The sequence below is a fragment of the Polypterus senegalus genome, chromosome 13 (assembly GCF_016835505.1).
Source record: "Polypterus senegalus isolate Bchr_013 chromosome 13, ASM1683550v1, whole genome shotgun sequence".
In the NCBI taxonomy this organism is placed as follows: Eukaryota; Metazoa; Chordata; class Cladistia; order Polypteriformes; family Polypteridae; genus Polypterus; species Polypterus senegalus.
In genome coordinates, this window is record NC_053166.1 from 158,556,532 (window position 1) to 158,819,408 (window position 262,877).

Here is a 262,877-nt window from a genome sequence, read left to right on the forward strand (position 1 = left end):
GTTACAGATATGAAAGGCACTATATAATGACTAGGCAAACAGATAGTGAAGAAAGGTGCCATATGAAAAATAGCCATGTAAGGCGCTACCTATTGGATAAATAGACATTTAAGGTGCAATATAATACATAGACAGATATGAAGGAACTTGAGAGGAACTACAGTATATGATGATAGAAGTGAAAGGCACTCCAAATAAAATAAATAGATATGAAAGGCACTATATGATGGATAGATAGATAGATAGATAGATGTGACAGGCACTATATAATAGATAGATAGATAGATGTAAAAGGCACTATACGATAGGAAAGGCACTATATAATAGATAGATAGATAGATGAAAGGCACTATATAATATAGATAGATATGAAAGGCACTATATGATAGATAGATAGATAGATGTGAAAGGCACTATATGATAGATAGATAGATAGATAGATAGATGTGAAAGGCACTATATAATAGATAGATATGAAAGGCACTATATGATAGATAGATATGAAAGGCACTATATGATAGATAGATAGATAGATGTGAAAGGCACTATATGATAGATACATAGATATGAAAGGCACTATATAATATAGATAGATAGATCGATAGATAGATAGGCACTATATGATAGATAGGTAGATAGGCACTATATGATAGATAGATACAGTGGTGTGAAAAACTATTTGCCCCCTTCCTGATTTCTTATTCTTTTGCATGTTTGTCACACAAAATGTTTCTGATCATCAAACACATTTAACCATTAGTCAAATATAACACAAGTAAACACAAAATGCAGTTTTTAAATGATGGTTTTATTATTTAGGAGAAAAAATCCAAACCTACATGGCCCTGTGTGAAAAAGTAATTGCCCCCTTGTTAAAAAATCACCTAACTGTGGTGTATCACACCTGAGTTCAATTTCCTGATTACTGCCACACCTGTTTCAATCAAGAAATCACTTAAATAGGAGCTGCCTGACACAGAGAAGTAGACCAAAAGCACCTCAAAAGCTAGACATCATGCCAAGATCCAAAGAAATTCAGGAACAAATGAGAACAGAAGTAATTGAGATCTATCAGTCTGGTAAAGGTTATAAAGCCATTTCTAAAGCTTTGGGACTCCAGCGAACCACAGTGAGAGCCATTATCCACAAATGGCAAAAACATGGAACAGTGGTGAACCTTCCCAGGAGTGGCCGGCCGACCAAAATTACCCCAAGAGCGCAGAGACGACTCATCCGAGAGGTCACAAAAGACCCCAGGACAATGTCTAAAGAACTGCAGGCCTTACTTGCCTCAATTAAGGTCAGTGTTCACGACTCCACCATAAGAAAGAGACTGGGCAAAAACGGCCTGCATGGCAGATTTCCAAGACGCAAACCACTGTTAAGCAAAAGAACATTAGGGCTCATCTCAATTTTGCTAAGAAACATCTCAATGATTGCCAAGACTTTTGGGAAAATACCTTGTGGACTGATGAGACAAAAGTTGAACTTTTGGAAGGCAAATGTCCCGCTACATCTGGCGAAAAGGAACACAGCATTTCAGAAAAAGAACATCATACCAACAGTAAAATATGGTGGTGGTAGTGTGATGGTCTGGGGTTGTTTTGCTGCTTCAGGACCTGGAAGGCTTGCTGTGATAGATGGAACCATGAATTCTACTGTCTACCAAAAATCCTGAAGGAGAATGGCACTATATGATAGACCCAAAACACATAGCAAATCCATGAATGGCACAATATGAAGATATAGATAGATAGAAAGGCACTATATGATAGATATGATAGATAGATGTAGAAAGGCACTATATGAATATAGATAGATAGATCGATAGTAATAGACTCAGGCACTATATGATAGTTATTGGTGCTAAGGCACCAGTTATTATGATAGGGATAGATAGATAGATGTGAAAGGCACTATATAATATTTTGTGTTTACTTGTGTTATAGATAGATATGAAAGGCACTATATGATACATGCAAAAGATAGATCAGGAAAGGCACTATATAAGATAGATAGATAGATAGATAGATGTGAAAGGCACTATATAATATAGATAGATAGACAGACAGATAGATATGAAAGGCACTATATGATAGATAGACAGATAGACAGATAGATATGAAAGGCACTATATGATAGATAGATAGATAGATGTGAAAGGCGTTATATAATAGATAGATAGGAACTACAGTCAAAGAGCAGAATGTATCTCACACGCGCAACAGCGCCCTCTGTCAGCACGAAGGGTAATAAATGAGACGGAGGCCGAGAGAACAGCTGCAGAGGAGAATGAAGACTTCATGGAGTGGAGAGGCGAGCACGAGACAGCGAGGGGGCAGCCACGTCACGGGTGCAGATGCATTTGTTCCTTCTACTACAAACTGGGCAGGAATCAACAGGGGCAAACTGCCAGACCAGCAGGTGCATAGAAAGTTTAAAAAGACAAAGAGAAACACATTGGAAAAAAAGGGTGAATCTGCAGAGATAACCGAACAATGAATGTTTCTGAGGAGAAATCCATATAAAATGCAGAAATTGAAATGAGTGTTTGGCTTATCTGCCTGGCCTTCCTTGTACCACCACATGCACTGGCACTCTCTGCTTTACTCCCAAAGGTTTTCATTTTCAAGAAGAGCAGCCCAGTGGCACAGTGCTTGGTGAAAATTCCAAACAGATGTGGGGATGTGAGTTCAGATATCCTGGGCAGACCGCTGCCTGTCTAGAATGAGCCCATTTAGCGAGTGTATGCCCTGTCCTGCACTGGAACAGATTGGAATGAATAAATAAATGTGTTTGTGTGTGTATGTGTGCTGTGTTAGAACTCCATCTTCAACAACCCTGCATTGAAAGAAACAAGGCCAGGAAAAATAAATGAATGCATGAATGTGGGTGTTTATCAACACAGCCTGCAACTCCCACAGCTTAGCTTTGGAATAAAAAGATTTAGAAAAAGAAGACACAAATGAGGATGCAGTGTTGGAAAAATACATTTCAACTCCTACAGTCTTACACTGTAATAGAAAAGGGGGTGCAGAAGAGGAATTAACAGGATCAGCGAGTGAATGAACACATGAATGTGGGAGTGCATGTCAGGACAGACTCCAGCTTCCACAATCCTGTACTGGAATTAACAGGCTGAGGTAAAAATTACTAAATTAGCGAATGAAGAAATTGTTTGATTGATTAACGTGGATGTCTGCCAAGATAGCCTGCAGCTCCAACAACTCAATACTGGAAAAAACAGGCAGAGAAAAAATGGCTAAAAGTGTCAATGAATGAATTAGTGAATGCATGAATGAACGTGGGAGTGCATGTCAGGACAGACTCCAGCTTCCATTATCCTGTATTGGAATTAACAAGCTGAGGTAAAGTGACTGACTGACTGACTGACTGACTGACTGACTGAATGAATGAATGAATGAATGAATTAATCCTGTATTGAAATTGACAGGTTGAGGTAAAAATAATCAAACGAAAGAATTAACAAATTGATTGATTAATGTGGTTGTCTTCCGAGATTCCACAACTCAATGGTGGAATCAACAGGTGCAGAAAAAATAACTAAAAGTGTCAGTGAATGAATGAATGAATGTGGGAGTGTGTATCAGGATAGACTCCATAATCATGTAGTAGACTAACAGATTGAGGTTAAATAACTGACTGGCTGAATGAAAGGATTGATTGACTGATTGATTGATTGATTGACTGATTGATTGATTGATTGATGTGCATGTATGCCAGGATAGCCCATAGCTTCCAGAACTCTTCATTAAATTTATTAGGTTGAGTCAAATAAATGAATGAATTGATTCATGGATCGATGTGGACGTATGACAAGATGGTCTACAGCTCCCACAAGATAATACCGGAATGAACAGGTACAGAAAAAAGAATTAGAAAGGCCAGGATGGATAAATGAATGAATGTTTGGCGACAAAGCCTGTAACTCCCATGACTTGGCTTTTATATAAAATATTTAAAAAATAAAGAATTAAATGAATGAGATTACAGCAGGGGCAGCACGGTGGCACAGTGGTAGCGCTGCTGCCTCGCAGTTAGGAGACCCGGGTTTGCTTCCCGGGTCCTCCCTGCGTGGAGTTTGCATGTTCTCCCGTGGTTGCGTGGGTTTCCTCCGGGCGCTCCGGTTTCCTCCCACAATCCAAAGACATGCAGGTTAGGTGGACTGGCGATTCTAAATTGGCCCTGGTGTGTGCTTGGTGTGTGGGTGTGTTTGTGTGTGTCCTGCGGTGGGTTGGCACCCTGCCCAGGATTGGTTCCTGCCTTGTGCCCTGTGTTGGCTGGGATTGGCTCCAGCAGACCCCCGTGACCATGTATTCAGATTCAGTGGGTTAGAAAATGGATGGATGTTCTCCCCTGGGCGGCACGGTGGCACAGTGGTAGCGCTGCTGCCTCGCAGTAAGGAGACCCGGGTTCTCCCCATGTCTGTGTGGGTTTCCTCAGGGTGCTCCGGTTTCCTCCCACAATCCAAAGACATGCAGGTTAGGTGGACTGGCGATTCTAAATTGGCCCTAGTGTGTGCTTGGTGTGTGGGTGTGTTTGTGTGTGTCCTGCGGTGGGTTGGCACCCTGCCCAGGATTGGTTCCTGCCTTGTGCCCTGTGTTGCCTGGGATTGGCTCCAGCAGACCCCCGTGACCCTGTGTTTGGATTCAGCGGGTTAGAAAGCAGCAGGTGAAAAATACATTTGAGCTGCTACACTAAAGGATACAGAAGAGGAACTGGGAGGGTCATTGAAAGAAAGAAAAAAAGAATGTGGGAGAGTATGTCCACAGTCCCGCATTGGAATTAACAGGAAATGACTGACTGACTGAATGTGCCAAGGAAGCACAACTCAATAACGGAATACAAAATGTGGTCCCAGGTAGTTCCCCATTTCCACATTCCTGAAATGGAATAAACAGGTACAGGTAAACTGAACGAACGAACGAACGAATATTCCCTTTAGCCCTCGCTTGTGTCACTCGTGCGTTTTTCAGCGCATCTGCGGCCCACCTCAATTCTCTTTAATTAGACTTTCATTTTTCTTTGATTGCGTTTTTCTTGCTGAGCCTCAGCGTTTCCCCTCCTCGTGTGCCGTCATTGCACCCCTGCAGCTGCCCGCCGATTTCGGTTTATTTTCCCAACAGGGGGGTCTTGACAACTGGAAGCGCGGAAGGCGCACGCGGGACTTTTTAGAAGCTGGCCTAACGCCGGCGAGCGGCACCACTGGCATGCCGAAGGTCCGAGGATGACGCGCTCTGCTAGGCGGGCGATCTTCGGCAAGTGGCCTCATGAGCTCACATTCACCGACTGGCTAATCCTCTCCGACAAATGAATCCCGATGTGTTCGGCGAGCGAGCGCCATTCCCAGTGGGGTCTGAATGAGGGCTGCGGTTTCCCACCTTTGAACACTGGCGTGGCGGCAGGCTTGTCCAGGTGTTATGACCCACTGGTCCCATGGGCCATAAATGTGTGAGCTACTGGCTGATGTGAGACTGTCATGGTGGGCATCTCCTGTATGTCAAATGTGAAAACTGAGCACCCCAAAGGCTGCGCGAGAGCAGCTCCTTCACAACACTCGCGACGCACTTAAACGTAACGTCCTGAAGCGGGGCTGAGGTACGGGGCTCGTAATTAAAGTGACCAGGAGGAGGGTGCAGTTGCATGAAGAAATGTCCTCACTGGTCAGTTAACCTGCTTGTAGAAGGTCATCCACACTGCACGTTAAAGTCAAGTCCACATCTGCACCAGTGAAGAAGCGACAACATAAGCAACTGCTGTTTGGGGTTAGTGGGTATGCTCAGCTGGTGGTGGTCTCGCACCAGACCCCTTTCGACAAGCTGATCTGCAAAGTTCCTCTTGGCCTCAGAGGTGCACACAAGCGGACCCCTTCTCTTGACTCCATGTCTGCACACCCCGAGTCCTGCACTCTTCTTCACTGGTCACCTATCGCTTATGGATGCTTCAGGACTCATCTGGGGGGCTTAAGAAGTGACACTGGAGGACAGCAAGTGCAGCATCTCTGCAGTGCATATAGCGCTGGGGTGCTGGAAGTGGCTATTTTCCTACAATCTGATGGTTGGATGTGGCAAAGGATAGCAGACGCAATCCATTATCATTGATCTCCCAGTGGGCGAATCTGCCCATTCAAGTATCTGGGGGTCACTGATCCAAGAGAAGAAAGTGGGCATCCACTACCGAAGTCAACAAACGGCATTCGCCTCACTCAAGTGGTGTCTGTGGAGGAAGCCCAAGATCTCCCTCAAGACTGAAATCCGCCTCTTCTAACCCTAACCCTAACCCTAACTCTAATCTTGCAGATTCACCCCCATGGATCCTAAAAGTGGACGCCAGTGATGAGTGGTGAGGTTCATGGCTCAAAATGACCAAGTTGGGATTTGAACCCGAGTCACTGTAGGTGTGAGGCCAGAGCACTACGTACTGCACCAACTCACTTTAGAATTAGGCTTTTGACTTGCTTAATGGCAGTGAACCAGTAAAGACAATCATACGGAATACAAACACAGTAATTCTAGGAAAAAGTAATGGTGCACACTTTATAGTGACGTGCGGTGAGGTTCATGTCTGCATGGTGACTCCTTCAGAGTGAGATTTACAAGTATATGAACCCTAAAGAGACCCGGGTTCCAGGTCCTCCCTGCGTGGAGTTTGCATGTTCTCCCCGTGTCTGCGTGGGTTTCCTTCGGGTATTCTGGTTTCTTCCCACAGTCCATAGACATGCAGGTTAGGTGCATTGGTGTTCCTAAATTGCCCCTAGTGTGTGCTTGGTGTGTGTGTGTGTGTGCGCTGGCGCCCTGCCCAGGGTTTGTTTCCTGCCTTGCACCCTGTGTTGGCTGGGATTGGCTCCAGCAGACCCCCTGACCCTGTGTTAGGATATAGTGGGTTGGATAATGGATGGATGAGCCCTAAAGAGAGAGAGAGTGAGAGCAGAGAGAGTGAGAGCAGAGAGAGAGAGAGAGAGGAGAGAGAGAGAGGAGAGAGCAGAGAGAGAGAGTGGAGAGAGAGTGAGAGAGAGAGAGAGAAAGAGAGTGAGAGAGAGAGCGGAGAAGAGAGAGAGAGAGAGAGAGAGAGAGAGAGAGAGAGAGAGAGAGAGAGAGAGAGAGAGAGAGAGAGAGAGAGAGAGAGAGAGAGAGAGAGAGAGAGAGAGAGAGAGAGAGAGAGAGAGACAGAGAGAGAGAGAGAGAGAGAGAGAGAGAGAGAGAGAGAGAGAGAGAGAGAGAGAGGAGAGAGAGAGATAGAGCGGAGAAAGAGGGAGAGAGAGAGAGAGAGAGAGAGAGAGAGGAGAGAGCAGAGAGAGAGAGGGAGAGAGAGTGAGAGAGAGTGAGAGGGAGAGAGAAACAAAAGAATATTTTATTTAAGGGCAAAATTTTGTTTTTAAATATTGGATTCTTTTTTTCTTAGTTTAATCCCATTTTCTTTTTACAATTGAAAACCGTTTATAATCTTACCATTATTTGTAAATGAAGTCCATGCGCCTATTCTTCTCCACAAAAATCTCCGTCACTTTCTTCTAAAACTCCCTACTTATTTTCCTTTAGTTTTAAAAATTTGAATCTCTACAGGGTGGTCCAGATCTAATTATGCAGATCCAGATCATCTGGATGACTTTGATTTATGCGGGGACGATTCTAGTTCTGCGCGAAGACAATTCTTCATGTCGTCAGTTCGCACACTTTTCTATGTAATAAACTTAATGAAGTTTTTACGTAATGAAAATTGCATAATTAGATGTGGACCACCCTACTTTTTGACAGTCAGTCGGAACAAAAATGAAAAATAAACGGACCGCTGCAATGCACTTGACTTTCTGATATTGCGAACTTCTTGGCGCCCCTGCGTTGAAGAACAGCAGCAACGAGCACCTGTTGGACTCACATGCGCCCCCTTCAGGGCAGCACGGTACTGTCTGCCACGCCTGGTGCCTTTTCACTGCAGTTTTGTGTCCGATCAGCACAACTAAATCTGTCACAGACATTCATTAAAGATCTTAGCCAGACTGTGGAAAGTCAGGGTGTGTAATAAACGTGTCTGCAAACCTTATATTGGCGACATACTGAGAGACAGCGACGGGCACGCGCCAATGTATTAACCGCTTGTGTGCAGGAGAGCGCAGTCCGAGGTGAGGTGAGGCTCGTAGCTAGCGCACCTCACGTTTCTCCCGTGTATTTGACCAGAAAATACGCAAATTCAGCGATTTTGACTATAAAAATAATCAAATTTATTGGAATCATACAGAAAACACATTTATAGAAGAGACCAGTGGACAAATTTATTTTATGTTATCATTTTTAGTTTTTTTACTCTTCATGATGACAGCTGAGGACCTGCCTGCTCAGATCCTGCAGGCTTCTCCTTCCGTGACCGCCTTCGAAGTGAAATCATATGAACCACCAAGCAACAGTTGCAGAGACAATACGACTGAAAAGGCTGAGACGACTCGCCCACATCTGCAGAATGAACACCTGCCGGATAAAATACAAGCGACTCTGGCAGAACCGCTCTGAGGATTGGAAGGTTCAAAGAACGGCACCTACACAGAAAGTGGTCCAAACAAACTGAGGAGGATCTGAGAAACCAGCAAAACCAGCGACTCAGCCTTAGACGATGCCAAAGCCATAACCATGGACTGAATGGACCAGAGGAAACCCCGTCCTATCACCGGATAAGGATCAGAGAGAGAGGGGTGGAGAGAGAGAGAGGGATGAGAGAGAGGGGGAGAGGGTGGGGGAGAGCATATAGCGCCATGACAGCTACCAGCAAGTTAACCCTTAACTCCTGATTCATTGACACGTAAGTTTACTGTCACTACGAATGTATTAACCCCTAAACTTTACGCTTTATGTTTTGACACCTAATTTTACTCTTAATGCTGATTTATTGATGCCTGTAAGTTTACACTTAATGCTGATTTATTCAAATTTAAGTTTATATACTCTAATCATTTAACATATGATTTTCTGCTTACTCCCGATTTATTGACGCCTAACTTTGCACTTACTCCTGATTAATTCACATCTAACTTTACATCCACTCTTCAATTATTGACACCAGAGTTTCCTTCTCCTACTAATATCTTGGTCCCCAAGTTTACACCTGCAGCTGGCACAGTGGGCAGTGATATGGCCCCCTCAGATGTTTGTTTCAAGCAGAGGCCTACTAGGCCAATGGCGACCTGAGCCAAAGCGAATTCCTTTAACGTTTAAGGAGTTGAGTTTCCATGTGGAGTGTTCTCACCACGTCCAGTACATACAGATCCAGTGCCCTGATATTCCTCCCGGTCATAGAGGCCATCTTGGCAGCACCCCACAGTCGCTCAGCTGCCTGTTCTTGGCCTGGCCTGTAAGCAGAGTGACCATGGATTTGATTTTGCCAGCTGTGATGGACCAGCCTAGGTGCCCAGGTCCATTTCTCCTTGAAGTGTGTTCTAATGTTTTGCTAGCAGCTTCGTCTTCAGTTTTATCGGGTGCCTCTTGTTTAGGACAGCTTGGCCCTGTAGGGGGCGCTCCCAACTTCCTATTATCTGCCCCCCTATACATACAATCATCATCTACCACGTCTCTTGATGTGGCAATGGCTAAATTCATTTGAATTTTTCTATGCGTTTCTTTACGATCTCTTGAAGGTTTGTATAAAACAAAGGCTGATTGTTACTTCCTGATGCCTTTCCTAAGCAGTACATTGGGTCTCCAGCTAGCTGGTTACCAGATGTTACCAGTCTGTGTGGTACACGTTCAGCGTGGGTTGGGGGGGCACACAGAGGAAAATCTCATCTGAAGTCTTCAGCCATCTTCTGTCCATCAGAGTGACAAAGTAGAACTTGCATAACTCCAGCTTATACACCTGCTGTCAAGGTGCCAACACAGACTGGCATCTCTGTGGTTTTATCCATTCAGGTCTCACTTCTCAGTGCCCACCTGAGTAACTAGTGGACCACTTGAGGCTGTGTCAGGGAGGGGTTGTGGAGCGACCTCTAATGGTGGAACTTCAGATACTGCAGGGTCTGTTTTTTTATTGAGAGTGTGAGCAGATGGCAAACAAGACACTGAGAAGCAGATTGGTGGCAGAGTTGTGTGCCGTTTCATAATGACTTGGGCACATGCCCTCATGGTGAAAAGGTGCCAAGTTACTGGGCCATCAGGAATGACACATGGCTGGGTGGGTAGAAGAGCAGGAGGGCCGGCGTGTCGCTCCCAAAAACACGACTTTAAGGAGAATTAATGGCTGGCATTCCACTTAAGTGTGTGCAGCCTACACTAATGCCAGGGGAGCACTGCAGCCTGGCGTCTTGCTCATCCTGCCTGTAATTCTCACTAAGGAGACCATTAACTGGAGGGAAGACATCAGGCCTGAGTTATCACGAGCAGAGCGAGCGCAAAGTGCTCCTCAGGGACGGCATCTCCATTACCGCTAGTTGAGCGCCAGGCTTCCTTTTGTATGCTAAATAATGGCGAGCCTGCATTGACGGGGCATTAATTGGGCAGCGGGCACTTCAAACTCTGCCTCGCCATTCGCTCGATGAATTCCAGATAAAAGATGTCAGTTTGTCAGTGAAATGGGGACAGTTGAGGGGCTTCGTCCCCCCCCCCACCTTTTTGGGACATCTATCTATCTATCTATCTATCTATCTATCTATCTATCTATCTATCTATCTATCTATCTATCATATAGTGCCTTTCATATCTATCTATCTATCTATCTATCTATCTATCTATCTATTATATAGTGCCTTTCATATCTATCTATCTATCTATCTATCTATCTATCTATCTATCTATCTATCTATCTATCTATCTATCTATCTATCCATTATATAGTGCCTCTGATCTATCTATCTATCTATCTATCTATCTATCTATCTATCTATCTATCTTATATAGTGCTCTCATCTATCTATCTATCTATCTATCTATCTATCTAGTGCCTTTCTATCTATCTATCTATCTATCTATCTATCTATCTATTATCTATCTATCTATCTATCTATCTATCTCTATCTATCTATCTATCTATCTCTATTCATCTATCTATCTATCTATCTATCTATCCGAGTTCCTTTGTAAACTTAATTATTTTACAGCGTCCTCCAATCCTATCTGTCTGTCTCCTCGTGTTTATCATGGGCCAAGTCAGGAATGAGGAGTCCACACGCAGGATGAAGTTCAGAATTCAGTTTTATTGCCACGTAAGAAATTGACCTCAGTACAGTGAATATTTACTGTTATTTTACAAATCAACATTCTAAGAAAAAAGGAATCGAAATAAAAATCAAACAACAGAAGAGAACGGCCGAACAGAAGTTTCCGTTTGTTTCTCCTTGTTTTTCGTACTCACAGTAAAGCAGATGACGCGGTTGAGCAAACAGCAGTTCACTTTTATCAAACAGTCACGACGGAAGTCACAGGCGTGAAGGAAGCTCAGCAGAACTCGAGAGCTTTGCCTTCTCTGGACCTTCTGCCTTTTGTTTTGGAGCCCAGTGACTGGACGCAGTGTGTTGTCGTCATCCATGAACCAAACTGTCCACCCCGCCCAAACAGGCCCAGACTGGCATCATCAACATCAACCGAGCTCAGGGGGCACACTGTAGCACGGTGCCAGCCTAGCCTTGACCTCGGGTCACCCCCGCCCATCCCTCTCAGTTTTCTTGTCACCCTTGGCTGTTATTCCACCAAGCTGAAAGTCTAATGGCAGTGTAGAGCGCTCGTCACGGCAGGGTGGGTTTCACTGATTCCATTTTCTTGGAGACTAAGTGCCCAACGCTGATTGCACTTCTTGTCCAATCATCTAAAAAACGGAGGGACTGTCTGGACAAGAAATAATTTTTTGCATTGGATTTGATTGCAATAAAGAAGATCTCAGGACCTCAGGCTTGGGGCCACATGTGACAGTTGACCACACCCGTGCCTGGCCAGAACTCACTCACTAGTGACAAAGCTGTGGCTGGGTGACCAACTTGAATGTGTGCCGATGGCCACCACACTGACAGGCAACTAGGCCTGATGAGAGTGATGGGTTGTTCCTTTACAGTTGCATTGGGGTTGTCTACAGGTTTCACCAAAGAGATGTCATCTTAATGAATCTCAAAGCCCAGCAGATGGGTAAACCAAAGCCGAGAGCAGGAGGACAGGAGGACATGGAGCTCATCTCCAACATGGGAACTCATTTATCCCAAATGTCTATGCTAGCATCCTTCCCTCTTCACATTCCCGAGTTTTTTTATCTTTTGAAGAGCATCTTGAGATGTCGTTCTCCATGGTGGACACGATATAAAATGACAATTGATTAACTGATTGATTGGATTCAGCACAGCTAACCATTTAAAGAGTATAAGAGGGTCAGAGACGCAGCACCTCCTTGAGCCCAGAGCTGGAACTGCCATGGCATGGAACGCAGTGGCAAGCAGTGTGTTTTTTTGGCCCCCCATTCCTTGTCATATCTCACACTGAGGTGATGAGACTGCAAGGGTCCCGTCCCTCATTTACACTCTCAATGGGGTGATATTAAGATGTCCATCGTCACTCTATGTGGACAGGAATGTAGCAGACATCCACCCCATTCTGAAGCTCATGCTATCCTCCCAGTTTACCCTTCGTCATCCTCACCACAATATTCTTCATCACCCTTCTTGGTTTTCCTTTTCCTTCACCCCACTCTCAAAATCTGGGCAATACCTGATCCTCAACCCTGCGCCCCATTCTTTTCCCAGAGTCCTCCCAAAGCCGCCACATTCCATTTCCATTCTTCACTCCAAGCCCACCGTTCTTCATCCATAAGTTCAACTTTCCTTCTCCCCAACTTATTCTCCATCTTCTGCTCCCCGATTTCCCTGACCCCTTCAAATCAATCCCCACCACCAAAATCTTCTTCCCCTTCCCATTCTACACCCTCGACCTTACATTCCTACACTCTTCTAACCCCATTCATCTTTTCCTTGACCCATTCTTTTTCATTTCTGCCCCACAATTCCTTACTTCTCACCTCCCTCACTTACTCCATCCTGACTGACAATTCATCATGACACATTTCTGTCCAATCATTCCTCATCCCTAACCCACACAATTCCACCTTCCTGTCCTATCATTCATCATCCTTGACTCCACTATTCCTTTGTCCTGCTCTGTCGTTCCTAAATGCCTCTTAGTATTCCTTTTCACTGACTCCATCATTCCTCATCACAGTTTTCACCATCACTTATCCCTAAAAACACTGGTTTTCATTCCCACCCCTCTCATTCTTTATGGATGCCTGACCATTCTTTTTCCCCTACCTCATCATTTCCCATCTCTGACATTATCTATTTGTATTTCCCTTCATTATTCCCTATTCCTATTCTTCTCATCCTTTATTTGCATCTGATCATTCCTTATTCCTGCCTCCATCGTTCCTCATTCTTGACTGACATCTAATAATTTCCATCCTCTTCATTCTTTATTGAAGTCTGGCATCTGATCCTCATTCCCACCCATCATTCCTCTTTCCTGATTGACATCTGACCATTCCTTATTCTCACCCTTTCATTCCTCATTGTTGATTGACATTTGATTTTTCCATAATTCTGTCCCATCATTCCTATCTGACATCTGCTCATTCCTCATTACAACCCCAACATTCCTGAATGACATCTGATCATTTTTATACCCATCCTCCTCGTTTCTGATTAACATCTGGTCATTCCTATATCCTGCTCCATTATTCCTCATTATTTATGGACATCTGATCATTCTTCATTCCCACCCTGTTATTTCTCATTCCTGATTGACATCTGACCATTCCTTGTTCCCACACTTTCATTCCTTATTCCTAAATGATTTTTCCTTATTCCTGCCCTATCATTCCTCATTGACATCTACTCATTTTTCATTCACACTCCATCATTCGTCATTCCTGAATGACATCTGACCATTCTTTATACCCATCCTCCTCATTTCTGATTAACATCTGATCATTCCTAATTCCCGCTCCATTATTCTTCATTATCGATGGATATCTGATCATTCATCATTCCTGCCCCATCATTCCTTAATCCTAATTGACATCTGCTCATTCTGCATTCCAGAATCCCACCCCATTATTCCTCATTCCTGATTGACATCTGATTACTCTTTATCCCCATCTTCCTCATTTCTGATTAACATCCGATCATTCCTAATTCCTGCTCCATTATTCCTCATTTTCAATGGACTTCTGATCATTCCTCATTCCTGTCCTCCTCTGATCATCCTTTTTTCCCACCCCCTCCTTCCTCATTCCTGCTCCCTTCCCAGATTTCCCATTTTCACACCCTCATTCTGCCCTGACACACCTGACTTGAATCAGAGGAGTGTTGGTTTGCTTCCAGATGGCCGCGTTGATTCCAATGGATGCACAACTTTTTTGTTTTTTTGTATTTCCTCCTCATAGAACAGAATGCCGGTGTTGCTCCATTCATTTTATTTTTTTTGCACTTTTCTCGACAGTGTTGTCAGACTTCTAAAAGAAAACGAACAAAGCAGGTATCCAAATGTCAAAACAGTAAGAGCCAGCCGGCGAGTGTCTCAGAGGTGCGAGTTTGAAATGCAAGGGTGGAGCTCAGAAGAGGCAAAGAGCCGAGAGGATGGGAGCCCTGAATACAACAAGCAGTGCCCGACTGGCCACTGGCGGTAGTGACGAGTCGGGTTGTGTCCAGAGGTGGAGCCGGTGACCTCCTGGAACAGGACAGTGCCCACTCGCCCATCAATACACCACAAACAAGGTGCACAGATAACAGCACACACTGGAATTGCCATTCATTCCCACAGACTGGTGTGGTCACTTGGGACATCCGAAGAGTGGTTACCTGACTGGTCATTTATAGCGCCTCTCTAAACTGTAATGGTGCTGCCGACGTGTCCCTATGTATAGATCTTTAGCACTTTTGGAACGATGGAGTGTAAGTCACTTAAGAGTGGTTACTCCCCGTGCACCACTGGTCAGAAACCGCTTAAAGCGTCAGCCCGAACCTTTCACTTCCTGACGCACAGAGGCTGGACGCGTACGGACCCCAGGACCTCCAGGTTCACAGTCAGCCTCTCCTTCCAGTGCCTGGACAGACCTGGATGCCCTCTGGTGAAGATGGTTGGCTCAGGTGGTCTACTTTGGGATTCATGAGTCGCACGTTATGGGTCTACACTTTACTTAAAAGCGTTGCCAGTCATCTTTAAATTTATATGCTGGCTGTAAAAAAAAATTACCTAAACTTGCATTGAACCGTAAAGATGAAACTTTCCCAGCAACGGCAAAAAAAAAAAAAAAATCGAATTCGCACAAACCCAAAGACCCTGCAGACCACACGGTGACGATAACAATGTCCAGCTGAGCCGTCAGTCCGACCTCCGCTAATGAGGTCTTTTAAAAGGTGGACCCTCAAATTTAAGAAACTCAGTGCCAGCCTTGGTGCCCTGTGTGAGTCTAATTTGATTGGTCGTCATTTGGGGTCTTTTGTGGAGATATGACACCTAATTGGCTGGTGGTCCTCTTATAAAGTGTCTTCTACATTTCAAGCGGAAGAAGGGCAGCCAGTTGATGCAGCCATCATCTTGGAGATCCGTTATGGGGGGTTGCCACCCAATTAGATTTGCCATTCGTTATTTGATGGGGCAGAAAACTCAAGTGAGGGCGCCACCTGGTGACAAATCCTAGTGACACATTGTGCTTTAAAAACTGGGGTCACGAGGTGCTGTACGCTCATTTTGCGGAATGCAAACCCTGCCAAGACGTTTAATTTATTTTTCATTATGGATACCCAGTGTTATGGTTAGCCACCATATTTCATTTTTCCGGGATTTTTCCTTCAGATAATTTTTTTTTCCCATGTAGATTAGTTTCGAAGTCCAGGGAATCCATTTCTAACGAGTTTGCTTTATTCATGTAACTTTTTGGAATTTCTCTTTCCCTTGGACACTACCGCCATTATTTTTCTTGAGAGTTTTCGCTGATGGATGCGATCTGGAGTTGCGCCACCCGCTGGTCACAAAAGCGTCCATCCCATAATACCACCACCCCACAATAATTCTCACTCAATGATGTCCCAAGTGATTTATTAATGAATCCGCTGCGATTAAAAAGGAGCTTCCTTGGATTTCGTTTCTCCGTCGATATGTCAAACGGATGAAGAAGAAGAAGAAGAACAAATAGTATGGGAATTTTTACAATTAAACACATCCACCATACCGTCAGAAAGCCAAGCGTGACATTGAAAAACAAAAAAAAAAAAAAATAAAATAAAATAAAACAAAACAAACATTTTCAAATAATCACTACGAGATTGGAGTTCTGGAGCGGACTTGAGAAATACGAGAAAGGCACAACGTCACGCGTTGGAATGAGACTCGATAAATAAACACAGGAGACAAGAGGGAATTCACCCAGGAGACCTTCCTTCTTCTACGGATTGGGAATTACGGGAACCTCGTGGAATTTTCAGAGGAAAGCTGCCTGTGGGTTTTCCTTTCCGGACGGCGCAACTCAATCTGCGTGCGTGCGTCCGTACAACTTTCACTTTGTACAGAGTCGGTGCCCACCAGCCACCTGCAGAAAAAGATGGCCGACGTTGTGCGGACGCGGTGTCTCAAGTGACACTTGGGTACGTCAGCCCGTCTCCCACTTTGCTGTGGTCCTTCAGGCTCCACTCTGACAAACTGACACCAGTATTGCTATAGTTGGGTTCCTCCATTGATCCCCCAGTCCTCACTTTATTGGTAGTTCGTGTTGGTTTTGTCACATCTCTGTCCCCTCGCCGCACACTTGTCACGTGCGCCCCGAGGCGCTTGCATGCTGCAGATCTGTGTAGTTCAGTTGTTTAGTTTTGCTTTGTATTTTTCCAGGCGTCCCGACTCGCCGTCACAGCACAGTAGAAGGGCTGGAGTTACAAGTGGCCATCCCGACAGCCAGGACCACCCCCACCACCCCCCTCCCCCGTCCCAGGACTGGGCGCGGGTCCCACTCTTTCTGTACAGCTGAAGGGGGCTGGGGGGAATCTAGACGGTCACTTCTGTTTTGCTGTTGGTCACAAAGTACGGCTGAGGGGGCAGGTAGTGCTGGCCTCGGGCACCCTGAAGCTCGTTCACCTGCTCCACCGTGCAGGGCTTCTTGGGGACGTAGGCTGGCCGGCGGCCGGTGGGCTCGCTCTGGTCCCATCCCTTCAGCGTGTTGGAGTTGAAGGCCAGTGGGTGCGTGTGCATCTTGTTGGCTTTGGATTTGTGGCCGTTCTGCTTGCCGCCCGTCAGGTCCGGGCTGTAGTGGACGCTCTCCTCCGGCTCCATGTGCACCGGGTGGAGCGGCAGGCTGCCTTTGGCCGCCAGCTCGGCTAGGTGTCGCCGCTTGGAGTAGAAATCGTCGCCGACCTTTTCTGACGCTGGGTACAAAAAAAGAAAAGAAAAGAAATAGAAAAATACAGATTAGAAACAGCAGCCCATAATATGCGAATACGTTAATAACGTTGAAAGTCTCCACGTGGTTTCTATCTTATTTGAGATAATCCTAATAATAGAAATAAAAAATAACCATGAGGGGGCGCTGCAGAGCAGTGGTGAGGGCCGCTCCTTCGCTCTTCATCACGGTGCCACCTAGTGGTAATATGCTGCATTCCTCACTCTACTCCGTGCCAGGGTTTGCTTTGGCGTCGGGCTGCTGACTCGTGTTGTGCCTTCAACTGCGGGTTACCATCCTGCCCTTTGTGCTTTGATTCTTAAAATATGGAAGAACAGCAAAAAGGAGGGAGACGCAAAAACGGAGCCAGAAAGCGGAGCAGACTGCCCATCCAGATAAAGCCCAGTGCCAGGCAGCCTGACCACCGAGGAAAATGGGAGGCTGTCAAGGCTTCAAAATGGAGAATCGGGTATAAAGTTCAAAAATCACAAGAGAGTCTCAACATGTCTCACCAGAGAGAGAGCCCTGGAAACTCCTGGAAACTCCGGCTGCGAGAGTCCCAAAAGAACTTTGAAAAAGAGGGCCACCATTTACAGAAAAAGAGCAAAGGGTGTCGCCAAAAGGCAAATCGAAGCAGCAGTGTCCCAGAAACACAACCCAGTAACCGGAGAAGAAGAAAGCAAGTAATCAAAATTGGAGGAAATACAAAAAGACCACCAAACTTGACCAGGGCCCCTTCAAATGAACCACATGGACTCAACGCCCAGCCAGCCTCCCTCTATGGGCTGAGAGTGCCCAGCAGTGACGGACAGGTGGGTCCTGCCTCTCGGGTATTAATCCCCAAAACACATAAAAACATAAAGAAATGTAAAAAAAAGACAGCATACAAAAATGCTTAGACATAACAAAACCAAAAACACATCTAATAATGTTATTTATTGATTTATTGATTGATTTATTGATTGATTTAGTAAGATTCTGTAAAAATCCAAATATTGCCCAAGGTTCAAACAAAATGCTATCTGTCTTCCACCTATATAGCACTTTCACACATCTATCTATCTATCTATCTATCTATCTATCTATCTATCTATCTATCTATCTATTATATAGTGCCTTATCTATCTATCTATCTATCTATCTATCTATCTATCTATTATCTATCTATCTATCTATCTATCTATCTATCTATTATATAGTGCTATTATCTATCTATCTATATAGTGCTATCTATCTATCTATCTATCTATCTATCTATCTATCTATCTATATATATCCTATCTATCTATCTATCTATCTATCTATCTATCTATCTATCTATCTATCTATCTAATTAGACAGAATAATATTAACACGATTTAACATAAATGAGCAGCATGGAGAGATAAATGGAAACGGCACAGTAAACAGAACCCGCAGAGGACGGATTGTCAGCTGCCTGACTGATTTCGAGCCCCCTGTGCTCACATCAGTCCTGACCCTCATCGCGTCCCGCCACAAGCTTATAGAACGCCATGCCGATGACGTCATGTGACTTGACTTCCAGGGCCGCGGACCCTTTTAGTGACAGCCGACGTGTCGTGCCAATGAATGCACATTGCTAGAAGAACAAGATGGTGTGATAAAGCAACAAATTCAAAAACAAAAGGAAAGTGAAACCCAATTCTGTGTGATGAAAAAAAAAATTAACAAGTCAGAAAAAAAATAAACTAAAAAAACTGCAAAGAACTGCATTTATTAATAGTTCATTTGGTTTTTTTTTTGGTTAATTTTGCAAGCATTTCTATAATTCTGTTGTCACTTTGTCATTAAGGGGCACTGAGTGTTGCTTGATGTGGTAGTAAAGCAAACTGAAATGATTTCATCAGAAGGCTGCAAAAGAATAAAACGAGATGACGTTTCGGGTCTGCAGACTTCTAAACACTCAGCTTTATTAGTTTTACGTTTCACACTTTTGAAGTCACACAGAAAGTGAATTTAAGGGGCAATTATGCAAAACTCCCTGTGAGGCGATGCTACTAAGTCATCAATCACTCTGCCAACCCTCAGCCACCGACGGCAGACGCCACCCAGCTATTTTGAGGCCATGATGGGCCCAGGGACTGTCTTACCTGCATCATAGACCCCCCCTGGGCAAGGTAGTGCACTGGGACCCCTATTTTGATAGTAAAACAGAAACATACATATAATTAGAAAAATCATGGGGCCCTTATGCTTATGGGCCCCCCTGGCCAGAGCCCATTATGCCCATAGCACTTGAATGGCACCATATATTAATACTGAGGGCTTGCAAAGATGAAGTGAGCTTTGAAAGTGAAGAGAAATGCAGTAATTGGGGGGGCTGGAGGGCTGGTGGGTATTCAGTTACTTTTCCAGAAGCCCACAACCTTAAAAAAATGGAACACCCTGTGACAGAAAACAAAAAAATAAAACAAAAGATGCTGCAAGCGGGCGCACTGAGATGGATTATAAATGTCATCTTTTTTTAGTTTTCCTGCCATGTGCAAGATGATAGCCCCTCATTAGCATTTTATTGATTCTAGCCCTGTAAATAGCCGAGAGAAACGGGAAATTAATTCACAAATTCACTTTCCCCGATCCTCTCAGGAGGAATGTCACAAATCAATTTAGGAAAACGATACGGGACAGCACGGCCGGGAGACATCCTGACGAAAACGGACACGAGCCTGAAATCCTAATCACAGGCCACCGCAGGAAATGTCACCAGGCAGAGGGGCTTGTTATGGTGGCCTTTACTTTACCATTTGACACTTGCACTCAACCAGCACTGAAATCCTTTATGTGTCCTCCAGCTTTGTGACAGCCGGTGGTAACATCACAAAAAGAGAGGACCACCGAGGCAACAGGCTGAAGAAGAAGGCAGGGTCAGTTATGGGACACCCTCAAGACCCTCTGGAGGTGGCAGTGGAGAAGAGGATGAAGACAAAACTGAAAAATGTGGCACCCCAGCAAGTGAGGACTTTGTTAGAAATGTGACACAAAACACAGCTGGGGGTCCTTCATAAGAACAGCAACGGCTTTTATAGCGCCTCACCGGGACTCAAAAGCTCTTCCTTTGTGTCATTGTTGTGTCTATCTATCATATAGTGGCTTTCACATCTATCTATCTATCTATCTATCTATCTATCTATCTATCTATCTATCTATCTATCTATCTTCACATCTATCTATCTATCTATATAGTGGCTTTCACATCTATCTATCTATATAGTGGCTTTCACATCCATCTATCTATCTATCTATCTATCTATCCATTTTCTAACCTGCTGAATTCAAATACAGGGTCACGGGGGTCTGCTGGAGCCAATCCCAGCCAACACAGGGCACAAGGCAGGAACCAATCCTGGGCAGGGTGCCAACCCACCACAGGACACACGCAAACACACCAAGCACACACTAAGGCCAATTTAGAATCGCCAATCCACCTAACCTGCATGTCTTTGGATTGTGAGAGGAAACCGGAGCGCCCGGAAGAAACCCACGCAGACACGGGGAGAACATGCAAACTCCACGCAGGGAGGACCCGGGAAGCGAACCTGAGTCTCCTAACTGCGAGGCAGCAGCGCTACCACTGCGCCACTGTGCCGCCATCTATCTATCTATCTAGATATCTATTATATAGTGCCTTTCACATCTATCATCTGTCTATCTGTCTATCTATCTATCTATCTATCTATCTATCCATTATATAGTGCCTCTCATCTATCTATCTATCTATCTATCTATCTATCTATCTATCTATCATATAGTGCCTTTCATATCTATCTATCTATCTATCCATTATATAGTGCCTCTCATCTATCTATCTATCTATCTATCATATAGTGCCTCTCATCTATCTATCTATCTATCCGAGTTCCTTTGTAAACTTAATTATTTTACAGCGTCCTCCAATCCTATCTGTCTGTCTCCTCGTGTTTATCATGGGCCAAGTCAGGAATGAGGAGTCCACACGCAGGATGAAGTTCAGAATTCAGTTTTATTGCCACGTAAGAAATTGACCTCAGTACAGTGAATATTTACTGTTATTTTACAAATCAACATTCTAAGAAAAAAGGAATCGAAATAAAAATCAAACAACAGAAGAGAACGGCCGAACAGAAGTTTCCGTTTGTTTCTCCTTGTTTCTATCTGTCTATCCCTCAGCAAGTCACTTCACCTGCCGTTACTCCCATCATGGAAAGGCACTAAGGTGTGCTGAGGTGTAAAGCACTTTGGGATGAGTTTCACTATGAAAGACGTTATTTTAAGTCTCAAAGTTGTTTTGAAGTGTCCACTGATGACTGCCGACTGACTGTGTGGCTGTGTAGTGACGTCAGTAGTGTTTAAGCACCATAACTGTACGTTGTTTTTTTTTTTTGCACTGTTTTTGCCAACTGTGCAGATGCCAACATGGCATTTGGGTGACTCCATTTCATCTCCGTGTTTCCTTTTTTGCTTTGTGCTGTACGGTTTTGTACTAATTCTGTAACGCACAAAAGGAGCTATATTAGCCGGGCACTGACTGAATGCTCGTCAGCTGCTGCCCCACTGATGCCAGCCTGCCCGCTTAACAATGGCAGAGTCGGCCTTTTCTGCGGGTTCCGTTTCCTGCGTTCCTGTCGTTTTTCAGGCTGCTGCTGTGCAGATGGCTGCCTTGGACCGCTCCTCCGGCGTTTTCACTTTTCCTGAATGTCTAAGGAGGAGACCTCAGACTAGCGAAACGATAATCCGTTTGGCCACACGTAAATGTTACCGGGTGTTGGCATCGCCCACATTCAAAGAAGCAGAAGAAGAACGAGGGTACGGAAATCGAATGAAAAGGCGCCGTCATCTGTGCACTTGGCGGCCGTGGCGTGCGGGAGGCAGAGGGTTGCGCATCTGCCCGGACCGAAGGCCGAGCCGCCGACGGTAACGCTACATGACAAGCGCAGGTGCGCCGGGCGCGCTCCCTGACGGAGCCGTCAATTGGGGACATTTTGCCGCGGTGTGTTCTCATTTCCAAGCAAGTCATTTCTAATCAGCCATTCTAATGAGCCCCTTCCTGATCGACGAGCCAATTTGGCGGCTGAAAACTCAGCTGTTGAGCTGCGGGTTAAATAAGGGCGAGCGCTCGCGCGCGCGTGCGAACGTCAGCGAGAAACTTAACGGTTTGAACCCTGGAGGGTTTTAAGGACGCGGACTGGGCGTTGTAGGCATCGATGCCAGTCAGAACAACACCTGCTATCACAGTGGGCATCAATGCCCACCGACAGAAGTACGAGGTGGACGTCCTCAAGACTGTAGAAAAAGACACCACAATTAAAGACGGAATGAAGACATCAATGAGGCCATGGATGGGCATCCAAAACCAGAGGGTCCTTCAGCCAGAACCACACAAGACAAAAACCACTGGTAACCTTGTGGAAGGTGTGGCTGAAGACCATTCCGTCATGACACCCAGAGACTCATAAATGGTCAGCACATTGACCAGGTGCACTAGAATGAGGCTGGCATCCCACCCTGGGTGTGATTCAGAACGCCATCTGGAACCTTCGCTGGATGTAACGTTAAGAAAGGCTGGTGGTCTCAGCCTAGCCTTGAAATTGAGATGGCCGCTAGGCGTTCTGGAACACAGCTTATTATATATAACTCACAAACATGAATTTGTGTCCATAATGGTATTCTGGCTGCAGGGGTTGGCAGCGTCAATTTAAAATAGAGTGAGGTGCTTCTCCTGCCTTATGCCTGATGACTACTGAGATGGCTCCAGCTGTGCCATGAATAAGTGGGTTTGGAAAATAGTTGGATGAATTTAGAACTTGGCTTTCTTTTGAAGGCACTGATTGGGTTCCTATATCTAATGGATACTGGGACTGGGCAGGATTGGCATAAAAGGAGAAGGAATAAGGGGGAAGTGGTTTCTGAATGGTGGGGGTAGTGCCCCCAGTGCCATTATGATTAAGAAACGTGGGCGTGTTATTAAATAGAATGGAATGGGAATGTGGATTTTCTTCTAAAGGACTGGGTAGGTGTGGATTTGAAAACAAATGAAATTGGGGCGTGGCATCTAACTGTTAGGGGTTGGGCACTATCCCCACTGGCATTATGACTAAGATAAATTGGGTGTGGTTTTAAATGGAATTAAATGGAGGTGTGGCTTTTCCTCCAAAAAGACCTAAATGTGGTGCCTGTACCTTAATGACATTATGAACACTGGAACTGGGCAGGGTTGTCATTGAAAGAGAATGAAAGAGTGGGCTTGGTTTCTGAGTGGTGGGGGTAGTGTGCCCAGTGGCATTTTGAATAAATAAAAGGGGCGTGTCCTTAAATAGAATGGAATGGGAATGTGGATTTTCTTCTAAAGGACTGGACAGGTGTAGATTTGAAATAGGGGCGTGGCTTCTAGGTGTTATGGATGGGGCAGTGGCATTGTAATTAAGATACATTGGGTGTTGCCTTAAATGGAATTAAATGGAGGTGTGGCTTTTCCTCTAAAGACCTAAATGGGGTGCCTGTACCTTAATGACATTATGAACACTGGAACTGGGCAGGGTTGTCATTGAAAGAGAATGAAAGATGGGGAGTGGTTTGTAGTTGTGCGATGGAGTGTGCCCAATGGCATCATGACTAAAATGAAATGGAGACACGGCTTTTCTTTTAAAAGCATTGAAGGGGTTCCTGCACCCAAATGTCATTTTGAACACTGGGCTTAGCACTGAAAGAGGGGGCTTGGCTTCCATGTGGTGGGTGTGGTTTAATCAATGGCATTATGACTAAAGAAAAGGGGTGTGCCCTTAAATAGAATTAAATGGAGGCGTGGCTTGTCTTCTAAAGGCTCTGTTGAAACTGATGTGCACGATCAGAATGAAACTGGGGTGTGGCTTCTAGATGTGGGCGGAGCAGTGTCCCGGGATATTTTGAAGAAGGTACAGTAAATGGGATGTGGCGTTAAATACAATGAAACTGGCACGTGGCTATTCTTTTAAAGCCATTGGTGAGGTTTCTGTACCCTAATAACGTTATGAATACTGGGACTGTGGGTTTGAAACAGATTAAAAGAGGGGGTTTGGCCCCAATGACAGTTTGACTAAGTAAAAGGGGCGTGACATGTTTTCTAAAGGCCCTAAATAAAATTTCGATGACTGTGAAATGGGGGCTTGGCTTTAACATTAAAATATGAGTGTTCCTGTCCATCTAAAGGTGCTGTTCTGAGGTGGTGGTGTTACTGCAGCCTAACGACATCATGACTACTGTGATTGGGGGAAGCTGGATTTAAATAGGAATGACGTTGGGGACGTGGCTTTCCTTCTACAGGTGATGGGTGAAGTTATTATCTCCTAATGATATCATGGCTACTGTGAATGGGCGAGTATGACTTTCAGACAATATTAAGGTGGGGTTGACATCTTCTTCTAGGTGGTGAGTGGAATATTCCCTGTAGCATTATGACTGACTCTGCCCAGGAGATAATGATAAGCCCCTGTATGTCAATTCAATTGCTGGGGAATTTGGCTTTCCTTCCAAAGGCACTGTTCTGAAGTGGTGTGCCTGGCGTCCCATCATGTCTACTGTAAATCGATGGATGTTGCTCTGAAGTGCAATTGAAGAGGTTTGTGTAGCTTTTCCTGCCAAGTGCCCCCTGTAGCATTATGACGGTTCAAAGAGGGGGCGTGGCTTTTCATTCCAGGTCTAAAGTCTGGCCCAGTAAGCTCTAAAGGGGAGTGGTTTTGCAGCCAAGGGTCTACAGTTTGCCTCAGTAAGCTCAAGGGGGTGTGGCTTGTCATCCCAGGTCTAAAGTCTGGCATAGTAAAATTCAAAGGGGTGTGGCCTCTCATTCCAGGTCTAAAGTCTGATGTAGTAAACTCAAAAAGGGTGTGGCTTTTCAACCTAGATTTACAGGCTGCCCCACTGAGCTCAAAGAGGGTATGGCTTTGCAGTTCAGTTTTAAAGTCTGGCCCAGTAAGCTCAAAGGGGGTGTGGCTTTTCAGTCCAGATTTACAGTCTGGGCAAGTAAGGTCGAAAGGGGCGTGGTTTTGCAGCCCAGGTATTCAGTCTGGCCCCAACAGACTCAAAGGGGGTGTGGCTTTTCAGTCCTGATTTACAGTGTGCCCCAATGAGCTCAAAGAGGGTGTGGCTTTGCAGTTCAGTTCTAAAGTCTGGCCCAGTAAGCTCAAAGGGGTCCTGGCTCAGAAGCCCAGGTGTACAGCCTGGCCTAACAGACTAAAAGGGGGTGTGGCATTGCAGTCCATGTCTACAGTCTGGCCCAGTAAGTTTAAAAGGGGCGTGGCATAGCAACCCAGGTATACAGTCTGGCCCCAACAGACTCAAAGGCGGTGTGGCTTGTGGCTTTGCAGTCCAGGCCTACTCCCAGGTAGCAGTGGCTCAGTCAAGTCAGTGATCCCCCCACTCCGGTTGTGGTCAGTGTGGTCTTTCGACGCTGTGGCCATGCCGCTCTGGACTTCCCCACCTCGCTCTAGTAACATAATATGCCAGTCGCTCTGAAGGGTGGCTTTTCCAGCAGTCGCTGGCTGAGAAGCTTCTCGTTCCCATCAAGGCCATGTACGGTAATTGCTAAAGGTATTGATTTGTGTCACATTAATAGTGAATCTCCCCGGACATTAGTGTTTCCCGAGTGCCTGACTATTTTTATCGACCGTCCTTGGGATCGAGCGTGTGGCTGTCTGCTCGTCATCATTACTTCTTAATTACCCCACAGGGGCCCTATGGCCGCTGTCTCTCCCGATGGGGCTCACTGCTCAGTTATTGAACTTTCTTATTTATAGCGCCTGCTTGCCACCGCATCTGATTTTCAAACTGAGAAGGAGCTTCTAAAAACTGGGAACCAAATGACAACCGCATGTAGGCTGGGAAGGCTTCTGTGACAGACGGCCATTTGCCCTTCATGTGCTGCATCGCGTGATTTTCCATTTCCGAGTTCTCTTTCTGTCTCATTCTTCTTTTCCTTCTCTAAGCAGACATCTCCAGATGGCTTGTTTGATCTTTGTCTTTAGGAAAGTAAACTCCAGCAAATCACAACCATTAAATGTGTGCCCTAGATGTTAGATGAGTAATTACTGGGAGGTCCAGACCATAATCATTAAGACAGCATGAATGTTCTGCCAGCATGCCAGCAAAATTTAATCAAAAATCCCATTGGTTTGACCTTTCAGATTGAATGTTGCACCTCCATTACTGACCACCAGAGGGCATCAGAGAGTGCACTGGGGTATGTCGGAGCGGGCGCTTCATGTGACGTCACACTTGTAGGAAATTCTGCCCACTGCCAGACCCCTGAGATCTTCAGCAAGGATATCAGCAGGCCATCACATAGATGGGTGGGGGGCAAAGACAGCCAATGCTGGGCTTGTTTAATATGGACGTGGCAACAACATGCAAGGGCAACGGGCATTGCCGGCTTAAAACCAGCATTCGCGTTATGGATTGTGGGAGATGGGGGCCCTGTTGCTTAGCAACCAGAGCCACCACTGGAAGGAAAAACGGGCCAGACACCAGAAAAAGGGGGCAACCAAATGTAAAGTACAGCAAAGCACGCTTGACGTGCTTCAGACAAGATTGAAATGGACACCTGCCGACGGTGGGCTCTTGGCATGCGTCCATTTCTTAAATGGGCTCAGAAAAGGAACAGATGTGCTACCAGATAAGCGGGCACATCAACTGCCAACCTAGTCCTGTCAATGAGAGGTAAATATAGAAGAAGAAGTGCCACAGAACTGCCCACCAGTGTGGCTACAGATGGACAACCCAAACTGATGCCACCACGGTGGCTGCCCCTTCTCTTACATGGGTCACATCCTGTCATACCTGATACGGCAGTAGGCAATGCCACACCTTTTACCACTTGAACATTTTTCCGATTGATAGGGGTTGAGCAGGATGGCTTGGTGGCATATCAGTTGGCACATCTACCTCATAGACCTGAACTCATGTCCCTGCTCAGATTTAACTTTACAAGACAAGGCGATGCATTGGCATCGGTGTGGCAGTCTCTTATATAGCTCCTTTCACATATAATGCATTTCATATCTACAGTATATATCTATCTACAGCAGATTGAGAAAGCATTCTGACCCCTTCATTTTCTGCCCACTTCATTGTGTGGTAGATTTCATTTTAAATTCATAAATGTTCCACTTCTGCCCATCAAAATACAATAAATAACCCATAATGACAAAGTGAGATGACACCTTCAGAAAGCTTTGTAAATTTATTACAAGATCAAACACTGAATTCTCTCATCCCTTCCAGTATTGGATCCCTTCATTCAGTACTTTGTAGAAGCGCCATTTGCCAGTCTTCTTGGGTAAGTCTCTACAAGCTTGGCACCCCTGGATTAGATTAGCTTGGATGGGAAATGTCTGTGAGTGGCCATCTTCAGATCTCTCCACGCAACTTCTGATGGGTTCAAGTTTAGGCTTTTGCTGGGCCACACATCAAAAAGTCCGAAAACTTCAAGGAAAAGAGATTTCAGATTTTGATTTTAAATAAATTTGTAAGCCTTTCTGCAGACATCTGTTCACTTTGTCATTGTGGGTTATTGAGTGAAGATTGACAGGCAAAAATGACAAATGGATCAACTTAGATCTACAAAATAATAAAGTGGGCAGTAAGGGAAGGGTCTCAACACTCGCTGAATCCACTGAACCTATCAAGCTCTCTCTTGTATAGCGCCTTTCATGTGTCTGTTTTTAAATATCTGCATCCATCTATATAGTGCCTTTCACATATCTATCTATCTATCTATCTATCTATCTATCTATCTATCTATCTATCTATCTATCTATTATATAGTGCCTTTCATATCTATCTATCTATCTATCTATTATATAGTGCCTTTCATATCTATCTATCTATCTATCTATCTATCTATCTATCTATCTATCTATTATATAGTGCCTTTCATCTATCTATCTATCTATCTATCTATCTATCTATCTATTATATAGTGCCTTTCATATCTATCTATCTATCTATCTATCTATTATATAGTGCCTTTCACATCTATCTATCTATCTATCTATCTATCTATCTATCTATCATATAGTGCCTTTGACGCCCATCTATCTATCTATCTATCTATCTATCTATCTATCTATCTATCTATAAATTATATAGTGCCTTTCACATCTATCTATCTATTAATTAATTATATAGTGCCTTTCACATCTGTCTATCTATCTATCATATAGCGCCTTTCACCCCTTCCTCTGTGCCTCTTTTCTGTTCTTCTAATTGTTCTGCCCGCCTGTCCCAGTGAGATCAGTGCTGTCACTTACAGGGAGCCCGTTTTTCACTGACGGGCAGCTCATTACAGTTGAATTTCATTTGCATTGTCAGCCAGAAGAAGAGAAGAAGAAAAGCTGAATTGGTCAAAGTTATAATATTCTGTGAAGCTAAACCAGCAACCCCTGCTCACTGTGACAGGTGCCAACCAGCGGATCACATCGGGCGCAGGACAAGACAAAGAAAGTCCAGAATGAGTCGCCATGTCTACCACTTAAGCTGGCTGCGGGTGTCATTGTCACAAGTCCTCAGTGCTGTGACAGGTCCTGCCTTGGCCGCCACCCCCCGTCACAAGTCATTTCATGCCCTTTAAATGCCCAGCGGATGGCACATTGGAGCCCCCTCCTCAGACACTGACTGCAGCTCAGCTTATTAAAGTCCTCACCTTGAGGTCGGCCCCCGCGGTGTCCGCACATCGTAGCTGAAGGTGCGTCGACGGTCAGGACGTTAGCAGAGGTGGGTGAGTGTGGCTGCTTTATCCACGTCATTGTTAGCAACAGACACAGGATTATTATTACGAATAATTTGACCAGGAGACTGAAGGAGCGAAATGGAGAGAGTCAGGGACCAGCAGAGGACAAACACAATCAACACACGACTCGGAGCAACGTCAGCAGCCACACTAAGCAGAGAACACACAGGTACACACGGCAAAGATCTGCTTAGAAAAAATCCCCAAACTGGGATAACCAGAGGATGTGCCGCCATCTTTAAAAGTGATGGAAGTGATGATGTCACCCACTGCAATGCTGGGGTCACATGACCAAAAAAATGGCAGCTCATTTTTTGGCCACCAAAATGAACTTTTGACCTTACCAACATGGCAGCAGCACGCGTCACAAAAACAAAAATAAGCAAACACACCAAACACACAACCATAAACTCAACATGGCACCTGGAATTGATCAAAAAAATGAAAAATCATAAGAGACGTAGAGAGAGCCTAAAGTCACAACTTCACTGTTATTAACCTGATTGGCTGTGGGGCCGTGGGAGTCGTCTGTTAGCACAACCAGATTGGCTGCAGCTGCTTACTGACTCGGCGGCCCCGGGTTCAAGGCCAGCCCTTCTGTGTGAGGAGGACATGAAATGGAGAGGCTGAGTTTTTTTGTTTAATAAATTTCCTGGTCACACGTTTTGTCATTCCAGGGTATTGAATGTTCCTTCCTGAGGGCCAAAATGAATTTGAAACGATTTTAATCAGGGTCCGACGAGTCTGTGACTGGCCCAAGGAGGCTCACCTTCAGTTCTGCCACCTAGAGACTCCGTGGCCCCGGGTTCAAGGCCCACCTGTCTAGGTAGCAGAGTGCACCACCCTTCACGCCCTTCTCCCCTGACTTCTTGAGGGTTGATATTTCCGGCAACCCCCAAACTTGGACTTGGAGGGGGGATTCCAGCAAACAAGTTGCATTTCATAAAAAGAATGGCGTATAAATAAACATTGCCAGTCCTCAGCCGGCATCCCCCTTAGCTCTCAGCCAGACAGAAAAAACACTAAGATCCACAGAAATATTTTATTCATTTCACAAGAAAATAAATAATAATAAAAAAAAAGCTCTTGCAGAATTGAGTGATTAACATTTCAAAGGCCGTGCCTGCTGATATTCCCAGAGATTCTTCCCAGGGGAGGCCGTGCGGAGAGCAGAGTTGATGGCGTTCGGCCCCCCGTTTGTTGGAGTGCTTTGAGCTGAGGTCAGCGGACCCCCACCTGTCACCCGACACGTCTGCGTGTCGATTGACGAGTGAGGAGTTCAAGACCAGCACTGCCCCCCCACAATGCCCCCTCCCTCTCTCCCACCGCCAAGTGGGTTGTAATTGCAGTTTTAACATTTCACCACCTGGTGGCACTGCTGGCAGCCTAAGAGGACAATCTGGCCCAGTGCATGGAGTGCGTGTGTTTGTGAGTGTGTGTGTGTGCGTGTGTGCCTGCGAGTGTGAGCATGCGTGTGTGTGTTTCCTTGTGCTCTGCATTAGCTTCACGTCTGAGGTCAGCAAAAATACAAATCCACTGGTCCAGAAATCCACAGCCGTGTGTGAAATTCTTCCAGCTGCCAAACACTTTAGCAGATCGAGCAGCCTGTCACTACTCGGCGAATTACAATGCCAGACAGTCCCCACCGTCCCAAGGAGTGTCACAAACTATTTCAACATGACTGAAGTGCCCGAGTGCACCATGGACTTTAGTCGAGGACAATCATTTCCCATATAATGCGTTGTGTGGCACCCTGAGTCCTGAGTCCAGAGTCCTGGGTTCAAATCACGGTTCAGTAGTCCCCGGGTCTGTGCCGTTTTGTAGCGGGTACCCCTCGTGGCTCTAGTGTGTTTATTTGTGCCCTGCAGTGACTTGGCATCCCATTCTGGATGATACAAGGAGGAGATGAGAGGAGACCATGCAGCCAGTTGAGCTCGTAATGATGACACGGGGCAGGTTGGATATCTGTTATCAAAGCAGCATTGCCAGGGTATACCAACAACTTTCAAGGAGATTTACCCCTTAATGATCTTAGGGAATGACGGAAAATGACAATCTCTGAAAAAAAACAAGGAATTCAGCCAATCACAAAATCCATTCTAGTTCAGCGAGCACCAGACATGCCGGAATACCAGAAATAGGACAAGAAAAAGATGAGAGTCCAACCGCAACAAGCATATGAACATCTGTTATATAGCGCCTTTCACATTTGTGTATCTGTGTCTCTATCTATCTATCATATATCATATAGTGCCTTTCATCTATCTATCTCATCTATCTATCATTAATCTATCTATCTATCTATCTATCTATCTTTATATAGTGCCTATCTATCTATCTATCTATTTATCTATCTATCTATCATATAGTGCCTTTCACATCTATCTATCTATCTATCTATCTTTTATATAGTGCCCTTCACATCTATCTATATTATATAGTGCCTTTCACATGTATCTATCTATCTATCTATCTATCTATCTATCTATCTATCTATCTATCTATCTATCTTAGCCCCCAGTGGCTAATGCCACACTATTGGCTGACAGCCCCCAAGTCTAGTAAGAGGACACACAAATGCCCAGATGAAGGCGCTATATAATACGACAGTTTTGCTACCACACAGCAAAGTAACTCAGGTTTCGGGTCAACGTGAATATCCCAATTTTTCCACAAGGCTGGCATGTTGAGCGGGGGGCTCATTAGACAGCATTGACGAGTCACAGGAGTGGATTCAGGTCATTTTGTTTTTAAACTCGCATTTCTTTTACCACATGAAGACACAGAGATGTCACCCGAGTATTTAAGTGATTGGACACACACACAGACGTAAAGTTACACAAAAGTGCCAAGGAGAGGCGCTGGCTTACCGACAGCCTTAAGCGTGGCGTATTTGTTGAGTTCTTTGCCTATGGCGGGCTGCTCATAGGTGTGAGGCAGCTGGAGGGTAGTGTAGGAGTGAGGATGGGCCATTGCAGGCAGGATGGGCGAGGTGGGTCCCACGTTGTTCATCTGCGGGCCATCTGCAAGGGAGAAGGAATAGAAAAGCACATTAGACAGGAAAGCCCAGGTGGCTCGCCATTCTGTGCTGCCCTGGCTGGTAGGCAGGCACACGACAGGAGACCGTTGTGCCCATGGAGTTCGTTTGTCTTGTTAATAAGCTAAGCTGCTATAATCATAAATGACTTCATTTTTATTATTTTTTTTATGAAGAAAACAAAACAAACAAACCAACAAGCAACTAAGAAGTACATTTCCTCTGTAGAGCGAGAATTGGCTGGCAGAGGCTCACCTACAGCATGGAGGTGGGCGAGGTGGAGCAGTGGGCACAGGGACAGTAAGTGAGGCTGTGGGGGGGGTAACGTTGGTGGGCACTTTGTGTCATTTTATAGCTCTCTGCCCCACCCCAACCCCAAAGGTTTAAAGGTCACATTCATCAGATATAGTATAGCGCCTTTAATAATCTCCGGACCCCTTCAGTTTTTCTTCATGGTGTTCCATTCCCCGACAACAATCCCCCTAAACCATCAAGTGACACTCGACATCCCAGAACAACAAAGCGAAAACAGAATTTTAGGAATTGGAGCAATCCTAACGTCACATTGGCCCATTAGCTCAGCGGCCATTCCGGCCTGGGCTTTCCAGGGGTTTACTTCTTCTCTGCAGACCCTCTCAAGTTCTATCAGGAAAGACGGATGGATGGAGACCATCAGAGGTTGGCAGTGGTCCGCTCTCTCCAGAGATGTTCAAGTTAAGGCTCTGGCTGGGTCACTTAAGCCCATTCCTGGAGTTGTCCCCCCCACCCCCACCCGGATACCCCTGGGTTGTCTTAGCTTTGTGAACCCGCATCCACTCGGAGGTCTAGAGCTGTCTCTGTCTCCCTCAGCCCTGATTGGTTCCCCAGTCCTTGATGTTGCCGCCATCATCAGAAGGGAACCAAGCAGGGCCAGGTGTCCTCCAGACGTGATGCTGAGAATTTCAGTCTTGGACTCGTCACACCAGAGGGTCTTGTGTCTCATAGTCTGATATTCCTTTAGCTGAACTTCCTGACAACTCCAAGTGAGCTTTCAGGTGTCATCTGGCCACTCTGTCACAAAGCCCACATCAGTGGACTGTTCTAGTGGTGGTTGGCCTTCTGGAAGTTTCTCCCTTCTTCATACACTTTATGTGGACCTCAACCAGAGCAACTATTGACTTCTTGGTCACCTCTCATACTGAGACTCTTCTCTCACGATTGCTCAGTTTGGTGCCAGGCAGCCAGCTCAGTTGGTCCAAACTTCCTTTTTAGAATTACAAAGCCACCTGTGCTCTTGGGAACCTTCAGTGCTGTAGTCCTCCTCAGATCTGCACCTCCACACAATCCCCTCTCTGAGCTTTGACATCCATTTCTTGGACCTCCTGGCTTGGTTGCTGTCAACTATGGGGTCTTCTTTAGACAGGCGCGTGCCTTTCACTAATCAGTCCAATCAGCTGAATTGACCGCAGATGGATGGATGGATGGGTGGATGGATGAGTGGATGGATGGATGGATGGATGGATGGATGAGTGGATGGATGGATAAATGGGTTGATGAGTGGTTAGATGAATTGATGAATGAATGGATGGATGGATGGGTGAATAGATAGACTGATGGATGGGTGGATGCTTGGATTGATGGATGAATGGAGGAATGGATGGACCATTAGATGGACAGGTGGATGGATGAATTGATGGATGGATGGTGTGATGAGTGGTTAGATGGACAGATGGATGGATGAATGGTTGGATGGATGGGTGGATAGACTGATGGATGGATGGATGGGTGGATAGGTGGATAGATGTATTGATAGATGGATGGATGGTTGGATGAGTGGATTGGTGGATGGACGGACTGATGGATGGACAGGTGGATAGATGGATGGATGGATGGTTGGAGTAATAGATGGACTGGTGGATGGACTGATGGATGGATGGATGGATGGATGGATAGCTGGACTGATGGATGGATGGATGGATAGATGTGTGGGTGGACTAATGGATGGACAGTTAGATGGATGGATGGATGTATGGATGGACAGGTGGATGGATGGGTGGATGGTATTCTGCTCTTCTGTTCCTGTGTGTGGCCTGGGGTGAATCAGAGTTCAGAGTGGATGCTCCTTGTGAAGGCCTTGTGTCCCGTCCAAAGGGGCTCCCAGTCCTGCCAGTGTCGGCTGTGGCCCTCAGTGACCTTCAAAAGGTTCAGGCAGGTCTGAGATTGGCTGTCCGTGTTCCCCTCATTACCCCAAAGATGTGTCAGTGTCATCGACTGGCATCTCCAAGTTGGCCCAACAATTCATGCATGGAGGTGTTTGTGTGCCTCCTGTGCCCCATGACAGACTGGCATGCCATGCAGGGCTGCTTCCTGCCTAGCACCTCCACATCCTTTGACCCCACACTCTAGACGCTGAATGAACATTTTCTTTTACTTGTTTATAATTTTGTTTTTATTATTTTAGAGTATTTTGGTACTGCTGCACTTGGGACCTGAAATGAATATTTTGATGGATCAGAATCAGACAAACGGCTGCTCCTTAGTCATCTTTTAATGAACTATGGGAAGTAATGATGTGTGCCGTAATGACAATAAAAATGGAGGACGGCCGCTGCCTCCTGCGCCCCTCATTAGCTTACATAACCACCCAGACCTCGAGAGCCGAGATGTGGCTTCATTGCCATTTAGGCTTTTGTCTAATGGCCTTCACGTGGGTCTCACGTTTGAGGAGGATGAGGTCTCCTGCTGTCCACTTCCCAAACAGAACTGAACCAGTTTTACAGCCTTTTTTCAAAGGAGGCGAGGGGTACAAAGACACCCGTCCACCAACAGGACACGCCGAGCTGGTCAGCAGATCTGTCGGATGAACCCAGAAACAGGCCACTGGAACCTGTGGAGAGCAAGCAAACAGCACAGAGCCGGCTGGAGCTGCCCATTGAGCCAACACGATGCCAGCTATGCCAGAATGTTACTTCTCGAGCAAGCGTAACGAGATGCAATGAATCTTCCAAAACTTTTCTTAAGACTTAAACTTTTTTTTTTCCCCTGACAACCCAATGTTGACTTTTCAGTGTCTTTGAGACCCAGAATTGCTGCCAATCATCATCCCCATGGGCAGAATGGCTGCCGACCCTCATTCCTTTTCGCCTTTACATTTATAGAGCACTTCTCTCACTACTCAACTACTGAAAACACTGCCACACACAAACCCAGTTTATGAACATTAAAACTCATTTCCTTGAATTTTGGGCCTGTGTAGGCCAAGGTCTGGGCAGTGGGTGGTGGTCGAGGGCTTACTGCCTGGGGTGAGTCCACATTATGGCAGAATAGAGAAGACATTTTATGAATTTTAAAACTCAGTTTTTCATTTTAAACCTGTGTAGGCCAAAGTTTGCCCTGGGGTGGTGGTTAGGGGTTGGCTGCCTGGAGTGAGGCCATAGTGTGACGGACTAAGAAAAGCATTTTATATACTTTACAAGCAAGTTCTTTGTTTTAGGGCCTGTGTAGGCCAAAGTCTGGGCAGTGGGTGGTGGTTGAGGGTTGGCTGCTCAGGGTGAGACCACATTATGGCAGAGCACAGAAGACATTTTATGAACTTTAAACTCAGTTCCTTAGTTTTCGACATGTGTAGGCCAAAGCCTTCCTATGGTGTGGAGGTTGAGGGCTGGCTGCCTGGAGTGAGGCCATATCGGGGAAGACTAAGGAAGAAATTTAATAATAATAATAATAATAATAATAATAATAATAATATTTCTTTACATTTATAGAGCACTTTTTTTTTGCTAGTCAGCTACTCAAAGCTCAAAGGACCCCGGACACAAACCCAGTTTATGAACATTAAAAGTCATTTCCTTGAATTTTGGGCCTGTGTAGGCCAAAGTCTGGGTGGAGGGTGGTGGTTGAGGGGTGGCTGCCCGAGCTGAGACCACATTATGGTAGACTAGAGAAGACATTTTATGAACATTAAAATCCAATTTCTTGTTTTTGGACCTGTGTAGGCCAAAGCCTTCTGATGGTTGTAGTGGTTGAGGGCTGGCTGCCTGGGGTGAGGCCACATCCGAGCAGACTATAAAACACATTTTGTGAACCTTAAAGTAATTTCCTTGATTTTGAACCTGGGTAGGCCGGAATCTGGGCAGTGGGTGGTGGTTGAGGGTTGGCTGCCTAGGGTGAGGACATATCAAGGATTTTATAATAATAATAATAATAATAATCATTATTTACATTTATAGAAAGCTTTTCTCACTAGTCAACTACTCAAAACACTTCCACACAGAGAGGACCCGGGACACAAACCCATTTAATGAACATTAAAAGTCATTTAATTGAATTTTGGGCCTGTGTAGGCCGAGGTCTGGGAGGAGGGTGATGATTGAGGGCTGGCTGCCAGGGATGAGACCACATTATGGTAGACTGCATAAGAGATTTTAGGAACGTTACAACTCAGTTTCTTGTTTTAGACCTGTGTATGCAAACGTTTGCCCTGTGGTGGTGGTTAGGGGCTGGCTGCCTGGAGTGAGGCCATAGCATGGCAGACTAAGGAAAACATTTTATGAACTTAACAAGCGGGGTTCCTTGTTGTGGGGCTCTGTAGGCTGAAGTCTGGGTGGAGGGTGGTGGTTGAAGGCTGGCTGCCCGGGGCGAGACCACATTATGGCAGACTAGAGAGGACATTTTATGAACTATAAAATTCAATTTCTTGCTTTTGGACCGGTTTAGGCCAAAGCCTTCTGATGGTTGTGGTGGTTGAGGGCTGGCTGCCTGGGGTGAAGCCACATCTGAGTGGACTATAAAACACATTTTTAAACTTTAACTTTAACTTAACTTAAACTTTAAAAGTAATTTCCTTGTTTTTGAGCCTGGGTAAGCTGAGGTCTGGGCAGTGGGTGGTGATTGAGGACTGGCTGCCCGGGGTGAGACCACATTATGGCAGACTACAGAAGACATTTTATGAACTTTAAAATTCAGTTCCTTGTTTTGGGGCCTGTGTAGGCCACCGCCATCCAGTGCTGAGGGTGGTTGGCCGTTGGTTCTCTGGGATTACAACTTTATCAGGTCAAACTAAAGAAGAAATTTTGTGAAGTTGAAAAGCCAGTTCCGGAGTTTGGACCTTTCCAGACATACCAAAATCCTAACAGCCAGTGCTAATGAGACCCCGAGTGGAGTGCTGAGGTGTGTGCAGGCCTCAAACTCGGGCTGCAATCCATAATAAGCTTGGCTCACCCTACTCACTCCATGATGGTACATCATCTCACACGTTAGCTTTGGTTTCTTGAGGACCTCCGGCCCGTTCTTACGCTGAGCTGCAGCTAGTAGCCCAGGGTGGTCTATCTCCCTGGCACCGCGTGTAGTCCTGCTTCAGGATGGACCATTAGTGTCCAGTACTAAGTGTCCGTTCACTCTTGGATTTTGGATGTAAGGGTCTTCCCCAGAGTGGCAGGAGAGTCCAGCACAGCCCACTCACTGAAATGTGGACAGGACGATTTATGCGATTTGAACCGAGGACTTGGCCAACTGACAGTACTAACGGCTGTGACACTGGGCCGCCCTTTGACAGAAAATATTAAGTAGTGTTAATCCAGGTGAAGCTTTGTGGTGGACCCCAGGGCTGGCCATTACCGCCAGTCTTTTCAATAAGCCTCTCTATTGTACCATACAGAATCTGCATAATTAGCCTCATCAGCCAATCGAAAGGGCACTTCACGTGGATAAGAAGCCTGGAGTGAAAGACAAAAGAAGTTTTCCGATAAGCGCCATTGTCTTGGTGGACGCTGATTCTCTTTAATGGCTACCCCACTGCCGTGCCCCTGGGCCACTGCCTTTGTTTCTCGCTCCAGTTCTGAAGTGCCCGACGATGACAGGCCCATTCATCTGCTTAGCCATTTGAAGTTGATTGGTACATAAAAGACCAAAAAATGGAAACGGATTTTATATAAATTAAATTAAAATGCAGAGGAGCATATGCTAATCTGGAATGTAATCCAAGCAGAAAAGCTTCACGTCTGAAGAGAAAAAGAAGAAGAAAGAAAGAAAACGCTCTGGCAGCAAAAAGTCGGTCAAAGAGTGAGCAGACAGACCCAGACGTTAGAGACCCTAACACTCAAGGGGTTACACGTGATGGAAACAGAATCAAACTTAGCACTGAACACTGTGCCAAAGGGCAGTCACGGGCATCCAGGTGGGCACAGAGTATGAAAATCGAAAATGAGCTCAGCCTCTTATATCCAGTCAAAGGGGGCACAGGGCGGCACAGGTGACAGACTCAAACACCCAAGGGGTACACATGCAAAAAAGTGAATCAAATGTAGCACTGAACACTGTGCCAAAGGGCAGTCATGGGCATCCAGGTGGGCACAGAGCATGAAAATCGAAAATGAGCTGAGTCTCTTATATCCAGTCAAAGGGGGCACAGGGTGGTACAGATGATGGACTCAAACACCCAGTTGTACACATGTGGAATACCTGATCAACCTTAGGATCTAACAGGTGTCAGCGGGTGGTCAGTGGTATACAGGTGGGCAGGGTAACCCAGCCACTGAGGGCATACACACTGAAAATGTGTATGCCACTCATGCCATCTTAATGGGTGGGCAGAGCTACCCAAACCACAGTGAGACAAACATCCAAAGGGTACATGTGTGGAAAGCAGACTTGACCTTACCGTTTCAAACTGAGGGGGTTCAGAGGTGTCCAAATGGGCACAGGGTACAAACATCAAAAATGAGCTCGGTTTCTTACATCCAAGTCATATGGGGAGCAGGGTGGTACAAGTGAGGGACCCAAACACCCAAGGGGAACATGTGGAAAACAGGATTAAATTTATCACTGAACACTGTGCCAGAGAGCACTCAGGGGTATACAGGTGGGCACAGGGACACGGCTGCCTGAACACAGAATATGAGCTCAGCCTTGTTATACCAAGTCAAAAGGTGAGCAAGGCGACACGGGTAAGGCACCCTAACACCCAGGCGTATACGTCTGGAAAACGGGATCAACCTTTACATCTAACACTGTGCCAGGTGGTCTGGGAATCACAGATGGGCACAGCAACATGGCCACCTAGGGTATGAACAACAAAAATGTGCTTAGCCTCTTTTAGCCGGTTAAAGGGTGGGCAGGGTGACACAGGTGATGGGCCTAAACACCCAGGGGTACAAGTGAGGAAGACGGGACCAACCATTGCACCTAACATTGTGCCAGAGGGTGGCCTGGGCATACAGGCCTGCTCAGTCAAAATCGCAGTCCACCCCTTTACTGTCCACTCTTTACTGCCCTGTGCTGTACACAGCCTGACCGGGGGGGCCATAAATGACACGTCACTGGCCCATAACGATTAGACAGAGAGCTGCAGCATTCAATTAAAGCCCCTAGATTGATGACCCTTATGACTGGTAGCCATTTCCTTCTATAATTTAATCCAAGGGGACTTCATTTAGTTGAGTAAAATCATTAAGTAGAGGGCACCGTGGAGACAGTGGGCTACGTGGCCAGCAACATAGGCAGCTTTAAAAATCAACCGAGGACTGATGTTTGGTGACTGGCGGGTTGATCTGTCACCACAGGGTGCCTAGTGTGACCACCCGCCTCCGCAGCACAACTGTTGTGAGGACATAGCAGAGAGAACAGTAGCACTAGGGGGCGCTGTCTTTAAGTATTGTGACTCTCTGAAATGTCAGAGTGAAGCATGCGGGTCAGGTCAAGCGTCAGTAACAGCAGGGGGCGCTGCACTTAATTACTGTGATTGTCTAAACATTGAGGGTCCAGCAGAGTGTCAGGAACACTAGGGGGCGCTGCACTTAATTATTGTGATTGTATAAACATTGAGGGTCCAGTAAAGCGTCAGGAACACTAGGGGGCGCTGCACTTAATTATTGTGATTGTATAAACATTGAGGGTCCAGCAGAGTGTCAGGAACACTAGGGGGGCTGCACTTAATTACTGTGATTGTATAAACATGAGGGTCCAGTAAAGCGTCAGGAACACTAGAGGGCGCTGCACTTTAATTATTGTGAGTATTTAAACAAGTTGGTCTAATTGGGCATCAGTAATACTTGGCGGCACTGTCCTCTTTAACTGCCATGATTGTCTAATCGTGAGGGTCTAGTAAGGCATCAGTAACACTAGGGGGGGCTGCCTTCCCTAACTTTTGTGACTGTCTTAATGCAAAGGTCGAGCAGAGCATATGAAACACCAGAGGGCGCTGTCCTAAATTACTGTAACTGAACTGTCAGAATGTAACATGAGGGTCCAGGGGTGGGCAGCTGCCCTGCTTAGTTACTGTGATTGTCCAAACTTGAGGGTCTAGTATGCCACTGATAACACTAGGGGGTGCTGTCCTCCTTAACTGTTGTAACTGTATTTAAAAGAGGGTCTAGTAGAGGGTCAGTACCACTAGGGGGCGCTGACCAAAATCATGGAGACTGTGTGAACTGTCAGAGTGAAGAACAAAGGGTCTAGTAAAAGCATTGATAACAATAGGGGGGCACTGCCCTCCTTAAATATTGGGACTGTCAAACCATGAGGGTCTAGTTAAGCATCAATAACTCTAGGGGGTGCCCCCCCTTTAATGATCATGATTAGCTAAACACAGGGGGTCTAGCCCAGCATCAGTAACACCAGCTGTCCTTAAATATTATGACTGTCTAAATATGAGGGTCTAATTGACCATCAATGACACTAGTGGGCTCTGTCTTCTTTAACTGTCGTAATTATCTAAATACGGAGGCCTCATCAAGAATCAGTAAAACTAGGGGGCCACTAACCTCAACAACTGCTGGGACACAAATGTCTAATAACACTAGGAGGCGCTCTCCTTGATTACTGTGATTGTCTAAACACGAGGGTCCAACATAGCGTCAGTAGCACTTGGGGGCACTGTCCTGAATTATTGTGACCATCTGAACAATCAGAGTGAAGAATGAGGGGACTAGTAAAAGCATTGATAACACTAGGGTGGCACTGCCCTCCTTAAATATTGGGACAGTCTAAACATAAAAGGGTCTAATTGAGCCTCAGTAACACTAGGGGGAGCTGCCACCCCCCTTTAACTGCAACAATTATCTAAACACAGGGGTCTAGTCCAGCATCAGTTACAATAGCTGTCCTTTAATAATAAGAATTACTGTGATTCTCTAAACAGTCAGACTAAAGTCTAAAGGGCTAATAAAGTGTCCATAACACTAGGGGGCACTCTCCTTCAATGCTGTGAATGTCTAAACATGAGGGGCTAGTAGAGGGTCAGTACCACTAGGGGGCACTCTCCTAAATCATTAAGACTGTGTGTACTGTCAGAGTAAAGCATGAGGGGCTAGTAAAGCACTGATAACACAAGGGGGCGCTGTCTTCTATTGCCGTGATCGTCTAAACATAAAGGTCTTGAACATGAGTAACACTAGAGGGCGCTGTCCAACAAACTATGAGGGTCTAGTAAGGTTTCGGTGACAGTAGGAGGCGCTGAAGTGAGTCACAGTCCAAAGGAGGAGAAAGGAGTTTCATACCTGAGGTCTTCTTCTGAGTGCCCACCAGCTGGGTCAGTTCACCACCCCAGGTATTGGCAGCGGACTTATTGTCATCTCCACTATTCTGTGGTTCGGACATGAGCCCCATGTGAGTGAATGAGTGTCTCCTGAGACGGACATCTGACAAAGAAAAGCCCAACATGAGCACAAGGAAAACATGTAACCTCCACAGAGAGCAATTGACCTGCCATTTGAACCCGAGTTAGAGTCGCCAATCAACCTGAATGTGGGCTATGACAGGTAAAATGGAAAGAAAGCCAACAGCGACACAGGGATAACATGGTAGTGTCACACAGAATGATTCCTGCTGGGATCTGACCACATGTCAGTTTAGTGCCACCTTACGCCTTTCTGAGTGCCCACCAGCTCTTACAGTTTGCCACCCCAGGTAATGGCAGCTGCCCTATTGTCATCTCCTTGATTCTGCAGTTTGGACATGAGTCCCACATGAGTGAATGTGTGCCCCCCGAGACACCTTTTATCAGGCCCACTCAAGTGTTGTGCGAATGCCACGTGTGCCCACTGCAGAGCTTACCATGCAATGCCATCCATCAATCATACCCGGTCAGGCTATTCAGGTGCTGGAGGCACCTAAAGAGTCCAATTCTGGACATGCGGACAGACACAATGGGAGCCCACCGCCTAATGCCAGGCCTGGTGCCATCTTGCCGGCTGATTTGATGAAGCTGCCACGGCTCTCGCTACTATTAGAAAGCAATTATGGCCGTGCCTGGTGGTTGTAAAGCCTCTCAGAGAAGAGTGGCTAATGGCTCAGCAGATGGAAGGCCATACATCATATTAACTAATGACTTGAAGCGCGGCTCCCCACGTGTCGCGGTTAATGGAGATGGCATTTATAAAGAAGAGACATGCGAGCGTCTCGCTAACGCGGGGCTTTGGAGGCAGAATCGCAGTCAGTCTGCTCCGCTATCTCTTCTTCGGATGTTTTCTTAGCGGTCGCTGCGCTCTCATCAACTCCTCATGAATTCTTCTTAGCTTGAAACTCTTTGGGACGCGACAATGGCATTTGGTGAAGGCGCTCGGTTGGCAGCAGAGAGAGAAAATCAAAAGAGAAGTTTTGAGGAGCCATTGTGATGCAAACATCAGCGGACGCTCCGTCACGACATCGCACATCAACATGGTGACCACCACACGGATTGTCTGCACCAACCCAACCACCTATCCGGCAACCCTGCTTAATCCTTTATAGAGACAAGGGGAGCCCACCCTGGATGGGATACAGAGGGTCCCTTCACGGGCTCCAGAGTCTGGGGTGTGTCACACCATCACAGGGAGAACAAAAGTCCGCAAATGCCACAACGACGCCATATCTGGCATTTGAACCCATGCCAATTCAGAGTCGCCAATCAAGTGAACGACGGGACCCCCGGGGACACGGGAGAACACGGACATTTTACACAGAATGACTGGCGGGAATTTCAACCCGTGTCGTCCATCAAGTAAAACACCCTGAGCATGGACTGTGAGGGGGAAAACTGGGAAAAATTACCACAGGGACACAAGGAGAACATGCAGACCCCACACAGGCGAACCGCGTTGAGCCTGTGACAGTTTAGTGTCACCTAACAAGTGAACAGCATGAGCTGGGACTGCGAGAAAAAAAATGGAAATGCCCCTTCCTGTCTAAACACGAGGGTCTAATTGAACATCAAAAACACTAGTGGGCGCTGACCCCTCCCCTTTAACTGCCATGATTATCTAAACATGGGGGTCTAGTCAAGCATCAGTAACACTAGCTGTCCTTAACTTTTGTAATTGTCTGAAAAGTCAGAATAAAGTCTGAAGGGCTAATAAAGTGTCAGTAACACTAGGGGGCGCTGTCCTTAATCATCGAGACTGTGTGAACAGTCAGAGTGAAGCATGAAGGGCTAGTAAAGCATTGGTAACACAAGGGGGCGCTGTCCTCTATAATTGCTGTCATTGTATGAACATAAGGGTCTTCAAAATGACTAACACTAGAGGGCGCAGTCCAATTTAATAGTTGGGATTGTCTGAACTGTCAGAATAAAGTATGAAGGGCTAATAATGTGTCAGTAACACTAGGGGGCGCTGTCCTTAATGGCTGCGCTTGTCTAAAAATGAAGGCCTAGTAGAGGGTCAGTAAAACTAGGGGGCACTGTACTTAATTGCTGTGATTGTCTGAACATAAGGGTCTAGAGGGTGTTGACTTAATTTAATAGATGGGATTGCTTGAACTGTCAGAATAAAGTCTAAATTGCTAATAAAGTGTCAGTAACACTAGGGGGCGCTGTCCAACTTAATAGCTGGGATTGTCTGAACAGTCAGAATAAAGTCTTAAGGACTAATAAAGTGGGTGACACGGTGGCGCAGTGGTAGCGCTGCTGCCTCACAGTTAGGAGACCCAGGTTCCCTTCCTGGGTCCTCCCTGCGTGGAGTTTGCATGTTCTCCCCGTGTCTGCGTGGGTTTCCTCCCACATTCCAAAAACATGCCGGTTAGGTGGATTGGTGATTCTAAATTGGCCCTAGTGTGTGCTTGGTGTGTGGGTGTGTGGGTGTGTTTGTGTGTGTCCTGCGGTGGGTTGGCACCCTGCCCAGGATTGGTTCCTGCCTTGTGCCCTGTGTTGGCTGGGATTGGCTCCGGCAGACCCCCGTGACCCTATTTGGATTCAGCGGGTTAGACAATGGTTGGACTAATAAAGTGTCAATAACAGTAGGGGTCGCTGTCCTCTATAATTGGTGTTATTATATATATATAAACATAAGGGTCTTGAACATGACTAACACTAGGGGTCGCTGTCCTTAATTGCTGTGATTGTCTGAACATGAGGGCCTAGTAGAGGGTCAGTAACACTGGGGGCGCTGTCCTAAATCATTGAGACTGTGAACTGTCAGAGTGATTCATGAGGGGCTAGTAAAGCATTGGTAACATAAGGGGGCTCTGTCCTCTATAATTGTTGTTATTATATAAACATAAGGGTCTTGAACATGACTAACACTAGGGGGTGCTGTCCTTAATTGCTGTGATTGTCTGAATATAAGGGTCTAGAGGCCGTTGACTAATTTAATATCTGGGAATGCTTGAACTGTCAGAATAAAGTAACACTGGGGGGCGCTGTCCTAAATCATTGAGACTCTGTGAACTGTCAGAGTGATTCACGAGGGGCTAGTAAAGCATTGGTAACACTAGGGGGCTCTGTCCTCTATAATTGCTGTGACACAAGGGTCTACAGCATGGGTAACACTAGAGGGCGCAGTCCAACTTAATAGTTGGGATTGTCAGAACTTTTAGAACAAACTATGAGGGTCTTGTAAAGTTTTGGTGACAGTAGGATGCGCTGAAGTGAGTCACAGGCCGAACATGGAAAAGTGAGTTTTGTGCCCGAGTTCTTCTTCTGAGTGCCCACCAGCTGTTTCAGTTCACCACCCCAGTTAATGGCAGCTGGAAATCAGGATTAAAGACCGCAGGCACACAAGAAGAACATACAAATCCCGCATAGACTGACAGGATGGGGATTTGAACCTGTGTCAGTTCTGAGTCATGGAGCAGGTGAACAGCCTGACCAGGAAGAAATAAAAACCGACGCAAAAGCCCACACAGACACGTGGAGAATGTGCAAGCTGTCATTTGAACCCGTGTCAATTCATTTGAACCCATAATAATTGGCAGTCATCAACCAACTAAACAGAACGAGCCTCAACTGTGAGAGGAAATGGAAGAAAAACCCTAAGAAGACAGTGAGAACATGCAAACCGCACACAGAGACAAGTGTGGCCAGCCTGGGATTTGAACCCGTGTCTTAGAAGCTGGGACGCTGCACCATCTAGGATTAATGACCCTTCATCGAGAAGTTGACCCCAGGAGGCACAGACCACCTTGTGATGAAATGGCCACCATTCACTTCTCCACTGGTTGTAAGGCAGCAACCAACCCAGCAGGGGGCGCCATGGCACACTGAGTCCCACCAGACAGAGTTGGCAACTGCAGCTCATATCTTTGGAATGTGGGGAAAAAAATGGAATTCCCGCCAGCTGGAGTGTGTATCGTCAGAATGACAGCTCCTTTTGCGGACCCCGGACCCCCACTCAGTTGAAGAGCGGCCCTCGTCAATATAGCTAATGACCCCAAACACTCTGCCTGACATAACACCAGACGCCATTAATTACCATGAATGCTCCACTTCTAATGGGCTATTAGGCCTAATGACCCTCCTGCATTGGACTCATTTAAACGCAGCGCTAATTGGGTCGGAAATGCGATTTAGATGCAAGAAAATTAAAAAAAAAAGAAAATGGTGCAAAGTGCAGCTCATCAGTCAGCCAGCGAGCGAGCATCCATTCTAACATTTTAAGACTGGGATGCTACAGGGTGCACATGCGCCCCAGGGAGAGACCCAGGGGATCGACGGTCACTCCATCTTGTAACGGAGAAGGATAAGCTGGACTGAGCATCACGACAGCTCGCCCAGGCCTGGACCGTCAGAGACTTCCCTGTGGACCATCTCTGTGTCTCTCAATCCAGGAAACCCACAGGTGTGCCCTCAAAGAACGGTCCCTCCAGGAGACTCCAAAATGTACTCTGGAATCATCAGGTCAGAGGCCAACCTGCAGCCACGGGCAAGTCGTTCACTCCTATGGCTGACATATGCTTGTGAAATACGAATGGCTGGCATTTAACTTTAGTCTGGGCCTGCCATCAACACATGCCACTATCTCAAGACCAAAATGAAACGGGCCACAAGAGGGTCCTGAGCTAAAAGGTAGGTGTAAGCATCAGAGCGGGGTGGAGCCTCAACTGAGTGTAACAGGCAGGTGAAAGTAGAAGCTAAGGGCGGAGCCTAAGCCTGCGGTATAATGCAAATGAACAGAAGAGACGGGGTGGAGCTTCAGAATGGTGTAACAGGCAGGTGAAAGCAGAAGCTAAGGGTGGAGCTTAAGCTTGAGGTAAGATGTAAATGAAAAGAGGAGATGTGGCGGAGCCTCAGGGCTCAAAGGCAGGTGAGAGCCTGGGGTGAAATACAAATAAAAAAAGGTTCTGGGGTGGCACATACACCCAGTGTAAAAGGCAGGTAAAAGGAGGAGCTAAGGGCAGAGCTTAGCATGGAGTAAAATACAAATGAAAAGAGGAACTTGGGTGGAGGCTCAGCCTAAGATAAAAGGCAAGCAAAGGTAGGTGCTGCTGGGGTTGAGTCATAGCCTGGGCTAAAAAGTAGGTTAAAGGAGCAGCTGGGGGTACAGACTCTGCCTGGACTAAAAAGCTGGTGAGGGGAGGAGCAAGGGGTGGAGAGACAGCCTTTGGCTAAAAGGTAAGTGAAAGGAGGAGCTGGGGTGGAGCCTTAGTTTTGGGTAAAATACAAATGAAAGGAGGTGTTATGGGTGGAGCCTTAACCTGGGGCAAAAGGCAAGTGAAAAGAGGGCAAGGGGCGGAGCCTGAGCCTGGATTAACAGGCAAGTGAAAAGAGGGCTAGGGGCGGAGCCTCTGCCTATTCCTGACAGATTTGTGAATATTTGGGCTGAAAGCTGACCTGATAAGCAGGGAGGTCAAGCATACTGGTAAGTTCTTCACAGACTAGAGCAGCCCCACTGCCCATTGAGCCCTCAGGGAGGTCAAGCATACTGGCACGTTCTTCACAGACTAGAGCAGCCCCACTGCCCATTGAGCCCTCTGGTAATATTCACTGTTGAGGTTAGTTTAGAGTTCTGCAGTGCGGCTTTAGAGAGTTGGACAGATTGACCCTGTCTAAAGCATTTGACACGAGGAAGGACTGTGTCTTCACTGGCAGTCCTTATTTAAACTGTCACCTCACTTCGACCCTCAATGTGTCAAGATGGTACAACAATCAGTCTTGTTCTTTTAATTACTTTGTAATGTGGCAGTGATCACATTGAAAGGCACTATATAACACAAGAGCTGATTTTTCTTTTCCCATCTGTCCATCTGTCTGCATTCTGAACCCTCTCTTGTCCTTTGAAGGGTTACAGGGGGTTGGATCCTTTGCAATAGGCATCAAGTGCAAGAATGGAGCCAATCTGGGATGAAATGCCATACATTGACTGTCACAGTCACATACACAGCCACACTCATGCCAGAACAATTCGGTTTTTCTTTTTGTTATTCATTGAATTCTTTTCGGAGTCGCAGTCTATACTGGCAGCCTCTCACCAGAAGGAGTGTAGCCTGTTGTGTAAATCAGGGGTCAGGACCTCCATCATGGAGACATAATAAGTCATTTCAGCTATCCCACAGGACTTAAGAGACCACATGGAACAGCAAAGGAGACCCTCATATGCATGTGATTGCCTGTGACAGTTACAGGTCAGGCATAGTGAATCAGTTGTACAGTATGAGGCAGCAAGGGGGCCCCCCAACGACAGGAGGGACACTTTAGCTGTGGGCATGTTGACCACTCAGGACCTTCATCAAGATGGCATTATCATCACCTGGTATACTGAGAACACCTGAACCGCAATCGTGTGGAACAATAAGAGACCCTCCAAGTGGTTGTGCTAAGAGGTGAGGTGAGACCCTCATGTTGTATGCAATGGACTTCGTACTCATGACAATAAGGACCTCACACACTTGTCAGCCTCCAGAGTCATTTAATCCATCGACGCATCATGTGGCACTCCCGTAAGTAATGTGGGGCCGGTCAACAGCTGGCAGAAGACCCTCCTAATAATTCACGGTTTGGGGTCAGGACATTTCTAATGAAGGCACAGTCAATCAGCTCAGTTACTATACAGAAGTCAAGAGACCCTCAACTCGCTATTTGTGGAACAATGAAGAGAAAGACCCCCTAGACGGCCATGTTTACCTCTCTCAGTTAAGGACTGAAAAATTCATCATGGTGGCGTAATAAATCAGTTCAGCTACCACACAGGAGTTAAGAGACCACGTGGAGCAGCAGGTGGCAGCAGGAGGTAGACGTTAGCTGTGACCGTGTGGACCCTCGTTGAGATGGCATATTAATCAGTGTACACGTTATCAGGGCGGTATGTTGAATCAGTTCAGCCACCACACAGAAGTCAAGAGACCCCCTACTGGTGTTATGTGGTGCAGTCAGCGGTGTCTCCACAGGAGGAGAATGACCCCTAGATGGCCACGCGCACACTGCTCACAGTTCAGGACTGTGGCCTTCATCATGGTGACAACACTGAATGACTTTACACCTCACACAACATCCCAGGTATCATAAGGGACTGCGAGCAGGACGGAGACCCCCCACAAGGCCCTGTTCGTCTATCACAGTTATGGTCATGGTGGCATCATTTAATAACCCCTCACATTCCAAGAAACCCTGTGCTAGTACAGTATGGGTCAGTGAGGGGGGCTACCTCGGCAGCAGGAGGGAGACCTTAATTATGGCTGCCTTCACCACTTGCATATTGAGGTCAGGACCTTTATGAAGAAGACATCTTGAATGAGTCTACACATGACATAGCATCCCAGGAGACCCTCCACAAGAATTACACGGGACAGTGAGCAGGACGAGGCTGTGCTCGTCTGTCACAGTTAGGGGTCGGGTTCCTCCACCATGGTGGGCTAATGAATCAGCCCACACTTTGCAGGACACCCTGCAGTGGCACAACATGGAGCAGTGTGGGGGGGAGGGGGACACCTGATTTGTGGCTGTGCTTGCCACTTGGACTGAGGGGTCGGGAGGCAAATTGAATCATTTAACGCATTAAACAGCATCATGAGAGACCCTCAACTGCTATCATGTGAAACCTTCCATCTCTTTATGGTAAGGGTCCAGAGTCGTGATCAGGGTGAGAAGTTAAATCAGTCCAAACATTCCACAAGTACACATTACACGTCATCCAAGAAGACCCCCACTAGAATTACATGGAAGAGTCAGCAGGATGGAGACCCCCCCAAACAAGTTGTGCTTCCTGTAACAGTTATGGAATGGACCACCCATCATGGTGGCCTATTGACTCGTCCCACAGATTCCAAGACACCTTGTAGTTGTACAACATGGAGGAGCCAGAGAGAGACCTCCACAAGGCTGTGCTCGTCCATCAGAGTTAGGGGTCGGGTTCCTCCACCATGGTGGGCTATTGACTCGTCCCACAGTTTCTGAGGCACCTTGTAGTTGTACAACATGGAGGAGCCGGAGGGAGACCTGATATGTGGTTGTGTTCACCACTTGGACTGAGAGAGTCAGGATCTTCATGAAGAAAGAATATTGAATCAGTTTACACATCACATAGGATCTGAGGATCGTGTGGAATAATAGGAGACCCTTAATATCTTTGTAGTAAGGGTCCAGTGCCATGACCAGGGTGAGATGTCAAATCAATCCAAACATTATGCAGCACGGCCATCCCATTCCGTGTTTTAAACAAAGTGTTGAATGCGCCTGCACATTACTCGTCATCCAAGGAGACCCTCCATTGGAAATACACAGGACGGTCAGCAGGATTGAGAACTCCACACGGCAGACCTAAGGATGCATGGATGAACTTCTGGCCCTCTCGTGATTATTTCCTGACACTTGTTACAATTAGGGTCAGGCCCTTCATCATGGCAGCATATTCCAATAACACCAACCATTCCAAGAGACCCTGCGTTAGTACAATACGAATCAGCGAGGGTCCCCCCCGGCAGCAGAAGGGAGATCTCAATTTGAGGCCGCATTCACCTCTTGCACATAAGGGGTCAGGACCTTGACCTATGAAGAAGGCATATTGAACAAGTCTACACATTACAATGCATCCCAGGGGACCCTCCACGAGAATTACATGGGACAGCGAGCAGGAGGGAGACCTCCACAAGACTGTGCTCGGCTGTTACACTTAGGGGTCGGGTTCCTCCACCATGGTGGGCTATTGACTCAGCCCACAGTTTCCAGGACACCCTGTAGTTGTACAACATGGAGCAGCAGGAGGAAGACTTGATTTGTGGCTGCACTCACCACTTGGAATGAGGGGTCAGGACCTTCATGAAGGTGGCATATTGAATCGTTTCACACATTACATGGCATCTTAGGAGACCCTTAACTGCTGTCATGTGAAATAATAAGAGACCCTCCACCATCTCTTTATGGTAAGGGTCTAGAGCCGTGACCACGGTGAGATTTTAAATCGGTCCAAACATTGCAACATAAAGTGTTGAAGGCATCTACACATTATGCGTTATCCAAGAAGACCCCCCCAATCCCACAAGAATTACATGAAACAGTCAGCAGGATGGACACCTCCAAAAAAGCTGTGCTTCCTGTAACAGTTAAGGGTTGGGCCCTCCATCATGGTGGCCTATTGACTCATCCCACAGTTTCCAAGACACTTTATAGTTGTACCTCCACAAGGCTGTGCTCGTCTGTCGCAATTAGGGGTCGGGTTACTCCACCATGGTGGGCTATTGACTCAGCCCACACTTTCCAGTACACCCTGTAGGTGTACAACATGGAGAGCAGCAGGAGGAGGACCCGATTTGTGGCTGCGCTCACCACTTGGACTTTGGGGTCAGGACCTTCATGAAGGTGGCATATTGAATCAGTCTGCACATTACATGGCATCTTAGGATAACCCTGAACTGCCACCATGTGGACCCTCCATGTCTTTGGGTCCAGATTAGGGTGAGATGTTAAATCAGTCCAAACACTGCACAACATGCCCACCACATTCCGTGTTTTAAACAAAGTGTTGAGTGCGTTGGCATGTTACACGTCCTCCAAGGAGACCCCCTCCCCGGAACTACCCGAGACCTCCGAAAGGCTGGGCTTGCCTGTAACTGTTATGGTGGCCTATTGTGAATCAGTGCACTCGACACACAGGAGTTAAGAGACCCTCAACAACGGAGACCTTCACACACCTGTGTTCACCCGTCACAGCTTGGGCTCCCGCGGGGTGGTCCGAGATTCCACGCCTGGCTTTGGGCTTTGTGTCTCGCTCAGCGGGGTCTTTGCGCACCTCACTTTGACTTTTTGATTTCTTCCTTTTTATTTTTGAGTCTGCAGTTAGGCGAGAGCACACGAAGCTTCTCGCCCAGCGTGTATGGCGTTTGTCTCCTGCGCCCGCTCACTTGGTTACACAATCTGCAGTGCCACGTGCCCTCTTTTCTTTCCTCGCTTCTTTAAGGTCTGCTTATTAATTGATTGCAGACATATTCTTGCGCGTGGGCACAGGAGTCTGTGTGTGTGCGTGTGTGTTGCGTATTTCTGTGCTGCTAAAGCATAAATAAACCTCACAAAATCGCGAAAGACATGTCAGCCCTCTTTGAAGTGCAGTTGCCAGTGGTAGTGCACTGTTGTGTCTGCACCAATGCCAACGAGGCTGCGCCAGTGTGGGTGTGATACCAACCACCTGCAAACCAGCAAGGCAGAAAAAGGCTGCCTCATAGTCTGCGGAGCCGCAGGAACATCAAGTTTTTCCTTTCTAATCCGCCGTCTTTCTCCTCTCCTCAACTGCTGAGCGTGGAAACACGTCGGGCCTGATTGAACTAGAGCTGCAGAAAATCCGGAATCTCTGCTTCCTAACAAGATCTGTCTGCCATGAATAAATCATACTGGGTGAAAAGAGAGGCGGCTGAGGCAAACATGCTCACAGAAAAAGGAAAGATAAATCAATAAAATCCAAAAAAGACTCGGCTCCTCATGGAGGAACATGAAGGAAGAGCTGACATTAACAACGAAACTTGTGTCAGAGCTCCACACTGAGTCGACGGGGACAGGAAAAGAGGCTGGATGGGGAGAAGATAAGAGGGAATTAGAGGGACAAGTCCGTGTGGACACCGAGGGTGAGTTCAACCCAGAGAGGCAGAGATGGACATGCCACCCTTGGGCTTGTGGGGGCGGGGGGGCAGTAAGTACACCACACTGCCTTGGGGTCTCAGCTCCTAACACAACACTGAAAAGCTGAACAGTGACTTTAATACACCTAGCGTAGTAGGCAAGACGTAACATATTATAGAGAATGAATTACCACAGAATGAGTTAGAGGAACTGGTCTATGTGTCCGCTGAGGAAATAGTGTGGACACCAAGAAACACAGGTGACTATTGCGCCTGTTGAGGACAGTAAGTACATCACACTGCTATTAAAGCACAAAACACTGTGGAGCTGAACAGTAACTTTAATACACTTAGCGTAGTAGGCAGGACTTAATATAGAGAATGAATTCCCCATAGAGGATTAGGAGAATTAGTCTACAGTATGGTCCACTGAGGAAATGGTGTGGAAGGAGACCGTTGGGGACAGCAACTACACCACACTGCCTAGGGGTCTCAGCTCGTAACACAATAATGTAAAGCTGAACAGTGACTTTAATACACCTAGTGTAGTAGGCAAGACTTAATATAGAGAATGAGTCTCACATAAAGGGTTAGGGGAATTAATTTACAGTATGTGGACACCAAGGTGACTCCAGTCAAAATAAGGACAAGTAACTATTGAGCCTGTTGGGGACAGCAACTACACCACACTGCTTAGAGGTCTCAGTTCCTAACACAAAGCTGACAAGCTGAACAGTGACTTTAATGCACCTAGCGTTGTAGGCAAGACGTGACATATGTGGACGGGGCCCAGACACAGACAGGCAGACATGTTGCTTTCCACCACCACACGTTTATTTACAACAACTATTATTTACAATGTCCTAGTGCACACAAACCCCCCAAAGTCCTGGCCACACAATGCCTTCTTCTTCGGGCCACCTCCACTCTCTCCTCTCCTGCCTTGTCCTGCCTCCACCCGACTCCAGCCTCGAATGAAGGGAGGCGGCCCCTTTTATTTCATCCCGGATGGGCTCCACGTGTGTCCCGGCACTCCTCCTTGGACACACCCCTGTGTGGCGGAAGTGCCGGCTGCCGAAGCGGTGTCCCTTCTTCTCTTGCCCCCAGAACTTCCTGGTGTGACGGAAGTGCTGAGGTCCAGGGTTCCCAAGGTATTGGGGTGCCCCCTGGTGGTGACCACGGGCCCCTACAGGGTTGGGCTTCCAAGCCCTCTACCCGTGGCCCCCAAAGCAACCAGGGTGGCGGCCCCCACGTGATCCAGGGCGGGCGTAGACCCCTTTCCGGTCCTTCAGGGTGTCCCGGCCGGGTCGTCGCCCCTGGCATCCCTGACACATATTATAGAGAATAAATGACCACAAAATGAGTTAGAGGAAGTGGTCTATGTGGCCAATGAGGAAATAGCGTGGACACCAAGGCGGTTGTATCTGTAAGTAACACAAGCAATTACTGAGTGTGTTGGGGGCAGTAAACACATCACACCGTCAGGGGGGCTCAGCTCTTAACACAATACTGTGGAGCTGAACAGTAACATTAATACACTTAGCGTAGTAGGCAGGACTTAATATATTATGGAGAATGAAGTTCCACATAGAGGGTTAGAGGAAGTAGTCTACAGTATGTGTCCAATGAGGAAATGGTCTGGACAACAAGGTGATTCCAGCCAAAAGATGGACAAGTAACTATTGAGCCTGTTGGGGACAGTAACTGCACGACACTGCCTTGGGGTCTCAGCTCGTAACACAATAATGTAAAGCTGAAAAATAACTTTAATACACTTAGAATAGTAGGCAAGACTAACATATTATAGAGAATGAATGACCACAAAAGGAGTTAGAGGAACTGGTCTATGTGTCCGTTGAGGAAATAGTGTGGACACCAAGAAACACGGGTGACTATTGCGCCTGTTGAGGACAGTAAGTACATCACACTTCTATTAAAGCACAACACTGTGGAGCTGAACAGTGACTTTAATACACTTAGCGTAGTAGGCAAGATTTAAAATATTATAGAGAATGAAGTTCCACATAGAGTGTTAGAGGAGTTAGTCTAAAGTATGTGTCCAATGAGGAAATGGTCAGGACAACAAGGTGATTCCAGCTAAAAGATGGACAAGCAACTATTGAGCCTGTTGGGGAGAGTAACTGCACGACACTGCATAGGAGTCTCAGCTCCTAACGAATAATGTAGAGCTGAATGGTGACTTTAATACACTTAGCGTAGTAGGCAAGACTTAACATATTATAGAGAACGAATTACCACGAATGAGGTGGAGGAACTGGTCTATCTTTCCACTCTGGTGGACTCCAAGGTGGTTGTAGTTGGAAGTAACACAAGCAATAATTGAGCCTGTTGGGGACAGCAAGCACATCACACTGCCTAGAGGGCTTCGACTCCCAACACAACAGAGTGCAGCTTTGCAGTAACTTTAATACACTTAGCGTAGTAGGCAGGACTTAATATATTACAGGGAATGAACTTCCACAAAGAGACTTAGAGGAACACGTCTTCAGTATGCACGCATTATGGAAATAATGAGGACACCAAGGTTGAGTGTAGCCCAGAGAAGCAGAGATAGATTATTATAACATCGACCTTCTCTTGGTAGGTTAGCACGATTGTGAGGGAATAATTTTAGGAAGTAGTGTAAAGGGTTAATGAATATCAGAAATCTGTTCACGCGCATCAGGAATCCAAGGAAAGGCCAAATGAACAACGCGAGACAAGGATGTACAGTGCCAGGAGAAGGTTGATGTCACCCACAAAATGTCCCAGGAGATGACTAAGAGCTCAGCAGATGTCCAGCAAACAACAAGACTGGACTGTGGCCACGTTCACAGAAATTTCAAGGAAAATAGCTAACCCTAAAAGATATAAGATGAGCAAAGACATGAGAAAACAGAGTCTGATTTACAAAGTTAAGACAACGAGCCAATCAGAGGAAATGTATGCATTGATTGGCGCTGTTATGCAAATTCAGCCGTTTAAAAAGCGAACCTCTGCTCTTATTATTTTGGCCATTCTGTAGCAGACTGGTGGGATGAATGCCCCCTCTTCTGTAAATGAAAGACACAATGAACCGGTGTCCTCCTGCCTGCTTGTTTCTGACTTTCTCAAAGAGTTTTTATTAAACTTGCTCTAATAGATAATAAGATTCTTTTTTTTTTAATTAGTATATAATTACTTTCTACTAGAGTTTTGACAAGATTGTCCCCCTCTAGTGGGCATTTTTGGAAGTTCGTTTGGAGCGAAACGTACTTTGGGACTCCTAGTTCATGTCACCACAGTGTCATTTGCCCTCATATGGTGACGAAGGGTGTGTGACTTTCGAGACTGCGCGTCCTGACGTCTTTTATATACCGGTGTTGTGGCTTCTGCAGCACCCATAATTGCAGGTAAAAACAAAGCAAAGTTTTATCGAACTCGTCCTAGTAGAGGATAAGTTTCTTTCTTTAATTAATATGTTAGCTTCTACTTCACAAACCCCGGCTAGACACAAAAAGGGCTTCGTAGAGTCTTTGGAAAATAATAAAAGATTTATTCTTCACAAGCAATTCTTCAATAGCAATGAGTCTCCATGGAGCAAAACAAAGATATCGTCCGAAAACAATCCCACCGAACGTCCCAGTACGACATCCCAATGATCGCCGAAATGCAATGTCAAAAATCCAACGAGTACAAAACACACCGAGTTCACAAGAAAAGAGCTGGAACTTGAAAGTGCTTTTTGAAATGAACCACCAGGACCTGTGGGAGACCCTCCAGATCAGTAGGGCAGGGAATGGCGGTTATCCCCACCCCTTGGGGGAGGTGGGGGGACCACCCACAAAAACACATGGAACCAAACACAAGCTTAGAGAAAGAAGCATAAAACACAACAAACACTGCAAATTATCATTGAAGGAAATGGAAGGAGATACAAGGATGTCAAAAGTGTACCACGAGGACTCCACACAAGCATTTGAACTTCAGCGAGGGGAGGACCCCCGGGGCTGAGATGTGACAGGTGGTAAAAGACAAATGTAAGAGAAATATGTTTTAGATGATCTCACCTATGAAAAAAGAAAAAACAAATATCCATCCGTACTTGTTCCCAACCATTCAAAGAAGATTCTAGAACACATTTTGTAGCATACGGCTGGTGCCCTTGCCCGGCCGGGACGCCTCTATGCTGGAAGGACCTGGGGAGGGAGTGTATCCAGAGCATTAAGGAGCTCTAGGTGGCAGGGGTTGAAGCGGGTCCTCAGATTACTGCAGGACTCCATGTGACTTGGAATTGGGTGCAGCCCTATTGGGTTTCCGTGGGCACCACCAGCGGGTGCTGCAGCTAATGCTGAGCTAAGCTGGGCACCACCAGGAAGTTCTGCCAGAAGAAGGTCATCGAGCACCTGGAGCACCGCCGGGTGCCTTATAAAAGGACACAGTGGTCACTAGTCGGGGGGCCAAAGTTGGGTGGGAGAAGACGAAGCTTGCCAGGAGGAGTGGAGGTGAAGAAAAAGAGAGAAGGAAGAGAGTTTAGGGCTGGGCTGTTACGAGTTAAAAGAAAAAAAATAAAAAAGAGTGTGTGTTGTGCTTGTGTCTGTCTGTGTCGGGTTTGGGCAGCGGGAGCGCCCTCTGCAGGCCACAGTTTCTGACGGGCTCTAAATCGCCAACACCTTTGAGCCGTGCAGGCTGTGAGTCTCCTGCTTAATTTCAGGGGCCAGGCTTACTTTGTAGGAGGGCAAGAACTTCATTTCCCAGCAGCCCCAAGAGTGTGCGTGTGAGGGGGGGATGACTGAAGCAGGTGCAGGGGCTACTGGGGATGAGAAAGGCCAACGGGAAAATTGTAAAGGGGGGTCTGGCAGTGCAACAGGAGAGCTGTTCAACATGCCTACTGAAAAGTCAATTGTGCCCGTTAGTCTGGATGGACTGCCTCGTGCCAGCCTGTCGGGTGGGTAGTGACGGATTTTGTGACCTCAAAAGGAGCGCTCCTGCTAATCTCACCACTCGCCGCTCAGGACTGTTTTGTTCCTTTATTACAGAAGTTGATCCCGGGATTTGTCATCTTCACACCAAACCATTTCATTCGTTTTTGCCACATTTGACTGTGTATGGACCTTGTCGTGAGTATTCATCATCGTGTTAAAATTGTACCACCATAGGGGGAAATGAGGAGGAGTGTCAGGTTGTTGTTGTTTGCATTGGATTTTCCTTTTCATATTCCAGTTCTTCATTTGTTGGTTCCGTGCCTCTGCCTGTGAGGGAGTGCGGGTTGGGCCAAAGCTGGGTGCGTTCCTGGAATCCCTACCCAAAAAAATAAATAAATCACTGTCCTATCAATGGTGTGAATCTTAGGGGTGGGCGGGGCCTATAGGACTGACCAATCCCACGTCAAACGCTGTTACCGGTATGTGTGGACTCTATAAACCTGCGCACGAATTTTATAAAAATAACGTTAACGATTTTCTCATTATGGTATTCAGCTACATTTTTGCAAGATAACACGTGGACTTTATTAAAATAGAACGATAGAAGCCATTCAAAAAATGCAATTCATAATGCATGACAATACCACGATGCGGTATCATGCGGAAATTAGCAGGGCCTCTTCGAGAAAAGTATACGCTGATGTCGTAGTCATAACTCACGTTGATGTCACGTCAGCCGGTTATCGTGTTTTTGTGCATTAATAGATAGATAGATAGATAGATAGATAGATAGATAGATAGATAGATAGATAGATAGATGAGAGGCACTATATAATGGATAGATAGATAGATAGATAGATAGATAGATAGATAGATAGATAGATAGATAGATAGATAGATAGATAGATAGATAGGAGGCACTATATAATAGATAGATACTGTAGATATTTGATATTCAGACGTGTTTATGGACTACAAATAAAATGTGAGTTTCAGCGTTTCGACAGGAAGTGTGAAATTAACTTAGAGGTATCCTCATGAAATCTCCTACCAATTTCAGGTTCTGAGACGAATATCCACTTTTCTTGCTTTCCGATTGGAAAAGTCATGGATGACATCATCGTAATCTAATCGGGATCTGCAATGTCTTTTTCTATAGGTTGGACCGCCAGACCACAAGGCCTGTCTTGAGACCTTGTCAATCTATGCTGGAGAATATAACTTATCAAATCCACTTGAAAGTGGGGCCCCCTATAGACGCAGGGCCCGGGGTGGTCGCCCCACTTGCCACCCCCAAATGCTGCTCTTGAGCGCCAGACCGCTACAACTTAGTTTTCGGGCCTCCTCTACTGCTTTGGGCTGAGGCCCCCTTTTGTGTTTCGTGGAGCTCTGACCTCACAGTATCCACGACTCCCTGTCCTGTGGCCCACCCTGACCCTCAAGTGGCTCCTGTTTCTTAAATCTGCCAGTCCTACCCAAGATAAGCATGAAGGGCATCTCTAAACTTGGGTGTGCCGTCCAGAAACGAGATTTTGAGAAGACCACTTGTATGAAGATGGCTGGCGAAGCGGAGCAGAGCGGAGTCTGCACGCCGAGGCCTCGCAGGGAATTTGGCGGCTATTTATAAACACCAATGGGCCAAAAAAGATGGCTGTGTGGGCGAGCAAGAAATCTATCATTTACCACAGCGTGTGCACGGCGCCGGAGCTATTTTAACAGATGTAATTAGAGCGATGTTATATTGGCATTACTACGAAAGTTGAGCAAATCATCTTGGCGAAATTGCGGGTTGCCCCATTTTTATTTTTTTTTTCCTTTCTTGTCAAGGCCCACCAGTACGTGACAGAGATTTCCATATCTGTCTCTGTGAGATCTGAATGACAAATGCAGGTAATTACCTAGAGAGTCGGCATAATTACCCACAATTACCGCCGCGACGCAGGCTCACAAGCCCCTCTCCGCCATCTCCGGCGCTTCTCAGCCTTCACCTGATTACAGGATCCGCAGCTCAGACAGCCATTACATTTGTTTATCATAGAGAGGCAGACGGCCTTGTAAAACACACTGAGGGGATACTCGTTTTCGGACCTGAGACGAGTGAAGGACGGGCGGACCCCCGAGTGTCTCTAATGCCGTGAGAATACATGAGCCGGATGGACGGGTAGGTCTGGCCGCACTTTCTGGTACGCAATGCTGAGAGGTCAGCACGATTCTTACAGCTCTGCCGGGAAGGAGGAGGAGATGAACGGAAAGGCAGAAATTGTTGAAGATGCGCGTCCCGCATAGGGGATTGTGGGAATGAAGTGCAGGAAACCAAATGAAAAAAACGAGTCGCAGAAACAGGCGAGAATGACGGAAACAAGGCACGTAGCCCCAAAATCGAAGTCCAAATAAGACGTCGCTAGATGGGGAGAGGTTGTTATCCAACACACTGGACGCGTGTTAAGTTAACGCCGCATTAGCCACCCCTCTACCAACATGCCATTGCTGATATAGCGAAGAGTCACGAGGAGACCGCAAACGCGAAATGGCGTCACGATGATGTCACCAAAGAAACGACATGATAATAATGACCGCGTTTCTTAGTCCGTAAATTGTATGCCAGAGTTAATCTCCGAGATACCAAACTGAGATGCATTGTGAAATGCAAAGGGAGGGCCTGAGATCAAATTAACAGCCAACCTTCCAATAACAGCAAATACACAAACCATAAAATGAATACAGTCGACCCCCGCGAAGTGTGCAGCTCAGAGTTCACCACCTCAGTCGTTCGCGGATTTTTCCTTAGATCCTAACTAATAATTGTTAGCGGAAACCGCAAATATCCTCCACAAGTTTTTTATGGCTTTTTTCGCGGCAATGCCGTACTGTTGAGAGAACACCAAGCGACCGCAGAGGAAAAGGCGGCGTGGGATGGTGAAAGTAGCCAATCCGAGAGCATTATTCATTTCTCCTTGCTGCTGATTGGCTGCTGCCCTGTGACGCAGCCCAGCATTCCTGTATCATGACAGTTTACCGCGTGTTGCTGTCTCGAGTGTTTCGCTGAGCGTTCCCGTGTTTTTCGTTTTGTTCTTCTTAAAGCCCTACGATGCTCCTAAGCACCTTCTAAGGCTTCTGCAATGAACTAGAGCGCCGGAAGAAGTTTTAGACACTCCAGGAGAAAGCTGAACTACTGGGTTTACTCCGGGAACTAAAACTTTCTGCCGCAGTAGACACCCGAGGAGCTGTAAATCCCCTGCTTTGCTGTGCAGTCATTATCTACATTACATACCTTCAGTATTTTACTCTGTTTTATTGTCCTTTATTCTATTTAATGCTTTGTTATCAGTTACATTGTTCTACTCAGGAAAACATTTGTATGCAACGTTACATATACCCTGCTGTTTTCTTCTAAGACTCTGTGACGCGCCTTGAGCATGGGAAAGGCACTATATAAATAAAATGTATTATTATTATTATTGGGACGGCACGGTGGCGCAGTGGGTAGCGCTGCTGCCTTACAGTTAGGAGACCTGCGTGGAGTTTGCATGCTCTCCCCGTGTCTGCGTGGGTTTCCGCACACAGACCAAAGACATGCAGGTTAGGTGCATTGGTGATTCTAAATTGTCCCTAGTAAGTGCTTGGTGTGTGTGTGCCCTGCGGTGGGCTGGCGCCCTACCCGGGGTTTGTTTCCTGCCTTGTGCCCTGTGTTGGCTGGAATTGGCTCCAGCAGACCCCCGTGACCCTGTAGTTAGGACATAGCAGGTTGGATAATGGATGAATGGATGCACAGCTTATTTGTCATCATCATCATCTTCAATCAATATCATTCCCTATTGGTGAGTACCCGTACATTTTAATGTATTTTTATTGAATTAAATTATTATGTATTTACCCAACTTATACCAAAGAAAACGAGCTTGCATGAATTCCAGCACATATCGGCATAACATTGGTAGTTTACATTCTAGCACTACAGGAGACACAGCGGTACAGGACTGTACAGTAGACGGGTTTACCTTTACATTGTTTATTTTAGGGTCATTTATTAAGCTGAGTTTAAAATGAATTTAAAGTGTTTTGGGGGGATATTTAGGGTTTAAACTATATAAATAGCCATTTTTTTTGACCACATCCAAAATTCTTGGTTTTTCACAATTCCTGGGTGCTCTAGGAACGTAACCCTCGCGAATTTTGGGGGTCGTCTGTACAAAAAAATTTGGACGTGGGCGTCGGTAGGCTTTGCACCCCAGGAACCGAGTTACCCGAACTATTCGATAATGTTGCAGTAATTATTTACCACACTGATGCTGATCTATCTGATCATAAAATAAGTCATTACGATAGCAAGTGACGAGAAGAATTCACCATTCATTGCAGAATCACTTCCTAGTATTTGAGGGATCCTCCATACCAGGGGTCTCCAACACGTCGCTCGTGAGCTACCGGTAGCTGGCCACCCCTTTCCAAGTAGCTCACTAAAGGGTTAATGAATCCTACATACATTTGAAAACTTGATTAGTCAAATTAGGGGTGGGCGATCTTTCCAAAAAATCATATCACGATCCTTTTAACACAAAATCACGATCCACAATCTGAATTGCTATCTCTCTTTTCAATGTGGCAGACACTTAAGAGAATATCCGGACTCGGACTCATCAAGACCTAAGTAGCACTTGATTTTAAATATCAAACAAAGTTGAATTCAATTGTTCTCTCGTTTTCTAGCTAAGCGGAGTTAAAGACCACACCCCGAAGCTGGCGAGTGAGTGAGGAAGGACAGACACGCACACATCATCGAGATAACGATGGTTTTAGTATCAGGGACCCTAAAATGTTGAGATCTGTCAAAAACCGGAGATCGAAATTTTGGACGAATCTCAAGCTTTCGCTCCTCCCCCATAGACGATAGGTAATGGTGGGGGAGGGTGCAAAGCCAAAAAAAAAAAAAGAAGCATCACAAAAAAAGTCCTTCCGGCACTAACTCCAGTATGAGTGTACCAAAATAAAAGCCCTCGTAGAGCTCGTGGTACTCCTGGCGGGATGCTCCTATCTGAAGATCGATTAGGGCAAGTCAACAAGAACAAGCTGTTCACGCGATCCGACCGAAGGCCCCTGTGGCACATGTGCTCTACCACACCTCTCAGTTTTGTGGTTCTCCGAGTGAAGAAGAGTTTACCCTTAACGAGTTTCTAACCGTGTCTCAGTGTTCTTGTTCGACATGCTTAATTCGGACATCTTGAGGTTTGTCCTCAAGAAAGTGTGGCACACAAACACACACCCGTCATTGAGATATTGATGGTTTCAGTATCAGGGGACCCCAAAATGTCAAGATCCATCAAAAAACCAGAAATCGGAATTTTTGACGAATCTAAAGCTTTCGCTCCTCCCCCATAAGATGATGGATTATGGTGGGAGGGGGGGCGCAAAGCAAAAATCGTTACAACATGTGACGCCGAACACAACGTCTGGTCGGAGTTAATGAAAGGCATCGTATCATCGACCCCCTTTAGTGTAAGAGAGAGGATGTGCAGCATTGTTCACAAAGGCCATCACTGTTCGCTCCACCACCACCGCCAGCAGTTCCAGAAGGCGTCCCATAACTGAGCCTGCCTTCTTACTCAGCGTGTTGATTCTTCACAATTTTCCTCTTTCCTTTTCTGGATATTTTTGACTGTAAAGTCTTTGTGCCACTCTTGGGCTTGCGGAGGCCGTAAGCCTGCACTTTAAGTTAGAGGCTGAGCCGCTGAGATCTCCACTTTTGGGAAGGGCAGGTCAGACCTTTTTGGATTCCTTCACCTTTTTGAGCTTTGTGAGCAGGCAGAGGAGCCTGAAGACAAAAACTGAAAAACCAAAGACTGACGTATAATGTGGAACGAGAAAGCCACCCATCGCCGTCAGCCATTCCGCTCCTCTCATTTGCATATCCCCCAATCCGAAAGGAGCTGCGATTCCACACTGAGGCGCTCCACTCCTGCTTCCTCATGTTCTAATAAAAGTCAATTACAGAAACATGTCAGCCCGGTGGATTTAATTCATTAATAGCTTCGAGAGGAAATTCATTACCTAAACAAGCAGGCGCTGCTGGGAAAAGACGCGCACATTCGGCCCCACAAAGCGCCATCATTGGCCTGATGAAACCTGAAGACTGCGAGCAAACTCAGATTACCATGGAGAGGACATCGTGGATGGCAGGCTTGTGAAGAGAGGGCTGCAGGATCTGTCTGAGGCAGGGTGGTCTGTCCGCTCAGACCTGCTGTCTCACACCTGAGTCTGCAGATCTGCGCTGCTTTCGATTTCCCACTTCATTATACATTGGCGGCCCCCCAGCCCACAGATACCTCAGCCCATCCTTAACCTTCTTGACTGACCAGAAAGCAAGAAAAAGCAGGCCTGTCTCTCCACGCCATTACATTCCTGGAATTCCCTTCTGTGCAAAATAATTCTGCGTCCTTCACTTGAAAGCTGCATGAAAATTGCATTTAATTCCCCAGCAATTCCACTCTGAAAGGTCACATTTGGGGGTCACTTCAGTGAATCTTGATTGCTGTGCAGCAGCGCATCCTCTTAAAATGCACGCCGCACTTCTGGGAGTGACCCGGATTGAGGATTCAGAAACTGCTGGCTTGGCTTTGGCCGTCTACGTTCATTTAGCTCCTGACTTTACAGAAAGAAATAAAGCAAACATAACGTAAAGGAGCCTCATCAACACACTTGGGGTCAGGGGCAGGAGGAAGCAACCCTGGGTGGGAGACCCATCCATCACAAGGACCACTCCTCACACCACCCACATTCATTGATTTTGGGCAAGTTATGAAGATCTGAACCCTTGGAACGCAATATCTGAGAGGCGGACGTACTAAACATCGCAGTGCAGATTACGATCGGGACAAACGCCATGGGGTGTGGACATCGTATGGACAATGTGGGCTATCACTCCATGTTTGTGGGTCAGGCTCGGGTACCTCATGACTCTCCAATGGGAAAAGCAGGCTGTGGTGCTGTATGATGGACTGGAAACTCTGGAAATCTAAAAGACACTAAATGAGATAACATCTGGGGTACCAGAAGGGCAAGAAGCCTCGTCACATGCGAATGAAGCGTCCAGGAATGTCTTACATACATGTGGGGACACAGGGGGGCACTGCAGTATGAAAGATGAAGATAAAAGAAGACATTAACAAAGCTGGGGGGCCAGGGCTACAGTCTGCAAATATGTTAAAGGCACTATATAGATAGATAATGCTTACAATAAAATGCCCATATCCAGGTCTCATGTTGTACTCTATGAAAGGCACTATATGAAGCACAGATTGACTGATGTGCTATAAATACAGCACAGCTGTACTGTTCTAGCTATTATATAGTGCCTTTCACATCTATCTATCTATCAGTTATATAGTGCCTTTCATATTCATCTATCTATATTATATAGTGCCTTTCACATCTATCTCTCAGTTATATAGTGCCTTTCATATTGATCTATCTATCTTTTATACAGTGCCCTTCACATCTATCTATCAGTTATATAGTGCCTTTCATATTGATCTATCTATTTATATAGTGCCTTTCACATCTATCTATCAGTTATATAGTGCCTTTCATATTGATCTATCTATCTTTTATATAGTGCCGTTCACATCTTTCTATCAGTTATATAGTGCCTTTCACATCTGTCTGTCTATCTATCTATCTATTGCTGTATTCTTGTAGTCCCTGGTAATCTTGAGTGGCCCAGTGTCTAAAGCACTGCCCTAAGCCCATAGAAATGCCAGTACCAGCCCGAGCTTTGACTCATCATGGCCTCTCCCCTTGGGTGGTGTTCACTGTCGTGAGGTTCATTGAAATGTCACGCACACGAGCGCTCACGGCAGCGCTGCAGCTCACTGGGTAAACTGGGGGACACACGCGGTGAGACCCCCTTATTCCCCTGTGTTCCTCGAGACTCAGAAGCCCCGCCCCCTTGAGTCACCCGGCTATAAAACAAACGCCACGCCCAGAAGTGGGCGTTCATTCCACGAACCGCCGCTGTCGGAGCCAAACTGCCCACAGCAGCACCTCATCCTCGGTCGCTAAGGATCAGTGAACGGCGGCGTTCATTTGTTTCGCACTTTCTTTTGAATTAAAGATAGTTAAACGAGGACCGCCCGGGAGACACCAATAGTGTCTCTTTTGTCCTCGCAATATCTTTGAAGTTATTTGGTGAAGTGTAGTTGGAATTTACCTTTTTCTTTTAAGTAACTCAGAGAACAAGTGCAAATAGAGCGCCTTTTATTTTATGTAGCACCTTTCACACATCACACTGTCTTGTTCCACATGGCAAAGAAAAGAAAACTCGAATTCTCAAAGTCCATACATGACAAAGAGCAGCGCGTCTTTAGTCATCGCGGCAGGCAGTCAGGGCCCGTGGTGCCACCGGGTCAGAGTTTACCAGCAATACCTACATTTACGGGGGGCACACCTGCTGGGGTCACTGTCCCGATGTGCCGACGGAGTGCCTTTATGGTGACGCTTGGTATTTACTGGGATGGTCTAATTTCACGACCCTAAAGTTGTCTGTGGACCTTTATATGCTGGTTGCAGAACTTAAGCACTCCTGGTTCTCCCAACTGCCAGATTAAGCAGATTCCTTCTTAAAACAATGAATAAAAAATAAAAACACGTACATTTTGTACTCAAAGACTGCAGTCAGCTCCCCTCCCACCCCCGCCAAATCCTGCCCTTCCATTATATATTCAGATAAATTTGCAAAGTTACTCAGTTTATTCATTTAATTGAAAAAAGGAGAAATGAAACAGAAAGCAAATCGAATCTTAGTTTATGAAAGCAGCAATAAATCCTATGGGAAAGAGAGAGAACAAAAAAAAAAAAACTAACGGATATACATTGTAGATCGCCTGCCAGCTTCCTGAAGAGTGGGAATTGAATTTCTAGTCTAATCCAATTTCGACAATGATCCCATTTTATTAGACATCGAGGATACGTAAAGGGGCTTCGCGTTTCCTCACGGAGGAGTTCAGCACACTGCACTGGTGGACAGATCCTCGGCGGGCGCGCGCACGCGGGAGCGCGGCAGGTGGCCTGTTAATCAGCCTTCGACGGTTATGAACGACACGGGCGGGCTAGAAAATGGACGGACTGACCCTCTGTTTTAATGGAAAGGGCGGACCCTGTGTGTTAACTTCGTGGCATCCTGATACGTTGACTCGCCGTCTCACTCCGTTCTCATGGTACAGGGGATCGGCTGCGAGGAAGCTGGACTGGGGCGAGCGATCGGGACAGCAAAGAAAGAATAAAGTGATGCCTTTTATTATTGGCTGGCTGACACTTCTGATCCATTTTATTCTGTTTTCCAATTGGATCACAATCAGGTGAAGCGACCCGCTCAGGGGCACACAGTTTGAGTGGCACAGTTTGAACCAACAACCTCAGGGATTGAAGTCCAAGGCCTTAACCACTACGCCACGCTGTCTGCCAGCTTATGCAGAGTCAGGGACAAAACAACCAAGCAGGCGTTACAATAGCAAGCTGGAACTAAAAGTCACAAAAATAATAAATCCATAGGTTTAATCCAACCTTACCGACTGAGTCCAGTGAAGTTCTCACTGCACGAGCGAATCAACAGGCAGCACGCCGCGACTCTCTAGCGCCACCTTATGAAGTGGCATGAAGCCAGCACGGAGGTTTGTGTCCCGCTATGCTACCAGCTGTTTGTAGTCTTCAATGCATTAACGTAAAGATAATTCACAACAGTGTATGCATCCTGTAAGTTTATATACACACCTTCAGTTACATTCAATTATTACTTATTCATTTTATATTATCAGTAACAACCTACGAAATACTCATAAATTAACTATAAAGGAAATCGGTTTTAAATACGACCAGTGCGACCTGCACAGTTAACACCAGAGATGCATTAAAATTAACGAGCAAGAACGTCTGAGCACTCAACGAGGGTCCTGCCGCCTTTTAATTTCCAACCCCTTCAGCCATGTGGAACCTACGTGGTTAGTGTCACCTAGCAACGGAAGATGATGGGTGGGGCAGGAGGCAAGCAGCCTATGAAAGTGGGCGGGAGGCGGAGTTCAGGAGATTACACGACAAGTAAACGCGCCCTTCTTGAGTCAGAAATGGCAGTCTGAGATGCCAACAAAGGGTGACACGAGTGTGCCCGCTCAGAAGACAAATGACATCAAATGTGACAAACGGACTGCATACAAACAAATCAAAGAAAAAAGGATTAGGAAAAGCGCGTAAATATAGCGCTACTGAGCCCCCCCAACAAGGATTTACACTCACCTAAAGGATTATTAGGACCACCATACTAATCCGGTGTTTGACCCCCTTTCGCCTTCAGAACTGCCTTAATTCTACGTGGCATTGATTCAACAAGGTGCTGAAAGCATTCTTTAGAAATGTTGGCCCATATTGATAGGATAGCATCTTGCAGTTGATGGAGATTTGTGGGATGCACATCCAGGGCACGAAGCTCCCGTTCCACCACATCCCAAAGATGCTCTATTGGGTTGAGATCTGGTGACTGTGGGGGCCATTTTAGTACAGTGAACTCATTGTCATGTTCAAGAAACCAATTTGAAATGATTCGAGCTTTGTGACATGGTGCATTATCCTGCTGGAAGTAGCCATCAGAGGATGGGTACATGGTGGTCATGAAGGGATGGACATGGTCAGAAACAATGCTCAGGTAGCCCGTAGCATTTAAACGATGCCCAATTGGCACTAAGGGGCCTAAAGTGTGCCAAGAAAACATCCCCCACACCATTACACCACCACCACCAGCCTGCACAGTGGTAACAAGGCATGATGGATCCATGTTCTCATTCTGTTTACTCTACCATTTGAATGTCTCAACAGAAATCGAGACTCATCAGACCAGGCCACATTTTTCCAGTCTTCAACTGTCCAATTTTGTTGAGCTCGTACAAATTGTAGCCTCTTTTTCCTATTTGTAGTGGAGATGAGTGGTACCCGGTGGGGTCTTCTGCTGTTGTAGCCCATCTGCCTCAAGGTTGTGTGTGTTGTGGCTTCACAAATGCTTTGCTGCACACCTCGGTTGTAACGAGTGGTTATTTCAGTCAAAGTTGCTCTTCTATCAGCTTGAATCAGTCGGCCCATTCATTCTCCTCTGACCTCTAGCATCAACAAGGCATTTTCGCCCACAGGACTGCTGCATACTGGATGTTTTTCCCTTTTCACACCATTCTTTGTAAACCTTAGAAATGGTTGTGCGTGAAAATCCCAGTAACTGAGCAGATTGTGAAATACTCAGACCGGCCCGTCTGGCACCAACAACCATGCCATGCTCAAAATTGCTTAAATCACCTTTCTTTGCCATTCTGACATTCAGTTTGGAGTTCAGGAGATTGTCTTGACCAGGACCACACCCCTAAATGCATTGAAGCAACTGCCATGTGATTGGTTGATTAGATAATCGCATTAATGAGAAATTGAACAGGTGTTCCTAATAATCCTTTAGGTGAGTGTAGATTGATGTGAAAGGCACTATATAATAGATATATAGATAGATAGAATATGTGAAAGGTACTATATGATAGATTGATATGTGACAGTTGCTATATTATACATAGATAGATAGATAGATGTGAAAGGCACTATATAATAGATAGATTGATTGAATGAAAGGCACTAGATAGATAGATAGATAGATAGATAGATAGATAGATAGATAGATAGATAGATGTGTCTCCTGTTTGCTTTAATTTTCCTTGAGATGTTTCTAGAACTTGTGTGGAGTCCACCTGTGCCACACTGAATTAACTGAACATCGTTTTGAAAAGCCCACCTGCCCCTATGTAGAGAAGGTCCCACCATTCACATTACATATCCATCCATCCATCAATTTTCCAACCTGCTGAATCCGAACACAGAGTCACGGGGGTCTGCTGGAGCCAATCCCAGCCAACACAGGGCACAAGACAGGAACCAATCCTGGGCAAGGTGCCAACCACATTACATATTAGCACAATAAACCAAGCCATGAAGTCCATGGAATGCTCTGCAGACCTCCACACAGATCAGGGCAGAAGGACCAAATCGTTTTTAAAACTTTGGATGTTCTCAGAAGTCAGCGGGGCCTCAAGAATTATGAAATGGAAGAAGTTTGGGACCACCAGAACCCTTCCTTGAACTGGCCAACACGCCAAACAAGTAATCGGGTAAGAAAGAGCCTTGGCCGGGAAGGTGATCAAAAATTAAATGGTCACTTTAAGTCCTCAGCTGAGATGGGAAAACCTGTCCGAAGGAGGACCACCTCAATCAGCCTTTTATGGGGGCATTTAAAGGACTCAAGAGCCCGAGGCAAACAAATCTGTGGTCCGTGGAGACAAAAACTGAACTGTCTGAGCAGTGTGGCAAAGTGTTACTCATAGCCCGCCTAACGCCATCCCTGGGGGTCTCTGCATCAATGTATGGCAGCACAGGGACAGGGGGACAGAACTGAGGATGGATGCATGCAGTCAAATCCAGGGAGGTCCTTGAAGTAAACTCCACCGCCTGAGACTGGCGCGATGGTTCAATGATCTGAGGCATCACTCGAGTGACCTCGACACAAGTCTGTGAGTGTCCTTGAGGGTCCCCAACTCAAACCCCACAGAACACGTGTGGAGGTAACTGAAGATGGCAGCTCAAAGGTGTTGAATGTCCAGTCTAATGGAGCTTGAAGGGGATCTGCCAGGAAGAATCCAGGAGTGCAAAGCTTGCAGAGATTTTTAAAACAGAAAAAAAGACTGAAAGCTGGCATTGCCGCCAAAGGGGCTTCAACAATGTAGGGGTCTGAATACTTGTTAGAATGAGAGATGTCAGTTTTTGATTTGTAGTAAATGTGCTAATCTTTCTTAAAACACGCGTTCACTTTGTCATTGTGGGTTATTGAGAGTCATTGACTGTATTTATTTTAAATGAAATCTACAACACAGTGAAGTTCGCAGACAGATGTGGGGGTCTCCGCACTCTCTCTTTCTGTCTCTCTGTCTCCACTGCACATGCTGTTCATGTCGCCTTACTGTCCTTGTAACTGCAGTATTGTGACCTGCAGTGTGCTACTCAAGAATTCATGAAAGTGAACGGAGTGAGGGTGGCACAGCAGTTGGTGGCACAGCTCCAGTGACACGAGTTCCATTCCCATTCCGGCCTCTGAAAACTTGGACGTTTCACATTTTACCCCAATTCGACCCCCCCAAACAAATCCCCATGGCATGGCGTCCCAACAGCAGGATGCGGCGAATTCAGTGAAAGTTCGACTATGCAAAGTGAGATCATCCCATTGCTGACCATTTGTGTCGGGTCATACTGGTTTAGAAATGAGGGGCACAATCCCTCGAGCTCCGTTTCACATAGTGCCTTTCACAACGAGAAGGCAGAAGGAAAACATGAATACAAAAGAAATAAAAACGAATTTAGTTCGAAGTGAAGGCACGCGCCAATCCCGCAGTCCCGGGCGTAACGACAAAAGTGCAAATGCAGATCAGCCGCCATTAATTGCATCCTAAATTGCAGGAAGAGTGCGCTGATGAATTATTCATTCGGTTTAGCTGCCTAATGAAAACCCCAAACATTTACGAACTAATGGCTCCAGTACGGCGTGTGCGCAGGGGTGTCGAGCAATCAGCCGGAATCGCTGCCTGGACGTCCGACCCGCACAAGGCGCGAAGGACCGCCGGGGTATTTTTGGCTTCCGTTTCTAATTTTGTGAAATCTCATTATCGTGTTGCATGCATTCGGTTAGATGGGGTTTTTAATTAACATGAAGAATGGGATTAAATAGAAAAAAAAACGGCACTCGAGATCAGTGGTCTCTAAATTCAGTCCGACCCAATGATCCCCCCATTAATAGCTTCAAGTTTTCGCGTCGACCGATCCTCGCTGTTTCTTGAGCTCCGTTGTTTTCGCTCACTGCGCCGCACGCTGAAGTTCAGAAGAAGCGTCTGTGCTTTTCCCGTGGTTTGAAGTTCTTAACCTCCTTCAGCTTATTTCATATTTTCTGCGGAATTCGTTCCCTTAGTTGTATCCTAAAGATGACAATTAGCCGCTAACAGGGGCGGCCTTAGACATTTGCAAACTGTGCACCTGCGCAGGGCGGCCACGCCAATATAAACTGCTCACAAAAATTAAAGGAACACATTAGATACATCAGATCTCAATATGAAGTTGGATATCTATGCAAATAACGACAGGGCAATGTCTTAGGAACAGAAGGATGCCAAGTCTTTTAATGGAAATAAAAGTTTTCTGCCTACAGAGGGCTCAATTGTGTAGACACCCTAAAATCAGAGTGAAATGAAGATGTGGCAGGCTAGTCCATTTTTTCAAAAACTTAATTTCTGCTACTTAAAATGCTTTTCAGTATCTTGTGTGGCCCCCACGAGCTTGTATGCGTGCTTGACAATGTCGTAGCATGCTCCTAATGAGACGACGGATGGTGTCTTGTGGCATTTCCTCCCAGATCTGTATGAGGGCATCCCTGAGCTGTTGTACAGTCTGAGGAGCAACCTGGCGGCGCCTAATGGACCGAAACATAATGTCCCACAGATGTTCTATTGGGTTTAAGTCAGGGGATCGTGAAGGCCATTCAATTGTTTCAATTCCTTCATCCTCCAGGTACTGCCTGCATACTCTTGCCACATGAGGCCGGGCATTGTCGTGCATTAGGAGGAAACCAGGACCTACTGCACCAGCGTAGGGTCTGACAATGGGTTCAAGGATTTCATCTCGATACCTTATGGCAGTCAGAGCACCATTTCCTACGCAGTAGATGTCTGTGCGTCCCTCCATGGATATGCCTCCCCAGACCATCACTGACCCACCACCAAACCTGTCATGTTGAACGACGTTGCAGGCAGCATATCGTTCTCCTTGTCTTCTCCAGACTCTTTCACGTCTATCACAGCTGCTCAGGGTGAACCTGCTCTCGTCTGTAAAAAGTACAGGGCCAGTGGCGGACTTGCCAATTCTGGTGTTCTTGAGCAAATGCCAGTCGAGCTCCACGGTGCTGGGCAGTGAGCACAGGGCCCACTACAGGACGTCGGGCCCTCAGGCCATCTTCATGAAGTCTGTTCCTGATTGTTTGGGTAGAGACATTCACACCAGTGGCCCTCTGGAGGTCATTCTGTAGGGCACGAGCAGTGCTCAGCCTGTTCCGCCTTGCACAAAGGAGCAGGTATCGGTCCTGCTGATGGGTTGAGGACCTTCTACGGCCCTGTCCAGCTCTCCGAGAATAACAGCCAGTCTCCTGAAATCTCCTCCATGTTCTGGAGATTGTGCTGGGAGACACATTAAACCTTCTTGCTGCAGCACGTGTGGATGTGCCATCCTGGAGAAGTTGGACAACCTGTGCAACTTCTGTAGGGTTAAGGAATCGCCTCATACTGCCAGTAGAGATGATTACTCAAGCCAAAACTAGCACGAGTGGAAAACCAGCCAAAAAGATCAAGAGGGAGAAACTTGAAATGATCTCCACATGTAAAACCAGTCCTGTTTTGAGGGTTTTCTAATTGTTGCCACTTTAGTGCACCTGTCGTTAAGTCCATGAACACCAATACAGCTGAAAGTGATTAACAATGACCTCAGCTGCTTAACCAACCAGAAAATGATCAGACACGTTTCATTGATTTCATGCCAGGCCCAATAAAAAAGGGTCCTTTAATTTTTGTGAGCAGTGTATATATTGAAAATAAAACAGAAAGAGAAAATAACGACACAGCTGAAGCGAAGCTAGTACAATTGGGAGAGTCGTTTTCCAAGTTAATGTTTCACCGAGTTTTAATAAAAGTGTTAGCGCAATAGTCATAGTGAATATCTGGTCGGATAGGGGGCACAAGAGATTCGCATACCCATTCTAGGCAAAAATGAAGAGATTTCAAGTGGACGAATCTGCTTATTTGAAACGAAAGAGAAAGGAGGCTTTTATTGCGTCACAGGAAGGAGCAATCCTGAACTTTATCATCAGTTAAACGCTTGTGTCATGAGCACGAGACGCAGCCATCCGGCGTGTATAAAACACCATATTGACATTGGCGATTCTTTCTCTGCCCTGGGCCGCCCCTGCGGAGCAGACACGGGTGCAAACTGCTGTACCTCCAGCGTCGACCTCATTAATCAATAACCGATGAAATTCATGGAGTTGAGGAAGAGGAGGAAAGGTGGCCGACACTGGATCAAATTACCAGAAAAGGCACCGTAAAGTGTACCATCAACAAATGACACACGACTTGTCGCTGTCCCCCTCGTTGCCACCGTTTCAACGGGGAGTGCAGCCCCCTAGTGGCTGATCTGTTGCACTGTAAAGCAGTCCCTTCCTTCAGCTCAGGGGTGTTGAACTCCAGGCCTGGAGGGCTGCAGTGGCTGCAGGTTTTCATTCTAACCCTTTTCCTAATCAGGATTCAGTGCTAATTAACTTCTGTTCCCTTCATTTTAATGGACCTGTTTTTAAGGATTCAGACCTCTGAATTGATTCATTTCTTTATTAAATGACAGCCAAACAGAAATGAGATGTGAAACGAGCCAACAGATGACAAGCTAAACTGAAACGTCAAAAATTCCAACCAATTTCACTCCAACCAGTTTCTTAATGAGAAGCCGATTCTTGCTGTTAATTAAACCCGTTATTCAATCCCACGGCTTGTTGCTGCTCTCATTCTGCCACAACAGATATTTCCAAAACTGTTGATTTTCTTGTTTTTTCTAAGAACTCCGTCAAAATGTTTTAGTGACCTGAGAGATAAACCTGACTGAGACCCTCACCTTTCTTTATTTTTAGATATTGTGTGATGGGCACAGGGGAGCTGGTCATGTGGCAGCTTGTTTTGTGTCTCATTATTGTTTGGCTGCTAACTAAGCAAAAAGAGACACCAAAGGGGCCTGAGTGAAGTTAATTAGAACGAAAGAAAAAGAAGTTAATTAGCAGCCTGAAATGGTCACTAATAAGGAAGATGGTCAGAATGAAAAGCCTGCAGCCACTGCGGCCCTCCAGGACTGGAGTTTGACACCCGTGCTTTAGCAGGTCTCAAACTGTAGAAATATGCAGAGACTTCATAACTACGGTAGGCCGCTATACAAAGGGATTTCATTTGTCCCGTATGTAGTGTCCCCCCTTCTGGTCAATGTGTTGAATTGTGAATCACAAGATTTGCTGGTTGAGTCCCTTATACTGGCGGAGATCAAATTGCTGAAACAGGGAAACAGTGTGGACCCCTAGTGGCTGATCTGTTGAACTGTAAAGTGCTGGTTTGTTGGTTGCCCCCCTGTGGTCAAGGTGTTTGTTGAACGGTCAGTTTAAAGATTGCTGATTTTGTTCCTTCCGCTAGCAGAGATTAAACTGTAGAAACACGCAGAGAATTGAAAGCTATGGTAGGGAGCTATATAAAGTGTGTGTGTTTTTTTTCTGTAGGCAGTGTGGCCCCCTCTACTGGTCAAGATGTTGAACGGTGAACTTCACGATTGTTGGTTGAGTCCCTTTCACCAGTAGAGCCCAAGCTGTTGAAACAAGGAAGCAATTCAGCATAGATTTCCCATAGGCAGTGTGGCCCCCTAGTGGCTGACTGATTGAACTGTAAAGCACCAGGTTACCTCGTACTGGTCAAGGCATCATATTGTGAACTTAAAGATCGCTGGTTCAGTTCCTTCTACTAGCAGAACTCAAACTGTAGAAACACGCAGGCAATTCAAACTAGGGTAGGGCGCTATATGAAGGGTCTTTCCTGTAGGCAGTGTGACCACCCCCTACTGGTCAAGATGTTGAAGCACACAGTTGTTGGTTGACTTCCTTCCACTAGTAGAGATCAAACTAAGAACACAGAAACAATTCTACACTTTGCTATATATATATCCATCCATCCATTATCCAACCCACTATATCCTAACTGGAGGGTCATGGGGGTCTGCTGGAGCCAATCCCAGCCAACACAGGGCGCAAGGCAGGAAACAAACCCCGGGCAGGGCGCCAGCCCACCGCTATATATATATATATATATATATATATATATATATATATATATATATAAACTGCTCAAAAAAATTAAAGGAACACTTTGAAAACACATCAGATCTCAATGGGAAAAAGAAATCCTCCTGGATATCTATACTGATATAGACTGGGTAATGTGTTAGGAACGAAAGGATGCCACATCGTTTGATGGAAATGATCAACCTACAGAGCCCTGAATTCAAAGACTGCCCAAAAATCAGAGTGAAAAAATGATGTGGCAGGCTAGTCCATTTTGCCCAAATTGAATTGCAGCAACTCCAAATTGTAAGCAGCACTTTGTATGGCCCCTGTGTTCTTGTATACATGCCTGACAACATCGGTGCCTGCTTCTAATGAGATGACAGATGGTGTTGTGGGGGATCTCCTCCCAGATCTGGACCAGGGCACTGAGCTCCTGGACAGTCTGAGGTGCAACCTGGTGGCATTGGATGGACCAAAACATAATGTCCCAGAGGTGTCCTATTGGATTTAGGTCAGGAAAGTGTGGTGGCCAGTCAATGGTATCAATTCCTTCATCCTCCAGGAACTGCCTGCATACTCTCACCACATGAGGCCAGGAATTGTCGTGCACCAGGAGCCACTGTACCAGCATAGGGTCTGACAATGGGTCCAAGGATTTCATCCTGATACCTAATGGCAGCAAAGGGTTTGTGTGCTGTAGAGTAAAGTTTTCCCACATTCAGTGTGGCCCCCTAGTGGCTGATTTGTTAAACTGTAGAACACCAGGTTGCTGGTTCAAATCTCTATCATTAAGCAGTGTGGCCCCCTAGTGTCGAATTTGCTGAACTACACAGCACGATGTTGCTGGTTCAGTCTCTTCCATTAGCAGAGCTAAAAGTGTAGAAGCCTACAAAGAATATAACACTACCGCTAGTGCGCCATGTTAAAATGTGTCTTAGTAGGCAGTGTGGCCCCCTACTGGCAATGGCATTGAACTATAAACCCCAAGACTGCTGCTTCAGCCCCTTCCACTAGCACAGTGGTTCTCAAACTGTGGGGCGGGCCCCCCTAGAGGGGCGCAAAGTAACATAAATGGGGTCGCGAACATGTGAAAAAAGAAAACAGGAATCGAAAATATGAAAAATACATCTATTGAAATCAAAACAAATTAACTTAATCTACATTCTGATACTAGAGAAATAAATATTGAGTTAGATAAATGTAGATAAAAGTTAAGTAGGTATAATAAAATATGCAAATATGATATATCATTAATTAAAAAAGAACAAATTGGTATTAGTGGGCTCCTTTCAAAAAACGTTGGGTGGGGGTGCAATTAAAACTGTTATGAAAACTCGGGTCGCAAATACGTAAAGGCTGAGGAACGCTGCACTAGCAGCTCACCAATACCAGCGGAGCAGCTACTTAATTCAAGAAGCCCCCAATTCATCTTCAGGAGTCCACATCTGAAGAGTCTGCTGGAAAGGTGGCACTTGATGGCCGAAGTTCTCTGCCCGCTCTGCTAACGATTCACCAATCAAAACGCAGCACTTGCTAGAGCCCGCCCTCTCAACTTTGACGAGTGAAGGTGACAGTTTTCATTTATTTGCGTTTTTCGTGTTGAGTTCGGAGTCACTAAAATAAGTAAATGAAGCAATAATTAAGTAAAAGCACAAGGAGATAAGAATTTAAAAACACGGAATTATTAATGTTCAGGTATCGTATGTTTTCATAATTTATTGTCACGTCCCACAAGAAGTTTATTTACGTATTTACTTATTTATTAAGCGCAAGACGTGAGTCGCGCAAGCTCAGTTCAGAATTCACGACGGCCGATTCAGCGAGCGGGCACAGCGCGTTTCTCCTGCCGTTCTGGAGGATGTCGTCCTTATCGGCGGTGGTCGTTACGACTTGCAGTTACTGACCAAGAAGGACAGAACGAAGATAAGTGCTAACTTATCCCGCCGCTAACGTCTCCCTTTCTCTTTTGAAATTGCCCAGCGGCCGCGTTTCTGTGCCGCCAACCCAGAGACGTGGGCACAGCTGGGGGGCGGCACTACCCGCTGGTCCAAACCCAGCCCTCCCTTCTGCTCTCGTGTATTTCAGTTTGCACTGCCCGTGGTGCCCAGAGAGCGCCGTGCCATGTTGGGTATGCCACCTCCCCGCTGGCTGGCTGTGAAGACAGGGGGCTGCGGCGCAATTAGCAGTTCAATTTGCGTCGAGTTTTATTCTCGTGATGTGCTCATTAATGAATTAGGCGATGTTCCAAAAAGTAAACGTGTTGTGTAAGAGACCCTCTAGATGACCCACATTAAAAAAGAAAAGTTAGACAGATAGTTATTGGACGAAAAAAGATAAGCCCTCGAGCTTTATAGCGCCTTTTAATGGCAAGGGTCACCATAAGGAAACATGGCTACAGCACAAGCTAAACACCAGACGTGTCCAGCAGGGCCACCCAGACAGTCCAACAAGCAGACTTGTAAGTTCGTAAAAAGGAAAGGATAGTCAATCAATCGGCCCTCGGGTGATATAGCGCCTTTAATAAGTGCCATTAATACAGCCTGACATACGAAACGCAGCAGTCTGGTGACCTGGCCGGGTTACCAACAACAGTCCACAAGGACACCTACTGGTCAAACAGCAGACTGCATCGCGGTGTAATCGGTCTTCCATTTATATAGTGCCTTTAATAACAAGAGGTCACCATAAGGAGACATGAATAACAAAGCATGATGAGTGAAAGTCATTCAGCTAATCAAAGCTAGTAATTCCAGCATGTTATACCAATAAAAATGAGAGTACAACATAGTGAATCAGCTGGTTCTCAGGACATATAGCCCCTTTCACGGCAAGTGTCATCATAAGAAAACACTAATACAGTAGTAGAAGAAGAAAAAGTCACAGAATCAGTGACCCCACCAGGTCCAACATCAACAACCCAGCAAGCACATGTAAAATTCAGACAGGACAGGACAACACCATAGATATTCAATAAGTCTTGAATTTATATAGTGCCTTTCACAGCAAGCAACAATATAAGGAAGCACAAACAGTGTGATGGAAAAACTGGTCACACATCTAGTGGATCGGCCATACCTGTCAGGTGAAGAATGAGACTACAACACAGTCAATCAATCAGTCGCCTGGTTATATAGCGCCTTTCACAGCATATACCATCATAGAGAAACATGCGTTTAGCATGATAGAAGAAAAAGACACACGTCCAGTGACTCATCCAGGGCTGCCTTAGACAGTCCAACAAGCACCTCCAGGTCACACTGGAGACAACATCACAGACAATCAGCCATCAGTTCATATGGCGTCTTTAACTGGCTTAGGAGAACACAGTTAGGGAACAATAAGAGGAGCAGCAACATGTACAATGGTCAGGCCTGCTCTGCCATTCTCTTCACCTCAGTCAGGTAGGCCAGTTCACCAACAGGCAGACAAGTCGGACGAAATGGTGGTCCAGCACACCAACACCGTCTCAAGTACAATGTTAGGAAACACACTTGAGCAGCCTGAGGTTTATAGTGCCTTTAATTCCAACCACTATTGTCAGAAAACACAATAGAGAGAATGAGGATGCATTGAACAAGCAGGGTCATTGCACCCAACAACAGGTGCCAATAGATAGATAGAATATCTGAAAAATGCTATAGATAGATAGATTATATTAAAAGTGCTATATGGTAGATAGATAGACAGATAGAATGGATATGTGAATATGGCTATAGATAGAATATAGATGTGAAAAACACTATATAATAGATAGATAGACCTGAAAGGCACTATATGATAGATAGATAGAATATGTAAAAGGTGCTATATGATAGATAGATAGACATGCACTATATAATAGATAGATAGATAGAATATGTGAAAGGTGCTATATTATAGATAGATAGATAGATAGATAGATAGATAGATAGATAGATAGATAGATAGATAGATAGATAGAAAGGCACTATATAATAGATAGTACTTCATTTATCCCAATTTAGCTTTTATATTATATATTTTATATTTATATATTTATTTAGTGCCTTTCCCATGCATTAATCACTTCACAAATATTCAAAAAGAACATTAAAAGCCAATCAAAGTATGAAGGAACATAAAGTCCTGAAGTTGAATTCTACATGACCGTACAATAATTGAAATGTGCAGTTTAGCCAGCTGCCACCAGGGGGCAGCACTACATAGCCACGGTCATTCTGGAGTAGCCTGGGACAGCAATGCTAGCAGACAGAGAGGGTCCAACTGATTGGTCGACGGAGCAGAGAAGCCAGGTCAATTTCTGGGGTCACCAGGCCGGCTGTAGGGGGTCCAGAGTTTAATGAGAGAGCAGCGGCGGTCATGAAAGGCGGCGCCACAGCAGGCCACTGACAGTCTGCTGCACAAAAGCACTCGAAGTTGTAAATGGAGCTTGTAGGAGGCTAAGCTGCCTGCTGGAGCACAAAATGGGCTGGAAAACAAAAGGGAAAAAAAGGCATGGAAATCATTCGATCAGATTGTGCTTTTTTTCTTTTCTTTTTTTTTCTTTGGATTGGCCGTTTTTCGTTGTCGCAGTCAGCTCCCTCCTGTAATGCCTGCGCTTCACCTCTGTGTCCTGAGTCATCCCTTCCTCCATCACCTCACTGAATTCCTTAGGATTCCTCAGATGAACTCGTCTCCCATTCCTAGTAATCGATTCCACGGTTACTCCTCTCTGTCAGTCTGATTCCTCCATCTTTCCTCCCTTACTGCATTCTTACCATCACTTGCACACGTATGGCTCTCCCACCTCCTTTCTTTCTGTTGTTTTTCTTCTGTTATTCTTCTTTACCCCCAGCGTTTCCCTCGTCTCTCTGCTCTGGATCCATTTATCCATTTTCAAATGCATTTATTTCAGTTCAGGGATGTAAAGCTGCACTGGATGCCACCACAGACCCTGAGGCAGCCGGTTCTGGGCTGTCACTTGACAAATCCTGGGCCACCTCCTCCCAGATCCCTATACAAGTGAGACCCTAATCCTCCTCTCTTAGGTCCCTCTCAAATTCCTCTCCTTAAAGACGGACTTTTCAACACCCTTCAGTTACATCCCTGGCCAGATCTTCTCATCCTAACCACTATGAGTCTGCTGCCCTGATCCCTCAGGTCTCTCCATAATCCAATGGATTTGTTGCTTTCCCTCCATTAGGTGCTGAAATCCCAGATCCTGACCCCTTCACCACAGGACAGAGAAATCCTGCAATAGATTCCCCTTTTTTATCTCAATTGCCTTTCCTCAAGATGAACTGGGATCTCCTTCCATTAGCTCACTGGCCGTATCTTCTCAAATGGACCCCCTGTGCAGACCCATCCCACTCCCACTGCCCAGACCCCTTATGTTTTTCTTACACATAGCGATCTCCCCTCTTCTAGATGTCTACCCCTGGTCCACCTGAAGATGTTCTCTGATCTCCTTTCTTTATTTCACTGTCCTGCGCTTCTGTCAAGTCCACTCCTATGTAGGACCATCCCACTGGTGGTCCACTGGCCCGCTGTCCTGACCCCTCAGATTTTTTCCTATACGGTGCTCTCTCCAAACTAGGTGGCTGCACCCTTTCCCCCCTGGGTCCTGGGACATCTCTGATGCCCTACATTAGATGCTCTTTTCTATGCTAATTCTACCCCTTCAAGATGTTCTTCAATCTCCTTCCATTATTTCATAGTCCTGATCCTTCCAAGTTGTCCCCCTGCGCCGACTCATCCCACTCCTCCACCACAAGCCTACCGTCCAGATCCCTTGGGTTTTTCTATATATAGTTCCCCACTAGATGCCTACCTGATTCCTTCCTGACACACAAGAGACATCCATGGTGGTCTATTTTAGCTCCTTCCTTTTTATCCAAACTCCATCAAGATCTCCTTCCACTAATTTCACTGCTCAGATCTTTTCAAACTGAGCTCACTCCTCCATGTGCCATCTGCCCAGACCCATCAGGATTTTTTTCCCATACGGTGCTCCTATAGATGAGACCTCCTTTTTACCAAACCCCGGACCCCAGCATTAGATCCTCCGTTTTTCCTAAAACTCCATTCCATTAAGATTTGCTCAGATTTTTCTCCACTATTTCACTGACCCGATTTTCTCAGATTGCCCCCCGCCCATTGTGCTGACCCGTCCCACTCTTGCTTCATGTGCCTGCTTGCCACGATCCCTTAAGTTCTTTCCTTAATTATACCGTGTTCTCCTTCCACTATAGGTGCCTACCCCTTTCACCCCTGGGACCCCAGAAGAGACATTCCTGAAGCCCAGGATTGAATAAATCCCCCTTTTTACGTCAATCCAATCCCTTCCTTCTGTTCCACTATATCACATTCCCTGATCTTCTCAAGTTCAGCCATCCCACCTTTCCTCTATTAGCCCAATGCCCAGATCCTCAGGTTTTCCAGATAAAACTCCTGCTCAATTTCCCTTTTCCAGGTCAGGCTGCATTTCAGGGTGTATGGATCCTTGCAGATCCTTAACTTCACATGATGGATCACAGTCTGGATTCCTCCCTGATTCCCTGATCCATACTTGCTCTTTCATGTGCTCCTTATCTGTTTTAGGGGGTTCCTTTCAAGGATCCGTTGGTGGCCCCTCTTTTCTTGTGCCAGTCCTACCCCTTTCTCCAGGTGAGTTCCCTCCTCCTCTTCTTCTTCTTCTTCTTCTTCTCGATGTCGTCAGCCCCACAGCTGGCAGTTTGCCTCCTGCGGCTCACCGAATGGTGGCATATGCCATCCCAGGCTTTGGAAAACATTCCATGTTTGACGGGCTGTGAATGAATATTTAATGGGATTATTTTCTCCTCAGCGTTCCAAATTGCATGTTGCCCTTTAGCGAAGAGGGCTGCCCCCAATTCAGAAGGCCTCTCAGCGATGCTGGGGGGGCGCGAGCAGCGGAACGACTCCACCGCCTGCTGCAACGAGAAAAGTGGAACGGTGGCGGGGCCGCTAATTAAAAGGCCGCGGAACAAAACTCGTTAGGATTTGCATGTTGTGCTCTGCTAGTCTTCAGATGAACGCGCGCCTCTTCTGGAATTGGTGCATTTATTACACGGGGGGTCCTTAACGGGGTCTTCATCAGCTGGTCCCGGCGTTTTGAAAATGTTAATTGCTCCTGTGTGATTAGCGGTAACGATCTATCACTGAAACTCGGGCTCAAGAACAAAGTTCAGAGACCACCGAAAGTGGCAGCTCGTCTCATTTTGAAAAAGCTCACCTGGCTCGGGTGCCCAATATGAGGTTTTTGGGTGGTATAGGGGAGGGCACGTTGACTTACCTGAAATTACATTCTTGACTTTATTAAGGAGAGCATCTATGGCATAGAATTTAGAAAATCCCAGGCTCAAATGGGACCCCAAGTGTGCAAAGTCACACTTCATCAATGGAACGACATTTGAGGGTCCACCTGGCTGTACCTCGTAATGACCACCCTGTCACTGGTGATTGAAACAGCTCAGGGATAACTGAAGGAGGGGACAGACAAGAATAAAGGCTTAAAACGCGTTGAAGACAAAATGGTAATGTGCGCCAGGGTGTACCAGGCAGTTCACCCCTCCGGGGGTCTGCAGCGGTGGCAGAAAAAAAAAAGGAGCCGATAAACAGACGACACAACCTTTGTTAAAGTAGCAACGGTCCCTTCAGGAATAGCCAAACTCATCGTACCTCAGCATAGATGGGGCATGGCAGCCGAGACCCCCAACAGAGGGCTGCTTCTCACTGACAAACAATGGGCTGCAGAGCATAAACACTAGCGGGCTCTAAAAAAAAAAGTCACCGTGTCCGATAAATTGTGAATGCTGGGGATACACACTGGTGGGAGGGCTGGCATGTGCTGGGGTCCCTGAAAACACAGTCTGGAGGTGGCAGTGCTACAGGGTGGGATGTGTTTCCACTAAACACATTGGGTCATTTTGTTTGAGATGATTTACTCTGGCACCCATAAGTGGGTCACCTGGTCCTCCCACCCAGTGTCATTTGATCCATGGGACCACCGAGTTAACTGGGTATCTGTGATGAACCCTAGTGGCCAATGAGGGGCCAACTGCGCATTCCCTCTTCTCAAGAGACCCTCGGAAATTGAGAATTACTGCCCTGTCTCTCTCTCTACAGCCATTCCTGCCCACGTCTCCAGAAGCCTCCTGCTTTCTCCCTGACCACAGTCTTCTAGGTCCTCTTCGTCAAGGGTCACTCAACCGAGACTGCACTGCTTTTAGTCACAGATGACCTGCTTGAGCTGCTCCCGTCTCCTCTGCCTTTCATCACTTTTAGATATTGTTAGCCCCTCCCTCCTTATCTCTTCTCTCCATGTGTTCTGCGTTGGGTTGGTTCAGGTCCCACCTGTCTGCCCAATCCAAGTGTGTCTCCTGCTCTACAAGTATCAGTGCTGGTTTCCTCTTCTCTTTTCTCTTTACACTCACTTCTTAGGCAATGGTACATCTTCTCATGGCTTCTCCTACCACCTCTATGCTAATGATGCACAGATCTTCCTCTAATGTTCTTCTTACAACCCACAGATCTCCAGCTGTCTCTCTGCCATCTCATCATTACAAATGCAATGCATTTCATTGCTACTAATACTTGTGAAGTAACATCTGATGGAATGACAAATGCAAAGCATTTAATTACTACACATGTTTGTGATGTACCCTCTGTTGGAATGACTGACGCAATGCATTTCTTGGCAACAAATGTCTGTAATACACCACCTGTTGGAATGACGAATACAATGCATTTAATTTCTACAAATGCTTGCGATGCACCATCTGATGGAATGAAAAATGCAATGAATTTCATGGCTACAAATGCTTATAATGCACCATTTGTTGAAATGATTAAAAAGATGCATTTCATTGCTTGTGATGTACCATCTGGAGGAATGATGAATACAAAGCATTTCATTGCTACACAATTGTGATACACCACCTGTTGAAATGACGAATACAATGCATTTCATTGCTACAAATGTTTGTGGTGTGCCATCTGTTGGAATGACAACTGCAATTCATTTTGTGATACACCACTTGTTGGAATGACAACTGCAATGCATCTCATGGCTAAAAATGTCTGTTATACACCACCTGTTGGAATGATGAATGCAATGCATTTCATTGCTACACATTCTTGTGATTCATCATCTAATGGAATGACAAATGCAATGCATTTTAATGGTACAAATGTATGTGATGCACCATCTGTTGGAATGGCAAAGAAACAGCAACCAGACAGACACACAGCCACACTGAAACGTGTTCTTTTATTAAGAGGGATACTAATAATGCTACTGCATACAGGCTGTACTGTAGATCCACCTGTCATGGTTTTGCTGTTTTTTAACCAGGGGTTATTCTCTGACTTGTGTATTCTACGCTCTGTTGTTGTTTTTTGTTATTTCTGAATTATGATTATTTTTTGTTATAACTTCACTGCTGCCGAGTTCTCCCTCCAGCTTTATAAGGGCTGAGCAGCAGTGCCTTGAGTTTGTTTTGGAGTTCAAGTAAGTATTGATTCTTCTTGTTATCAATGGTTTCTGGGTTTTCTGGCTTGATTTTGCTTCTGGATTGTGTACTGAGACTCGTTTGCCCCGCATTGCCTTTTGGGCAAATCCTTTTTAGCTCTTTTGAGCATTTTGCCTTATTTTTCTAAATTTTGTTAATAAATCCATCCATGATCCTAACTTTCTTATTCACACAGCAGAGTCAGCCTATCCCAGAAATCATTAAGTGAAGGCAGGAACAACACCAGGACAGGACTTCAGTTCATCACACACACACACACACACACACATTAGGACCAATACCAACTCAATCCTCAATCACCCCTTCCCACACTTTAGAATGTGACACATGTCACATCCCGGATTAACTGGCATGCTGTGCTGCCCCTAGTGTCCAACCAGTGGAACTGCACGGCAGGAGTTCCCACAGCCACGTGACTCACTTTGGCTCCTCCCCAATCTGCAGTGTGGAGTTTTAAACGTCACCCTCACTGGTATATTAGTTCACTGGTTGTGCTGCACCCTAGTGGCTAAAAAGTGTGACTGCAAAAGTGTGACTTTGTCTATCTCAGGGTCACTCTAGAGGCCTGCACTTTGTAGTTTGACCAATGACATTCTAAAGTGGACTGGCCAGCTATGCTGCACCCTTGTGGCTAATCAATACAACTGCAGGTTGCAAGCTCAGTCCTCACGCCTGTAGAAATCCCAAAAGGAGTCGCTTCACCAGCTCTCACTGTGCAGTTTCATACACGAAACTCTTGGTTGTTAGTTATGCTGCACCGTAGTGGCTGAAATGTGTAACTGCACATTACCAAGCCGAACCCAACTCCTAATTCACTTCACCGTCCTGCACTTTGTAATTTCATACATGACACCTCCTGGATTTACTGGCAGGCTATGCTGCCCCTAGTGTTGAGCCAGTGGAACTGCACCAAAGTAGGCTGCAAGCTCAGTTCCCACACCCAGCTGGCTCATTGCTTCACCAACCTGCACTGTATAATTTTATTCATCACACTCACCTGCCAATTCATTGGGAGGGCACGATGCCCCTAGTGGCTAAAATGTGTGATTCAAAATGATCAGAACATCAATTGAATTTGCCCCCCTGACTCAGCGTCACTCCAGGACTTGTCTGCACTTTATAGTTTGACAAGTGACACCCCAAGATGTGCTGCACCCTAGTGGCTAACCAGTGGTACTGCGTGCACAGCAGTAGGTTGGCAGGCTTGATCCCCCACAGTCTCTTGAGCTCTTTCACATTTAGGGGGCAAACTTGTAAATGTGGTGCCCTTCTGATGCCAGAGGATCTGAGATCCTCCATAGGACGTGAATGAATGTTCTGCCGGCTCTGGCACTTTCAGGACCTTCTGACGGGGGTGCAACGCTCTCTCTTACAACAGACCTGCTTCAGCACCCCAAAATGTGCCGACATACAAAACATTCCAAGTAGCTGTGATGCCAGCAGCTGGCAGCCACCCAGAAGCTCCTTAACCGAATCTCGTTGTGTAACACCAATAAATCCCCTCGGATCCCATTCCCTTCCTAAGTATGTGGAGGTGCCCAGGATGACTGGTGACAGAAGTGGCTTGTTGGGGTTTTGGGTTTGATCCCCTTATATTTTCAGTCGTGCCAAGCCCATTGCGCACCTCTTGATGGCACCACATAAGGCGCTGTACAAATTCAGAAGGTCACGGGTCCAGTCCCCAAAACTACCCATTTGTTTGTCGGTGACCACATTGTGGACGTGTGGAGGAAATTGGGCTGCGTCTTTGAATCACTTGCAGGTGGCGTTCATGAAAGGCGCTATATAACAGGTGAGGGTCATCACTTCAATCCCAAAAACTAACTTGACGTGTGACGCCAACAGTCTCATTACATTAGTGTGCTTAACTTGTGGAGCTATGGAAATGCTCATTGAACATTCTCAAGGCGCTATATAAAATCACCAGGTCACTACTCAACTCCCATGCCGATGACCACAGTGTGGAGGTGTGGACATACTTGGCTGCATCTATAAATCACCTACAGGTAAGTCTTCAATGTGCAAAGGAGCTATATAATTCACGGGCTTTCATAGTTACTCACCACCACTCACGTTCTGTGTGGCTCCCCGTGTGATGGCGTCCAGTTGTGAAAGGCACTATATAGAAGCACAAGGCAACAGGTTCAATCCCATTACGTTATACAGCATCCTTTCATAGTGGAGATCATCCAGGCAGCGTTCTAAAGGTTCGGTCCCACTCGAGGGTCACACCAGGAATTGGGGACAAGGACCAAACCTGCAAACTGGAATCGACCACCAGGGGGAGCACTGCGTAAAGCAAAAGAATTAAAAAAAAAAAAAAAGATGGAATTATAAGATGTTGCATTATGATGGGCCTGATTGTGTCGATGGGTCAGACCGGACACGGGTTCAAGCAGGCGCAGGTTGAGCTGAAGGAAACTAAAGGGTTCATCTAAGGTAACATTAGTGAAGACCCTCACCTATTCTGTTTCTTTTCTCGGTACCCAAATGTGGCAGTTGGTGCCACGGCCCACCTGCCAAGTTGTTAGCCTGCCTATGGTAAAGTCATCCCTGATGGAGGATCACCGGAATCATGGGAAAGAGGGGTCCTTTCATCGGAGCAACGTTTCAGCCGTGGCATGGCCAAATGGGGAGGCAGCTAGATGGATGAGGTCTCCAGGACTCTAAAAATATCCAAACCTAATTCTGTCATATCATCATCTACTGTTAAACCGTACGTCTAAAATTTTTATTATTATGCTGTCTTAAGGAATTGTTCTGTTCTGTGTATTGTATTGTATTGACCCCCTACTTTTGACACCCACTGCACGCCCAACCTACCTGGAAAGGGGTCTCTCTTTGAACTGCCTTTCCCGAGGTTTCTTCCATTTTTCCCTACAAGGTTTTTATTGGGAGTTTTTTCTTGTCTTCTCAGAGAGTCAAGGCTGGGGGGCTGTCAAAAGGCAGGGCCTGTTAAAGCCCATTGCGGCACTTCCTGTGTGATTTTGGGCTACACAAAAATAAACTGTATTGTATTGTATTGTATTTGATAGACAGAAAAAGAAGGTGCAAGAAAAGGTCTGTAAGAGCGCCCTCTGCTGGCCACAGTGTTCATAATCCACCTGAGCACTGTGACTGGTGGCGTCACATATGGGCACCCACACCCCCATGCAGACGCCTCCTTCAGTAACTACACTGCCAGTGCCACCCTGTCCAAAATGCCATCGAGGATTAGCCACACGAGACCAAACTGGCAGCCATGTGGGGTTACCAGGCAACGCAGCGCCAAGCCGTCTGTCTCTCCCAGAGACGGACATTTTAGTAATGCAGTGATACCTCAAACCAATAAACGAGTCTGCGTCTCTCCAGATGAAGCCAAAGCCACCAGACGTGGAGAAACAAAAATAAACAAATCGGCGAAAACAAAGACGGCTGCATCCCGGCTCCTGGCGCGCGTGGGCATGTGCTACTATGTGAGGAAGGCAGGCAGGCAGGCAGGCGCCTCGGCCGGCAGAGCAGCTCGTGAGACGTCGGTGAGGTGGGGGGCCGGGCGGCTGACTCTGCCTGGCATCCACCCCACTGCACCCATGCATCTACCTGTCTGTCCGTCTGTCCGTCCATCTTCTATGGCCGCTGTGTCTGTCCTCCAGTCTGTCTGTCTGTCTGTCCATCCATCCCACAGCCCAGTTTGTGCACTCCTATCTTCAGACCTTCTGCCTGTCCATTGATAAAGTCATCTGTCTGTCCAGCTGTTCATTCCACTGTCCACACGTCTGTCCCTGCCTGTCCTCTAGTCTGGCCATGAATCTTGAGTTTGTACGGCTTTCTCAGACTACCTGCCTGTCCTTCAGGCTCACCGCCCATCTGTTTGTTCCTCCATATATCTGTCACTTCATTCACCCAGCTGTCCATCTGTCCGTCCATCTTCTGGACTCTTTTCTTCTGTCCGCCTGTTCTGATCCATCTGTTCCACCAGTGGGGTCTCCGTAGTCCTGTCTGTCCTTTGAGATTCTCCATTCTCTATGCCTGTCCAGGACCCTGCCCCCCCAACACCACATGAGACCCCATCTGCCTTCTCCACATTACACTTGATGAAGACCCACGGCCACCATTCTTCACAGTAGACTTCATGCAGATCCCCACTTTCCTCTGATATTGCAGACTGGGGGCGGGGGCTTGGGGGGGTGCATCCCAGCTCTCTCCATATTAAATTTCACGGAGACCTCTTTAACATCACATACCCCAACATGGCAACATGAAGACCCTGACACCCATCTGTTAGGTAATACCACAGGCTAGGGGACCACCAGCTCTCCCTGACTGTACAAGTCAAGGGACCACCTCAACACCTCATAGTGAGGAGTGACCTTCATGCAAACCCACCAGCTCACTATTCTCCACAGTCCAATTCATGAAGACCCCAATGATACCACAAACTTGGACCCCGATGTTAGAAATCATATGACTACTACTGCCCTCTGCCATCCTTCACAGCACACCCCGACTCCATAAATGTTGGCATTAGACTCCACACAGCCCTGCTAATATACAAACCAAGCCTCCCCCCCGCCCAACATCCCTCATAAGTCTGAGCACCAAGGTGCCCTTTATGTGGTGCCATGTGTCAATTACATGCCATGTTGTAATGTGGGGCTCAGTGGCACAGGGCATCTTTCCACTGTGACATTTTGTGACATTTTGCTCAGCTTAGATAAAAAAATAAAAACACACATACAAATTGTTGTGCAGCGGGGGGGAAGGGGGGCATCAAGAGCTCCTTACTGCCCCCTGCTGGGACTGCAAATCTCTCTGAGTGCGGATCAAAGAGCACATTGATGGGCTGATGCCACCCACAGGGCGCCCACTGAAGTATCAAAGCGTTCGCGACGAGTTTCACTCAAGCCGTTCAGCAAAGGCGTCGTGTGCCAGTGCACCCCTGCCAGGCTGGGGCTACAGAGCGGGCACTTCAGAAATCACATAGGGAGGCCAGACGAGGGCGATAGAGGTGCAGACTGGACTCCGGAGATCAAAACGGACAGAAAACAAGGAGGGCGAGAGACCGACAGCCAAACAGAAAAAAAAGAAAGAGTCTGACAGACGGACATGTGGACACACAGACAGACAGACAGAAACCACAAAAGGAGGCCAGGGCAAAACGACGGAGCAGCGAAGCTGGCAGTGAGACAGACAGACAGACAGACTCACGTGATGAGATGTGCAAACAGCTGAACTGACAGACAAAAAACAGCCAGGCTTATAAACATGGACAGACAGACAGACAGACACAGAAGTCACCTCCTGAAGAAGATCAAGAGGGGCAGACAGAAATATGGACACACAGACTGACAGACACCACAGAAACAGACAGACAGAAGGACAGGGCAAAGTGACAACGTGAGAGATGGACAAGAGAAGCCAGCAACGAGACAGACAGACAGAGAGAATCACAAATAATCAAAGAGCTGAATTGACAGACAGACAGAATGACAGACAGAGAGACAAATAAAGTGGTGAACAAAACAGAAAGATTGATAAGCACGGACAGAAAGACAGACAGACAGGCAGACAGATACAGAAGTCGCCTCTTGAAGAAGATCAAGAGCGGACAGACAGATGGACAGGGAGACAAACAGACACCACAGAAACTGACAGACATAAGGACAGGGCAAACTGACAATGTGAGAGATGGACCAGCAAAGCCGGCAGTGAGACAGACAGACAGACAGACAGACAGACAGACTCATCTGATCAGACATGCAAACAGCTGAACTGACAGACAAAAAACAGCCAGGCTGATAAACATGGACAGACAGACATACAGATGGACAAAAAAGAGCCTGACAGACAGACAGATAGAGAAAATCCAACCTGGTAGACATAAATGTGGACAGACAGACATACAGACACCCCAGAAATGGACAGATGGAAGGACAAGGCAAACTGACAATGTGAGAGATGGACAAGAGAAGCCAGCAACAAGACAGACAGACAGACAGGCAGACAGTTAGGCTCACGTATGCGGGGCAAAAACACAGACAGACAGACAGACAGAATGACAGAGAGAATCACGAATAATCAAAGAGCTGATCTGAGAGACAGACAGAATGACAGACAGACAGAAAAATAAGTGGTGAGCAAAACAGATAAGTACGGACAGACAGACAGACAGAAAAAGAGATTCTGACAGACAAACAAATACAGAAGTCACCTCTTGAAGAAGATCAAGAGGCAGGAAGGCAGACAGAAATTTGGACACACAGACAGACAGACGGACAGACACCACAGAAACAGACAGACAGGGGAAACTGACAACGTGAGAGATGGACAAGACAAGTCGGCAGTGAGACAGGTGGACACTCGGGCTCACGTAAATGGGGGCAAAAACACAGACAGACAGACAGAATGACAGAGAGAATCACGAATAATCAAAGAGCTGATCTGAGAGACAGACAGACAGACAGACATACCAAAGAGTCAGACAGGCGGACAGAATCACAAATGATCAGATCTGTAAACGGCCGAAAGGACAGACAGACAGACTGACTTATGGAACAAGTGATGGAAAAAAACAGCCAGGCTGATAAACACGGACAGACGGACAGACAGAATCACAGGCCATCAGATGTACCAACAGCTAAGCTGACAGACAGACAGACAGACAGACTGCAAAGAAAAAAAAATGACAAAGAACCAGACAAGCAGAAGAAACAGCTGGTGAGCAGATAAATGGAGAGGACAACCAGACAAACGGAGACGTGGCCTGTAGCCCAGACAGACAAACTGCAGTTAGAAACAGCAGCCGAAAAAATGGACATAATGTCACAAGAGGCCATAGGGGACAATGGGGGCAATGGGGACACTTGGACCACATGCATAGAGTATCAGAAAAAAACCACCCGTGGCCTGAGGCAAAACTGGACAAATGGACATCCTGCCTGCAGGCAGTGGATAAATGAAAACCAGTTATATGCAAACTGTATATATGTATTTGCAAGCACAAGTGGTCATCCTGTCTGCAGAGTGACACACCAGTGGACAAACGGACACGTGGCCTGTAGTGAGGCAGGACAGGATGGACAGCAGATAGAAAGAGTACCAGAAAAGCCAGTCGTAGGGTCGGCAAACTAAGGCAGAACTGGACAAACTGACCCATGGCCTGTAGTGGGACAGGAGTGGGCATCTAGACAAACATCCAAAAGTGGGAGCGGACACAGAGACAGCAGTGGACAAACCAGTCATACGGCCAGTGGCCTGAAGTAGAACAGGACAAATGGAGATCCTGTCTGTAGCCTTGAGCAAGGCAGAGGTGGACAGATGGACATACAGTTAGCAGCAGCAGTGGACAAAGAGGCCTGTGTCCTTCAGCCACACGCACAAATGGTCATGTGGCCAGTAGACAGAAGCAGTTGTAGACAAGTGGACACATGGACTAGTGCTAGAGGCATGACGTGGACAGATGGACAGACAGAGTGTGGCTCTGAGGGCCATCCTACATGACCCAGTTTGACTCCACAGTACCCACAGAAAGTGACGTGCAAGGTGCCCACAAGAAGCAGGGCACAAGAACAGCCTGGTACTGCAAGATCTGCTCCGAGGGAAGAAAACTTTCTTTTCTCTTTAGAAATGGGCCTGCCTTTAAAAAGCAGTGTAGACGCCCGCACCGTCTTTGTTATTTTTGATTGTTCTGGAAGCGTTTCCAATTTTTTCTCCCACCCACTGGCGAATCCTCAGATCTTCAAAAGGCTTGAGAACGTCTGCAGCAAAAAGGCACAAGAACAACATCTGCCCGCTCTTTGTTTTTTCGGTGAAGCTCCTTGAAGTCAAGACATCTGTGGATCATTTAATGCCTAAATGAACGCAAAAACACGGCAAAAGAAATCGACTCAAAACTGACAAAAACACTGAGAGAAGATGGAGGCAGACGGTGGGCAGCGAAGAAGGAGCAGGACTGACCAGGATGGGGTGAAGTGGAAAAGCAAACCGGATGGCAAGAGGAAGAATGGGCAGCTACAGACGCCTTGGGATAATAAATGGAGACGGGCCACAGGAATACGGGCACCCTCTGCACTGTAAAGCTGGGGACCACCAGACAGTCATAGTGATCTGGGGGACAGCGAGATCCTCCACGTGTCTCTGTACTGAAAAACTAGTCAGAGAAGAACATCACAGGAATAGATAGATAGATAGATAGATAGATAGATAGATAGATAGATAGATAGATAGATAGATAGATAGATAGATAGATAGATAGATAGATAGATAGATAGTGTCACAGATGAGCGGGGACACTGCCTGGCCAGGACGCCTGGATAGTCCCCGACGTGGACAATGTTACTCCTCGGCCACGAGAGGGCAGCCGCCCGTCCTATTTGGGGGCCACAAGGAGGGAGCTGGGACGCTCGTGAGAGGACGTGGCCACCGCCAGAGGGCGCCCGGAACAGTGAGGGAATCCTGTAGGGCAGCACTTCCGCCACACCAGGAAGTGCTGCCGGAAATAATTCCAAGAAGACCCGGAGTGCTTTCCAGGTGCTTTCCTGACACTTCCGCCGCACCAGGAAGTGACGTCAGGGAGAGCACCTGGGGCTCCTCCGGGTCATAATAAAAGGGGCCACCTCCTTCCAGTAGAGGAGCCAGAGTTGGGAGGAAGAAGACAAAGCTTGTGAGGAGGAGGAAGGAGGTCGAGAGAAAGAGAGAAAGAAAGAAAGAAAGAAGAAGACGACAGTGGAGAGAGTTGGTGTGAGGACATTGTGGTGTAGAAACTGTGAGAAAATAAAGAAGTGTGTTTTGGACATCCTGGTGTCGGTCTGTCTGTGTCTGGGGGTACGTTTTCCACAATAGATAGATAGATACTTTATTAATCCCAAGGGGAAATTCACAATTAGGGTTAGGGTTGCTATCTGTTGTAAAAGACTCCTGGGACGCCCCTGCGATGGAAGGATGGAGGAAAGACACCCTATCAAGGACACTGCCTCCCCCAAAACACTAGATGGCAGCAACCCTGGACTGAAGCAGTGCCCCACATTCCTGCAAGACACTATGGGACATATAGTGTAATACAACAGCCCTGCTGGGTACTGTGGGTGCCGCCGGGGTATGCCACAAGAGGACCAGAGGAGTCATGTCTCATCCATAGCCCTGAAGTACTCCCAAGTCACAAGGCTGGATTCTCCAAAGTACTTCCAGGCTGAAGAAAACTCGAGTCCTCCATCTGACCCAGAAGTGCTGGCGAAACACGTGGGAGGAAGAAGAGAAGAACTTCAGGGTCAAGGACTATATAAAGGACTGCTGTGAACCCAGCAGGCAAGCCGAAGTCGGGAGGAGGTGGACAAAGCATGCTGGGAGGAGTAGAAGAGAGAGAGAGAGAATTGTGATTACTATTATTGTGCTCAGTGATTACTCGCCCGTTTATTTGTGGCTGTGGTGCTTGAAGGGCACTGTTTGAAGAAGAAAATAATTCAAAGAAACATCTCCATGCTTTTACCTCGTGTTGTCAGTGTCTGTGGGTTGGGTTGCAGGAGAAACAGGGCCCTCTAGTGTTACAATGTCTCTGACTAGAAGAGAAGCTGGTGAGCTCAAATAGCTGGTTAGGGACACCCATAGTGATCTGGCAGGAAGGGAGACCCAGAAACAGAAACCCCCCTGTACACGTATCAACAAAATAAAGTGAGTTAGAGACAACCACGGGAATATGAGCATCACCTCTCCATGACTACAAGATAACCCAGGGGTGCCCAACTTCAGTCTTGGAGGGCCGCAGTGGCTGCAGGTTTTCCTTCTAACCCTTTTCTTAATGAGTGACCTGTTTTTGCTGCTAATTAACTTCTTTTGAATTCATTTCAATTGACTTGGTTTTTAAGAAATGTTTCCCTGAATTTCTTCATCGTTCCTCTGAATTGCTTCATTTCTTTCCTTAAATGGCACCCAAACAGAAGTGAAATGTGAAGTGAGTGAGCCGACAGAAGACCAACTGAGTCAGGGCCTCAAACTCCAACCAATTTCACTCCAACCAGCTGCTTAATGAGGTGCCGATTCTTGTAGTTAATTAAACCCGTTCTTTAATTTTGTGGCTTGTTGCCGCTCTCATTGTGCAATAGCAGACATTTCTGAAATTGTGGATTTTCTCTTTTCTAAGAGCAGATCAGCATTCATGAGACCCTCACCATTCTTTATTTTCAGATATGGTATGATGGTCACAGTTTGCTGGTCCTGATTTGGCTCATTTTGTATCTCTTTAGGCCTTGTTCACACGGGCGTTAAGTTTTTGGATAAACGAACTTGCTCTGAACGTCCTAGACGTTTATGTTGCATTTTGTGGTGGCGATCGATTGACTTCTGCACCGGCGTTCGTTTGTCTCTGTCTAACGCCAGCCTGCAGCCCAAATTGTAGTTTGTGTGTTAACCTGTGGAGGCAGTGTCGGGAACTGGATATGAAAGCCCTTGTCGTTTTATTTGAGGTGCCTCCTTTCAATATGGACCATTTTGCTATGTTAGATATTAATCTTCTTGTTTTAAAAATACTCGTAATACGGCGACGTAGGGAGAGAAAAAATCGCCGCCGCTACTGGGTTCATCCTCTGACTGCACAACGTGGGGTTAAAGGAAGTTTTTTTGTGCTTTATGAGGAAATGCGAAAAATTCCGCGCAAGTTTTTTAATTACTGTCGGATGTCGGTTTCCACTTTTGATTGTCTGCTGCAGCTGGTGCAATGCCACATTGCACGCCGATCAACCAATATGCGACTTGGTGTTATCCCCGAAGAGAGACTACTTGTCACTTTGAGGTAAGGAAACAGTAGTTGAGTGTGCGCCCTCACCGGTGTTATGCACTGAAATGCCCTCACGCTCCTCCGAAGCGTAAAATAAACGCGCAGAAAACGAACTAGAAGCGGTTTCCTTGCGTTCGTTGGGTTTTGAACGCCAAGAAAAAGCTGCATGCAACGTTTTTTTGATGCCGTATAAACGCGCGGCCGGACAAACGCACGTCACCAAAGCCCGTGTGAACACTCTCATTGACTCCTACGTGTAGAAAACACTCGGCGCTTGATCCGCGCTCACCGGACGCTACGAACGCAAAAAAACGCTCGATTTTAACGCCCGTGTGAACAAGGCTGTTTGGCTGCTAATTAAAGGAAAAAGAAACAATTGAGGGGTCTGAGTCTTCAAGAGCAAGTCAGCTAAAATGAATTCAAAAGAAGTTAATTAGCAGCAGAAACAGGTCACTAATAAAAAAAAAGGGCGAGAATGAAAACCTGCAGCCACTGAGGCCCTCCAAGATTGGAGTTGGGCACCCCAGAGATAACCCGTGAATTTAAATAGCCTGTTAGAGACAACCATAGTGACCTGACAGAAAGGGAGATCCAGAAACTGAAACCGCACTCTACATGTACCAGTCAAATAAAACCAGTTAGAGACACACAGATATGAGCATCACCTCTCCATGACTACAAGACAACCAGTGAGTTCAGATAACTGGTCAGAGACAGCAATAGTGATCTGATAGAAAGGGAGATCCAGAAAGAGAAACCCTATTGTACACGTATCTATAAAATAAAGTGAGTTAGAGACAACCACAGGAATATGAGCATCATCTCTCCATGACTACAAGATAACCTTTGAGTGTAAAGAGTCTGTTAGAGACAACCATAGAGATCTGATAGAAAGGGAAAACAGAGGTAGAAGTGTCTGTTCCAAAAAACTAGTTAGAGAAAACCACAGGAATATGAGCGTCATCTGCCCAGGACAACAAGACAACCAGTGAGTTTAAATAGCCTGCTAGAGACGATAATAGTGATCTGACAGAAAATTAGATCCAGAAAGAGAAACCCCATTGTACACGTGCCAGTCAAATAAAACCAGTTAGAGACAGACACAGGAATATGAGCATCACTTCTCCACGACGACAAGATAACCAGTGAGTTCAAATATGTGGTTGGAGACAACCATAGTGATCTGACAGGAAGGGAGACCCAGCAAGGGAAACCCAAACTACACATGTCCGCCTTAAATAGCTCATTAGAGACGGCCACAGCTTCTGTCCAAGAAGAGATGATACCCAAGAACCTCATAAAGCAACATGGAGTGAGCAACACTGAGCTAAAAGAGCAGGAGGTACACAGCCAGAGAAAGTCAACGGACATGCATAAACATCTAAAAGAGAGTTAGAGACAGCTATGGTATCCAAATGGTATCTGCCCATGACTACAAGACAACTAGTGAGTTTAAAGAGTCTGTTAGAAACAGCCATAGTGATATGACAGAAAGGGAGATCTACAAGGGAAAACAGAAGTAGACACGTCTGTTCTGAAAAGCTAGTTAGAGACAACCACTGTAATATGAGTGTCATCTGCCCAGAACTACAAGACAACCAATGAGTTTAAAGAGCCTGTTAGGGACAGCCATAGTGATCTGGCAGAAAGGAAAACCCAGAAAGAGAACCCCTCCCTGTACACGTACCAGTCAAATAAAGCGAGTTAGAGACAGCCATGGAAATATGAGCATCACCTCTCCATGACTACAACACAACCAGTGAATTTTAAAAGCCTGTTAGAGAAAACCATAGTGATGTGGCAGAAAGGAAGATCCAGAAAGAGAAACCCCACTGTACACGTATCTATGAAATAAAGTGAGTTAGAGACAACCACGGGAATATGAGCATCACCTCTCCATGACTACAACACAACCAGTGAGTTCAGATACGTGGTTGGAGACGGCCATAGTGATCTGGCAGGAAGGGAAAACAGAAGAAGATGTGTCTGTTATGAAAAACTAGTTAGAGAAAACCAGAGCAATACGAGTGTCTACTGTCCATGACTACAAGACAACCAGTGAGTTCAAATAGCTGGTTAGAGACGACCATAGTGATCTGACAGAAAGGGAGACCCAGAAAGACAAACCCCACTGTACACGTACCAATAAAGTAAAGTTAGTTAGAGACAGCCATGGGAATATGAGCATCACCTCTCCATGACTACAACGCAACCAGTGAGTTCAGATACGTGGTTGGAGACGGCCATAGTGATCTGATAGAAAGGGAGATCAAGAAAGGGAAAAAACGAAAGTAGACACGTCTGTTACAAACAACTACAGTGAAACCTTTTTGCGAGTGTTTTGCAAGACGAGCTAAAATTTTTAATAAATTTTAACTTGATGAACGAGCGAGGTCTTGCAATACGAGTAGTACATCTATGCTTTGTCTGCCGAGCATCACGTGGGGATTGTGGGTAATCGTCTCCCATGCTGGTTCTCAGTCACTCGTATAGTCAACATCTGTACACCCGTATACTGTTTACTATGGCATGGTGACCCCGTGTGTGTGTGTGTGTGTGTTGTGACGTGTGTGTCCCTGTCTTGCACCCCAAAACACGAAGCTGAGTCTCAGTACTTTAGCAAAACCAGCTTTATGCAGCTTGAAGGTTATTTATTGTAGCGGGATCTGCCACTCTCCTATACGCAGACACAGCACTCAGGCAGGGTCAGGGCCAAGTAATTCTGTGCCCTGTGCATTTATAACATTCCTTGCATCACCCATCGATGGAAGCTGCTTATAGCTTGACCGCGGTCTTTTCTGATTCTATTTTACGGAGAACTGCTACGGCGCTGGGAGCCTGTTCCACGTGTTGTCCCGTTTTGGGGGGTGGTCCCAAAAGAGTTTAGAAACCTTACAGTGCGTAAAGTATTTTTGCTTATTTTGTGTCCAACTGTTGTGACTCTTCAGGCAAAAGCAGCTGTCATTGGAGAGGTTTCCTCGTTAAAGTCGCAAAAAAAGTAAAAAGATTCCAGTGAGCCAACAGAGAGCAGGGATTCCATTAGTTAGAGTGAAGATTTTGTATTAATCATTTCTATATAAATATTTGTGGGCTGTGAAATGAATTATCTGAGATTCCATTATTTCTTTTGGGGAAATTTGCTTTGATATACGAGTGCTTTGGATTGCAAGCACGTTTCCAGAACGAATTACAATCGCAAACCGAGGTTCCACTGTACTTAGAGACAACTACGGGAATATGTGTGTCATCTGTCCATGACTACAAGTTCACCAGTGAGTTTAAGTAGCTGGTTAGAAGTAGCCATTGTGAACTGGGAGATAGCAGGATCCTGCAAGTGAAACCACTGTACATGTGACTGTACTGAACAGCCAGTTTGAGAGCATCACGAGAACATGGGCACCATCTGTACACCAGAGCCGAGGAGCTCCAGACAGTAGCTAGAGACAGCCATAGTGAACAGGGAGACACTGAGTTCCAGCAATAGGAAATGCTCTACATGTTTCTCCAGCATAAAGCTCGGTAGTGACTGCCATGGGAATCCGGACCCCAATTGACAATGAGTAGAATAGAGCTGGTGAGTTCAAAAAGCAAGAGAGACAGCCATAGTAATCTGGCCGAAATGGAGATCCAGGCAAATAACACCACTCTACTGAAAAGTCAGAGACACCCAGTGCAATCCAAGCACCATCTGTCCATGACGAGATGATACCCAAGAACCTCAGATAGCAACATGGAGTCAGCAACACTGAGCGGAAAGAAAAGGCAATCCAGCCAGAGAAGGTCAAAGGGCAAAGTCTGTAGATCTAAAAATTGGCTGGAGACAACCACAGAACTATCCTGTGGAGAGGGCACACAAAGGGGATGACCCCCTCGACAGACAAAGAGTGCCCTCTGTAAGGTAATGGCATTGAGTTATGGCTGGCATTACACACAGACACTGACAATGGGAAGGGAGCCAAAGAGAAGAACAAAGGAGTAGCAAATCAAATCACTGGCCACCATCATCAGCTGCCATGACAGCTGGGAGGAAGAAATGGAGCAAGGGGGACACCGAGAATCACCCATGAGGGCCACACTCCATAGAGGAGGTCCGAATAGAGCACCAGCATCCTGATGACACAGTGACATCCTGTCTGAGGCGATCAACGGTCCCGTCAGCCTGGCGCCTCGTGCTTGTGCCCGTTTTTTGAATCACCTGCGGCTCCAGGGCACAACGACAAATGTGAGAGGAATAGATAAATAATTTAGAGAACACATAAAATTAAAGGGAAAAAATAACATATCTGCCTGTTTACATTGGGGCCGAGGTGCTCTTATTAAACTGGCATCATTAGCTGGCAGCGCGGCAAACAGCTGCATTAAAAATTGATGAATGCTTTCTGGATCAAAGGTAATTGAATCTGCTAAAGCTTATAATCACTGGCAGGCGATTCAAGGAGCACAAAGTGGCATTCAGGAGATCGAGGTCGTTTGACTTTGTGCAGAAATATTGTGAGAAATGGCCGAGGATGAAATGCTTCTGGGGCGGCACGGTGGCACAGTGGTAGCGCTGCTGCCTCGCAGTTAGGAGACCCGGGTTCACTTCCCGGGTCCTCCCTGCATGGAGTTTGCATGTTCTCCCCGTGTCTGCGTGGGTTTCCTCCCACAATCCAAAGACATGCAGGTTAGGTGGATTGGCGATTCTAAATTGGCCCTAGTGTGTGCTTGGTGTGTGGGTGTGTTTGTGTGTGTCCTGCGGTGGGTTGGCACCCTGCCCAGGATTGGTTCCTGCCCTGTGTTGGCTGGGATTGGCTCCAGCAGACCCCCGTAACCCTGTATTCGGATTCAGCGGGTTAGGAAATGGATGGATGGATGAAATGCTTCTATTAATCAGTGGTATTTTGCCCATTATGGGCACTAGGGTGCAGCCCCACCTGTTTAAATCAGCAAAAAAAATATATAATAATAAGAAGAAGAAGAATCACAAATTTCACTTGAAAGTGAAAACTCATTTCTGTCTGAAATAAATACATTCTGATTGTTTTCGGAAATAAGATTTATAGAAAAAAATCCAAATGTATACATTAGGTGAGTAAAACTTTTAAACGGGTAAACCCCACAAAGATACCAGCCCTGATGCCATCCCAAAGGCATGCGCCACCCACTTCTCATGAGTCTACACTGACATCTTCAACTTGTAAGGTGCCCACCATGTTTTAAGGAAACCACAAATGCACCTGTGCCAAAGAAACCTGAGAGGTCCGACCCTAACAACTATCGGCCATCGCATTGACCTCCGTGGTGATGAAGGGTCTGGAGAAAATTGGTCATGATCCTCCCGCTACCCTGGGTCTGCTACAGTTTGCATAGCAGAGTAACAGATTGGTGGGTGATGCCACCTCCCTCACCCTGCACACTACTCAAGGATCTCTGGAAAGGGACAACACGTCTGTCAGGGGGCTCTTCGTCGACTGTACCTCTGCCTTCAACCTTGTGCCCCCCAGCCTGGTGCAAAACCTTTGATTCTTTGAGTCTGTGCAGCTCCATCTATAGTTTGTTGTGAACTAGGAGTCCCAAAACACATAATCCCAAAGACACTTTCAAAAAGAGGGGGAGAATCACCATCAAACCCTGGCAAGTAATAAGGGAAAACAAAGAGTCTTTATAAATAAAAAGATGCATTCTTCACAGTAAATGCTCTTCCACAAGAATGCAGCTCAGAGGGACCACAAAAGGGCAAAAAGGAGTTGCCTATAACCACAAATGACAATCCAAAGCAAGCAAGTCGCCAGTACAGATATTTAAAAAAAAAGGTCAGAAACGGAGCAATAAGGTCAAAAATCCAAAGAAATGCAAATGTACAGAATTATACAAAGAAACAGCTCATCAAACTCAGAGGTGCATTCGAAAGTGAACCACCAGGAACTGTGGGAGACCCTCCAGATATACTGTATAAGGGAACAGAGAAATTCTTGGCCATGATTGGCAGGTGGTCCTGCTGCTTTGGGAGACCACTCACAAAAACAAAGCACATAACAAGGGCAGCTTATACACAAAAAAAGCCTAAATTAGTACCCCAAATTAATAAAATACAAAAGTAATAACATCTCTAATATAATTCCCAATATTTACATAAACAAAGGTTTGAACCCCAGCCAGGGGAGGAGCCCTGAATGAAATATAACATAGCTGGGTGTTTGACCTCCTGATGAATAGACCCCAATCAGGGACGATGGGAAACAAGACGTTCTCCTTGGAATAAGACAAGACTGTATGGTGTCATGACAAGAACCTCACTCTGACTGTCGACAAATCAAAGGAGGTCACTGTTGAATTAAGAAAGAACAAAGGCAGCAATGTGCCATTCAATATCAATGCCCATACCCACCCCCAGTCCAGACAGGTAGCAGCTTCAAGGTCCTGATTGTCCAGATCATTTTCGAGGTCAGTCAACACCACCTGCATAGCTACATTGGTGTACAGGGTGTGCACACTTTCATCCAGTGGGTAATAGTGCCCACTCAGTATCATCAGGGTTCAACACCCTTAGTGAATGAAGCACGCACTCCTTAACTTTCAAAAAGTTGACAGTGCCCTAGGCCAGGGGTTCTCAAACTTTTTACATTTATAAGAAACATTTCTTATAAATATTTCTGTTTTTGCTATGGATTTAAATGCTTAACTCTCTTTTTATTATATTTCGCCCTTTCTCTGTGCAGTTTGCTGCCTTCATTGAATCTTAATAATGACAATTAAAAATAAGCAGAGCAGAAACCCAAGCAAACAACACTCAATCGTGAAAGGCCCCACAAAGTAGTAAATAATAGATTGATTAAACAATTAGAACACCTAGAAAAGTAGAATGACAATCAAGATGAAAAAACTGTTAAAAAGAAAAAAAAAAATACATATAACTGCTTAGTACATTTTACTACTTTTTTTTTAACCAAACTTAGTTTTCTAATTTGTATATTTTTCCCAAAACAGGGAATCTGGGAAACAACAGTTCACTTAATTAGCACAGGAGTCCAATTAAAAACAGTGGCTGGTTGGAACAAAAACCTGCAGCCACAGTGGGCCCCCAGGACCGAGTTTGAGAACCCCTGCCCTAGGCGGCCGTCTCAGTTGCCTAATAGAATTGGCTGGCTGTGACTGTACCCACCTGCTGGGTTATGTGTAATTGGACTATACGTTACTTTTTTTTAAAGCTCTTATTCATTTATGTTCTTCTACACTTATTTGCTGCATTTATTTATACATCACCGCAATTGTGGCACAAGAATGTCACTATGCTCTTGCAGTGTTAGTGACAATAAAGATCTCTAATCTAATCTTATCTATTGACAGTCAGAAGCGGCACCACGTTTTCTGTCGGTGTCTTCTAACATAGCGATCGTTTTCGCGTCTCCTGATTCGACTTAATGCACATTTCATTAAGCCAATCATCAATGCAGAAAAGCATTCGATTACAGTACGGCGGAGAAGAAAGTCGCCCTTGCCCAGACGAGTGGCAAAGTTTACCTGAGGGCGTTCTGCCTGTATAAGGATAAGCTCGTCTATTGCAATGTTTACTGACTAGACTTCAGTTCCCAGCAGCCAGCAGGAGTGAGCAGGGGTCGATGGGAGAAAATATTTGGCGCGTAGTTAGACGGCGCAAAGCATTCAGAGCGGAGCTTCCGCGGTCTTCACACGGAAAATGTTTTTTGCTTGCTGAGTTCATCTGTGTATGATGCGATTAGTAAGTATGCAGAATTTTATTTATATAGCATATTTAAAACAGTTGAAATGGACTAAAGTGCTTTGCAAAAAATATTTAACTACACATTTAAACAATGTCCGCAAAGCAATCAAGAACGGATAAACAGTATATGGCAATACAATACAATATAATAAAATAAAAAAATGCACCATCAGTGGCACAAACAGTAATATTTAGGAAGGGTTTTTAGTTTAGCTTTAAAAATCCTTAACAAATGAAACCGATGTGATAGCTAAGGGCAATACATTTTGTTTCCATCGAGAATGCACGGTCAAATTTTGATTTCAGTCTGGCGTGAGGAACCGCAAGTAGTTGTTTGTCAGTGATATAGCAGGACAGTCGGGTGTCACACGGAGCTGGGATGTCGCAGTTAAGTCGTATGCGACCTCCGCGCGTTCCAAGTGCAAAGTAAGCATGGATGCCCCAGTCAAACTACTATTTGGCCGGTGTGCCAGCAACAAACGCTAAATAATAGATCTGAAGTCCGGATCGAAGACGAAGTTAATGAGCAAGAAAGGCGTAAAAAGTTCTTTGTCATGTCTTCAAAAATATTTTATGCTCTTGGCAACGATACAGAGTACTATTTCTGCTTGGAAACTGCAATTAAAAAAAAAGCTGCACAAATTAACTATTGATCGCAAAATGTACGAGCAATGGAGCATGTCAAGGTAACATCGGTTAGTCCGATACTGTCCGTTCAGTATTATAGATTGAGCTGATTCATTTAAGGTACTTTCTTCTAATAAACAAATGAACCCTGTGAAGTGTTATTGCACGTGCTGCTTGCGGCGTACGTCGCCATTTTGGATTGACGTCATCATCTGAAATCGGACAAATTCGAATTTGAGAGACCAGGTCGGAGTTTGCGGCTAGGAATTCCGAGTTTGGAGGGTACGTTCGCTTTGCGTTTATTCCGAATCAGAGGTCGGAAATTGCGAGTTTTAGTCAAATGCAGCAAAAGATTAGAAAGGCTTTAGCCATGAAGTTCACTAAAAGCAAATAGTAGGACCTATAAACTGGACCCCGTAATACACCAATGAAAAGAAGCCAGGACCGGTGATATGTGGGCACTGTTATTTTTGCCCCTGAGCACACTACATTCAGGATTCTGGACCAGTTGCAAAAACCTAACCAGTAGACCGTGACCTGCAGTAATCGAACTGTGATTTAACAAATGCCACGGTGGACCGTGTCTTAACATTGAAGATCATCCTAAGATGGATGAAGCTGACTTGCTTATGAAATTTGAGCTCCATGTCAAAAATGACACCCAGCGAAGTCACCTTGACCTGTCTATTGGGGCGACACATAACAACCTCAGTTTTCTTATCATTATTGATTCAGCTTCTTAAGATTGTTGTATCCTAAGTAATATCATTTTCCATATCTAATTTATTGCCACCTATTTTCTACTGCTTATCCAGCAAAGATGCCTGGACGTCCCCTTGGCCCTGATTTGTTGCACATTCCAGAATACCAGAGTAAGACCTCAGTGTTCAGCCAACAATGAGCAGTAACGGGACACCCTGATTACCACCAGGTATTTTGAATACTGCTTGAAATCTCATACTTTCAGGTATAATAAAGACAGTCACTGGCTACACGTTGCACTGCCTATTTGACTGACTATATTGGGGAACTGTGCCACACCACTGGCATTAATTACACTGAAGGTGCCACTGTGGGCATTCCAGACTCAAATATGGGCCACTCATTGTCCCTTGTCTTCTATCCATTCTCAAACCTGTTTAATCCAGGTGGTGGGCATGGGTACAGGTGTGGGGTGAGGGGATGCCTACCCTGGCAGAAAACATTCTAAGGCAGGTGCCATCCCTGGATGGAATGTCCACCCATTGCAGGACAGACTCACTCATAAAGGGCCTATTTAAAGTCGCCACATTGAAAATGGGGAGAGCATGCAAACTCCACATAGGCAGCGACTTGGTTGGGATTTGAACCCTGGACCCAGTGCTCTGGGGCTGTAAGGCAGGAGTGTTAAGGACTATTCACTATATTTGCACCAGCTTTGTCAAGGTGTGCCCTGAGAAAGGCGCTAGATCAAAAGGCATGGACTAAGCTAAAGCTAGGAAATTAAAATGGACCATAAGAATGTTTCAGAAAGAAAGGGAGAGCCCTTCTGCCCAGCTGATGAGGAGCTCAGGTGTGCCATCAGAGTGCTCAGACACTGGCACAGTTTGTCACTGGTGCCATTCATTCTTGTGCTTTCATATAGTGCCATTCACACCAAACGCCACCCCAATGCACATTACAAGTGCATGTGATGTTTTTCATATTCCTACAGTGCGGGTTCCAGTAGACAAAGTAACTCCATGTCACAAAAGTCTCTAATGCCATTGTTCTTTTATCTTTTACCTTTTAATAGTGGGCACAATTCCAGTGTTCCCTCGGTTTTCACCATTAAAGGCACCATTTTTTAAATGGTGTGAGTATGTGCAAGCAATACAAGCCCAAGTGCACAGGCAGAGTCCTCTACCCCTGAATTTTGACAAAAGTCGACATCCACCTTGAAAGAGTTAAAATACTGAAGATTTATAGCAAATGACATGTTAAAAATTGCACATGCTAGAAAGAAAAATAGACATCAGCTATAATAAAATACATTTGACCGCTTGATATTTCTGCTCTGTTATTAAGGAGAATTTTGTTGGAGGTGGAGGTGAGTTGGAGCAGCATAGTGGCACAGTGATTAGCTGTGCTGCCTCAGGGCTCCAGAGTCCTGGATTCAAGACCTAATGCCAGTGCCCTTTGTGCCAGCGCACTGCCCTACAGCAGCGAGTACAGAGGTCATCATGGCCAGCAGGTTAGTATGTTATGTTATGTTATGTTAGGTCAGGTTAGGTTAGTTACTACGGTGCAGTCAAGCTGAGTGACTGAATGAAAATTCGGATTGCCCACCCAAACACCAAAACCTCCAAAATGTTCTTTTAGTTTCAGGATTTGTTTTTAATTGCCCAGCAGGGAGCTTTACAAATATTAGGCGAAGGGACCCAAAGTTTGGCAAGAGTTTTGTCCTCAGTGACAGCTGCTGCCTCGACTGGTAATTGGATCGGCTGTTCAGTCTGCAATTATCACTTTCTCAAGGGGGTCTGCTTCTGTTTAGACTCTTCTCTGTTTTAACTGTAAATTAAGGTGACGTGGTGCTGAGCTTAATTTACATTAGGAACAATTTAGGAAAATTATAGACTTACCCAGGCACCAATGAAATCACCCAAAAGGAGCCCACTCAGCTGAAAGAGATTAATGGCAGCCGATCGGGGTCTTTTAATTCCACACCTCCCACTTTTTTCACGTTCTTAATGTCCCAAGCCCAGCTGAGGCCTCCCTCCTGCCCTACCGTATGTGTTGCTCAGCTGTGCTGTGCTCTTTACCAACACATAAAAAAAAATAATTCAAGTCCAGGAGCACAGCAGACCAATTCAAGACAAGAACCCGCCCTGGCTGGGATGCCATCCCATCACAGGGCACACACACGGGGCCCATTTGAATGGCATTAAACTCAGAAGACATCAAAGGTGTGCCGGTGGCTTGACATTTGTGTCAAGTGTTGCTACGGCTTCAGAAATTAAACTGCTTTAACTCTTTGAGGGCTGAATATTTTTTCCAAAAAACTCAGTTTTCTTAAAAGCACACAAAGCAATGGTGTCACCCATAAATCAACATAAAGTTGATGTCGGCACCTGTTCGGCATCCCTGGCAGCAGTGAGAGGGCGGTGGGTGGCTCGATGGCCTAGCAGGAATGTGTGGCTGGCCGGCTGCCTGGCTGTCTTTGTATGGTAGGTGGGCAGCGGAGGCAGTCGCAGTGTGACACAGTCTGATTTGTACCTCTTGTCATTGTAAGTGGACTGTGATGTTTGCGGATGACATTGTGATCTGTAGCGATAATAGGGAGCAGGTTGAGGAGACCCTGGAGAGGTGGAGATATGCTCTGCAGAGGAGAGGAATGAAGGTCAGTAGGACCACCAGGACAGAATACAAGTGTGTGAATGAGAGGGAGGTCAGTGGAATGGTGAGGATGAGGGGAGTAGAGTTGGTGAAGGTGGAGGAGTTTAAATACTTGGGATCAACAGTATAGAGTAATGGGGAGTGTGGAAGAGAAGTGAAGAAGAGAGTGCAGGCAGGGTGGAGAGGAAGGAGAAAAGTGTCAGGAGTGATTTGTGACAGACGGGCATCAGCAAGAGTGAAAGGGAAGGTCTACAGGATGGTAGTGAGACCAGCTATGTTATACGGGCGGGAGACGGTGGCACTGACCAGAAAGCTAGAGGTGACGGAGTGAAAGATGCTAAGATTTGCATTGGGTGTGACGAGGATGGATACGATTAGAAATGAGTACATTAGAGGGTCAGCTCAGGTGGGACAGTTGGGAGACAAAGCCAGAGAGGCGAGATTGCGTTGGTTTGGACATGTGCAGAGGTGAGATGCTGGGTATACTGGGAGAAGGATGCTAAGATCTGCCAGGAAAGAGGAAGGCCTAAGAGAAGATTTATGGATGTGGCGAGAGATGACATGCAGGTGATGGGTGTGACAGAGCAAGATGCAGAGGACTGGGAGATATAGAAGAAGATGATCCACTGTGGCAGCCCCTAACAGGAGCAGCCAAAACAAGAAGTCATTGTTAAGTGGCGGTCCTCCCAGGCAAACGTTGCTGTAGGACATCAGCTACACAAATGTGTTCAGCACCACGATCAGCTGATGCTGGTACCTCACTTTCGTTCTCGATTTCCATCTCCAGACCACTTGCATCAAAACTGGAGTCCAGCAAGTCACAGTCCGATTCAGCGATAACATGCAAAACGTCATCGCCAGAGTATTTTGCTTTGCACATTCACTTTGGTCACTCGACAGATGTCGATGCCATTTTAAAGGTTATTTGCTCTTTACAGTTAACACACATGCAGGGTACTGAGGTCAAACCAACAGAGCTAACTTTTCTTCAAGCAAAGAGAGTCGAACTAAAGTGAAACAGCGAGATTCGTCACCGATTACAGCTGATTACAGTCCTCCACCCCTGAATTTCGACAAAAATCGACATCCGCCCTGAAAGAGTTAAAATAATTAAATACATTTGACCGCTTGATATGTCTGCTCTGTCAGTAAGGAGAATTTTGTTGGAGGTGGAGGTGAGTCGGAGCAGCATAGTGGCACAGTGATTAGCTGTGCTGCCTCAGGGCTCCAGAGTCCTGGATTCAAGACCTAATGCCAGTGTCTGTCTGTGTGCAGACTGCACGTTCTCCACATGTCTGTGCCCCTGCCATGTTAAACACATGTGAGCCATGGCATGATGGAGTGTTCCAGTGTTGGATCTGGCCTTGTTTCTAATGCTGCTAGAAGAGGTTCCAGCAGCCCAAGATTCAGGACTGGATTAGGTGGGCTGTACATTATAAAACTAGTGTGGGTGACATCCACTACTGCCCCGCCCCTTGCTGACAGCTTCCTACAATGCAACTTTGTGCCCACTCCTTTCTTCCACTGCACTGCTGTTTGAAATCTTTGTCCTCCATGACCTTTGTCCAACTGCAGTGGTACCCACTCCTTGAAAATGTGCAAGGACCCTGCCTAGCCATGGAACTACACTGTCACAACCCACCTTTAAAACTAATTTAATGCATTTGCATCCCAGTCATCACCTGCACTGGGAAAAAAAAAATCCCCGCACTGCCACCCCCTGCATCTATAAAGCAGTGGAGTCAATGAAGACAGGACAACAAACCATACAGGGGGGCCTGGTGTTATCCCCTAATGCTTGGAATCTCGGCGCCAAACACATCCATGAGGGATGCCGGACTGGAGCCCCCACTTGCCACACACACACACATTCAACCTGCCAAGTCATTCACCATCCTACAGTCACAATTCACCCCCTCTTCATGTGGCAAAGGCAGGACACCCTGCAGGGCAACAGTGCAGGTGCCCATAGGAGGAGGGGCACTCAGCACCCCTGCACTGCTATGACCACTGGCACATCCTGATGAATCGGGTACAGATGGCAGCTAGCGTATCTCCGTTACGATTTAAAGAGAAAAAGGGAATGGTATTCAGAGAGATATGAGATAATATAGTATACATTTAAAACTGCATGAATATATAAGTTAGGATTGATATTAGGAGAGATATGGGGATAATATGTTATAAATACAAAAGGATGGGCATTAATGTACAAATATATAAGTGGGGAACGTTATAAATAATGTAAATGGGAAAAGATGGGCACTATAAATGGAAAAGCACAAGTGTTACTGAGTGATCATATTAAAGGGGAATGTTCTCTATAGATACCTTAAATTTAAATAAGTTATATAAATGGGGTGATATTGATAGATATAAGAAGTAATATAAATGTAAAAGGACAGGTATTCCTCTATAAATACATAATGGGGAATGTTATAAATCCTGCATATAAATGGGGAATGATATTTACACTATAGATACTTGGGGTAATATACTATAAATATAGAATGGTTCACGGCATTTTTATATAAATAATGTATATAAGTGAAAAGTTAGAAGTACTGTATATAAATTTGGAATGAGAGTAAAATAACTATAAAAACACGGGCATTACTGGATAACTACAGTATGTAAACAGGGAATGATATTTATGGATACAGCGTAAGGGATGATGTGCTGCAAATATGAATACTGTGTGTTGATATATGGGGGTAATATAATAAAAACGTATAAAGGGAGGGTATTTGTGTTTACAGACATAAATGAGGAATGTGTTAAATGTACATGAAGAGATATAACTATACATTATAAGGGATCTATACAGAGGATGTCTTAAGTTTTTAATTTTTTTATTTGAATTCTCTGCTGTATATAGGGAGAGATGCTATAAATGTATGCATATGTGTAGGTTTGTACCTAAACTGTATCACTGATCTTCACGTCCATATATGTACTGTATGTGTGTGGTGTGTGTGTGTGTGTGTGAGTATATATTTGCTTGCCTGGATGACCCATATAATGTAAGGACAGGGGGAGGCCACTTGTCAGGGCCGTATTCTCCCCCACTGCACCCTGCGGTAGTCCCCCATTGTTGTCACCCATGCACATTCCCACAGGGCAGCCTGAGAGGTGTTGTTCTATTGGGCAGCCCTGGGAGGCTACTTCATCCCTGCCTTATATTACACATTATATATACTGTACAAAACATATTGTATAAGGGCTGATATAAGTATACAAATGGGGTCATTGTAAAATATATATACCACATAAATGACATTAAGAAACTTTCTTTCTTTCACCTCCATAACATATCCCGTGTTCGCTCCTTCCTCTCCTTTTCTAACGCTGAGAAACTTGTCCCTGCTTTTATCACATCCTGCATCGATTATTGCAATTCCCTACTGGCAGGTGCCCCTTCTAATCTTGTATCACAGCTCCAGCTTATTCAAAACTCGGCTGCAAGAGTCCTTTCACGGACCAGCAGCAGCGAGCACATCACACCCATCCTGCTTCGCCTTCACTGGCTCCCCGTGTCTTACAGAACTGAATATAAAATTCTACAAAGCCTTAAACGACCTTGCGCCAAACTACATCGCTATGTGCCTGTCTGCCCACTAAGGTCCTTTGACTCTGGCCATCTTGTTGTGCCCCTCACTAATCTACACTCCATGGGTGACAGCAGGGCCTTCAGCTGTATAGCGAGTGCCAGACTCTGGAATGACCTACCGAAACGAATCAGGTCAGCTGACTCCATGAATTCTTTTAAAACTCATCTGTTCAGGAAGGCTTTTACCTCTGCTTGACTTTATTCCCCTTCTGTCAGTTTACCTCCACGTCAAGACGCTCATGTAACCTGTATGTGTGTGTGTGCTGGACCATCGGTTATGTTGTTTGTTAGGCTTTTCTCTGAATTTACTATCTTACTCTTCTTTATTTATTTATCTGCTTTAGTACAATGCTATATACTGTATACCCTGCCGTTCTTAATTAAACTCTGTGAAGAGCCTTGGCATGGGAAAGGCACTATATAAGTAAAATGTATTATTATTTATTATTAATGTCTTCCCATGCAGATGAGCATTGGGTGTGTCTCAAGGGTGTAGAGTGGGGTGATGGAAGTATTTAGGGATAATATAAATAAGAAAATATAGAAAAGATATATTTATGTGGGGTGATATAATAATAATAATAATATATTGACTTTGATTAAAATATGTAAATGGAGTTAATATTTCTATATGCAGTGAAATACAAGTATAAATAGAGGAAGAATATAACTATACTTTATAACTGGGGTGCTATCAATAAATTTGGAGTCATTTAAATGCATAAATGGGTGAATATCAGCATACGGTATCAATGCAGTGATCTGCTGTGAATGTGTATGTGGGTGACACAAAGAGATGACATACTGTAAGGACCTGCAGTGCTCTGTATGGAGTTGTGATGTCATTTCATATATGCAGTGATATAAATGCATGTAGTGTTTAACATAAATATGTGTATATATGGGGTGATATAAATAAATGCATGAGATAAAACTTCTCTAAATGCTGCAGCCTTAAATAACGTGGCAGGTACATAAAGCTGAGCTCAAGTTATCTGCCACCTCATCACACCTACGCCGCGTCTCCTGCTCTCATTTTCATTTCTTTACTCGGCAGACATTTTTCATTTTTAATCCAAAGCAACTTCCACAAGGCAGGGATTAGTAACGGTGCCGTCCTGAACTCCTGTTTGTGCCCCCAATGCGGCCCCTAACTTATTCAGTGTACATTCTTTATAATATACTCAGCAAAAAAAGAAACGTCCTCTGACTCTCAACTGTTTTTACTTTCAGTAAACTTAATGTGTAAATATTTGTATGAACACTAAAAGAGTCAACACCATAAGACATAAACTAAAAATGTTTCACAATGTGTCCCTGAATGAAGGGAGGCTCAAAATCAAAAGTACCAGTCAGTATGTGGTGTGGCCACCAGCTGCTTGAAGTACTGCAGTGCATCTCCTCCTCATGGACTGGACCAGATTTGTCAGTTCTTGCTGTGAATTTATGTGAATTTCCCCTTGGGATTAATAAAGTATCTATCTATCTATCTATCTATCTATCTATCTATCTATCTATCTATCTATCTATCTATCTATCTATCTATCTATCTATCTATCTATCTATCTATCTATCTATCTATCTATCTATCTATCTATCTATCTATCTATCTATCTATCTATCTATCTATCTATCTATCTATCTATCTATCTATCTATCTATCTATCATGTTACCCCACTCTTCCACCAAGGAACCTGCAAGTTTCTGGACATTTCTGGGGGGAATGGCCCTAGCCATCGATCCCGCTCCAGGGTACAGGCCTCGGTGTAACGCTCATTCCTTCGACGATAAACACGAATCCGTCCATCACCCCTGGTGAGACAAAACCGTCACTCATCAGTGAAGAGCAATTTTTGCCACTCCTGTCTGGTCCAACGAAGGTGGGTTTGTGCCCATAGGCGGCGTTGTTGCTGGTGATGTCTGGTAAGGACCTGCCTTACAACAGGCCTACAAGCCCTCAGTCCAGCCTCTGTCAGCCTATTGCGGACAGTCTGAGCACTGATGGAGGGATTGTGTGTTCCTGGTGTGACTCGGGCAGTTGCTGTGGCCATCCTGTACCTGTCACGCAGGTGTGATATTCGGATGTACCGATTCTGTGCAGGTGTTGTTTCACGTGGTCTTCCACTGCGAGGATGATCAGCTGTCCTTCCTGTCTCCCTGTAGCGCTGTCTTAGGCGTCTCACAGTGCGGACATGGCAATTTATTCAGCAGTCCTCATGCCTCCCTGCAGCAGGCCTAATGCACGTTCACGCAGATGAGCAGGGACCCTGGGCATCTTTCACAGTCGGTAGACAAGTCTCTTTAGTGTCCTGCGTTTTTAGAACTGTGACCTTAAATGCCGACTTTCTGTAAGCTGTTAAAGTCTTAACGACCATTCCACAGGTGCATGTTAATTAATTGATTATGGTTAATTGAACATGCATGGAAAACATTGTTTAAACCCTTTACAATGAAGATCAGTAAAGTTATTTGGATTTTTAAAACATTATTGTTGAAATACACAGTCCTGAAAAAGGGACGTTTCTTTTTTTGCTGAGTATATATGGCCTCCAGGGGCTTTATTGACACAAATGTGCAAAATATAAAAAATGAGTTGTTCATTTAATCATTGAAACCTCATTTTATATTAAAGCACCTGCCAGAGAACTCTGCACCAAAAGACAGAAAAAAAGATAACAGTTCTCGACGGGAGCAGGTTTTATCCCCAGACATTTTCCCCCGAAAAACCCAAGAATATAACAGTGGAGATGCGCCCGAAGGCAGCTTATTAGAGCCTCGCCGGGCCCCATCAAAGAGAACAAGCGCACAACGGCAGTGAGCCCTGACCTCCCGGAGGTGCCGGCATGGATATCAACTTCCTCCAAAGTGTAAAAGCGAACGGCGCCTCACAAAGTAGGAGCCGGCTGTGATACGGGGGACGAGCTCTGTTACTGAGCCGATGACAGGACACAGTGTGGTGTGGGATTAGAGGACTCGTCCACCACCAGAGCCCGAAGGAAAGGGCCGTCTCTGTGAAGAGACTGTGTTTCTGTGATTCCATTAAACTTCCAGTCCCTCCTTGGCACACCGAGTGACCTAAAGAGGACACTGAGGCTCCTGCTGTCGTGTGTAAATTTCACACTTCAGTAAGGAGCCGTTCTGCATTCACTTTTACCTTTCTGCCTCTTTGTGGGCTGGCATGGCGCACAAAGACTACGGCTTCTGCATCACAGCTCCAGAGTCCCGGGTTTCAGAGTCCAGCCTGGTTGCTGTCAAGCGTGTTCTTCAAACATACCAAAGGCGTGTATTTTAGTTTGCTAATTGCTTTGGTGCGATATCAATCTAAAATGAAAATGTAAAAAAAATCATAACCTTAGATGTTCAAATGAGGGTCTGCTTACAAGTCCAAGAGCTAAACATAAAAGAAGTGGTGAGGCGGCCTTCTGCTGTTATGCACCTCAAATCTGGAATACGAGTTTACCGATAGAAATTTGCAAGGCTGATACGGTGGAGCACTTTAAAAAATGGCTAAAAACTCATTATTGTAAAATGGCTTTCTCGTCGCTCCATCTTAGTGTAACCCTGATAGTCTGTATATGCATTTAATTATCAATATCATTCACGGTGGCTCCACAATCCGTACTAACCCCTACTTTCTCTGCTGTTCTTTTTCCGTTTTTCTGAGGTGATGATCTGTGCCATTACCACCTGATCAAAGCACCGTGCAAGTCCTTACATCAATGGATTGAAGGCCAGAGGTCCACATGACCAGCATCATCTAATTCTTCCATGTGAAGCCTGAAAACCAGGAGGACTGATTGAGATCATTGACGGTTGGTAGAATGCCCAGTGTGTGTGTGTTTAAATTCGGGTGGTCTCATGCTCTTGGAACCCCTGCAGATTTTTTTTTTCTGGAGTTTTTTTGTTTTTGTTTTTTCTGTCCTCCTGGCCATCGGGCCTTACTTTTTCTCTCTGTTACTTGTTATTGCCTACTCTTCTTTCTTCATCTTGTAAAGCACTTTGAGCTACATCATTTGTATGAAAAAGAGCTCTAGAAATAAATGTTGTTGTGAGTATGCCCAGGCGTAACTTTCAGTCCTAGCACCACTTTGTGCAGTTACAACATTAGAACACTCTGGATGAGAACAGGCCATTCAGCCCACCAACAAAGCTCGCCAGTCCAGTCCACTTATTTCTTCCAAAAAAACATCAAGTCGAGTTTTGAAAAATCCCTAAAGTCTTACTGTCTACCACACTACCTGGTCACATATTCCAAGTGACTATCAAGTGTCAAACTTCCTAATGTTTGTGTGAAATTTCCCTTTAACAAGTTTCTAACTGTGTCCCTGTGTTCTTGATGAACTCATTTCAAAGTCACCGTCTCGATTCACTGGACTAATTCCCTTCATAATGTTGCACACTTGACTCAGGTCACCTCTTAATCTTCTTTTGCTTAAACTGTAAAGGCTCAGCTCTTTTAATCTTACCTCATAACTAATCCCCTGTAGTCGCTCTTCTCTGGTCCTTTTCTAGCGCTGTTATGTCCTTTTTGTTGCCTGGAGACCAAAACTGACCACAGTACTCAAGATGAGGCCTCACCAGTGTGTTATAAAGGTGGAGCAGAACCTCCTGTGACTTGTACTCCACACGTCAAGGCACTATATAACCTGACATTCTGTTAGCCTTCTTAATGGCTTCTGAATATTGTCGGGAAGTCGATAGTTTAGAGTCCACTGTGACTCCTAAATCCTTCTCATAAGGTGGACTCTCGATTTTCAGACCTCCCATTGTGTATTCAAACCTCACATTTTTACTTCCTATATGTAATTCTTTACATTTAATGACATTAAATTTCATCTGCCATAAATCTGCCCAAGCCTGTCTGCTATCCAAGTCCTTCTGTGATGATATAATGAATTCCAAATTATCTGCTAATCCACCTATCTTAGTATCATCTGCAAAGTTAACCAGCTTGTTACTTATATTCCCATCTAAATCATTTATAGATATTACAAATAGCAGCGGCCCCAGCACTGCCACCTGCTGGTCACCACTCTTAACATCGGCCAATTCTGATGAGGTTCCTTGCACCATCACCCTCTGCTTCCTGTGTCTGAGCCAATTCTGCACCCATCTACACTCTACACACTGAACTCCCACTTCTTTTAATTTGATGCCCAACCTCTCATGTGGCACCTTATTAAATGCTTTCTGAAAGTCAGGATAAATAATATCATATGCACCCCTTTGATCGTATCCTTTTGTTTCCCTCCACACAGAATTCCAGCATGTTAGTAAAACACAACCTCCCTCTTCTAAACCCAAGTTGGCAGGTTCACCCTAATTCTGTGTGGACTTTCCTCCCATGTCTCGCTGACATGCATGTCTAGTGAACTAGTGGCTTCAAATTGGCCAAGTGTGGGCGTGAGTGTGACATTTAATAGACTGGTGCCACGTCTAGGGTTTGTTCCTACCTTGTGCCCAGTGCTACAGAGACTGGCTTCAGGCTGCTGAGTCTACTGGTCAGTCAACTTTGGTTAATACTTTAAGGCCATGTCACACTACACACCGGTTTTAGTGATTTTCAGTCATAGTCTTCATTTAAGTAATCATAGAGTTGAAGGCAGTCGTGTAGCCTGACATCCTCTGCCACTCATTCCATCTAGTCCACAACTTACCCCTCAGACAGGTTTGTTTTGTGTCTTTAGTCTTAGTGGCAGGCAAGAAAAGTGCAAAAGTCGCTCAATCCAGATCAGGGTTATGGCTGGGGGGCTGCAACCTATCCCAGCTAGCAAAGGGCACAAGGCACATACTAACCCTGGACAGGGCACCAGTCCATCGCAGGGCAAACACACACACACACACAGGTCCACACACACATGGGCCAGTTTAACATCATGCATTTCTTTGGACTGTGGGAGGAAATCCACACAGACATGAGGAGTATGGGCAAAGTCCATGCAGGGACCACCCGGGACATGAACCGTGGTCTCCTTACTGCCACCACAACATTTCGTGCCACACTTATGCTGACATATCATTTTGTTATTCGTGTTGTTCTGTATTTATTGTCCCATTTCACAAACCTTTGTTGATTCCATCTTGTTCGATTTCCTCCATACACAACCGGTCAAGTAATCACGATATTTGGTAAGAAGACTATTTGGCCCCTTTGGATGCTCATTTTTCACACCGTTTTATTTTGCCACTTGCACAATGACATGCCGTTCCCCTGAGGGTACCAAACGGGACGAGGTGACGGACTCACAACCAAAAAGCAATGAGCCTCTGGTTCTTCTCAAATCTGATGGCCTTTTTTTTCCAGGCTGCTTCCGCTTCCAGGCTTTCTCAGATTTATTTTGTTTCTTAGCTGTGTCTATCTTTATATCACTTTCCCATTCCCGGTGACATTGTCATAATCCGGCACTAGGGAATTGAGCTGCGTTCAGTGATTTCATTAGGGGCACTGGGAGCATTTATATTTTAACGCAGTTTGTAAGCCTGCCATAGAAACTTGGTTAAGGCTCCATCCATTATTAATGGACACACAGCTCAATATTTAATGCGCTTTGGCTGTGAATTGCAGCTGGGTGCTGAGGGAGGACTCCATTTCAGCAATCGCTTTCTTATTTCATCTGCCGCCTCTCCATTTTCTAAACCACTCGTCCAGTTTTGTTCAGGGGGTTAGTTATGCCAGCAGCCCTGGGTCAGCCCCGCTGCCAGAAAATCTTGGGCCCCTGACAGTTATGGCTGAACCCTTTGCCTCCCCAAGCTGTTCGAGTGATGTGCCTATGGTACATTCAAGCTTAACGTCAATCACATTGAATTTTCACACAACCGTAATTAAATTTATTTAATATCATATCACATGTCGTGCCTCATGATGCACGGAGGGTCTGGTAGCTCTGAGTTAACATTACTAGCAGAGTCAAGGTATCTTTTTGCAATGTTTTTATTTCTGTATCTGTATTCTGTATCTCATGATATGATATCAACGATCACTGTGCCCACCTTTGGACCTTAACGTTTGCATCATACGCGTTCTTGACGTGAGTCGCCTCATCTTTCAAATTATGTGACAGATCCTTTGACTATTTGGCATCTAAATTTGCACAAGAGGCTGAGATCTCCTCCGTGCTCACACTCCTAAAGTTTAAAATTGGACAAAAAAAAAAAGGCGACATACGTCGTTTAGGGATTCAAAACACCCGGACAATTCTGAAATGAAGGAATCCTTCATAACATGAAAATGTGCCTCTTCTGGATCTTGGGATTCCTGATCGTCTGCTTCTGCGTCAGATCCATTGGACTCAATAAGACATCTTGATCTTTTGGGTTGCTGACCTGATTTAAACATTGCAGGGATTTACATTTCATTTGCCGCAGCTTTAGCCTCGCGCAAGAGAGCTCTCCCACCGCTTGGGGCCCCTGACAGGTGTCATGGTTGCCTCCCCATGGCGCCGGCTCTGCCTGGGTGTGTAAAGTTGGCAAGCCAGCCTGGATGGAGCACCATGTGCATCACAAAGCAAACACTCACTCGCACCGAGCCCGTAAAACACACGTCTGTGGCACTGTAACGGAAGAAAATCATCGTTTTGGAACGACAGACACTATAATTAAACTGGCAGTAGTTGCCCTCGGAGACAAATGGACTGTGATGAACTTTAAAGGACTCTTTTAGGCACTTTACCCAACTACATCTCTCACGTGCAAACCCAGTAACTACCTTTTTTTTTTTTCAAAATTGAGTTTTTTTTAATCATGTAAAGCATTTTGAGCTACATTAATTGTATGAAAATGTGCTATATAAATAAATGTTGTTGTTGTTTAGTTTTTGTAGTTATTACAGTACAATACAATTTATTTTTGTATAGCTCAAAATCACACTTTAACAGGCCCTGCCTCTTGACAGCCCCACAGCCTTTACTCTCTAAGAAGACAAGAAAAACCCTTGTAGGGAAAATAAATGGAAGAAATGGGGAGATGCGGAATATGCGGCAGTTATATAGAAAAACACTGAGAATGCATCTGTATGTTGGCATTTTGCTTCACCACATCGAACCATTCATCAAACATCGAAGCGCACACATCGATCCTGTTAGCGGCTTTCTGTCACGTGTGGATCGTAAACGGAGACTCTGACGTCACATTCCAACTTTTATCAAACTGCACCCCCCGACTTTTGGCTGGTACTGCAACTCGCGCATGCATCACGTTCATTTCTGAGGACCTGCTCAGAGGACGTATCAAATGAACGCTTGAAACTCGTGGCAGCCATGATGTGTGCGCCTACGCGTTCTGAGCATGAAGTATAAACTGGCCCTTAGCGTGGGCCGACGGATCCATTAACAAACATAGTGAGTTCAATTCATCGCACCATAATACTCATAAAGTGCACACAGAGAAAGACATCCGCAGACGCAGGAAGGTGCCAAGTCCACCCAGAAGGAAACTCCCAGGGGCACGAGAAGAACAAAGTTAAGTCCATACAGAGAACAATCCTGTTAGGAACTGTATGGCCTGGTACTGGCTATTTGTTTCTAGTTTATGAACATTTCAGTGGAAGCCTTGGAATTGATTTGTTTACGCTGTAGCATCGTATGCCCAACTGATATGCAAGTCATTCATCAATAAAACTGATTTTAAAAAATTATTATTTGGAGACCCTCCTACTCCCACAACCAAATTAGATAAGCTCATATCTCATTCACCAGGAGTTGAGCCCAGGTATCCAGTGATACGGCAAGTGATGCCAATGGCCAGTACCCCTAGAACGCCCCAATTTGTTCCCTGACTAGGCTGACCCGCCTTTTAAAGCGACCGACTTTTAAGTTGACCACTTCTTAAGGCAATTCAATATATAGATCAATTTGGTATTTTATACAAACGTATTAATTTGGTTATATTGCATTTGAGCTGTATCACTTTAATACTCGTAGTTTCTGTTATTTTTGTGATGAAATTTAAACTTTTTTTCTATATTGAGGTCGCCCTTTTGAACCTCCCTGATATTTACTACGCGGTGAGGCATTTGTACTCCATCAACATGAATTATTTCCAGAGACATAATTTTGTCTATTTTTCCAGCGCATCGCACACAAAAGCAAGGGAACGATGGGAGCACCAGAACTCTGCTCACGTCATGTCGCTTCGTACCGCAAGCTGCAAGTAGTAAGTCTGTGATAAGCGGAATACCGCTACGCTTTCCACTCATGGGACGGAAGGACAATCCCGACTTCTTTTATATAGTAAGAAAGAAGAAGAAGAAGATATCGCACAGTCTGGAGTAGAAAATCATCTTTTACCTGGAAAAACGAAACTACAAATCCCATCGTGCATTGCAAAATGGACGGGGCGCGTGTGAAACTCAGCGCCTGCGTAGCACTCACGGGACGGAAGGACAATTCCGATCGCTTTTATATAGAAGGATAAGCCCATGGGCCCCCCAGGCCTAACAAGACATCCACATCCACACCCCAACCCCTTTCATCAGCCCAACCAACCTGCAGTCACATCAAATAAAAGTATCTTTCACTCAAATGCCAGTGCTTCTTTGCATTTATAGGACTTTAAAGACAATTAATAATTGTAAAAAATAATGTAATAATTAAATTATTAGTAAAAATTAATTAATATATGAATTAAAAATATTAGTAAAACTGAATTAATATGAATTACATTTATATCAAAATTTCTAACCTCCTCAAAGTACTTTACATAGACAGTGGGGAGCCATCATTGTGCAGTGTCCACTTAGATGATGTGACGGCTGCCATTCTCGCTATTAGATGATGGAGGAGACAGCCGGTCGGAGATAAGGTGGTGATTAGGGGGAAAGAATCCATGAGGTCAAGGTGGGCAATTTAGCCAGGGTTCTGGGGGTATACCCTACTTTTTTTTTTTTTTTGAAGCATGTCCAGGGATTTTTTATGACCGCACAGAATCGGGACCTCTGTTTTATGTCTCATCTGAAGGACGGTTACCAATATTTACAGCACAATGTGTCCATCACTGCACTGGGGAACTGGGATCCACACACAGACAACGAGGTAAAGTGCCCCCTGCTGTCCTCACCAACATCTCCTCCAGCAGCAACCTTGATCACAGGTGCCGAACTCTAGGCCTGGAGGGCCGCAGTGGCTGCAGGTTTTCATTCTAACCATCTTCCTAATCAGTGACCAGTTTTCACTGCTAATTAAATTTTTCCCCTTCACTTTAGTAGCACTCTTTTTAAGGATTTAGTCTTATGAATTGATTCTTATCTTCATTAAATGGCAGCCAAACAGAAATGAGACGTGAAACGAGCCAACGGATGACCAGCTAAATTGGAACATCCAACTTCAGCCAATTTCACCAGTTTCCTAATGAGAAGCCAATTTCTGCTATTAATTAACACCATTATTAGATATCACAACTTGTTGCTGCTCTCGTTCTGCCACAGCAGACTGCTGATTTTCTGTTTTTTTTTTTTTTCCAAAGACCACCATCAAGATGTTTTGGTGACCTGAGCAGACCAACGTGACCGAGACCTTCACTCGTCTTTATGTTCAGGCGAGCTGGTCATGTGGCAGCTTGTTTTGGGTCTCATTATTGTTTGGCTGCTCATTAAGGACAAATTAACACCTAAGGCAAGGAAGTCAAACTCCGGTCCTGGTGGGTCTCAGTGGCTGCAGGTTTTCATTCTAATCCTTTTCTTAATTAGTGAGCCGTTTTTGCTGCTGATTAACTCCATTTCCCTTCATTTTAATAGCCGTTTTTAAGGGTCCAGTCCTTCGAATTGATTCCTTTCTTCATTAAATGACAGCCAAACAGAAATGAGACGTGAAACAAGCCGACAGATGACCACCTAAACTGGGATTTTAAACTCCAACCAGTTTCTTAACAAGAAGCCGATTCTTGCTGTTAATTAAACCTGTTATTTAATTCTATGGCGTGTTGCTACTCTCATTCTCCCACAGCAGTCATTTCCAAAACTGTTGATTTTCTGTTTTTTTCTAAGACCACCGTCAAGATGTTTTGGTGACCTGAGCAGACCAACATGATTGAGACCTTCACCTGTCTCTGTGTTCAGGTGAGCTGGTCATGTGGCGGCTTGTTTTGGGTCTCATTATTGTTTGGCGCTCATTAAGGATAAAGAAACAACTAAGGCACGGACGTCAAACTCGGTACTGGAGGGCCTCAGTGGTTGCAGGTTTTCATTCTAACCATCTTCTTAATTAGTGAGCTGTTTTTTGCTGCTAATTCACGTCTTTTTCTCTTCATTTTAATACCACCAGTATCTTATCAACCTGAAGGGGGAGACTTATAAATAGAGACCCAAGATCGGGGGGGACCTGCAAGTTGAAGGCTGGCTAGAAAATAAGGGGAGGAAAAGGTGATGGTGCATTACAAAACACGAGAAATATTGGTGGCGTCCATAAGAACTTGAAAGAGGCCAGCTGGAGAAGGGAGTCAAAATAAGCGGCGAATGAGCTGTCTTGAGCGAGGTCAGGATGATAAGAAATGATTATATTAACTGTAACATTTGGCTTGTTTGGGGCTCAACTCGGTTTGCCTTAATTGGGTTGAGTCTGTGTTATTGTTTATTGCAATAGAGCTAATTACTCTGTTTGCCTGTCCTCTGACACCTAGAGCCTTCTTTCGAGGTGAGAACCTCTGTTGCGTTTTCTGCCCCGACACCTTCACCTTTCTTTATTTTCAGATACTGTGTGATGGGCACAGGTGAGCTGGTCATGTGGCGGCTCGATTTGTGTCACATTATTGTTTGGCTGCTAATTAAGGAAAATGAGACAACTAAGGGGCCTGAGTGAAGTTAATTATAGCAAAGGCAAAAGAAGTTAATCAGCTGCAAAACGGCTCACTAATGAAGAAGAGGGTTAGAATAAAATCCTGCAGGCAATGCGGCCCTCCAGGACAGGAGTTCGACACCCCAGACCTAGATGGCCCCCCATCCAAGCACTGGCTGAGCTCAAACACACTTTAGATGGATGAGCTGCACTGAGGTGCAGCTGGTATGGCTGCTGGCAAACAAATAATTTCATTACTCTGACTGACTGAGTAGACAGCGCACATTACATCATTTATAAGACTATCATTTACGTTGGGTTCAACTTCTTAGACTCACTTGGGCCCCACGGGGCCGTTTGGTGATTTCATTTTTGGTAAACCATCCATCACAAGAAGCCTGAATATGCAAGCAATGGGATGCCAGTCTGTCAATGGGCACACTCGTACTTAGACATGTTGTAGCCACCAGTCCACCAAATAAACCACCTATAGATTGTGAGAGGCAGTCAGCATAAGCACTGAGAGAACCTGGGGGGATCCATAAGGAGGACCCCCAATTCCAAGTCAGAGTGCCAATGAGAAGTGCACTGCGCCTAAGAATTTACCATTCTTGGCTCCTTTTCGACTAAGCTGTTCCCCAGTCTGGATGGTCATCAGAGCCGAGATGTCTAGAGACAGAATATTCTGCGCTTTCTAAATGTGAGTCTGCAACGGGATTCCTGTTAAATTCCATTGTCAGCATGCCGAGGTCTGCTGCTTTAATAGAAATTTGGCTGGACGTGCAGGTTTTGTGTTTTCTGTTTTTGGTTTCCCTGCTTTGCTTTCCTTTGTGCCTTCAATTGGCATACCCAGTCAGTCAGTGCTGGCAGACGAGAGCCAACAATGAGAGGCTTTGTTTCGCAGTACCATCTGTCCGTTTTGGACACTTAACTATTGAGATGGTCGTCATTTTATCGGGAAAGCTGGAGCGCAAAATTCCACTGCTTACAGGATAACCGGGCCACCACGCTTTACAAATAATGGGAGTGGTGCAGAAGGCCTGCCATCTTGATTAGTTAAGCCACTTTAATACTGACACTCCAAACTGGGTCTCACCGGCGCCTCACTATGAAGGGCACTATACAGAATTCTGACCATTGACTCCGTCTATGACCACAAACTGAGGCAACATTTAGAATTTTGCCTTTTTGAACCTTTAAATTAAATGTTATTGTTATCATGGCATAGAAACTTGCGGACCCCCAGTCCACAAATAAAGATGGTTCATATGAAGAAAGCTGATGTTTTCCACTTCAGGAGTGCATTCAATATGTGTGTATGTATGTGTATATATATATATATATATATATGTGTGTATATATGTGTATATATATATATATATATATATATATATATATATATATATATATATATATATGTGTGTATATATGTATGTGCATATATATATATACTCAACAGAAAAAGAAACGTCCTCTGACTTTCAACTGTTTTTACTTTCAGTAAACTTAATGTGTAAATATTTGTATAAACATTAAAAGAGTCAACACCATAAGACATAAACTAAAAATGTTTCACAATGTGTCCCTGAACGAAGGGAGGCTCAAAATCAAAAGTACCAGTCAGTATGTGGTGTGGCCACCAGCTGCTTGAAGTACTGCAGTGCATCTCCTCCTCATGGACTGGACCAGATTTGTCAGTTCTTGCTGTGAGATGTTACCCCACTCTTCCACCAAGGCACCTGCAAGTTTCTGGACATTTCTGGGGGGAATGGCCCTAGCCATCGATCCAAAAATCGATCCCGCTCCAGGGTACAGGCCTCGGTGTAACGCTCATTCCTTCGACGATAAACACAAATCCGTCCATCACCCCTGGTGAGACAAAACCGTGACTCATCAGTGAAGAGCACTTTTTGCCACTCCTGTCTGGTCCAGCGAAGGTGGGTTTGTGCCCATAGGCGGCGTTGTTGCTGGTGATGTCTGGTAAGGACCTGCCTTACAACAGCCTATTGCGGACAGTCTGAGCACTGATGGAGGGACTCGGGCAGTTGTTGTGGCCATCCTGTACCTGTCACGCAGGTGTGATATTCGGATGTACCGATCCTGTGCAGGTGTTGTTAACACGTGGTATTCCACTGCGAGGTTGATCAGCTGTCCTTCCTGTCTCCCTGTAGCACTGTCTTAGGCGTGTCACAGTGCGGACATGGCAATTTATTGCCCTAGCCACATCAGCAGTCCTCATGCCTCCCTGCAGCATGCCTAATGCACGTTCACGCAGATGAGCAGGGACCCTGGGCATCTTTCTTTGGGTGTTTTTCACAGTCGGTAGACAAGTCTCTTTAGTGTCCTGCGTTTTAGAACTGTGACCTTAAATGCCTACTTTCTGTAAGCTGTTAAGGTCTTAACGACCATTCCACAGGTGAATGTTAATTAATTGATTATGGTTAATTGAACATGCATGGAAAACATTGTTTAAACCCTTTACAATGAAGATCTGTAAAGTTATTTGGATTTTTAAAACATTATTGTTGAAATACACAGTCCTGAAAAAAGGACGTTTCTTTTTTTGCTTAGTGTGTATATATATATATATATATATATATATATCAGGACCATTTTGTTAAATAAGGGCCGGGGTGTTTCACGGACCCCCTTTCCCACTAGCATTAGCTTGGCCATGTTTGAGTGTAAATATCTGATTTTGAGTCGGAGGGTCAGGCTTCCTTGTATTTTTCAGGCCACTCTGGAGCACAGTCTTGTTTTTGAGTTTTTTGAGCCCCGCAGTCATACCAGTCTACTCTGTTTGTTTTTTGTTTTTTTTTAGATTATTTTGTCCTTTTGTTGTTATTTAAATATATTATTTCACATTGTGGTATTTATTCTATTTTATGTTTGGTTTTTGTCTTTATCACAGTATTACACGTCTTTGGGTTTTTTTTGGGGTTTATTATATAATTTCATTCACTTTAGTACCGTTTACGTGAAGGAAGTCATGTGGCTGTGATTGGTGCAGTTGGGGACATCATCTGAACCTTCACTATAAATATGGCGATGGCTCCTTGTAAAGTCCTCCCTCAGTTGCATAAATCTCGAAAATTTTCAGCAGCTGTCTGATTCATTTTCAAGTAGGCCGAGTGCTCGGTTTTGCTTCGGGTTTTTCATCTCCTTTTTTGACTTTGACTTTCGGTCTGCTCCTGTACTTTGTGTATTTTTTTTTTTTTTTTTTGATCTTCCAGTTTTTCCCCGACTATCATTTTTGCCGCGCGTTATTATCTCCCAGTTCTTTTTCTTTCACTAACAATAATAAAGAAGATCTTACATATGATATGAAATAGAGATATGATTTTTTGAATTAACAATGTTATCTATTCATTTTTGGGTGTTATATTATGTTACGAGTCTCTGTGTTTGTTTTCTGTATTATCTGCCCTGCCTCTGGTATGTGGAGCCTAAGGAAGCGGGCCCACCTCATAATATAGTTTAACAAAAACACTGGGAACCGTGACCCAAACTGGGAAATCCAAGCACCCTATTGTTGGGATGTGTGTGTGTGTGTGTGTGTGTGTGTGTGTGGGGTCCTGTGGTCATTAAGAACAGGTGGGGTTTTGTGTTTTCTGGGACACTGGGGTGGTGGGTGGTCAGAGCTAATGCTTAGTTCTAGGCTCCTTTTCTCATCTCCATTTCTTTCTAGCCAAAGCGGCGCACGTCGTCATCACTCAGCAGTTTTTTTTTTTGTGTTTGTAAATCTCAGTGAGCACTCTGAGGTTTTCTGCCTTCAGCAGCACTACAGGAGAATAAAAAGGAATTGAATTTTCTGTCCAACGATCGATAATTTGTCCATGTTGGAGTCTTAGCATGGGGTCTGCACACTTTATAACAACAAAGTCGGAGGAGGACAGACAAAATTTGACTGCTTAATAAAATAAAAATACAGCATGCTCTACCTCTGCTGGGTCTCTACCCCTGAATCCGTAACCACTTGAAATGTTTTTATTTATTTTTTGTAGACTCAAATTAGAGGGTTGGGGTGTGCGTGGATATATACGGTATATAAATCTTTGTGTCTGAATACCGGTGTGGAATTTCAATGAGCCGGCCTCGAATACAAATGAATATGTGTGCCTGTACGTGGTGCCCATTATGACTGCAATATAAAACAAAGCCCCCCAGAAGCACCATCCAGCTTGAAAAGGAGCAGGGTGCAAAAACAGGAAAAAACATCACGCAGGAATGCATGACTGTTTGAATTGAGCTAAATGAGGGGCAGCGGCAGGGCTTGGGAATGACTTGTTCTGTGGAATTGACTTGACCGATGAGCGGCAGGGAGCCACGGGTCAGATGGACGGGTCAGTCTTCAGTGAGCAGACTGGCTACAGCGTGACGTGGGCATCAATCAGGCAAACAAAGAGAAAGCACTGCTGGGCTCCGAGGGGCTAACCGACTCACACACTCTGTTATGAGTGGACTGACGTACAGCAGTTGCCATTTTAGCATTTCTTTTGTTTTTCGAATTGCAGCACAGGTGGGTTGTTACGTAATTTCAGTAGCTGAGTTTGAAGTCCACGGTCCAAAGCCTTGACGACTGCGCCACGCCACCTGCCACTCTCCTTAGCATCTCGGCTATTTGCATTACCTGCTGCTAACACCATGTAAACGCGGGACACAACGTGACTTTCTCCAACCTGCTGAAGCCAATTCAGGAGTGCAGGGAGCCAGCGTTTCTCCCACAAACCTCCGGTGTGAGATAAGAACCAACCCAAGATGGAAAGCCAGCCCATCACAGATTATAAAAACGTCTACTTGACCAATTTAGGGTCACGGTGTCCTGACTCTGGCTGGAAGACTGATAATTAATTTCTTGAGTTTAGCCGGGTGATACAGGGTGGCCCATATTTACAGTGGGTATAGAAAAGAATCCCCCCTTCGAAATATTCCCATTTTTTTTCCTTTACAGCCTTAAGTGAAAACACACAAACTGACATTTTTTCCAGCTTTACTTACTCCAATCTCTAACTCTTAAACTCAATCAGGTTTCAGTGCCCACCATTCCCATTGCGGTTACTGGCTTCCTCCCACCTGTGATCCATTAGAACATTAGAACACTCTGGACGAGAACAGGCCATTCAGCCCCTCAAAGCTCGCCAGTCCTATCCACTTGTTTCCTTCAAGAAAATATCAAGTCGAGTTTTGAAAGTCCCTAACGTCTTACTGTCCACCACACTTCTTGGTTGCTTATTCCAAGTGTCTATCGTTCTTTGTGTAAAGAAAAACTTCCTAATGTTTGTGCGAAATTTACCCTTAACAAGTTTCCAACTGTGTCCCCGTGTTCTTGATGAACTCATTTTAAAGTCACCGTCTCGATCCACTGGACTAATTCCCTTCAGAATTTTAAACACTTCAATCATGTCACCTCTTAATCTTCTTTTATTTTAATTGTAAAGGCTCGACTCTTTTAATCTTTCCTCATAACTCATCCCCTGTAGCCCCCCGTAATCAGCCTAGTCACTCTTCTCTGGACCTTTTCTAGCGCTGCTATGTCCTTTTTGTAGCCTGGAGACCAAAACTGCACACAGTACTCAAGATGAGGCCTCACCAGTGCATTAAAAAGGTTGAGCAGAACCTCCTGTGACTTGTACTCCACACATCGTGCTATATAACCTAACATTCTGTTAGCCTTCTTAATGGCTTCTGAACACTGTTGGGAAGTTGATAGCTTTGAGTCCACTGTGACTCCTAAATCCTTCTCATAAGGTGGACTCTCGATTTTCCGACCACCCATTGTGTATTCAAACCTAATATTTTTACTTCCTATGTGTAATACTTTACATTTACTGACATTAAATCTCATCTGCCACAAATCTGCCCAAGCCTGTCTGCTATTCAAGTCCTTCTGTGATGATATAACTGATTCCAAATTATCTGCTAATCCACCTATCTTAGTATCATCTGCAAACTTAACCAGCTTGTTACTTATATTCCCATCTAAATCATTTATATATATTAAAAATAGCAGCGGCCCTAGCACTGACCCCTGCTGGTCACCACTCTTAACATCGGCCAGTTCTGAAGCGGTTCCTCACACCATCACCCTCTGCTTCCTGTGTCTGAGCCAATTCTGCACCCATCTAAAAACATCACCCTGAACTCCCACTTCTTTTAACTTGATGCCCAACCTCTCATGTGGCACCTTATCAAATGCTTTCTGAAAGTCCAGATAAATAATATCATAAGCATATAATTGTAATGAGTGCGATTAGTGAAGCTGTTCCTGGAGCATTCATTCTCTTGCTTGGCAGGGCAAATGACGGCAAACAACTGACTGTGAGTGGCAGGCCACTTTCAAAAGATCTCAGGGATAGAGTTGTGGGCAGACAGAAGGCAGGAGATAAAAGGAGACAAAAACAAAGGCTTTATCAGTCCCAAGGAGCCCAGTAAAGTCCATCATAAACAAGTGGTATTACTAGGACCCTCCTTGGATCCAGCCATCCCTCCAAACTGGATGGAAGAGCAAGGAAAGGCTACCAAGAGGCCAATAGCCACTTTGAAGGAGTTACAGGATTTTATGGCAAAGAGTGGTCATTATGTGCAGGTGACAACAATTTGACAAGCGCTCCACAATTGTGGCTTGTTCGGGAGGGTCGCACTTCTCAAGAAAGGCCACATTAACACAAGGACGGTCCCACAGGTTATTTTTTTTATTTTCAAACAGTACCTCTGACAGGCTTCTTTTCTCCAGTAATGGACAATCCAGTCCACTCCCTTTCTTTTTTTTCTCCTCCACTCTTCCATGCAGCTCCTCTCCTGACTCCAACTCTCTGGGAGAAGTGGAGAGCTCTGTTTTTAAACCCGACCTGGGAGTCCTTCCAGTGCCTAAACCATTGTCACCTGGGTGACTTCTGTGGCAGTAATCCCCGAGGAAGACAGGAATAGTTTAATCAATCAGTCTTTATTCAGTTACAGATGACTACATGGATTCATGGGCAGATTCCCCTTTCCGATCGGCTGTATATTTTTTTCCTCCCTTCCCCTCAATAAGATTATATATTGATTACCTGAGCATTTCATCTTATATTGCACAAATCGGCAAACTGTTTCTCTTTTGTGTATGTGTCAGATAGAGCCCTAAAGAAGGAAAGGTCATCTTTCCTGTGTCTAACAGACGTGTTCCTAAAGAGGAAGTTGTCCCAGGTCAGCTTACTGGACCCAGTCTTATGACAGACGCCCGTATGAATAACCTGCCATTACAGCAAAACAGCTTTGTCAGCTTTTAACCCTTCGTAGCTTGCAAGCAGTTCATTTTTTCTTCCAGTCTTCCCAGTTGGGTGGACCACACTGCAATAATAATAATAATAATTATTTGCATTTATATAGCGCTTTTCTCACTACTCAAAGCGCTCAGCAATTGCAGGTTAAGGGCCTTGCTCAAGGGCCCAACAGAGCAGAGTCCCTTTTAGCATTTACGGGATTCGAACCGGCAGCCTTCTGGAAGGCAATAGGGCATTCATGTCCCCATAGCACCAAAGAGGCCCCAGGGCAGCTGTATGGGAACCCAGTGCTGCCCTGTGGGCATACATATAGGGGCTCACCACAAGGGATGCTGCCACCCAGTGTATGGGGGAATGAACTGCGCATATGAGATGGTCTCCCCCCTTGTCCCACAATTCTTCTAGTCTCCCGATCAGCCTGGTGAGGGTCCCCTATCCATTGCTGCTGGTAACACATTCATGCTGCACCAGCTGCCGCAGTGCCCACCTCCCTTCCTGATCATCTGTTACAGTGGCCTTCCAGCCAGATAAAGGAATGGCGTCCATCCATCGCAACTTGTTGTAAATTCTATTGTAGGTACTACCATAGCATTATTGAATAGAATTGCCTTGAGTTCTTTTGCTGGTACGTCTTTTTCTGGCTTGTCTGCTTCAGGCAACTCCTTTTGCCTTCACTATCAACAAGAGCCTTTTTATGACAATAAACCTTAAATTCTATTTTGGCCCTTTTCATTTCTTGTCGGGGTTTAACGGTTCACTCCCTCCCTCCCCTCTAGTGGACATTTTTGGTATTTTATGGGACTTTGTGCTTAGGATCTCTCATCTAGTCTATGCGTTGTTACAAGTGGTCCTTGTGCTGACTTCCAGCCTGGCACCCCAGGGATGATACAAGCTGCATTTCCAGAGCCCTGTTCTCAGAGCTGACCAACAAGGTCCTTGACTTGGGCCTTTTGCTCCTATCCCTGTTGCCCTAAAGCTGCCATTTGGGTTTCCTTACGTGAAGCTGTTTGTCGACTGTGTTTCTATAGTCGCCCCCTCCTCCACTGCCATTCTCTGTTTTTATTTTTTTTTAATATTTGTACCCCGTTCTGATTGTCATTAAGCCTCTCTTGTGATTTCTCTCCTTTCTGACGTCTTTTGCTTTTCTCATCTGCTTTTTACTTTTTATGGTTTTCTTGCCTCTCTTTTTTGTTTTGTTTTTTGTCCTTTGCTGATGTCTTCTCGTTTTTGTTTCTCTCGCTCCTCCTGGGTTCGATTTCCCCGTTCCTTTGCGACAATCTGCATGTTTCCCAAAAACGCTCCCTGGGGCTCAGCTGCTCACTCCTGCCTCGGTCTCTGGGACGACATCTGTATGAGCCAAAGTGAAATGGAATCGATAGACGCGAGCCTCCCATAAGCATCTGCTGTCCTTCCAGCCCACCTCATCTATTTATTTCATTTTGTTATGTAACTCCGCTGCATATCTTCAGAGTAGAACTGAACAGACAGATTAAAAAAAAATAAATAAATAACAAAACCCAAACCGCATTCCCCTCTCTGTTCCATTTGGCTGATCCATGCAGTTCACATCTCATGAATTTAATTGCGGTATCTTCACTAATTTATTCGTTGCAACACACGGAGAGGAGAGTCTGCTGGAGTTGGCTAAAAAAAAAAAATGAGCTGAGAGCTCCGTTTCAGCCTCCGCCAGAGGGAGATTTGGAGAAAGTGGAGGTCGATGGCTCAAACTGGGGGGAGCAATTCAATGAAACCCACTTAAAACACAAGAAGTCGAGGGCCACAGCACGTCAGGGCACAGATCTGCCCCCATACTGTATGTGGTGCCGGTTGAATTAACAAACGCAGGGGATGCTGCAGCTGAGGGAGACTTTAAATTGGGATGTTATGAACTTGAGAGTTCCTAAGCACAAAGTCACCAAAATGGGCACCAGTGGGGGAAATCCATCAAGTCCCAGCCACAGTAACCAAAGGGACAGGGAAGAATTTTTATTAAGTAAAAGATGTCTTGCTTTTACAAAAAATGGGCTGTGACACAAGGAAGTTGCGAAGAGCACAGAAGGCGAGAAGAGCTGAAAAAGTAACGGGAATCCAGAAGTCATCCAGAATACAAAGTCAAAATACAGAGAATAAGGCCAAAAAAATCCAGGAAATCACAAAAGTAGAGCATAAACACCCAAAGGCTAGAAATGAAAAGGGCCATCGTAGAATCTAAGGTTTTGGCCTTGTGCCCCCCTATTATAACCTCTCCTGTGGCCGAGGAGCCAAAGCTCAAAAATTTCCATCTCTGGTTTTCAACGGATCTCGACGTTTTTGGGTCCCCTTATACCGGAAACATTGATATCTTGATGATGGCTGTGTGTGTATCTGTGTGTCACAGTATCTTGAGGACGGTCTAAAGCTAAAACAGATGGACTAAAAAAATACCAGACTCGAAACTTGAGCCTGTTATGCGGTGAGGATATGCTGATTAGAGAAAGAGACACTCTAGAGGAACCCTCAAATACCCTAATTCTGCAATTAATGATGAATTCTTCTCATCAATTGTTATCATAATTACAATACAATACAATACAATTTATTTTTTGTATAGCCCAACATCACACAAGAAGTGCCACAATGTGTTTTAACAGGCCCTGCCTCTTGACAGCCCCCCAGCCTTCACTCTCTTCGAAGACAAGGAACAACTCCCAAAAAAACCTTTGTAGGGAAAAAATGGAAGAAACCTTGGGAAGGGCAGTTCAAAGAGAGACCCCTTACCAGGTAGGCTGGGTGTACAGTGGGTGTCAAAAAGAAGGGGGGTCAATACAATAAAATACGCAGAACAGAACAAATCCTCAATACAGTGTAAAAATAATTTTAGAAGTACGGAGTAGACTTTAACGGTAGATGATATCACATAATATGATTTGGACCCGTTTTGATAGATCAGCATCAGAGTGGTGAATAATTACTGAAAGGTCATTGCATAGTTTGGGTAACTTGATTCCTGGGGTGCAAAGCCTACTGATGCTCACATCCAAATTTTTTTTTTTTTTAATCACAACAAAATTCTCTTATGATCAGTGAAGCTCTGACGAGCACAAATGGTAAAAGGAGTTCCCTAAAATAGTCAGTCCCAAAGCAACCAACCTCCCAGTCCAAGAATTTGAACATAAAATCAGCACGAAAAGGTAAAAATCGAGCAAATCACAAAAGTAGAGCATAAACACTGGAGGAGCTCCCTACCCAAAGGCTAGAAATGAAAAGGGCCGTCGTAGAATCTAAGGTTTTAGCTTTGTGCCCCCCAGTTATAACTTGTCATCTGTGGGGGAGGAGCCAAAGCTTTAGAATCATCAAAAATTTCGATCTCTGGTTTTCGACGGATCTCAACGTTTTTGGGTCCCCGATACCAAAAACATCAATAACTCGATGATGGTGTGTGTCTTCTTGAGGACAGTCTAAAGCAGTGGTTCCCAACCTTTTTCTTGCCATGCCCCATCTAGGCTTCTCTGAAATCATGATGTCCCCTCCTGTAACATGTACCTTATTCTTATTAGTACTTATTCAAAAAGTGAACTCCTGTTCACGTGGAGGAAGCCCATAATGTCATTAATTTGGACTAAACAAGCTTCCAAAGAACATGGAAACAAAAGAGGGAAAGGACAGTTGAAGTACTGACAAAGAAATCAGTAAGAAATTGTTAAAAAAAAAAAAAAAAGTATAATATGAAGTAATATGAAAATACAGTTTTGAAAACATATAGTAAGAGATGTGATATTCATAAATATAAAATAACTTTAATGACAGCTTTTTCTGTAATATCTTGATCATTTTATATTTTGGTTATATTGCAAAATTTTATAATCATTGTTACAATTCATATTATTTTAATGGTAAAAATGATTTCTAAGTAGAAAAACGCAAGCTGGTTGTAAAATCATAAATTAAAGGGTTCTTCACCATCCCTTCTATGTTTATATAAATATATAAATGTCTCTGTAAAAAATAAAAATTATTTGTTTATTTTTTTTCTATCATTTTTAACAGTGAATTTCTGTTTTTTCATTTTATAAATTAACGTACCTAAATCCTTAAAATTGCTCCCCCTAAAAAATCAAATTACCCCCCAGTGGGGCGTGCGTCCCACGTTGGGAATCAGCAGTCTAAAGCTAAAACGGCTGGACAGAAAAAATACCAAACTCGAAACTTGAGCCTGTTATGAGGTGACGAAGTGCTGATTTGTTTTTTGAGCCAAATTCGAGTGAGAGAAAGAGACCCTCTACAGCCGGGGTGGGCAAAGTCATTCCTGGAGGGCTGCAGGTTTTTGCAAAGACCCAGTTGCTTTATTAGAAAACAATCCTTGCCACTAATTCAATTTCATGGCTTGTTAGTGTTTTAACTCTGCCATGTCAGGCCATTCTCATATCCTAGATTTTTATTTCTTTATAATGATATCATCTAAACGATATGAAGTCTAAAATGTATGAATAATATTCTATCTTTCACTTTTTTCTCTTCACTTTCCTCCCAAGTATTTAGTTAAACCAAAGTGTGCACAATACAGACAGGTGTAAACTGAAACAAGCAGAATGGAGAAATGCTGCTTTCTTTTGTCATTTGTATCTTAGCTAATAAAAAGCCATTAGAAACCAAGAGAACTGCTGGTTAAGACTAAAATAAGCAATAAGGGTTCAAAATCCTAATGAGCGAGGCAACTAAAATGAAACAGAAGAGTTACTTGAGCAATAAATGCTTCTTAATAAGCAACTGGGTTGGAACAAAAACCTGTAGCCACTGCGGCCCTCCAGGGATGACTTTGCCCACCCCTGCTCTAGAGGAACCCTTAAATACCATAATTCTGCAATTAATGTCAAATTCTTCTCATCAATTGCTATCATGATGACTTAATTTACGATCAGATAGATCAGCATCAGAGCAGTAAATAATTACTGAAATGTTCTAGAATAGTTTGGGTAACTTGGTTCCTGGGGTGCAAAGCCTACTGACACTAACGTCCAAATTTTTTTTATCACCAGAAGTTCTCCTATGATCAGTGAAGCTCTGACGAGCACAAATGGTGAAAGGAGTTCCCTGAAATAGGCACTTCAGGAGCAAACGACGTCCCAGTCCAAGAATTAGAACATAAAATCCTCACAAAAAGGTCAAACTCCAGCCAATCACAAAAGTAGAGCATAAACACTGGAGGAGGTCCCCACCCAAAGGCTACAAATGAAAAGGGCCATCGTAGAATCTTAAGGTTTTGGCTTTGTAGCCCCCCACCAATTATAACCTCGCATCTGTGGGGGAGGAGCCAAAGCTTTAGATTCGTCAAAAATTTTTGATCTCTGGTTTTCGATGAATCTCGATGTTTTTGGATCTCCTGATACCAAAAACATTGATAATTTGATGATGGGTGAGCGTCTGTCTGTCTGAGTGTGTGTGTGTGTCACAGTTTCTTGAGGACGATCTAGAGCTAAAATGGCTGGACAGAAAAAATACCAAACTCAAAACTTGAGCCTGTTATGAGTTGACGATGTGCTGATTAGTTTTTTGAGCCAAATCGTGTGAGAGAAAGAGACCCTCTAGAGGATTTCTCAAATACCATAATTCTGCAATTAATGATGAATTCTTCTCATTAATTGCTGTCATAATGACTTATTTTACGATCAGATAGATCAGCATCAGAGCGGTAAATAATTACTGAAATGTTATTGAATAGTTTGGGTAAAATGGTTCCTGGGGTGCAAAGGCTACTGACGCACACATCTAAACTTTTTTATCACCAGAAATTATTTTATGAACAGTGAAGCTCCGACGAGCACAAATGGCAGAAAGGAGTTCCCTGAAATGGGCAATCCCGAAGCAAAAACTACGTCCCAGTACAGGAATTCAATCATAAAATCAGCATGAAAAGGTCAAAATCCAACAAATTACAAAAGTACATCAGGATGGGACAAATTCACCAACACCAGCACATTCAATGAACCGCAAGGGACTGAAGGTTTTACTCAGCCTTTGTAAGGTTTGGCACAGGCTTTTGTGGTGATGGATGAGGTGGTCCTACCACCTAGGGGGACCACCCACAAAACACATGATATAGAAAGAAAGATGGTTTGGTGTAAAGAAACTATATTAAAAAAAATGAACTCAATAGACACCAAAAAGAAACATGTGACCCCCGAGCCTTTAGAAACACAGCAGCTTTCGCTTTGCTATTTTGGGGTATTGAGTGTTACTTGATGAGGTGAACTTAAATGATTTGAGAAAAAGGCTGCAACCTAACATAATATGGAGACAGGGACGGTAGCTGAGGACTTCCTGAAGGTGCTGTATGAGGTCAGCCTTTCAAATCATCTTCCTTGTGTCTTCTGAGCTGAGACTGGTTGGGTGGGGCCACCTGCTCCTGAGGCCCCACCCCCAGTCCTATTTAAGAGGATTAGCCGCTACCCCCCTTAAGCCATGGCTGCTTCAGCATTGTGTTTGTCTCCTGTTATTTGGTTTATGATTTGGATTTGGCGTTTAGATTCCTTGGTATTCACTATTAGGCCATGCCATTGGATTTTCGTTTGGATTCATTTGTTCTCCGATGTGTGTTTTTAGTAAACTTTGTTGCTTTATTTTCTGCTCTCTTGTGTATTCTAAAACTATTAAATAAAAAGTGTTTTGTTTTCATGGGTCAGAGGACTTTTTTTTTCAATTTTTCCCTCTTATGGATTTGAAAGCAATTTTTATGCCTGCAACATTATATTAGTAAAACGGGACACTTGTACCAGGCTGGGGACGTTTGGCTTTGACTCCAACCAAGCGGTGGCGCTGTAACCCCATGGACTAAAATGCAAGTTGTGCTGTTTTAAATGAGTGCCGTTTATCACTGAGTGAGTGGGCACAAGCAAGGACTGACAGGTACTTTAACTGATGGGATTTATCACTGAGTGGGCATCGTTATGAATTCTGTGGTGTACAGCATGGAATACCAAGTGGCACAGATGCCAACTGTGTTATAGATTGTATGTAGAAATGCGGTTTGTTGTGCACTTTCTGGGCATAGCCACAGATTCTGCCATAGGAGTGCAAATGGTCAGCATAAACTCACAGTTAATTAAAAGGGCAGCCTCAGTTATGGGATGCCTTCTGGACCCCCTGGAGGTAGAGGTGGAGCAGAGAATGAGGGCAAAACTGAGTACCATAATGAACGATGCAGCACGTCCTGTCTGTGACCCACCAGCTTTAAGAACCTTCAGCCAACAAATAATTCAGCAGAAGTGTGTCAAGAAATACGACGGGGGGCTCCTTCAATCTGATGGCAAACGAATTTGTAGCGCCTTACTGGGACTGGGATTACTGAGGCAGAAGTTTTCATTCTTCTTTGTCATTCTGGTGTGTGTTTAGACCAGTGTGTCTGTGTGTGTGAGTATATTTATTTACCTAAATATGATCGATCTGTCTGTCTGTTATATAGTGCCTTTCACATCTATCTATTATATAGTGCCTTTCATATTTATCTATCTATCATATAGTGCCTTTCATATCTATCTATCTATCTATCATATAGTGCCTTTCACGTCTATCTGTCTATCTACACATGTACAAGTGAGCTAAAAGTTGTGCCTAAAGATGCCACTGTATGACTAGTTGCCCCTGAAGTTTTCAGGTGGGCCATAAGTGGTCCGATCAGTTTTAGCCACTTTGTTCTAACCCAAGTAGGCCAGTCAGTGGAGACCTCCGTGGTATGGCCATATCGTATTGGAGTGCACCCCCTAGTTTTAGCCCAACTGAGCCCTTCACTGCTGTACCCTTTCCTATGTCATAGAGTCATTTTTCACACAGCAGTGCCCCATGAAGTCAGAAGGATTGAGAGATGGCCGTACGTTTTCATACAAAGGCCAGTCTAGTTTTATCACTAACAGTGACAGGGACAGTCACCAAAGTGGACTTGAAAGGGCTCAACTAGCTGGAGGACATGAGATGCCAGGCATAGCTTCCAAGTGCTTTCTTAGTAAACGTTGGTACCCTTCTCAGTTGGCGAGTCCCTTCACGTTTTCTGTAGCTGACGTACTTCCTCCGTCCCTTTTAGTTTGCCAGTGAAGTCGTGTCGGGGTGATGGTGTCTAATTCTACTCGGCCCTCCAGCTGTTCAAAGCTAAGACATGAAATTCAATAAAGAAAGAAAATAATGAGAAGTGCTGTACAGCGTCATGTCTATCACGGCCCCAAGTACTCCAAGGAAATGGGCTTCAGCTTGGAGAGGCCAAATATAATGGAGGTGGGGGGGGGAGACCTCAAAGTCCTGTGTAAATGTGAGAGACTCATGAGAGCTCAGCACGAGACAAAGCAAACTGAAAGCAAGTGGGCTTCATTGTTCAGGACAGAGTGGCGTAGTCCTCCATCGCGTCGCTTGTCTCTTTGCCATTGATTCATGCAGCGGCCGCGCTCAGCCAGAAATGTGAAGAGCTCGGCCGCGTTCTTTCTCTCAGGACACACATGAATTATTCATCGAACAGGGCTTAGGCTCAAGTAGAGCGCCTCTCCGCTGCCCCCATAATGGAAACACCACTGCTGGAGAAAAAGAAAATCCATTAAATATCTCTTGAAATGCAAAACTGCCGTTGGTGGGTTTGTGACGGCCACGCTGCCGTGTGGTGGCTGTGCTCGGCAAGGAGCAGCGTGCAGGGGCCGCGCTTCCCTAACACTTGTAGGCAAGTCATGTCGGTTGTCGCTTTGTGTCGGTGGATTACCGAACATGTGTAGTCGATGATGACTGCCGAGTGCTTTTACCACTCACTCACACTCCAGGCCTGCAAACTTTATATGGCTTGGCTCATCAATGACTTGGCCTCAAGTAGGATTTGTTCCACCTTTTTGTCAGGGGATCAAAACCATCTGAGCCTTAAAATTCAGGGTATACTCTCTCTCTCTATATATATATATATATATATATATATTGTGGACTGGGACCCGGACACAGGCAGACGGACAACATAGTTCCACCACACACTATTTATTTACAGTAATATGTACAAATTCGTGCTCACAAACCCCAGTGCCTCTTGCACCAATTCCCCAAAGTCCAGGCTACACTCTCAGTCACTGTGCCTCTCTCTCGACGGCTTCCCGTCCTCTCTTCAGCTCCAGCCCCTTATATGGGAACTCGGATGGGCTCCAGCTGCTTCCTGGCACTCCCTCTTGGATACACACCTGTGTGGCGGAAGTGCTGGCTGTGCACCCGGAAGCCATCCGGGTGTCTCCTGTCGTCTTCTCCCCAGCACTTCCTGGTGTGGCGGAAGTGCTGGGCTCCAGGATTCCTCAGGCACCGGGGCCGCCTGGTGGTGGCCACGGGTCCCTACAGGGCTGGGCTTCCAAGCCCTCTACCCGTGGCCCCCAATACAACCAGGACGATCGCCCCCTTGCGGTCTGGAGGAGGCACAAGCCCTCCTCCGGTCCTCCTGGGCGTCCCAGCTGGGCTCCAGCCCCGAATGGGTCCCACACAGGATACTCCGGCATCTGGGCGCCGCCTGGCGGTGGCCACGGGTCCCTACAGGGCTGGGCTTCCAAGCCCTTTACCCAAGGCCCCCTACATAACCAGGACGGACGCCCCCTCACGGTCTGGAGGAGGCACAAGTCCTCCTCCGGTCCTCCTGGGTGTCCTGGCCGGGCACCACAATATATATATATATATATATATATAAAAAACAATGAAATGCAAGAATGCACTGTGCTGGATCAGTGGATAAGCGCTGCCAAGAGGCAGGATCAGGTGAAAAGCTGAAAAGAAACCCCGAGAGCTGACAGAATCCGACAAGTGAGTGGGGAAGGCTGGCAGGATCTTTCTGTCGAGAGCAATGGTGAACTCTGGAGAAATGAAGGGAAAGCTGCAGAGCGCACACCAGCGACGAGATGAGCCGCCAGAGGGTGACGGTGAGGGACAACCAAGTATGGAATTGGAATCTGTGGAGGTGAGGCTACAGGATCCAAACAAGTGACAGCATCAGACTGTTGAGGGCCACTATGAGGATCAGACTGAACAGAAAATCTGCGGACAAACAGACGAGTGGCAGGATCAGGCTGTAGAGAGCCACTGTGAGGAATACTGAGAGCTGACTGAACAGAACATCTGGAGGGACAGCTACAGAATACAGACAAGTAACAGGATCTGCCCCAGATAACCATTATGATGAATATCGTGATCAGACAGGACAGAATTTATACAGGCAAAGCTACAGATGGCAGACAAGTGACAGGATCAGGCTGTATTATGATGGCACGAGATCTGACTGAAATTACAGAATATGAACATCTCACAGAATCAGGCAACAGAGGGACACAACGAATTATACCCAAGTCTGGCAGGATCGATACATATCTAGGTAAAGGTACAGATTACAGACAGGTGACAGGATCAGGCTGTAGTGACCACGAGAGACATTGAGTGCTGACTGAATAATAAAATATGGAGGTAAAGTTGCAGGAAACAGATAAATGACAGGATCAGGCTGCAGAGAACCACTTTGAGAGATAAGATCAGAGTGAACAGAATATCCAGAGGGACAGCTAAAGAATACAGTCAAGTGACAGGATCAGGCTGTATTATGATGGACACAAGATCTGACTGAGCAGAATTAGACCGAGTTAAAGTACAGAATACAAACATCTCACAGAATCAGGCAACAGAGGGAGACAACGAATTGTACAAACGTCTGGCAGGATCGATACATATCTAGGTAAAGGTACAGATTATAGGCAAGTAACAGGATCAGGCTGTAGTGACCAGGAGAGATATCAAGAGCTGACTGAATAATAAAATATGGATCTAAAGTTACAGAAAACAGACCGGTGACAGGACCAGGCTGTAGACAGCCACTATGAGAGATAAGATCAGACTGGATTGAATACCTGGAGGGACAGCTAAAGAATACAGTTGAGTGACAGGATCAGGCTGTAGTGACCACAAGAGACATTGAGTGCTGACTGAATAGTAAAATATGGAGGTAAAGTTACAGGAAACAGATAAATGACAGGATCAGGCTGCAGAGAACCACTTTGAGAGATAACAAGATCAGAGTGAACAGAATATCCAGAGGGACAGCTAAAGAATACAGTTGAGTGACAGGATCAGGCTGTATTATGATGGACACAAGATCTGACTGAGCAGAATTAGACCGAGTTAAAGTACAGAATACAAACATCTCACAGAATCAGGCAACAGAGGGAGACAACGAATTATACAAAAGTCTGGCAGGATCGATACATATCTAGGTAAAGGTACAGATTACAGACAGGTGACAGAATCAGGCCACAGAGAACCCTTATGACGAATATCGAGATCAGACAGGACAGAATGTATAGAGGCAAAGCTACAGAACACAGACAAGTGACAGGATCAGGCTGTGGAGACTTTAAGATCGTGAGGTCAGACTTCATAGAATATCTGGAGGTATAGCTACAGAATACAGTCAAGTGACAGGATCAGGTTGTACAATGGGAGTACAAGATCTGACTGAGTTAAATTACAGAATGCTAATATCTGGCAGAATTAGGCAACAGTGGGAGGCCATGAATTCGACACACTTCTAGGTAAAGCTACAGAATACAGATGAGTGAAAGGATCAGACTGGAGAGCTTGATCCTGTCACTCATCTTTATTCTGTAACTTTACCAAGACGTGATTTGATCCTGTCAGATGTCCTTAGCATTTGTCGTCATCCTCGGTTGCTGGATTCTGCCAGTTGTTTGTATTCTGTGAGTTTAACTCAGTACGTTCTGTTCAGTCAGATCTCATGTCTTTCATAGTGCAGCCTGATCTTGTCGCTTGTCTGTATTCTGTAACTGTACCTCTGCATATTCTGTTCAGTCTGATGTTGCTATTCCTCAGTGGTGCTCTGAGGCATGATCCTATAACTCGTTTGTTTTTTATAACTTTACCTCCATACTGTCTAATTGAGTCACCTCTCGCTATATCCCTTAAAGTCGCTCTCTACAGTGTGAGACTATAACGGATATCAGACTGATCCGAATATATGGATGCAAAGCTACTGAGTGACAGGATCAGGCTGCACTATGAGGAAAACAAGATCTGACTGAACAGAATATCTGGAGGTAATGCTACAGAATAAAGATTAGTGACAAGATGAGACACCAGCAGGTGACGATGAGGGACACAGAGACCAGAATTACAATCTGTGCAGGTGAGGCTATAGAATACAAACAAGTGGCAGCATCAGACGGTGGCAGGGCTACTATGAAGGATACTGAGGTCTGACTGAAATCAAAATATGTGGCGGTAAAGCTACAGAATAAAAGATGAGTGGCAAGATGAGCCTCCACAGGGTGATAATGAGGAGCACTGAGATCAGAATCGGAATCTGTGGAGGTAAATCCACAGAATACAAACAAGTGACAGGACCAGATGGTGGAGGGCAACCATGAGGGATATCGAGATCAGACTGAACAGAACTTATGGAGGGACGGCTACAGCATACAAGCTCAGTCAGTGGGGATTTCAAGGAGCCATGTGGAGACCCCGACAGTATTAGTCAGTGGGCATGGACAAGGAGGGATATGGAGACATGACGTGATCAGTCTGCAGGGAGTGGCCGTGGGCAACAACTAAATCCGGTACGTTCAGTCAGTAGAGGTGACAGCAATACGGAGATATGACAGGGTCAGTGTGTGTATGGACAACCAGGATCAACATGGAAAACGTGTCAACATGCTAGGAACTCTTGAAGGTGACAAATGAAGACGATTGGAGGAAACCCTCAAGCCCCCATACTCCCTTCAGTTTCACACAGGGACGACGCCCGCAAATCCAGAGACTCAGAATCGAGTTGAACATGAGGGAGACTTCCCTCTGCCAACTGAACCAGCAGACAGCTGTGGGGGTCTCGGGTCACACAGCAGGCCATCGCTTTTTGCCGTCCTCTGCCCTGCCCTCCCATTAAGCAGTTCAACGTGAGCTAACAGCACACCTCCATTTAATCACCGATGCAGGCTTGGTCAAGTCACGGGGCTTATCGCTTTCATCTGAAGTTTTAACGATGTTCTCTTGTCCTGCCAGACCACCAGTGAATGATTTGAGAGGACGGAGCCGTCCGTGAGGTGCAGGAGCGTTCAGAGCACTAAGACGTGCAGTTTGCCATGTCTCTTGTGAGCAGGCGGCGAGGAGGTTTGCGTCTTCTGAAATACAAGAATGTGGGCACAGGAAGCTTGGAAGCCGTTCCATATGTAAATGCGCCATACAAATCCATGTGTATATATAGTAAGATGATGTATATTTATACACATGTGTTAATTAATTCTTAGTATTCAGCTCACATCTCGCAGCAGCAGAAGCTCTGAGGAATGTCGTAAAATATTTAGCATGTATTTAGCCTTACAATGAAGCTCAGATCATGCCTTCGTCAGCGCCCAACCTATCTATCTTAACTGGTTTCCTAATTAGCTGTGGAAAAACGTTCATTTTAATTCTGTTCAGGGCTAAAATATTACAAATGAACAACCACACAGAAAAATCAGCCTTTGCCAGGCGCCTAACAAAGCCCCCTTTTCACGCTAATTGAGGTGTTTGCTCAATAAGAATGCAAAGCAGCTGACGACACCAATGCCCACCTCTCCATGGAGAGTCTCTGAGCCAAACGGTCCGTAGCCCCGGGGGCTCTGAAGCAGTGGGTCCCAGTGTTTGGATGCACAAAATAGTAAAGTAAATGCAGAACCCTTTGAGAACAAAAGACAACAAAACAAAGAGACACTCGGTCATCCCAGAGCCCCCGAATCTGACGCACCGAGCGGCACCGGGAAACGGGAGTCCACGTGTTACAAAGGGGGCAGTTGGGGCTGAGGAAGCGCAGGCGCTATGTTATAGAAATAGACACATAGATAGATAGATAGATGTCAGGAAAGGCGCTGTATTCTAGAAATAGGCAAATCTATTGATAGATAAAATAATGTCATAGTAGAATTATATGAAATTCACCTTATAAGTCATGATAGTTAAATAGATAACTGGCAGGATAGACACATAGATACTGTAGATAGATGTTCAGGAAAGGCACTATATTGTCAAAAAAACCTACTGTAGATTGATAAAAATCTACTATTCAAGTAACGATAGAAAGATATGAAAGATACTGTATAAGTCATGATAGATATATAGTACCTTTCATATTAACCTAAGTTATGATATCTAGAAAGATGTCAGGATAGGCACCATATATGTAATGATAGATATAAAACACACTATATAGGTCATTATAGATATATAGTAACTTTCATTTCTATTTAAGTCATGATGAATAGATTTATGTCAGGAAAGGTGCTATATAAGTCATGATAAGTATACTCAGCAAAAAAAGAAACGTTCTCTGACTTTCAACTGTTTTTACTTTCAGTAAACTTAATGTGTAAATATTTGTATGAACACTAAAAGAGTCAACACCATAAGACATAAACTAAAAATGTTTCACAATGTGTCCCTGAATGAAGGGAGGCTCAAAATCAAAAGTACCAGTCAGTATCTGGTGTGGCGACCAGCTGCTTGAAGTACTGCAGTGCATCTCCTCCTCATGGACTGGACCAGATTTGTCAGTTCTTGCTGTGAGATGTTACCCCACTCTTCCACCAAGGCACCTGCAAGTTCCTGGACATTTCTGGGGGGAATGGCCCTAGCCATCGATCCAAATCGATCCCGCTCCAGGGTACAGGCCTCGGTGTAACGCTCATTCGTTTGACGATAAACACAAATCCGTCCATCACCCCTGGTGAGACAAAACCGTGACTCATCAGTGAAGAGCAGTTTTTGCCACTCCTGTCTGGTCCAGCGAAGGTGGGTTTGTGCCCATAGGCGGCGTTGTTGCTGGTGATGTCTGGTAAGGACCTGCCTTACAACAGGCCTACAAGCCCTCAGTCCAGCCTCTCTCAGCCTATTGCGGACAGTCTGAGCACTGATGGAGGGATTGTGTGTTCCTGGTGTGACTCGGGCAGTTGTTGTGGCCATCCTGTACCTGTCACGCAGGTGTGATATTCGGATGTACCGATCCTGTGCAGGTGTTGTTACACGTGGTCTTCCACTGCGAGGATGATCAGCTGTCCTTCCTGTCTCCCTGTAGCGCTGTCTTAGGCGTCTCACAGTGCGGACATGGCAATTTATTCAGCAGTCCTCATGCCTCCCTGCAGCATGCCTAATGCACGTTCACGCAGATGAGCAGGGACCCTGGGCATCTTTCACAGTCGGTAGACAAGTCTCTTTAGTGTCCTGCGTTTTTAGAACTGTGACCTTAAATGCCTACTTTCTGTAAGCTGTTAAGGTCTTAACGACCAGTCCACAGGTGCATGTTAATTAATTGATTATGGTTAATTGAACATGCATGGAAAACATTGTTTAAACCCTTTACAATGAAGATCTGTAAAGTTATTTGGATTTTTAAAACATTATTGTTGAAATACACAGCCCTGGAAAAAGGGACGTTTCTTTTTTTGCTGAGTATATATAGTGCCTTTCATATCAAAGTTGTGAAAGGAATGATAGATGTCAGGAAAGGCACTATATGAGTCACGATAGATATACAGTACCTTTATATTTAAGTCATGATGGTTAGATGTCTGCGGTGGGCTGGCGCCCTGCCCGGGGTTTGTTTCCTGCCTTGCGTCCTGTGTTGGCTGGGATTGGCTCCAGCAGACCCCCGTGACCCTGTAGTTAGGATGTAGCGGGTTGGATAATGGATGGATGGATAGTTAGATGTCAAAAAAGGCGCTATATAAGTAATGATAGATAGATAGATAGATATGAAAGGCATGGTAAGTAAACATGAAAGGCACTATATAAGTCATGACAGGCAGAGATAGATGTGAAAGTCGCTATATAGGACATGATAGATATACAGTGCCTTTAATATTTATGTGGGTCATGACAGATAGGTGACAGGAAAGGCACTATTTTATAGAAACATAAAATGATTTGAAATGCACTATAAAAGTCATGATAGATAGATATGAAAAGTGTCATATAAGTCATGATGGATACATAGACAAATGCGAAAGGCACTATATAGAAGTAGAAACTAGAAAAAACTTCTAAAACTAGAAGCAGCAGCAGTTCTGCGGATGGGAACCCCTTGCTAATGAGAGACCTCAGAGGAGAGCTGCTTCGGGAAGGCTGCAGTAACCTCGATAACCAGCTGTGGCCAGCAGGAAAGCATCTCGGGAAGCACAGCATCTCGAGCTTTCAGGCAGATGGGCTTCAACAGCAGCAGACCACGTCAGGTGCCACTCCAGTCAGCCGATAACAGAAAGCGGAGGCTGCGGTGGGCACAGGCTCACCAAAACTGGACAGTTGAGGACTGGAAGAACTTAGCCTGGTCTGATGAATCTCAAAGTCTGCCCAGGCACACAGATGATGGATGCCAACAACACCCAAATGCCTTGTGTTACCAGTCGAGGGTGGTGGTGGTGGAGGAGTAAAGATGTGAGGAATGTTTTCTTGGCACACTTCGCGTCTATGAAGACCAATCAGTTGTCACCTCATTGAGGATTGTTGCTAGACCATGTGCACCCCTTCATGGCCACAATTGACCCAAATCCTGAGCAGCTTACTTTTTACGCAGTGAAGTTCATTCTTGGAGCGTTTCAGCCACGTCATCCAAGGGTTCAAAAGCAGCCAGGCCCTCCTGACGTCACGGCGATTCCCCAAAGACAGCATAACATCCACAGCTTTGGATTGAGCAGATCAATGACTAGAGATTTGGGAGTAACGATACGTAAAGCAGGTGCTGGACGTGTTTGGGGCAAACTGCTAAACACCTCCGGTCCCTACACAGAGTAGATATAAAGAAGACGTTTGCTGGGACTGATCCAATTTAGATAAACTCGTCCTGTGAATCCGCTTCACGCAAAGACCAGAATATGAAATGAGCATGGGTTAACGTGACCACAACACACCCCCAACCCCGACTCTTATCATCATTTTTATTTATTATATTCATTCACTTCCACGAGGCTGAGTTGTTCCCTTGGGTTACCTGAACGTCACAATTAAGGATGAAAGAAAAGCCCAGAAATCATTTTGTGATTTTTATTCCTGATATCGCTGGTCACACATCGGCATTTGAAGTGTAGATCACTCACATGCAGGAATTTGTCGCTAGAGCCAAAACTTCTCGGGGCGTTTAGGGTCCGAGTCCTGAAGACTCGTGCAGATTGAAAATCCTGAGAAGCAACTGCAGCTGACCCTACCGGGACAAGAGCCTGAAAGGCACTATATTGACAAGTCGCCATTTCAAGGCAGCATGTGGACTCAGTGCCAACAGTGACTGGCATTATGTGCCCATATAGAGACTGAAGATTATTACAGGTTGCTCTATACAGTCAAAGTCAATAGAAGTTGTCATGTAGGCTTGAAGTAAATGAAAGTCACGATATGGTGGCACGCAGGTGTGTCTGCCGGGTGGTGTGGTTGGTGAGGGGAGGGCATTAGCGCAGGCGCTAACCATTTTCTCTTTTTCACCCACACTTCCGAGAAGACATCTCATGAGGACGCCTAACCCCGCCCCGTGTTCAGAGCAAGCCCCGCCCCTTCTGTTTATATGGCTTTAGAACAGACGGTGGCTCAGTTAGGACCTGAAACCCGACCTGCACACAGGGCTCTTGTGTTGTGCCGAGTGTTACCGTCTCTCTCTCTCTCTCTCTCTCTCTCTCTCTCTCTCTCTCTCTCTCTCTCTCTCTCTCTCTCTCTCTATATATATATATATATATATATATATATATATATATATATATATATAGTGGTCCCCGGCCGGGCTCGGAGGGCTTGTGCCTCCTCCAGACCGCGAGGGGGCGTCCATCCTGGTTATATTGGGGACCACGGGTACAGGGCTTGGAAGCCCAGCCCTGTAGGGACCCGTGGTCACCGCCAGGCGGCGCCCCGATGCCAGTTTACCCCGTGTGGTCTTTGGCCGGGGATGGAGCCCAGCCGGGACGCCTTGGAAGACCAGAGGAGGGCATGTGCCTCCTCCAGACCGAGAGAGGGCGTCCGTCCTGGTTATGCAGGAGGCCTCGGGTAGGGGGCTTGGAAGCCCAGCCCTGTAGGGACCCGTGGCCACCACCAGGCGGCGCCCCAGTGCCTATTGATCCCGGGAGCTCGGCACTTCTGCCACACCAGGAAGTGCCGGGGGGAAGATGAAAGGGGATACACGGACGGCTTCCGGGTGCGCAGCCGGCACTTCCGCCACACAAGGGTGTGGCCAGGACTAAGTGCCGGGAAGCAGCTGGAGCCCATCCGGTTCCCAAAGACGCCTCCCTCCAGTCATTGGTGGATGTCGGGAGGTAGCAGGACTGAACTGGAGAGAGAGGACGGGAGGCGGCCAGGAAGGCACAAAGACTGTGGGCCCTGGACTTTGGGGAAATCGGTGTAAGAGGCACTGGGGATTGTGAGTGCACGTGACATTAACTTTGTAAATAGTGTAAATAAACGGTTTGTGGGTGCAAAATATGTTGTCCGTCTGTCTGTGTCCGGGCCAGCTTTCACAATATATATATATATATATATATATATATATATATATATATATATATATATATAATCCAACGTCTGACTGTCTGTGTGTCCGCTTTTCATGAGAGAACTACTTAACGGATTTAGATCGGGTTGTTTTTTTTCTATAATTTGCTTGAACATTCCGGTTGATTTTGCGACTTTTCTCATCACGCTAAGTATCATAGTTCGCTTACGGCACAGATTTATTTGCCGAATCTGAGAGAGACGCAGCAGGCCGAGGGAAGGGGTGAGGTGGGACCTCGGGGTGTATCTTGCATCCACATAGCTAGTGCACGAGAGAGCAACTTAACGGATTTTTCATCAAAAATTTGTTGAATCATCACAGGGGGACCTGAACAGCATACAGGCTTGGGTAAATGAAACTGAATGTCAGTAAACGTAAAGTACAAATGTTATGTTTGAATACACAATGTGGGGTCTGAAAATCGAAAGTCCACTTTATGAGAAGGACTTAGGAGTCGTAGTGGACTCCAAGCTGTCGACTTCCCGACAGTGTTCAGAAGCCATTATGAAGGCTAACAGAGTGTCAGGTTATATAGCGCCTTGACGTGTGGAGTACAAGTCACAGGAGGGTCTGTTCAAGCTTTATAACTCACTGGTGAGGCCTTGTGTGGAGTATTGGGTGCAGTTTTGGTCTCCAGGGTACAAAAAGGACATAGCAGCACTAGAAAAGATCCAGAGAAGAGTGACGAGGCTGATTGCAGGACTACAGGGGATGAGTTATGAGGAAAGATTAAAAGAGCTGAACCTTTACAGTTTAAGGAAAAGAAGATTAAGAGGAGACCTGAGTGAAGTGTTTAAAATTATGAAGGGAATTAGTCCAGTGGATCGAGATGGTGACTTCAAAATGAGTTCATCAAGAGCACAGATAGAAACTTGGTAAGAGTGAATTTCAAACAAACTTTAGGAAGTTTTTCTTTACACAGAGAACCACAGATACTCGGAGTAAGTGACCAAGTAGTGTGGTGGACAGCAGGACTTTAGGGACCTTCAAATCTCGACTTGATGTTAGTTTTGGAGAAATTAGGTGGGCAGGGTTGGCAAGCAGTTTCTCGTCAAACGTTCTTCTAATGTTCTCCTGGGAAAATTCTGAAGCGGGGCCACCGCACTGATGTACAGCTATGGGGTACACAAGCATTCACACCAGACATAATGCACAGCCAGGCAGGGAGCTGAAGGAAAAAAGCTAAAAAAGATCAGCTCACCTTGGCACCTCCTCACACAGTGCAGGTCGGTGCCAGAGCCAATGACCCGACAATGTGGATTCCGGTTACAACCTTGCAGGAGTCACAAAAGTTAAATCCTACCCGCTTGATGGCTCATGGAATTAAAGTGCTTGTGAGAACAGGACAGGCAAAGAAGTCGAGAGAGAAAAAAACACAAACTTCAAAGGTGAGGCGGGCAGCAGGCGGGCACAATGTGACTTTAGCAGGCATTGCAAAATCCTCTTAATTAGACACAAAATCGTCAGAAAGTCAATAAAAGGTTGTAATATGCCTGATGTGGACTGCTGATCAGTGTTAATGTTTGTGATGCACCATCTGTTGGAACGACAAATGCAATGCAGTGGTGTAAAAAACTATTTGCCCCCTTCCTGATTTCTTATTCTTTTGCATGTTTGTCACACAAAATGTTTCTGATAACAACAAAAACAACAACAAAATTTATTTATATAGCACATTTTCATACAAACAGTAGCTCAAAGTGCTTTACATATTAAAGAATAGAAAAATGAAAGACACAATTATAAAACAAAATAAATCAACATTAACATCGAGTAAGAGTAAGGTTCAATGGCCAGGGGGGACAGAAAAAACAAAAAAACTCCAGATGGCTGGAGAGAAAAATAAAATCTGTAGGGATTCCAGACCATGAGAACGCCCAGTCCCCTCTGATCATCAAACACATTTAACCATTAGTCAAATATAACACAAGTAAACACAAAATGCAGTTTTTAAATGATGGTTTTTATTATTTAGGGAGAAAAAATCCAAACCTACATGGCCCTGTGTGAAAAAGTAATTGCCCCCTTGTTCAAAAATCACCTAACTGTGGTGTATCACACCTGAGTTCAATTTCCATAGCCACCCCCAGGCCTGATTACTGCCACAGCTGTTTCAATCAAGAAATCACTTCAACAAATGGCAAAAACATGGAACAGTGGTGAACCTTCCCAGGAGTGGCCGGCCGACCAAAATTCCCCCAAGAGCGCAGAGACGACTCATCCGAGAGGTCACAAAAGACCCCAGGACAATGTCTAAAGAACTTCAGGCCTCACTTGCCTCAATTAAGGTCAGTGTTCACGACTCCACCATAAGAAAGAGACTGGGCAAAAACGGCCTGCATGGCAGATTTCCAAGACGCAAACCACTGTTAAGCAAAAGAACATTAGGGCTCGTCTCAATTTTGCTAAGAAACATCTCAATGATTGCCAAGACTTTTGGGAAAATACCTTGTGGACTGATGAGACAAAAGTTGAACTTTTTGGAAGGCAAATGTCCCGTTACATCTGGTGTAAAAGGAACACAGAATTTCAGAAAAAGAACATCATACCGACAGTAAAATATGGTGGTGGTAGTGTGATGGTCTGGGGTTGTTTTGCTGCTTCAGGACCTGGAAGGCTTGCTGTGATAGATGGAACCATGAATTCTACTGTCTACCAAAAAATCCTGAAGGAGAATGTCCGGCCATCTGTTCATCAACTCAAGCTGAAGCGATCTTGGGTGCTGCAACAGGACAATGACCCAAAACACACCAGCAAATCCACCACTGAATGGCTGAAGAAAAACAAAATTAAGACTCTGGAGTGGCCTAGTCAAAGTCCTGACCTGAATCCAATTGAGATGCTATGGCATGACCTTAAAAAGGCGGTTCATGCTAGAAAACCCTCAAATAAAGCTGAATTACAACAATTCTGCAAAGATGAGTGGGCCAAAATTCCTCCAGAGCGCTGTAAGAGACTCATAGCAAGTTATCGCAAACGCTTGATTGTAGTTATTGCTGCTAAGGGTGGCCCAACCAGTTATTAGGTTCAGGGGGCAATTACTTTTTCACACAGGGCCATGTAGGTTTGGATTTTTTCTCTCCCTAAATAATAAAAACCATCATTTAAAAACTGCATTTTGTGTTTACTTGCGTTATATTTGAGTAATGGTTAAATGTGTTTGATGATCAGAAACATTTTGTGTGACAAACATGCAAAAGAATAAGAAATCAGGAAGGGGGCAAATAGTTTTTCACACCACTGTATATCTGTTATATGCCACTTGATGTAGGATTTGTAAAAGCAGTGTTAATGTTTGTGATGCACCATTTGTTGGAATGACAAATGCAACACACATTTCTGTTGTGTGCCCCTTGAAGTGGGATTTGTATCAAGCAGTGTTAATGTTTGTGATGCGCCCTCTGTTTTCATTTTATTGTTACTAATGTTTGTGATGTACCATCTGTTGGAATGACACATGCAATGCATATATTTCTATTATATGCCACTTAATATAGGATTCCTAAAAGCTGTGTTAATGTTTGTGATGCACCATCTGTTGGAATGTCAGAGACATAGCAACCGGACAGACACCCAGATACGCACACACACTTGTCCTTATATTAAGGTGGATTGTTAGCAAATAGATACAGAAATGTGTGGTGTGAATTCCGATAAGACACCGAAGAGGTAAGAACATCAGTGCTGATACAGTGGATCAGTCCACACAAAGATAACACGTGACATGAGGTGAACCGCACGCTTGTCTTCTCTGTGCCTGTACATCGATGCAGTGAACAGCCCCACCAAATCTCTTTCTAGTTCACTGCAGCCTGATCTGCACGTTGCCCAGCCGTTTGACTGAATGCTTCTCATTTTGAAAAGCCTCATTAGACACCTCAGCTTCCTTAAGCGCACACTCGACGGGCACAGAGCCGAGGATCAACCCGCGTGATCGCTAAGCACCCACACACGCTAAACTTCAGTCAACAAATCCGAAGCTGGAGCTGGCAGGGTTAATAAAATGAGCGCCATTACAACACGGCCTTCAGATTAGAGGACTGAGAGGACAGAAATAAGTAGATGAACTGTTGTGATCTTTCTCTGAATACACTCCTCATTAGTTTCCTCATCATTAACACAGACTGGAGAAACGATGGACTGGATTATTAAACACACTTGGCAGTCGTCTTAGCACCCGAAGCCTTGAGGCAGGTGGAGACTCTTTACGGCACAAGCCGGGACGACACTCGAGTAAAAACCTCTTGCAAGGTGAGCGATACCACTCCGATCCGAGAGGGGGCGCTGCTGCTTCTGCAGGACGTCTAGCAGGAGACACTTAAAGACACTTCCTGTCCAGCCCAGGGTGTCCCGCTCCCTTCCAGGACCCAGCAATCCACTGGAAGCAGATGTTATTTTTTTTTTTCTTCAGACCCACATCTGAGGAGGCTGCCAGCTAGTAGGGCCGCAGGGGGTTTGGGGGGAGCGCTTACTTTTGTTCCACAGACAGAAAATAGCTTATCAATATCTGTTTTTTTTTCCCCGTCGTGTTTTTTAAATTTAGACCAAATCTCGAACTGTTCACATGTGCTGTAAGTTAAAGAAGAGAAGAACAAACATTGCATGGGGTGCACTTACTTTATCACATGCCTGTGCACCTTTGGTGGTATCTCTAGTGAGTTCTCCACATCAAGCTGATTGGTCCTTCTGGAATGTATTCCTGACCCCCTAAAGATCTCCCAGCATGACATTCCCAGTTCCTTGTGCCACTGAATTCCGCCACCCTGCCTCTCCACCGATTGATCACCCTGGTCGGTGCCCAGTCCAAGATGGACACGTTTTATCTTTCAATTTCCAGGTGGGGAAAAAAAAAAAAAGGCCAACTAGCGTGAAGAAAAACAAAGTTGTCTGATTGTGTCACCGAGTCCTAACAGACATGTCATCAACTCTAATGACGTTGTGGGTCACCGTGTGACAAGAACGACAAGAGGAGCACTCGACACTTTGAGTCAACATGCAGGTACAGGGGACAATAAAAGCAATGGACTCGGTGGTCTCCTCTCGTTTGTCAAATTTCTTAACTGCCATTCGTCCCCAGGTCAATGAGAAGCACTATGGTGACGGTGGCGACTAAACGTTATTCGAGAAGATCTGCTGCAAAGCAATAAACCGTGACAAAGAGGACCTCGTCTGTCGTCTTCAAATCGTGGATGCAGATAATTAAATCTGCTATGTGGGGCCACCGTGTCAAAGTGTCCTGACTAACGACTAATCACAAACAAGGAACGTAGGACAATTGAGCCCCCTCTCTCCACTGGAAGGTACGGATGGCCGCCGTTCCCTGAGCTTGCACTCGGCTATTAGTAACGTGGAGGTGGCGCACGAAGTCCCCCCCGCCTGGACTCTCACAAGCTAACATTTAGACGCCTCGCTGGCATAATTGCAGTATTAACCGACAGTGTGATGGCACATCGCGCTAAAAGGGCGAACGACTGATAATTGAGAGCTCATTTACATACTCAGACGAGAGCTGGTGGTCTCGCGGCACAAGAGCAGAGCGAAGGCACAGACGGGGAAACTCGGTGTGATGGTGGGGGGTGGGGTCTCCTCGGGACATTAGTAGAGTTGAAGCGCCTCATTATAGCTCTGCAAACCAAATGGAGGGACACGCAGCGTGGAGGAGAAGCAGCTCTGAAGCTGGAGACGGGCAGGTGCTTGTGGTCCCCCTCGGTGGGCCAATGTGCAGTGCTTCGATGCCATTGACACAGGCGAGGGGAAGAAAGTGCTGGCCAAGTGTTCAAAAAAGCATCAGAAACATGTAAACGGGCGCTATCCCGCCGCTGGACCCTATGAGTTCCTGTGTGATGTGAGCCCTGGGCCCCCTTTCTTGTGTTATGCCCCCAATGCCCAACAGGATCTGTAACCTTAATGCAAAATACGTGACATGCAAGGAAGAGTAATGTGGTGTGAAGTGTGAGTTCCCTGGGGACCCCCCGCATCTTGAAGTGATTGTGACTTTAAGGGGGAATTATCTGGTGGTGGGCCGACTCCATGAAGGAAGGGGTCTGGTTACATGAACCCTGATCTCCTTTACTGTGAGGCACTACCAATGTGCCACCCTTGTTAAAATCAAAAACTGGAACCTCTCGTTCATGGAAGTAATCGGACCCTTTGTTCAGTGCTTTGGTCAAGCCCTCTTGAATTCTTCTCAGGAAAGTCTCTACAAGCTTTGAGCACCTGGATATGGACAGTTGATGCCTGGCCGATCCTCTCAAAGCTCCATTTGACTGGATGGGAAGTGTCTGTGAACTGCCATCTTCAGATCTCTCCACTGATGTTCTATGGAATTTAAGTCTGGGCTTTGGGTGGGCCACTCAGGGGCATTCGTCGACTTGTCCTGAGGCCATTTGGGGTCAGTGAGCTGTCACCCCAGGCCGAGGTGGCGTGTACTCTGGAACACGTTTTCTTCAAGCTCCTCTCTGTATTCATACTTTCCTCCTTGCCCCGTGTTTTGCCACAGGGAATATGGGATTAGGCAGGTGACGAGCAGCGCCAGGTCTTCCCCAGACACGCTGCTTGGAGTCAAAGCATTAGAACAATCTGGACAAGAACTGCCCATTCAGCCCAACAAAGCTCGCCAGTCCTGTCGATGTACAGTTCATGTTGAGTTTTGAAAGTCCCTAAAGTTTGAAGTTCTGCCCAAAGAGTTTGATTTTTGTCTCATCAGACCAGAGAGTCTTTTTCCTCCGCTCTCAGAGTCCTTTATGTTCCTTTTACTCCTGAGTGACATCCGTCTGGCCACTCTACTGTAAACACCTGACGGATGGAGTGCTGCTGAGATGGTCGTCCTTCCATTAAGTCCCCAATAAACCCCCAACCCCGTCTCCAGAAGAATCCTTGCGAGATAAAAGGCTATTGTCAGGCATTAATGCCTCTCCTCTCCTCTCACCTGAACTTCACTTACCATCCACAATTCCCAATCCACAAAATGACTTCCTAGGCAACACATCACTTTCCGGCTCAACATGATGACATCACTTCCGGTCTCAGAACAATGACATCACTTCCGGCTCCGCAATGATGATGCCATTTTCCTGCTCAACATGATGAAACCACTTCCATCCCACCATGTGATGACATCACTTCTGATTCTGCTTGATGACGGCACTTTCCAGTCTCGGAATGATGCCATCACTTCCGGCTAAACATGATGACATCACTTCCAGCCTTAGAACGACGACATCACTTCTGGTTCTGCAATGATGATGTCACTTTCCAGCTCAACATGATGTCACTTCTGCACCCCCCACATGTGATGACATCACTTCCGATTCAGCTTGATGATGGCACTTTCCGGTCTCAGAATGATGCCATCACCTCCGGCTAAACATGATGACATCAATTCCAGCCTCAGGATGATGACGTCAGTTTTCATCTCAACATGATGACATCACTTTCCCCAGCCAATTGACGACGTCCTTTCCGGTCTCAGCCTCATGAAGTTACTTCCTCCCCCCATAGGATGATGTCACTTTCCAGCTCAGCCTGATGACGTCACATCTGCTCTCAGATTGATGACATTTTTTCCATTCCTACTTCCTTCTGGTCTCCATTTTCTCTGTTGAAACCACCATTTCACTGCAATATGTTGTCAAATGTCTTTGATTTTTGATCATAATAACCATTGTTCGTTTTTTTGGCAAGTCCTCTGAACATTATACGGGGCAATTCTCCCCCAACTCTTCGCAAGTTTGCAAGTGTCTTTATTATATCACAATACTCAACTCTAGGAAGAGACCTGGTGGTTCCAAACTTTTTCCATTCCACAATCCTTGAGCCCAATTTGCTCCTGGGAACACTCAAAGCTTTGATCGTGGAGGTCTGCAGAAGGTTCCCTGGACGTCATGGCTTCCTTCTTGTCCTGACAAAGTCAGAAGTGCTCCTTTGCTTCAAGTGTCACCGAAGCCCACCCTCCTATCATCTACCACCTCCACCACACATTACAGTTGGCATTGTGCAGTATAGAAGGTCATGTCCTCCTGGCATCCCCCAAACCCAGAGTGGTCCACCAGTCCAAAGTGCCCAATTATCTCAAATGTCTTTTGTCTGCTAGTAGAGTCTTATTTTCAACAAGTAAACCCAGGTATGACCCTCCACTGGAGCCAAGGGGTCCAGGCCAGACCCTTTCCTAGGATAGATTTACCTGTCTATTCCCTCTCTGCCAGAATTCACAGTAGGTCACTAGATACTGGGGTCTTAGCCTAGAAGGCAGCTTGAAAATTTTAGACCCATCTCTCCTTCCTAACCCAGATGCTATTCTTGATAAATTTCAGTCCATCATATCTGTTCTCATCCTCTTAGATCTGAGTGCTGCATTTGACACCATTGTGCCTGATAGATTATCTCAGGGCACAACGTGAGCTACCACAGCTATGCTGAAGTAATTTTCTCAAGTTAAATAAAGAAAACTGTGATCAGCAATAATGGATACAATGAGGCTATTAGAAATAAACTGGATACATTAGGATTAAAAGTCAAGACGGAGGTAAAAAGCTTAGGGGTGATTGTTGACGAATTTTAAATCACATATTAATCAGATCATTAGGACAGCATTTTTCACTTAAGAAACATAAGTAAAGTTAGACCTCTTTATCACTGAAAGATGCTGAGAAATTAGACAGATTACGCACTCCTCTCAGGACTCCGTTTGCAACAGCTCCAGAAGTCAAATGAGTGTCTCCTTAGAATTCCAAGAACAAAACAAAGCCTGGATACAGCAGCTGTATGTTCAATTCATCATAACAACTATTCATGGTGGCTTTACATCACTCCAGCTGGTGCTTGGAATTGTGCTTGGTGATCTCCGGCCACTTTGTGAAGCCCCCAACTGCTCCCAGAAGCGGTTTGGAGCTCCGTTGTGAGTGATGCCACAGAGGGGAGGCCATTTTAACCCGCTTCAGCACTTGGTGGCCCTGCTGTGTGACTCTGCGTGGTCTACCACCTCATGACTGAGCTGTTACTCCTCCTTTCACTTCACCATAATAACACTTCACAGTTGACCGGAGCAGAGGTTTCATGTCCTGACTTGTGGCAAAGGTGACATCCCATGACAATGCCATGTTTAAGGTCCCTGAGCTCTTCTTCAGGATGACCCCCTAACGTCTGTCCATGCATATTGTGTGGCAGTGTGTTTGACTTTATGCACCTGAACGCCATCGTCAGGAGGGGCTCCACATACCTTTGGCCATAAATTGTAAATATGACAGGGCAAAAATAAAAATAAATAAAGTCTTCTGTTTTTTTCAGGACTTCTTCTGCTTAAACTGTTCCCTGATATTTTTCTGAAGCCCTTAACCCAGTGAGCTGCGCAGGTTTCTCAGACGCTGCCGTGAACTTGCAAACATCTGGTAAAGAGCCGCTCTCCGCAGGCCCCGTAATTATCACTTTGTTTGCAAGATGTCATTACGCTTACGCCCCTCTGGCTGCCAACAACCCCAAATAAAAGAAGAACTCCGTGTTACTCAATTAGCAGATAATTGGGATGCCTCTCACCTCTTCTGTGCACATCTGCCAACGGAGAGAGTGAGTCGTATGCCAGGCAGTGGGAGTGAGCGAGTGATCGCGAAAACTGAACAGACATGAGTGGAGCGCAGCTGTCACCACCAAACCCTTTTGTGACCTGGGGGTCCGCATCTCTCTCTGTATACGGAGACATCGACATTTATACATCGGTTAAGCACTCTGTTTTTTGTTTGAGGTGAGACGCACAACCGGTTGTGTGAAAAAGTAAGTGCACCCCAGAGGGTACTGTTTCTTTTTTTAACACACATGGACATTTAAACAGCACCTGTACTGTAAATAAGAATGGACGAGATTTGAATATGCAATCGTTTATTCAACGAAAACTGAACAGACATGCCACGTGGAAAAAGTAACTACACCCTTGGCTAATGCTGTGTTGATGACCAAGGCCACAGGTTCAGCTGTCACCACCAAACCCTTTTTGTGACCTGAGGAAGTCACAGAACTTGGCACTGCTCAGATCTCTCTCTGTATACAGTATATAGACTAGCTGTGCTACCTGCCGAAGATGGCTTGAAATCCAAATAATAAAAGTAGACCTTAGCATGAACGTTTGCAGTGCACCATCTGATGGCATGTATGCTGTAGTGCATGTAAAAATAAAAGGCATTGCTTTTGTCATTCCAACAGATGGTGCACCTCAAACATATGCAGTAATCAAATGTATTAGTATACAGTACATGTTTGGGATGCACCATCTGTTGGAATGACAAAAGCAATGCATATGTCTCAGCCATATGCCATTTGGTATGGGATTTGTAAAAGCAGAGTTAACTTTTCTGATGCGCCACCTGTTGGAATGAAAAATGCAGTGAATTTTATTACTACAAATCTTTGTGATGTACCACCTGTTGGGCTGTCAAATGCAATACAGGTGTCTCTGTTGTATGCCACTTGGTATGGCGTTCATAAAGGCACTGTTAATGTTTGTGATGCATCATCTGCTGGAATGACAAATGCAATGTGTATGCCTCTGTCCTTGGCAAACCAGGCGGGCAGCGGCAGTGATATTTTCATAGAGAACTAGAATTAAAAATATTGTTTTTTGTTTTACAAGAATGAGAACTGAAGTTAAGGCAAACGGAGAAATGAAAACTAAATAAAAATTAGTGATATGTGAGTGACTGCGGTGGGTTGGCACCCTGCCCAGGATTGGTTCCTGCCTTGTGCCCTGTGTTGGCTGGGATTGGCTCCAGCAGACCCCCGTGACCCTGTATTTGGATTCAGCGGGTTAGAAAATGGATGGATTTGTGAGTGAACTAAAACGAGAACGAAAATTAAGTTAAGATGAAAAAAACAGCAGTCACATTTTCATTCTGTCGCCCTGAGCGCTCAGTGACGTTGCGCTGTTGTACCTTGGGCTTACTGGAGTCACGTGATGCAACTTCCATTAAGGACCGTCGTTTGTTTGTTGTGCACATTTGGCTCGTCGGGTTGAAGCGGTAAGCACGGGTGGTTCACGATGGCGAATTTTCTGCAGGTGTTTGCAGGTAGAAAGCGAGAAAGTAACGTGTGGAAATACTTTAATTAGAGCGCAGATGAGAATAAAAGCAAATGTAGCATGGCAGAAGAAAATAGAGTTTCGGTTTTCCCGGGTCCTTCCTGTGTGGAGTTTGCATGTTCTCCCCGTGTCTGCGTGGGTTTCCTCCCACAGTCCAAAGACATGCAGGTCAGGTGCATTGGCGATTCTAAATTGTGCTTGGTGTGTGTGTGTGTGCCCTGCGGTGGGCTGGCGCCCTGCCCGAGGTTTGTTTCCTGCCTAGCGCCATGTGCTGGCTGGGATTGGCTCCAGCAGACCCCCGTGACCCTGTTTGTTAGGATGTAGCGGGTTGGATAATGGATGGATGGAGTTTCAGTGCAGGATCAGAACTTAGTGGAAATCCAGCACTTCTCGGGCTCCAGGACTGCACTTCATACAGAGGGACATGCGGTCTCACCTGTCATCATAATGGTAACATAAAGTAGGTTTGTCCACTGGTCTGCGCTATTAATGTGTTTTCTGTATGATTCCATCCATCCATCATCCAACCCGCTATATTCTAACACAGGGTCACGGGGATTTGCTGGAGCCAATCCCAGACAACACAGGGCGCAAGGCAGGAACAAATCCCGAGCAGGGCACCAGCCCACCGCAGGGCATTACACACACACCCACTATTTAGGATCGCCAGTGCACCTGACCTGCATGTCTTTGGACTGTGGGAGGAATCCCACACAGACACGGGGAGAACATGCAAACTCCACACAGGGAGGACTTGGGAAGCGAACCCGGGTCTCCTAACTGCGAGGCAGCAGCGCTACCACTACGCCACCGTGCTGCCCTCTGTATGATTCCATCCATCTATTATCCAACCCGCTATATCCTAACTACAGGGTCACGAGGGTCTGCTGGAGCCAAACCCAGCCAACACAGGGTGCAAGGCAGAAAACAAACCCCAGGCAGGGCACCAGCCCACCGCAGGGCATACACCCACCCACCTAACAAGTACACACTCGGGACAATTTAGGATTGGTAGTCTTTGGACTGTGGGAGGAAACCGGAGCACCCGGAGGAAACCCACACAGACATGAGGACAACATGCAAACTCCACGCAGGGAGGACCCGGGAAGCGAACCCAAGTCTCCATACTGTGAGGCTGCAGTGCTACCACTGCGCCACCGTGCCGCCCTCTGTATGATTCCAATACTTGTAATTATTTTTATGGTCAAAATCTCAGAATTGGCGCATTTCCTGTTGAAATACAGAGGAGAGAAACTTGAGGTGCGGCAGCGACGAGCCTCACCTCACCTCGGACTGCGCACTCCCGCACACACGGGGTTGATTCCTGCAATGGGCGCGTGCCTGTCGCTGTCTCTCTATGAATATAATGTTTGCAGACACGTTTATTACACACCTTGACTTTCCACAGTCTGGCTAAGATCTTTAATGAATGTCTGTGACAGATTTAGTCTTGCTGATCGGACACAAAACCGCAATGAAAAGGCACCAGACGTGGCAGACAGTACCGTAACGCCCTGAAGGGGGCGCGTGTGAGTCCAACAGGTGCTCGTTGCTGCTGTTCTTCCACGCTGACGCTCAGCGCCGATATCAGAAAGTCAAGTGCGCTGCATAAACAGAACTCACATTGAAATATGTGAAGGCCAGCATTTGTGGTCTTGCAACAGAAAAAAAAAACTAAAATGGTAATATTATGTAAAAAAAATTCAGAGCTAAATAAAAAAAAAATTATCCACTCCACTGGCAACTTGAACGAAATTAAAATAAAAATGTATTTTATAAAATAAAATAAAAACTAAACCTGCAATTAATATCAGAACTGAAATATCCCTGAAATGTAGTCTGCCGATGATTGAGATGTTGAACACAACATCAATTGGTTTCCAATAAGAAAAGCCGCTTGTGTAATTATGCCATTTAAGGACGGCTGAGTTGCCAGCTTTATTTATTTATGTATTTTTGAGGGTCCCTGTAAGATGTTGACCACCTGCAGGCCATTAACTCTTCACGCTCGATCCTCTCCCATTGAAGGAGGCTAAAGGGTTCAGTAATGTGCTGGCGCCTCACCAGCTTCCAGACCACTAAACCACAGCAGGGGTCAATGGGCACTGGGCACGACCCTCGGTCAGTGCCACCCACTAAGCTGGCCGATGCTATTCAGCCGAGGACTGTAGCTGTCAATGAAGCCTCAATGGCAGGGCTGAGCCGCTCGAGTCAATAAAGCAGACAAGGAAGACAAATAAAGGCTGAAGAACAAACAAACTGCTGACACCTGCCCGGGGCACCGTGGGGCAGCCCACCACAAAGCTCATCAATGCTGACTACATGTTTGATCAGCTCCGGTCCTTCAAGGTCACCGGGCTTGACTTGTTTGAAATTGCCTTCCTTATTGTTTGAAAAAAAAAAATCAATTTTTCTCTCAAAATAAAAAAACGTAACATTGCTTTAGTGAGACACTTTGGCTTCTTTAAGCGACCCGCTGGACCCCTTTATCTAAAGAGAGGTGGCACTTTTGGGAACATGCAGCACCCTAATGATGCTAAAAGATAAATCAAGAGATTTTCAAAACAATATGGCAATAATTTGCTCAAAAGCGGACCAACCATCCTTTGAACTGGGACTCCCAATAAGCACTTCCAATAATGCCCACTAGACGGGGATATCAGTGGCTGGTAAGAAGGCTAAGCACTGAATCTATCAAATAAAAAGCTTTGGAAATACATGAAGCTCCGTGGAGCACATTAAGCCAAAAGGAGCTGTCGGCAGGTGTGGTCCAAGGAGGACAAATTCCAAAATGGGTCGGAAATGGAACAGACAGGTCAAAAAAAAAGTCACCCACTCCAGAGCTCGTTCACAATGAAACCACCAGGAACTGTGGGAGACCTTCGCGATTTATAGGAAAGGGAGGGTGGTTCCTAGTGGTGATTGGCAGGTGGCCCCGCCTCTTGGGGAGGGAGGAACCACCCACCAAACACCTGGAACATCACAAAGACTAAACCAAAAATGAAGAATGATGGTGTCCTCTGTCCTGTCGCAGCAGGGGTCCTGCGGGCAAAAGGCAAAACAAGCAAAAATAAAACTAAACGACGAGACCACCGGCAAAAATCACAGTCCATATTCAGGCAAGAAGTCGGGTATGAATCACAAAGAGAATATAATGAAGACTTTGGAGGATTTATCTGTAGATCAGATAAAGCTGAGTGCAAACACTGCCTGTTTTATCCCATCTGCTGGATCCCAGGAGACCACTACGCACCTAGAAACACGGGACACGACCCTAGCAACGGTACACAAAATGGCTTCCATGATAGGAAACGGCTATAAAACCCCAAAATTCAGCCCTGTTCATCACCACAAGAGTAACCCACAGTCCCTTGCAGTTCATTGAATACTCATTCTTGCTATTTTCTAAATTTGTTCACCCCTTTGCTCTGTGCTTCGTCTGCGCTTTGGATTCGTGTATTTGGAAGTTGTTAGCCTTGAACTGCCTTTGCTTTATCAGGAAACTCCTATGCCTTTGTGCTCCTCTGAACCCTAATTTGGTGCCACAGAGCATTTCTGCAACAACAACAACAAAAAAAAATTAGTTTATAAAGATTCTGACTTCACCCTCTCCGTGTCTAGCTGGGGTTTTTAACAGTTTGCCCCCTCTAGTGGGCATTTTTGAGAAAGTTTGGGACTTTTGTGCTGCGGATCTCTCTGGGTCACAACAGGCAGTTGTTTCACAAGAAAGGCAAATACGAGGATGACATGCAGTTAGACAGATAGATAGATAGATAGATGTGAAAGGCACTATATAATAGATAGATAGATAGATAGATAGATAGATAAGGCACTATATAATAGATAGATAGATGTGAAAGGCACTATATAATAGATATATAGATAGATAGATAGATAGATAGATGTGAAAGGCACTATATAATAGATAGATAGATAGAGGCGGCACGGTGGCGTGGAGTTTGCATGTTCTCCCCGTGTCTGCGTGGGTTTCCTCCGGGCGCTCCGGTTTCCTCCCACAATCCAAAGACATGCAGGTTAGGTGGATTGGTGATTCTAAATTGGCCCTGGTGTGTGCTTGGTGTGTGGGTGTGTTTGTGTGTGTCCTGCGGTGGGTTGGCACCCTGCCCAGGATTGGTTCCTGCCTTGTGCCCTGTGTTGGCTGGGATTGGCTCCGGCGGACCCCCGTGACCCTGTGTTCGGATTCAGCGGGTTAGAAAATGGATGGATGGATAGATAGATAGATAGATAGATAGATAGATAGATAGATAGATATACTGTAGATATGAGACACACTATATCATAGGTAAATGGATAAGCATGAAAAGTGCTATATAACCATTAACGATAGATATGAAAGGCACTATATCATAGCCAGATAGATATGAAAGGCACTATATTAGAGATAGATAGGTATGAAAGGCACTATATCATACAGATAGACATATATGAAAGGTGCTATATAATAGACAGATAGATATTAAAGGCACTATTTAATAAACAGATATGAAAGGTGCCATATCATAAATAGATAGATACTTTATTAATCCCAAGGGGAAATTCCCATACTCCAGCAGCAGCATACTGATAAAGAACAATATTACATTAAAGAGTGATAACAATGAAGGTATAACAGACAGACAATAATTTTGTATAATGTTAACGTTTTTTATTCCCGGGTGGAAATGAAGAGTCGCATAGTGTGGGGTCTCCTCAGTCTGTCACTGAAGCTGCTCCTCTGTCTGGAGATGATCCTGTTCAGTGGATGCAGTGGATTCTCCTTGATTGACAGGTGCCTGCTCAGTGCCCGTCGCTCTGCCACGGATGTCAAACTGTCCAGCTCCGTGCCTACAATAGAGCCTGCCTTCCTCACCAGTTTGTCCCTCTTCTTTATGCTGTCTCCCCAGCACACCACCGCGTAGAAGAGGGCGCTCATCACAACCGTCTGGTAGAACATCTGTAGCATCTTATTACAGATGTTGAAAGACGCCAGCCTTCTATGGAAGTATAGTCGGCTCTGTCCTCTCTTACACAGATCATCAGTATTGGATAGATAGATAAAAAATGCACGTATAATAGATCAATAGATATGAAAGGCAATATTATCATAGATGGATGGATGTGAGAGGCACTGTATCACAGATGGAGATGTACAAATGGCATTATATCACAGATTCATAGAAACATGTGAAAGGTGCTATATAATAGATAGCTAGATATGAAAGGCGCTATATCAGAGATCAATGGATAAAACCAAAAGGCATTATATCATAGGTAAGTGTGAAAGGTGCTGTATGATAGCTCAATGGATATTTTGCTCATCCCTAAGGGTAAATCCGTAATAATTACTGTATACACCCCACACAGGTGGCGCAGTGGTGGTGCGGCTGCCTCTCAGTAAGGACATCATGGGTACACATTTGTGCTGGCACTTTGAGTAGTGTGAAGATGTGATGAATTATTATATTTTATTAGTCTATACTTATAAACTCCACCTCTATGTGCCCAGCCTGTCTCGCCCCTGGCTCTGGCTGAAGTGACTTGCCTGACGTGTTACGACGTTTGGTTCCCAATTACTGAGCGACTCCTCCACTGTCTTAACAGAATGTCTGCTGTGTGTTCCTATTTAGTAAACCACCCGCCCATGTTAATGAACTTGAAGGAGTTCTGACAATGTCACTAATTTGCCGTCCAGCTTGGGCAGAGTGGGCCTGCCAACGCGGGGGACTCCCTAAATGAGTGTTTTATTACCCTGCAGGGCGCACGTCTCATGAAAACGCCGACACAAACAGAGCGAACCAATTAAGAGAAAAGGGAACGGACAAACACTACAAAGGAAAGGAGCCGCCGTGAGATTTCATCCTTGAGTGATCCACGGGCCCCTGTCAATAATTTCATTGAAATGCACGTTGAAGCCGATGCCCAGGGGAGTCGTGGAGGCCGAGTCTCTCTTCATGGCCCCGTAGGGGAAATCTAAATGAAGAGACGGATTGCCGTCAGATTCCAGTGCACTCGTCATGCCACCAATAGATCGACGGACCCTCTGGCCCCCTGAGCGCACACATGTGTGTATGTGTGTGTGTGTGTGTGTGTGTTGCGTCTCAGCCAGACCTCGGCCTCAGGGTCTTCTTTTAGGTCCTTCAAGGCTCCATCTGTGGTGTGTTTTGTGGGTGGTTCCCTAAGAGGCGGGGCCACCTGCCAATCACCGCCAGCGACTCTCCCACACTCTTGGAGGCTCATTTCAAATACGCTTGGCATGTCCGGGGGGTCTTCTGTGATTTTACTCTGTGTATATGTGTGACTTTTTGGATACTTTGAACCCGTCCTCTGTTTTTGTGGCTATGCCTTGGAATCCATTTTAGATCTTTGCTCGCTTGGAATATCTTGTGTTGCTGCCGTCTCAGCCTTTCTTGTTGGATGTCTATTTTTCATTTTTGATTCTTTGATTTATCATCTTTCTTACCTTCGGTTTTGCCTCTGTGTGTGTAAATGCGAATATCAGCAGAATTTCTTTGTAGCCTTTGTCGATTTTCGTCAAGCGTTCGGCTCAGTTGATGGAGCTGCCCCTGTGGGACATCCTGAGACTTCGTGGGATCCCCTCAAGGTTGCTGGATATCATGGCCGACCTGTACGCTGGTACTGTGAGTGCTGTGCAGGGTGGAGGCAGAACCTCTGCATTTTACCCAGTTGGGGTCCGTCGGGGGGTCTTCTGCTCCTATTCTGTTCAATGATCACATGGACTGGGTGGTCTTTCATTCATGTGACTCTGATGACTCTTCCTATGAAGTCTGTAGACAGATTGGGTGAGCATGGTGGAGGGGTCATGAGGTCGCTGTGTGGGCGAGGGGTGTGTGGCGCTCCTGATATCTGCAAAAGGACGAAGGCCCATGTGGCGCGATTACCCAAGGGTCATTGCTGAGGACATGAGTGGCTGGACCAGGCTAATGTAACACCATGGTGGGGTCATGTCATCACTTTATATCTGCAAAAGGACGAAGGCCCAAGTCTTTAGAGTCTTGGTGCTCCCTGTTTGCGAGACATGGACGCTATCCAGCGACCTGAGATGAAGACTGGACTCCTTCATTCAGAGAATCCTTGGGGGGGCCGCTGGTGTGACTTTGTGTTGCTCATGGAGTCTCGAATGAGGCACATGACCTGCATTGTGAGGGAGTGTCAGTTACGGCACTAAGGACATGTGGCGCGATTACCCGAGGGTGATCCAGCTCACAGGACCCTCATTGTTAAGGACCTGAGTGGCTGGACCAGGTATAGGCCACCATGGAGGGTCATGAGGCCACTGTAAAGGGGTGTGTGGAGCTCCTGATATCTGCAAAAGGACGAAGGTCCAAGTCTTTAGAGTCCTGGTGCTTCCTGTTTGCGAGACATGGACGCTATCCTGTGACCTGAGACGAAGACTGGACTCCTTCATGAGTGTCTCTACAGAGAGTCCTTGGGTGCCACTGGTGTGACTTCGTGTTGCTCATGGAGTCCCAAATGAGATGCATGACCTGCATTGTGAGGGAGCGTCAGTTATGACACTAAGGTCATGTGGCGTGATTACCCGAGGGTGATCTGGCTCACAAGACCCTCATTGCTGAGGTCAAGGGGACGCCACGTAACACCAGGCTGCGGCAGATAGAGGGTCATTTCCAGCGGGTGGGACTGGAAATGTCTGCCTGGGGGTTTGCCAACCATGATCCTGAGGTGTTTCGTCATGTGGTGGGTGTGGCAATGCGCTGTACCAGTGCATGCCCCCCAACCTGACCTGACCTGTGTGTGTGTAAGCTGCCTTTGTTATGCTCCATGGGTTTTGTGGGTGGTCCCCCAAGGGGTGGATGACACCTGCCAATCACTGCCAGGACCTGCCCTCTAAATCCATGGGGGTCTCCCACAGTTCCTGCCAGTTCATTGTGAACGTGCTCAGGAGTCAGTGAGTTCTCATGTGTTTGTATATGTGCTGCTACAACTTAAAGGACTCCACTCCCCAGGTGCCCCGAGGTGTATTGCCCTGATTGGACATCTGCAATGGGCGCAGGGGCTGTTGGGGACCAGAAGGTTCAGCGAGAACTTTAAAAGTGAACCGGCTAAGCCACATAAGGAGCTGGTGGTCTGTGTTCGCCCGTTTGTCTCGTCTGCCTTGACTGACCCCTGTGGAGTTTCGTTTATAACCTTGCATCGGGAACTTCTGTAAGGATGAACGGCGGGTCTCGCGCCTGCCTGTCGTGGGAGTCATGTTGGGTTGGTCATTGTGCTTCATCAGAGGGAACGCTCCCCAAATCTCATTGAGGACCCCCAGTAGGACTGTTGATTACAAAGCTCTTTCTGGGATTGTCTTCTTTCACTCCACACCTCTTCTTCTTCCAGTTACTGCTGCATTGAAGTGTGTTGAGGACTTCTTTGTCGTGAGTGTTTATTGTTGTGTGTTTTATTTGTTATCGCCAAACGGGAAGGGGAGGGTCACCTGATTATTTGTTGTTTAGATTTACTTTCCACTTAATGTATTAGTCACCCATTTATTTGATTTATTAGATTTCATTTCTCAGTGTGTGAGTGAGTGCAGGTCAGGCCACGGCTTGGTGCGTTCCTGGAATCCCCACCAAAAAAAAAAACGAATAAAAAAGTCGCCGTCCATTCGACGGAGTGAATCTGAGCGGCTACAGCCTTGGATTGCCTTCCTGTTTCCAGTGATCCCATTTAGCCTTTATGTTTTCTCCATGGAGCTTCATTACAATCGTAAACAATGAATCTTTTAATTTCTAAAGATTCAGTGCTTACCCTTATTACTAACAGGGGTTTGATGGTGACATCCCCCTCTAGTGGGCATTTGGAACTCTGCTTGGGACTTCTCGTCCACGACAGCTAGCAACTTCTTCATATCCTTTGGTGCTCCTCAGAGAGTCACGGAGCAGTTTTCCGGCTTTGCACTTCTATCTAGCCAGGGGTTTTCACCAGAAATCCCCCTCTAGTGGGCATTTCTTTGGACAACATGCTTTTGAACTCTTTAATGCTTGGGACTTCTTGTCCACAACAGCTGGCAACATTTTTGTATCCTTTGGTGCTCCTCAGAGTGTCATGGAGTATTTTGTGAGAATGAACTTTTTATGCTGGCTTTGCTCTTCTATCTAGCCGGGGGTTTCACCAGAAATCCCCCTCTAGTGGGCATTTTTGTTTTTTGCACGGTGCATTTTGGAACTCTTTAGTGCTTGGAACTTCTCGTCCACGACAGCTGGCACCTTCTTCAAATCCTTTGGTGCACTTCAGAGTGTCATGGAGCATTACGGAGCATTTTGCTGGCTTTGCTCTTCTATCTAGCCAGGGGTTTTCACCAGAAATCCCCCTCTAGTGGGTATTTTCACGGGAGGCTTTGGGACTCCTGGGTTCACTACATTGAGGTGTACATCCCTTACACTTCAGTCTGAGTGAAAATAAGAAAATGAACAGAAAACAAAAATGAAATAAGAAGAATCTCCTGGAACGTTCATCCACAACGCTACATGTGATCAGAAGCTCCAGCAGCAGCCGCAGCACAAATCTCCCAGCCGCTCTTGCATGTGTCGCACTGTGCGCGCCTTTTATTTATTTCTTTCATCATCTCGAGGTCATCTTTTGTATGTGCTGGCAATTAATTTCAAGATAATTTCATATGGAATGAAGGTCACTTTCAATATGATACCCATCTGCAGGTGTGACGGCGGCGCTGGCATGAGCGGCGTCTTCTGGAAGTGCAGTACGACGGCCCCCTAATTACTGGTCATCAACGTGGCACATTAAAGGCGATTAATCAATAAGTACAACGTCACAGCATGACAAGGAGAGATTTGTATTTCTTATATCATCGAGCGAACAAAAAAGCTGAAATTGGCAACTTGTCTTACTATTACAATCCGGTTTGAAACTAAGGTGAGAACAATTTGAGGGCTGTGACTTTGAAGGATGAATGAAGCACGAGTCCGTCAAGTGGGCTGCCATTACTGGGGGGGCCGCACCCTTTATGGAACCAACAAAAAATACGACAACATCCCAACGTGATGTTCTCAAGACAGCTTCACCCAATTCAGGGGCTGCAAAGGGGCGGGGGGCAGCTTTGTCCCCGAGTCGAGCCCTGCGGGCTTCATGTCCGCCGTGTTCTGTCATCACCAGGATTCTTTACCGTTCTCCTTTCCCTCCAAGCCTCACAGGTCTTTTATCGTCTCCCCTTCTCTTTTAAGCCCCGTTTTGATGTTGCCCCCCAGCTCCTGCCATTTACATTTTCTGTTTCTCTGTTCCAGCAGGGTGACGGGCCTGGCGTGTGTCTGTCTGTCTGGGTGGTAGTCATTGCTCCTGTCACACAGAACGCTTCACCCTCTTTAGTGCCATGCCGTGTGCCAGCCTACATGTATGGTATTCAGTCCCTGTGCAATGAGACCGTGACAGTGCGAGGGTCTCCAACATGACGCCCCCCATACCCACCCCAGACTTGTGAAGGCACCGAGTGTTCCGTCCATACCCCTGCAGTTCTGATTTCACGCCGGCGTCGTGGTGAGCAGCGCTTGTAGTGAAGACCCGAAGGCAGCTCGGTGAAACTCAACAGACGCGGGACAAATGGGGTCTGACACGGCGGCGACCAAAGCGCTCAGCCTGCATTACCGTGATAATGAGAGCGGGCGGCGAGGGCCGCCGCTCGGTGGCCGCAGTTAATGAGCTTTTCGAAAACGCATTTCTTCACACCTCCTGGAGGAAGTGGCTTTCAGTGGCATATTTACAGAAATCGTAAACTTGATGTGCAAGAAGAGCAACTGCGGCGGGCACAAGCCGTCACTCTCTGAGAAATAAACAACATCTCGAGAGATTGGGGGGGCGTCAGTCACAGCCCCCATCACCTAAAACGCCTTTCATTGGCCTCTGCGGAGCGTGAAGCAGGGCAGCAGGTCCGGAGCCCTTTAGGCAGATGGTGGACATCAAATCACCTTAGCAGCTCCAGGTCAAGCCCCCCAGAGGTAAAACAGTCCAAGCCCGAGAGAACTCCATTCAAATCCCTGGCCACGGTGGTCCCGAAAAATCAGATGCAAATTCTCCACAAGGCTGCTTTTATTCTTTTATTGTGTTTATACAGTGGTGTGCAAAAGTCTGGGCCCCCCCTTGCTGAAAATGTCATTGGCATCAGAAGGTGAACTGACCACCTCAAAAAGGCATTTTAAGTTCAAGGTGACGCATTTTCTTTTAGATTACAGTTTGATTTCCATCATTCACAGGTGCACAAGACCAAAAAAAAAATGAAAAGGGCCTGAAGCAAAAATTTGGGCCCCCACCACGGTCAGAAGACCCCCCTTAAGACCCAAATCTTCCTTAGGACTCGAAGTGTAAGTGCAGATCCAAAGCTTGTAGTGCTGAAGAAGACGAATTAAGACCAACAGGATTCACCGATTTGGTGGATTTTATCACATCGACATCCTAAGAAAGCCTGGCATCCCGAGCACAGAAAAGAGGCACAAACACGGAGACGAAAGGTAAGGCTGAAGGGGTCCGATTCTCCCTAAAATTGTGTACCAATGATTGGATCGTCTGTCTGAGGCAATTTGCACTTATGAGCGCAGAAAAACAATTGGGCAGTAATGTTCTAGAATTGAACCAAAAACGGCCGCGGTCAGACATTACTTTTATTTCTTGAGGGTCCTTTAAGGTTTGTTTTGATCGGAGCTGCTCCACGTGGTTCATTCTTCTGCACTCGGACCCCACCACCATCCTTACACCAGCATTTCTCGACCTTAATAGTCCTGCACCCCAGTTTTGCCTTTTTACATTCATTAACACCCCACCAGCAGCAAACAAGTGCAATCGGGTTCATCCTCGGTGAAATGAGCGCACTTAGAGACGCAGAGCCACCGATCGCTTAGGCACCCCACCACAACCCACTTGCGAACCAGCAATGACAACCTGCAGCCCACTGGTGGCAACCTGGGTTGTGACCCAGTGATTAAGAAACCCTGGCTTAGGGCAGCCCACCATCACCCTCCGTGAACTAATGACAACAACAACTTGTACTGGTTTTTGGACCACCTCTCTGGACAATCATCAAGTCCTTCCATCAGCTTGTAGACCACCCTGCCAGACAATCATCAAGTCCTTGCATTGGTTTTTGGATCACCCTGATGAACAATTATCAATTCCTTGCATTGTCTTGTGGGCCACCCTCCTGGACAATCAAGTTCTTGAATTGGTTTTTGGACCACCTCTCTGGACAATCATCAAGTCCTTGCATTGGCTTGATGACCACCCTGCCAGACAATCATCAGGTCCTTGCATTGGACTGTAGACCACCCTGCCAGAAAATCATCAAGTCCTTGCATTGGCTTGATGACCACCCTGCCAGACAATCATCAGGTCCTTGCATTGGACTGTAGACCACCCTGCCAGAAAATCATCAAGTCCTTGCATTGGCTTGTAGACCACCTCTCTGGACAATCATTAAGTCCTTGCATTGGTTTGATGACCACCCTGCCAGACAATCATCAAGTCCTTGCATCTGCTTGTAGACCACCCTGCCAGACAATCATCAAGTCCTTGCATTGTCTTGTGGCCCACCCTGCCGGACAATCGTCAAGTCGGTACGTCGAATCGCCCCTTTTGCAAGCATGAGACGTGGCAGTTGAAGTGGCAGCTCTGTCCCTGACTCATTCTGTGACACGATTTCCCTCTTTAATATTTTGGCGGGGGTCTATAAATGGATCATCGAGTGACTTATATAATTTTCCTTGGAAGGAGACCAGCTACATGCCATGTGTCTCCTAATCTCGACGACGACAATCTCAGCCTGTAGCTATCAACGCGCCAGTGAAGCTGGAAGTCGTTTTATGTCCCGTAATCGCAGATTTGCTATGCTTTTATTTTAAAAACCTCGATGAGCAAAATGATGGAAACCGAGAGCATGAAAAGACCCCAAAAATAGTCAAGTCGTTACATATGATGGATCTCATTAGCTGGCAACCCTAACTGAGTAAACTGGTAATAAGGCAGGGGGGTCGGACCGACTTACTTTTATAAACCTGAAAAGTGAAAAGATCACTGCTGCAGAGACCACCGGAGGAAAAAAACAATGTCTGATGGTGGGCTGCATGCCCCCTCATTAACAAACTAAAGGACACAAGTGCAGGGTCTGCAAAAGTCTTCACCTCCTTCAGAGGTTTTCACATTTTATCTGTTAAATTACACAAAGAATCACAGGTGGGGTCCAGTTTGGCTTTACTGGCACAGACCCGCAGAAGAAGACCCTTTCACATCAAAGTGACAGCAGACCCCTGCAAACTCAATGACAAATATAAAACACAGAATCCCGGGCCTCATACGTGTTTAATGTGACACCCCTAAATCATCACTGGGGTCACCAGCATGTCCACTAAGTCCCTTTGTTAGGGCCCTGGAGATCACCTGCTGGGGGTCTCAGTTGACTGTTGTAGAAATGCACCGGCATGTGGGAGGTCCATCTAAATGCTGTGCAACACTGCACTTTATCACAAGCAAGTCATCGTCATCGTCATCGTATGGTGGTGGCAGCATCAGGTTGTGGGGACGCTTCCCTGCAGCAGGCCCTGCAAGGCTTATGAGGGGAAACAAAAAACTAAAAATAAAGAAAACCCCCAGAAAACCTGATGGGGTCTGCAAAGAAGGAAGAGACGAGCCCAAGAAAAACCGAAGAGACAAAGGGATGGCTTCACAACCACAATGTGAATGTCCTGCAGGGGACCCTTTGGAGTCCAGAGAGCTCAATCCAGAGGAGACCATGAGTTCACGAAGGAGGTTTACTCAGGACCTCCGGGACCCCCAAGAGAGAGGAAGAGGAGGAGGAGCAGTTTGACAAAAAAGAAATGAGCTGATAGAGGAAGAGACCTGAGCACTGACTCAAGGAGGCCATGGCACTGAACACTGACTTGATGATGCGGGGTTGGCTACTTGTGACAGCAAGCATTTTGTGTTTTATACATTTGGAATTAATGTGGACCACTTTAGAGAGATCTCTTCACACTTTGGCATTTTCGATTGATCAGTGTTTAAAAAAAAAGCCAAATTCAATCCTCTGTGATTAGACAGACAGACAGTAGATATGAAAGGCGCTATATAATAGATAGATATGGGGAAAGGCACTACATAATAGATGTGAAATATACTATATAGTAAATAGATGTGAAAGGCACTATATAATAGATGTAAAATATACTATATAGTAAATAGATGTGAAAGGCACTATATAATATATGTGAAATATACTATATAGTAAATAGATGTGAAAGGCACTATATAATATATGTGTGAATAGCACTATATAGTAAATAGATGTGAAAGGCACTATATAATAGATGTGTGAATAGCACTACTTTATGTAATGGATAGACAGATGTGATATGCACTGTATAGTAGATAGATATATAGACAGATAACTGATGGCTATATAGATGTATGAAAAAGACTACATAATAGATAGATGTGAAAGGTGCTATATAATAGAGAGAGAAAGGTACTACTGTATGTGACAGATAGACAGGTAGATGTTAAAGGCACTATATAACAGATGCGAACTATACTATACATTAAATAGATAGATGCAAAAGGCACTACTTTATATAATAGATGTACAGATGTGATATGCACTGTATAGTAGATAGATATATAGACAGATAACTGATGGCTATATAGATGTATGAAAAACACTATATGATAGATAGATTTGTGAAAGGCACTATATGGTAGGTGTGAAAGGTGCGATATAGTAAAATTAACAGACAGATAACCGATAGCTAGATAAGAAGATGTATGAAAAAAACTATATAAATAAATAAATAGATAGATGTGTGAAAGGCGCTATATCATTCACAGACCGATGTGCCTTTCACATCCAGCTGTTTCTCTGCGTGGCGATGAGACCAGCATGGAGCGTCCTGAACATTTTTGCACAGACCTTTTCAGTATGCAGTGGCACAGATGCAGCATTGTGTCGAGTCGTGTCGTGTTGTGTTGTGTTTGTCTGCCTTTTAAAAGAGAGAGCGAGCCAAGCGCTTGTGTGTTTTCGTCTGTCATGTGGATCGCCATTCCGGTTTGTTGGTTTCTTCCCCAAATCAAAGAGATTTTTTTTTTCCTTTTCCAACGCCTGTTTGACTTCTCAAAGCCCTCCTTGGCTGGCACCCCCCATAAGAGACGTGTTCTTCTGTGTGTCTCGTTTATTTAGTGTGACCCTCCCAACCCCAGAGTCCCCATGTGTGTTTTTTACCCCTGCCGCTTGTCCCGATTTGGACTGGAAACGAAAGCTGCAGATTTGCAGGCGCCGTTATCAAAAATCTACCAGCTAAGCGAGTCGGGCGGTGAAATCACTCGGGCTGCGAGCGCATTAAGGACTATTTAAGCATATAATTGAAAGAGTAATCTTTGGAAAGCAGCTAAAATCTCATATAATTGATCAGAATGGCTACAGGCGTGGAAGTGATAAATGCACAAAAAAATAAAAAGCATGCAGCGCCATCGCACTGGCTCAGGACAGGCTGCCACAGGACATTGTTTGTTTGTTTGTTTTTCAGTTTTTTTAAATGAAATTGGGCGCCACCAGGACTTGTGGAAGAGAACACGAAATGATGGAAATCAACGCCAGTTTGGCTGCGTTTGTCAGTTTGACACGGAGAGCAGGCAATGAGCGCAGAGGGGTCCGCGCATCCCCTCTCCCTGAGAACAGAGACTTTATCTGAAGGGTTTTTGACAGGATCAGGTCGATCCACCCGGCGTAGTCCCCCGAGTCTCTGAACCCGGCACCGATTGTTATGCGCACAGGTGAGTACCATTACCTTTTGTTAATGGGTCCGACTCGTCATTGGAAAAGGGGGTCTTGGATCAAATGTTGAAATCAACGCTTCACAGGGGATTCCCCCCATTGTTCGAGTGTGTCACACTGTCATGTTTCAGTCAGTATTTTTCTCCTGGCTGGTGTTTCTCATCTCTTTTGTTTAATTTTATATCATTTATGTTTCTTTTGTTTATAACATACATTTTACATTCTCAGTGTGTGTGATGGGAAAGGGGCGTGGCCTAGATTATGACCCTTGTGTTTTGTGGGTGGCTCCCCAAGGGGCGGGGCTGCCTGCCAATCACCGCCAGAGTCGGCCCTTCACCCGACTTAAAGGAGAACCTCCCAGGGTGCCTTGCGGTTCACTGACTGCGCTTGGGAGTTTGCTGGGCCTTAGTTATTGTCTTTCAGTTTTCTGGTCTAGGGGGTGACAAATGAGAGTATTTAGACTTTAAATGATGCCATAGAAGACACGGGTTGACTGGCACACCTGAGGACCCTGAAGCTGTAGGCGCCCCTGGTCCAGTTGGTGACAAATGAGAGTATTTAGACTTTAAATGATGCCATAGAAGACACGGGTTGACTGGCACACCTGAGGACCCTGAAGCTTTGGGCCCCCCTAGTCCAGTTGGTGACAAATGAGAGTATTTAGACTTTAAATGATGCCATAGAAGACACGGGTTGACTGGCACACCTGAGGACCCTGAAGCTATAGGCACCCCTGCTCCAATGTCTTACTTGAAATTAAAAAAAAATAAAATAAAAAAGAGCTGGAATGTAACCGGGCATTGATGACAGTGCAGATACATAGGGACATAGAGGCCCAAATAAAGAAGGGGGGACCCCCAAAAAGGCTCAACAACTTGGGTGATGAGATATCAAGACGTGTCGAATGGCCGATCACATGTGGGGATTTTCTCATGCTGATGCGTCAGGAGGCACCGGACTAAAAAGGAATAAAAAAGGATTTCAAAGGACTTCTGATGAGCTCAATGAAGGCCCCTCCTTTAATGAAATCCCGGTGCCACCCCGGCCACTTTGAAGGTCGCCCGTTCATTTAGATGAGACATGACCCTGATTGTGACCCGCCACACACACCCCCCAGTCCTCATTGCCCAGTATTGGTCATCATCACCACCACATGCCTTACCCTGGTGGGCCTTAAGTCCTGATTTCACCGGTCAGTCACAGGGTCCCTGCGGCTCGGGCTCTGCTCGCCTTAGGACAGACTCTCCTGTGCTCGCGTGAGCCCCCCACAGCAGCTACTGCAGCCTGAAGCCGGGGGGCCGTCAGAAGCCGATTCCGCACATATTTATAAATACAGGGAGAACGAAAAACAACATGAAGCTTATCGCTTCCCTCGGGTGAAATAATGAGGTGTAAAAAGAGTCTTTGGAGAAGAAACGGAGAAGCCCCTAAGACAACTAGCACCAGATGTTTGTATGTGATGTCAAGTGACATCGAGCAAAGCGACACTAAATCCCACTTCTGCTCCTCAGAGGCCGCTCCCCCACCGCCACCCCCTAGTGGCTTGAAACAAAATGAAGGCAAAGATGACAAGCTGTGCAGAGATACAATGGCATAAAAGAGAGAGAGAGAGAGATTGCAAACTCACGCAGATTGTTGGCGGTGGGCCGCGCCTGCATGGTCTCGTAGTGCTGCTGCAGGTGTTGCTGCTGCAGGTGTTGCTGCATGTGGGCCCCCAGGGTCCCCTCTCCCTCCAGGTGCTCTCCGGGGCAGGGCCTCTGTTGGGACATCACTTCGGCAAGGGCTCTGGCGTGCATGGAAGGGGGCGAGAGAAAAGACGTTTATGTCTCCGCAGGAGAAAAACTCGAGTTAAGTGCCCACTGGCACACCTCAACCATCCAGCAGTGCATCAAAATGGCAGCGAAAAACAAAACAAAAAAAAAAAAGACAAGTTCAAGAACTTCATGCATCTCAGTGCGGCAAAAACACAGCGTGAGGCGAGGCGACTGCGTTAACCAAGTAAAGAGCAGGAGCGGGAGGGTCCTGCTGGCGCGCGGCTCACCCGTTGGACCACCACGGTGTCCGTCACGGTGAAAAGGACGGGCAAAATGAGCAAACTCTGACCGCCGCTGAGACAGAACTGTGAATTCATGACTGAGATTTATATAGTGCCTTTCACATAAGGGTCAGTGCAAGAACCCACCCTGCCAGCCAATACGTCAGAATGGAAGACGCACTCATGCCCTCATCTTACAAAGCCAAACTTTGATTTCTAATTTTTGATACCCACTTTGCCAGCTCAGCACACACCAGAGATTCAAAAGAAATTCCACAAGAGAGATGTGAAAGGCGCTATATAAAAGATAAATGTGAAAGGCAATTTTCGATAGATAGATAGACAGTGTGAAAGGCACAATAAAATTGATAGATCAATAAGTAGATAGATAGTGAAATAAAGGGCAGCAGTGTGGTGCCGTGGTAGCACTGCTGCCTGGCATTAAGAAGACCAGGGTTCACATCCCAAGTCCACCCCTTGTCTATGCTGGTGCTCCATACGTGTTCCTCCCACAGTCCAAACACATGCACGTTAGGTGAACTGGTGACACTAAATTAGCCCTCGTGTGCGTGTGTGTGTGTGTGTGTTTGCCCTGCGATGAGCCAGTGCCCTGTCCAGAGTTTGTTCCTACCTTGTGCCCTGTGCCAGCTGGGATGGGCTCCAGCAGACCTTGTTCAGGACTAAGTGGGTTAGCAAATGACTGACTGACTATATCACAGATTGATTGGTTGATTGAAAGTGTGAAAGGTGGAATATAAAAGATAAACGTGAAAGGCGCTATACAAAATAGAGATAGATAGGAAAGGCACTATATAGATACATGGGAAAGGCACTATATCAAAGATAGATAGATAGGAAAGGCACTATATGGAATACAGATAGATAGATAGATAGATAGATAGATATGAGGAGTACTATAGCATATATAGATATGTAACAGCGCTACTTACACTAAATTAACTACAAGTCCCAGCAGCCTCATTGGTCAGTTTCAAACGTTGTTGCTGGGGTTGCTGGGGGAAATAGATAGATAGATAGATAGATACAGTGGTGTGAAAAACTATTTGCCCCCTTCCTGATTTCTTATTCTTTTGCATGTTTGTCACACAAAATGTTTCTGATCATCAAACACATTTAATCATTAGTCAAATATAACACAAGTAAACACAAAATGCAGTTTTAAATGATGGTTTTATTATTTAGGGAGAAAAAATCCAAACCTACATGGCCCTGTGTGAAAAAGTAATTGCCCCTTGTTCAAAAATCACCTAACTGTGGTGTATCACACCTGAGTTCAATTTCCTGATTACTGCCACACCTGTTTCAATCAAGAAATCACTTAAATAGGAGCTGCCTGACACAGAGAAGTAGACCAAAAGCACCTCAAAAGCTAGACATCATGCCAAGATCCAAAGAAATTCAGGAACAAATGAGAACAGAAGTAATTGAGATCTATCAGTCTGGTAAAGGTTATAAAGCCATTTCTAAAGCTTTGGGACTCCAGTGAACCACAGTGAGAGCCATTATCCACAAATGGCAAAAACATGGAACAGTGGTGAACCTTCCCAGGAGTGGCCGGCCGACCAAAATTACCCCAAGAGCGCAGAGACGACTCATCCGAGAGGTCACAAAAGACCCCAGGACAACGTCTAAAGAACTGCAGGCCTCACTTGCCTCAATTAAGGTCAGTGTTCACGACTCCACCATAAGAAAGAGACTGGGCAAAACGGCCTGCATGGCAGATTTCCAAGACGCAAACCACTGTTAAGCAAAAGAACATTAGGGCTCGTCTCAATTTTGCTAAGAAACATCTCAATGATTGCCAAGACTTTTGGGAAAATACCTTGTGGACTGATGAGACAAAAGTTGAACTTTTGGAAGGCAAATGTCCCGTTACATCTGGCGTAAAAGGAACACAGCATTTCAGAAAAAGAACATCATACCAACAGTAAAATATGGTGGTGGTAGTGTGATGGTCTGGGGTTGTTTTGCTGCTTCAGGACCTGGAAGGCTTGCTGTGATAGATGGAACCATGAATTCTACTGTCTACCAAAAATCCTGAAGGAGAATGTCCGGCCATCTGTTCGTCAACTCAAGCTGAAGCGATCTTGGGTGCTGCAACAGGACAATGACCCAAAACACACCAGCAAATCCACCTCTGAATGGCTGAAGAAAACAAAATGAAGACTTTGGAGTGGCCTAGTCAAAGTCCTGACCTGAATCCAATTGAGATGCTATGGCATGACCTTAAAAAGGCGGTTCATGCTAGAAAACCCTCAAATAAAGCTGAATTACAACAATTCTGCAAAGATGAGTGGGCCAAAATTCCTCCAGAGCGCTGTAAAGACTCATTGCAAGTTATCGCAAACGCTTGATGGCAGTTATTGCTGCTAAGGGTGGCCCAACCAGTTATTAGGTTCAGGGGCAATTACTTTTTCACACAGGGCCATGTAGGTTTGGATTTTTTTTTCTCCCTAAATAATAAAAACCATCATTTAAAATCTGCATTTTGTGTTTACTTGTGTTATATTTGACTAATGGTTAAATGTGTTTGATGATCAGAAACATTTTGTGTGACAAACATGCAAAAGAATAAGAAATCAGGAAGGGGGCAAATAGTTTTTCACACCACTGTAGATAGATAGATAGATGTGAAAGGCGCTATATGATAGATAGATAGATAGACAGGTAGTGTGACGTCCCGGGGGAGCCACCATGGACAGTACAATGCCTGGGGGCAGCCTCCCTGGCCGTGGGTCCTTCCTCAGTCTCCCCCGTGGCTCCATAGGACATGGAGTCCACCACAGCCCGGTTGGGAGATGGGGTGGCCGCTAGGGGGTGCTGCGGAGAGCCAGCCGCCACATTGGACGACTTACCAGCCCCACCCGGAGGTGCAATTAAGACCAGCTGGTCAGGCACTTGGAGCACTTCCGGGTGGGCTATAAAACGGGCCAACCTCCCTTCTTTCTTGGCCAGAATCGGGAGGAAGAGGATGAGGTTTCCTGGGAGGAGTGGTGGTGCCAGAAAGGGTTGGTTATAGTTTTGTGCTTTGTGCTTTGGAACTGTGTATTGCCTGTGGGTCACGGGGAAGACGTGCGCCCACGGGTGAAGAAAAGAATAAAGCCTGTGTGTTTTATACACGTGCCTCTGCGTGGTCTGTGCCGGGTCGGGCGCTATATAGCGCCTTTACAATAGATAGATAGATACTTTATTAATCCCAAGGGGAAATTCACAATTAAAAAAATAAGACGTGGCGCGGACATTAAAGGTGTGCCAGAAGAAGTGTGTGTGTGGAGGTGGCCCAGGTGTTTACAGGCTTCCACCCACTTCTGGATTGCAGTTCTGTCTTGATTTATATGCTTGTCTCCTGTGATTTCGTCTGAGTTGGTAAACATCCACTGATCTTCAAGTAACAAGTGGGACGCGGCAGGACAAAACTCTGTTACCATCAGAACGCTGTTCACTTGCGATCTCCACTCACTGCCGTCATCAGCGTATCTGTGGAGCCGGACTGTCTGCGGACTGAATCGTGAGTGTTGAGTGTTTTGTGCTCAGTGCCTCCTCGGATGTCATTTGTTTCTCGTGTTTTTTTAAAAGTTTAGGGCCGTCGGGGAATCGAAGGAGGGCTTTTGCATAAGGGCTAGTTGTTAAATAATTATTTTTCTTTCTTTCTTTCTTTATCGTGTACTGATTGTTGAGCCGCTATTTCGTGTCAGTAGACGGATTAGGACTGCATGGGGGGTCATGCGGGTTGCCTGAAAGGGGTGTGTGGCGCCCCCGATATTTCTGCAGATGTCCTGGGGCTTCCTGTTTGCGAGACATGAGACAAAGACTGGACTCCTGTACTGTGTCTGAGCGATATGGCGAGCGCTAGATGGATATGAAAGGCGCTATATAATACTTGGGATCGCGGTAGTCTTGCACAGGAATGAATACCAAGTTTAAAGGGATGACCACCAGAGCAGCAGATGTAAAGGAGTGGAACGTCGAAACCACAGGGCGGTCTTACCAAACATCAACACCTAAAGCTGAAGCCCGACGTTTGTTGCGAGGGAAATCAAAAGTAAAAGTCACACCTGGGAACTCCCAGCAGCGCGACTGTCACACACACGATGACCCAATGGCCTTTTTATTTCTTTGACATTTGTAAACTCGGATGGTGACACATCCGACATGCCGGTTCTTGTGACAGTTGTGTCACTTGCCATACTGCATGTGGTGGGCAACTCAACAAGGCAGCGCCCAGGGTAAAAAAAAAAACGAAATTCGGTATAAGTGAAGATTATTTTTATGATAGAATTATTGCAACAATTTGATTCAGTGCCTCAAAAAACTGGGAAGTGGCAGCGAATAGAAAGGCGCAATCACCTGATGGCAGTTGTATTATTACTCTTTATTGGACTGTCCCGAGTCCAGTGCGACAAATGTGACAACACGTGCCGTCGACACAAACACGTCACACGCCACGCCTCTCCAGCACCATAATAATGAAGAGCGCATTAAAGTTCAAACCTTCATGTCGTATAACAGACCACCCACTGCTGTGTCACCTGCCCACCCAGGCCACCTCTCTGTCACTTTCTGTACTGCACATGCAGGGCTTCATGTACCTGTGTGGCCTGTATGGTTCGTGTGCCCCTTCTGCTGTTCAGGTGCCCCCCGCACTCCACAGACACACAGAGTGCCAAACGCACACATTTAGACTCCGAAAGATCAATGGTGACATTTACACATACAAGTGCGGTAAATAAAGGCAGCTTCAACGTGAAACACCATATAAATGCTAGGCACACACACATGTAGCGGGGTCTGTGAAGCCCCTCCTCACAGTCGTAACCCAAATTGTGTCACCGGGGCTCAAGTGGCCGTGCAGCAGACGTAGAAGATTAAAAAGGACCCGCAAAAGCTGCACACACACACCCAGCAGACGACAAATAAATGTCACACAGACACAAAATGACAAAAGCCCACCGAGCAAAATGCAGACATACGTCAACATGCTAGCACAGAGACAGGACAGCGGCCACACACACACACACACACACACACAACACATACACACACACGAGCACAAACCGCAAGCTGTGCTTCGGGGAGACCGCTATGGCTTTTAAAAAGCAGCCCCCTGAAATGGCAAACAAAACAGCGACTGCTGGGCTGAGTGGCTCGTCTCATCATAAAATCAGTTTGTGGTTGTTTTTTTTTTCATTTCACATCCCAGTTAAGGTGGGCTGCTCTCGTGTTGTTGTGGTATTGTTATGCGTTCAATGTCGAAGCTCACAAAAAAAGCAGACACGATGGCAGAAGAAATCCCTCTGCGCTAACTTCGCCATTCGAAAGAATCGACACTTGGGTGTGAGCGGAGTCCGGTTTAAGGTCATTGGGGGAGGGGAGAGGGGGGGGTCTGCAGCGTATCTTAGCGCTATGACGAGAAGATAAGCAACTTTACAGTGGACGGCAGCAAAGTCCCCCCTGCGCTAAAACCTCAACGGGCTTTAAAGGTTTAGGTGGGCTCAGTCCATTTCTGGGTGGGTGGGGGGTCACAAAAAATACATCAACGCTTCTGTGACATTCAGTGAAAACGGCATTTTGAAAAAAATAAATTATTGTATTATGGTGTCAGTACTTTTCTGCTCAGAATATTATTTAAAGAGATATAAAAGGCACTACATGACAGATAGAGAGATATGAAAGGCACTATATAACAGAGATAGATATAGAGATGTGAAAGGCACTATATTGTAGATAGAGAAATGTGAAAGTCAGTATATTATAGATAGATATGAAAGGCACTATATTGTAGATAGAGAGATATGAAAGGCACTATATAACTGAGAGACAGATATAGAGATGTGAAAGGCACTATATTGTAGATAGAGAAATGTGAAAGGCACTATATAACTGAAAGATAGATACATAGATGTGAATGGCACTATGTTATAGATAGATATGAAAGGCACTATATTGTAGATAGAGAAATGTGAAAGTTAGTATATTATAGATAGATATGAAAGGCACTATATTGTAGATAGATATGAAAGGCACTATATTGTAGATAGAGAGATATGAAAGGCACTATATAACTGAAAGATAGATACAGAGATATGAAAGGCACTATATTGTAGATGGAGAAATGTGAAAAGCACTATATAACTGAGAGATTTAAAAGGAACAATATAATAAATATGTAAGGCACTATATACCTGATTGATAGAGAGAAGTGAAAGGCACTATATTGTAGATAAAGAGAGGAGAGCGTCCTGACAAACTGCATCACTGTGTGGTGTGGGAACCGCAAAGCCCCTGAGCGTAGAGTCCTGAAGCACACAGTGAGGACAGCTGACAGGATCCTTAAGGGGTCTCCCTGTCCTCGATCCAGGTGTCTGCATAGAGCCTTCACCATTGTGGAAGACACCTGTCACCCACCACGCACACGCTGTGTGACCTCCTGCCACCCGGTAGAACACACCGCAGCTTTTAGGACCACCGCCGCCGTCTCCTACGACAGCTTCTTTCCCCAAGCATGTCCCCCAGTGCCATCTCCCTATAACATTCCCCCAATTCCGTCACTTGATTATGGATATCGAGCATCACTGGAGCTCCTTTGTCTTTTGTTTTGTGACTTTGCATTGTTGCTCTTGTTTTGGTGACATTATCGTGAATGTTAAATGGATGTTGTGTTCCCTCTGCACCAGGGACTGTCAGGAGTGAAGTTTCATCCCACCATATATGACGTGTGTGGATAAAGGACCATAGCGGTTGAGTTGAGACAATGAGATGGAGTGAAGGAGCAGACAGGAGAAGACACCACACATTTAGTGTGTGAACTATTAGGGGTAATGATGGCCAAAGTATCAGCAAATTAAAAAAAAAGAGCCATAGGGGCCGTGAGCCGCCTTCCTGTCTTACGTTCTGCCTGGCTTGGACTTTACTACCACAAGACCTCCTTTGAATGGAGTACTAAGTCTTTATAATTATTATTGATTTTGTTTTATTTTTTTTATTAGTTGGGGTCTTGAAGAGAGGAAGATGGTGGAAAGTCCTGTTCTCTCAGGTCACCAACAATAAAGTGAAGGTTTAAGGGGCACAGCACACCACCCAAAAACAGTGACCCGGACCAACTCCTGGAAATGCGGGGGACCCGAGAGCCATTCCAGACGTTTCCATCCAAATCGCTGCAACTCCCCTCTGACAAGACATCGTCCTGTGGTCTGGTCCTGCCTGCCAGGATGGTGACCATAGCTGAGTGTGGGAAGGAAGGAATGGAAGGCTGCCTTTGGGAGCAAGAGGGAGGAGGAGTCCGAGGAGTTGGCTGAGGTGTGCATGGAAGCAGGAAGGTCTACCCTGTACATGGATGTCCAGGCAAATGAAAGAATTGGCAGAGGTGGCAAAGTGAGGGAGCTTACTGGCATTGGCTTAAAAGAGGTGACACAAAATAAGGGAGGGCCGGGACTCCAGGGCTAGATGGGGGGTGCAACGTCCCCATAGCTGCTCCACCATCCTGAGAATCAATGGGACGAGACATCGGCGAAGGGTGGCACCCAACTGAAGACCCTGCAACGCTGAGCAGAGGGAGTGGAGAAGTCGGGCGTCTTTACCGTTTCTTTGTGATTTCATAGAGCGCCGATTCCAAGTCCAGCGGGGTAAAGATTCCTGTGAGTCCTCCTGAAACCTGGAGACCCCAGGACTAATTGTCCTTTTTTTTTAAATATATATAATTTTTCAAATCCAAGCCGAAGTCTCAAGCTGAACTTGTTGGCATCCTTGTGTGTTGTCATCGGCGTGACCCTTTCATAAAGGTCAGTTTATGTGCCATTTCTCTATCTGTGTTTTGCATAAAACTAAAGGACTCAACGTGCGCGTCTCGGGATTGTTAAGACTTTCCGGATTACGATTCTGATTCTTGTCTCAAGTTTCTGGCTTGGATGAAGATCTGTTTGTTGATTTGATTTTGACCTTGGCGAGTAACCCGTTTGGTTCTCCTTTTATCTTCTATTCCCAAAATAAAAATCATCCTGCTTCTGCAGAACAATGTGTTTCGTGTCTAGCGTGGAGCTCCACACGTTCTGGTGGACAAAGTAAGTCACATGCTTCCTATCTCAAGTGGAGCTTCCATTGAGGTCACATGCTTCCTGTCTTGAGTGGAGGTCACATGTTTCCTGTCTAGCATTGAGGTCACATGTTTCCTGTCTTGAGTGGAGGTCACATGTTTCCTGTCTTGAGTGGAGGTCACATGATTCCTGTCTAGCATGGAGGTCACATGATTCCTGTCTAGCATGGAGGTCACATGTTTCCTGTCTTGAGTGGAGGTCACATGATTCCTGTCTCTCGTGGAGCTCCACACCTTCCAGTAGCTCCAGCCTGACTTTTTTTGAGTTTCCGTCATTAGGTCCGTTTCTCCGTGTTTCTAGAGGCGTGTCCTCAAAGGTCACGTGACCTGTTTGTAATCGATGTGCCAGGGAGCGGCTAGAGGTTCTTTTCCTTATCCAATCTTTGGATTCCCAAAACTCCACCACAAACCATTGCTCAAGGTCTCCTCCTGAGTTTCTTTCGGTTTTGACCTCTCACTTGTTCCCGTCGTTCTCGATTTTTGCCTTCGGTTTCTATTTTTGAACTCCCAGCTTTGACCCCTTTTTTTGTTTATCAACGTTCACCTCCCGGTTTTGATTAAAAGGTTTAGCTGTCAGGGCTGTAAGTGTGCACAATTTCAGTAAACCCGGTCCACCGGGCGCAGAGTTGGCAGACAGACAGACAGACAGACAGACATGGCTACTGAAGTAGGTGCTTTTCTTATTTTTCTCCTGTGTCTGCCTTCTTGATTTTCTTGACGCCATTCAGGGGACGAGTCCATCTTCAGACGGCGCTTATCTTATTTTCAGTACTGGAGATTTGGTGATTATCCCAGCAGGACTGGGGGGTCCCTCTCAAGTGCTAACATGGTCCCCATTAAGACCATGGCACATTACAGAAATCTGGGCGTTCATTGAGATAATCGTAGCATGTCGATGGGTCGCCCCAACCCCGGACCACCAGCCGTCTAGTCTGACATCCCCAGCGGTTCACTCCAACTAGTCCACGACTTGCCCCTCCAGCGGCTCTGATTTTGTCTCTGGTCGTAGCGGTGCCTCTTAGTGTCCATGAGAGCCGACAAACAACGAGTGCTCATTGAGAAGAACAACGCGTAGAATGCTGTGTCATTGGGTGGGCTTTGGACCCCACAAACCGAGCAGAGGTTCATCTGTCTGACGTCTCACACAATAGAGAAAAAGAACAAAAGGGGAGGAGACTGCAGCTGAACTCGTCGTTCCTGTTAACCCTTCATGTTCAGGCAGCACGCTATTGGCTGTCAGAACAAGGGGCGAGTGCAGGAAGGTCGACTCGCCGTCGATAAACTTGTCATGCCCAGCGCTTTTTACTTATATTGTGGTCCGGCAACGAGATCGGCAACCGCTGTCAGTAAGTCTGACATACCCAGCAACTAGAAGTCACAAAATGTGACATCGGCTTTACCGTCAGACGTGTTTCTGTGCGTCTCAACCAGAGGACTTAGTAATGTACGCCCCCCAAAAGTCGCCGGGACAGAGTGGCCATTCCGATTCAGAGGTCATGAAGAAGCACCGCTAACCACTGCACCCTCCAACGTCTACTCTTAAAAACATCTGATTAGGGAATGTGAGGAGCAAAGCTGAAAGTCGCTTGTCTCTTGACGTTTGAGTGGAGCCCATGGCACAGCACGTCTGCAGTGAAACACTTCACTCCTCTCCTGACTTTCTGGGTATGCTTGAACATTTTAACATCTGTTGTGAGCTGTTTGTATTAGAAATCGTTTAGCTAATTTCTGCTTTAAAAGGCTCTCATGAATTCATAGAGACAGAAGTCTGTACCATCAAACAAACCCCTTGCTGCAGGATGGGGTGGTGCCTGATGTGGGCGGGGTAATGTCAGAGCCCTCCCTTATTCAGTAATCCTCCAATTACTGTAGAACATCAGATGGGTGGAGTCAGTTCCAAGATTGAACATGGGGTGGGGACTGATGTGGGCGGGGCTGATGTCACAGCCCTCCCATATTCAGCAATCTTCATTTTATTGTTGAACATCAGCTTGGCAGGAGTAAGCAAGACTCAAGAAGGAGCGGGGACTGATGTAGGCGGGTCAGTGTTAGAGCCCTCCCATACTCAGTAATTCTCCAATTACTGCCGAAAATTAAATGGGGTGGGGTTTAGCAGCAGGACTCACAGTGGGGTGGGGACTGATGTAGGCAGGTCAGTGTCAGATCCCTCCCATATTCAGCAATCTTCCAATTACTGCAGAACATCAGATGGGGTGGAGTCAGTTACAGGACTCACGATGGAGTGAGGACTGATGTGGGTGACTGGCATGTCCTGCTCTTTTCTCTCTGCCCTTCTCCTTCACCAAAGTGCTCACTCCTGAAGCGTTCACCCCAGGGTTAGGTTTTCGGTTTCATTCCGACAGATCAGATGATTTTCTCGACTGTTTCTGGAATGCTCTACACAAAAAAGCTCAGGCTTTTTATCAGAGAGGCGACACATTCGCGCTCCTAGAGAGACTTAAGTGACACTTTCAGCGGAACAAAACCCTGAGTTGGACCGGCCGAATCGGAGCTCTCTCTTTGGATTGACTCCTCTTTCCTGGATGGAATGTCGCAGCGGCCTTTCCACGCCCAGGTGGTCGTCCTGAAAGGCTCTGTTTTCCACGCCATCAAAGCAAGATGCCAAACCACGTCGAGTTAAACAGAGCGTGGCCAGGTTTTGTGCGAAGTCGACTGTAAGAGCCATTCGCGTTGGTCCACAAGTCACGTCACGTCACCTCGAGGCCCTGTGGATGCGCCAGGGGACCGTCCGATTTGTGCACGACGCGCTCGGATCAATGAGCTCAACGCGTCATTTGTAAAGCAGCGCCTTTCATAATTCACTACACGTTATTGTTCTGTCAAATTAAAATTTCAAAGCGACATGAAATTTCAGAAGACAAAATTAGCGATCGATTCCACAGAGGCCGTCATTTACCAGGAAGGTTGGGCGCACGCGAGTTAATCTCAGAGAGAACACCTTTCGTGTGAATTCATTGCCATTTCGTTATCAGTCGTTTAGAAGAAGCAAGCGGGAAACCGGGTGGGACGGAGGGGCTGCGGCGGGCATCCAATTATGCAGACGAAAATGTTAATTAAAGCGGCGTGAGGGTCCACGTGCAGACAGCGGCGCGCGTCAAACGGCGAATGAAAGGGGAAAGGCGCGCGCATTCCTTCTCATCTCCATGGCGTGAACGGGGAGGGGCGGGATTTGTTGATAAACAGCGCCATTCGTGGCGAGTCGACGACACAAAGAGCTGCTCGGAAAAATTAGAAAGAAAAGTCATCGGTGCGGGCAAAGGGGGCTAAAGGGTCGGCAATCGCTGAAAAGACGCGGTCAGCCATCAGGACGTGGACAAGTGGGCCGTGGATGATTAATCGTAGATATTGATAAATTTATATAATATATGTGTGTGTGTGTGTGTACTGTTCAAAAAACAGAAAGGACCTCTTTGTAATGAGAGTTTAGCATCAAGTCAGTGACACTTGTGGGCTGTTGATCTGCTCAGTGACGTAGCGGAGGGGCTTGTTCATCAGTTTCAGCTGCTTTGGTGCACTAGAGGGGCAATAATGAGATGACCCCCAAAACAGTTTTGCATTTGGTTACAGTCAGTGTCACTACTGGTAGCATGAGGCCATACCTGGACCCTACAGAGCTGGCACAGGTAGTCCAACTTCTCCAGGATGGTAGGCACATCAATACGTGGCATTGCTAGAAGGTTTGCCGTGTCTCTCAGCACAGTCTTAAGGGCATGGAGGAGATTTCAGGTGACAGACAGGAAGTTCCACTAGGAGAGCTGGACAGGGCCCCTTGTAGAAGGTCCTTAACCCATCACCAGGACTGACTGGTATCTGCTCCTTTGGGCAACGAGGAACAGGATGAGCACTGGCAGAGCCTACAAAATGACCTCCGGCAGGCAGGCTGGCCACTGGTGTGAATGTCTCTGACCAAACAAGCAGAAACAGACTTCAAGAGTGTGGCCTGAGGGCTCGACAATGTCCTCTAGTGGGCACCGTGGAGTTCGATTGGCATTTACCATAGAATACCAGAATTGGCAGGTCCACCACTGGTGGGCGCCTTGTGCTTTTCACAGATGAGAGCAGGTTCACCCTGAGCACACGTGACAGACGGGAAAGGGTCTGGAGAAGCCGTGGAGAACATTATGCTGCCTGTAACATCATTGAGCATGACCGGTTTGGTGATGGGTCAGTGATGGTCAGTCTAGGGGGACATATCCATGGGGGGGACACACAGACCTCTACAGGCTAGACAACAGTGGGAACCTTGACTGCCATTAGGTATGGGGATGAACTCCTCTGACCCATTGTCAGACCCTATGCTGGTTCCTCCTGGTGCCCGACAATGCCCGGCCTCATGTGGCGAGAGAATGAAGAAACAGGTCCCATTGACTGTACCCCCCCACGCTCACTCGCCTGACTTCAATCCAATAGAACACATTATGTTTCGGTCCATCTGACACCTCAGACTGTCCAGGTGCTCAGTGATGCACTGGTCCAGATCTGGGAGGAGATCACGCAGGACACCATCTGTCGTCTCTTTTGGATGTTGTCAGGCCTTTTGGGCATACAAACTACTGAGGACCATTTGGAGTTGCTGCAATGACATTTCGGCTAAAAGGACTCGCCTGCCTGCCTGGCACACTTTGATTTTTGGGGTGTCTGAGTTCACCCCTCGGTCGGTTCATCATCTTCATTGCCCTCCTTTCGTTCCTCACACACCACCATATCAGTCCATAGCAGTAGAGATGGCCGGCAGGAGTTTTGTTCTTATTGAGATCTGATGTGTTCCTTTAATTTTTTTGAGCAGTTTATATATATATATATATATATATAATAGAGAGAGAGAAAAAGAGGCGCCCAGTGTTAATCAGTCCGACATTTGTGCCCAGAGGGGACTGGGTGGTCTCATGGCCTCGGACCCCCTGCAGATTTTATTTTTTTCTCCGGCTGTCTGGAGTTTTTTTTTTTGTTTTTTCTGTCCACCCTGGCCATTGGACCCTACTCTTATTCTATGTTAATTAATGTTGACTTGTTTTATTTTCTTACTGTGTCTTTTATTTTTCTATTCTTCATTATGTAAAGCACTTTGAGGTACTTTTTGTATGAAAATGTGCTATAGAAATAAATGTTGTTGTTTTACTAATAACAATCTAAACCCTGGGTACACTGTGCGAAAGACGACTTGGGGATCCCCCCTTTGAGAAAAGTTACTTTCACATGACATCTGAAAACAAAACTTCAACAAATGTTTTACTAAAATGTTAGTCACCATGTGTTAAAATACAGAAACTGTCATAATAAGGATAAAAAAGTAAAAACAACCGCGGAAAGAGCAAGAACTGGAGCTCCGCCACTTCACCTTCACATTTCTATTCTATCTGTTGTGACAACTTCAGGGGGCCGAAGAGCTTCAGTTCTTTAGAAAATGAGACCACCTGTGAAGAACAAAGGGCCTCCTATAGAAATGATGGAGCTAGCGATTAAATGTGAAAGGCGCTATATACTAGACACTGAGATATGCAAGGCACTATATAAATAAATGTATAAAAAGATCATACTGTATAACAGGCATTATACTTTACATATACTTAAACTATACGATAAATTGATTGAAATGCAAAAAGAAGTGTATGCTAGATAGATAGCTAGATATGAAAGGCACTATATAATAGATAGATAGCTAGATATGAAAGGCACTATATAATAGATAGATAGATAGATATGAAAGGCACTATATAATAGATAGATAGAGACGTATTTAGAGCACTGTGTGATTAAATATATATAAAAGATCATGTAAAAGGCATTATATGCTGCATAAACAAAAAACTATATGATAGACGTGAAAGGCGCTATACAATTGATTGATAGATTCAAAAGGCAGTATATAATAGAATAGTAGGGTGAAAGGCACTATACAATACAGATTGATACATGTAAAAGGCACTATATGCTAGATAGACAGATGAGAATGGTACTATATGGTGGCTAAAAAGAGATTTGAAAGGCACTATAATACAAAGAATGATAGATGTGAATGGTACTGTATAACAGATAGATATGAAAGGCACCATTTAATAGATATATAGATGGATGGATAAACATATATATATATGTATGAAAGGCACTATATAATAGATAGATGTGAAAGGTACGGTATAATACATAGACAGATACAAAAGGTACTATATAATGGATAGATGGGAAGTGTGACGTAGTGGTTAAGGCTTTGGACTTCATACCCTGAGGTTGTGGGTTCAAAGCCCACTAGTGACACTGAGTGACCCTGAACAAGTCACTTGACCTGGCTGTGCTCCATTTGGAAAATCAAAAGAAATGGAACCAATTGTATCATAAATTAGATAAAGGCGTCAGCCAAATAAATAAAATGTAAACTGGATAGTATTGACTAGATAGATAGACAGTATTGATCACTAGAGTCAAGTCACACAGTGGCGCAGCAGTTGGTGCTGAAACCCCCAATGTATGAATTTGTTGTCACCCCACTCAAACCGCCCCCCTTTTTCGATGGATGATAGGAAGGCTGCTAAATCTGCCCTGTGGTAGACAGCGCCCCCTTACGGTGCCGGCTTCTGCTTTGTGTCCAGTTCTACTTGTACGACATTCCGCCTCTGAGAGCGACTCTGTTGAAGAACGGAGGGACGGATCTTCTGGAGTAGCCATAGGTGTTTCTCTGGCCGGTTGGAGGCGCTCACTCCAATGACTGCCGTCTGCTTTAGAGGAGCAGCAGAAAGCCGAATATCCTCAGACCACCGTCTGCCCAGCCGCCAGTCTGCGAGAAATCTGAAATGGAACGAGCACGTGACGCTCGCTTCTGCCCAAATCCCGAAGCGATTTTTTTTTTCTTTTCAAAGCAAAAGAAATTAAACAAAACTGAAGCAATCCACAAAGAAAAAAAGAAATGCAGTCTTTCATTTTATTCTTGTACGTTTATTAAATAAGCCTACGCACTCTGAACGCGCGCAACGAGCGACAGACACAAACCTAAAAAATGGAGCTGGGCCTGAAACGACGGATCGTGAAGAGAACGGTCGCCGTTATCCAGCATTTCCTAGTAAAACGCACGAAGCCCACTTATCAAAGAGTTTACCACAATCCTCAACACGAGATCACTTTCTGGCCCCCCGCCTGTCCGTGCCGTCAGTTCCTTGTACGGGGTCTCCATGCGGGGTCACATGGAGGAAACCAAACTCTGGCAGGCGCCATGCCACATCGCGTCGCCACTCAGCCTAATCGATCAAGAACCTTTTTAAGGATGTCTTTTTGATTTGTTTAACGACGTGTATGGGGGGGTGAGGTTCTATTCACAACCCCCCACCCCCCCCCCCAAACCCATCATCCAAGATTATATTCATAAGCCTCCCGTTTCATGACAAGTGTGAGTGTCCGCCGTTCTGACTCACTCACTCACTCCCGAGCACTCGCCAGTTCGCCTCACACGCGCACCTTTGGGAATGGCGGAGTTAGGAATAAACTCCCGCGAAGAGCTGCAATGCGAGTCCCCTGCCGCTTCACGCGTTCTTCAAGCTGGCTTGTCAAATCAATTCAAGCCAAACCAGAGACGCACTTGTCCCCACATGACATGGCGGACAAGGCGGTAGTCACCCCTGGACTGGACGCAGTCGCACAGCAGCCACACTCACACGGGACAGCCTCAGGGTCACCTGCAGTCTTTAGGAAATGAGAGGCAAACGGCACTTAAAAAAACGGAGCCCGTGAGGTCCGTGCGCTACTCTCCTCAGTGCAGCCCTTTAAATTGTTTCATTTTTCAATTTCCCTGCTGATGTGACATTGACAAATAAATTAACAACATTCTGTAAAGGACAAGTGACTTTGGATTAAACGCGACAGCAGCCGGATGACTCGCTCCCCGATTACCGAGATGTCACCTGTCAGCGCACTACAAAGAGGCGCGTGCCGCGTGCCGCGTGCGTGACACAAAACGCCGCTAATTCCGCGTGTAGAGTCTCGGGAACGAGAAAAGAAGCCTCGAACAAGAGACGGGTACGCGCAGACAAGTACGAGAATCGGAATACTCGGCAGGACAGCGGAACGCACGACGCGTCTGTGTCTTTACCGAGCGCTACGGTCGGTGTCTGTAGCCGTTCACGGAGATGGCTATTCTATATTTAAATACACCACAATGGCGGGACTATAACCAGAAAACACCTTTATATGGTAGTCGCCTCCCAACCTCAGAGCACTCGCTTATAAATTAAGGGATCTTCAGCGCGACGCCATAGAGGGAACACTTGTGGTATCCAAAGGAAACTTCCACAGGAAGTGTCCTTATTTATTTATTTGTTTATTTATTTAGATCCGCAACAAGTTCAGTAACTAAGCACAAACAGATGACAACAGCGCGCTCCCGATCTTTAAAATTGTTGCAAACACCACCACCAAGTTCGGGCTCTCCATGGCCTGTCGTGTCCTGGCAGGTCGCTTTCCAGGCATTAAAGATGTCCGTCTTGTACACAGATTTGGAATCTTTGCAAAGCCCAGAGAAACCAACTGCGACTTCACAGAATGAAAAGGCTGCCTCTCGAGCAATGGGTCTGAGACGAGCAACCACACAACCCAGGAAAGAGCCGCCGGAGAGCCCGCATTAGTTAGTGAGCAGCGCGTTGGGTTCAAATTCAGGCTCAAGGACGGCCTGTGTGGAGCTCTGAGCGGGCAGCCATTTTAACACATCTGGCCAGCACGGCGCCTCAAAGCTGAACGAGTAGGGCGGTCTATGTGACGGACTGACACGCCATTACAACTGAAAGGCGCTATATAATAGATAGACTGATAGAAAGATGTGAAATGCACTGTATGGTAGATAGACGTGAATGGCACTTCACAACTGATAGCCTAATCTATACGAAATACACTATAAAATAAATACATAGGTATGTAAAATAGGTACACTGTTTAAAAAATATAATATGAAGGGCACTATATACTACATATTCAAAAACAAGATGATAGATGTGAATGGCACTATAAACTAAGCTCATATGGCGAAAGATAGTATATGCTAGGTAGACTGATACATGCGGAAGGCACTATATAATAAACTGATTGATATAAAAGGCACCAGTTTTAAGTTCTTATTTCGAGTCACACGACGATGCCACACTTACTGCTAAGACCCCGTATGTGTGGATTTTGTATGGGATTTCTGTGTTTGAATTTTTTTGCTACCCCCCAACCCGCTAAATTTTAAAACCGTATATGTCAGGTTGAATGGCGACTCTAAACTGTTCCGTTTTGGGGGAATCGTGAGAAGGTGTGCCATGTGATGCCCTGTGACGGCGGCTTTACCTCAGGTGCCAATTGGATGACTAGTCAGGCTTCTGTACACGAGAGATTTCTGTCTCGTTCACGTACTAGGATTAGGATTTCTGGGGGGATAAGGCTGAGTGGGAGAGTCTGCGTGACGCACCGACGTACCATCATCACATGTCGACTGAGTCCTGCCTGTGCTGCTGCTGGGATATCCTGAAGTAGAATATGCAGGTTCAGGAGAGATGCTGGGTATATTGGGAGAAGGGTGCTAAGGTTAGAGCTGCCAGATAAGAGGAAGGCCTATGAGGAGGTTTATGGATGTGGTGAGAGGGGATATGCAGGGGTGACAGAGCAAGATGACAAGGACAGGAAGAGATGGAACAAGGTGGTCCGCTGTGGCGACCCCTAACGGGAGTGGCCGAAAGAACAAGAAGAAAATGTATGTTGGATGATCGTGATGGTGTATCATCAAGCACAGGGCACGAGGCAGGAACAACACCTGGACGGGGTGTCAGCCTGTCACAGGGCGAGCACACACACACACGCGCGCACACACGCACTTTGGCATTGTCAGTCCGCCTAACCTGCATGGCTTTGGACTGTACAAGAAACCCGAGCAACTGGAGGAAACACACAGACACGGGGAGTCTACGGAATGTTGAGTTAAATCTGGGCAGCAATGTTACCACTGCATCACCAATGTGTGTGTGTGTGTGTGTGTGTGTGTGTGTGTGTGTGTTTGTGAGTGTTTCAAAAAGGGACTTTGATCACTTGGAGTTTTTTCTTTTGTTTCAGCGTCCCAGTAACAATTTCGCGTCACACCAGCTCGGGTGCAGACGTTCGCTGTTCATTCAGACAAACGGTTAGGACACAGCGGTGCCCCGGCCGTGCCGCTTCAGCCTCTCAGTGTCCTGAAATTGTCCCTCTTAGTTTCTTTATCAGGTTGTTGTTTGGCCGATCGGCCTCCACGCAGCTCTCTTTTTCTTTACTTTTTTCAGACGCTGGAGTTGCTGTCCTTGGTGCTGAACGGCCGCCTGTATGGCTGATATGAATGTTGGCGGTGTTGGCCCTCAGCACCTCGAAGTGTGTTAATGCGAGGACGCGACTACCGGCGCTGTGAGCCCTCAGTGATTCCCGTTGATTTGTACTTATGGACAAAAAAAAAAAAAATTCGATGAGAACAAACCCTTTAACCCATATTCGTCAGAATCGAGAAGTGAAGACCACTTGCCAGGGCACCGGAGACGCGTGACTAGGCGCCTTGTAACATCTGCGAGAAATTTAGTGCGGTGCTCAACGGCCGGTTCAGCTAATTAAGGGTCTTGAGAGTCACATGAAGGAGCCCAGCGCACAATCGCACTGATATACAGGAGTAGAGAATATATTGATATATATATATATATATATATATATATATATATATATATATATATATATATATATATATGTGTGTGTGTGTGTGTGTGTGTGTGTGTGTTTAATTGGTTTCTCTTTGATAGGACTTTAGTTTCTCTCACTGCCAGGTGCTCACTGCGCTGTACAAATGGCCGTCCCTTTAAACACCGCGTGAAGCAGGTGGTCCCAAGCATGGCAACTAGGACGTCTTTTTACCTTTTAGTGTATCTGTGTTCGTGCTTAAATTGGCAGTGATGTTCTCGTCCCTGACTTCTCAAGAACGAAAAAAAGTCGCAGTTAATATTAGACGACAAACACGTCCAAATAATCGGAAATAGTTTGTGGAAATAAACTTCCGCAAGGGGACGGGGGGACGGGGGTGTTAAAAAAATAAACAGACTTACAGGTGACACATGAAACGTTAAAAGGTACCAACGTCAGGGTCATTAAAATGTTGTTTTCCTGCATGAATTGTGTGTTTTGCTCTTCCAGTTATTAAAGTTAAAAAAATCTTTCCCTCGTTTTATGAAAGTTCTCAGTTTGCGCGGGTTTCCTACGACAGTCCAAAGACTTGCAGCTTAGGTGGACTGGCGTAGTGTGTGTGTGTGTGTGAGTGCGAGTGTGTCCTGCAGTGGACTGGCATAGTATGTGGTGTGAGTGTGAGTGTGAGTGTGAGTGTGTCCTGCAGTGGACTGGCATAGTATGTGGTGTGAGTGTGAGTGTGAGTGTGAGTGTGAGTGTGAGTGTGTCCTGCAGTGGACTGGCGTCCTGTCTCGATGCTTGCTGGAAGCTCCAGCTGCCCATGCGCCCCAGCGGGTTAGGAAGATGGATGGATGTTCTGAAATTCAGATGTAAAACACATGACAGTAAAACATCCGAGCAAACGTACGTTTTGGAAACACACGAAGAAGACGACACCTGACCATTTAGCCATAATCGGCGGCCATGTGTGTGACAGCCTCCGATTGAAATTTTTTACGTTGGACAAGCAGCATTTCAGCTTCATAATTCGGAAAAGAAACAATAAAAACAAACGTGCAAACACATCTCAGCACCCGGGACTGCGAGCCACGAGGACACCTTGACGGTCCGACTGCTGGTCTGTTAAACAGGCGCATTTTGGACACCGCAATGGCCGCAGAGCTGCAGCGGTTAATAAAAGCAGACCCACGACTCCGGGGTCCTGAATCGTTGAGGAGTCTGTGCACGTGTTACTGTCCCACCTCAAAGGCCAGTGTGTGAGTGTGTTTGTGTGTTACCTGCCGCGCTCCCGATGTTGTCACAGTAGGTTTCTGCCTAAGTAATCCTGAACTGGATTGAGGGGATTTGAAAGTGGAAGGAGGGGAGCAGGTGCAGGTGCAGCTCTTCGCTTTTCCTTCTTTTTAGTCATTCAGCTGTCTGTTTGAGAGGGGCGATGCTGCCGTTATTTATTTAAAGAGCTTCTTTCAAAAGCTAAATTCCTCATAGGGACAAATAAAGTTCTATCTATCTGTCCCTCTACCGTATAGCGCCTTTCATTTCGCCATCTCTTCTATCTTTTAAGGCTGTCCGGTTCTGCACAGGTGGGTCAGTCTAGGACTCTCGTCTTCCTCAAAGGTTCAAACAGAACAGCCCTTCGGTGGAGTGTTAGGACCGCGCTGTTGTGCAGTGCTGTCCTCCTACACCCCTAAAAATAAAGGTGCCAAAGTGGTCCTTCTGTGCGATACCATAATGGGGGTGACGGTATTTTTGGTTTGCCACCGTATGAAGGTTCCATGAAAATAAAAACATGTATCCCTCTAGATACGTAACTGTGTACATGAACGGATGATGACAGGTTTGTGAAATATCGCTGGGTTCTCGGACTCTTGCTGCATACGGCAACTCCGGCTAAGTTCAGGTTTTAAAGATGTCTGTTTTGCGCATATAATAAGAACCTTTTCAAAGTCCAGAGAACCTTTCCAAGAATTAAATACTTTTTTTGTCAAGCAATGGATCTGCGAGGAACCACACAGCCCAGTAAGGCACCAGTAAAAAACTCACGTTTTAAAGAGTGCGGAGCGCTGATCACTGCGCCCACCGAAACAGCAGCCCACCTCTACTGGACCACCGAAACGAGCTTCACCTCCGCTGTGCTCACATTTCGCCATGCCCGCTTGTGGTTGGTCCTCATCTTTTGGTGTTTACTTTCATTAAGTTCAATCTCAGCCTACTAGACTTGTGAACATGGCCTCGCATTCCATGACACTTGACAGACGATGACAGAAAAATCCGCCGGCCATAAACACGCTTAAGTGAAAGTGACGGAGAAATACGAACGATCTGTTTGTCTATTATATAGTGCCTTTAACATGATCAATCTATCTATCTATCTATCTATCTATCTATCTATCTATTATATAGTGCCTTTCACATCTATCTATCTATCTATTATATAGTCTGTCTGTCTGTATGTCTATCTATCATATGGTGCCTTTCATGTCTGTCTGTCTATCTATTTATCTATCTATATCTATGTAATATAGTGTCTTTCATATCTTTTTCATAGCGCCTTATTACTTATAAACTGTTTTTGCTGTATGTATTTGCACCTTGTTAGCATACTTCGGGTTATTATAATTCTTATTATTTGTACTACATTTGTGCTGTCTAGTACTATAGTGCAGTGTACCGTGTTAGCTACCCCTACGCCTAACCCTCGACAGCCTGCATATTGTAATCTTTTTAGTTAGCCAATAAAAGGTGTCATTTTGCTTGACTTCTCATTACATTGTCTGCTGCTCTAAACCCGTAATTTCCTTTGAGGTTAATGAAGTATCTTTCTTGTAAGAAAAGTGTTATATAAATGTAATTAATTATTATTAATATGATCATTTGTTCTCGTTTTAGCGGCTCTTCATTTTTTACGCATCACCTCTTTTACTTGCTCAGAACACATGTAAACAAGGATTGTAATATACGGGCAGCACATAATGCAAAATAATAATAATAATATTTAATGTAAACTTTTTCTTTAGTCTCCTTTGATCCAGCGATACATTTTATTCTTCTTATTATTAAAAAGGCGCCTCCATGCGACACCTGTCGGTTTTTGCTGCTTGTAAAAGTTCCTCGCAGGTTGGACTCGCGGAGCAGGAGCAGCAAACTGCTCAGACTGTGAGTGGCACGTATGGCGCAATGAAGGCGCCGCTTGTTGTTCTTCTGCCAGTCTCTGCCATCTTCATTGTGATGTCTGGGGGCATCTTAATGGCACAAAGTTAGCTAGACCCTGCTCAGCTCTTGGTTTACGGTGCGGCTGTGCTGTCCGTGTGTCGCCGGAGCCTTTGTGCCGCACCACATCGCGTCTTGAGCTGATGACAATAATGAACGGTCCTTCAGCGAGGCGCTTCACGCGCGTTGCCATTTTGACAGACCGCCGGGTTACCTTAGCAATGCCCCTAACGCCACATGCGATCGCTTTGACGCTTTTTTTTTTTTTTTTAACGTTGCGTATTTTTTTTTTCTCCGTGCTTTGTTCTCAGCGTTGCGAATCGTAAAACCGCGGTGATGGACGTTTCAGTGGGAAAATATAATCGCCTTGTACATTTAAAACAATGTTAGCTGTAGCCATCATTGGAGGACTGCGTGAAAGAAAGAAAGAAAGAAAGAAAGAAAGAAAGAAAGAAAGAAAGAAAGAAAGCGTCTCTATGAAGACAGCTATCATAATAGTGCGATTCTGTCACGCTAAGAAATAAAGTAAGAAAGGCTGCACGCCAGGGTTATGAAGACGGCTTAATAGAACAATTCTACTAAAGAAAGAAAGAAAGAAAGATTGCGAAACTCTGAAGGCACCGACTGTTGTGTAACCCAATCCTCGCCTTTAAGGTGCTCCGGCGGCATATCACAAAGACCCCGATGGATGGCACCTGTTGACCCCACTCCCCCCTCAAGTGCCGTAACACACTGCGGGGTTTTACTATTACTATTACTACTGCTGCTGCTGCTGCTACTACTATTATTATTTTTTTCACTGTCTCGTTTTCTCAGCCATTGCACAAACACAAGGTGGCATTGCTTAATAACATTGCAGCGCCGTTTTCTCGTTCCTCTTCGCCCGGCGGCGCCGCTCACGTTTCCTATCAGTGTCGGTGCCCACCGCTCTCAGCATTTTAATATTTCGGAGACTTTCCTTTGCGCGGTGGGCTGCTGGCGCGTGTGCAGGGTGCCCTTCGCTATCTGCCATTCTTTAATTCCAACGTGTTTTCTATTTGAGTTCTAACGCAGCAAACCCAAGAAGCGCGCGCACGTCTGCACACTTGAACCCCGTCGGCTCTTTCACGATGCCAGCCTGGCATTGTCCAACTCTTCGGGCGCACGTTGTTGCAGTTCCAAGTGGAGATGTCTCGGTGTCTGCCACGAGTATACTGGAGGACCCAAATGCAGTCACAGAGCGGCGGGCATATGGAGCGACATTACATAACTGGGCTCCGCATATATCTTATTCGAAAGATGTTTGGGGTGATGAAATGCTTAGGTGTGCCCGTTGGTCGTGGTCACATTTTTTGCATGCAGTTGACTTTGCCATACACAAGCGCGCGCGCACACTCACACACACTCACATGCGCGCGTGCACGCACACGCGAGGCAACACGGACACCTATTTGGTGGCGACCTACCTGGACATGTTCTCTCTGTGAGGTCGATGCGCCTTTTCCAGACCCAGTTTAGTGAAAATCCCAACCAGAACCATGACGGCGACCACTCCGCACACGATGTACACAATTAAGTTCGTTTTATCCCTGGTGTGGTCGTGCAGGAGGTCGTTCCTTTTAGAGGGGGGTCTGCCAGTCATGAGCCACACTGGGGTGTCGTAGTTTTTGCAGATATCTTGGTCCAGCCTGGTCGATCGGAACTGACAGCAGTACCTAAAGCCACAGGTCCCGCAACAGAACAGGTAAGCTCCAGTGCTGCAGTTGAACGGAGGGTCCCACTGCCCCATCACGTCAAAGTAGCCCCGACATTTTTCGGCTGTAGGTGGAGGATCTGACGCCAAGTGCTCCCCGTCTTTCGAGCCATTGGAGCCCGAGACCACCACGATACTTCCCAGGTGCTGCCCGGATTTGCCATGAGCCCTGCAGACGAACGAGAGAAGTTCAACGGAAAAGTAACAAAGCAGAAGCCCGAGCCTCGTCATCTCGCACTCCAAGACGCGAAATTCCTGCCGTGGAAAAGAGCGAGCGAAACGGCGCACTGTGTCACTGGGGAGAGGAGCGCTGTCACCACCACGCAGAGCCACGCAGCACGTCCACAACAAGTAGTAAACAGCCATTCGAGACAAGGATTGGCATCGTGGGTTTAACACGGGCGCTCCGACGAGGTGCCGAGCATCGTGCGCTGCGGCTGCGGCTGTGGCTGCAGTAGGGGATGCGCCGGGAGGAGACGCCGATGTTCCTAAAAAGAAGAAGAAGAAGAAGGAAAGGCGCGCTCGTCCGTGTGTTGGCTCTTTCCTCAGGTGCTTCACGTGTTGTCACCGGAGAGGCGCCTCCGACAGACTTGCGCTCGCATTTCTGGAAAGAAAAGAGCGCGTTCACGCTGTTCACCTCCGAGACAGTGGAGCTAAACCGGAATAGCGCTGGCGAGGGGGGGGGGCGGATGGGAATGGGAGGAGGGGGAGACTTGGAGATCGACGAATAGCAATGCGCTCCTAACAAAGAAAAAGGGGGTCACAGCGATTTTAAAAAAAGGCAGCCGTTCATTTTTATAGCGTCTTTCATAACGGACGCCTCCTTTCACTGTACAGAAAGTTTACCGATGTAACGGTAATTAGCGGCCGCGAAGCAGTGAACTCGCCCTGAAGTCAAGGCACCGAAAGATGAAGATTACAAAGGTGCCGCTTTTACCTTCACGTCTCCTCTGCTGAAGTCGGATTGACGCCGCGTCCACACACACAGTGCGAAACTGGCATTGAGGGGGCTTGGGGTGGGAGGGGGTCACTGCAGGTGTAGACACAGAAACAATCGGCTCACCAATAAACTAAACCTGTTCAGAGACCACCAATAATAACAGGGAGGAGAAGTTCACCTTATAGAAAGTCCTCTGTCAGAAACTGCGACCACTCGTGCCGGTTAGCGGAATAACAAGAGCGAAGACGAGTCGTTGAATTGCCAGGGCTGATGTGTGTGACGAGCTGATGACGTAACAGCCGGCAATATAGCGCCCAGCACTGCATTGAAGCAACTCAGCAGTCAGTCCAGGGCGAGCTAAAAGACCACCAGGGCGTGCCAGGAGCCCCCACTTTTACCAATGACGCTGCATGATTGCTTTACTGGGTTGTGGGGACCCTTGTGGCGCATTTCATTCTGCGACGGGTTCCTCGCGCTATGAAAAACATCCTAATATGCAGGGAAAAAAAAAACGTGAACTCTTTAAGCTTTGGTGGGCCACCTCGGCAGATTAGAAAGAGCTGCTCTGAGCGTCCCTGTGGAATCAGAAGCCATTGGGCTTTCAGGAATCATCAAGTCGCCGTTCTTCATGATCTGAATGGTGCCCGTTACAGGCCTAAATAAATGAAGGGGCTTTCTGGAACCTTCATGTCCAGGGGGTCTTTTGGGAACCAACAATGTTTCCCCTATGCTATTGCTCTGCAGACCCCTTTTTATTTTATGCAGATGATGCTCCTTTAGCACCCACATTTTCTACACTAGACTGCCCTTTCCGAGTGGTTGCCCGGTTCTGAGGCTCGTCCAGGTCTTCCAGTGTCTGCCATTCCTTCAATTTGCAAATCTCACCAGTTTACTAACTACACCAGGATCTGTGTCATTTAATGTAAACCAGAAAAGTAAGCGAGGGTCCAAGGCCAGACCCCTGAGGGGCTCCACTGATGACCTATCTCCATTCTCCAGACTCTTTGTCTCCTGCTGGTTAACCAACTTGAGATCCACTGAAGATGCCACACAAAGACGCCCGTTGTGGTCCTGAGAGAGGAGGGTTGATGGAACTCGACCAGGACAGAAGAAGAAAGGCAACCACATGAGAGTGTGGAGGGTCCGAAACAAGCATCTCACAGGTCCTCAGTTGGCATCTTCTTTAGGTAAACAGCAGTGCCATCTGCAGCAGACAAAAGACGACCCCAGGAGGCTGACCATAATCTGCTTTCCCAGTCATCGTCCATCCAGCGTCCTACTGCATGTGGGAAAGAAACACAAGCCACCTCTGATAGGAGCGTCATTATAGGAGGGCTGATAATGATGGCCGATAGTGTGGCAAGGTGCAGGAATGACAGGTCTTGAGGAAAATCTGGGATGCCAACCAGACCATCTGTTAATTCAACAAAAGTCAAACTGAAAAGGGAAAAAGCTTCATGGCGTCGAGCATCTTAACCTCGGGTTTACAAAATGAACAAAAAAAGTTCAGCGTTAGCCACAGAATCAGGGAGCTCTGCCTGGCAGGTCACTCACGCTATAAAGGCACCTCCTGCTGGGCAGCCGGGGGTTGTTAAGGCTGAGGGACGGGAAGGGGCGGGGCTAAGTGCCCACACTGGGCGGTACCTTAGTGCTGTGGAGAGAGAAGGAGAAGACAAGGTTAGCGACAGCGCCCTCTCTCTTCTTGGCAGGTTATTACATACCTCGATGGAGCCCATGAGGAGATCCTCCAACGTGCAGGCATGACGATAGTGACGAGTGTGAAATGTACTATATGGTAGATAGAGAGAGAAAAGGCACTATAAAATACTGGGAAAGGAGATAGATAGATAGATAGATAGATAGATAGATAGATAGATAGATAGATAGATAGATAGATAGATAGATAGATAAGGCACTATATAATAGATAGTGTGAAAGGAGACAGATAGACAGACAGATTGATAGCATGAAAGGCAATAGACAGACAAACATATAGATAACGCATTATATAACAGATTGTGTAAAAGGCACTATATAGACAGACAGAAAAGGCACTATATAATAAATATGCATATAGTATGAAATACACTATATGATTGGAAATGGAAAGGCACTCTATAACAGATAGCTACAGTAGATGGATGGTTAAGGCACTATGTTCCAGATAGATTGATAGATAGTGTGAAAGGCAATAGATAGATAGATAAGGTGCTGTATAATAAATTGGCAGATAGTGTGAAATACACTAAATGATAGAGAAAGGAAAGGCACTCTATAATAAATAACTACAGCAGATAGATGGTAAAGGCACTATATAATAGATAGGTACCTTAGATGGAAGAGGCACTGTATAACAGATAGATTGATAGACAGTGTGAAAGGCGCTACATAATTGACAGGCAGCACTTTATTTGCACCCAGTGGACAATTATAGCAAACAACACCCTCCCAAAAAACATGTACACACCAAACAGAATCAAAGATAGAAGACGTCTGCCTTGTCAGTCCCCGTCCCGTAAGGCGCTATACAGACGTATTTCCATTGCATTTCTTGACACACTGGTGTCGTGTGAAAGTCCTCCCAAAGAGGATGTGTCATCTCGTTCTGATGTCTTCATCCTCATCCTTCATCCAGAGGTGTCCCATACCTGACCGGCCCCCTCAGCTCGCCGGCTGGTTCGTTGGGCTTCTCCTGAAGTCTTTCTGTTTATTTGCTGTAATTGAATTGTTGGATTGTCACCTTTGGCTGACGGATTTCCAAAGCAGTGGGATGAAATTTGCTCAAATCTACAAACTCTTAAGAAAATGAATGGGTGGCGGGTGGCGGGTGGTGAGGGGTCATTTGTTTCTCAACCTGACATTCTGGATCCCCCAACAGCCTTCCATTTTCCTTAAGGTGGTCTATGCTATCATTTGACGCCTGGTGATTTTATTTCTGTCAGAAACATGAGAGTTCATTTCAAGCGAGGAGGTAGAAAGGGTTCAAGTGGGATTAGGTGGGACACTCTGTGGTGGGTCACGCAGATCCCTGCTGCCCGGGTTTATAGGCACCGAGGGGTGCGTTTGGGGTGAGAGGTTCATTAAGCAGCCCCATTCAGAGTGGCGACGACGTACTGAGAGTAATGCATAAACAAGGTGGGGGCCGTCACAGAGAGCGGACCACTAGACAGGAAACCTTATGATCTCCACAAACCCGCAACATAACGTCACATGACCTGCGTCAAGGTTTATTAGCGTCGCCCTTTTGAAGATTAGATGTTAATAAAGAAAGGAGTTTTGTCACAGAAGAGATGACTTGAAGGATGAATGTCATTGTGTGCGGCTTTGACAATTTTAAAAACAAAGAGATGGTGGGGGGGCTACGGGGTGGGGGAGGTTGTTTCTAAACGGCTGTCACCCATTGGCCACTTTTTGAATTTGTAGCTCATTTATGGAAAGAAATGACCACAGCTGAGCCGATCTTGGAAGCACGTCCAGCAGCCCTGGGGGGTCTTTGTGCAGGCCAAAGCACCCGAGTCGCTGCCTCCTCCTCTGGTAGATGGGCATCCACCCATTTATGAGCACGAGGGCGAGAGAAGCAGGTGGCACCCGGCGCCCTCCTCACACAACTTTAAGTCTGCGGCTGTTGGCCGCTTTGTGTCCCTCAGTGTTGCCAGTCAATGTGAGGACTGGGAGTCCAAAAGCACGCAAGTTCCAAAAATGCCCACTAGAGGGAGATTTGCTGTCAAAGTTTAGATTCACACAAAAGGCTCACTGTGTCAATCTGTGAAGGTGACAAATGGCATAAAGGAGCTGCCAGCATGGCAATCCGAGGTCCCAACGCAGAATCCAAAGAAAGGTCAAAGGGCAGAGCAGGAGGTCAAACATTCAGAAATCCAATAAATCAAAGAATAACAATACGTTAACTTGGCGGCATTCACAATGAACCGCAAGGGACCCTCCAGATTTCTAATCAGCGTGGTGGTGGGCTGTTACGTTATTTCTTTGAAAATTCCTGGCGCTGTGGTGATTTGCGCATGCCTGTTGATGACTGGCAAGCGGGCATCTAGCAGTGCTCTTGCTGTGCCGTCTCTGACGATTACAGTGGGTGCAGAAACGGAACCAGGAAAGGGAAAAGCAACCACAGTGCACCCCAGAGATGACAAACATGGTCAGAACTGGAAAGACAAGAGAAGCGAGCAACAGATGATCTTAGAAGTACCAGTTCTTCCGTGGCACTTTACTGGGCTGTGCGGTGCTTCGGAGAACCAGTGCACTCTGGGAAAGTTCTTTGCATATGAAGTCGGCTCTTTGGACATTGAAGAGACCCCTGAAACGTGTAGCCAAGGGGAGTCAGCCAGTGTGGTCGAGTAAAGGTACTGCAAGTTCCACAGATTAATGTTGGGGTGCCAACCTGACTGTCACCCATTTAGTTCAATCCACAAAATAACAAAGTGAGCTGCTTTGCCCGCCATTGCGATCAAAACAAGAAGGCCATCTGGCTAAGTCTGGTCCGGCTGGCAGGGGCGCCGCCCTGCTGGTGCTGTGTGGTCCAAACTGAATGCTTCATAGGCAGGGGACCGGAAGGGGCGGAGTCAGTTGCCCTCACTGGGCATCGTTTCTGAACTGTGGAGGGAACAAAAGAAGAGAAGGTTAGTAAGAGCGCCCCCTCTCGATCAGGGGTGGTATTACCTACCTCAGATAAGCAGTGCCGTTCCATTACCGTGCACGCCAGACTGACAAGCATTGTGGCTGAGTGGTCTGCGATTCCTCGATTTTGACAGAAAGTAGCCTTGGTGGACGACTTGCTGACTGCGTCATACGGATATCTGAGGTGGGGGCTGCTCTGCCAGCCGATGACCATCTGCCCATGTAGGAGGTTCAATAGCAAAGGCCATGGGTGGCGGTTTCAGGGTGGCACTTGGGTGGGGTTCTTGGCGAAGTCACATCCTCACATTCACAAGGTGATTATGATTTGTAATGACTTGTATACAAAGGTGTGTACGTAAGATTTTATAAATGGGGTTGTATTTTTGCAAACACAAACTTTTATAAATGAGACCCCAGGGTGGCTGCTCCAGTTAGTTAAGATGAAGGCCATTCCGGGAATGAAGCAGTGTGAGCGCCTCAGTCAGCTTCTGCTGACCACCATGACACTCGCAGCCTGCCTGGGGTTCTTGTTCTTCTCTCTTCTTCCCTGCAAGTCTCACTTCCCGTCCCTACTGGATCAGCAGCTGTCACTCAAGCCTCTAGCCCCGCCCAGTCCTTCTGGCACTCAAGGGCTTAGCCCCGCCCACTGCCTGATCTAACCTTCCCTCGCAAGTCAGGTGATTGGACGCTTCATTTATGGATTCAAAGACGTTCAGGGGGGCCAAACGGTTAATTCGGGTGTCCAATAAGCTCCTCGGACCCCGGGATCTCACCTGCCGGGTTCAGATTGTAGCATAACACAGCAAAACGTACGGCGGCTTCAGACCCCATCACTTTTACGTATTTTGTTCTCTTTCAGCCTTACGCTAACGTGACGGCGTTTCATTTTTTTTCCATATAAAGCAACAATCGACACCCCGGAATGGCAATTTTTGCAAATTTATTAAAAAGAAGAAACTGAAATGTACTAATTGACACAAGTATTCTGACTCTTTATTCAGTTCTTCATTGCAGCAGCCACTCCAGTCGGGAATCTTCTTGGGTTGGACGCCACGAGCGTCACCCACCGGCATTTGGGGGGCTGTCTGGAGGCCATCGGTGGTTCGCTGTTATCAGGCCCCCCCTGAGATCTTCGACTAGGTTCAGGTCGGAGCTCTGGCTCGGCCATTTGAGGACATTCCCTGAGCTGACCCTCGGCTACCGCTGTGCTTTGTCTTGTAGGAAGACGAACCTTCAGCCCAGTCTGATGTGGTCTGCGTGTCACCTGAAAGCCAAAGAATGTGCTGCCAAAATAGAAAAGTCTCGATGAGCCTCCAGGAGCAACAAAACGCAGTCTGACTTGGTGAGGAGCAGAAAGACGTGACGAGTCTACAAACATCTCAGGTGTCAGCAGCTCCTGATCTTCAGCTTGGGCCGCGTGCTTCACTAGTTCTAAATACGTTTACAGAAAATTGTCAAATGCTGTTTTCACTTTGCCATTCTGGGAAACTAAGTGTTGCTTGATGCGGTAAAATGAAGAAGAAGAAAAAAAAAAGGAATTTAAACGATTTTAGAATAAGCCTGAAACATCACAAAATGTGGAAAAAGTAAAGGGTCTGAAGACACATAAAGTGACAAGACATAAAATAAAATAAATTAATGTGACCTTCCTAATCCAATAATGAGCTGCGCAGGGCCGGAGCCTGTCCAAGCAGCTCTGAGTGCAAAGCAGGAGACAACTCTGGGTACCCAAACTGTACCAGCCTGGAGTCACCAATGACCCGAACAGCAAGTCTGTGGGGATTTGAAGGACAAATATGAGAAGCTGAAGGAAAACCCACACAGACGGGGGCAGAAAGAGAGAAGATGAAAGGCGCTATATGATAACTAGATAGATATAAAAGGCATTATATAATAGATAGATAGATAAATAGATATGAAAGGCACTGTATAATAGATAGATAGATAGATAGATAGATAGATAGATAGATAGATAGATAGATAGATAGATAGATAGATAGATAGATAGATATGAAAGGCACTATATAATAGATAGATAGATAGATAGATAGATAGATAGATAGATGTGAAAGGCACTACATAATAGATAGATAGATAGATAGATAGATAGATAGATAGATAGATAGATAGATAGATAGATATGAAAGGCACTATATAATAGATAGATAGATAGATAGATAGATAGATAGATAGATAGATAGATAGATAGATAGATATGAAAGGCACTATATAATAGATAGATAGATAGATAGATAGATAGATAGATAGATATGAAAGGCACTATATAATAGATAGATGATTCGTGTCTGGTGTTCAAACCGTCAAGGTGGGCTCATCCCTCTACCCTCTTCAGATGACTACACTCAGGGGCACATTTGCTATGAAACCCATGAAGCTTCAGCTTCAGTGCCCCTCATCCCAGTTCCCATTGCTTAAAAAACGTGGACGTCTACTAAAGGATGAGATTTATTTTTTTTAATGATACTATTACCGTAATAATAATAGTTAAGTGTAATTTAATAAAAATAATAGTTCAAATAAAAATGAAAAGTTTATTAAGGTTAGTCATAAATATAAAAAATGTTCAAAGGAAGGATTTTTATTCCAAAGATATTCTAAATATATGGGGGTCAAGGGACCCCCATGACAGTTCAAGCTTCAGGTCCATGCAGCACTGACTACAGCGGCTCCCTCTAGTGACACGTGTTAAGTTCAAATCCTCGGCGCTCGCCTACAGAGTGGTCGGTGGCTCAGCGCCAGTGACACTGAGACCCTTTGGGGTCGTCTTCTCCTTCTCGACCACTCATGTCTGCTGTTGTATGGCGACTGGCGGTGGCATCTCTGTGTGACATCAAATCTCAGTCCGGACTTTTTTCATCTGTCGTTCCTAACTAGTAGAACGAAGTCTAGAAATATTTCGGAGATGGAAGAAGACAGTCCAAGAAATGTTACTTATATGGGAGGAATTGTTTAATAATAGTAATAATAATAATTTAATAATTGCCATTATTAGTGTATAAATGGACATAAACAATTGCATTTTAACGATTCACCAAAATCTGTTGTTTGTAAACGATACTGTTTTAAACGTTATTGTTTTTTCATCAGAAAACCCGGTTTCCACGTCTACCTGTATTAGTTTAAATGGCACTTTTGACACTCGCAATATGGCGGACGCGCTGTCGTATCGTGTCGACTGGACAACACGGTGAATGTGGCGTCTACCTTATACACCTGTGTATGTCTGTGCTGAACCAGAGCGGCTCCCCGAAGGCGGCCTCAGTTACTGACCGGACCGCTGATGTGGGCGGAGCTCCAGCACAGACGCGCGGTTACAGCGCAAGGCCGACCTGACCGAAGTCGCTTCATTTGGTTGGTTTTGTGCGTCCAGATGTTTGTCTGTTTTTGTTTGAAGTAAGCGAGGTGACTGCCAGGCTTTTTCCTTAACCATCTGGTCTGCTCCCCAGCCGCGTTACACGATCTAAAGGTGTCTTTAATATATAGCGCCTTTCATATGCCTTCTCGTCTCCTCTCTCAATATACACTGATGGAGGAAATTCTTCTAATACTGGGGAGGTCCTCCTTTGGTCTCAAAACAGCCTCAGTTCTTCATGGCATGGAACCCACCAGATGCTGGACACATTCCTTTGAGATTCTGGTCCATATCTGCAGACCCGTCAGCTGCACATTTATCTCCTGTCCCACCACATCCCAAAGGTGTGCTGACTGGGAAGGCCACCGAGGAACATTTCAACTCTTTGTCATGTTCATGAAACTGGTTTGTTTTTGTGTTGTCATGCTGGGTGCAGCCACTAGAAGGTGGGTCAAGTATGGCCATTAAGGGATGCAAATGGTCAGCAGCTATACTTGAATGGGCGATGGCATCCAAGAGATGATTGGTTGGTGTTAACGGGCCCAAAGTGTGCCGAAAAAACATTCACCTCATTGTTACACCTGCACCAGCAGCAGCCTGGACTGTTGACACAAGGTGGGTGGGGTGCCATTGGTAGCCTACCATCTGTGTGCTTCAGAAGAAATCGAGATTCATCAGACCAGGCCACGTTCTTCCATTTTTGTTGATCCTGTGCCTACTGCAGCTTCAGCTTTCTGTTCTTAATGGACAGGAGAGAAATCTTAAGTGGTCTTCTGCCATGGGGTGTGAGATCCTTTTTTTTTTTTTTTGCTCACCACAGCGGCCTTTCTGTCTGGCCATCCTCACATCTCATGGGATGTTTCATTGAGTTTTGTTGAGTTTTGTGTGAAAATCCCAGCAGTTCAGCAGGTACAGAAATCCTCAAACCAGTCCACATGGCACCAGCGGTCGAAATCCCTGGAGTCGCGTTCAGGTGTCTGACGTGAACATGAACTGAAGCTCCTGACCCGGCTCTAGCTGCAGGATTCTATGCATTACGCTGCTGTCCAGTGATTGGCTGGTTAAATAATTGTACAGATAAGCGGGGTCGTCTGGTGGGTGTACACAGGTCTGATTTTTTGACTGGTAAGCCTTGCTGGTCACAGCGCCAGACATTGGTGACGAGTCGTCTGTTAGTCAGACAGGTACTGAGCACGTGACAATAAACCTGACATTAAATATTCAAAAGTAATAATAATAATCATAATAATATGCCGAGTGCCTCCCAAACCCCCAAAACCTGCTGGTTAAGTGGTTGATGTGTAAAACACAAGGCTGGTGGTCCCAGCTCCATTTATTCTTTGTGTGATGCGCCCTCGTGATAGAAATAACGAAACCGCGCCATTCTGCCCTTGGGATCTTTAAGTCATTATAGGTAAAAGCTTTAGCTAAATTCATAAAGGTAATGTGAGACGGAAGTTTGGTTCTAGCGCAGACTTTTTCATGAACAGCATTGGTCCCCGCTGCTGCAGCCCACTCATTAGACGACGGTCAAATTAGATTTCTCGGTGGGCTCGTCTTCCAGAAGAAGCCCAGCCGCCCGCCTAGCATAATGTGAACTGAATTATGAAAACAGATAGCCGTCTGCAAATGAGAACCCGAAGCGCATCTCCTCCTCATACAGCTGATCTTTTAAGAGCGGGGTGGGCTTTATGTGTAAATGTGGAAATTTAAAGGTGACAAATGTTAAAGCCGAGCGTCCATCGCTCATCGTTTACTCGGCTCCTGACGACTCGCCGGTCGGCTCTGCGCATGCTCCGAAGTCGTCAAATTCTTTGCTATAAACATTGAGCGCTCTTATAAAATGTTTTTATTTTGGTCTCCAACTGGTTAATCAATAGCACATCAAGTCGAGCGTTATTTATAAAGCGGGCTTCAGAGAACTAAAGACGAGATCCAATCAATAAAGGAAAGAAAAAGCAGATTCAAAGCCGGCCATAAAAAGCGCGTTCGCTTACAAAATAAAACAGACGCGCGTGTCCACGTCTCATGTAGCAACTCTTTTGAAGCCAACATGATAAAAAAAAAAAGTTCTGAGTTTTTCCAAATAAGCAGCAGTGTCTCATTCAATATGTGTCAGCCACATGGCCCCCCGTGCAGCTCGTCAAGCCCACTTACGAAAAGGAGGACAGAATGATGGAATCCAAGGCGCCAGAACAGTTCGGACGAGACATCCAAGACCAGAAGTCACTCGGCACGCGCGACGTCCGTCGCATGTCCGACCCCATTAACTCGTATGAATAGTGGCGGTTTTTGATATGGGCGACAGGTGACATGGGCCGTTGCCCAGGGCGGCATCATGGACATCGGCAATTTTTTTTTTTTTTTGCGCGCGCCCATGCTGCCCCGACATCATGCCAGCGCATTTTTGGGACTGCATGGGCACCGATCGGTTTTCTATTGCCCATTTGCGGGGAGTAAGGGCGCCCTCCATTTGCGAGGTGCGCTTGCAGCTTGCCGCACAGGTAGGAGAGGGGCGGGGCGGCGGGGGATTCTCTGGCTGGCTGATCTAATAACCAGCTCGCAAAATAAAACAAAATAAAAACAAACAAACACAAAAGCACCAGACATTATGATATAAACTTATAATTTGCACCGATGTGTTTTCTAATTTCTATCGCACCCATTTTTGTTGATAAAATGATTTGAGTTCGTAAGAGTTTTTTGTATGGATATATATGTTTGCGTGCTAACTTACTAATGCAAATGATTCGCGTAGTGGAAAAAGGTAGGCGGGGAAAGTTAACCCGAAAAAATAAACTGACTGCAGGTTTATGTGGTTGTTAGTGACCTGGTGAACTGATGACTGGAGATGGTACTAAAGTTAAAATTCTTTATGATATATTTTGGTGCTGTATAAATGTAAAATTAGATGTTGTCTCTGTTAGACATTACGTTTCCAATAGTTTGTTTTATTACACTGATTTTGTTCAGTGTTTGTTAGAACGCGGGGGGTGCGCTAGAGGGGTGTTCGCCCTCCGCCAGAGGGGGTGTTCGCCCAGGGTACCAAACAGGCTAGCACCACCCCTGCGTATGAATATGCAGACAGAAAAACAATTCGTTTTAAAATACGGCGGGCACACGCCTGGGGTTCCAAAGAAGACGACACGCGGCGGCGCGCTGCTCGCATTGTCGGGCGAAGCCCCAAAAGTTGCAATTATGTGCTGAGGCCTCTGGTTATATAAATGCAAATGGAAGTCATTCATATACCTGTATGTCTGATCCGTGTGGCATTACCATGGTCAGCCATGCGCAAAAATTAATCAAGTTGTGCCAGTGGGGTAGGCTCATGTTATTTTACGAACGCATGTGCACCATGAGACCCCGGTCCAGCTGTGGCACTCCTGTCACTTGGGGGGCCGTTTTATTTCATATTCATAGTCTTTATGACTACGCTCGTCACCTGTGCCTGTCCAATGAAAACCTGTTCTGGATAGAACTAGCTGGGCGAATGTGGGAACAAAAAGAATAGTAGCAGGATATGGGCATGGAACCCTCACAAAGTAAATGCAAGCGCACAAATTCTGAACCCCCTGATGCGAAAAGGGGATTGGGGTGCAGGATTTGAGGGCAACGCCAGAAAACTGTGCATTTATTCTGTTTTATATAGCGCCTTTCACATGAGGGCAACACCAGAAAACTGTGCATTTATTCTGTTTTATATAGCGCCTTTCACATCTATCTATCTATTATATAGCGCCTTTCACATCTACCTATCATATTAGCTGTGCTACGACGGGTTGAAATCTAAATATTAAACAAAGACCTCTGCATAAACGTTTGCATTGCACCCTCTGCCAGAATGTATTTTGCAATGCATGTAGTAATAAAATGCATTGCATTTGTCATTCCAACAGGTGACGCATGACAAACATTTAAAGTAATAAAATGCATTACTTCTAATGTGCTGCGATGTGCCACCTGTTGGAATGACAAATGCAATGCACATGTCTGTGTTAAATGCCATTTGGTAGGGAATTTGAAAAAGAAGTTGTAACATTTGTGATGTGTCATCTGTTGGAAAGACAGACAAAGGCAGACACACAAACACTTATCGTTTAATTAAGGTGCATATTATGTAGCACCTTTCACATCCATCTATTGATCATATACTATACACCACCTTTCATGTCTTTTTTCATAGATTATATAGCACCTTGCACATCTATCTTTAATATAGTTTCTATCACATCTGTCATCAATTATACACTATAGCATCTTTCAAGTCTTTCTTTATTTTTATGTATCATATTGGATCTATCGTATAGTGCCTTTCATCTGTCATTTATTTCTCTTTGACATATAGTGTCTATTTTATCTTTTTATCTTATATTGTACTTCTATGTATCCTTCTCTTGTAGTGCCTTTCATAGATCTATCGCTGTTTCTGTCTGCCCATTATATAGCGCCTTTCACATGTATCTGTCTACTGATTATACCTTATATGGCGCCTTTAGTTTCTCTTTCTTTCTTTCTTTCTTTCTTTCTTTTTCTTTTCTCATACAGCACATCTGTCTCTTTTTATTTGACTCCTGAACATTAAAGAACTGCACTGCAATGTAGCTAAATGTCCGTCCTCCTGAACGTGAGCTCCCCCGGGGTGTGTGGCCCCTCTGTGTGCCTGGACCTTGCCTCCCTACAGAGGAGACCCCCGGCTCCCCAGAGGTGGTCCACTGATATAACGCTGGCTGGCAGGTCGGCCCTGCTGGCCACGGCGTGTCTCCTCATCTGTCGCCTGGCGCGTCTCCTGTGTCGTCGTCGGCGCGTTTGACTTTCTGGCAGTTTGTCCCACAGAGGCATGCTTGCTGTATAAATGTCTGCGCCGATGCGTTTTCTTCTCTTTGCAGGGCTACTTGTGGATCTTTCAAATTCAGCACTTGGTCAAAACATCTCTGCTAATATTTATGTCATTAATTTCTTCAAAACAAGACTGAAAGTTACAATAAAAAAGAAACGCGACCACCGCCACTTAGAATGTAGAACAGCAGGTAGCAGATGAAGTGGGAAAGTTTTAATTACGACTTAAAACAGAATACCGAACTGACTTTCTTTACTCCTGAGATCAAAAAAGAGGCGAGGAGTGCTGGATTAAAGAGTCTGTAAGCAGAGTCGGGTTTTTTTTTGGTTTTTTTTTTCTTTTATTAAAGTTAAATTTTAGATCTGAATGCCAAAATGACAAATGTGAGCAAACATATGGATTGGCGCCCATTTCAAGAAGCCTTAACAGATCTTCAAAAGAATGAAGTAAACGGAGACCCCACGTTCTTAGCAGAGAGAAGATTAAAGCCCGACAGTCGAAGTTTCCACTGAGGCGCACCTACGGGTGAGTCCGGTGTCTCAGGTGGTCTCATTCGGGTCCCAGCCCACCTTTTCATCTTCGACTCTAAAAGTTCATCCTCACAGGAAGCATAAGTCGCTTTTCATTTCCAACCATACGGGCTGCTGAATGAGTTTATTTCTCTGAAAATATCCGTCATTTTTATTTCCAGGCTCAAGTATCGGTGGAAATGAATCATGGGTAATTGTGTTTATTCTATAGTGCCTTTCAATGACATCTGCTGTTTTTGATTCGTTTTGGTCGCCAAGCTCTCAGAAGCAAAATGCACAAGAGCCCGAATTATCGACATCTGCTCTGCTCAGAGCCTCACTGACAGCTGATTACAAAGGACGGCAAAAGAAACGACGTGGCGTTCAGCACAAATAAGGACCTACTGGACCTGCGAAAAGAGCCAACAACAAGCGCAAAATACCATTTAAAGGTCACATGTAATGGCATCGGCGCCCATCTCTGACTGAAGTGGACCTCATCGTGCAGCATCGGCCTTGTGGGCTGACCCTGTCAGACGTCAAATGACTGCCGACTTCTCACCAATTGGGTAAGCCAAAGGGTCACGTGCGCCAAACCGCCCGCCTGATTGATTGGGCCATCCTGACATCATTTAAATAAAAAGATGGCATTCGAACTTGATAAGTTGCTCTCTGATAACCGCTTACATATAACGAGTCTCATTAGACAAGATAAACTTTATTAATCCCTTGGGGAAATTCAGATGCGTACAGCGGCAGAACCATAAAAAACAAAGATGCAGACTCACAGGACAGATAATCCAGTCAATCAAGTAATCAAGCAACATAAACATAAAAATAAATACATGTACATCGTGCAGATATTTCAAAATGAACTTAACAAGCATCCCGGGAGGAAGCATCGAATTGCGTGAGAACAGTGGGCAAAAAAGACCCCCAGAGGCGCTTATTTCTATGAACCAAATGTTTCTATAACACATTTAATTTGTTTAACTAATTTGGGGCTTTACGTAATACCTAATGGCATAAGGGATGTTACTAGAATGTACCATTTATCTGTGCGCTGACTAGAGCAAATTAAAATATATTTAAATACTATGTAAATGAACCTCAGAGACGCAAGGAACTGCTCTCTTAAAACTAACCAATCAGGTCGTGGAGAGCCTTACTGGCCAGGAGTGCCACCCGCCTAAAATGGGTTGGAATCTATCTATCTATCTATTATATAGTGCCTTTCATATCTATCTATCTATCTATCTATCTATCTATCTATCTATCTATTATATAGTGCCTTTCATATCTATCTATCTATCTATCTATCTATTATATAGTGCCTTTCATATCTATCTATCTATCTATCTATCTATTATATAGTGCCTTTCATATCTATCTATCTATCTATCTATCTATCTATCTATCTATCTATCTATCTATCTATCTAGCATATTATATAGTGCCTTTCATATCTATCTATCTATCTATCTATCTATCTATCTATCTATCTATCTAGCATATTATATAGTGCCTTTCATATCTATCTATCTATCTATCTATCTATCTATCTATCTATCTATCTATCTATCTATCTATCTATTATATAGTGCCTTTCATATCTATCTATCTATCCATCAATACACATATAGATAGATGTGAAAGGCGCTATATGCTAAAATGTACCAAGCAGTTATATAGGAATAATGTATTATTTTTCTTTTTAACAATATTTTTCATCTTGATTTTCATTCTACTTTTCTAGGTGTTCTAATTGTTACATTAATCCATTATTTAGTAGTTAGTGGGTCTGATGCTAAAGTAGTTGCAGCCTTTGATTATTTGGTGTTGTTTGCCAGGGTGTCTGCTCTGCTCATTTTAAGTTGTCATTATTAAGATACAATGAAGGGGGAAAAACTGCACAGAGAAAGGGCAAAGTATAATGAAATCAACAAAAGAGAGTTAAGTATTTCAATCTAATAGCAAAAGCAGAAATATTTCTTAATGTCTTATAAATGTAAAACTCACGCTGCTATGCTTTTCTGAATGTCGAATAAAAGAAAGAAAAATACCAGCTAATCAAACGAGATGAATGTTATCAGGTGTTATCACTGATTAGGAATCTGGTTGGAACAAAAACCTGCAGCCACAGGGGGTCCCCAGGACCGACATTGAGAACCCCTGTAATAGAGAGACAGATCTGCAAGGCGCTATATAATACACATATAGATAGATAGATAGATAATGAAAGGCATTATATAATAGATAGATAGATAGATAGATAGATAGATAGATAGATAGATAGATAGACATGAAAGGCACTATATAACAGATAGATTGTGTGGCCGTGTGAAGGAATGACATGTTGTGGCAAATAGAAATAGTTCGGATGCCAGCCAGGTTGTCCCTTTTAATTACAGTCAGTCAGTCATTCTCCAACCCGCTATATCCTACCACAGGGTCACAGGGGTCTGCTGGAGCCAATCCCAGCCAACACAGGGCACAAGACAGGAAACAAACCTTGGGCAGGGTGCCAGCCCACCGCAGTTTAATTACAGTTCAAAATGTAAATTACGCTACTTTGGTGCCAATAAACGGGCAGATTAATCAAACAATACGCAGGGCTTCCAAAGCCGTCTCAAAGAAGCAGGGTCCTTCACCCGCTGCCAGTCGTTGCCCAGTAATGTTGGCATGCAGGGCTCAACCAGTGGAATCCCAAAGCTGCCCACCTTTCCACAACTCCTAACATTTCTATTTAACCCTGTGATGTCATTTCACGCCGAGCAACCGCAAACCTGAAGCCTCGTCAGCGGCCGTTCAGAGCCCCCCGTGTGGCGAAGCTTTGTGATCTTTGGGCGCGAGATCCTCAATATTTGTATAAACAACAGGGGCAGTGCATCCACTTCACGTAATAACTTCTGATATAATGATTACCAAGAAGCCCGCATTTGCTGCAGATGTCTGCAATTAAGCCCTAATTTTCATGCATAAACAAAATTGTTTCTTCCATGTAACCGACTCGCTAATTGTATGTTAGGCTTCAGAGAATGAAGTCTTTTATTGAAGGGCTCACGAGAAGTCAGACGCCCTCAGATATGTTATGGAGGGGCTTCTCATGCTGGGAGCTGCAAGTGAAACGGGCTTGGATAACCCCCCCTTGCCAAATACTAGCCCCCCAAACCCCTCCTGCCAAATACCCCGCAACACCCCAAAACTCTCCCACACCAAACACAAGCCCCCAAACCCACCTCACCCAAACCCGCCCCTCCCAACGCCCATGTCACGACAGGTCAGGTGGCTTTTCCTGCTGCTTAGGTGGTCTTAAGGGCCGTCCAGGTGTCCCTTTCTTCGTCACCTCAGCTTTACTTGTATGACTCCTGGATTTTGGGGGTTTGCCTTCAGTTCTTCTTCCTCTTTAGTTTTATTTGACATTAAGTTTTAACGCATGGGCACGCTGGGCAGTTGCTAATCCATGTATGTTGTGACTTGCTGGGTGGTTGTGTAGGTAGGGGGCTCCACTGCACTGCCTTGCCCCCTTATAATGCTGTTAAGACAGCCCTGCATGAAGTCAGCCTTTCTTGCTTATTTTCTTGGTCAGGGGTCCGCAGAGGCAGTCCTGGTGGGACTTCCAGGTCTGCTGCAACTCGATTTTTAAAGACAAGTTGATTATTCTACTTGAAGGACTTAGCGACATTTAGGGGCTTCATTCCACATGACGTGGCCGCCCCTCCACATGTTACCAGGTGCAGACTGCGCTCTGGCGCCTCCTTCAGATGTTTCTAGAACTTGACTGGAGCCCACCTGTGGCAAACTGAGACTGGCCGGAGGTCATTTGTCGATGAAGATCGTTCACTGGTGCGTCAGATCAGCGCACCGCCCAGGCCTGCCACCTTCACGGACATGCGTTGGGGCGTCACTTTAAAAACGTGGCCCGTGTCATAGGATGCCCCCTCTGTGAACATTTTGCTCTTCTAGATCTGTCCCGGTCTACTGAAAGTGCTGCCATTTTGAAGATGAACCATCGAGGAGCAAAAACAACTCAGCTATCAAGTGGTGGGCCACACAAACGCATGGGGCAGGTGCCACCTACAAATGGCCTGTCCTCTGTGGCATCAGCACAAGAATGACACCTTTCCATGGCAGAGCCCGAGATCAGTATGAGCGATGCCAAGGCGTCGACTGGAGTGGTGTAGCCCACTGCAGCGGTGGTAACGCGTTCTCTGGAGCGACGCTTCAATATCTGTACACAGGATGCCAGGAGAACGCTACCTTCTGGACTGTAAAGTCAGGTGGAGGAGGATAATGGCAGGGTTTGGGCTCAGGCCTCTTGGCTCCAGCGAGGGGTCCTGTTAATGCAACGGCCAGCAAAGACGTGCGAGACTTCAGTTGGTTGAAGATCCTGTTCTGATCCAGCTTGTCTGTGCCCCCCGTGATCCATAAAGAACATGAAGGGAATTCGAGGGACCTCGACCCTACTGAGCACAAACTGGAGCGCCAACGGTGAGGCAGATCTTCGCATACATGATGACTGAAATACGAGACAAAAGAGGATTTTAAAAAAGTCGGGACCCCAAAGTTGAACAAGAAATATGTGACGGGATGTCTGGTGACCACAATTCCAGGTTATGGTCATACAGACCAAAGAAAGTACATTTAGATATTGTAGCCTCGGTCTGGGTAGGATTTACACCTTTAGATAGACAGATAGAGAAGGCGCTATATAATGTAATGGATAGCACTTTATTAATCTCCCGATGCACCTCTGAAAATGTCAAAGAGAAGAGTGGCCCATGCCCAGGAACTGAGTAACGGGCACACGCCACGTCAAGCCTCCTTACAAAATCAGTCCTCAGAAGGCACAAATTCATAAAAGATTTTCATGAGAAAACCACCTGCTGGGGCCTGCGCTGCCAGCTGTGAATCTCACATATTTCTATTACTTACTGAGCTCATGCAGTGCCAGGCTGCACCTACTCATCAACCGGCGTGACCCGACACTTCATCTGGGCCTTCTCACTCATAATGTCCTCTGGGTGGAGCCGTAAACCGTCGCTGTCATGCCAATAAGCACACACACACACACATATATACATACATATATATATATATACTGTATACAGTATAGTATAAATGATTAAAAGCCAACGTCTGTCTGCTTTCACGAGAGAACGACTTCACGGATTCAGATCGGGTTTGTTTCATAATTTGCTTGAACATTCTGGTTGATTTTGTGACTTCTCATTGCGGTAAGAATCAGAGTTCACTTGAAGGAGCAAAATATTTGGCTAATCTGAGAAAAACACAGCGGGCTGAGGAGAGGAGGAAGAGCGACGTCAGGAGTGGGCAGCCGGTCTACCTCTGCGTTTTGGAGTGTAACTTACCTCCACTTGGCTAGCGGTACCTGTTTGTTTATTAGCTTTTAAAGTTTGTCCCGTTTCACTGCTCTGCGGCGGAGCACGTGCTGTATACGTGAACATATAAATAAGATGGCCATCCCTCGCGGCGTCACCCGCGTATTAGTGAAACAGGACAGCGAGGAGGGTCCTGCCCGGCTCTCTACTCCTGACGTCACACTTGCCCCTCCCCTCTGTCTCGGATTAGCGCGAATGCATCACTCCTGTAAGCGAACTCTGATTCTTACCGTAATGAGAAGTCGCAAAATCAACCGGAATGTTCAAGCAAATTCTAGAAAAAAAAAAAAGAAAGAAATCCGCTAAGTAGTTCTGTCATGAGAAGTGGACAGGCATACAAACGGGTCTAAAAAATTATAAGAAATTTCGCGCTTGGACCACAAAATTTTTAAAACCGTTTCTTAGCGAAGATCTATGGGCCAAGAGTAAGCTACAGTCCAAAATTCAAGTCCCAAGTCCTCATAATTTGGGAGATTTCGTGATGAGTGAGTCAGTGGTATTTGGCTTTTATAGATATAGATAAATCAACAAATACATATATACAAAAACACATAAAAATAAATAAATATATACATATGAAAGGCACTATATGATAGATAGATAGATAGATAGATAGATAGATAGATAGATAGATAGATAGATAGATAATGAAAGGCACTATATGATAGATAGATAGATAGATAGATAGATAGATAGATAGATAGATAGATAGATAGATATGAAAGGCGCTATATGATAGATAGATAGATAGATAGATAGATAGATAGATAGATAGATATGAAAGGCGCTATATGATAGATAGATAGATAGATAGATAGATAGATAGATAGATAGATAGAATAATGAAAGGCGCTATATGATAGATAGATAGATAATGAAAGGCACTATATGATAGATAGATAGGTAGATAGATTGATAGATGGATGTGAAAGGTGCTTTATGATAGATAGATAGATAGATAGATAGATAGATAGATAGATAGATAGATAGATAGATAGATAGATAAAAGGCACTATATGATAGCGACATAGATAGATAAAATAAGTTGGGCACATTAGAGGTGGTCTTGTGCCCTCTGTATCAGGCGGTGCTCGGGGACTCCGCTAACATGACACGACTTGGCAGCGTTAAGATGGCAGACCCTGCGCCGCCCGTCACTGGGGTTGTGAGTTTTTCAAACTCCACTTCCTACCGCAGCTGTTGGCTTAAGTTTCGTCTTTTCGTTTCATGTCACCGTGTGTCACTCTGGACACGCGTTGACAGCTTCATCTGAGGTGGCTTTGATTTCAGCTCCGTCTCGTCTCATCTCCCTGCTCTTAAGACAATTTTCTTGCCGGAAAATTGCCCCCCTTTTATGGAGGGAGGTATGCAATCATGACAACGGACAGCACTCTCCCATTACTGTGTGACAAGCTGCTGTTAGACAGAAAATGTGCAGAATAAAGAAATAAACCAGCGAGGGAAAGTAGGGACAGGAGAAAAATAAGCAGTTAGTTCCTTAAAATGGTTATTACAGACGTGCGAGACACACGCGCGTTTCTTTTTCTTTTTTTTGTTTGCTCAGATAAACTGTCGTTTCTTTCTAAGAGTGCGTAGCCCCTCTGACAAAATCACAAGGTGGGCCTGCTAAGAAAGATACGCAACGCCAAACCACAGCCTCATCTGATCTAAAAAAATCCTGCTGAGTAAAATCGGAATCCCCCCGACTTCGGAAGATGAAGCCGCAGACGAAGGTAACGCTCCGCATTTTGTTAAAATCCGACAGAAGTTTGGGTTGCGCCAATCAGCTGCCTCGGGATTTTAGGTCTGCCGTGCACTGCCGGTGTTTGGCGGGCGCTCTTCCATTGCTTTCCTGTAACTCATTTATTTGATTAAATAATATTTACAGCAATATGAAAAAAATACAAAAGTCTGACGCGTGAGTGATGGGCCTTGGAGAAGACATCAGTTTGAGAGACGCTTTGTTCTACAAATTGCGTTTAGGTTGGCTTGTCAGAAATTTCACATGATCTCATTACTAATTCAGAAAACTCATCTGCATATCATTTCATTAGACAATGACAGCAAGAAAAAAAAAAAAAAAACCAGAAATGTCTTATTAAAGTATGAATTAGTGTCAGGAAAAGTAACTATGGAGACCGACTTCGTTTTTCTATCACGCAGTTTACCGAGACAGATTAGAAATAAAAACCAATTTAAGAGGCTGTGGTGTTGATAGCAAATGGGATCGAGCAACACCGGACATGTGGCAGCGACGGGAAGAAGGCAGGACGCTCTACACACACACTGCGCGACTCGTTTACTCAAAAGACAAAAACGCAACCATGGAGGGTCCGCGGGGGGTGCCGCTTTTCGTTTTAACCCGAGACGTTGTTTTTCATTGGACCTCCTGCTTTAATTATTTACCACTGCAGACCCCACTGGTGTCATTACAGAACAGCACGATGACGTTTACCTTTTATTAACGTGTTATTTATTTTAAGCGCCATTATTACTTACAGTCACTCGTTTACCTGCCACAGTTGGGAATCGCGTCTCCTCTCCTTTTCAGTTTCCATTTAAATTTCAAATGCTATATATAAAAAAGAAAATGATAAAAAAAAATAAGTCTTCTGGAAAAACATACAAACCCCATATAGTGGGTCATCCTGAAAGTTCGCGGGATCCCCCCACAGGTGCTGGATATCATGGCCGGCCTGTACTGTGATGCTGGGAGTGGAGGCAGAACCTCTGTGTTTTTACCTGTTGGGGTCTATCAGGGGCGAATTCTTCATTCTACTCAATGCTTTCATGGACTGGGCGTTGGGAAGGTCAGGGGGTCCAGTGGCCTGGGGGGGTATCTGTTAGTGAAGAGTTAAGATTCACTGGTCTTGTCTTTACTGATGCTGTGATCTTCGTAGAGTCAATGGGGGCTCTGATCGGGGCTCTCGAGAGACTGAGTGAGGAGTCTGAGGGTCTGGGCTTGTGAGGGTCCTGATAAAAACCAAAGAGCCAGGCCTTTAATGACCTTGAGGGCACAGCAGACAGCAGTGTGTCTGTCTGCGGAGCGTCGACCTCGTCATTGAGAGGTTTACTTACCTCGGCAGTGACACTCATGTCTCCAGTGACTCTTCCTATGAAGTCAGTAGATAGTAATTTACATTAAGGACTGCAATTAAAAGGGACAACCTGGCTGGCATCCCAACTATTTCTATTTGTCACAACATGTCATTCCTGCACACGGCCACACTATCTATCTGTTATATAGTGCCTTTCATGTCTGTCTATCTATCTATCAGTGTATTATATAGCGCCTTTTAGATCTGTCTCTCTATTGTATAGTGTCTTTCACATATAGTGCCTTTCACATCTATCTATCTATCTATCTATCTATCTATCTATCTATCTATCTATCTATCTATCATATAGCGCCTTTCACATCTGTCTATCTATCTATTATATTGTGCCTTTCAGATCAGTCTCTCTATTATATAGCGCCTTTCACATCTATCTACTTACCATGGCAGTGATATTCACGTCTCCAGTGACTCTCCTATGAAGTCAGTAGATGGATTGGGAGAGCATGGGGGATCATGAGGTCACTTTAAAGGGGTGTGTGGCGCTCCTGATATCTCGGCAAAAGGATGAGGGTTCCAAGTCTTTAGAGTCCTGGTGCTGCCTATTTGTGAAACATGGATGCTATCCAGTGACCTAACACGAAGACCAGACTCCTCCATATGTGTCTCTTTGGAGAATCCTCGGTTCCCACTGGTGTGACTTTGTGTTGCTCATGGAGTCCCGAATGAGGCACATGACCTGCATTGTGAGGGGGAGTCAGTTACACCACTACGGCCATGTGGCGCGATTACCCGAGGGTGATCCACCTCACAGGGCCCTCATTGTTGGGGACCCGAGTAACTGGACCAGGCCAAGGCCACCATGGGGGGTCATGAGGTTGCTGGAAGGGGGTGTGTGGTGCCCCTGATATATCTGCCAAAGGATGAAGGTCCAAGTCTTTAGAGTCCTGGTGCTTCCTGTTTGTGTGTCATGGATGCTCTCCAGTGACCTGAGATGAAGACTGGACTCCTTCGTTCAGAGAATCCTCGGGTCCTACTGGTGTGACTTTGTGTTGCTCATGGAGTCCCAAATGAGGCACATGACCTGCATTATGAGCGAGCGTCAGTTACAGCACTACGATGTAAAGAACACCGGGTTTGTGGGTTTGAGTTACTGTCGCCGGATGGTGGAATAAAAGCGCGCCGACACGAGAAATATTCCGATATTCACTTAATCACACAGACTAACGTTACTCCGTTTTGCGTTTTTCCTTGTATTCTCTTTTAATGTTTAATCAAACTGTAAAACAGTCTAACATTGATGTTGTTCATTCAACGTAAATTTTCTCTTTCAAGCAACTTTAGTGTTGTAGCTTGAAATATTTGGCTTCAGATCTCAATCAAAGTTAAAATATGTGTTTGCACCAAAGTAAGTTATGGTGGAGGGAATAAACATAAGAATCCTATTTCAGTGAACCTAATATTTTAGGGTGTCCGTGTGTTGTGTTTGAGGGGCCGTTTGTATTTCCTTCCGGTCGAACTTTCCAGCGTGATGGCTTTCCAACTGCCAAAAAACAAGAACAACTTAAAAAATAGTTTTACTTCGGTATAAAACAAGTGAATTGCACCCAATGACTCAAAATGATTTGCCTCAACTTAAAAATTGTGGGATCAATAAGCTAAAAAGAATTATATTGGTTCAGACTGAAAATATTAAGTGTGAATCCTCACCTTACTTTTTCCAGTGTACTTAAAAAAAAAAAAAAATTCTGACTTTCGTTACGGGTCAACAACTTTCAGCATTGCTGTTCATTAGTATTATCATAGGGGTGACACGGTGGCGCAGGGGGTAGCGCTGCTGTCTCGCATGTTCTCCCCGACTCTGCGTGGATTTCCTCCCACGGTCCAAAGACATGCAGGTTTGGTGAATTAGCGATTCTATATTATGCTTGGTGTGTGTGCGCCATGTGGTGGGCTGGCGCCCTGCCCGGGGTTTGTTTCCTGCCCTGCACCCTGTGTTGGCTGGGACTTGCTTCAGCAGACCCCCGTGACCCTGAAGTCAGGACATAGCGGGTTGGATGGATGGATGGAAAAATACTATAAAATGTACGGGTACTCACCGATAAGATCAATCAATCAATCAATTAATCAATCAACATTTATTTATATAGCACATATTCATACAAAAAAATGTAGCTCAAAGTGCTTTACAAAATGAATAGAAAAATAGAAGACACAATAAAAAATAAACAGAAGTCAACATTAATTAACATCGAATAAGAGTAAGGTCCGATGGCCAGGGTGGACAGAAAAACAAAAAAACTCCAAAGGCTGGAGAAAAAATAAAATCTGTAGGGGTTCCAGACCAGAGACCGCCCAGTCCCTCTGGGCAGTCTACCTAACATAAGTCAAACAGTCCTCTTTGTATTTAGGGTTCTCATGGAAGGACCTGATGATGATGGTCACGTAGACTTCTGGCTTTCAGTCCATCAATGTTGGTGCATCATGATGCTTTGAGTAGGTGGTGGTGGCGCAGGCCGCCACCACAAAGAAACCGGAAAAAGAAACAGAAGAGAGAGTAGGGGTCAGTATGGATTTTGGAGCCACTGTGAATAGTTATTATGAAGAATTGAACATACAGAGTATCAGGATTAAGTTAAAGTGAAGTTATAAAAGGCCATGTTAAAGTAATGTGTTTTCAGCAGTGTTTTAAACTGCTCTACTGTATCAGCCTGGTGAATTCCTATTGGCAGGCTATTCCAGATTTGAGGTGCATAACCGCAGAAGGCCACCCGCCTCACCACTTCTGTTAAGTTTAGCTTTTGGAATTCTAAGGAGACACACATTTGAGGATCTGAGGTTACGATTTGGAATATAAGACGTCAGACATTCCGATATATAAGATGGAGCAGATTATTTAAGGCTTTATAAACCATAAGCAGAATTTTAAAGTCAATCCTGAATGACACAGGCAACCAGTGTAGTGACATCAAAACTGGAGAAATGTGTTCGGATTTTCTTTTCCCAGTTAGGATTCTAGCAGGTGCATTCTGCACTCGTTGCAAGTGTTTTATGTCTTTTTGGGTGGTCCTGAGAGGAGTGCGTTACAGTAATCTAGACGACTGAAAACAAAAGCGTGAATTAATTTCTCCACATCTTTCAATGATATAAGAGGTCTAACTTTACTATGTTTCTTAAGTGAAAAAATGCTGTCCTAGTGATCTGATGAATATGCGATTTAAAATTCAGATTACAGTCCACGGTTACCCCTAAATTTTTTACTTCCGTCTTAACTTTTAATCCTAGTGCATCAAGTTTATTTCTGATAACCTCACTGAATCCATTATTGCCAATTACTAAAATTTCAGTTTTCTCTTTATTTAGTTTGAGAAAATTACTATTCATCCATTCAGAAATACCAGTAAGACATTGTGTTAGTGTATCGAAAGAGTCGGAGTCATCAGGTGCTATAGAGAAGTACAGCTGTGTGTCATGATGATGATGATGAATTAGCTGTGCAGTACGATGAAGGTATGTAATGAAGATAATGACTGCACAGCAAAGCAGAGGATTGAAAGCTCCTCGGGTGGCACCTCTTCTTCAGGCACTTGGGTGCCATCTTAGTGCTTTAAGAAGAACAAAACAAAAAACACTCCGCAAAACACTCGAGACAGCAACACGCGGTAAAGATACAGGATACAGCAGCCAATCAGCAGCAAGGAGAAATGACTAAGGCTCTTGGATTGGCTACTTTCAAACCCGCCTCTGAGTACAGGGGTATTTCACCATCCCACTCCGCCTGTTCCTCTACAGTTGCTTGGTGTTCTCTCTGCAGTACAGCATTGCCACGAAAAAAGACAAAATAAAATAGCAGAGGATATTTGCAGTTTCCGCGAAATAATTCTTAGTTAGGATCTAAGGAAAACTCGGTGAACTCTGAACTGTGACTTCGCGGGGGTTGACTGTATTCCCCATATAACTGCTTATTACATTTTAATAAAAAATCTACCAAACTTAGTTTGTAATTTCTACATTGACTCCAAAACACAGAAACGTGGAAATAACGACTCACTTAATTAGGCTAACAGTCCAATGAAAAATGGAAGTTGGTTGAAACAAAAACCTGCAGCCACAGGGGGTCCCACAGGACCGAGTTTGGGAATCCCTGCCTTAGAATGTTTTCAAGTCAGGGATTATGAACATTTTACTTTTATTTTTTTTTTTAATTTGTGTTAATCCCCGAGGGGGGCGTTGCCTTCTCTCGTGACCTTTGGGCCATCAGAGCGCAGGGTCAGCCATTGCCCCTTTTTTGGATCCTTCACTAAGGACTTGTCACTGTCACTGAATGACGTGACGTGACGCGCCGCCTAATCCAGCGGACGCTGCTGCTGCTCAAGCCTTGTACCGTTTAGGGCTCGTTTATACTTCACGCTCTGAACGGCACACATCATGGCTGCCACACGTTCCCAGCGTTCATTTGTCCCGTCCTCTTGCGCGCGTACTTTACGTAAATCTGGAAGATTCCACCAGGTGGCAGTGCGAGATATCATCACGGCGAGAACAGGTTGGGCTTCGCTGTGTTGTGAATTGCCCGAAACATCCATTACATTCCGATGACACCTTACCACAATACTAAGGATGTTTAATGATTACATCCATCAATTCAGGGATGTGCCCATTCCAGCTAGCACTGGGCACGAGGCCTAGACGGGGCATCAGGTCATCACAAGGTGAATACAAGCACTCACATACACACACTGGCGTCATTTTAGTGTCACCAAATCGGCATATCTTTGAAAGGAAAATGGAACCCACTGTAGAAACCCAGCTGGAAAAACATGTGAACTCCGGGCAGGGAATACTAGCGACGTGAATCCCTGCGAGACATCAGCGCCACCGTGTCACCCCTATGTGTGTAATTATTACCAGTATTCATTATTTAAACGAAATTAACGACTTATCTGTAAAACATAACATACGTACTTTAATGCATTCCATAATAAAAGCGATTTCAAGTATAAATCTTAGGATTCTAAATGTGCAGAGAGCTGGAATATCATAAATGTGACGCGTTCGGTGTGGCGATTGCTGCTGTCAGGAAGCCCCATAAGCAGGTAGCGCTTACAAAATGGTCAGTTTTAAGTTGCCGTTTACGACGCTCTGCTTTAATGATAAAGTAAACTACGAGGTTAAAGTGGACATCTCGAGATTAAAGCCGAAATTTCCACATTAATCACAAAACAGACTTTTTCACCGTGTGCTTAATTTTGTTTCTCTGTGGCTCAAATACAGCGCTGTACATTCTGCTGCTGTTGTGAAGTAGCAAAAAAATGAAGATGGCACAGAAGATGGCATGTGAGGCTTTGAAAATGCATCGTATGTATGTTCGATCGGAAATATGCGACGCTTGAATATAAAAGCACCACGAATGTATTTGTATGTCGGCATTTTGCTTCACCAAATCGAGCCGTTCATCAGACATTGAAGCGCGCACATCGATGCAGTTAGCGGCTTTCTGTCACGTGTAGATAGTAAACAGAGACTATGACGTCACATTCCAACTTTTATGACTCTGCGCCCCCCATCGTTTAACAGGTACTGCAACTCGCGCATGCGTCTTGTTAATTTCTGAGGAGCCGCACAGAGGACGAGTCAAATGAACGATGAGAACGCGTGGCAGCCATGATGTGTGCGCGCACGCGTTCTGAGCATGAGGTATAAACGAGCCCTTACAATCGAGGATGGTTACACTTTAAACTGAAGCGCACACTTTAATATTTCAAATATTTTACTTTATTATGTAGTTCTTCCTCCTGAAGTAAATCGTCACATTCCTTAGGAGCACCGCGAATGAAGGCAACTCACGGGAATTCTTGGGGGCAGATATCCCAGATCCAGAATCCTACGGTGGCGTAGCTCGAGTTCGTTCTGCTCGGGGCGGGGCTTCAGTTTGCCGCCCTCCAACATATCTGAATATGTTAACCTATTTAAATGGAAAATTAAAATGACGTATTGAGAAAATTGAAGATACATTTTGCATAGATTTATTCACATATAGAGAAACATCAATCATTTTTCACATATAATTATTTATAAGCATGAACTAGACAAGAATATCGTATAGACGCTGCACTGATAAGCCGTGTTCTGATTATTAGTTTAATATAATAAAACAGAACCAGTGTAGTGGACAGTGATAGGGCGGGACGTTTTCTGCGCAGAGCATTGATAACGAAACGAATTATAAATTGTAAATCGGTTGTTTATTTTCGGTGTCATGTTTATCTTTATTTCTGTGATTGCCTCATAAATTTCAACTGCTGTGTCTGATGCCGTCACAGAAGGACAGTCTGAAAATGATCTTTGAAGCATTTGTGGATACAAATCAGAGACTTTGACTTGATATTTTTCCTAACCCTGCTACTTACACACAAATTGTGCCGAACCTTTTGGCCAATAATGCCACCCCCAGAAATGTGCCGCCCCCTCCGCCCGCCACTGGCATCCTGGCTCTCAATGTCTGTGGGGATGTTTCATGTTCTCCCCGTCCCTTTTTGACTTTTTCCATTTACTTTGCCTTTTTCTGCTTCTTCTAACTGGCCGTGCTAAGCTGGCTTTGTGTGCTGCTGTGACTGAGTGGGCCCTGTGCCCACCGCCGGCTCCTGCCTTCTGCCCAGTGCTGCTAGATTAGGCTGCAGTCCCCAGCGACCCTAAGGAGGATGAAGCGTCTTTGAGAACGTGATGTTATGTCACAAGTCGGATAAAAAGAAAATCCTGGCTTTATGTAACTTTAAATGTGATGCACGTCACTCACATGTCTCTGGTTGTCTGATTTGTGACACCCTTTCCAACATGACAAACTGACACTGACAAGTGTAAATTCTTTTATAAAATATATATGGCTGGAAAAAAAAAAACAAAGAAGCGAGAAAACAAACCCAGAAGTCTCTGTGAATGGCGGTTAATGGAACAATCTCTCCGATTTATGCTTTTGGGAGTTAAGCTTTTCCAGGATGTCCCTTGTCACTTATGCACGTCACCTTCTGGGTCGTCAGAGGTGAGCACTACCACCACACTGAGACACTAGAGGGCACAATAACTGTCTTGTCTCCTTTTCCACCCACAGCTGTGACAAGATGCCCAATGAGGGCACCTGACTCCTCCCCTCCGGCCCGTGAGCTGTAAACGCACGGCGTTCCCAGAAGGAGGCGACGTTCGAGGGAGATGAGCGACCCACAAGTTTCTAAAACCTGATGGCTTCTTGCCGACAGCTACTTGTACTTTTTGTTAGTTGGGGTGACATCATGCAGTTTTGTTCCTGCCTTTCTCAAGTAAACGGGGTGGCCCAGTTGGCACCCCAACATTTCATTTGGGTTCCTTTGTTACTACTGGTCCATGACACCCTACATAGGCTTTTCTGTGTCACCCTGGACCCGCAGTCTTCCATTTTTACCAAACGCGCCCCTCATGCAAGTCGCCTATGCACTCCTAGACTTTACTGGGCGACTGCAGAGAGCAGACAAGCAGGACGTCTTTACCATCACTGCACTCATAGTGACATGGGCTTTTACTGCAATGGATGTGCCTGATGCAGTCGACTGGCGTTAAACACTCGATCAAAAGTTGTCACTTTCTGTCTCAGGTGGGCTACAACAGTGAAGTGCTGAGGTTCATGGCTGGCGACTCCTTCAGAGTGAGATTTACAGATATATTAACCCCAAAGAGTAGCTTGTTGACTATTTACAGTAATTGTCACGTTGACTGCTGGTTATGTTTCATATCTCATTCTTTACACACACACATCAGTAAGGCGCATATCTGGCTAAGAAAGAAGAGAGAGAGAGAGAGAGAGAGAGAGAGAGAGAGAGAGAGGGAGAGAGAGAGAGAGAGAGAGAGAGAGAGAGAGAGAGAGAGAGAGAGAGAGAGAGAGAGAGAGAGAGAGAGAGAGAGAGAGAGAGAGAGAGGAGAGAGAGAGAGAGAGAGAGAGAGAGAGAGAGAGAGAGAGAGAGAGAGAGAGAGAGAGAGAGAGAGAGAGAGAGAGAGAGAGAGAGAGAGAGAGAGAGAGAGAGAGAGAGAGAGAGAGAGAGAGAGAGAGAGAGAGAGAGAGAGAGAGAGAGAGGGAGAGAGAGAGAGAGAGAGAGAGAGAGAGAGAGAGAGAGAGAGAGAGAGAGAGAGAGAGAGAGAGAGAGAGGGAGAGAGAGAGAAGAGAGAGAGAGGAGAGGGGAGAGAGAGAGAGAGAGAGCGGAATTGCTGTTGCAATTCCACAATTCATACTCATTCAATACAAATGAAAGTATTGAGTGATGTACAAAAAAACAGATTTCAATTTGACCTTAATTGAAATATTTATTTTTATTTTTCTGTGGTGGACTGGTGCCCTACCCAGGGTTTGTTTCCTGCCTTGTGCCATGTGTTGGCTGGGATTGGCTCCTGCAGACCCCTGTGACCCTGTGTTAGGATATAGCAGGTTTAGCACTTTAAGCAATTTTAATAGATAGATAGATAGATAGATAGATAGATAGATAGATAGATAGATAGATAGATAGATAGACAGATAGATAGATAGATAGATAGATAGATAGATAGATAGATAGATACTTTATTAATCCCAAGAGGAAATTCACATACGCCAGCAGCAGCATACTGATAAGAACAATATTAGTTTTTAAATATTGGATTGTTTTTTTCTTAGTCAGATCCCATTTTTGATAAAATTGAAAACCGTTTCTGGTCTTAACCTTTATTTGTAAATGAAGTCCATGCGATTATCCTTCTCTATGAAAATCTCCATCACTTCCTTCTAAAAGTCCCTCCTTATTTTACTTTTAAAAATCTTAATCTTCCATTTTGACAGTCAGTCGGAACAAAAAAATAAAAATAAACGGACCGCTACAGCACACTTGACTTTCTGATGTCGCTAACTTCTTGGCACCTCTGTGTAGAAGAACAGCAGCAACGAGCACCTGTTAGGCTCACCTGCGCCCCCTTCAGCGCGGCACAGTACTGTCTGCCTCACCTGTTGCCTTTTCAATGTGGTTTTATGTCAGATCGGCAAAAATAAATCTGTCACACACGTTTATTAAAGATATTAGCCAGATTGTGAAAAGTCAGGGTGTATAATAAACGTGTCTGCAAAGATTATATTGGCGACATACTGAGAGACAGCGACAGGCACGCACCAATCGCACGCATCAACCCCGTGTGCGAGGAGAGCGCAGTCCGAGGGGAGGTGAGGCTCGTCCCTGCTGCACCTTGTGTTTCTCCCGTGTATTTGAACAGGAAATGAGCCAATTCAGCGATATTGACTATACAATTGATCAGAGTTATTGGAATCATACAGAAAACAGATTTGTAGCACAGACCAGTAGATAAATTTATGTTAGAGTTATTAGTTTCATGATGACAGGTGAGGCTCTGCCGCACTTGCCTCCCCTGACCACACGTCCCTGGGCTACAAACATTGGGGCTGACCACTTCATCAGTGAAGACTCTTTGTTTTATGTCTAAGGCAAGTTGATGATCCTACTCTGAGCGTTCATTTAAATCCAAATGTGTGGGGGTCTCCCCTGAAAGCACTTTCTTAAATACATCGTGATCTTGGCCACTGTCGGGCGTGTGTGCCTGGGGAGCATCTTCAGGGCTCTCTGTTTAGGTAGGGACCTCGAAATCTGAGAGTGGCAGTGACGCAGATGCTGACTTCTTATCTGTCTCTGTCTGTAGAATGGAAGAAGACTCACATGAAGAACTCTGACGTCACTTCTGGTTCCATCCTGGAAGTCCCACCGGCTGCTTCAGGAACTGCTGTAGACTTAAACTTTTTGAGTTGTGCTATTTAAATGTAATCTGAAGAGCCATTCCATAATCAACATACCGCTCTTTGACAAATCGCTAGATAAATCGTGACTGAGTTCCAACTCTGTAGGCTCATAACCATGAAATGTTGCCCTCTAAAGTTCTCTAGCTGCCCATTCTTAATCTTTAGGTACGGACTTTTGAGAGAAACCATTTCCCAAAACTAATCATGAACACCACAGTGTGTGTGCTAAGATTATAACGGTGCCACCATGACCTAAGGAAGGAGAGTTCTTGGAGCTTTTTAGAATGGACATGAGGTAGGAGGTGGACGATATGACGTACTATTCTACCTTATGCATTTCTTCAGGCAATTTACACCACATAATATCTCTCTTTTATATTAAAAAAAATCCTGGAACGGGACAAGACTTTTTTCAAGAGATTTTTTCAAGTCCTGTCCTCCTCTCAACCATATTCAACCTCGCACACGGTCCTCTCACCTCTCATTGGTGTGAATGCTTTTGTCATCACAGTTCCTGCTCTCTCAGCTCTTATACATTTTAACATTTTCCTCACTTTACGTTCCCAATTAAAGAAGACACATTATGTCAAAATCTTATTGAAGAATTTCATCACAAAGGGATATCGGCAGAAGAAATGAGTACACGGGCAATCCTAGCACCGAGAAGCGATGAAGTCACTGAAGCATTCGAACATTCTTAGCCAATCAGGCAATACCGTGTCCGCGTTTGCCACGTGATGTTCTAACTGCAGAGGCAGAGTCGCATTGTATGGTTCTAACTTGTATTGAGTCGAGGTATTGACGTGAGCACCACACATACGGATAGTATCAAATTATATATAAGGATATATAGTGTATAAAATCCAATGCCCGTCTGTCTGTCTGTCCGCTTTTCACTACTCAACGGATTTAGATGCCTTTTTTTTTTAAAATAATTCCAGTTGATTTTGCGACTTCTCTCATCGCCCCAGAGTTTGCTTGTGGTGCCAATTTATTTGCGCAAATCCGAGAGAGACGCAATGGGGCAAGGTGAGAGGGCAGGGCCTCGGGGTGTACTTTACTTCCACTTAGCTAGCGAATGAGAGAACAACTTAACGGATTTAGATCAGGTTTTTTTTTAGAATTTGCTTGATGTTTCTGGTAGATTTTGCTACTTATCTCATTGGACCGATAGTGTGAGTTTTTCACATTTGACTTACATGACCGACATTATAAACTACCGGAAATTAAATGATAAAGTCAAGCCCAACTTATCCGTGGGAGAACTTAAAAGCAAGTATATACGGTATTCGTGCTAATCTGACAGACGCTGTGGGCCGAGGGGCGGGGAAAGCGTGACATCAGGAGTGGGGAGTTGGGCGGGGCCTCCTCACTGTCCTGTTTCACTACTCTACATGGGCGGAGCCACAGGGGACGGCTAGTCATAGCATATAACAATCATTAAAAATGGTAGGTGAGGAATAGGAGGGGGAGGACCCAACAAAAGTGACAATGACTGCTTTCTGGCAATATGAACAACAAGGTCAATGACACAGAACCTTGTGAGATCTTTCAGGTGAGGAAGGCCTACATTTTGAGGTCAGGTAGGACATGTTGCAGGTTGATTTGCGTATGTAAACTGGGCTCTGCACACAATTAAGACCCCCATTAACCTGTAAAATGTAACAGGAAATTGCATGTTTGTGTCAACTGATCAGAAATTCAATTTTACAATGTCCATATTTTTCGAACTGCATTGGTCAAGATGATGTAGGTGCCCGCCATCTACTGGGTGGGTTCCAATTTGGTGCATTGCAGCTTTTTAAAACAGCTCAGACAACTCGGTGCAATTTCTACCTTTAAGTGACATCTGCCGAGATGACGGCCCCACGCAGTCCTGTCGCCAAAAAAAAGCGAGCTGCTAAACGACGGAAGAAACAAATAGCCTCATTAAAATGTGAAGGTGTCATCCGAAAGCAGCTCTGCATTTCACATTTAGACAAATGCCCTCGCATGGAGAAAGAAAACCTGATGACTATAAAAAGGCAAAAAAAAAAAACTGCCACTGCCAAGTAAATAAAGTTCTATCTATCTATCTATCTATCTATCTATCTATCTATCTATCTATCTATCTATCTATCTATCTATCTATCTATCTATCTATCTATCTATCTATCTATCTATCTATCTATCTATCTATCTATCTATATGTATGTATTATTTTATTTCCGGAGAGACTTAAAACACCAGAAAGCAAGAAGAAGACGACGAAAGAGGGCTGGCCAAGGAACGAAAGGTAACCTTTTCTTAAAACCTTTTCACTTCTTTACCTCTCATTACCAGGATGAAACTTTTCGCACCACTGAGATGTGCAACACACACTTGTCGTCAGGAATGGTGGCTGTGAGAAACCCCGCCACCGCCGTCGCCGCGCGTGAGAACCTGCGTGCCGAGATCAGCGAGTGTGTGTGTGTTTTTGAAACATTCCGACTTTAAAGAGACGTTGTGGGGGCTGCCGAAAAACAAGAAACTCCGAAATCAGAGTGATGGCAAAGAATTTTAAAGTGTCTCTCCGAGGGAAGACATGCGAGACTCAATTGGGGCTGACAGGTGCAGCGCAGAAGGCTTCACATATTAGTGGCGCACTCCGCGGTTTGCTTTGGAGTTTGATGCCACCACATGAAACAAGTGCCAGCTTGCCAACTAAAAGGGGATTATCAGCCTCTAAATATGACATATGGGCGCACTGAAACACTAACCTTCCATCCATCCATCCATCTATTATCCAACCCGCTATATCCTAACTACAGGGTCACGGGGGTCTGCCGGAGCCGATCCCAGCCAGCACAGGGCGCAAGGCAGGAACGAACCCCGGGCAGGGCACACACAAACCCACACACAAAGCACAATTTAGAATCGCCAGGCATCCTAACTGCGAAGCAGCAGTGCTACCCACTGCGCCGTCGTGCCACCCCTAATATTATATTATCCGTCCATCCATCATCCAACCCTCTATATCCTAACTACAGGGTCACGGGGGTCTGCTGGAGCCAATCCTGGCCAGCACAGGACGCAAGGCAGAAAACAAACCCCGGGCAGGGTGCCAGCCCACCGCAGGGCACACACACACACACACCCACACACCAAACACACACTGGGGACAATTTAGGATCGCCAATGCGCCTAACCTGCATGTCTTTAGAGTGTGGGAGAAAACCCACACAGACACGGGGAGAACATGGAAACTCCACGCAGGTCTCCTTACTGCGAGGCAGCAGCGCTACCACTAAACCACCGTGCCACCCTGAAACACTAACCAAACCCACTTTATCCAGTTCATGGTTCTGGGGAAGCAAGAATTGATCCTAATCAATTCCTGATCCTGATCCAGGATCATCTTGATCCTAACAGCATCAGGCGCAAGGCAGGAACCAGCCAAGGCCAGGGCACCAGTCCATCACAGGGGCCACCTGCACTCACATGGGACCCTGTATTCTCCCTTTCAGACTCCTTAGTATGCAGCTCTGGACAGAATACCCTAAAGCCCATCTACAGACACGACAGTCTGAACACACACACCAGAATCTCTAAACAGGAAGAAAATCTCTCTATTACAAAAATAAAAATCTTGGAAAGTGACGAGATGTGATGTTCTCGGTGAGACACTTATACATCCCGCGAGACGAGTCCAAGCCCAGGGCAGGAAAGAAAAGACAAAGAGCAGATGACAAAGTAGAACGTCGTAAAGAGGTTCAGAAACATTGTCGCAATGCACATGCAGAGTAGGTTAGAGATAATGGAACAATGGAAATTTGAAAGTCTCAAAAAATGATAGTAAAGATCGAATTAGCGCAAACGGAGATTATTACTCGGTGAAATAACAGAACAGCGAAAAGAGATTGAATATATTGTTCGGATTTAAACTTTAGGTCGGAGACTTGTAGATCGTCTAATTTGTGTAGAGTTTCTACCCAATGAAGAGGCGAATCCGCGAGGAATAAAAGATTTGTTGTTTGGTGAAAGTGAAATCCACAGACGTGAAGTGGCTGGCGCATAGCGCAGGACTGGGGGGGTGTTGGTGAGCGAAGCGAGCAGGGGGCGAACCCCCTAGTGTATATATATATATATTGTGGAAGGTCAGCCCCCAGACACCGACAGGCAGACACCACAATGTCTAAAACACATAAGTTTATTCTCCTTTTCTTCACACAATGTACAAAACAGCAACCCGGTTTCTCATTTCTTTCTTTCTCTCTCTCGCCTCTACTCTACTCTCCTCCTCCACAAGCTCCGTCCTCCTCCTCCCGACTCTGGCCACTGAGTGATGGTTGCTGGCCCCTTTTATAGCCCACCCAAAGACTCGTCCAGCCAGGCTCAGGGTTCCATGCAGCACCTCCTTGCGGCCACCCCAGATCCCAACAAGGCTGTGGAGAACTCCATCTCCCATGGAGCACTGCGGGAAGCTGAGCCACCACCGTCAGCCAGGGAGGCTGCCACCAAGCATCCTGGAGGGGACGCCCCTTCAACACTGGAACCGGGGGAGCAGCCATGGGATGCACACTATGTCCCCCAGAAAACTTGGTGGCAGCCCCCCCTGGGTTGCGCTGGGGCCACTTTCATGGAACACCAGAGCTCATCTTGGTTGGGCTCCGTGGCCTCCGCCAGTGGCAGCTGCGTAAAGCTGCACGGCTTAACAAGCCCATCTGGGTGGGAGCACCACAGACATAGAATTACTAGACGGCGCATGACCAGCAGCATCGTACGTCAGCGAAGCCGCCATATTGCGAGTGGCACTGCTGTGGAGTGAAGTAATGGATAATGTGCTGCTTGGGATTGACTTTAAAATACTGCTTATGGTTTATAAAGCGTTAAATAATCTCACTCCATCTTATATATCGGAGTGCCTGACACATTATATTCCAAATCGTAACCTTAGATCTTCAAATGAGTGTCTCCTTATAATTCCAAAAGCTAAACTTAAAAGAAGTGGCGAGGCGGGTGGCCTTCTGCTGTTATGCACCTAAAATCTGGAATAGCCTGCCGATAGGAATTCGCCAGGCTGATACAGTGGAGCAGTTTAAAACACTGCTGAAAACACATTACTTTAACATGGCCTTTCTATAACTTCACTTTAACTTAATCCTGATACTCTGTATGTTCAATTCTTCATAATAATTATTCACAGTGGCTCCAAAATCCGTACTGACCCCAACTCTCTCTTCTGTTTCTTTTTCCGGATTTTTTTCCTGCGCCACCACCACCTATTCAAAGCATCCTGATGCACCAACATTGATGGACTGAAAGCCAGAAGTCTACGTGACCATCATCATCAGGTCCTTCCATGAGAACCCTAAATACAAAGAGGACTGTTTGATTTATGTTAGGTAGATTGCCCAGAGGGGACTGGGTGGTCTCGTGGTCTGGAACCCCTACAGATTTTTTTTTTTTTCTCCAGCCCTTGGAGTTTTTTTTTTTGTTTTTTCTGTCCACCCTGGCCATCGGACCTTACTTATTCTATGTTAATTAATTTTGACTTATTTTATTTTCTTACTGTGTCTCTTATTTTTCTATTCTTCATTTTGTAAAGCACTTTGAGCTATATTTTTTTGTATGAATATGTGCTATATAAATAAATGTTGATTGATTGATTGATTGGGATTGGACAAACCGCTGGACGCTCCAAACCAGATCCCGGAGGATTGCATTTCATAGGTAAGGCTGAACAATTGTTTTTGTTATATTTGGCCATTAGAAAATCCCGTTTTATAATCTTAGCACTCAAGGTCACCTTACAATAAAATTAAACAACATTAGTACAATTAAAACAAGAGAATGATAAATCAAAAAGCAATAATTAGCAAACAAACAAAGATAACTGGCAGTAACAGTGCAAAATACACAACTGGTATGGAAAAGAGAAGTTTTGAGGGCAGTTTTAAAATGTGATATTGAATCGAGCTGACGGATATGAGAGGGAAGAGAATTCAAGAGTTGAGGAGCACCAGGAGAGACGCTCGAGCTGCCATAGCACAGAGTCTGACGTGTGGGACAGAAAGTCGAGCTGCAGATGAGCATCTGAGTGAGCGAGAGGAGTGCCAGTCTGGAGGAGATCAGTGAGGTGTGGAGAGCTTTAAATGTTCAGAGCGGGATTGTGTGTCGTATTCTGTAGTGAACAGGGAGCCAGTGACGTTGAGAGAGAATCGCTGTGAGATGTTCAGTGGATTTAGAACAGCAGGTTATTATCCTGGCAGCAGAATTTTGAAGAAGTTGTAAGTGATGGATCCGTTTTTCTGGGATGCCAGATAGAATAGCATATGAGTAATCTATACGTGAGGTGACTCGGGCATTAACCGATTCTTCAGTACTGTGCCAAAATTCGTTGTATGTAAACGATACTGTTTTAAACGTTAATGTTTTTTCATGAGAAAACCCGGTTTCCACGTCTACCTGTATTAGTTTAAATGGCACTTTTGCCACTCGCAATATGGCGGACGCTGGACGTATCGTGTCGACTGGGCAACACAGCGAATGCGCCGTCTACCTATATATGTCTATGGGGAGCGCAGCGTCACCCGGAGGTGCAGCCAGAAGTCGGTCAACGAGCACCTGCAGCACTGCCCAGTGAGCTATAAGAGCAGCCTGCAGCCACTACTCAGGGCGCCAGAGTCGGCAGGAGGTGGACGAAGCTGCCCTGAGAGGAGTGGCGGAGAAGAGTCTGGTGGTTTGGGTGCTTTATTTGTGTTGTGGGTGGAGGGTTCATGGGGAAGATGTGCCCTCCAGCTGAAGAAAAATAAAAGTCTGTGTCTTTTTACATGTACCTCAGTGTGAATCTGTGCCGGGTCAGGCACTATATAGTGTCTAATATCACTATATATATATATATATATATATATACAGTGTATATATATAGAGAGAGAGAGAGAGAAATTACAGATTTTTAACTTTCCAATACTCCCACACCCACAATCAAACACAATCTGGAGCATAAACTCCGCCACAATTAATGCATCGTCAATATAAATATTAAAATTTTGTACACCAGTAAGAATAAAGTATTACTGATATGACACAGAGAGGACCACAAAGGCAGCACTCTGAAGAGCTCCTGAACGTCCCGTGCGTAGTTTAACATATTTTGACTGTTTATACAAATTATGTGATTTATTCGACTCAGAGTCTGTAAGAATATGTGGTGTTAATGGTAGCTCAGTGCAGCGTATCATTTCTTCTTCTTCATCTTCTTCTTCTTCCTCAGCATTTCCCATTTTTCTATGGGGTCGGCCTTCTGATTGCCAGTGTAGATCCTCAGCCACAGAGCCGCCACTCCATTGAGTGCAGCATATAACTAACATATTAAAAAGTGCAGCCTCGTGGTTGAGACAAGTCAAACGCAGATATGACGTATTCTATAAAATGGTCAGATTTTTTTGTTCAATTTGTTTCTAATTGACACCAACTGCATCAGCTGCAGAACTGAGAGACCTCGATAGTCTAGAAGTTTAATAAAGTGCAGGAAGTAAAGGGAATTGAAATCATCATGAGGGGCGTCAGGTCACCAACTGAAACGGGAGGGGCTCCATGGTGTCAGGCGTCAATTAAGGACCTCCTGGTGTCTGAAGTGCTCGGATCTGTCCGAGGCCTAAAACTGTCCTGACCCTTCTCATAAAAACCACTCTGAATTCACCGATAAAACGTGCTCAGTTTCGCCTTAGAAACCTGCACGAGAATAACAAAAGCGATCGGATCGGCAAAACCACGCGGTGTCAGCGGGTCACACAACATAGACAATGATATAGCACTGGCCCGCCGGGTAATGGTGGCAGGTGGGCAGGCCTTTCGGGTATGTACACCTTTCAAAGGGGTAAACATGCTGCCTGGGTCACCTGCTACCAAACGTCTTACAAAGCGATCGTTACGGGATCTTATCATACAGGAGAGCGTAGGGTGAAATGACGCCTTTTATTGGCTAACTAAATAGATTACAAATGCGAGCTTTCGAGGCAGCTCAGGCCCCTTCATCAGGTGAGGTGTAATCATGGCAGAAAACGTTTTCCGTGAAGACGATGAGACGAATCCTAGACAAGACTTTCAATTCCCAGCTGAGGCAGCGGCCAGCGAAGGCGGAAGGAGGGCGCACTCTCACCTCTCTTCTCTTTTAAGAAGTTAGGACCCCAAAAGGAATAAAGTCGTATCTTTTCATCGATAATCGAACAAACAAACCCTCAAGCCCACGATGTCCAACACTTCAAACCAACAAAAATCCGTTTCAGGAGAAAATGCCCTCCTGTTCGTAACGCGCCTTGTGTTTCCAGAGTATGGATTATTTGTGGATATTCCAGGAAGAGACGCAGCTACCCCCTTCAGTACAAACGAGATTTTTGTTTTAAATAATTTAGCCAGTTGCCATTCTTTTTTTTTTTTAATAAGCTGACAATGCAAGGAGGCCCTTTCCACTTTCCGATTCCGGGTAGAGAATGTGTTTCAGCTGATGTCTTTGTCAAGCAGAAGAGCCAATTATAGTTCTAGCAATCAATACGATCCAATTCCGTGAGCAGTAAATAAGTTCGTTTTTTGTTTTAGAGACTCTTTGTCCGTTTCTCCTGTGCGTACTTTTGTCAGATTTTTAAAATATAAATTGAGAAACGTTTGCAGCGCAGCTGTACAAGCTATATTGATTTAATGTGAAAAAATGCAATTTAAATGACTGCTTATATAAAGCGAAGAGAAGGAAGAATGAAGAACCAGCTGGACTGAAAGGAAAATAAGAACACAAAAAAAGTCTTTTTTTTTTTTACTTTTAGAAAAAAATTCAACTCCATTTCTGGTCTCCGTGTCGAGATCCGTGCCTTGGGTTGCTATCCAGTGATAGTAAAGGTGTTTATGTTTCGCTCAACTGTCAGGTCTCATTTGTCCAGTGTCACAGATGTCTTGGGTTCTTACCCGGCCGGGATGCCTGAAAGGACTGGAAGGAGACATTAATAGCTTCCGGGTCATGAGGGGACAACCGGCCTTGGGTAGGAGAGGACCGCGGGAGAAGAAAGAAAAGCTTCTGACCCGTTGGGACCCGTGGGGGCGATGTAAGCCTCGTGGGACTTGGAAAACTGTCACTTCCGCCACGCCAGGCAAGATGGCGGATGAACCTACCAGGGCAAAGGGCAGCACTTCCGCCACACCAGGAAGTGCTGCCGGAAGGCCGTCATCAGCCACCTGGAGCGCATCCGGGTGGGAATAAAAGGGGCCGCCCTCTTACACTCGAGGAGCTAGAGTAGGGAGTGGGAGTTGGACAAAGCTCCCAGGAGGAGACAGGCGGCCGAGGACTGAGAGAGAAAGGACTTTATTGTGGTGATTATTGCTTTGTGCATTGTGTGGTGTTTTGGGACTGTGTTTATTACGTTTAATAAACGTGTGGAATTTATAAAGATGTGGTCTCCGACTAGTGGTGTCCGGGCAAGTCTCACATGAGGTATGAAAGAATGTGCTCCGTAATGGACAAGAAATATGAGAGGAGACCACCCAGTCCATTTGTCACTTGCTCGGTTAGCTAATAGCTAAGTTGCCCCCATATCTCATCCAGAGCCTTCATGAAGGTTTAGTAGTTTGTTCCAGTTTCCCTCAACTCTTTGGGTAAAGAAAGGGGCTTCTAAGCTTTAGTCCTCAATGCCGTTCCCCTTAATTTACACAGGTGTCCTCGAGCTTGTGATTCATTGTTAAGTTGATGGAATTCGGGTGGATCTACCTTATCGAGAAGCGTCCTCCAGCTGTGACAGGTGTCTGGTCACACTTACAGGTAATCTAACTTAGACACCGTTAACATATCCGACTACGCCACCCAGTTTTATTAAGAGACTGGGAACTCTTGAAATGTACCGATAACAGCACACAGGTTTGTTTAAATTGGGCGGTGAGTAAACACACAATGAAAGACACAAGAGTCATTTCAGGAAAAGCAGCACTAACTTCTATTACACAAGACAATATGAAGTACATTTAAAAGATAAACGAACGAAACAAAACCTAAAAATATCAGGAACGAATTTCCTTTTTTTTAAAAGGAAAACACACAGTCCACATTCTAAAAGTCCGTCAAAAGCAAGAGTTGGAGGATACAACCTTTAGTGGTGCAGAGTCCAGTTTGCGACCCCAACAATTAATCGTCCAACTGTCCACCGAGGCAGTTCTGTTTCCCAACAGAAGTTTTGTCAAATCGTGGAATCCTTTTCAGCGTCTCCTCGTCGTTCTTTTTTTCCTACTCTGGGCTCCTTGTGTTGCTGAGACCTCGGCACGGCTCACTTCTCGTCTGCCAGCTTTGCTCGGTCCTTTCATGCAGCTTCCCTCTCTCGCTGGACCCTCAATCGTCTTCTTGTAGAGCTGTCTCTTCCTTCCTTGGCATAAGTGTTGCCGTCCGTGTCCCTCACGTCACACCAGTCACGTACCCCCAGTCTGCCAGCGAGCCCCTGTGCCCTCTGCGAGTATCTTGGCAGCGTTCTCTGTGGACTGTCCTTCCTCTGCCTTCTTTGCTATATGGCCGGCAGTTTATCCCGCCCAATACCCCCACGCCACTGGATGGAGTCCTCCCTGCAACATGGAGGTGCCCAGAATTCCAGCAGGACATCATGGACCTTGGAGTTTTACTTCACAGCCCTGCTGGATACCGTGGGGGCTGCCAGGGGACGCTGCAGGGAAGAACAGGGAGTTGCATTTTCCATATAGCCCAGAAATACTCCCTAGTCACAGGGATGGAAGAAACAAAATACGTCCAGGCTGAAGAAAAGAAGTTTTCATTTGACCTGGAAGTGCTATGAAATCACGTGGACTGAGGGACAGAAGCACTTCCGGGTCAAGGAGTATTAAAGGACTGTGAGAGATCCCAGCAGTTGGCCGAGGTGGGAGGAAGGGTAATGGAGCTGCTGGGAGTGAACGATTGATTATTGAGAATTGTATTGATTTATTGTACTATTATTGAGTATTGTGGTGGTGGAGGTGCTTGGCGCACAAAAGAAGAAATATTATATTCATTTCTTGGACTTTTTATCTGGTGTCTGACGTGTTGTCTGAGGGTTCAGGGGTCAACAGCGACCCCTATCTGTCACACTTCTCCTACCCACAAGTTTAAATCTCGTTCAGTCCCTGCCGTTGTCAGTCCTGGACAATCAGTTTAAACAATGGCACATCTGAATTTCCTGGGTTTAACGATTAATGAGAACACAAGATAACAAAGCGTATTGTTACCAACCATGAATGAGTACAGATATGCTGATTAGAAACCAATATTGTCAGACATGTAATCTCCAAGTCAGGTAAATACAGGCATCCTCCAAGGAAGGAGCAGCTCTGTTATCACAACTTTGTATTGTTTGTATACTCAACCAGCCAAAAACGTCAAAGCGGTGACTCCTTTGCAAGACAGCAAATACCGCCATCCTGCAGACAGCCATGACAACAATGAGTAACGGGACTACCCAGGAAATCAAAAAAATGTGCCCCTCTGACACAGCCGCAGTCAGGACAGTTTTAGGCCTCAGACAGAACTGAGCACTTCAGACACCAGGTGGTCCATAAATTGATTCCCCCCCCCCTTTCTGGAGCCCCTTACCCCGTTTCGCTGGTGACTGGACGCGCCCCCCCCATGACGATTTCAATTCCCTTTAGTTCCTGCACTCAAATCAAATGTGTATTCAGCGTTTATTAAACTTCTAGGCTATCGAGGTCTCCCAGTTCTGCATCCGAAGCAGTTGGTGTCATATATTAGAAACAAACTTGTAGCGGGGCTACATAATAATAAGGATTTGTGTTTTTGTCTGTGCTGAGTGTGTTTTGTTTTCATCGTCCCGTTTATTGTCCGTTATATGTGCGTCAGTAAATGTTGTCCCTGTAAGTGAAGAGGGGAAGGATGATGGAGGGAGACCGCAGCCCCGAGACAGACTCACCAGATACATCCGGGACATTGCGTATTTTAAAAAGAGGCGCGAAAGGCAAAAGAGGACAAAGAGGAGAGGGAGAAAGAGAGAAATCGAGGAGTGAAAAGACGACAGTTTGACCATCCATTTATCAACTCATCACTGCCGAACCACTGGCTTTAGTCCACTGCTTGCTTTTTCAACATCCGATTTATCATCTGGACAGCCAGCACCAAGGAACCCTGGGGTTCGAATTCATCCCAACCATTGCCAGGACTTTCATGATGAGGTTGTTTTGTTGTCGGGAAGGAGCACAAGGACACTACAGCCAGTATTAGCACCTTTCAGTCGCTGTGTGTACCTAATCTGTGCTTGTATTTGTGTTACGTGTTTTTATTTATTGTTTAGGGGCAAAGGGAGGGTTCAATGTAAATACTTGTATATTCACGTTTTTATATGGTGTAAAAGACGAATAAGGAGACAGCATAAAGGTCTGGGGTTTCCGGCTCCGTATACTGTAAAATTATCCACAGTAAATAAACAAAATCCAGGTCAAATACATAAGCACAAACAGTTCATATGCACGACGCCGAAAATGGCGTCGGCGGCCATTTTATGAAGGAGGAGCCGGAAGTGGAGGAATGCTGGGAAGGAACCGTGAGGGAAGATGGGACTGATGACGTCAGGAACAATGAAGGAGGAAGGGCGGAAGTAACGTGCTGCGGGAGAATGAGGCTTATGGTGGCGGAGCGTCTTTTTTTCTGCAAGAAAGCAAAGGAGAAAAGTTAGTACCCCACCACTCCCTGCCGGCGAACGTCTTCCGAAGTGTGTTAAGGTCCGTCCGCGGTCTCCTACTCGTGTGCGAGTGACAATGGTAATTAGTCACGGGCGTCTTTGGGAGAGTGGGGTTTTGCACGCACACATCTACGTTAATGAAAATCTGTTGTCTTTTTCATTTCCGATATATCTGTGTTTGATTTTACATTCCTGTCTACTGTTTGCTGGTTATTTCGTCATGTGGGGAAAGAAGTACAATGGCTTGTTAATAGAGTAAGAAGCCTCAGGTGATCCAAGGAATAGTCTTGGTAGTGTAGAGGCCGGTCTGGGTAAGGGGTCAGCTGTTACAAATGGAATAAAAATTGTGACCACTTTGTATTTTGTAGAATACGTCTTATATCTGCGTTTGACTTGTCTCAATCACGAGGCTGCACTTTTTAATATGTTAGATATACACTGCACTCAATGGAGTGGCGGCTCTGTGGCTGAGGATCTACACTGGCAATCAGAAGGCCGACCCCATAGAAAAATGGGAAATGCTGAGGAAGAAGAAGAAGAAGAAGGAATGATATGCTGCACTGAGCAAACATTAACAGCACATATTCTTACAGACTCTGAATCGAATAAGTCACATAATTTGTGTAAACAGTCAAAATATGTTAAACTACGCACGGGACGTTCAGGAGCTCTTTAGAGTGCTGCCTTTGTGGTCCTCTTTGTGTGTTATTACTGCTGTACAGAATTTTAATATTTATATTGACGATGCATTAATTGTGGTGGAGTTTATGAATGACGCACTCGCCCTCAGAAACACAAAGAGGTATAAAGTAGTCGTCTGAGTCGACCATCTCTGTTAGTCGAGTGGCTTTGTGTACCCATTGGGGATGATGAATCGCGGCCTGACAGCAAATACCAACAGACATTTATCACATTTGTGCGGCCGTTTATACTGGTGAAGCTTTTTTTTATTTATAATAAATATTATTTTGCACACACATTCAGTTTGCCACCATTACTATAATAGTACATTTAGCACTTGGGTGCCACTGGTGTGACTTTGTGTTGCTGTGTTGAGTCCAAAATGAGGCACATTGTGAGGGAGCATCAGTTACAGCACTACACAGCCATGTGGCGCGATTATCCGAGGGTGATCCGGCGGGTAAGATCCTCATTGTTGGGGACCCAAGTGGCTGGACCAGGCCAAGGGGACGCCCACGTAACACCTGGCTGCGGCAGATAGAGGGTCATTTCCGGAGGGTGGGACTGGACTACATGTCTGCCTGGGGTGTTGCCAACCGGGATCCCGAGTTGTTTGGTCGTGTGGTGGGTGCGGCAACCCTCTGTAGCAGTGCAAGCTCCCCAACTTGACTTGACTTGACATTTAGCACAAAAGTGTACCGCGAACACCGGTGTGGAGGTGTGGAAAATGGGTGCAGTCAAAAGAAACACCGCTGACAGGAGCCTCAGGATGTCTCAGGTCGCTGAATCCGCCCGAGGCCTAAAACTGTCCTGACTGAAGCTGGACTCGATTGACTTTATCAATGCCTTTGAGGTGTCCATGAAGGCTCCTCTGCTCGAGACTAAACACGTGTAATTCTCAGAGTCTGTCACAGTATGACATGACCTTAAGTGCTGGGCTGCAACTGGCTGCTCTCCTCTGTGCAGCTTCAAGTGCTGGTATGTCTTTTTAATTTCTTGTTTACAAAGTACAGGGAAAGTACTGGAATCATCCCAGAATTCCATTTCGAGATTTTAATGAATCTCGACATTTTGGTGCTAAAATACAATTTCTGGAATTCTGTGTATCTGTGTGTGTGTTTGTGTGTGTAAACATGATAACGTGAGTGCGCTTTCACTTAGGTCAACCAAATTTTGCATACAAGTATCAGGTGCACAACGTAGAATTCTATTAACTTTTGGGCTATTTCCGCTAACCGGACGTGGTGCTTTACCTTCTATTCAGGCAGCTTCAGAGTCTGATTTATTCAACTTTACTTTTATAACAATTGTTCAATATATTATTTATTTGATTTGATTGTTGCTGATTGTTCTTTAATGTACATAATATAAAGATGTAATCCTTGTCCAGCAGTTTACTCCTCAAATATCCACCCTCATATCTGAGTCTACGTGAAAGTCGAAGGGAGAGCACTCCTGATCTTTTGTAGTGTGGTGATCAGAACTGCACACGATTCTCCAGATGACGTCTCACTAGTGCATTATCTATTTTTATATAACATGAGTGGTGCTGAGATATCACCCGTTGCATGGCTGCTCTCGGGTCCGAATCTGAATCCTGAGTTAGTTTGTCGCGTGGCGGATGCGGCGATGCACTGTATCAGCGTGTGCTCCTAACCTTGTCCTCATCATAAGTTAAGATACGACTGCAAACCCCCTTCCTCAGCAGCCAGTCCGTTGGTGTCCTAGTGGTCGGCCCCTTTCCTCTTCCTTAATTACTCATTTTAAATGCCAATTGGTTATTAGAGAAGCCTTTGCAATTGCATTACTTTTTAGAACATAGGACATTTGAGGAGTGAGAGGAGACCGTCCAGTCCATTGGCCACTCACTTTGTTTTGCAAATAGCTGAGCTGTGCCCACCTCCGAATGATTGTGTCCAGGGGGTCTCAAAGTGAGTGCTCTAAGATGGGCGACACTTTGGTTAAGTATAGACCAGCCAGGAAAAGGCAGTTCCAGGGAGGGGGGGAATGTCGGAAGTGATGTCAGAGGTGGGTGGGCCGTCAGTCATCTGGGGCCTCATGCATAACGCTGTGCGTAGAATTCACACTAAAACATGGTTTATGGACAAAAGCAGAGATGTGCGTACGTACAAAAAAAAATCCAGATGTATAAATCTGTGCGTACGCCAACTTCCACGTTCTTCCGCTCCATAAATCTCGGTCAGCATGAAACATAACGCTTGTGCATGCGCCTGCCACCCCACCCAGTCTCTTCCCAGAATTACACCTCTTTAAATATGCAAATCAATATAAATAGCCCCTTATGTTTTGTGTTCTGTGAAAAAACAATGGCAAATGCACGGGGGAGAAATAATAATTTCAGCGAATACCAAGCATAGACAAGGAAAAACGTACTATTTGTCGGTTTAAGCGGCAATATAAACGACAAAAGGAAGTTGTTTGAGTGAAAGAGTGGCGTAGAAACTCGAAAGCTCAAGTTCACAAAGTCGCACAGTGCCTGAAATAAATAAGAAGTGGTCAGATATCAAAGTCGCCATGAAAAGGGGAGTCGTAGCCCACCGTCTGAAAGTCATATGGAAGCTTATTAGGGTACGGAGAGAAAAAATAGGCACACAGTGGGAAAAAAAAGGTCGAAATGTCAACTTTAATCTCGAAATTTCCACTTTAATCACATAGTTTATTTTGTCATTAAAGTAGGACGTCATACACTTCATCTTAAAATCGTATAATTTACTAGTTTATTCAAATCCCATCGTAACTAAAGTAGCACGTTAAATGCTTTGTAGTCTATGTGTTCTTCTATGTGTGTGAATCTCTACGTGCTTCTTACATGGCCTTCTTCTCCCACCCACAGGACACAGAATCCATTACATTCGTGATATCACAGCTCGCTGAACAATTTAAATAGTAAGATTTATACTTGATATCATTTTCATAATGATAGGAATTAAAGCATGTTATTAAATATGGGGACACGGTGGCACAGTGATAGAGATTGTTCCTACTGACCTTCATTCCTCTCCTCTCCAGAGCATTTCTCCACCTCTCCAGGGTCTCCTCGACCTGCTCCCTACTCTCACTTCTTCTTTCGTCTTCTTTCGGCTGCTCCCGTTTGGGGTCACCACAGCGGATCATCTGTTTCCACCTCTTCATGTCCTCGTCATCTTGTTCTGTCACCCCCATCACCTTCATGTCCTCTCTCAGCACATCCATAAATCTTCTCTTAGGCCTTCCTCTTTCCTGGCAGCTCTATTTTTAACATCCTTTTCCCAATATACCCAGCATCTCTCCTCTGCATACGTCCAAGCCGATGCAATTTCACCTCGCTATAGATCACAATGTCATCGGCAAACATGACAGTCTCATCTGTCAACCTGTCTATCACCATTATAAATATTAAGTGGCTCAGAGCCGACCCCTGATGTAATCCCACCTCCGTCACTCTTACCGCAGACCTCACCACTGCCACGCTTCCCTCGTACATATCCTGTACCACTCTCACGTACTTCTCTGCCACTCCCGACTTCCTCATTCAAAACTACAGCTTCTCTCGAGACGCCCTGTCATAAATGGTGCCATGCAGTGGAATGAAACTTAAATAAGTCACCCAACTTCACAGTTTGCTTGTCCATTATCTGTTCCCAGATCAGCACTGCCGTATCTTAGCCTGGAAACCAAGTGGGAAGGCTGACTGGTAGTGCTTGTGATCTGCAGCAGCCAGAAATGATTTAAGCCAATATTAATTCCCCAATCTGCAGACACCAGATTGTTTCGTTATCAAGGGTATATTTAATTAAAGCTATTTAAACACCAGCGTTCCTGCTCCGCCAAGTTTCACATCAACTGACAGTTTAACTCTAAATTTTGGCGTCTTTTAGAAGAAGCTGTGGTCTTGCCATTGACACAATTGGTGAAAATCTTGTATTTGCAAGAACCAGGGCCGTCGTAATCCTGAAGTGAAGGCCTAAATATGTACTGTAAAAAAAAATAATGTTAAATTTGTAGTGGGGCTGCATAGAATTAGTGTTGTCAGTGTTTGTGCTGAGTGTGGCAGCTGTGGTTGCCAGAACTTTACTGTAAAAAGGCAGGTGACGATATTTTGAGGTCTACTGTATAACTTTGTTTTTTCTTTATAACACACTAGCAAAATACCCGCGCTTTGCAGAGGAGAAGTAGTGTGTTAAAGAAGTTATGAAAAAGAAAAGCAAACATTTTAAAAATAACGTAAAATGATTGTCAAAGGTGGCACGGTGGCGCAGTGGTAGTGCTGCTGCCTCGCAGTTAGGTTAGAAGACCCGGGTTCGCTTCCCGGGTCCTCCCTGCGTGGAGTTTGCATGTTTTCCCGTGTCTGCGCGGGTTTCCTCCGGGCACTCCGGTTTCCTCCCACAATCCAAAGACATGCAGGTTAGGTGGATTGGCGATTCTAAATTGGCCCTAATGTGTGCTTGGTGTGCTTGGTGTTTGTGTGTGTCCTGCGGTGGGTTGGCACCCTGCCCAGGATTGGTTCCTGTCTTGTGCCCTGTGTTGGCTGGGATTGGTTCCAGCAGACCCCCGTGACCCTGTATTCAGCGGGTTAGAAAATGGATGGATGGATATATAGCAAATTATAAAGCAAAATAATTATATATTTATAAAAACTGCATTACTTACAATTTATTCGTACGGAAATATGACGGTGAAACGTCTAGAGTTTTGCAGCCATCTACTCGAATACGTCACCACAGCCCAATCAATTTAAACACAAATCACTTGGCACACAGAAATGGCGTTTGTCACAACTTAGACACTGAGACACTAACGCCTCATGTCAGTCGCGCGACCTGTTTAATAACGTCAACAATGTTTCTGGGTGTTGAGTCAAGCATGTTAGAGTAGTGGAGGGGATAAATTATTGTCTGTTGGGTATAAAGAACTAATGCGTGCTTCGAAATCAGAAAGAGACAAAAAACAACGGAAAAAGATCTCCTCATGCTGATGGAGTGATGGACGGAGTATGCGAATGCTTTTTATTTACTTTTTTAGTGCATTTAAGAATGGAAAACATTTCACTGTAAAATTTCGTAACATCAATTTGGCGCCCCCAGGATGCTGCCCCCTTGCCACCCCCTAGCTATGCCACTGCTTGCGCCCTGTGTTGGCCGATTGGCTCCGGCAGACCCCCGTGACCCTGTAGTTGGGATATATCGGGTTGGATAATGGATGGATGGATCTAGTATTTCAATTCTACTAATAATTAGTTCAGATTATGTATTATGCATTTTATTGTCCTCTGGCCGTTGGCGTGAGTGATAGTTGGTGCTTTTCAGCTGCGATTATTAGTATGATGAAATAAAGTTATAAAGCACAGGACAGGAATTTTGCATATTAAGACGGAACATTTCTAGTTTATTGTTAAGTTAATGGAACATTTCAATCACGCCAGGTTTTCATTATAACTCATTCCATTGTAAATGAGCAGCTACTAGCCTACTGGGTACTGGCACTTGGACATGACACTGACATTTGACATGTACTCTAATAACGTGTAAGCCGTGTTACTACATTTTTATTTTTCATTAAAATTTATTTCTAAGCATGTCGTCAAATTTTAAGTCGTGACTAAGCAACGGTGTACAGATTAAGTTAAGCTTCAGTTTAGATAAGAGTTCATATCATAGGCTCATAGCGAGTAGCGAGCCGCGTATTTCAGAAAATGACAATGAATACCGGGCCGAGCGGGTCGACCTCGTCACCTGACTCGCTGAAGGAGGCCTGGGCCGGTTTGGGGACCCAGTCCGCTCCTAAAGCCGGCGTGCTCTTTGAAAGGTTGTAGCAAACGGCAGATATTCTAATATCAGGTTCCCCATCTGTCCATTGTTTCACGCTCGTCTGTGAACACAACTTGGCAGAGACACATGGACTGTATGCGCTTTCCACAGAGCGAACCTGCTGTCATCAGCCCAGATGGCAAATATTAGTCTGTGCCCATTAATTGCCAAGAAGAGGGAGCCTCTCATTCCTGACCTATTTAATCTTCTCTCATCACAGGTACCTTCCTGGCTGTGCTGGAGGAGTCACAGTGCCGCTGCTCCAGACAGATAATGACAGCTCTGATTTATCTCAGAGAATTACTGCCAGAACTCCTTTTCTTTCTTTTTTTTTTTTGTTCAACTCAGAGGCAGTCCTCCGGGGAGAGAAAGATGATTGTGCTACGAATGAAGCCATCGTTCAAACACCCGAAGTTAGATGGCTACCTCACCGTCTGTGCTGTCAGGCAGGAGAGGCTCCTTACATGACGCTCACAAATAAAGGCAACAGAAAACAAGGCAGCGGCAGAAACGGCTTCAGTCCAGCTCACCGAAGTGAAGTGGCCAGCAATGGACCACAAGATGTCATATTCTGTACACGTCAAGGGAGAGCAAACTTGGTAAAGCTGGCATGAAGTGGCTCTGTGCAGTGGCGTAGTGAGGGTGGCATTATTGACCAAAAGGCTCAGTGCAATTTGTGTGTAAGAAGCAGCGTTTGGAAAAATATCACTCAAATTCTCTGATTTGTATCCACAAATGCTTCAAAAATCATTTTCAGACCGTCCTTCTGTGACGTTGTCAGACGCAGCAGTTGAAATGTATGAGGAAATAACAAAAATAAACATAAACATTACACGGGTGGCACGTGCATTTGGTTTTGTCTGAATTCATTTTTGGACTTTACTGTTTTTGTTGAAGGGTGGCACGGTGGCACAGTGGGTAGAGCTGCTGCCTTACAGTTAGGAGACCCAGGTTCACTTCCCAGGTCCTCCCTGCGTGGAGTTTGCATGTTCTCCCCGTATCTGCGTGGGTTTCCTCCCACAGTCCAAAGACATGCAGGTGAGGTGAGTTGGTGATCCTAAATTGTCCCTAGTGTATGCTTGGTGTGTGTGTGTGTGTGTGCCCTGTAGTGGGTTGGCACCCTGTCCGTGGTTTGTTTCCTGCCTTGCGCCCTGTGTTGACTGGGATTGGCTCCAGTAGACCCCCGTGACCCTGTAGTTAGGATATAGTGGGTTTGAGGATGGATGGATGTTTTTGTTGAGCTATTATGTTTCATAGTTTCAGTAATTTTCTGCTGTTCTTCTAATTATGTGCTCTCTTTTTAAATGTGCCTCCATTCTCTGTAATTTGTAGGTGGAGCCCCTGACATCACAGCTGTTGGCCCCTCCCTCTTTCTTTATCTAGAGGCCAGAGTGAAGGACCTGTAGTGTAGCAATGGCTTGTGCCTATGAGTTTGTGGGGGGGGGGGGTATAGATTTAAAAAAATGGAATAACTTCAACCACTTGTACAGTTCATTGCGTTATTAATTCACAGGTTCAGTGACATGTTTGCACCATCACCAGGCCAGTCCAATTCATGATGATATTACAAATTCAGCAGGCCTACAGTTTACACGAGTTTAGACTTCGGGAGGCACAACACGCCCTAGTCCGCCTTACAGAGAAGTGCACATTCCCAAATTTGGTGACCTTTGGTGTGCCATAGTGGATGTGAATGGAAGACGTTTTGAAGGATGGCACATGAATAGTGTAAATTTATATTATTATCGTAAATAATTGTTGCTTTTGTACTGTAAGAGACGGCTGGCAGCTCAACCCGGCCGGGAAGCCCCTAAGATGGAAGGATGGGGGAAGGCAGCTTTTCTAGGACACTGCCTCCCCCAAGATGCTAGATGGCAACTCCGCTGGACTGCAGTGGTGTGCCAGGTTCCCGCAGGGCACTATGGGACATGGAGTTCGGCAACACAGCCCTGCTGGGTACCGTGGGTGTCTCCAAGAAACGCCTTGGCAAGATGATGGGAGTCACCTTGCCCGGAAGTACTAGTGGTTTACGTGGGCAGAAGCCCGGAAGTACTTCTGAGCTGAGAAGAAAACTCAAGTTCTCCATCTGACCTGGAAGTACTGGCAAGGCACGAGGAAGGAAGGACTTCCGGGTCAAGGACTATATAAAGGACTGTTGAAAGCCCAGCAAGCAAGCCCAATAATATCCACTTGCAGAGCCACAGCACCATACGTCACCGCAGTTGTAGACCCAGAAGTGACGTCACCGCCGTTTCAGGACTTACTTTGTAAAAATTACTTTTGAAAGGTCTCGGCAAAGCCCAGAAAGTGACATCGGGTCAAGGACCCATTCAGAAATTAAGCGATAAAAATGAGAAGGCAAAACTGTACATCAAACCAAATGATACGCATCATTGTGAAGTTCGGAGGATTTCTGCCACACACATCAAACTAAACAATACGGATCATTTCTGTGAAATAACAAACACTATTAACATTTACGTTGTGTGTGTCAAAATGAAAATCATTAAGATTTGTGTAAATTGAAAATAGTTTACATTCATGAAACAAAATATACAATATAACTACAATGTTTACACCACGTTGGAGTTCAGTAAAACGTTAATAAGAAAAGTGATTAATTTTTTTTTAATGTACAATCCATGTGTGCAATACTGTTCTAAACCAACTTAGATGGATGGTGTAGAATATGTATTGCCGTTTTCTTCACATACATGTTTAAAAATATTAGATTGGCTTAAATGTTCATTCTAAACTGAACGGGTCCTTCACTCGACGTTACTTTCTGGGCTTTCCACAAGTAAATTTACGAAGTCTGTCCTGAAACGGCGGTGACGTCACTTCCGGATCTACAACTGCGGTGACGTATGGTGCTGTGGCTCTGCAAATGGATGCTACTCAGTGAGCCTGAGTCCGAAGGAGGTGGACAACTGGGAGATGTGGAGGAGAAGATTATTGTGTTTATTGTGGCTGTGCTGCTTTGGAGGCACGATTAGAGAAGAAGAAGAAGAAGAAGAAGAAGAAAGTTAAAATACTTGTTGGTGCTTTTACCCAGTGTCCTGCGTGTCTGTCTGTTGGCTTCAAGGGGCAACAGCGACCCCTAGCGTCCACAGTACTTTGATTTGATGTCAACAGTTTTCGAAATTCAAACTCGTAAACGGTAAATCCTAGCCATTCTGTTGTTAAGTTGTGGTCCCCGTTTGTCGGCAAACACAGAATATTTGAACAATTTGATGCTTTTTATACTCTCGACAGACGACGCCATGTCGGCCAGTAGCAGCAGATCCGGCAAACATTATAAGAGTGGCGCTGCTAAACGTAAGGCGCGCCTTCCACAGGAGTTGAAACACGCTAAGCTTACCAAGATTTCTACCTTTCTCAAAACTGAGCGGGGGCCGCGATGGTAACTGAGAATGCTGATGCTGGTGAATCGTCGCAACGTCCGCAAGCAGGTTATGCAGACAGTGCAGGGAGTGAAATGGTTGCAACAACCGAGTCTGAAAGTAGCGATACAACGGCTTCAGATCAGGTGCTGTCTGCTAAAACCGTTCAAAATGGAGAAACTACTAAAGACAAACAAGCAATACATATGACCAAGCAATCTCTTACCGACAAGGCAAATGTCTTGGAACCATTGACACCTCACTTTATGACGTCCATTTTGTGTAAAACGGGTCGATGGTGTAGTGGCATCCTGTCAGCCGGTGTTGTCGTTTCATGGCTCCATTTTATAGCACAGAACAGTTTCTGCTTTCTATCTTACGTTCCATTTAAATCCTCTTCCTTTACAAAGTTGTCTTGGATAAGTAAGTGGGTCTGCACCTTACATATATTTAAGTATGACTAATAATAATAATAAGTTTTATTTATGTAGCGCCTTTCATACACTCAAGGACACTTTACAATTCAATAGAAGACAGTAGAAATTACATACATGAAGAAGAATAATACTCATTGAAGAGATGTGTTGTCAACAGATGCTTGAAATTAATAATAGATTTTTCCATGCGAAGGCTGAGAGGGAGAGAATTCCAAATTTTAGGGGCTATCACTCTGAAAGCTCTGCCACTCAGAGTTATTAACCTGTATTCAGTGTGGCATATGGCTGGCCACTCATCCTGGCCAATAACCCCCTGTCCGCCAGATGGAGCCCTTCCTACAGCATGGAGGTGCCCCGAATTCCAGCAGGGCATCATGGACAGTGGAGTTTTACATCACAGCCCTGCTGGATACCATGGGGGCCTCCAGGGGACGCTGCAGGGAGGAGCAGAGACTGCTACTCTCCCTATAACCCGGAAGTACGTCTTAGGCACAGCGACAGAGGAAATGGCGTACTTCCGGGATGAAGAAAAGGAGTTTTCACCTGACCCGGAAGTGTTAAGAATCACATGGACTGAGGGAGTAGAAGCACTTCTGGGTAAAGGACTTTAAAAGGATGATGGGAAACCCCAGCAGATGGAGCTGAGCTGGGTGGCAGGGTGGCAACGCGTCTGGGAGTTGGAGGAATTGATTATTGTAGGAGTATTGTTTATTTGTATGAGTATTGTGGAATGTAGGGTGCTTTGTGCGCAGTATTATTATAAAACTAGCAAAATACCCGCGCTTCGCAACGGCGAAGTACTGCCTTAAAATTTTATTAAGAAGAAAATTAAACCTTTTTAAACTGAGGGAAAATATACCAATAATTATTTATTAAGGATCTCTTTGTATGCCACATTGTGAGTTCGGCCCTCCGGTTGTAATATGACCAAGCTGTGCGCTGAGCTTACTCTTGAGCATGTAACGTACAGTCGGCCATGTGAACAGTAATCTTGTATCAAACCTCACTGCTTGCTTTTTTTCTCCAGCCTTTGGAGTTTTTTTTTTGTTTTTTCTGTCCACCCTGGCCATCGGACCTTACTCTTATTCTATGTTAATTAATGTTGACTTATGTTTATTTTTTATTGTGTCTTCTATTTTTCTATTCTTCATTTTGTAAAGCACTTTGAGCTACATTTTTTTGTATGAATATGTGCTATATAAATAAATGTTGATTGATTGATTGGATTGCTGCTGTCATAATCGGTTTGAGTTTCATGGTTTGTTTCAATGACGACAGTATTTGTAGGACTTGTGTTGAAGTGACATTCGCCATCTGTCAAGCGTTGTAAGCATACAGTCGGTTTCATCGATAACTTCACATCCAGCTTTTGAGAGTTTAAACATTCATAAACATCAAAGTGTCCACTACTCAAATCGTCACCTGTCAATCTAAGATGTTTAAGAGGCATTGGCGGTTGTCGGAAGGTGTAAAATATTTGGCCATTTCGGTACACTTGAAAGCGACAACCGAACAATTCAGCGGCAGCCATCAACTCACATGCAGACCCATAGGTGAAGGGCTTAAGCATTTCACTCTTCTAGTGCTCCTGTGTAGTCTAATTATCTCCTGTACCGTCACCAGTCCACACCTTGAACCTGTCCAGTCATTCAATACATAAGACACAATGGATATCAAGAGTGAGCCTGATATGGCCGTGCAATATGTAACACAGAGAATGGAAAAGGTAGGTGCCATCTCCGGGCATGGAAACCACTCGGTAAGTGACAGTTCTTTGATCGATGGTGATCACCTCAATAGACATGTTAATGGGGGTACGGTTGGAACGATAAAGGAAATGGGTACCTGAACAATGTAAAGTAAGTCTAAAATACCTACACAATAACTATAATCGTAATAAATGAACATTAAAACAGCGGAGAAGCCGTGGATTAAATAAAAAGGCTGTAGTTATCAGCAGGGAGATGTGAATCCCGCGGCGAAGCAAAGAAGGGAATGTAGAGACTGGAGCGACGGACGGCCTTATATAGGCAGGCAGCCAACAACGTGGGAGGTGTTGGGATGGGGGACCCAACGCCGCCTCACACGGTGACCGAGCTGCAGGCTATGTACGTATATATGTACTTAAGTAGGATTCAGTTAGCGTTGGGAACCCGCGTACCAAATTTCTTGAAGATGGGCCCATAAGTAACAAAGACCATTGGAAAGTTCAATATAGCGGCTGACAGTGGCATTATACCACCGAAATAAGTACGTACATCAGTTTCGGTTAACACAGGGAAACCGCCTACCAAATTTTGTGAAGATGGGGCCATAAATAAGAAAGTTTAACATGGCGGACGTTGTCGACCGTTATGACCGTTACACATAGAATTTCGAAATGAAACCTGCTTAACTTTTGTAAGTAAGCTGTAAGGAATAAGCTGCCAAATTTCAGCCTTCTACCTACACGGGAAGTTGGAGAATTAGTGACATTGGAAAGTTCAATATGGCGGCCGACAGTGGCGTCATACCACCGAAGTACGTACATTGGTTTCGGTTAGCGCAGGGAAGCCACCTACCAAATTTCGTGAAGATGGGGCCATGAATAAGAAAGTTCAACATGGCGGACGTTGTTGACTGTTATGACCGTTACGCGTAGAATTTTGAAATGAAACCTGCTTAACTTTTGTAAGTAAGCTGTAAGGAATGAGCCTGCCAAATTTCAGCCTTCTACCTACACGGGAAGTTGGAGAATTAGTGATGAGTCAGTCAGTCAGTCAGTCACTTTTTGCCTTTTATTAGTACAGATAAATAATATTTGGACTTTTATCTGGTGTCTGATGTTTGGTCTAATGGTTCAAGGGGACGATAGCACCCCCTATCTGTCACATTAGGTACAGTGAGTAACTTAGCGTCCGATGAACGTAATGCACGGGCAGGAGTGTAAGGAAGCAGCAGCTCAGACAGATAATGAGGAGTGAGAAGGATAATTTTATATTTGATTCTTGAAGAAACTGGTAACCAATGTAACTCATAGAGGACAGGAGTGATGTCAGCAGATCTGTTGGTGTGTGTAAGTAAACGAGCAGCAGAATTCTGAACATGCTGTAATCTGTTGATATACAGTATTTAGTCGGGAAGCCATAAAACAAAGCTTTGCAATAGTCCAGACGGGTATAGTGATGAAAGTGTGAACGAGTGACTCAGTATTTTTCACACTGAGGAAAGAATGCAGAAGAGCAAAGTTGCGAAGATGAAAAGAGGCCGTCTGTACTATTGAGCTGATGTGTGATTGAAAAGTAAGAAGCTGATCAAAATGACACCCAAATTACGGACTGATGCTGAGGGTTCAAACAGGATCCCATCAATGTCAATTTTTAGCCCACGAAGGGTAGAGAGGACAGCTTTGGTGCCAACCAATAAGATTTCTGTTTTATCAGGATTGAGTTGTGAAAAATGATCTGTCATCCAATGATTGATTATCCGAACGCAGTCAGTCAGTGCAACAGGTGAAGATGTTGCAGTTCCATCCACGCTTACATAAAGTTGTGTGTCATCAGCATAGCAGTGGAAGCTCAGACCATACCGACAGGTAATCTCCCCTAATTGGAGCACATAGATGTTGAAGAAGATTGGACTGAGAACTGACCCTTGAGGGATACCTTGTGTGAATGAAGTAGTGGCAGATTTGGATTCCCTAATGAAGACGTAATACTGGCGATCACTGAGGTGTGATGTGAACCAAGAAAGAGCGGCACCAGAGATACCAATAGCTGAAAGTCGGGACAGTGAAACGTCATGGTTAACTGTATCTGCTACTACCCACACCTCCCACATTCCATTCCCACAATTTACTTTATTTTTGCTAACTTATAGCAGCTTCAATAAAGTTTTATAAAATGATTAAAAGAGTTCTTACAAATCCCACTTGGACAGCCGGGTTTGTTTGCCACCAGCGTGTGATTTGATAGTGACGCGGTCCTGGACAACCGGCCCCCTACGATCTAGAGGTGAATAAATTAGTAACAGTTATGCTAGACAGGAGGGGCCCACCTCAGGGGGCTGCACAGGGGCCTTCAGGAAGCCGACGACACTACTGTGAGGGACCCCCCTTAGTGGATCTTGGCATTTCTTTGCTAGTATTGCTGTTTGGGATCTCCAGCTATTGCTGACTTCTTGCGTCTGTCTTTTGGATTCTGTTTACTGGATAGCACACTGGGACTTGTTGGCTGTGGGGGCTCCTTTAAGACAACTCCTTTTGCCTGTTTTTGCTGTTTTGAGAATTTCCGTGAAATTGTCTATTTCTGTTAATAAACGCTAATTTATAAATATTCTTTGTTCGTCTTTCTTTGCCTCAAATATGCCGAATCCAATTAACGAGCCTTGGCAGGAAATTAGCCTAGGGAACAACACAGAAACCAACCCCGGACTGGTCCACTGACCTGCACATACACACTGACACAGGGCAAGCTTAGAGTCAGCAGTTCAAAATTCAGACATACCTCTTGGGTTGCAGGGAAAAGCTACGACACTGAGGGGCTCAAACGACCCAGACATGGAGAAAGCCTTCAGACTGAGAGAGCGCATGGGCTGCTGTTGCTACATGGATTCATTTATATTTGTTCTGCTCACGAATTGATTACATTGATACTAGTATATCATAGTCTTGTTTGCTCTACAATGATCCAAGTAATGGTGCAGGACTCTAAAACAATATGTTTCAATCTGCACTGCATCAAACAATGCTGGTAAATTGATTTAGGGCTTTCTCCGGTAATATTATTGGATTATAGCATCTCAAATGGCAAATAGGCCATCATAAATACTGCACCAGTCAAAAGGCTGCTCTGATATTTATCTTCACACACTGGTGAACTGTAATTGGTTTTTGATAAAATTGTCTGATAAATAATTGTGTAGGCACTTCTAAGATTGTTTCCTTGTAGGTTTCGTGTATTAGGCGATCGTGTATTTTACCTTGCATTGTACACTTGCTTGGTTTCCAAAGCCCCTGTGATTGCCTGCTCTGTGAAGGGCAAAACTGTATAGAAAATCAAGATGACAAATTGATGCAAATGTATCAAACTCTGAAACCGTGAAATCACCTCTCTTTAGTTTTTGTTCTATTTTTTTGTCATGTTTGCGGCATTAAATATTGTAAATGGTTGTTTTTAAAGGATTACTTCACCAAAAAAAATAATACTCATGTTATTTACCCCATGTAGTTTGTAGTGATGCCCGTGAAAAAAATGTAATCTCGTGTTTCCATGAAGAAAGGAGATAAAAATGGTTTATGATATAAAGGTTACCGATTCTGTACAACAGCTAAGGAGTTTAAAAACATCTATGGGAAAAAAATCTCACATTACGCTTAATCCACATGTCAGTTATCCAGTCGTTTGCTTACATCATGCAAAACACATGCAATTTTTGCTAAATGTATTATTAATAAAAGTGTCAAGAAAAATTCACGCACAGCAGATTCTGAATTGAAGAGAGGACTCTTGACCAACGAATGAGGGGGAGAGGAGGATCATACCAGGTTAGGCTGCCACCAGAGACCATGTATTGGAATGAAAATGAAAAAGATAGATAGATAGATAGATAGATAGATAGATAGATAGATAGATAGATAGATAGATAGATAGATAGATACGTGTGAAAGGCACTATATGATAGATAGATAGATAGATAGATAGATAGATAGATAGATACGTGTGAAAGGCACTATATGATAGATAGATAGATAGATAGATAGATAGATAGATAGATATGTGTGAAAGGCACTATATGATAGATAGATAGATAGATAGATAGATAGATAGATAGATAGATAGATAGATAGATAGATATGTGTGAAAGGCACTATATGATAGTACGCCCTCTAGTGTCATACTATCGATCTATTATATAGTGCATTTAATATCTAGATAGATAGATGTGAAATGCACTATATAATAGATAGATAGTATGACACTAGAGGTTGCTGTCGCTCCACAAACCCCACAGACAAACGTTCAAGACACCAAGTAAAAGCACCACTAATCTTTTCAATTTCTTTTCTTTTCGATATTGGGCCACAGTAGACACCACAATCACCCCAATAAACAATAAATCAATAATCCATCCATCCATTTTCTAACCCGCTGAATCCGAACACAGGGTCACGGGGGTCTGCTGGAGCCAATCCCAGCCAACATAGGGCACAAGGCAGGAACCGATCCTGGGCAGGGTGCCAGCCCACCGCAGGACACACACAAACACACCCACACACCAAGCACACACTAGGGCCAATTTACAATTGCCAATCCACCTAACCCGCATGTCTTTGGACTATGGGAGGAAACCGGAGCACCCAAAGGAAACCCACGCAGACACGG

The 262,877-nt window shown here is 45.3% G+C and overlaps 1 protein-coding gene across 1 annotated transcript; it reads right to left on the minus strand.

Annotated features, from left to right (window-relative positions):
* Positions 1 to 16,715: 16,715 nt before the first annotated feature.
* LOC120542268 (protein shisa-9-like) lies at positions 16,716 to 201,910 on the minus strand. The gene is made up of 4 exons (XM_039774589.1): positions 200,708 to 201,910; positions 176,870 to 177,027; positions 32,029 to 32,181; positions 16,716 to 17,389 (listed from the first exon to the last, which is right to left on the minus strand). The coding sequence occupies exons 1-4, from the start codon at positions 201,358 to 201,360 to the stop codon at positions 17,013 to 17,015; spliced, it is 1,341 nt and encodes a 446-aa protein (XP_039630523.1). The 5' UTR covers positions 201,361 to 201,910; the 3' UTR covers positions 16,716 to 17,012.
* Between the last annotated feature and the right edge of the window lie 60,967 nt (positions 201,911 to 262,877).

Coding starts and splice junctions, on each gene's coding strand:
- LOC120542268 (XM_039774589.1), bottom strand. CDS start 201,360: ATGGCTGTTTACTACTTGTTGTGGACGTGCTGCGTGGCTCTGCGTGGT. Junction 32,182..176,869: donor GCCCACCGCCAACAATCTGC/GTGAGTTTGCAA, acceptor TCTCCCTTGCAG/ATGGCCCGCAGATGAACAAC. Junction 17,390..32,028: donor CGCCACGCTTAAGGCTGTCG/GTAAGCCAGCGC, acceptor TTTTGTACCCAG/CGTCAGAAAAGGTCGGCGAC.